We start from the raw sequence: 261,406 nt of genomic DNA on the forward strand, positions 1-261,406 counted from the left end.
GGTCGGTCCAGTAGTTTCGGAGGATGGGCTCGTCTGCTTTTAAGGGGGTGTATGGTTCTGGACCATTTTGGTCCGATTGGTCCAGTCAGAGTGAACCAATCGCCAAAAAACGAAAAACGGCACCTATATAAGTTCACTGCTATTGAATGGTGAAAGAATTATCAAAATCGGTCCAGTAGTTACTGAGCATGGGCTCGTCTGCTAATCTCGTCTGCTTTTTAGACACTCCCCTTGAAACTCTACCGCAGGGGCTCTGTTGCGTGCGAGGGTCAAGTCGATCCGAGGCGTCCCGAATCGGGGCTGAATCTGGGCTGAATATGGGCTGCCTTGACGAACATTTGAACGCCGTCCGATCTCCGGGCTGTCCCGCGTGGCAAGCCAAGCCGCAAGCGGCCGGCGTGGTTATGCAGTTGAGAGACGCTGTAATGTATAGCAGGGCCTCGGCTAACATGTTAACTGGTGGGCCAAATGGCCCACCACTGACCCGAAATGGCCCACCAGCCTCAAAGATTTGGCCCACCAGTAATTTTCCGAAAAATCTAAGTTTTCACATTTTTCATATTTCAAATTGAATTAGCAGATCTTATTGTACATTTTCAGGCTGTAAAGTACCCATCGGTGAAACATATTCTTGTGAAAAAAAAATCAACCTCTTGTTTGCATATCCTCTTAGGGTAAAAAGTGAGCTATAGTGGACTAAGTGGACTAAGCCTCGGTCACACTTCACCGGATTGGACCAATGGACGAGAAACGGACGGCGTCCGGTGATGTCCGGGGGATGTCCGTTCGTTTCCGTTGGACGTCCGTTTCTCATCCGTTCATATCCGTTCCATGTCCGGTGGTGTCCGGTGTGCTCAACCGGACACCACCGGACATGGAACGGATATTAACGGATGACAAACGGACGTCCAACGGAAACAAACGGACATCACCGGACGCTGACAGTTCTCGTCCGTTTCTCGTCCGTTGGTCCAATCCGGTGAAATGTGACCGAGGCTTTAAATTTTATGCAATAATCGCGAAAGACGTCTGCCTCTGTCAAGTACAGATAGTGTCGGCGGCTTCCAGCTGATCGAGGTCTGCGAGAGTTCTTGCAAGCTTTCCGATCGATCGAGTGGTTGCAGTCACATATAGCATCTGCCGCAGACCAGTCGGTTACAAGAAAAACTACGAATAAAGAACAGACCAGTTCAGACGGTCGGGGATAAGCATGCGAGCGATCTCAGACGGCTCGCCGATAGACACGATATAAGCCAGAGTCAAACTAGAGGTAGTGTCGGCGACTTCCAGCCGATCGAAGTCTGTAAGCGATATTATGCGTCTTCACGACCGGTATGATGCTTGCAGTCACACATCTGACCAGTTGGACGAATTTCGAACCGTTCACAGTCAGCGTTCCAAAATTTCTCATTTGGGCTGAAGATGACACTCAAGAATAAGAATGGATAATTTTCCACTCTCACATTTTGGGTGGCTCGAATTTTCCACTCAGACACCCAAGAGAAATCTGAATTTGGGACACTGTTCACCAGAAGTGAACGTGTATATAACTTAGTTTTTTTTAAAGAAAATATCAGGGTTGCGCAGTGCGCTTGGGCTTTTGAGTCAATTATTTTCCATGCGACACCAATAGGCTTATTAACCCTCGCCCATGTAGGGGGGGTTGGTGCAACCCCCCCCCCCTGAGGTTTTTCGGAAATAGTGCAAAAACGGCGGCGCGCAGCGCCGCCAAATTTTGGGTACCTTATGGGGCAAACCTTGCGCATCTTTTGATAAAAAAAATTTGACCGGGTCATGTCAGGTCACGGAGTTATGACGTCACAAAGGGAACAGCCTCCGGCCGGATTTTCACAAACTGAGTGCCAACGCCCGAGGTTTCCTGCCGGTGGTACGGACATCGGTTGATGGATCGTGATGAAACTTCCCATGCATGTTGGGGCAAGTATTGGCTATCATATGGTATAAAAAACTTGACCGGGTCAGGTCAGGTCACGGAGCTATGACGTCACAAGAGGAACAGCGTCCGGTACTATTTTTGAAAAGCGCCCGAACCACTATTTTGCTAATTCTTGTCACCTCAATGGGAATATGCAGCAATATTAGCTTCTATAGGGAGCAAATGGACCTCCCAAATCCAAAAATACAATCAGATTTCAAAAATTTAAATTTTGGTTTTTCTAATTTCTGCCGCCGACTGTGACCTTGCCGACTTCCGGCGCTCCCAACGCGCCATTTTTAGAGCTAGGGAAACGAAATACATACCAAACGATAGAGAATTGATCAAGGAATACGATAGTGAAGGTTTTAAGTCGATATCTCTCACCGTTTTGCCGCAATCGCCGCGGAAAGTTGAAAAAGTCTATTTTTTCCGAAAATTTGACCTTTGACCGGTCAAAAGTAGGTCAAATGTTGACCTAGGACCAAAAAATATACCACCAATCGCGAGATCTCGGCGAGAGCAATCCGTTGGTCTTTTCCGCTAAGCTCTACGACGCTCCGTTTTCAAACGCCAAGGGGGGGGGTCGCACCAACCCCCCCCCCCCTGCATGGGCGAAGGTGGCAGATCGCCGTTTACGGGCGAGGGTTAATGATCATTTTCAGAGATGTTGGGCATAGGCGGCGGAACGGGGAGGGCACCGGGGCACAGTGCCCCCCTTTGATTTTGGCATTTTAACATTAGCTCTATGGGCGTTGCATGGAAAGAATGGGACCAAAAGTCGGCAGTGCCCCCCTTTAATTGAAGGTGTTCCGCCGCTACTGATGTTGGGGTTGCTGCTACAACCCCCTTTTGGGGTTCCTGCTACAACCCACTTTATATATAAAGTTGCACTCGTGCTGTTCACAATTCCTCCCGATCCACCCAACAACGCCCGATCCCGTCCGACCGCTTCCGAATCTCCAACTAGTCGGCGAGCGATCCACTCACGGCCGTGTTATCGTCCAAAGTTTTATAATCTGCGTCAATATTGTGTGCATACTTGTGCCACGGAATATATAGTCTACGACATGTCGATATGTCGATATGTACTACGATATGTCGTAGACTATATATTCCGTGCTTGTGCGATTTTATGTGCACCACGGGAGTATCACCACTGAGAGGGTTGTGGGTCCCTACTCTCTCTCTCTCTCTCTCTCTCTCTCTCTCTCTCTCTCTCTCTCTCTCTCTCTCTCTCTCTCTCTCTCTCTCTCTCTCTCTCTCTCTCTCTCTCTCTCTCTCTCTCTCTCTCTCTCTCTCTCTCTCTCTCTCTCTCTCTCTCTCTCTCTCTCTCTCTCTCTCTCTCTCTCTCTCTCTCTCTCTCTCTCTCTCTCTCTCTCTCTCTCTCTCTCTCTCTCTCTCTCTCTCTCTCTCTCTCTCTCTCTCTCTCTCTCTCTCTCTCTCTCTCTCTCTCTCTCTCTCTCTCTCTCTCTCTCTCTCTCTCTCTCTCTCTCTCTCTCTCTCTCTCTCTCTCTCTCTCTCTCTCTCTCTCTCTCTCTCTCTCTCTCTCTCTCTCTCTCTCTCTCTCTCTCTCTCTCTCTCTCTCTCTCTCTCTCTCTCTCTCTCTCTCTCTCTCTCTCTCTCTCTCTCTCTCTCTCTCTCTCTCTCTCTCTCTCTCTCTCTCTCTCTCTCTCTCTCTCTCTCTCTCTCTCTCTCTCTCTCTCTCTCGCTCTCTCTCTCGCTCTCTCTCTCGCTCTCTCTCTCGCTCTCTCTCTCGCTCTCTCTCGCTCTCTCTCTCGCTCTCTCTCTCGCTCTCTCTCGCTCTCTCTCTCGCTCTCTCTCTCGCTCTCTCTCTCGCTCTCTCTCTCGCTCTCTCTCTCGCTCTCTCTCTCGCTCTCTCTCTCGCTCTCTCTCTCGCTCTCTCTCTCGCTCTCTCTCTCGCTCTCTCTCTCTCTCTCTCTCTCTCTCTCTCTCTCTCTCGCTCTCTCTCTCGCTCTCTCTCTCTCTCTCTCTCTCTCTCGCTCTCTCTCTCTCTCTCTCTCTCTCTCTCTCTCTCTCTCTCTCTCTCTCTCTCTCTCTCTCTCTCTCTCTCTCTCTCTCTCTCTCTCTCTCTCTCTCTCTCTCTCTCTCTCTCTCTCTCTCTCTCTCTCTCTCTCTCTCTCTCTCTCTCTCTCTCTCTGAAGAGTCGGGGGGGTCGAGCCCCGTTTTTTTCTTACATTTTTTGAATGCCATCCTGACGTTTTTTTGCAGAATAAAGTGGCCGAAATCTGGGGAGAAATCGAAAATTGGGGGGGGGGCTATGGCTACGAAGGTCAGTCCATGTCGCTGCCCAAGTGGCCCACCAGTCAAAATTCCTTAGCCGAGGCCCTGATGTATAGGTACGCACCGAATGGTTATCGATGGCTTTTTCAGCCCAATGCTTTCCACGTCATTGCCCGAAATGGTTTTGTGAGGTCGAAACATCCTTGTTAAACTGTAAAATTATCACTTTTGTGCTTCCATCCTAATCCGTTTATCGTTTTGCACTCGAATATGATGTGCTCCGTCGCTCCTTGAAGACTCCGTAGCTCGTTAGGTGCCTATCACTTGCACTATCTCACTCCCAAACTTTTTTAATTGTAGGTACTTTTTTAATTGCTGAGGTGTTTGCCTACCCTGAAAGGTTCGAGGCGCTGGTGTAATTTTTCGGACAGTTCTTAACTGTGCCAAAAACGTTGCATTTATTGTAGGTAGGTAGTAGCATATACAATCAGGTGCCGTTCATACTTTATAGTATAGGTAATAGGTATGTTATAGTATAGCCCGGTGATGTTGTATGTAGATTACAAAATTGCATCGTAGCCGGCAGCACCGCGTCCAAGCCGCTGACTCGTGCTATGATTGGGCCTAGAGTACATTTTCTCCCTTTCGCACAGCCAATCGGCGTATGTGCCTAGTTCGTCAGTCCTGGTGCTCTAGCTCCTGCACGAACGTGAGGTCAGTGCCCCTCAGCTTGTGCTCTAGCCACGCGTCGAACCTGGCCGTCATCTCGGGGCTGAAGTGGTTCTTCCAGTCGCCCGTCTTGCCTTTCCTGATAAAGTTCCCGCGGTCTTGGTACATGAAACCCGCCATCTTGCCCCCCTCCATATTGACGTAGGGGTTCTTCTTGAAGTTGTCGATGTGGAGATGTTCCGCCAGCTTGTCCACTTGGTCGTCGGTGAACGTTTTTCCCAGGAAGGTGGCCACCTTGCGGATCTGCGCCCTCAGGTCCTTCTTCATGTCCTCGTAGAAGAGGAAGCACATGTTTGGGTGGTGTCGTAGATTCCATGCCTCAATTATGTGGTCGACGATGGGGGTTGCGATGACTTCCCCGTTCATGAACATCTCCATGAATTCCTGCGAAAGAAGCCGCACGTCACAAGTGGTAGACGCGATTTACTTTTAGGGCATGTAGCCCGATTTCATGTTCTCAGCTTTCTACAACTTTCTACTCCAAAATAAGACGCATTAAATGAGCATTAACCTTGCTTGCAGCCTAAGCCAACTACTTTCCTTGCTGCTTTCACCATTGCGGCAGGTATTCCCGATAGAACTATCCCTCCATTATGCCAATGTATGCCCATGCTTTAAGGCCCTTGCCTCGAGGTTTCCGGTGAAGTCGACCATCTTGATCAGGCGGCAGTGATTGTAGAAGGAGACACAGGCGTCCTTGGGGTTCCTGGCCACGTAGACCACCTTGCAGACGTCCAGCAGGCGCGGGTTGTTGAGCGACATGGGCAGGTGGGTGTTGACGAACGCCGGTGACGGCCGCACCTGGACACCGTCCGCCGGCGGCCTGCTGCCCGACGGACCGCCGCCACCGGGGCGTGCAGGCATCAGCTTGGCCCTCACCGCCTTATCCGACAGCAGGTGGAAGTCGATGAAGCTCCACCTGGGAAGGAAGGGACCTGGGGTCATGAATATGCCCGATTAGGCAAGGCATAGACGAAGTCCTGGGCCGTGGATTGCATATCCATGGCACTGTTCTAATCTGCTTTATTTTTTCGCAGCATATCCTATTGACTGGTAAAATGATTAGTTACTGATTTATTGCTCAGTTATCGGTCTACCGAATTCTGTTTATATGGCTGAAAAAGAGCAGGCGTCTGGACAGGTCTGGTCAGTGACGTACGGCGACGTAGAAAGGTCCTACATACGCGCACCTGTCCGGTTTGAGCGGCGCCTTGGCGCGCTCGTAGTCGAGGTCGTTGGCGATGAGCCACACCATCTCCAGCGTCCAGTTGGTGCCGCACTTTGGCGGCGTCACCACCCAGGTATCCCGCGCGTCCAGCGGGTGGTTATAGAGCTCCTCCAGCTCCCGGTCGGTGGCCGAGGCAGCCGACTTGTAGCCCCAGTGGTTACACGACACCAGGCCGTTGGGCAACCCGACGAAATTCCGCGCCACCCTCTGCTGGACATCGTCGCTCGGCGGCAACAGCTTGAACGGGAACGGCCTGTTCTCATTGGGTGACGCCATCCTGTCAACGGGGGTGGCGTCATCTGTCAGCTGGGCGACACTGATAGGGGACGTGACTGTACCGGCTCATGACGGTCTTCGACCGGCGAGCGGAGGCCGTCGAATGAGATATTTGATCATCTTTGCTTTGCTGATTTTAGTGATTGCTAGAGATCCGTGTCCCATTCCGCCGAGATGCAAATATCGTCAATTTCGGGAATTGGACAGGTAGCCATTAATTTCGCTGCTCGATTGCTTGTCGTGGACTCGTGCATCATTAAATATACGGATTACGGAACCTTCTCATGGGCCTTATCCAAACAAGTGGAAGTGGCAATAGGGCACCGCAACTCGGCAGTTGTTCCAAGCATATGGCTTACCTGGTCTCTCGTCAAGACCGGCTCCCTTTTCGTTGACTGGCTCCGCACAGCGACCCTGATGCTCCGCGCCGGTGGATACGGCCCTGCTGTCTGACTGCCGCCTGCCGTCGCCGCCTCTCCTCGAGACGATAGTTATACACAGCGGTGCACGGTGTAATGGCTGGCGAACTAACGCAAACAAATTGAGCTGCAAAATTCCTCTATGTTTCCAGCGTCATTTATTGATTCGAGGAGCAAGGTTGATAATGTTAACTGTTAAGGCTGCTCTGCTTTTTTTGCCGCATCTCTGATTTTCTAATTTGTGATGGAAGTGCATTTCGTTTCTGCCTGTTCCGCTGATTCGAACGATGGCTCTTATCCGCTATGTGCATAAAAGCTACTAGGGCATTAGTCTTAGTTTAAACACAAAACTTAGCAGGGTACGCCATCTCAACAATTTGTTGCCAGGGACTTACTACGACGGGCTCCTTTAATAAGTCCTTACTATTTCTCCTTTAACCGGTTGATTGGTCACACTGTGCGCCACTCTCGGCCCGACGACCCATGAGGATATGACTTGCAAAAAATACAGCACTTGGCTCGTCGCCAAAGGCACTCCACGTAGGTCTGGGGCGCATCCTATCCTATGGTAGCAAAAATAACCATCTCGACCGATAACGACTGTATTGCTGGTCAAACAGTGCTCTGGGACTGTAGACTGTAGACCATTAACTCCTATCGTGAGTGGAGTTTCTCCAAGGGTTCATGGTCACAACGTATCACAACGTATGAGCGGCCGGTGAATGTATGACACCGCTGCTCCGGCAGCAGCGGGGGGCTCGTCATGATGACCCTACCGTATACAGAGTCCCGCCCCCTGCGGCTATACCCCTGTCCTTGGCAGAAGAGCGCACAAAAAGTGGCCTCGTCACCGGCGTCTGATGCAATCACAACGACGATTGGTGTGCGACGTGCGCAGTTGCGCACATCGTGGAAGTGAGCTGAGTGGTTCATGGCTTTCTTCAAAAGTTCAAATCCTTTCCCGAGTAATGCGTTTCCGGGATTTTTTCATTTCATCTCGCGGTCGCGTCCTCGTTCGCTTAGTGCTCGTGTTGTATTGGTGGCAGTACAGGGCACATATCCAAAGTACGACACTTGAGGTTTATCTCACCATAACCAACATAGCATCATTGCGCAATAATTGAGTTTTTATTGCACACATCTCCAGCGCCACGTTACTTTTGATGTTACGTATTCAGTGTGCTACAACCACCTACCAGTGCACATATCGTTAGGTGCATGCAAGAACATCTTACTTATGTCGCAGTATGTCAAACGACTGCGAAAGCGGACGGGTGAAACGGACGGCTTTTACGATTAAAGAACGTCAAGTCGGGCACAGCCCTATAAATGTCGTCTATGCCCCATCCACGCCAATCACGACATATTGTGAAAAAAGGTGCACAAATGACGAACAACATCACATGTAACTTAATCACGCCTATCATATCAAAATGCTGCCGACTATAAGTGACCAGTCCCCTGTGACGATTTATGGGTTATCGGAAAAGACAGGGCCCCTGTCTTTTCCGATAACCCATAAATCGTCACGGCACACAGCGCAATGGCCAATGAGTGTGCCGAGTGGTTCTCTTTTCTGAACCGCTGAGCGCGATGTCTGAATGTCAGACAAATCTTGAATATGCTGACCATCTACAAACCGCTACCACTTGGTTTGACCCGTTTGGGGATTCTGAGCTTTTAAGTTTGGGCGCCGATGACCACCGCAGTCAAGGCGCCCTAAAACATCATCATCGTTCGTCATGAGCTCTAAACTGTTGGCCGAAAACTATATTCAAGATCGGCCTCTGGCGACCGAGTGTCTCAGAGTCGACGTCATTTGCAGCTGGTATCATACTATACTGTGACGTTATCCGCGGCTTGTGTGACGTTGTGTTAGGAGACGACTCGGTATCACTGGCAGCGTTGTCAGTTCTCCAGTACGTTGCCGTTTCGTTGGTGAGGAAAGCTGGCATCCTGTTTGATGTACGGCTTGTCGCCGGGCACAGACGGCTGAAACGGAAAAAATTAGTGGGTGAAAATTACAAGGGATTAGGGAATCGAAGGTTGATGCAAATGAGAATTGGTACCGACGTTAAGAATTTGGCCCTGTGGGTCGAGAAAGTTTTCCCATGGGAAACATGGAAGTTGTACGGAACAGTTTATATTAGCCTTGGACGGAACTTGGTATAACGGGTCAGCAGGCGGTCCTAACATCATCTCCTCGGCTTCGTCCACTCACGATCATCTGCGGCGCCGAGATGACAAACAGCTCGGTGGGCGTGCTCTGGCGGTCGGCGCCGCGCCACGGACCCCCGTTCGGCGCGCTGGGCGCGTACGGGTGCGCGCTGAAGTGGTCCAGGTTGTTGTTGCCGGCCGTACCTGAGAAAAGCGGAGAGTAGCGGGGTTTCAAATACAATCCTGCAAGCAAATCCACCTGGATAGGTCCAGTGTGAGCATTGAAACCCGTAAAGTTTACTTGTTCACTTGTTCACTGAAAATGTCAAAATAAGACCATTTTTAAGAAAAAGAAATGCATCAGTTTGTTAGCGTATTCTTTTACCGAGCTCCCCAGGGCACCACTGCTCGCATATTTCAGGGGATTGCATTTCAGTATTGCATCGTTCATTGATTTTGCCGCTGGCCCGACCGTTGGCATGCACCGTTGCACCGCTAACACAGGACGCACCTGCCACTGACCTCTGAAATGCCACTTGCCTCTGGCACCCCGTTCCACTACTGGCCCTGGAACACGTACCGTTCGGGCGCTGCTCCATGATGCTGATCTGGGAGGTCCGCACGTGAAACGGGAAGTTCTTGTTGGCCGCCGTTGGACGCGTCAGAATCTGGAAACAACGGCAAAGCGCATTAGCGACTGGAGATTTCCGCATCGGGTGTAAGCATAACACAATCATTTCAGGGATTCGACCCATGAACGGCTGTATTTTCCAGAACTGGGTATGTGACTGGTCCCCCGGGACCGGGTCGATCCGTTACATTGACTCACCAGAAAGAACACCTGTCCGCACCAGGCGATGCCGTGCTCCACGCCGTTGACCACCTTCTCTCGCACCCACTTGTCGATGAGGTAGTTGGAGCACATGATGACCATCGGCGCCGAGAGAAACCTGACAGACCAGCGGCAACACGGGTGTGGTTATACGATTTACGATCCGGTTTGGTGGCCTCTGCTGGATGGTCTCGCTAGCATATTGTGATGAGCATTTAAAGGGTTAGCGTCTTAGTATCTGCATGTGGTCGATACTCGATACAGAGTCTGCTCGTATGCAAGTATGCGTTTGAAATGTGTGCCGCGTGCTGGCTTCGACATTGTCGACTGTCGTTGACATTGATCCATTGACGCTAATAACAGAAAACAGCTCTGCTGTTTGAAGCTGTTTTCCGAGAACGGTTTGAACGGCCGAGCTTTGATGTTTCCAGGGCCTAAGTCGATAATCGTTGAAGTGTTGTATCGGACATTATCAGTCATCAAACGCCAGTTCGTCAAATCGATGGCATTATAAACGTGCCCACCAGTGCACAATGCTTCACTCACCAGACGGTGTAGTACATGGAGAAGGGCAGGTAGAAGCTCCACTTTTCCGGGTAGTGTTTGATGGTGAACGAGGTGGAGTAGATGAACATGGCCCAGCCGAGCAGCTTCAGCAGCATCAGGCCGTAGCCGCCGGGCGACTCGTACAGGTAGAGCACCTCGCCGGGGTCGAAAAACTGCGGCACAGAGACATTATAGGTACAGCACCTACCCCGTACCCGAGGTCGAAAAACTGCAGCGCGGAGACCTTAACTACATTAGCTTGGGCGTGGAAAAAACGCAGCACACGGGGCACAAACACATACAGGGGCAGCACCTGATCTGGGACGAAAACTCGTTTCTTTTAATAGAGTCTCAGTTGTCACGTAACGATCGCCACAGAAATAGCTGATCTGATCGGTCGCTGTAACTGCTCCCGAGCGAGAATTGGAACTGTTGGCGATACATTCTCAGAGGCTCGGACGCTCGTCCCGCCGCGCTGTTTGAGGATTGATGAAATCTTTCGATCTGTCGAGTGTCGCGCCGCATAATTAGCGCTCACAATGGTTCGTATTTCCAGACTCCGCAGTCACCCTGGCAGGCTATATATGTACAGCTCCATTAGCGGAATTGTTACGTTTTAATGCAGTATTTGCTTGGTCAATGGCTGCGTGACACACGCGAAATAAACCAGCAGTGTGACAGAGCGATGCCTGAGCCTCGCATCAATGTCATAGAGCACAACTGCCTGAACCAGGGTTGCACGGAGACGTTGAACATGCGCATTCAGAGCTCAGATTGGCACGCACATGAAATAAAATGTGGATTCGACAAACTTTTGGTTTGTCGCTAGCCTACAACAATGCTTGTCATGGGACATGGAGTGTTCATCGTTAGTAACGATTTCGAAAGACAAAACATGTCTTTTCACATTCGATTGTCAACGGATTGTGTTTCAACGCCTGAACAGTTGGGCAAAAGCTTGGACCGGCCAACCCTTTGTCGAAAAATCCAGCAATCCATAACCGTCAAAAGCGCTCTTGAAACCTTTTGAACAGCAGTTGCTGAAATGTGTGGGCTGAATTGTTTGGATCGAGCGCTCACGGCTGCCGCGGACAGTCAGAGTGTCCAAAGGTACTTGGGCCCTGGACTCTCAAACTTCAAAGGCACTGAGTGGCTGCCATCGGCCATCCAACTGCTGACAGCCTGGCCACTAACACTGCCGACCGCTCGCGCTGGTCTGCCATCGACCGCATCCCCTGGTCGATCCGGCTTACCGACCTTCGGCAGACAAGCCCAGTGGCCACCACCTGGCTCGTCAATTATGTACGCCACAATCGCTCTCGCTCGACCGCCGCTCGTCAGCAGTGCGCAGAGCTGACCCCGTCGGTCTCATGGACTCACCACCTGCTCGTAGACGAAGAGCACGGCCCAGGTAGCTACGTAGAGGGCGAGGAAGATGGTCAGCTTGATGGCGCTGGCCTGCCGCAGCCTCCCGCGAGTGATGGTGTAGCCCTTAGCGCAGAGCAGCAGCAGAAGCAGGAAGGTGAAGTCGCTGCCAGCCTCCAGAACACGACCTGCGCAGGGCAGATGAAGAGTAATCTTGGAACAGATCACACAGAGAGAAAAGGTCATACGTACAAAGCAACCACCGTTCAAATAAAGCAGCCGCTTCAAAGTAAGTTTTCAGTTTTGACCATCCTGTTGTATCGATCATTTGGAGCCGTCTTCCTGAATCTCCTAAGGCCATCGAGGGAAACCGGTACAGAAGTTTCCTTACCGATCAGTTTGGACTTTGGCAGGCCGACGCCGTCCTGTGCGTATCGGGCGTAGGCGGCGCAGAGGAGCGCCAGGCCGGCCGTCTGCAGCAGCAGCGACGCCATGAACAGCTTGTAGGTGGTGTGGAACAGGCCCCGGTTCCTCAGCTCCACTGCCGGTCGTCAGGATGGGAGGTGAGAGTCACATATCGGGAGGGGCTGGTACTGGGGCTGTGGTTAAATATCAGACAATTGCTGCTGGGTATAAGAGATAAGGACACATTACGTTTACGTCCTTGATGAGGGGTAACTGGATTTCGTCATGAATGAAAGGGGAACTGCGATGGAACGCGCATATTTCTATGGTCCTGGGGCCTACCAACGCCGACAGGCACTCGTTGGTGCTCCGTTTTACGTTGTGGGCCGAGCTCGCTCCGCATGGCTCGATACTAGTAACGTCGGTGATAAGTGGGCGAGGCTATGCTGCTAGCGGCACTGACAGCGGGCACTCGGCCCGATCAATATGCTTTACACCGGATACCGGGGGGTGTATTCCACCGCTCGGACACGGTCGAACAATCCAACCGTACCGAACGACCGCCAGACGGTCCAGCATGACCCAACCGTAATACCGTTTGACAAATGCCCTCGGTATTTCTGTCTAAAATACGTACTATAATAAAATAAAATGCGTACTTAGTACTGTAAATAAATATGCACCTACTGTCCAACAAATTTTGTAATCAAAACTAATCTTCAATACCGTCCGACAGTGGGCCTCAAAATTACCCGTGTGCATTCCCATCGAAAGATTAGGGGCCTTGCCGATGTTGCACTCACCCTACTACGTCCATGAACCCCTTATGACGCCGTATGAACCAGACGGCACAGACCGATGCACTTTAACGGTGTGTTGTTAGTTACGACACAAACTCACTTCCCGGTAACGCTTTTGCTGTATTCTTTGTGAGCAATGAGGGCCGTGCTTTTGGATAGATATCGATGTGGCCGAAGCGTGTGTGTAATCAACGGTATGCCTTTGTTTACTCCAGCAATGATTTCTTACCGGATAAGATGATGCTTGCGAAGAGGACGACTAGCTGGCCGCACAGCATGCATATGTTGGTCCGCAGAATATCTGCCGGCATAGGCGCACATAAACTCTCAATCCCCGTATTTTGATGGTCGCCGATGACCACCTTACCCCGGGCCCCCTAAGCCCCCCTCCCCCCCAAAAAAACAATCAGCATCATCAGCATCGTCAATCCCCGTTTGGTTTTGCCTACCTTATTTCTGACGCTCTACATGATCTACATTTGTTTAATTTCAACGTAATTAAGAAATGATACGTAATTAGTTTGAGATCATTGTGTGATGCAATTTTAATACTTTAATTATGGATGTGTTGTAATTACAGCCTGATGAACTGTAACCAATCAGGCACAAGCGGTTTTCAGTTCAACAGTGTGTCGTGTATGATAGTCCTTGCTTTAGTGTGCCTTGTTTAGTTGTTACCCATGCATGTTGACGGACACTTACACATTTCGTCGGCTGAGAAGTGGTATAACCAGGAGTTCTCCTCGGGACCATTAGTCATCAGAAAGTCATACTTCAGGTCGAGACCCTGCGACGGATCAGGCGAGTCAGTCAGGGTTGTACGTCGGACCTACATACACTGAAAACAATTTAACCCAAGGCTGGCGAGTAAACCGGTGTTTTACGGGTACCCCTATCTATATTACTATTTGAGGAGGGTGCGTCTGTCCGTTACCGAGGTCCCGACTTGGTGGTGCTTTGCGTGGACTACAGGCCAGACCGTTGCACCTAGCCCGGTGAAATTTGCACAACTTATAGATCAAAGATAAGCGACGTGCCTTTGAGGGGTCTCAGCTCGATCGGGTCGTTAGTGAGCGCGTGGCGCGTGCTCAAAAAGTGCAAATTCGCGTCATAGACTATACATGTATAAATCGGCTTGCAAAATCGGGCGAAAATGGCTAAATTTGCCCGACACGGGTCCGATCCCCGTGCAATATCTCGGTAACCGTGGGCCGGATCGGCACGGGGAAAACAGCATCATGTAGATAATTGAACAGGTTATCGAATGATATGCAGTACAGGGGATGGCACGTGCCACGTGCACCCGTGAGGGTGCTTTGGTTGAAAAATTGCGGTTTTTGACGGATTTTGGAATTGATTTTATTTTTAGGTGACCATTAAACGGAGCGAGTTGGAACAGCGCCTATTGGCAAGAGAAATGTACCGCCTCTCATGGAAAAATTGTGGAAAGCTGATTGATCCAAATCAAGGTGGTACAAATCACGGGAGAAAATGGTGTTTGTCAATTTTGTGCCACTTTATTAATCACACGGGTCTTGCTCCATGATCTGATATCTCTGGCAATTAAAAATGGCACCGTTGGAAAGAGCATTCAATTCTGTCCAATATTCACTCATCATTTTTGCATGATGAGCAACAGTATTCTTAAAAATGTAAATGTTCCAAACCATTACATTGTCATTTTTAGCGAAATTCATCGATGGCCCTCAAAGGACTTTACGCCAGTTTTCAAATCATTCTTGAAAGCATGATAATACGACACGGGCACCTCGATGCGATGTATCTTTTTTGTTTTATTACAAAATACTTGGCCTTCAAAAAGGAATCGAACGAAATGGATACCAACCAAATCGATACAGACCAACCCAATACCCACGGGTCAACAATAACCCTTCTTCGCGTTGCGGAGCACGCGGGTAACCCTAGTCCGCAACCATTTTTAATCACCCTCCCAGGAGTAGTGCTAGGTCCCATTGCGGTGTAGTCGTACTTGCTCTGAGCGGATATAACCGTTGTCAGCGAACAAGTCCGCTAAGAGCAGGGACGACTACACTGCAATGGGACCTTACTGTACTCCTGGGAGGGTGGTTAAAAATGGTTGCGGACTAGGGTTACCCGCGTGCTCCGCAACGCGAAGAGGGGTTGTTTTTGACCCGTGGGTATTGGATTGGTCTGTGTCGATTTGATTGGTATCCATTTCGTTCGATTGCTTTTTCACGGCCAAGCATTTTGTAATAAAACAAAGATACATCGCATCGAGGTGCCCGTGTCGTATTATCATGCGTTCTGCTTAAGAATGATTCGAAAACTGGCGTGAAGTCTTTTGAGGGCCATCGATGAATTTCGCTAAAAATGACAATGTAATAGTTTGGAATATTAACATTTTTAAGAATACTGTTGCTCATCCTGCAAAAGTGAAGACTGAACCTTGGACAGAATTGAATGCTCTTTCCAACGTTGCCATTTTTTAACTGCCAAAGATATCAGATTATGGAGTAAAACCATTTTGATAAACAAAGTGGCACAAAATTGACAAACACCATTTTCTCCCGTGATTCGTACCACCTTGAATTGGATCAATCAGCTTTTCACAATTTTTATATGATAGGCGGTACATTTCTCTTGCCAACAGGCGTTGTTCCAACTCGCTCTGTTAAACGGTCACCTAATAATAAAATCAATTCCAAAATCCGCCCAAAACCGCAATTTTTCAACAAAACTGCCCTCCCCGGTGCACGTGGCGCGTGCTATCCTCTATATCGCACACCATTCAATTGCCCATTCAATCATCTACACGATGCTGTTTTCCCCGTGCCGGTCGGACCCCTGGTCACCAAGATATTGCACGGGAACTGGACCCGTGTCGGCCAAAATTAGCCGTTTTCGCCCGATTTCGCACGCCGATTTATACATGTAAAGTCTATGACGCGAATTTGCACTTTTTGAGCACGCGCCACGCGCTCCCTATCAATCCGATCGAGCTGAGACCCCTCAAAGGCACGTCGCGCATCCTTGATCTATAAGTTGTGCAAATTTCACCGGGCTAGGTGCAACGGTCTGGCCTGCAGTCCACGCAAAGCACGACCAAGTCGGGACCTCGGTAACGGACAGACGCACCCTCCTCAAATAGTAATATAGACAAGCGGCTGCGCCACTTGCTTTGCTGCGTGGTAGGAAAAAATTGCGGCACCAGCTAATTTGCTTTCGAATGGTGTTCGATTCAAATTGATGTGTCGTCTAGAAGCATAGATATGGACGGAAATGTGAAGAGAATTTAAAAAAGAACTGTTCTGAGGCCTTTGTTGGATGAAATTTGGCTGATACGGGGTAAAGACGGGTCAAAGGGGTCAGCCCCGGTCACTTTGGGTCAGGCCAGGTCACATAGGTCACCTCTCGTCCGCTGGGATCAGCCCGGGCAACTGTTCTGCTTTTGCCTCCACCACTACCCCTACCCCTACCACTACCCCTACCACTACCCCTACCCCTACCACTACCACTACCACTACCCCTACCCCTACCCCTACATCTACCCCTACCCCTACCACTACTACTACCCATACTCCTAACCCTACCCCTACCCCTACCCCTACCACTACCCCTACCACTACCCCTACCACTACCCCTACCCCTACCCCTACCACTACATCTACCCCTACCACTACTACCACCCATACTCCTACCCCTACCACTTCCCATACCACTACCCCTACTACTATCCCTACTACTACCCCTACCACTACTACTATCCCTACCACTACCCCTACCCCTACTACTACTCCTACCACTACCACTACCCCTACCCCTACCCCTACCCCTACCCCTACCCCTACCCCTACCCCTACCCCTACCCCTACCAGCACCGCTGGGTCATGTCAGGTCACAGAATAATTGGATCCAATCAGTACTAAAATATCAGACTTAGAGTGTTCCCAGCCCTGCCCCTATTCGTGCCATTGCATTACGCTTAATCGAATTTGTCGGAAATGGCGCTTTGTGGCATATGTGGCGCACTGCGACAAACGCGGCGCATCTGAACCTGTTGGTTGAGCATGCATCCTGGCACCAAATTGCACCCATATCGGACCATATTTGACAAAACCGTGCGATTTGCGGCAAAAATGACGCCCTGTGACCAATGTGATGCCTTGCGGCAAACGCGGTGCATTTGTAAATTCCTATCACAAACTGTACCCATTTAGCGACAATCAACACATTTTTTCGCCACTTTTCATTCAAATTAAAACCTGCCCATCCGCCAATGCGAGGCACCCGTCGCCGATCGGCATGCATTTAGTCCACAAAGTTCTTCGACCCCGGCTCTCAATGAAGATCTACGAACCGATCAAAATTTCAGTGGCGTTCTTCCGGCGCGCCCCACGCGCGAACCGTGCACCCCAGCGAGTCGGAACCTAGAAAAGGCGCTGACCCGCTCTGTCACCTAGAAGGTGTGCAAATTTCAACCCCCTACGATATACCGTCTGCCCTGTAGGCCGGCTAAATTGAACCCACTACACGGCGTGGCGGACAGACAAACAAACAAACAGATGGATCCTGTTCAAATAGTAAGATAGATAGGGGTACCTGCAAAACACCGGTTTACTCGCGGGCCTTGGGTTAAATTGTTTTCAGTGTACGACTGCCACAATTATAGGCACTAGTCGAGCTGCTTATGCTTAGTAAACAGCAAGTGAGCAGAGATGGTTCGAGGTATGTCATCCTGAAAATTTAAAGGTCTCTTCTAAGTGCTTTCTGCGCTTATCGTGACTGTGGTACCAAAAGTTGTAGTATGAATACAATGGTTTTATTCAACTAAATTCGACCGATATGAGTGTGCACCTGAGGACGAAACAGAAATAACAGATGTTAGCGAGAGCACCACATTCGACAGTAATGGGTGGTTTATCACAGTGACGATGCTCTCCGCCTCCAGCACACGGAATGAGCACTCGGACACCCTCGGTGCGTGCTACGCTCAACCCAATGTAGCTGCGGTCTAAATTATGTTCCGAATTTACCAGGGCAGTACCGTGAACTTTTTCTCAGCTGCAGCAATGACGGATATGGACCAATAACGTTTTATGATAGGAACCTTCTCCCAGTCGCACTTGCTGACTTTTATGGATCACCAGCGGTATACCGACCTTTTCCGAGTCGCAGTTAATGACTGCTATGAACCACAAGTGGTAGTTATACCGACCTTCTCTGAGTCGCAGTTGCTGACGGCTATGAACCACCAGTGGTATACGGACCTTTTCCCAGTCGCAGTTGCTGACGGCTATGAACCACCAGTGGTAGTTATACCGACCTTTTCCGAGTCGCAGTTGCTGACGGCTATGAACCACCAGCGCTCCCTGGAGGAGATGAAGGTGCGGTTGCCGACGCAGAAGTAGGTGGGCTCGCGGCCCGTCTCACGCCTCATCTCGCAGCCACTGAAGGTGCTGAGCTGGGAGCTGAGGTTGATGAACTGGTGGCGCATCGGGTCACTGAGCACCGACAATTTCTCCGAGCACGTCTGAGGGAATGGGAAACAGCACACCGCGTCATGCGTGTGGTGGTGTGGTGGGATTGTCACATTCAAATAGGACAAAACATAACTGTGACAAGATACGTCTGTCGAATCGAGTTCGTTCTGGAGGATCACTTCAAGCCAATGCGTGGACAAAACGGGTTTTGTTCCGTATTAGCATTCATAGTGAACAGTCGTACGGAGTAGTAATGACTTAGCGCAACTCGCTAACAAGGCAAGTTAGTCTTGTATTCCTCAAATGTAGAGCGTGAGCAGCACGCAGTATGCTTGGCACGAGAGAACGACACGACATACGTGTTCCTTATGCATATTTAACCCTCGCACGTGTGCGACGTTTGCCAGCTTCAACGTGTAAGGGGGGGCGGTTGGATCCCCCCCCCCCCCTTGCCGTTTGGCCCCTGATCAAGCTAGAGCTTCGCGGAAAAACGATCGTGCTGCCCGTCACGAGACAAAGCCGATGATACCCAATTTTAAGGACCTAGGTCATTGGTTGACCTTCCAGGTCAGATCAATGACCCAAAAGTCGGGAAAATCGTAACCTGTTAGAAAGTCGTTAAGTATGGCTGCTATGGGTTTTTTTCGGGGTGCTGATCACGAATATCGTGTTAATTTTGATCACAGATGATGTCTTTAAGCATTTAGACGGGTCAGGTCAGGTCAGGTCAACCAGTAGGGGTCTTGACGGGTTTTCGTAGTAGGTTTCAACCGCCTCTGACAGCTTCGTAACATGTTACGAAGGCACCAAAACTACTTCGTAAATGTTCAAATGGTTGCTAAATTCGAATTCAGCTAAAAAAACTAGCCTAGAAACATGTAAAACTCGAAAAAGTGAACCGAGGTCACCAAAGGTCAATGACCTGACCTGACCTTCAGGTGACCTTGACACCCACCCTAATGCATGGGAGCAACATCGAATCAACATGTTTGAACGTTTGAAACCACGAAAAGCTTGCAAACGCGCGGCTAATGCGAGCCGACATACGCCGAATCGCGATTCCGGCCAAACATGGCCTCGAGGAATAGGTCACAGGTCAAAGGTCACTTGAGTCAGGGTCATAAAATTTTCAGAGTAGGTGTAAAATGGTTTAAAGGGACCCTCCCACCTTAACATTAGATTTGAGTTGAGATAGCCAAAATGGGGTCCCTGGCTCACAATTACCGGTTTCGGCACTCACAACATCGAGAAATGCCTTAAATCGGAAATATTGAATTTCAAAATTGCAGCATTTTGATTCAGAGGGGCTAATGCTTAGGTATACCCCTCTGAATGTGTGACGTCAGCGCAGATATCTAACGATTTTTAAATGTTTGACTAAAACGTTTTGTAGCACGCGGTGGTATATGCTATTTGCGCGCAACATCTGCCGCAAACGCCGCACTTCTAAAATAAAGTCGCTAGAAACAGCGGAGATCCCAAAAAAGTAAACAAAAGTAAAAGTCTAATATCTTGAAAACCGGTGAATATTTTTCGGTGAAATTTGGTAGATATTCGTTTTCGCTCTTTCTGAACCGAGCGACATTACTTTCATGCCAATTCATTAACTTTTTTGAAGGTGGGAGGGTCCCTTTAACTCGACGGTACTGAAAGTTTGGTCGCGATCGGCCGATTTTAGCGCGAGTTATTCGCGAAAAACCATGTGGTGGTCCATCCGAACCACTACACATGCGAGGGTTAACCCTCGCCCGTATTGGTGTTTTTCCAGCCGCAAACGTATAAGGGGGGGGGGGGGTCCGTTGGACTCCCCCTTGCCGTTTCGCCCCTGATCGAGCTAGAGCTTCGCGGAAAAAACTAGCGTGTTGCCCGTGACGAGAGGAAGCCGATGATACCCAATTTTAAGGTCCTAGGTCATCGGTTGACCTTCCAGGTCAGGTCAATGACCCAAAAGTCGGGAAAATCGAGACCTGTTAGAAAGTCTTAAAGCGTGGCTGCTATGGGGTTTTTCGGGGTGCTGATCAGGATTATCATGTTAGATTTGAACACAGATGATGTCTTCATGCATTTAGGCCAGGTCGGGTCAGGTCAGGTCAGGTCAACCAGTAAAGGTATTCGTAGTAGGTGGCAACCGCCTCTGACAGCTTCGTAACATGTTACAAAGGCACCAAAACTACTTCGTAAATGTTCATATGGTTGCTAAATTCGAATTCAGCTCAAAACACTGGCCTACAAACATGTAAAACTCGAAAAAGTGAACCGAGGTCATCAAAGGTCAATGACCTGACCTGACCTTCCGGTGACCTTGACACCCACCCTAAAGCATGGGAGCAACATCATATCCCATGTTTGAACGCTTAAAACCACGAAAAGACTGCAAACGCGCCGCTAATGCGAGCCGACATACGCCGAATCGCGATTCCGGCCAAACATGGTCTCGAAAAATAGGTCACAGGTCAAAGGTCATTAGGGTCAGGGTCACGAAAATTTTAGGGTAGGTGTAAAATTGATTAACGCGAGGGTACTGAAAGTTTCGTCGCGATCGGCCGCTTTTTACGCGAGTTATTCGTGAAAAACCGAGGGGGTCCGTTCGACCCCCCCCTATACGGGCGAGGCTGCCGTCGGCTTCCTGGGACTGTACTCTTTTCCTCGGCGTTAGTTATGGGTTACATAATGCCTACATAGTCATACCTTTCCCGTATTGTAGATCGCTGGCCACTGGTCGTCTGTGTCGTAATAGAGCAGCAGCTTTTGCACTGCGTACTTCTGCAACAAGAGAAACACGGGTATTGTCAGTCTGTACCGGTACTGTCATAACGACACGATACTATAGAATCTGGTGAGCATGGTTTAATCGCATGGCTCAAATTCTGTGGTTCATGCTTTGTTCTACCCGAGTAAATGCAATTGTTTTTATTGTTTTACTTACCGCATCGTATTCTATCTGATAGGAAAACTTGCCCTCTCCAGACAGGAAGCAGAACCTCGTCAGAAACGCCCATTGCTGTAACAAAACCGGAAAACGGGAATAGCGTCACGGGCACCCACTTAAGTACAGTAAAAGCTGCGTCAGGAACGAATTGTTCATTATCCAAACACGAAAACATTGACATGACCAAATCCGTTTCTGATCAATGAGCGAATGACATGGTTGGGGCCTTTTGTTCGTGGCTTATTGTCACCACCATGACCAGGCGAATGCTGCTGTCCCACCCGACTCGATGACTGTGATATTACCCGCATTATTGTCATGAAGGCAGTGACAAACCACGGATATGCTGCTGACATTCGATGTTGATGCTATGCCTCAGCTCCTATTTATTATTACTGCGCAGTAGCACTCCATGTAAGCTCCATTTAAGCTCATCAATCTTCTGATCGCTGTTGAATGTGCACCTACATTACATATTCGGAGTCCATTTTCCACGAGTAGGATACCCACTTCATCAAAAGCTGGTAGATCTAAAGCAATATATGTAAATCTGACTGAATAAATGCAGCAAAGACCTTTCGCTAATCGTTACTCTAAATCGTCATTTATCTATATCCTTAATTGTTAATCGTTAAATCTTTAGGTATCAAGTTAAAATTAGACACATAAATTGACCTTTTGACCTTTTGACCTTTTGCTGTATTCGCTTTCTCAAGGGCGACAATTAGGGCGAAACGTCGGGCAATTAATGTGTAATTTTAACTTGATATTTGATAACGATTTAACGGTTAACGATTTACGACAAATGATGATTTAGAGTAACGATTGACGAAAGGTCTTTGCTGCATTTATACAGTCAACCTGTCTCTTTTCATCAATAAAATCTATTGAGCGTCAATTGCCGATACTTCAGGTGAATTTCTAAATGATTAAACGGGCATAACGTATTATAGCGTTGGTTGAAGGTTAGATCCTTGCGAGTTGCGACGCTATGGTCACAACTGACAAAGCTGCCGTTTCTATTTTTGCCGCTCTCTGGCTGCCCTAGCTACTGTTGGAAAATGAAAGACTTGTCCCAACGCAAAATTAATATCAAATATGCCGTGTTATTTTACTTTTACACGACGCAATGAAATATTTATGTGCCTTCACAAACACTGTGGGGAATATATAAATAAATATAGGACATTGGAAAGTGTTGGCCTGAGATTATCATTGAAAATATGTTTAACAAGGCCCATCACACGTCGTTCTATGCCGCCGTAACCGCGTTTCTCCGCTTCGTGCAATGCGGCACAGCAACCTTACAGGCGTTTTACTCCTGCCATCTAGCGAGAGGAGAGAGAACCACAGCGAGGACGGGATATGCGGCACAGCATCATGTCAGGCGTTTTACTTCTGCCATCTAGGGAGAAGACAGAGAACTACGGCGATAGGATAGGAATGAGCTATGCGGTACAGCATCTTGTCAGGCGTTTTCACTTCTGCCGTCTAGCGAGAGGAGAAAGAACTACAGCGGTAAGGCAGGAATGGGTAGGTATACGGCACAGCATCCTCTCAGGCGTACAGACGCTGAGCTTGCGAGCTTTATCTATCATTATGTGTTCTTCGTGACGCTGAGACAATCAAACGCAGACTAAGCTCGCTGTCATGACCCGCCATGTTGGCATATTGCACAGTAAATTCATCATGCTACCCGCGTTGCTGAGTCCATTCTATAACTCTGCTTCGATCAGTTCAGCCAAATTCGCTTATTTTCCTTCTCTCATCATCTCGTTCTCAAATCGTTTAGTGCATAGCAACTATCGTCTAAAACATGTTCAGCTTGGCCAAGAAGTTACTCATGAATACGTTTTTGGCACTTTTTAATCCGTATGTAACTATGATACGTAGCCGGCTCTCGACACTGAGGTTAAATGTGACTGAAGTTTTATGCTACTGCGGCAGTCGGTCCGGCACCTCTACTCTCTATATAGAAAAGAAAACACCGAACCACTGACTTGAGCATAGGCGTCACATACCTCTCTGGTGCGGAGATGGCCCTGCACCACTTTGGCCGTTGACCTTGGTATCCAGATAGCCAGCAGTAGCAGCATCAGCGGCAGTGTCGGTGGCAGCTCCATGACAGTTTCCAAACGTCCCTCACAGACTGTGTGCGGAGACTCCGATCACCGTACAGGAAGACAACGCCTTGACTCTCCCGTAACCTGGCGCGGCTCTGTTCGTAGGCTGCAGCGGCTCCGTCCGTACACTTCGGCGCGGTACACACACTGCCACAGCTCCGTCCGCTCCGTGTCGCAACTCCGTCCGTTCAGTGCGACAACTCCGTCCGTTCGCTGCGGTAGCTCTGTCCGTACGCTGCGTTGATTCCGTTTATACACTGCTTTTGCTCCGTCCGTGTACTGTCGCAGCTCCGTCCTTGCGCTGCGACTCCGTTCGTACACTGTAGCAGCTCCGTCCGTAATCTTGCCGAGTCTCCGTCTGTACACTGCTTTAGCTCGGTCCGACGGCCGCAGCACGTCTGTGGCGGCTCGTCAGGACATCACGGCACCTCCAGCGCCGCTAATCGATCCATTGACCCGCCGCTGCACGAACAGGTGCGTCCGGGCCTCCCCTGGCACGTGACGTCACGTGACCCACCGGACCGCGCTGATCGAGAGCCGGGAGACTGACACGCAGACGGCAGAGAGACCAGGAGCTGAGAGGTCAGCCTCGGGTAAGGTGCCTTAGAGCTCAGAACAGCCGGGCCAAGGACCTCCGTCGCACATTTCCTGATGTTACAGGCACGCGAGGTGGCAGCGGCGGTGGTAGTGGCACGCGGTTTCCATGGAGACGACTAGAAACACGGGCCTGCCGAAACTGGCGCCGTCGGCCGCGCACCCCACCACATTAGGGCCGCGGTTCGGACTATGCTTTGGTGCGCACTGCGCCGGCCAACAGTGCTGTACCAGGGATGATGTGCACATTCGTCGTCCCTGAGAGACACTGTCACAGCGCTACAGTTCAGATTTGCATCCGCCCATCGGATGAACACAAAGCAATTACGGGTATCGTGTAACGTGGCGTAGCATTACATGACATCAATAGTTGACGATGGGGGAGGGGGGACGAGGTGTACCGCGTTCGTCCGTTGGTGCACCGCCCGTGCACCGAGGGCGAGGTCAGAGTTCAATGACCCAATTCCTGTCTGGTTGATTGCCTACTTTAATTAGGCATATCGAATTAGCAGATATCACCTAATTCCAATTATGTTACATAGATGGGTATTCCATGGGTAAAGAAGGTAGGTATTATCCTGCACAAGATGCTGCTTATGGGAAATAACCCTTACCACAGCAGCAGTCTGGGTACCTAGATCTGGGCAGTGATCGATTCAGTTGACGTAATCGTCGACCACAAGCGACAAGGCATGCACCCGGGGCGCCCACGATCTTGCCATAAAGTGATAGTTCAAGTTTTGTTTAAGTAGGTATAGTCCTCCAAGTGATAAATCGAGTTGGAGTGCCAGATAAAAATTGAAACAGTGTTTGTGTAACCGTCTGTTGTAAAATGATACCTTTTAATGGCTATCATACGCATCCGAAGTCCATTTTATTTTTCAATGAAATATTGCTTGCATAGGTTTTATGACCTTCATAATAATATTTCTAAAGTTTTCAACTGCCTTTTGTGCCCCTCACCAACAAACATAATTTAGTAGCAGTTATTTATTCGGCTTTTTGACGCTTATAGCGATATTGCGACAAAACAATGTCTAGAAATGTGTGTTGTGGTGGCGTTATGTAATAACAACGCGTGCGAAGTGGTCTCAGGTTGTGATTGTAAGTTGGTGAGGGGGTCGTTGGAGTAGCTGCTGGAAATTATTGAATTGATTGTACCTATCTGTGTGGTAACGTTACTGAGAACATTTTCAGAACCTTAAGATGATTCCGGTGGTCTCAGAAGTAGGCATATCATCAGTTTCCTGTTTCATTATGCCTGGTGGCTTGTTTTTGTGTGCTGCTGTTACATAGCATAAGACTAAGAGGCTCAGCTTGGCTATTTTGGAGACGTCTGGAGACTCCAAGCTGCGACATGCAGTTATAGTTAAAACATAGTCAGTAATTGAGTATTGTTTTAATTAATAAATTCTTTTTCCCAGCTGTTTTGAGTATGTTTGCTTAACCTTATGATGTATTCTTGTTTCAGGCTGGTCCTTTTGCAGCTTAATATTTGAGATCACAAACTGCAAGACAAGATGTCTGGAAAGAAGGTTGCGATTGCTCTTCTTAGAAATGATCTACGGTACCTTGATAACGAGGTAAAGACTCAGGAGATCAAGCTGCTGCGATGGGGTTCGTGAAAGCACCCAGGCCATTATTGTTATTTGTTCTGTTACCAAACACTTAATGCTATTGCATGAGGTTCTGTTGTTGTCAGATGTACTTATAACCCATAAGATCACCAATGTCCGTAACTGATACTGACCTGAGTTTTTTCCATCCCAAGGTACTGCACAAGGCACACCACTCTGCCGAGCTGGTGGTCCCACTGTACTGTTTCGACCCGCGTCATTTCGCCTCGACACACCACTTTGGCTTCCCGAAGACAGGCGCTCACCGGTCGCGGTTCCTGCTGGAGAGCGTGCGTGACCTGCGGGGTCGGCTGGCGGAGCGCGGCAGCGGCCTGGTGGTGCGCTCCGGCACGCCGGAGACGGCCGTGCCGGAGCTGGCGGCCGCGCTGGCCGGTCACAAGCTCTCGCTGGTACTCCAGAAGGAGGCCACCGATGAGGAGGTGTGCGTGGAGCGCGCGCTGGTCGAGCGATGCCGCGCGCTCGGTGTGCCCGTCCACACCGTCTGGGGCGCCACGCTCTACCATCGCGACGACCTGCCGTTCGCCGTGAACCAGTAGGTCCATAACGCAGGCTACCGTAAGGTATTTGCTTTCAGCCAATTGTACAATTAGAAGGGCTGATTATCTAGGTCACTTCTGCATGCTCACGTTTTTTGTAATACCACTATTTACTTTGTCAAACTTGAGTATATTTATGGCTCGCTTTGGTTATTAATAGCCCTCTGTATATTTTAAACAATGTCGCTCGGTCCGGTCCTGCCTTCCTCGGTTGCCCTGAGCGCCCACTGTGGCGAACTTCAAGTGTTGCCATCTGCTCTCTGCCCCCTCACAACCCCTTCCCTGCCGTCTCGTCCTGCCCGCTCTCACTGACCGTGTGCTTCCCCTCCGCCCAGGACGCCGGACGTGTACACGCAGTTCCGTAAGGCGGTGGAGGGCGGCGGGCGCGTGCGTCCGCCGCTGCAGATGCCGGACCGGCTGCGGCCGCTGCCGGACGGACTCGAGTGCGGCCCGCTGCCGGCGCCGGCTGACCTCGGCCTCCCCGAGGGGGAGTCGCCCGGGGAGCCGCGCACCGCCTTCCCCTGGCCGGGAGGCGAGACGTCCGGCCTGGCCCGCGTGCACCACTACCTCTGGGAAACAGACGCCGTGGCAACCTACAAGGAGACCCGTAATGGACTCAGCGGCGAGGACTACTCGACCAAGTTCAGTCCATGGTGAGTGTGGCTGCGGTCGATAGCGTGTAGTGCGACCTCTGTGGGCGGTTAGAGGGGTGATCTGCCGGCTGATTGCGGTGCCCTCTGTGGGCTGACGGCGCAAACTCTGACTGCTAGTGCTGCTTACCGACCTGTGCTGGTTTACGTGTCGTTGGTACCGATTATATTGTTCTGTGGAGCCTCACACTGTGAGTGTAGGGTCGGAGTTTGCGGGTGTCTAATGTTCAAGTATTGCTCTGCCTTTCCAATTGGTTACATGTAGCTATATTTGCTGTCTCAGCTCACACGTTTACAGTGGCGACACTGAATTCACCCGCCCACGGAACCGATCACCGTCTGAAGTGATAGTGCCTAAAATCTCTACTGCGCTGTCTGAGATTTTTACCACTACCTCCGTCTGCAGGCTGTCGCTGGGCTGTCTGTCGCCGCGTTACATTCACTCGGAGATCGGCCGATACGAGAAACAGCGGACGGCCAATAAGTCCACCTACTGGGTGCTCTTTGAGCTGCTCTGGAGGGACTACTTCAGGTCAGTTACGAACCGACCGCCATCCGCTCTTTTACTGTTATCAAGGTGCCTGTGTGTTACATGTTTGATGGGGATTTCTATGCGTATCGCGTTGTCCGTCGTAGGTCGGTGGAAGGAGCCGAAAGTCATCGTTTATTCAGTGGTTCGGGTCGGGATGGGCGGGAGTGGGACGTTGCCATGCTCCTGGCAGTTACTGGCCGGTTGGTCTATAGACTGTGACTGACTGTTGCAGTCACTGTTGGTTCAATAATTAATTGTGACTTATTAATGACTTATCACCGCCGTCTGTCCTTTCCGTCCCAGGTTCGTGGCTCTCAAGTACGGTAACCGTCTCTTCCACCTGACCGGTCTGCAGAACAAAAAGGTGCCCTGGAAAAACGACATGGAGGCCTTCAATCGGTGGAAAGGTGGGTCACTTGGGGATCGATAAGGGCGAGGCCAGGCGAGGGCCTACTTAACTCTACCGCCTAAGTAAGGCCATAGTGTAATAAATAACAAGTGAAGACACTTCACCAATGTATAATGCAAACTCATGTAACAACTTTTCTTCAGCTGGAAGTGGGCTATGTAGCTACTCACGCTGCAGTATGACGTAATAAAACGTCATAAAACGTCACTCCCTAAATCATTGAACTGATTGAACGTTATCCTCAGCCTACATCATCGTCTTCCATGCCCCGTCATGATGGATTTTTTAATTGACTTAGACATGAAAACCCACGTTTTTTATTTCACTAAATGAAGGTAAATAATCCCAGTCTCTTACAGAATGCCTTGGTACACACAAAATCAGAGGACATCGATGTGCCACAGCCCGATGAAAGTGCTCTTCGATGTAACTGCGCTCCAACATGCTGAACATCGTATCAGCAATCAGCATTCACTCTGTTCCGTAACGTTACTCTCGAGAACCCACTGTTTTTATTGCATGTATGGTCGCTTACTGATTGCAATTTGACAGAACCGGTATGAAAATATTCAAAAACAGAGGACATCATAACACCACCGGCTCCTAAAAAGTGTAGGGTATTTTGACAACGTCTCTAAAGCATAACCCATTTTGATCGGTCCTATGAATGACATAGACTCGAGAACCCATGTTTTTTATTGCATTTAATGAAAGAAAATAATCGTATTTTCTTATAAAATGCGTGAAAATATTCAAAATCAGAGGACATCGATGTGCCACAGCCCGATGAAAGTGCTCTTCGATGTAACTGCGCTCCAACATGCTGAACATCGTATCAGCATTCACTCTATTCCGTAACGTTACTCTCGAGAACCCACTGTTTTTATTGCATGTATGGTCGCTTACTGAATGCATTGTGACAGAACCGGTATGAAAATATTCAAAAACAGAGGACATCATAACACCACCGGCTCCTAAAAAGTGCAGGGTATTTTGACAACGTCTCTAAAACATAACCAATTTTGATCGGTCCTTTGATTGACATAGACTCGAGAACCCATGTTTTTTATTGCATTTAATGAAAGAAAATAATCGCATTTTCTTATAAAATGCGTGAAAATATTCAAAATCAGAGGACATCGATGTGCCACAGCCCGATGAAAGTGCTCTTCGATCCAACTGCGCTCCAACATGCTGAACGTCGTATCAGCATTCACTCTATTCCGTAACGTTACTCTCGAGAACCCACTGTTTTTTATTGCATATATGGTCGCTTACTGAATGCATTGTGACAGAACCGGTATGAAAATATTCAAAAACAGAGGACATCATAACACCACCGGCTCCTAAAAAGTGTAGGGTATTTTGACAACGTCTCTAAAACATAACCAATTTTGATCGGTCCTTTGATTGGCATAGACTCGAGAACCCATGTTTTTTATTGCATTTAATGAAAGAAAATAATCGCATTTTCTTATAAAATGCGTGAAAATATTCAAAATCAGAGGACATCGATGTGCCACAGCCCGATGAAAGTGCTCTTCGATCTAACTGCGCTCCAACATGCTGAACATCGTATCAGCATTCACTCTATTCCGTAACGTTACTCTCGAGAACCCACTGTTTTTATTGCATGTATGGTCGTTTACTGAATGCATTGTGACAGAACCGGTATGAAAATATTCAAAAACAGAGGACATCATAACACCACCGGCTCCTAAAAAGTGTAGGGTATTTTGACAACGTCTCTAAAACATAACCCATTTTGATCGGTCCTTTGATTGACATACACTCGAGAACCCATGTTTTTTATTGCATTTAATGAAATAAAATAATCGTATTTTCTTATAAAATGCGTGAAAATATTCAAAATCAGAGGACATCGATGTGCCACAGCCCGATGAAAGTGCTCTTCGATCCAACTGCGCTCCAACATGCTGAACGTCGTATCAGCATTCACTCTATTCCGTAACGTTACTTTCGAGAACCCACTGTTTTTATTGCATGTATGGTCGCTTACTGAATGCATTGTGACAGAACCGGTATGAAAATATTCAAAAACAGAGGACATCATAACACCACCGGCTCCTAAAAAGTGTAGGGTATTTTGACAACGTCTCTAAAACATAACCCATTTTGATCGGTCCTTTGATTGACATAGACTCGAGAACCCATGTTTTTTATTGCATTTAATGAAAGAAAATAATCGCATTTTCTTATAAAATGCGTGAAAATATTCAAAATCAGAGGACATCGATGTGCCACAGCCCGATAAAAGTGCTCTTCGATCTAACTGCGCTCCAACATGCTGAACATCGTATCAGCATTCACTCTATTCTGTAACTTTACTCTCGAGAACCCACTGTTTTTATTGCATGTATGATCGCTAACTGAATGCAATGTGACAGAACTGGTATGAAAATATTCAAAAATAGAGGACACCATAACAGTACCAGCCCCTAAAAGTGTAGAGTATTTAAACAAAGTCTGTATTATACGAGTCATTTTGATCGGTCTTTTCCTTCACTTTGACTTGAGAACCTATGCTTTTTATTGCGCGAAATGAATGAGAGTCATCGCATGTTCATTGTTCCTATTGAATGCATTATAATATGCAAAATCAGGGGACATCGATGCGTTTCAGCCCGGTGAAATGCCCAGTTGATGAATAGCTGTTTGGCCCATTTTAACACTGCGTCGGCATTTACACAGCTTCCGAACGATATGCCTGATAAGAGAACATGAATTCTTAGGTATTGCGAGCTGTGGGGCCTGTCCCTGTGTTCATACGCTATACCCATTCTGGCATAAAGAAGACATTCTTAGCTTGTAAAGATGTGTAGTAAAAATAGGTTTTTGGTCTTCTCATTATGTTTAAGTGATATTTCATTTCAAGTTGCGTGTAGAGGGATTTATTTTCAGTGTTTTGTAGAAAATAAGGGTGAATTAGCTGTTAAAACCAACACTTATATAACTACAAGCTTGGATAGTAGTTTCTTGGGTTAGAAGTTTTCACTACAGGGATGAAACTTTTGCACTACAATGACGAAAACGTCATCAATCGTCATCAGATATCGTTGATTTTCTGAGAGAGCACTTCCGGCAGAAGAAAACGCATTACACAAAATAATCGAAGTGTCTTCACTTGTTATTTATTACACTATGGTAAGGCGAATTCTACTGTCTAAATTAGGCGAGCGCTACCGCCTGGGTCAGGTGAAGCTCGACCTGGATTAATCTATTTCGTTGTAGTCTAGGTCTAGCAAGCTCTGCTGTTTGGGTCTGCCGAATCCTGTGACGATTCTATGACCTGCACCGCCTGGACGTGACAAGGTCAACCGTCTGGGTCATAACAGCTTTACTGTCCAGCCAAGCCCGTCTGCTACCCGGTACTCAGACCGTCGCTGGCCCTAACGGCCGCATCATTGACCGGGGTCAGAGAGGCAGACCGAGATAGACGGCGACGGCGCCGCCCCGGCGCGGCGCGGCAGAACGACTTCGGCTGACGATGGCGGATGGGCTGCAGCTCCGCGTCGTCAATCCTCTCATTATTCGGAGAACGCCACGTATGGGTTTTATAAGGCCGTCATCATGAGTTATAGCCACTGTCGATGGTGCTATTCTCCGGTCTGCCGTCGACAAAAATATGGCGAGGAGGCTCAGGTTTGTGTCTAGCTGTCCGTCGGATTACAACGGAGACGTGCGGTGTGGTTCTGTTTTCATTCCTGCAATGCGACATCTGGAATGTATACCTAGTTGGTAGCATGTCCTTAGCTCACGACCAAAGCAAGTTCCCTTGGTGTCAAAGATTGGTCGCTAATTGAGGTTCTTATTTTGCCCATGCGCTGTTATATTTGACCAATCATTGACCGCCTGAGTTATTCCACCTGAGTTTAGCCCGGGAGTTTAAATAGAGGCGACGCACATCGCTTGCATCTGCGCTGCATAGTGGATTACCTTAACTCCATGTAACTCAAAATAGCTTTTTTAAATACTTGAAGCTGCGTCAAACTTCAAAATATGCTTACATAACATGTAACTATAATTACATTCCGGCGAAGGTCTACCGCAGCCTGCGACGTTTACCAGTTTTTTTTAAATTATTTATACGAAAATCGAGCTGGTTGGCGCGTATGGCTGTCGTGTTTGGTGTCCCAGGACGGAGCTCGAGCCCTGACCGTCCGTTCCCGGTTGTCTAGCTTTAGAAACAGCCACTCATTAGCTCAAGTTGTGGTGCTCTGCAGGACGTCAAAATGTGAACCGAATACTCCGCAGAGACGAGCTGCCCCACACCTGCCCGATTCGTCTGTCGCTTTTAACCCGACCTGTGCATCCGCCGCCTTTGTGAGTGTTTCTTGCTAAGAGGATTACCCCAGTCAGGGGAACAGCTGACATCAACTGTAGCCGTTGTGTCGAGTTCGGCGACCCGTAACGACCCCAGCCGACGTTAGTTAGTACACAGACGTCTCTCTGGCGACCCGCTCGTTTACTGCCGCTCGGACCGCCCGTCGGCCGACTGCAGACTGCTCAACGGTTGACCGGAGTCCCAAATAAAACGGAGACAAAAACTGGACCGCATCCGGGACGACCTCTGTCTTGTGCTGAAACTGAGAGCCGCCAGAATCAGCCCGGCGACAGCGCTCTGCTGGATGGTTATCACTTGGTACGGGCTTGGGATGGGGTTTAATCCCTTCACCCACGCGCTTTTGAGAGATTTCCGACAATGCAAGAAGACATGAGGCATGAGACGGAAGTGTACTAGAGAGACGGACGGGAGACGGCAGTGGGCATGTGCCAGAGAAATTGAAATGAAGAGAAATAAAAGGAGACATAAAAGGACAAGAATTGAAGCCGGACCGGAGTGGTAGCTACCTGTCACCTGCATATGGCTTCAGATAATAGATGTAAGAAACGTTGGGAGGGCGCCAGAATGGTGCATCTGGTGTTTCACGTGTCTGTTTGCCCACCTGAGCTCCAAATGTCCGTTTCGCACGACTGCGCCCCTGTGGAGCCGGCTCACCCCGCTACTCGCCCGCTCAGCCCCTCTCCCTCCCCTGTCAAATCTCGGCTGCATGGTGGCAATTATTCAGAGCTGCCCCTCCGCCCCTATCACGTCAGGTTTTGCAAACACCGTCTCGATGGCGGCTCGGTGAGCCCCGCGGGCCCGTTTATTGCACTGCGCTCCGGCGTCTACAGTGGGCGGACCGGGCGGCCGCCGGTGCTCGGTCACGCCATGCGGCGCTCAGCTGACGGCCAAGGTCGGCGTCCGCCCGTCAGCTGACTGACCGGCCGGTGCGGACCATTCGACCGGCCCGGGGATGAGAGTCGCCGCTCCAAGGCGTCTACATACCGCCCCGGCGGCGGATCCGTCCGACCGGGTCACCGTCCGCCCCTCGGAGAGACACCGGTCGAGACACACGGCTAGAGCTCCCCTTCACCGAGCTGCCCCCACCTATACTCCGCACATCGCGCGCCGCGCCGAGACGGCGTAACAGCCATCGAGGGACTAGTTCATGTCTTCGGGCGCCGCTCGCCCATGGATCACTAACGACTGGGGTGTCGTCTAACCCTAGAGGGGTGTAACGATCTCCTGCTGATCTCGCTCTGCCAGCGGTAGCTCGTCTCATGACTCTGTCTGGGACAGGTGATGTCTCAGCTCCTCACCAAGCCGGGCGCCGTGGGCCGCTCGCAATCGATCGCCGCCTCTGTCCGGGCCCTGTCTGACGATTCTCTTTCCATCCTCTCCCGCTGGCCGCTCACAGTCGGTAGGCCAGCCACAGACAGCGGGTCAGGTAGCCCTGGCAGTCGACCAGCAGCCGGTTGGGCTGCAGCGGGTCGTCGTGGTCGGCCTCGACCAGCTGCGCGGCGGCGGCGAACGCCTGCGCGGCGCTGCGGAACTCTCCATCTGACTCTGACTGCGCGCCGGTCTCGAGCAGGTCGCGCACGGCGGCGCGCGGCGCCACTGCCGACAGCCGGTCGTACATGGGCCAGTGCAGCCGGCACGCCGAGCACCGACAGGTGAAGTGGTAGCGCTCGAGCAGCGCTGCCTGGCGCACGGCGCGCGGCGCCTCGTGGAACAGCGCCCGGTAGTTGTCCTGGAGCTCCTCGCCGGCGGCCACGGTCCGCGTGGTGATGGCGATCAGGTGTCGGCCGTGGTTGACGCGCGTCATGTTGGGGTCGCAGCTGTGGTTGATGAGGCTCATGGTGGCGCTGACGGCGCCACCCAGCTCCACGGCCTCCGGCTCGTCGTCGGCGTCTCGGCCCAGCTCCTCGGCCGGCACCAGCTCGCTCAGCTGGAAGCCGTTGCAGGCGCAGCTCTCCAGGTGTCTGAGCAGCAGGGCGGCCAGCTGCAGCTGCTGGCGCTCGTCCAGCTCCGCCGGCGGCGCGGCCAGCTCTGTGAGCAGGAGACAGCGCAGTAGGTAGATGGCCAGCGTGCCGCGACGGATCGCGTCCAGGATCGAGCGGAACGCGCTGTTGGGCACCTGGTCGAACACGGCGTCGTACTCGAGCGAGTCGTACACGGCGGCCGGGTCGACGTCGGTGATGTCGTACGAGTCGCAGCGGGCCAGGTAGGGCCGCAGACGGGCCATGCCGGCAGTCAGCGCAGTGCGTGCCACCATCAGAGCCATTGGTGTGAGTCCGCCGCCGCGCAGGTGCTCCAGGATACCGCACTCGGCGCGGTGGAAGCGATTCCAGGCGGCCTGGCGGCAGCCGGCGCTGCAGAACACGACTGCGGCGCACTGTGTGCACGGCACCGGAGCCAGAGTGCGCCGGCAGCAGTTCTGGCAGTGGGTCTGCCACCGGTCCGAGCCCAGAGCCCAGGCGTACGGCGAGTCTGTGATCAGCACCGAGCCTGCAGCACACGGGGACGGGGCGGTCAGAGTCCGGTCAGAATACACCGATATACGAGCTAGAGCACGGTAGTATTGGGCGGTGAGATTCCGCGTAAGATACCTCTTTTCCTTTCTATCGTGCATATTTTGACGACTGGCTCACATCAAACCAGCTACTCAGCGCAAAATGAGCACAATCTTCTGTGATCACTTCTGTGATCACACGATAGGGGCGTTACGAGACCCCGTAAGCCCAGCTGCTCATCGGGTTTACTTGGACTGGATTCTATGCCAGTATCCAATATATTTTTAGTTTATGTTTAGTGTGTACATATGTGCCGTGAGCTGATGTGTCACAGAGCAGCGATGTTGACTCACCGGGTGGGATGTCCTCGTTGGCCACCAGGCAGCGGCCCTTGCCCTCCACGTAGGCCGGGTTGACCAGCGCCGACGTGCGCTTCAGCTTGTAGTGCAGCCCGCCGTAGATTTTCGGCAGCTTGAAGGGCCGCTCCTCGTCTGCAGCCGGCTGCTCGTCGGCAGCCACCAGCACAGAGTCCAGCTCGCGCTCAAACTTCTTGCTGGTGGCCTCTGGCAGCACGTCTCTCAGCTGTCTGAGGTAGAGCGCGTTGGCGGCGCGGTCCTCTGGCCGGCCGCAGCCGTGCAGCACGTGCTGGCGGCGCAGCAGCGCGGCCGTCAGCGTCTGGCCGTGGTCGCGCAGCTCGAGCGGCTGCTGCTCCTCGGAGCCGGGCGTGGGTGCGAACTGCACGGCCAGGTTGAGCAGCGCCAGCCGCTCCTGGTCGGAGCCGGCGTCCCGCTCGCGCAGCAGCCACTCGGTGGCGGCCGGACGGGACTTGTCCAGCCGGCCGGGGCCCTGCGGTGTCGCCTCGGCCATGGCGGAGAGCTGCAGCAGCGCGGCCAGCCGGCCCGAGCCGCTGGTAGCCTCGCGCAGCTGCCGGTGGATCCGGCTGCCCTCCTGGGTGCGCAGCTCCTCGCCGACGCGGCTGAACAGTTCGGCCATGTCCACACTGCCCATGGCTGCCGCTGGGTGAGTGCTGCTGGCGCTAAGCTAGTGCCGCTGCCCACGGGTTTGGGGGAGAGAAAGCCGCTGCTCTCAAACTGAAAGGGAGACACAGAGAGACGTGGTAAACTGATGCTGCGCTGCACAGCGTACAGCTCACAGTCAAACACAAGTAGATGTTTTCACGATACTGGCCGAAAATAGTCTTTCGGTGGTGTCTGAGGACAGAGAAGATGACGGGAAGTCAGCCTGAAGGTCGCGAGCTGGGTCAATAACCAGCGATCGATGACTAAGGTCTAGCGAATTTGTCAATATTCTGTCGATACGTCAGAAGGTTTCTCCGTGGTGTATCACTAATGAACGTTTGCTATCAAATTCAGGTTCAGTTTTACTGGTTCTCGCACGGTGTTTCTGGGGATAATTAGACTTCTTCTGAGTCAATTTTTCTCCCTTTCTTCTAACTGCGTGAATACTGAATAGATAGGTGTTCGATACTCGGTCACGGATACATAAAAATAAAGAAACGCCTACCGTAACACTCTCCCTTAGTGATTATCCGGTCAGGCGTGACTTCTATCTCTGACTCTGTCAGCGCCACAAACCATGGTGCTCGTTACGGCACGTCACTCGGTAGCAGAGATGTGTCGGCATGAGGGCAAGATATTCCGACCTGCGAACCTCAGTAGGTGACCAAGGTCCCATGCAGGGCATGCGACCGGTCTCGGTGGAGAGGTGTGACGCGGAGCGGCGTCGTGGGAGGCTTTCATTGCATCCCATGCAGCTCATAGCGAGCGATTTGGAGCCCCATGTCTGCCTTATCTAATACCCCGGTCTAACCGAGGGGAGTGTCTACCGGGTGGCCTCCAGTCTGACTCATGAGTGGGGACTGGAGAGCGCTGGGGTGATCCGAGGTAGCGTGCCGTATTCAGAACAAAGCCACCTGTCCGGAAATGCGGTCCATCCACCGCTCACGATGAAGACGTTTTCGTCTCGGTTGGGGATCTCTCCCCTCTGTATCTCCCTCAACCATCTAGCAGGGGCTGGTTGCGTGGACAGTGGGCCACGGTGCAGGACAGGGAGCGGTCACCATCCACCATGACTGGGAGCATGACAGGCGTATAGAGGTTGTGGTGTCACTGTAAAAGTTAAATATGCTCGGGGTAAATACGCGTAGATCGGCAACCGTGGCTGCGGAGGAAGGGGGACTCGGTCCCAAGAAGTTCTTATTTGGATACTTCGCCTTGTGGCGCTGCTTAGAAGCCTTGCCGGAGCGGGAGCCCTTTCCGGAGCACATTCAGTGACGGTGACGTCAGGAGGCTGTATCTAGGGGTTCGGACCCGTTTTGGAAGGAAGGTGATGACGCAGACATCATTTTGTTACCGTGGCATCGAATTCAGGGTGCGTCAGCCTGCTGTGCTCAGCGAGGACTGGTGGCGGTTCACCTACGTAATGCTGCCGCCGTGACTTCAGGTAACTGTTTTGGTGATGTCAGACCATCTTTGTTTAGCGCTGCAGACAGCATGAGTCAACACACAATTCAACTCGTTTGGAAGGAAACGGCATGGTTACAAACACAGGGAACTTTGTCTTACCGTTTCTTTGTCCAACCCTTTGGCAGCTAAGTAATATTTAAGCTGTTTATCTGCAGGTACACGACAGAACACGAGGTACGTTTAATTATTTTATGGCATCGGTAAAACGAACAAGCAGGCGAATCATAACTGCATACCTACCAACACGGGTACCGTCTCGGTGAGCGTGCCAGTAGCTTCAATACCGTTTGACAATTGGTCGACTTATATATTGAAACTTTTTAGAGACGATCTCATAAAATGAGCAGCTTTTATGTTGTAATTGAGATTGGTAGCGTTTAGAGGCGCGGTTTCACTTTTTCATCGTTATCTACTCCAGCGCCGTATAAGTAAATATTGTATACCGGGGTGACCCCAGTCGACTTCCCACCTGTGTCTGAGCAGTGGCCGGGGTCTCCTCCCGTCCTTTGCCTCCCTCTGTCCTCCGCCGGTCCCTCTGTCCGCCGCCCACCGGTCGCCACGAGCCACTGCCGCCGCCGCCGCCACCGCCGCGGTCGGACGGGCGCGCCGCCCCCCGCCCCTCCCCGCCGCCCGATCAGCTGGTCGCCCCCTCAGGTGACTCCCAGCCCCGCCGCTGGGACCCGGCACTGCGCTGAGCTGACTCCAGCTGCTGTGTGGGGCCGCTGTCTGCTCCTGTGTCTGTCTGTTGTCGGGGTGACCTCAAGGTCACTGTCTGGGACGGACCGCTCCCAGCCGGGGTGACGGCTCGTCTGGAGGCGGCTATCGGACCACGGCACGCCTCAGGTGGGCTGTGGAATGGCCGGACCCAGAAGCGGTTAACGCCCTCGCAGCGGTCGCACCGGCGCGCCGGCGGACGTCGTGGAAAACCACCGCCCGGTCGGTCGGTCGGGTCGCTGTCTGGACTGAACGGGGTAGGTCGGGGCGTGCGACCGATGACTCCGGGCTGCTCGTGCTCATGGCTGGATGAACAAGGAGTGTTTGGACTCTGAGTGTACTGAGAACAGAACAGGGGCCGTTAGAGGAACTAAGTGGAGAGGATGCGACAATGGGACTGACGATTCTGTCCCAGCATTCTGTCTTCCAAGTAGCGGTTAATAAGTAGCGATGAACGAATGACGGCTGCGGTAGGGGAAAGGCAGCCGTCTTGTCTGTGGGTACCGGAGGGTTAGCGCTACTGGGAAGCGACTAACCAAGAAGGGGACTGACTGAGAAGGCGGCCTTTTTCCCTCGACCGCCGTTGTTCGCGTGCTAGCCAACCCTGCCTTAGCGGCGTCAGCTCCCCAGCCGCGGCCAGCTCTACCCTCACCCCGTAGGAGCCTGTCTCGTCGGACGAGTTACGAGCTTGAGTCAGCCGCTTTTAGAGCAGCCCCAGTCTGAATCATCCCGATCATGAGGTGGCGTGACAAACGCTCGTGGTGCAGCGACTGAGGATGCTCGCGGAGGCGCGTCCATGTCTGAGTTTGGAGCGTGCCCTGTGCCAGTAAGGCAGAGCCTCCGTTGCGATACCTGGGCCGTGGCTGGTCAGTTGGTTCCGTGTTACAAGACACATCACATCGTGTCATATTACAGCACAGCACATAGCGCCTCATGACACAACATGAAAGCAATTTTCCTTACCAGTCACAAGCGCCTAGTTGGGTCAAATGATCACCTAGCCTGAAAGCAGCAGCGCAATGTGTCGGCTATCCACTCTTGGCTGCTGGCCGCTGATTGCTGATTAATGACTGCTGACTGCTTGGTGACCGCTAGTGCTCAGAGTCCACCTATGTCCACTTTCCACTGTCCACCGCCTTCTAGTACATTCGTTCTGAAGCGCTTGAATATTCGGCCTGACAGCTAAGTCGCTCCTCTGTTCGGCCAGGTTCAGTCGATCCGCCCGGCCGGCCTCGGCTCGGGCCGCCCACTAACGGCACGTGCAATCGACTTTATTGGCGTCCGTGTGATAGTTTATCAGCTACACGCCCCCTGACGCCGGCACAATGCAGCAGGTGTCGTTAGTCGATAGTAAAGCCCTAATCGTCATCACCAAATAGACCGGTGGTCGGCGCTTTTAGTAGGAGTGGCGTCACGGAAGGCACGCCATCATGTGCATTGTGCAGCGCCGCTTAGCCTGACGTCAAGAGGGGACATTGTGTCGTCTGGCTGTGGGAGCTCACTTTTGGAGAAGAACACATGCCAGAAGATATCAGGTGGCTGTTTAGTGTTTGCGGCTCCTTCTTCACGGGAATGCTGTAACGTCCAAATTTAGCCAGGGTGACAGTTGTTTTTTGTCGGCGACAATGCGGATCCGGCAGTGGCTGCTCGCGTGGCAGGCATACCGACGGCAGTGGTCGATCCCTCGGCTGTCAGCCCTCCTGCCTACCTCAGCGTTTTGCCGTGGGCGAGCTTCTGACCCGTGCCCGCGGTGGTTTGGAGTCTGGGGCGTATGGAGCGCTACCGGACACCGCGCCGTCATCTGACACGAGGAAGGGGGTGGGGGCGAGGGCTGTGGCGTGTGACAGGTGGGGGCTGTGGGCTGTAATGAGAGCCTCTGAGCTGTGGGCTGTGACGCGCTGGCACTGCAGACTCTGACTCGTGGATTGTGTGTAGCTTTCAAGGTGGGAGCTTTAAACTGAGGGCTGTAAACTGTAGGCTGTGGTGTTTGGCGATCTGAAATGAGGCGGAGGCTTTGGGTAGTGATGCACTTGTTGTGAGTTGTGAGTAACGTGGTGATGTCTGGGTGATCTCTGGTGGACCGCCGTGGACACTGGACGAGAATCTGGGTGATGTTGTGACGGTGGCGGCTGACGGCTGGACCGCTCGTCCGCGCTGGTGCGTTCGCCGCTATCACTGTTCAGCGCTCACCCCATCCCAGCGACATGTCGGAAATTTGCCGTGCTGTTTTAGAGCTGTGAAGTGTACTGTAACCCTTTTCGTTGTGTTGCTGACAGTAGGATGTGATGACGGATGTTATGACGGGTGCTGCGAACGGGTCTGATTTTCGGGGAGCGCCGGCCAGGATAAACAGCTGCGATGCATAAAGAACCCCAGCTTACTCACAGCTTACCTCCCATGACGTGTGCGGTGAATAATGCTGATTTGCTACGCCAACAATGATTTTAATTACCAATTATTCAGGCTGCCCCTCGTAAAATCAAGATGGTGTATCGAAAGTGGAGCAGAATATGGTCCAGCAAGGCACGGACCGCGGATTATTCCAGTGCCTCAACGACGCTGTTCTGTATCGGTACTTGCAAGTGTTGCAACCAGCTGCGTTCCGCTTTGGGACGTTCTGTCACCATGCGTAGATCGTCGTCTACGGTCCGTCCTTTCGTCCCTCCTTCCGCCGTCGGCGTCTCTATGCAGAGCCGGCATCCGGCGGCTGCTGCCGACGTGCTGCCTTCCGGCCCGCCTGGCTCACTGCCAGTATGCAGTGCTGCATTCGTGGCGCGCCGGAGACAATGGGTGAGCGATTGTGGCGGTCCCGGCGCGCGGCGCGCGTCACCGTTTGTCTTCGGCATCTGTCTCAGTCTGTCCCCTATGTGAGTCAGTGTGGCCAGACACCACTTCTAGTGATGAAGGGGTAAGGGTTGCACACTGCACACTGACTAGCTATCATTGATGGCTGACGTGATCATAGTGCTTGGCAAATAGGGCTCAGTGAACCGGGGTGGTTAGCGGTTCGGACCACGTGTGAGGGCTGCCCCTTTGTGTGCTCTCAGTTCTGAATTGACCCGGACCTCGGGTCGTGTAAGGGCCGACTTCCTGTTCCGTGTCGGCTTGCGCAGGAGGCTCGTGCCAGCTGCAGCTGTTCCACAGTGTGACAGACGGTCCCATACCATGACAGACGGTCCCCCGGTGTGACAGACCGCCCCACTGGACGTCCGCCGTCCATGGAGCCGACTGGCTCCGTGCCCAGTGTGCGGCTCACGGCTGGATCGGCGGCGACACGGGACGGACGACCGTGCCGCGCGGCTCTGGTGCGCCGCTTCAAACGGCCCGCTGGGCTGTCAGCCAGCCGCTGTCGGGTGCCGGAGGACGGTAGGGGTGATGGAGCATGGAGGACGGGAGGACGGACCGGCGCGTCGAGCTCGACTCTGCTCTCAGGAACCAACTCTCGGATAGGGGCACTGCCTAGTTTCGGCCGTCTTTTTGCTGTCCAATGGACGCCATTTACCCGTCGTTATATACTTGCTTCACGGCACCTCGTCCCCCAAATACCTCCCATTTTCCCCTCTTTGATCGATGACCTTGCTCTTTCTAATCTGCTTTCATTCGATGACCCGGCTCCTCTGTCCGAACACCTGCTACTCTGAAACAGCCGGCTTCTGGTTAAACTCAAATAACCCAACTCCGTACGCCTTTCAGCATTATTTCGAAACCACCTTCCTTACTGCACTGCAGTGCAGTTATGTTATTCAAGTTCTAACAGCGGATATTGGAGCTACACGAAGGTGACTTGCTCTCACCGGTCACCATCCCGTATCTTTCGAAGGTCGTCACCGGGTATGATCCGTTCAGTGCAGTGTGATCAGTCACGGCTCACCTCGTCGGCTGTGGATCCACTCCGAGACGCGCCCCGCTCGGCTCTAATGCGGGTGGTGCCTAGCTCAGTGTTTGTGCATCGGTTAGCGTCCGCCCTCGGCTGACGGCCATCCTGTCAAGAGACTGAGAGGCGGGCAGTTAGGTGACCGGCTCTGGTGGACGGCCGCCGTTCTGCTTATGCCTGATGGCCATCCCACCTGTATCACCTGTGTCTGGGAGAGCTCTCGTAGCTCTACGAGCAGGGAGTAGCATAAGAAACTAGGATGAGAAGACGTCACCGCCCTCGGCTCGGATGATGTTACTGTCCCGGCTCGGTCGACTGGTCGCATCCTATCCTCTCGTCCCACAGCGTCGCTCGCAGTCCTTTCGCCCCAGCCCCTCGTCCCGCTCCTCTCTCGCTATACCGCCATACCCTATCCTCCCATCTTTGAGTCCGCCGCAGTCATGCTGTCGCCGGCTCGGCTCATGTCTCCGCCGCGGTTCGTGTCGTGGCCGCGGTCTGTCTTCACCTGCACGCTGGCGTTGGCAGCTGGCCGGCCGTCGCGTCGGTCCGATTCAGCCGCCGAGTGTCACCGGGCGCACCTAACGGCCGCTGCGGGTCGCCGGCGGCGGACGGCGGCCGTCGTGTGGGAGCCAACACACACACCGGACTGTTTGGGCGTCAATATTTGGCTAATATTGTTCGACTTGCGTCTATTTGTGTTGGCCTGTTGATGCTGGTGGCTGATTGTTTGTGGACGCGCGTCAGTCGCAGAGAACTCGGCTCCCTTTCAACATCCAGAACTAATTGAAGGGCCCCAGAGCAGCTAATTGAAGAATCTTGCAATGGCTTCCAAACGGATGTCTTCGTAAATTGGGACTTTTCGCAAATACCCATAGAGGGTTTCCGATGCGTCAATAAATTGTTACCATCTGAATGAAGCGCATTCTGGTGTAGGCACGCATCTTTGACAAAAAATCGCATGGTAACTCGATTGCGTCCTTTTAACTCTCCTGTCTCGTCTGTCTGCAACTCGCCTGTCCCTTTTACGTCCATGTCCCTTTTATGCAACTCGTCTGTCCCTTTTACACACGTTGCGTACATACCCACTGACTACCGTGTTTTTTTCGTTTGGCAAGGACTCGTCTGTGTGTACTGTGTAGGTTCTGTGGATGGCACCGTCTACCTGTCACCCAAGTTGATGGTCATTGGCACCGCATGGCCACGACGGAACTGGGGGTGTCACTCGTACTGTCACCCTCACGGTCACTGCCTCTGTCACTGTCATCGCCCTGTCAGTGTCAGTGTGCCGATGGAATCTGGGCTCTCTCCTGCATATAGCACTTTCGGTGTGTGTGCAGTGAGCGCCCTCAGACAACAGACTTACAGTCTAATCTCCCAACGCAGCCCGTGTTGGTGTTACTACATAACTGCCAGAAGGAATAGGCGTGGCCCGATGACGCCCAGTGACGCTTGATGACGCCAGAAGAGCGGTCGTTGACGTCAAATGTGGCGGGCACGTGTTGGTGACGGATGACGGACTGAGACCACACCCCCGTGTCAGTCGAGGTAGCATGTGGTGGCCGATGTTGCGCATCGGTGGAAGCGTGATCCTCGACACCGGCCTAGGTGCAACCCATTACCCAGAACCCTGGCACCGAGTAGTGTGAGCTGGGCCAGGACACAACTTCAGGCGTGTCCTCGGCGGACACAGTAGCCGCCAGGCTTCCCGTCGTGCGCGGCTGCTAACGGAGCCAGGGCCGGTCGAGGACGGCACGGGACGGGGACCCGGCCAGCCGGCTCTGCCAACCTACCGGACCGCCGCGCCCCCTCCAAAAATGCCGGGACTGTGGGCACGGTCAGCCCGGCAGACTGTCGCCAAAACGCTGACGTAGAAAAATCCGACCTTCAGCCAGAAAAAAAACGACCGCGACCAGCAGCTATTGGCGAACACCTCCGGGTCATATACTAGGTTTTAATAATCTAATGATTCAAAATAAGGATTATTTATTTATTTATTTATTTATTTCTTTATTTATTTATTCATTAGGCTGACGTCATGTCTACGGTCAGACCAGTCATGTGACTGTCGCTGCCACGCCCCCATTCCCCTCTCTCTCTCTCTCTCTCTCTCTCTCTCTCTCTCTCTCTCTCTCTCTCTCTCTCTCTCTCTCTCTCTCTCTCTCTCCCTCTCTCTCTCTTTCTCTCTCCCTTCACCTTTCTCTCCTCTCTCTCCCTCTCTCCTCTCCTCTTACGCACGTATTTGCCCCCTCACTTCCTCACACATCCTCACTTTTTTGTCCTCTCTCTGCTTTTCATCCTCTCTCCCTCATTTCCTACTCCTGTCTTACTGTTGTCCTGGTTCTACTCACCATTTTATGAGCGAGTTGCACTGCTGTTGGCTTCAAGCCAAACTTTCCCTGATCAGTGCCTAAGGTCGGATGCCTCCCCGTGGAGAAAGGAACCGGACCAGTCATTGCAAGGCTGGCAAGTTGCAACCTTCAGCATTCGACCGTGCCCGTTAACCCGCGCCCTGGTGGGGTCTGTTTATAACGCGACCTGGTGGGGGGGGGGCTATTTTTTGCCCCCCCCCTCGTATCTCCGAAACTACTGGACGGATCCGCAAAATTCAAACGGCGTTCGAAAGGCCTGACAAATTTGTCGAAGGAAACCAAATTTCATTGACCCCGGGGTCACCGATGACGTCACAGGTCAGGTCAAAGATGAAATGTTTCACCGTTCACGGGTCTTCTAGGGAATGCGCTATAACACCGAGGAAAACGTATTTTGTCGAGAATCAGCGGTAGGGCGTCAGTTGCCTAGTAGATATGTTGCTATTAGAGGTCACTGGCAATACCAGGTCAGGTCACAGGTCAGGTCACCAAGGGTCACAGGTCAGGTCACATGAGCCCAACTTTACTAAGGTTGTGTGATACATGTTTTATGGCCAATTTTTCATTTCCAACTCAATGGTGTTGGTTATAAGACTATCAGGTACGGCTTAGGTCACTTTCTGGTGAAGTTCAGGTCAAGGTCAGGTCAAGGTCAGGCCAAAAAAGGTCAATTTTTAAAGTTGATAGTTTTGCATAAAATGGGTATTGATTCGATGCAGATCGTCACGGGGAGTCTAATGGTGGTCTTTGTTTTGCGCTACGGGGTCTAGAATTGCTAAAAATTGAGTTTGAAAATTTGACGTGATCAATTTTGAACAGTTTTTTCGCTATAACTTCGCCAAAAAAAGAGGTATCAATCTCAAATTTGGTATGTGGATGGAAGGCGGTAAGGACTATTACATATATTCCGGTTTTTGCGAAATTCAAAAAACTTTTTGGATTTTTCGGCTATTATATCCAAAAAATCTATTTTTTGATTTTTGGGGGTCAAAATCCAAAAATTTCAAAAATCCGAGATAACAGTTTTGTAGCCCTGTCCAATCTACAGCTTTTATGTCTTAATCATTTTTCTGTACTTGCAAAGCTATAGGCCTGACAGCTCTTCCCGCGAAACCCTTTTTTGGGTCGAAAACGGCAGAACATGACGTCACTCTGACGTCATTTCCGGCCAACCTATCATAGCCTTTGGAAAAATTTTTGGTCACAATGTGTAAAATTGATGTCCGGGAGGGTACTGAAAGTTTGGTGACGATCGGCGCAGCGGTTCTGGAGATATATCGAAAAGTCTGGAGGGGGGGCAAAAAATAGCCCCCCCCCCCCACCAGGTCGCGGGTTAATGTAAATGGGTTCCTGGCAAGGAAAGGAGTGCCAGACGCCACGCTCAGTGTTACCCTGACTGACGCCAGGATGGTCACGTGATTCATATAGTGTGACATGTACCGGTTTGTCGTCAGGTCAGGCTGGGCTTCATTTGCATTACGCTGCCGCGAGCAGTCACGTCAATGGGCCACTTACTCCCGCCTCATTTGGGCAACGTTCTGCCTTTTACGTAGTGATAGTTCCACTAATATTGCATATATTCTTATTTTACGTGCCGGACATTTCGTTAGCAAGTCTTTCCGTATACTATCCTTGCTGTTTTACTGACATTTCATTCGGCGTTATATGCGTGCCAGTGTGGCGTCATGTCTGGTCAGAAGGATCAGTCCCTTGAAGTCAGCACCATTGATCACTGATCAGCCCCGACAAATCAGCACTCAGAAGTGATCCGACAACACCAGCTCAGGTCTTGCCGTGCAGTCGAGCCGTACACAGCTGTGCATCAGCCCGTCCGTCTGCAGTCCTGCACCATTCGACTGCGGAGTGACCATGGACAGCCGCTGCCAGTCGGGCCTGTCTCTCCGGCCCGGCGGCTAACACGCCGATCCGACGTGCCTGCGGGACAGCTCAGGCCACAGTGTTTGTTTTTAGGCGGTACGGGACCGCGCCCCTTTGTTGGACCACTCCCTGCAGTAGGTGGCACGGCGGGTCCCTCGGCCTGCGTCGGTGGCTGGGACGCTTCCGGACGGCTGCTTGGAATGTCACAGCGGAGACAGCAGGGTTGTGCAGCTGTGACCTTAGCGTACGGCGAGCAAATGTGTCTAGGTGTTTGGAGTTTTGCTAAACCTGTTGTCGTCTCTGCAGGTCACGGTTTTTTGACCGGACGAGCGGGGTCAGTGATACAGAACAAACAGGGATTGTGTTCCTAGTCGGACCGTGCAAATACCAGTCGGACGATAGTGTTTCTAACCGGTCGGTCCGTGTTGTTACCAATTGGGCCCTATTGTTACCAGCTGGTCGTTGCTGTTACTGACCGGTCCGGCCTGGTGACTAAGGTCTGTCCATATGGATGCTAAACGCCCGGCCCGACGCGACCGACCAAGGTGATCAACATTCAACGCCGCACCCTGTCCCCCCCCCCCCCCCACCCGGTCCGTCTCCGCCCCAGCCTGTCAGTGGCCTGGAGACAGCGACTGATTATGGCTGGACAGGGTACTGCCCTGTCCTGACGTGTGACTCCGGGACTCCAGCCGGCCGTGCTGAGGGGGTGATGCTCTCGATGGGCCCTGCGTGTCGGCTGGTGGGTCAGACTGGGTACTGCTACTGCTGCACGCTGCTCAACACATGCATCTTCAGTCAGGCACTGTCGCAACGCTACTTGTAGCGCTTCGTCAAAACAAACAGCGTCAGACATGATTGAGTGGCTAATTTAGAGCCTCATCATGTGCTCTGGAGGTGAAGGCGAGAGGACGCAGATAAGATTCGCTGCTGTCTGCTTTCGCATTGTTCTAGTGCAGCTAAGTATGTGCTGTAGTGCCGTTCATCCGTTCCACCCAGCTCAGTGCGAGTCAGCCATGTGGAGTCTGAGTCAATCTGGAGACTTATAAGAACCGTGACAAAAACACTGAGCTGTTGGCGTGGTGGCACTGGCCTCCTCTCCCTGACCCGGTCCCGGTTACGTGGTCTTTCAGGGAGGGATGTGATCCAGCCTGGTTAATGCCACTGGCTGCTGTATTATATCTGCTCGTTGATGTGCCCATTGTTGCTGACTGACCTGCCGTATGTGCGACTCACGAGGTATTCAAATGCGGCTGTGTTCGACGTTTTAGTAATGAAGGCCCGGTTGTAGGGCCGGATCCTGACAGGGCGGTCGATCTCCCTCCTGGCCGCGGCTCGCAGGACGTGACATTGGCCGCCCCTGGCCCCGACCGCAGGTAGGGGGGGGGGGGGGGTCAGTGGTCATGTCACGTGGGGGGGGGCTCTGGCCGACGTGGACGCTGGCGCTGGCACTATTTTCTGGCCGGACTATTTTCAGGCTGTCGCGGCGCCCAACGGCAGGCGGGTCTGTCACCGATCCAAGGACCTGGGCGGGGTCCGACGGCGACCCTGCTGACCTCGGCTGGGCACGAGTGGGCACCACAGACCGAGACTGATACAATTGTGATCCAGGCTGGCCCAGGCTGACCAAGGTGGTCCTCGATGGACCTCGACGGACCGTAGGACCTCAAGTGACCCTGAATGACCCCGTCTGACCTCAACTGACCCAGACTGATCCCGTCTGATCCAGACTAACCGCAGAACTCTGATTGACCCCGGCTGACTCTGACTGACCCTGGCGGCCGTTGTAGCTCTCAAGGTTCCCTGACGTCGAACCTGGCTGCTGCAGCTGACGACCTCTGACCCCTGACCAATGACGGCGTGCGGTAGTCGCATCGCTCCGGCTCGGTGGTGACTGCCGCTGTCTATGATCCGGGTGGTCCGGTCACAGCCAGACATCTAGTTTGTTGGTGGTGTCGATCGATTGGCAAGGTCAAGGCATATTTTTGCACGCGGTCGCCAGCCCTTCGTCTGTGTGTTGGAAGTTGACGGGGATGTGTGACTTCCAATTCACACTCAATTCCTCCCATACGCCGTCGGCTAGCGAATTTCTCTGAGGACCATCACCATCAGACATGGTCAGGGAAACCGCGCAGCTCGGAGGGCTTAGGGAGCGCAGCTCGGTATGCTCTTGCTCTTGATGAGTTACATCGCATCCCGTCTCTCGGCTCCGCCCTAACCCAGTCTGTTCACTGCGGCATCAACTCGCCTCCCTCACAAGCACCAGGAGGGACGCTGCGGCACTGCTTCTCCGTAGGGAGTCCGCAAGTAGTCCGGTGAAGCCGCCCGGTGAAGTCCGTTGGAGTCCGACGGTGCGATTAAAGGAAGACTGCCACCTTCAAAAAGTTTTCTCAGATCGGCCTATGATTTATTCCCTGGACAAAACAAAATTTTAGAATTCACCTGACAAAGTATCATCACGGAAATCGCGAAAAAAAAATTGTCGATTATCATACAATTATCAATCGGTTAATGTCTAGCGACAATGTTTACACAGCACTAGACTTCAAGGTCATAAGATTATTACATTTTATTTGAAAAAGTAAGGTATTTTATGATTTACTAATATATGATTTCATAAGAAATTGGCCATGTTTAATTTATTTTGCATTTAAGTTCGTAAAACATTTAAAAATCATGGCTCATTTGGAATCAGGGTCTGGCCCATGTTAAACCCCATTTCCCACACTTTTTTGGAAAAAATGAACTACTGAATATATAAGTTTAACTTTTATTTTGACACTCCAAAATTCTTCTCTGATCTCGAAACAATCAAAGTTTTGACATATATTTACCAAAAGATAAGAAAATTCATGTTTCAAAGTTATCGATAAACAGTAGAGATGTCGGTTTTCTTGGACTAAAAAAATGGCATCAAACTGAACTTTGGTCTCCGATTTCTCGCAAACGGGTTCGAATTTCGGAAAACCGACTTCAGTCTGGGACATAGGTGGCTCAGCTCTAGTGAAAACCGTTTTGTGGAAAAAAGGTGGCAGTCTACCTCTGCTCGAGCGTCACAGCGGTGGTGGGACTGGCCCGTCGCCAGACTGTCACAGACCCCCTCTGTCCTGAGCGCCCTGACACGGAAATCTGGGGGCCGGCCGCCCGTCAGTGCACCCGTGAGACCCAGCTGGTAATAATTATTTGTCAAATGAAAAATGTGGTCCGTTAGATGCAAGCTAATTTCGTGTCATTCACTTTGCCTTCACTATTGTTTGACATTGCTTATGGAAAAGATGATTTGTCATGGACCGCGAATGTCGGACGAAGGAAAGGAATGGCCGGCGCTGACTGCATCGTCTCCGTCTGACGGACCTGTTGTTTTAGAATGAGTCACACGCTGTTCAGCACGTGTCTGTTCGTCCATGATCACGGTGACGCCCTCCATCCACTGCCCACGGACGGTTGCTGAGTGTCGCAGACGACTGATATCCGCTTCTGATTGCTGCTTTCCGCTGGCAGCGAGCGGTGTCCGTTGTTGGCGGCTGCAGACGGCTGTCGGCTGCTGGTAGATATTGACGGTTGCTGACTGGTGTCTGCCACTGACGGTCATGCTGACCGCTGACGGCTGTCCGCTACTGGCGACTGCTGACCATCACTGTCCGCTGCTGGTGATTTCTGACGGCTGATGTCCGCTGGTCTGTCCCCTGCTGAAGGCTGCTGACTGGAACACCTCTGGCGATGATGGACGGTCGCTGAGGGTTGCTGTCGGCTGCTGATGGGTGCTGGCGGCTGCTGACTGCTGTTTGACGGCTTCAGACGGCTGATGTCCACTGGTCTGTCCTCTGCTGAGGGCTGCTGACTGACGCCTCTGACGATGATGAACTGCTGTTGACGACAGCAGGGCGGGTGTTGCCGCCGCCGGTGACGACCGACGCTCCGTCACGTCGCCACCGACAATTTATCAGTGTGACGGGGACGTGCAGCCATCGACAGCGACCATTTATTGCAGGGCAATCGGGCGTGCTCGAACCGGCCTCGGCCGCGTTATTTATGTGTCCCCGGAGATATTTTCGTCAGCAGCTCCAGATGCATAACCAAGCGCCGCTGTATGTGTGGAAACTGTTGAGTTTATTGTACTTCGTACACATTTTAGTGCTTACCAAGAGGTGTTTGTCTCTTTGGAGGTAATTAACTCGTTTTTTCGCCTAGGTCTGCCTGCTAATGTGACACGTGTCTCACAGACGGCCCTGGTGACAGTACTTTCCGTTAGGTATGACGGGTGCTAACGGGTCAGGAGAAAGGATGGACATCCCACAGACACGGAACATGAATACCGAGCTGGCTAACGGAACACAAAACCGGCTCAGTCTGTGTCCGTATACATAAAAACACAGAGTGACTAATTGGAAAACCGCCGCAGTGACTGATTCAACGGCACGCGATCTCACGTAGGTACTGCCGGTAGTTGTGCTTCACCTTGGGCGTCCTTGCTAGCTTCTAAGCCTACCTGCAATGAATCAGTACGTTACGCCGGCCTGGATTTTAAGATTTGCTGAGCCTGCTTCTGACGCGGATCGCCAGAGTTAGATCCTTTTCATGGCGGTGCTAATTGTACTGCGTTAGTCTGCTACCTAAGTCATTTCGTGTACCGCTGTTAGGAGCATCTCAACATTTTACTTGCGGGCCTGTTGTTCAGTGGCAAGATTTTTTCCACGAGTTTCATTGGCCATATCGATATTTTATTTGTTCAGGCTCTTCTCACGTTCATTCATTGAACCAGCCCTCCACAGCAGCCGAACCGAAGCCAGCGCCGTGGCGAACAACTCTGAACTAACAGTTTCCTCCTTTGTCCGGCAGATGGCATGACGGGCGTGCCGTTTGTGGACGCCAACATGCGCGAGCTGCGTCTGACGGGCTGGATGAGCAACCGTGGCCGACAGAACGTGGCCAGCTTCCTGACCAAGGACCTGGAACTGGACTGGAGGCTGGGCGCCGAGTGGTTCGAGTCGCAACTGGTCAGTGATGGGGGGGGGGGGTAGTTTGAATCGCAGCTGGTCACTGACCAGTGGGATGAAGCGGGGAGTGAGGAATTGAGGATGGTAGAGGGTAGGTAGTTGAGTGGGTAGTGGTGGGGACGGCTGAATTTAGCGGTCGGGTCACTCGAGCTCATCGCTGTATTGGGTCCGTCTTATTTCCTCATTTCTCTATAAAGTTGGCAGCCAATAAATATGACCATTTGTCTTTCAGTTGGACCACGACGTGTGCAGTAACTATGGCAACTGGAACTACTCGGCGGGCATCGGGAACGACCCGCGAGAGAACAGGAAGTTCAACATGATCAAACAGGCCATGGACTACGACCCGCAGGTCTGTACCTGCGCGTCCTCGGCGTCCCATCTCGAACTGTCGACATTTTCCGCTTGACTGCAACTTATGGCTCGCTTAGGTCCTCTCTGGTTTCATTATCTGTGACTGATGACTATGCATGCTCTATGTTCTCAGGGCGACTATGTCCGTCAATGGATGTTATCATTGACTATGTTTATTCTATGCTCCCACAGCAACTACGTACGTCATGGGGTGCTGTCGGGGACTATATTTTATTCCCCCAGGGCGACTATGTCCGTCTGTGGGTGCTGCCGGTGACCATGTTTGCTCTATTTCACCCAGGGCGACTATGTCCGTCTGTGTGTACCTAAGTGACTATGTTTTATGCTCTCCAGGGCGACTACGTCCGTCAGTGGGTTCCGGAGCTGCGCTCGGTACCGGACGGCCGGGTCCACATGCCGTGGACGCTGACACCGTCTGTGCGCCGGGACATTGACTACCCTCAGCCCATGGTGCGCGCTCCCGAGTGGCAGCGGCACGCGCCCGGATCGGCGGTAGGTGACTGTAACCTCCTAGTGTCTCCATACACTGACTGGTTCGCACACTACCTTGTTTTCCAACCCTCCGACATTTACTCATACACAAGACTTTGAGACAAATAGTATATTTACCGTGTTCGATTATAAACTCCGTCGATGATCGATTCCTACCGTCTGATTGTTGTTTAGCCGGTCTCCCATCTGTCAAAGCACACCGGCGTGACTTTCGTGCCGTTCGCCCAGCTCACGGCGACTCTGTAGTCTGTCCTTGTGTTTATTGGGGCTTTCGGGCGCGCTGATAACTGATTACGACTGTCATTTTGCGCCCAATCTGATCGCACTGTGTCATCTGGGCAGTAATCGCCACGCCATGTGTGGATCGCCCATGATCGTAAATACAATACAATACAATACAATACATCTGTGGTCTTTGGTCGTACTGTCTGTGCTTGCTTGCTCGTACGGTGTGACCTTTCTGATCGTATTTTGTTCGCAGGGACCGGGCCGCGGTGGCGGCGGTGGCAGAGGCGGCCGGGGTGGCGGCGGCAGAGGTGGGGGTCACAGGGGCGGCGGTGGAGGGGGCGGTCCGGGACGCGGCCAGCGGCGCGGCATAGACTTCTACTTCAGTAGCAGCTCAGCGGGCGGCGGCGAACGGAGGTAGCGGAATGTGGGGCTGGGGGACCAGCGGTGGACGGTGGCAGCCGGGTGGAGTGGCGGACCGGGCGGAACGGATGGCGGTCTAGACATTGACGGCCGGCAGTGAAACGGCGACGACGTTCGGAAGCGGTTGTGCGTAGCGGCTAATGGCTCTCGGTGATTTTGTTACTGCGGATGCCCAGACTCTGGGTTTTTGAGTGATGTTAGATCTGCTGCTGGTTAACAGTTCTCAACTCAGGGTTCGTTACACCTCATCGTTTTTACAAAGCCTTTTATCAGTTTTACACGCCCCAGCAATTATGCTGTCATCTAGAGTCTCCGTGCACGTTTATAAGATATATTTGACCGTTCTTACAGTAGACAGCGTTGTTTTTTACATTTATAGAGCATTTTATTATGCATATCAACAACCACGTTCTTCCTGAGTTAGTCGCTGCTTGTTTTGAGGTGGTGTGTGCAATGTGCATGGACGTCCGTCCATTTTTTTCTTCTGAAAAGACAAATGAACCATCGCCCGTGAATGGTGGCACCAGAATGCCCTTTAGCGTGGTGGTTTTTGTTGTGCTAGTGTCTAAATATCGTGGCGCTCATGACGTGATGCAGCATTGAATACAACATTGACTACAGTACATTTGAACGGCTGAGGTTGTGAGACGTACCGCGGGATGTGCCGGATTAAGTTCTGTGTAGAAGCCAGGACCTTGACTATTGGACAACAACCCGCAGTCTCGGTCTCGACAATCTTCTCACCGTTCATACTGTTCGGTCCGCTCTAGGAATAGAGCTCCGCGTACGCAATGGGATGAACAAACAGAACGATGTAATATGGCAAAGACACTGTATTGTCACGTAAATACGTTATGCGGCCACCTGGCCATCCCTGTTAGTCTGAAGCTATCCAACACACAGAGACACACTGTCCGCGAATCGAGTCAGACGGATGATCACACCCTCCGACGACCTCCCCCACACACGCGTCTAAACCGAGCTCGGCAGTCGGCCGTGGTGTGACATTAGTAAATACGGCGTACACTGCTACTGGACGACGGAATGGCACCACTGCATTATTATCGCTTCACTTCACACTATTTTGTGTAAACGATTGGACAGAGCGGCCCTGCTCTTCGACATCACAAAGGTAGGCGGGAATCGTTGGAAGGTCGGCAGGTTAGTAAACAGGACGTGACCTGCCAGCGACCTCGTTTGACCTGCCCTAGCTGTAAACAGCTGAGGCTGACCTAGCCTCACGAGCCCAACTCAGAGTTGGACCAGCTTTGACTATTTCCGACCATTTGAACCATTTCGTTTGACGAACAATATGAACCTCCCGCCCGGACTTAGAGACTTTGAGTTCAGGGCTGAATATGACCCCCATGGAAGACAACTGGATGCTGATTTGTACATGGGCGTGCAATGTTTGTACTGTGAGTTGAAATGTGGTCCACGCCTCTACTGGCAAGGTGACCAAAGAGTTTGGTCCTTTCGAGCAGGTACCAGCCGGCGTCTGAAGAAGTCGGGACGGCAGGACATGAGAAGGCATTGGACGAATATTTGGGCGGCGCAAATATTGACTGGACGTGGAAGCAGTACCGCATGCTGCATAGTATACATATGAAGCGGTACAAACACTATCCATAACCAATATTGTCTCTGTGCTAAGTAATAGAACCTGTAAAACACTCGTAGTGCGACACAATTGACTGATGCTAAAACTCACACAACACCTAGAAACGGACAGCACATGGCGCCATGCATACACCTTGGTCCCTGGCTAAGACACTGGCGCACACTCACCCTTCCCAGCTGTACTACGCATTACGCATAGCATCTACTTACACCACCTCTGTACCCTTTCCGGACTATACACAATTCATACAGCTCGATTCCTAGCACATCGACCAAACTGGAATGATCTCAGACTCATCTGCGTTGGCGGGCCACTGGAAAGCCCCCTACTTGGCGACCCAGTGGGACCTATGGTCGCACTTCTTCCCCTCCTATCCTGGCGCCGCCTGATGTTGCGATACTACTGAACCTGCTGGCGGTGCAGCTGGACGATCTGCTCCACAATCGAGGGGTCCTGCAGCGTCGAGATGTCGCCCAGGTCGTCCGGCTGGTTGGCCGCGATCTTGCGCAGAATTCGCCGCATAATCTTGCCGGAGCGCGTCTTGGGCAGACCGGGCACGATCTGAGGACATGGCGAAACGGTCAAACTGGGAAGGGGTGGGAACGGCGCACAAATGCTGATGGGCTAACTAGCTTGCCCACCTTCGCCAAAGGCTGCCCCATTCGGGGGTGGTCCCTAGAGTCGCCAGCCCTCCCAATGTGATACTGTATCTTTGTCCACTTGTCGGACTTTTTTGTCTATTCATATGGTTATGCGTCAGTCTGTCCAGCTGTCTGCTTTGGCGTGCGTCAAGACCTCATATTTCTTATTGAATCTTGGTGCGCACTAAGCATAAAATAGCGCACTAACACTACATTTGTCTGCACGTGCGCCCAGACACGCAGCCTCTCACCACCCACCAGCATGTGATCGGGCACGGCGTATCCGGCGATGTTGTTCCTGATGAGCCCCTTCAGCGTGTCCTTGACCTCCTGGTCAGTCACCGTGACGTCGTTCTTCATGATGATGAACGCGTACAGACCCTCGCCCTTGAGCTCGTGCGGAAATCCGACCACAGCCGTCTCGGCCACCGGCTCGTACTCGTCCTGAGGGCGATCAGAGGGTTCGCAATAGTGAGTGTCAGACGGAGGTCAGATAGCTGTTAGTCGGCAGTACGATGACTGTCAAAGTGTTCGGGGAGGAGTTCAGTGACAGACGGAAGGTTAGACAGCGGGCACACAACAGCCCGGATAGATAGACGGGACGCTCATGGCCAAGGCTGGGAATGCACGAGACTTGTGACTCGTACAACCACCATTGATTGCATTGATTGTTATGAAAAAGAAAATATATTGCATGAGAATATATCTAACGATCCCCCTCTCCTCCCACGGTCACTGACCATAACATCCTCGACCTCGGCGGTGCCCAGCCGGTGACCGGTTACGTTGATGACGTCATCCATGCGGCCGGTGATCTGGTAATAGCCGCCGGGGTGTCTGGCAACACGGCCAGTGGCGTACTCAGCGAGGGTGGGCGGCGGACAGTGGCGCACTCAGGGAGAAAGGCACAACTGGCGACTGACTAGCCAAAAATGGGCAGGGCAGCTCGCAGACACACAAAAACTGGCCAAGTGATGGCTTTAGAGTTAACACTGGCACGCTTTGCAATGCAACAGAGCATACAGCCACGGTGGGGGAGGGGTGAGGGGTGACTAGCCAAACTACTAACAAGGCAGGCTGGGGACTACAAAAAGACATTGCGCGACATCGTGCGACGCGGGCGCGTACGATAATAATGCCCATTAACTGATGGTGCTGCGGCGAGCTCTAGACTAGCAACACACCCAAAAGAGTGCGCCATGGCGGCAAATGAGGTGGTGACTACAGCTCAGGGGATCAGGCTCAGGCAGCGCATGCCATTGTTCACAACCAGACCGGCGCGTCCCCTCGACTCATCTACCCACCTGTGTGCGCCGTCTCCGGTGAAGTAGTATCCCGGCATCGGCTTCAGGTAGGTCTCGACGTAGCGCTGGTGGGAGCCGTAGATAGTCCGCGCCATGCCTGGCCACGGCCGTTTGAGGCACAGCGCTCCCATCACGTCCTCGCCAGAGATCTCATTGTTCTGTCCACGGAGGGGAGGGGTGGGTTAATAAATGGAGAGAGTCAGAGGAAGAGCAACGGAAGGTCAGTGGATGGGAGGAAAGGGTAGGTCGGAGGAGGGAAATGGGCGGCTCAGTTGAGGGGCATGGATGTATCAGAGGAGGGGTAGGACGGGTCGGGTAGGTGAATCATAAAGAGGATCAGGAAAACTGAACAAGACCAGGGTAGACGACTGAATGGAAGTCAACAGAATCAACCAGCATGACCAGAGGGTATCAAACAAAAGGAGTAGAAATAGTGCGCGCCCTGAGTACAAGCCGTTACGGTGATGAGGCTTTGAACTGTACGGTGTCTATACGGGTGTCTTCGCCAGCCGTACCTTTTCGTCCAGTAGGACGGGCTCGATGCCGTACATGGGCCGCATCGGCATGCCGGGCCGGATCTCGGCACCCTCGGCCGACGGACGCGGAGCCAGGCACACACCGCCCGTCTCTGTAATCGTAAGGACCCGGTCAGGCTTCGGGTCAGGTCACAGGGCCCAGAGTAGAGTCAGGCACACGCCGCCGGTCTCTGTAGGTAAAGAGGTCGCGTCAGGTCAGGATACAGGTCCGGTAACAGGCTGCGGCCAAGCAGTGATTCTGGGAGCATAAGCCCACTGCTCAGTCTGGTAGGTTTTGGCTGAACGCGACATTAGAAAGCAAACAAGCCCATTCTTGCTAAGTAAGACAAAAGCGTGTTATGCCCAGGCGCACTTCAGAATACAGTCTGACTCGAAATACACACTAAACATCGGAACAGCATCTCTGAGGCTGTTTGTACCGTCACTGCAAAAGATACACAGACGCCAGTAGCATTAGCTGTCGATGGAGACAGCAACGGGTTGCAACTATCCACTCAGTCCCACATGCCATCCCGGCGACCATAGTTCCTTCTGAATCTGTAACTCACCGGTCTGCCACCATGTGTCGATGACGGAGCAGCGTTTGTCGCCGACCACATCGTTGTACCACTGCCACGCCTCGTGGTTCAGCGGCTCACCCACACAGCCCAGCACGCGCAGGGAGGAGCGATCATACCTGACGATAGAGAAGGCGTCACCGCCAGCAGGGAATCAGATTGGGGAGGGACAAGTCATCGGGCAGCGGGCGTTTATCGTGAACAGCGGGTGTTTCTGAGACTGACGGGTTTATTGAGCAGTAGCTGTGGAGCACACCAGAAAACTTCCCAATGGCGGGTGAGATGTGATGACAAAGGTGAAGCAGCTTACATACATCATACGCAGTGCCGATCCTCCATCAGAAATAAGAGTTTATACGAGGGAGGCTGCAAAGGGATAGCGAGTGGGGTCGGTGAGCTGAGATACTCACTTTGTGACCCAGCTGTCTCCGTGTTTGAGCAGCAGCCTCAGTGCCGTGGGCGCGCCGTAAAAGTGGGTCGGACGCAGCCGCTGCACCATCTCCCAGTACCGGCCTGCCGGAGAACAGATGGACACATAAAGCTATACAAATATAGATATACGGACATATATGTACAGACACACATACTGGACGCAACATCCCAGCACCGGCGTGCTGGGAACAGACAGATACAAACATATAAGACGCAGCTGTTGCAAATACCAAATACTCGTATCATCACCCAGAGGCGGTCTGAGTCTGCAGGAGACCAGACGTGACAGATACAGACACAGTACACAAATTCATCAGCCTCCGGGGTCACCACTCACCACCCCAATGGCGCCACCAATGCTGCCGCGGATGAATACGATATGCCCCGTAAGACAGGTGATAACTTGGTGCGGCACGGACTACAGAGGGTATGATATCGAACGGATGGTCACAGAGCGACACGCGATGGCCTGGCCTGGGTCTGGATAGAACAGCATCAATTCTACTGACCTGAATCCGGCTTTCTATTGAGCTGAGTGCGGCTAGGCGGGCAGGGTTTCTAATTTCTACTGACCTGAGTGTAAGTCGACTGGTCGTAATTCTAATGACCAGGACCCGGGTAGAAGGTACTCTACCGACCTGGGTCCGGGTAGACGGGCGTGCTCTCGAACATGATGGCCGTGCCGCCGGTGGCCAGCGGGCCGTACACCACGTGACTGTGACCGGTGATCCAGCCGATGTCGGCCACACAGCCGAACACGTCGCCAGGCCGCAGGTCAAACACTTGCTGTCGACAGGGGACGGGGGACGCAGGGTCAGCCACACAGTCGAATATGTCGCCGGGCCGCAGGTCAAACACTTGCTGTCGACAGGGGACGGGGGACGCAGGGTCAGCTATGTCGCCGGACCGCAGGTCAAACACTTGCTGTCGACAGGGGACGGGGGACGCAGGGTCAGCCCACAGCTAAACACGTCCCCGGACCGCAGGTCAAACACTTGCTGTCGACAGGGGACGGGGGACGCAGGGTCAGCTATGTCGCCGGACCGCAGGTCAAACACTTGCTGTCGACAGGGGACGGGGGACGCAGGGTCAGCCCACAGCTAAACACGTCCCCGGACCGCAGGTCAAACACTTGCTGTCGACAGGGGACGGGGGACGCAGGGTCAGCTATGTCGCCGGACCGCAGGTCAAACACTTGCTGTCGACAGGGGACGGGGGACGCAGGGTCAGCCCACAGCTAAACACGTCCCCGGACCGCAGGTCAAACACTTGCTGTCGACAGGGGACGGGGGACGCAGGGTCAGCTATGTCGCCGGACCGCAGGTCAAACACTTGCTGTCGACAGGGGACGGGGGACGCAGGGTCAACCCACAGCCGAACACGTCGCCGGGCCGTAGGTCAAACACTTGCTGCAGACAAGGCAGGGGACGGGGACATACTGCCAGCATACTAGTCAGCAGGGTCACCAATGACTAAGTCAGCACAAACAGCACTCAGCAGCATCACCACAAATGTCAGCATATTGTCCGCTACGGGTCCCCACAAGGATTTCGCATCAGGTCAGTGGACGGTATTATCATGTGATGCTACTTCAGCTATACTAACTGCCTTATAATTTGTTTTAATTTGTGATGACTTAACAAAGTACGACCAAAGCCCCTTGGGTGGTTATACGCCAAGAACTGGAATGCCGAACATATGAAACTCTAAGTTCGCTAGCACTATTAACACCAAGAACACCGATTTCATTTTTTTTATCCGATGGAGTTTTTATCAGTGGGTCTGCATGCGAAAGATGAACGCCACCAGACAGATATACTAGGGCCGTCACAACATCCGACAATAGTGAGCATTAATTTGTCTGTCCGTCCGCCGTCTGTCCGCTGACTGCAGTTCTGACACCGAGGGCCGCGACAGGCGAGCCCATCGTGCTCAGTGTCGCTGTAGGTGAAAGGTGAATGCGGCCAGATGTTCTAGGTGGCCAGACACCTCGTGAACTTTCTTTAGAAGTAGCATAGCATACTATCCTTTTCAAACGATGCTGACGGAAAGGTGCCAAGCGCCCAACCCTGATATTGGTCTTGAGCCCGTGAGCAGCATTTGCTAGTCAACCGTCTACTGGTCAGTGTTTGTAAGTCCATCATCTAACGGCCCGCCCTACCGGCGGTTTGAATTTGAACGGCCACACGGACTGGTTCCATGTGCGACTGTCTCGGCGGCTATACACGGACCGGGCGACGGGCTCCGGTCCAGCGGTCACTGTTTATAGGGCCAGGCGGCGCCGATCAGGGCACGGCAGGCGTGGCACGGAACTGAGGTCCGATATGCTCCGCGGTCCAAAGTGGTCCTGAAGCTCCATATGGTCCCCGGACCGATGTAGTCCCACGGCCCTAAATAGGCGGTGCTATGGTTCCTGCTGATTCCATGGTCCATATCACCACTTAGAGCTATAATATCACGGTTCAGTATCTATCGAGCCCCTATTGATTCTGACTCTGAGGCCATGGCACTATCATAGGTTCCCGCCCGTGATTTCACGAAACTCGCAGTGATAACAGTGAGCCGAACCATTCCTCTCGTTATTCAAGGTATTAAAAACTCCACCGTCTTGCCACCAATGCTGATACTTCTAATGCCGATGAAGTTTGGAGCGGTGCGCGAAACCGCTCCAAGCCCTTTAGCCCAAATAAAATCACACAGACGGCACACTGCACTTGGGCGATGGACCAGGCCGCCGGCCGGTTTAGCTGTGTAAACTATTGCATACCGGAGCTTGCACGCACCGATCAGGTGCTCGGTGTTCATTCAAACTGACAGACGGGCGGGTGGGCGTGCCACAGAGGAGCGCCGGCCAAGGCCAGTCAAGGGCACGACCGCCGCGACTCCTCCCCCCCCCCCACACACACACACATACTCGTACACGAACTGAAAGTTGCAGCCGGAGACACCGTTCGTTATTCTTCAGAGCGAGGTGGTAGCGAACAACAGGTAAATCCAAGTTAGGTGGTAACTGAGTTAAGTGACTTTGAGGGAGCAATTACCTGCAGTTTTGATCAACTCAAGCATCGGCTCCTGTCAGAAACATTCTAAGCCGAAGCTAGTGCCAAGAGCCGCATTGCCATGGACGAGTGTGTTTGATTATTGCTAAGTGGTAGGTACTGACGTCAAACTGTTCAACTTGATGTCAATGAGTGGATACTCCAGCGTCGAGTGCCTCCTCAAAGTGTGTTTGCATAGTGATAGGTTAGTAAGAGCGTCAAGAATCAGAATTGCTGGCAGTGCGACACAAATCCCAGTATCTGCCGCTATTTCGGGATAATTGAGACGAGATTGTCCTGCACTGATAATCACAAGGACCGGTCAGTTTCGGCCAGTCAGGCGAATTTGAGCCAGCACTGTTGCTGTGACAGATTGGAGCAGGCTGCCTTTCCCTTCCTCGCCCGTTTAGCCGACGCCGTGTCATGACCACTCTCCGCATCACGCGGGGGCTTTCTCATCTAGCCAACTGACCAATCTCACACACACCGAACAACACCGCTCTGAAGTCACATTCAGCTGGGCGGGACGCTGGCTGGGTCACCACGGTCTGAGTTTGAGGGTCAGCTGCCCCGTATTTGCCGCTGTTGGTGACAACTGGCAGCGGGGCTCTGATCTGGACCCGGCACCGGCCGTGGTCGGGCGTCAGAGTCGGAGTGGAGACGGCTGAGCTCTATAGAGGGCCGGTGAGTGCGGTCAGAGGTTGATTGTTGCACAACACGGTCAGGTCGGCGACCCCGCCCGCTACCACCGCGGCTAGCCGCTCGGACGGCGCGGCGCGGCGGTGGGAGCTGCTCCGTTTGGACGGGTCTGGTTCGGTTGCGGCGGCACAACGAAATAGAATGGAGGAAACAGCCATGACAAACTGAAATCGCCCTCCAGCACAGATCAGACAGACATCAGTGCTGGCAGGGGATAGAAAGAGAGCCAAGGGAAGCAAACTCCAGAGTAGAAAGAACAGAGGACTTCACGGTAGAGTGATGGAGGACGGCCCAGAGAAAATCGGATGGGAGCGGAATCCAAGATAGAGTAGCCACGCCCGGATGGGATCACCAATCAAGTTGCTAAAACTTCGCTGTTCATTCAAGAGCCACCTTATACCGCGGCATGTACCCTACCACTGCGCAGCAGCAGCCTAGTAGAGCCGTTCTCGAAATCAGCAGCTATTCACAATAAATGATAGTTTTATCTTCGAGATCACCAGAATCCTCTAGGATCCTCGGCAATCCTAGTAAGTGCACAGCGATTGTGCAAACACAGATGCAAGGTAACTCGGCACAGACAGGGACCGTCTAGACTATCGGGGCTTTGTTGTGACGCTCTTATCAAACAAATTAGGCACATTAAAACCAGGAACAAACGTAAAATTACGATCATGCACATAAAAGTTTTAACGAATCTTCAGGTTCCAGTTCAAGCATTCGATATTCAAAAGAACCAGCATCGGTAATGGGAAAAGCAGCATAATAAATCAAACCGTAATCGCACAATTCTCACTTTGCGGGATGTCCATTAAATCAACAATTTTGCAATGCTATCAGGTTCGCTCCCGTCACCGTTCAGACGGTGTTAACCCCACCGTCAACAAAGTCTGGAATTATGGCGAGGTCATACAGGTGCAGACACTGCTATCTAGGCGCCTGTCTGCTCTTCTGTATGTTTGGTTCATGTGAGACCGTATAAAGGGGTGTATGTATGTTTGCTGTCGCCTTTATCGCATGATCATTGATCACGCTGACGTGTCGCAGTCGTGGCACTCCAGTGATGGCTAGCTGTCCCAATGAGGCCTGCGCTACTCCGTTGGTGAATGGAATTATATGCATGTCTCCTCGGGCTGCGCCATTGGTGTGTGGTTGAGCGCCCGATTGACTGGAATTAGTGTCCGGCCAGGTAAGCCTGTCGGTGCTCTAGACACAGTCCTATCATCCTCACTAAGCCCGTCCTGTTGGGCCCGGCTCTCCTGGGCTGTTCGGTATCGTTCGATATATCATCCCTTGACGACACGGTGCCACAGCGACATGAGATGACGCCAGCTGACAGCAGTGATACTGACACAGCCCACTCTGACCGTGGGTCGCGGGCGGACTTGTGCCAAGGTCCCAAAAAGATCCGAGATCCAGGGTTCGCAGAGTCCAAGGTCTGGGACCTTGATGGATCCTGGACCTTGCATTGTCATTTTTGTCGCGAGACCTTGGAAACCCAGGACCTTAAAACATCCATATGCCGCGAGACCTTGGAATCCCAGGACCTTAAAACATCCATATGCCGCGAGACCTTGGAATCCCAGGACCTCAACATTTGCATATGTCGCGAGACCTTGGAATCCCAGGACCTCAACATTTGCATATGCCGTGAGACCTTGGAATCCCAGGACATCAACATTTCATGTGACATGAGACCTTAGAAACCCAGGACCTCAACATTTCATATGCCGTAAAACCATGGAAACCCAGGGGTTAGGACCTCAAAATTTTGGTATGCTGCAAGACCCTGCAGAATGCAGACCTTCAGTACCAGTTTTATTATTTGTCATGGGATCTTAGGAGAACGGTCTGGACCTACACCATCATTTTGTTAAGGGACCTCAAGAATCCTGGAAGCTGGACCATGAGGTTTATGTTGCACATGGGCCACTAAGGACCCTGCACTAGGTTTTGTCTGTAAGCACTTCAATAAATATCTATGGTTGAGCGACCAGCTGCAAGGGGCTAGATAGCTACACCGTACACGAAGAGAACGAACCAGACTGTGTAGACATATATAGAGCAAAATTGTTGCCATGGCTGTGAGGCAGAACTGGAACAAGAGACATGGTAGCTTTTTACATTATCAATGAACATGGATTATGAAACTGTCAAACAGTGGACAGTGGTGGTTTGGAAAGTTCTTTTCTAATCTCACCTCACATATTTTCTGGGTTGTGATATGCCGGGCTTGAAGCTACTTGGAAGCTACCCACTGACCAAGTAAGTGTCAAACTTATTTGTTTTGCAATTCATCAAATCACCATTGAGCAATGAGCAATATAAGCAATGATTCCATGACAGTTCAACTTTTTCGTTTAGCAGGTTTTCGTCGGACAATTTTTCGTCTGCAGATTTTCGTCCGCAGACTTTCGTCTATGCATTTGTTCGTCTGTGCATTTTTAAGTCCGCGCATTATTTTCATAAGGACATTTTCCGCCTCGTCCAGACGAAAAAAATGCCGGACAGAAAAATACTCAGACGAAAAATGCACCAAATTAATTCGAAGAGACGAAAAAATGCAAGACGAAAAAGTCAGACGAAAATCTGCCGACGAATAACCGGCTGACGAAAAAATTGTCAGATGGAATTTTGTTCAGAGCCTTCAATCTAATGTGAATGAACAAAAAGTAAGGTTTGCGCTCGCTGATACTCGAATTCTATTGGCTTAGTCGAGCAGTTTTTCTGTGAGCGCTCGCGCAAACAAGACTTAGAACATATTTTACTTTTTATCCTAGGTATTATGTAACTGAATGTGCAGAAAATCGAAAGCATATACCTATCCAATTCAACTTTTCCATTTCTATGAAGCCTGTAGGTTTTATTTCTGTTTTTTTATATTGCCTGAAAGAATACTTGAATGTTTGTCTTCAATAACTGTAAGGTGCTATCCTACATTCCTACTGATAAGGTAAGATTGAATTGAAAGGGACATGAGTATGACAATACAAATTGCAAGGTACCTAATACCTATTACCTACCCATATTTTTTATGAATTTGTCAGGTTAAAGAAGGAGAGATTGATATTATGATTCATTTTTAACTTGTGTTGAAGCTCCCCCTACCTATGTTGGTTAACGATAAAACCACCACAGTCCACAGGTTTGCATAGGTTCTGCCCCTTTCAATGTTGCTGGGCATCTGTTGGCAGAATATTTAGAAGTAAGTCTGCTCATCAGAATGTTAGTTTGTTTAAGTTCTTGTTGTGGGACCCTGAATACTTTGGATCCTGAGATGTATTCTTGCCGTGGGACCTCGAGGACTGTGGACCCTGAACTCTGAAGTGTGTACTTGTAATGGGACCTTGAGGACTGTGGATCCTGAAATTCACACTTGTCGTGGGACCCTAGGGACTGTGGATCCTGCAATGCATTCTTGTCGTGGGACCTTGGGGACTGTGGATCCTGCAATGCATTCTTGTCGTGGGACCTTGGGGACTGTGGACCCTGCAAAGTATACTTGCTATGGGACCTTGGAAACCTTGGATTCTAGAAATTGAATTTGCCGTGGGACCTTGGAAACCTTGGATTCTAGAAATTGAGTTTGCCGTGGGACCTTGGAAACCTTGATTCTAGAAATTGAATTTGCCGTGGGACCTTGGAAACCTTGGATTCTAGGAATTGAATTTGCCGTTGGACCTTGGAAACCTTGGATTCTAAAAATTGAATTTGCCGTGGGACCTTGAGGATCCTGGATCTTGATTTTTGATCCCGGCACAAGTCTGGTCGCGGGTCTCCGTCAGGTGGGGTTGCAGTGTGGCTCCACAGCCCGGCCAGCGTGGAATGACGGCACCACAGCCAAAACAAACGAGGAAAACAGCTATAGCGGCCCGGATAGAAACAACTTTCCTTGTAGATTCATACAAGAAGAGAAATATGGTCCAAATGGCACCCCACACAGCGGTCGTGGCCGAGTGGTTAAGGCGTCTGACTAGAAATCAGATTCCCTCTGGGAGCGTAGGTTCGAGTCCTACCGACCGCGCTGACCCTTTCTTGTGACCCAGCGTGACCCACGAGGTCACGGAGCTCACTCACCTTTTGCGTGAACATGCAGTAGAGCAGGTACCCGGCGACGCTGTGCACCAGGCCCTTGGGCTTGCCGGTGCTGCCGGAGGTGTACAGCATGTAGAGGAAGTCCTCAGCGTCCATGGCGGCGGGCTCACACTCGGCGGGGGCCGCCTCCATCGCCTGGGGGCACGCACAGACAGGCAGGACCGTATGAGAATTCAAATTGATAACAGTAAGGTGGCGGTTGAGCGGCATAGGTACGAAAAAGGACGATTGCAATTATAGTGCTTTTGTCTGTTGAAATCGTGTTAAATACCTACAGAAAATTAACAGAATGTTAAAACTGACCTTATGATCATATCAGAGAAGTTATTTGAAAATGGACTTTTTAACAATCATGCTCAGAAAAACGTATCATGTAAGGATACAGGAAATGTGGAGGATCTGTCATCTGTCAAACCAGTATAACGCCTTTTGGGGCGAATAACGGAGCGAGCGAGAGGGTGGGCCTTGCACGTGCGAAATTGCGAGGTGGTACCTCCAACTGACTTGTGCACGGCACCCTACTAGCCGGTCTCTAGCGACGTGCCAAATTTGGGCACAATCGGCCCAGCCGTTCTCGAGATCTGGAAGCGGCACCCTGCACGTGCGCACGTGCAAAATGGGTCCCAACTGACTTTTGCACGGCACCCTACAAACCGGTCCCTAACTGTGTACTTCTATAGAGCCTTGCTGTGTACCAAATTTGAGCGCCATCGGCCCAGCCATTCTCGAGATCTGGAATCGACCCCTGCACGTGCGCACGTGCAGCAGCACCCCAACTCTGGCACATGGATATGCATTGCCTAGTGGGTGCCTACCTACATGCCAACTTTCAGCGCAATCGGCCAAGTAGTTACCGAGATATTGCAACAATTACAAAAGTGACACCTCTTCGTTTTGCACGTGGCACGTGCATAAGGGGTCACCCACATGCATCGGGAATAGTCCAATACTTGGTAGAAGGAATGAAGCTACCCTACAAAAATTACCGCATGTAAATCGGTCAAGTGGTTGCTGAGATATAAGCGTCGCAGAATCGTGACCACGGCCGGCCGGCCGGCCGGCCGGCCGCTCATACTCAGAAATTTCCGTTAATCTAAGGAAAGACTACGCTCGCTTCGCTCGCTCCGTAACCAGTATAACGCCTTTTGGGGCGACTAACGGAGCGAGCGAGAGGGTGAGCCTTGCACGTGCGAAATTGCGAGGGGGTACCTCCAACTGAGTTGTGCACGGCACCCTACTAACCGGTCTCTAGCGATGTGCCAAATTTGAGCACAATCGGCCCAGCCGTTCTCGAGATCTGGAGGCGGCACCCTGCACGTGCGCACGTGCAAAATGGGTCCCAACTGACTTTTGCACGGCACCCTACTAACCGGTCCCTAACCATGTACCAAATTTGAGCGCCATCGGTCCAGCCGTTCTCGAGATCTGGAATCGACCCCTGCACGTGCGCACGTGCAGCAGCACCCCAACTCTGGCACATGGATATGCATTGCCTAGTGGGTGCCTACCTACATGCCAACTTTCAGCGCAATCGGCCAAGTAGTTACCGAGATATTGCAACAATTACAAAAGTGACACCTGTTCGTTTTGCATGTGGCACGTGCATAAGGGGTCACCCACATGCATCGGGAATAGTCCAATACTTGGTAGAAGGAATGAAGCTACCCTACAAAAATTACCGCATGTAAATCGGTCAAGTGGTTGCTGAGATATAAGCCTCGCAAAAGCGTGACCACGGCCGGCCGGCCGGCCGCTCATACTCAGAAATTTCCGTTAATCTAAGTAAAGACTACGCTCGCTTCGCTCGCTCCGTAACCAGTATAACGCCTTTTGGGGCGACTAACGGAGCGAGCGAGAGGGTTTGCCTTGCACGTGCGAAATTTCGAGGGGGTACCTCCAACTGACTTGTGCACGGCACCCTCCTAAGCGGTCTCTAGCGATGTGCCAAATTTGAGCACAATCGGCCCAGCCGTTCTCGAGATCTGGAAGCGGCACCCTGCACGTGCGCACGTGCAAAATGGGTCCCAACTGACTTGTGCACGGCACCCTACTAATTGGTCCCTAACCGTATACCAAATTTGAGCGCAATCGGTCCAGCCGTTCTCGAGATCTGGAAACGACCCCTGCACGTGCGCACGTGCAGCAGCACCCCAACTCTGGCACATGGATATGCATTGCCTAGTGGGTGCCAAGTGCCTACCTACATGCCAACTTTCAGCGCAATCGGCCCAATAGTTACCGAGATATTGCAACTATTACAAAAGTGACACCTCTTCGTTTTGCACGTGGCACGTGCATAAGGGGTCACCCACATGCATCGAGAATCATCCAATACTTGGTAGAAGGAATGAAGCTACCTTACAAAAATTACCGCATGTAAATCGGTCAAGTGATTGCTGAGATATAAGCGTCGCAGAATCGTGACCACGGCCGGCCGGCCGGCCGCTCATACTCAGAAATTTCCGTTATTCTACAGGGTGGGGCAGAAAGATTTACCTCTTGATTTTTGAAAATATTTCGGTCCAGAACGAAGATATTCAAATGATTTTTGGTACACGTATTCAGTAGCATGTACACATCTCAGCAACGGCACTATGAACCAATTTGACCACCTTTGGTCTTCACCCCTGCCCCGAAACCTCTCCCTGCGGAGAGGCGCGAGCGCCGCACGGTGTCTTCGTCGAAATTCGACCATGCCGTCTCGAGTGCCAGCTTCAGAGCGGCGATGCTGCTGTGTGGTGTTGCACACTTCTCCCTCTCCAGGATGGCCCAGGTGGTGAAGTCCATCGGGTTCAGGTCTGGACTTGATGGTGTCCGCATGTCCTTGTCCCAGAATCCAGGCATGTGGGTCTTGCACCACTGTTGAGTGAAGTTGGCCGTCTGAGACGACGCAACGTCCTGGACGACGACGTATCCGTCTCGGAACGACTGAGTGATCCAAGGCAGAGCATGTTACTCCAGCAGATGGACATTAACGTGTGAACTGACTTTCACACCCGCCTCGATGAAGATCAATGGTCTTTTTGAGCCGTCGGATGCGACGGCAGCTCAAACCATGACACCAGCAAGGTTGTAGCGACCAAAACTGGCCTGGATAGCAGGATCAATGCTGGATGTACCATCTGCCAAGATTCTGACGCCTTGAGAGCTCATCTGGGGCTCAACCGTGGAAATCTTTTTATCAGATCAGAGGAAGACCTTGCTACCGGCGCTTCTGATTTCCTCCAATATCTTTTGGGCCATGTGAAGCCGCTTCTCCTTCGATGCCGCCGAAATTAGGCGTCGACGTTGCATCGTGTATGACTCAAGGCCCAAATCATCGTTTATGATTCTCCTGATCGTTTTAGGCGAAAAATCGAGGTCCTTTGCCAGTTTGCGCATGTTTCGCCAAGGAGTTCGAGACACCATCTTGTGCACGATATCAACCAGCTCTTTGGCGCGGACATGTCTTGTTCTGCCTGGGATGGGCTTCCTCGACACCGTACCTGTCCCTTTAAGGCATTTAATTATACTGTTAGCAGTTTTTATGGCAGCACCGAGCTGTTTGGGAACGCTTCGGACGCTGTGGCCAGCCTGCATCGGCGCCGCAATTTGGGTTCTTTTTGCAATCTCCGCCATAGCTCATCAACAACCATGACGAAATAAAACACAATCATAAAAATTATACACGAGTCAGTTGGGAAGCCGCATGCAAAATTTCACTAAAATCCGTCCAAAACTTTTTGAGTTATGGGCTGAAAACAAACAGGTAAATCTTTCTGCCCCACCCTGTACGTAAGACTCCGCTCGCTTCGCTCGCTCCGTAATAAATGGTCTCCTCGGCCTCTCCTGATATGTCATTGATCATGAAACAGAGTGAAACTGATAACAAGAGAGACCAAATATCACCCACTTGTGTGTTTTCATTGGTCGCCACGTCCCTCTATCCGAGCTACCCGGATACTCTCTCCCTAACTGCTCGGGGCATCCCGGCGCCGTAGCTGTCTGGCAAATCAGCGGGAGGCCGTCGCCGGCCACCGTTTTTACCGTGCGCTTTATGTCTCCGCCATACCACTCTCGCCAATCGAGCCCGAACCGAACGCCCACTTCTGACGGCAAGCTAAGGTTACGAAAGACAACTGTTTTTGCGCCCGGTCGTTTTTCAAGCTCCCGCACCACATACAAGGCCTCTTAACTGACGCGGGGAACAGCTGAAAGACTTTCACCTGCAGCACTGCCCGTGGTATACCAATACTGGTGAGATGGCTACAGCTGCCACACTGCGATCTGCTTGGCATGCCAAGCATCCCATTATAATCGAACAGAGAAACTGAGCGACTGTGAGCAGTGATCACTATTCACAGCTATATGACTCATTCTCTCCAATCAACCACACCCTCCCCAGGCTGAACATACCTCTTCCATCGGTATGTCGATACCGGAGCGAGGCACCTCTGCGCCGGTCCTTGTAGCCACAAACACCCGTTTGACAGACGGGCACTCCCGCACGGCGTCATCGACAATGCGCTTCAGTTCGATCACCTTGCCGCCGCGCACTGCCTGGTCGCTGGTGATGATGGTCTCCGCGCCGGCTGGAAATGGTGACCGGGTCGGGTCAGATGTCAAAGGTTACGTGACGGGGTCAGGCGGGGACTAAGGCCAACAGGGGAAGGTAAGAGGTCACAGAGAAAAGATATTCGGAGGTCGCTGAATAAAAGTGAAAATCAAACGAAGTCACAGAAGTCAGCGACTCCATGAAAGAAGCCAGAGGTGATAGGGGGAGGTCAGAGGGCAGCAACGATTAGTCAAATAGCATACTATCATATTATCACAGACCAATGACGAAGGGAAATCGGACTTCGGAGGGTTGGGATTTGAGAAGTGGCAGGTCGACTCATGGCAACATACATGAGCTTACGGGAGGCTGGAGGCATCCGAGAAAGGTTAGAGGTGCGTAATAGCATTCCCACTTGGGTCAAGTGTCATGCCAACTGTCATCATTACGTCACAGCCCACTCGTGAATGGGAACAACTCACAAGCAACTCACAAGTTGTGGCAGCCGCAAACCGAGCACGCCCTCAGCACGAAGCGGTCGTGGCCGAGTGGTTAAGGCGTCTGACTAGAAATCAGATTCCCTCTGGGAGCGTAGGTTCGAGTCCTACCGACCGCGGCACAGTTTTGGCCAGAGTAACGAATGGAGAGGCAACCGTTGCAGTCGAGCCAGAAGTGTCGAGACTCCGTGCGCGCACAGTCGGTTACCGTACCATACGAGTGATGACTGGGGGTGACAGGCTATGATTTATGAAGGGAACGAACGGTCTTTGGATGTAACGAAGGATGATCATTGTGCGGTACTCACCATCGAGCACGCGGCTGGCGAGCGCCTGCGCGCTGAAGCCGGCAAAGACCACCGAGTGGACGGCGCCGATGCGCGCGCACGCCAGCATGGCAACGGCGGCTGCCGGCGAGGTGGGCATGTAGATGGCCACCCGGTCTCCGCGCCGCACGCCGTGCTGGAGCAGTGCGGAGGCCAGCCGGCCCACCTGGTCGTACAGCTGCCGGTAGGTGATGCGCTGCTCGGTGCCCGGCTCGTCGCGCTCCCAGATGAGCGCAGTCTGATCGGGGATGGAGCGCATGTGCCGGTCCACGCAGTTCACTGTCGCACACAGACGCAGGTGGGTTCATACTGTCTGAGTAGTACCACACTCATTCACGAATGTACATTGCGCATCACAGAGATGGCCAATGCAACATACTGGTTCAAAAGAAAGGTGCAAACGGTTCATACCTATAGATAGTTGTAGAACCTGGAGATAGTTGAAAACCCAAACTTAAATTGGCCCATGGTGATGGGCATAATACCAAGTTGATAAATATAAAATTCAGAACAAATGACAATTGATTAAACAAAATGGTAAGGGGACTCCAAACTTGTGTGAAAACTATTCTGAAAATAATAATTTTCTTAACTGTGAACAGAATTCAAGCATGCATTCAACTGGCAGAAATATGTCCAACACAGCACACCTAAAATATGCATATGTATATTACATACAAACATGGCCTGTTATGAATGTTGCTATCCCATGCAGGGCATTGTCTGTGACCATACAAAAAGGTCTGTGGTTAAAGGATATGACCCATAGCTCACATTGCAGACATTTGCAAAACAATGTAGTAAAATGCTGATGTGATGATGCAGTAGTGAGTTAGACATACTTACCAGATGCATTGAGCTTTCCACCTTCAAACCAGGAGATTTTCCCATTTGGCAGGTCACAGTTTGAGACAGTGTGAAAAGGCTCCATCCATTGGAGGTATGACTTGGCTATTTCACCCCAGAACTCTGATGGCTAGAGGAACAACCATACAGGTGACTTGAGGACTTCTGGAGCAGTGCATTCCAGGCAGTGGAAGCAGCATGGCATGGTTCAAACACACATTCCAAGCAGGCAAAACAAAGCAGCATAAAACACAGGCATGAGGCCACAGTGATCAGTATTAGTATATATTAGGTCCGAGTAGACAATTGTGACGCTGTTGATACAAATATGTAACAGCAAAAAATTTAGGTTTTAGGTTAGGTTAGGTTGTACGTTTGTAGGTTTTAGGTTTTAGGTTGGTAGGTTGGTAGGTTTGTAGGTTAGGTTTGGTTAGGTTGTAGGTTTGTAGGTTGGTAGGTTGTAGGTAAATAGGTAAGGTTAGGTCAGGTTTGATTATGTTTTTTCTGTTATTTCCAAGACATATAAGTATCATTTTTGGATTCAGGATGTCAAATAATGTAAGAATATGAAAACTATCTTTTAACAGTCACTCGGACTCAATGTATACTTTTACCCAGTGATCTCTTACAGCACACTTTAAGCAGAGCATGATATGATCAGCTCATAGCTTACATTTTCTAGGCTGAAGTCATAGATGTCTTTGTGGGTTTTGAGATGGGGATATTTCTCTGTAATCTCAGGCACAGGAGTTACAGGAGCACCCTGACTGTACTTAGAGCTTGATGAGCTCAATGCTCTGAAGCATTGCGCCAATGAATTCTGGTGTGGCTTGAAACCACAGGTCCTTGAAAATATCTTGAAATAGTTCAGCATTTTCTTGTCTTGCACTGTTTGCTGGTATTGCTAACTTTCCAAAATTCAACTGAGCACTTATATCTTCTGAAACACAAACAAAAGCACATATTGTCACAATGTCTGAAATGCATATCATGATTAGCTAATTATGCTGCCCAGTGCTAACCATCAGACCAATTAGGCCATCATGGCCATCATCTACAACCCACAACCCTACAACCTACCAACCTAAAACCCACCATCCTATATACGGCCTTGCCACCATCTACCAACCTACAATTTACCGCGCGCACCACAAACCAACACAGGCGGCGCACTCCTTTGCGTCGTTTGCGTTTTGTCACCGTGGCTTTTGTTTACATTTGTTTCATGGTGTGGCAAGATTTGGAAATAGAGGGAAGCCTTTATACCTGTCCAATTCTTGCATTTTATTAACCCGGTGTTCTGTGGTTCTTCAATGAGCTAATATTTTTTCTTTACTTAACTGTTCCAATTTTTCTTTTGATCCTTAAAATCAGTCAGAATTTTGCATTTCACTCGATATTATTTGAAAAATACAATATTTTGTCAATAAAATCTTTCCATGAGGAGATTTGGTAGCAGAATTTTCATGTTTTCTTCATCACTAGCCATAGTACTTAGAATAGAATAGAATAGAGGTTACGGATTGAGGACGGTCAACAAGGACCTGTAGGAATCCGGTCATTTACTTCTCCCTTACATCAACCATGTAGCTCTTTAGCTCATTCTGGCACCGTATGTTTGGTCAGTCCGCAGGGTATACTTCCTGTTCGCCCACAGCTTGTCGAGACGATTCTTGAATGTGTTCAAGCTCGGTGCCGCGACGACATCTGCAGGGAGGCTGTTCCAGCTGTCAACAATGCGGTGACAGAAAGAGGTCTGGCGAAGATGGGAGTTCACTCGTCTCTTCTTCAGCTTTAGATGGTGACCACGCGTTCGATCTGAGGTGTCGAGCTGCAGGAGGTCGGCTACTCTCACCCTCAGGCATCCTGTCAGGATCTGGTATGCCATTATCATGTCTCCTCTCATCCTTCTATAGTACATGGAGGGGAGGTTCAGGGCTCGAAGTCGATCCTGGTACTGAAGGTGACGCAAGGGACGAACCAGCTTAGTAGCTCTTCTCTGGACCCTCTCAATGGCATCCTGGTCCGATCTGAATGTAGGTCCCCACACCACGTTCGCGTACTCAAGGTGAGGGCGCACCAGAGTCCGATAGAGGAGAGGCAAAGATCGACTGTCTAGGGCTTTGAACGACCTCTTCACCAGACCAAGAACTCTGTTCGCACGACCCACTGCAGCTGCCACCTGTTCATGAAACTTGAGGTCTTCATCAATGACAAGTCCAAGATCCTTTTCCGTGTGCACTTGAGCTAAGGTGGATCCATTCATCTGGTAGGTAAAGCATTCGTTAGAGGATCCCAGGTGCATCAGCTTACACTTTTCTTGGTTAAAGGGAAGCTGCCATCTGTCTGCCCAGTGCCCCAAGGCATCAATGTCATGCTGGAGGAGAGTCTTGTCCTGGAGGCTGGTCACTTCCTGGTAGAGCTTGGTGTCATCTGCAAAAAGCATAGAACGGCTTCTGACGGCTTCTGGGAGGTCGTTAATGAAGACTAGAAACAACAGTGGTCCCAGTACAGAGCCCTGGGGGATGCCGCTGCCGACCCGCGTCCAGTTCGAGCAAACGCCCTCTACCATGACTCTCTGCCTCCGGTTGGTTAGGAAGGCTGATACCCAGCGGAGCAGGTCCCCTCCAATGCCATACGCCTCCAGCTTCCTTAGAAGTCTCTGGTGGGGCACGCGATCAAACGCCTTCTGAAAGTCCAGATAAACCACGTCCACGGCACCTTTCCTGTCCAGGATGGTAAGCCACTCTTCAATCACCAACAGTAACTGCAGGGCACATGATCTTCCAGGCAGGAACCCAAACTGGTCATTGGTAAGGAGGTCATTCTCGAGGAGATGGTCCAGTAGTCTATCTCGGACAAGAGATTCCAGCAGCTTACAGACAATTGAGGTGAGGCTCACTGGCCTATAGTTGCCAGGCAGACTTCTGTTTCCCTTCTTAAAAATCGGGACCACATTTCCCTCCCTCCACTTAGCTGGCAGGACTCCTGTGTCAATAGATCGCTGGAAAATCGTCTTGAAAGCAGTACAGAGAGGGATGGCCAACTCTTTCAGCATTCTCGGGTGTAGCCCATCAGGTCCTGGGGACTTGCTACAGTTCAGGGCCTCCAGTCTCCTTCGAATTTCCTCTTCTTGTACCCTGATGCTGGTCAGTGGTTCTCCATTGAACTTTGGATCAACTTCTGGGATGTCGCTGGTGTCCTCATCCGTAAACACTTTGCTGAAGAAGTTATTCAGTACCTCGGCCTTCTCTTCACTTGTGATAGCACTGGTCCCATCACCTCTTAACAGGGTCTCAACTCTTGCTTTCACTTTTGTTTTTGAGCTAACATACTTCCAGAAGACCTTTGGGTTTTGAGTCACGTGCTTCGCCAGCTGGCTTTCATAGTTTCGTCTCAGTCTTCTGGTTAGGTTTCTTAGCACATTCTTTGCTCTCTTATAATCTTGCTTATCTTGCTCAGATTTGGACCTCCTGTGCAGTTGATACAACCTGTCCTTATTTCTTTTTGCACGCAGGAGAGCACTGTTCGTGTAAGGTTGGCGCTTCTTCTTATGTACACTTCTTAAAGGAATGTGCCTTTTTTCAGCCTCATGCATCAATGCCAGAAGTTCCTCCCAGCCTGAATCAGCATCACAGAGCTGTAGTCTGCTCATAATATCTGAGTTTCGGATAGCCTGGGCCATTGCAGGAAAATCTGCATTCTTGAAGTCTTTTGCTTGAGAGTTGCCCTTTACCAGCTCAGTCTTACACCTGAGAGTAAATACAAGACAATCATGGTGACTATTTCCCAGAGGCGAGTGGTGTTTGAGATCTGCTACCATACCTTCCTCTGATGTGAAGATAAGATCTAGAGTGCTAGGTGACTTGTTGGGCATAAAATGGGTTGGTTCCTCAACATGTTGTATGAGAAAGCAGTCTTGCATAGTATGCAGGAACTTGTGGGTATAATGGCTATCAGGTGCTTCAGATTTTCCTAGCTTCCAGTTGATTTCACGATAGTTGAAGTCGCCAGTAATTACGATGCTGCTTGGGTTACTTTGGCTTACTGTTTTCATTAGCTCACAGAGGGCGTCTGTTGATGTTCGTCCATCACTGCTTGGGCTACGGTAGATGGCTCCCAGAATGAGGATTTCACCCTTTACAGGCTCAATTTGCATCCAAATGGATTCTTCAAATTGCCCAGGGAAGCTAACCTCAGATGCCCTTATATCTTCCTTGACCAACACCACAATGCCCCGCTTACCAGATGCACCTAGTCCTGGCTGGCTTGAATCAAAGTTTAAATAGGGCACATAATGATCTCCAACTGTGAAGCATCCAAGCGCAAGTGGTCTGATTTGGGCTTTAGGGATAGCCTCTGTTAAGACTATCACATCTGGCCACGCACAGTTTTCAGCCAGCAATGCTAATTCATCCAGCTTGTTTGGAAGACCATCTGCATTTGTGCATAGTATTTTCAATTGATCTACATTTTTTGATTGTGTTACTTCTTTCTTTGGCTGATCATTGTGTACAGTGTCCCGTGACAAGTTAGATACATGCCCCTTTCTTTTGGAAAATTCACATGCATCACAGACACAGACATGCTCATGCTGAATCTTCAAGCATGCATCATAAGCAGCTTTAGCACCCTCTGGACCTGGGCATGCAAAATACCTGCAGGCTAGCCTGTAGACTTCCTTTACATGCTGACCCTTTAGTCAGACTCTGCTACCTTGGTTTTGGTGGACGTTTGTTGTTTGCTGTCCCGCATCACTTATCACCACCACTTTTCCCCTTTGGATGCGAACAACCTTACCCTCTTCTCTTAGTCTCTTTGCCTCGAGGCGTAACTTTCTGTCCTTTTCCCTTTCTTCTGGAGTGCGATCTGGTGACAAGTACACAGTTCCATATGCATGATGACCCCTGAGTTGAGGTGCCTGCTTGAGTATATCCCATTTCTTTTCTTCATCTTCCAGCGTCACGATCAACGGACGTGGCCTCTCAGGCTGGATCTTACCTGCCCTGAAGGCCTTGACAATGTTCACTTTGATGTGCAGCTCCTCTTCGATGATATTCTTTGCTTTCCTGACATCCTCCTGTGCTCGTTCCTTGGAGTTTTGGTTAGAACTCTCAGGAAGATTGTGTATCACAATGTTGTTTCTTCTCTTCTCTTTGTCAAAGAAGCTGCCAACTGTTTTTGCCAAACTTGCCTCCGGGTTATCCTCAGCAGGTCTCGGTGTACCAGACAACTCTTCTAGTTTCTTTTCCAGTGTCTTCACAGCTTCTGCATACGTCCTCCTTTGTTCTAGCTCTGTTGCTTTTGTGGCTTCTGCTTTTTCTTCCTGCACTGTGACTTTCACTTCAATCCGCTGCACAGTTTCTTCAATTAATTTGGCCTGCTCGGAGCTTGCTGTGTGGCATGCCTGTATCAGATTTTCATGCTCTTCCAGTTGTCGCTTGAAATCGGTGTACGCTGCCTCTTGGACTTTGCATAAGTCTCTGCTGCTTGAAGCAACCCCTGCCACAGACTCACCCTGACCCAACAGCACACTCCTGAAATCATCCAGTGCCCTAGTTACACAGTCCGTCATTTTGGACTGGTTAAGCAGATTAGGCAGTATTTGTTGGCAAAAAGAGCAGACCCAGAAGAACCCGAACCTACGGATCACCTCAAACTCTTCTACGGACTTTAACTGACAGCTTGTATGGTACCATGTCTCACATACATCACAACAGATGCAGGTGTCCTCCTTGATATCCTTTCCACACTTACTGTTCTGGCCAAGGCCATCTATAGAAGGTACAGTCACTCCCCCGCCGACCAATCAGAGACAGATCCTGAGTGACGTCATCCCTGATGCTCGCAAGGGGTACTCCATTCCTTTGCAACGTAAAAATGACTAATTTCATTTGAAGATTATTGATGGCAATCTCCACATACCGCTCAACCGTTGATGTCAATAGAAAGCCCAACTAATTTTCTAGCGACAAAAAAGAGCAGCAATATGCTAAGAAATGGCCGGTTTTGAAGATATAGACGATTTAAGAACCCTCTGCAGCAGCAGGAAAGCAACGTAAAAATGCATCGAGCTTATATTTTTACTATGAATAAATCATTTTTCAGTAATTTTTTAAATATGTTACAGATTTAAGTTACAACTTTATTACAATATTTTCATTATTTGAAACTTAATTTAAAAAAAAATATTTTCAAAAACACTAGCTGTTGGCAAGTAGCTTGGCAGCGATTGTGGCGCACCACGCCATTAATTGTCCTGAGACCCCCTTATGATGTCATCAAAAGTGGAGTGACATGGGCCTGGTTCTGGCCACCCCTGCACAAAAAGGGTCCCTCAGAGTTTGCATCCAAGGCCATCTATAGAAGGTACAGTCACTCCCCCGCCGACCAATCAGAGACAGATCCTGAGTGACGTCATCCCTGATGCTCGCAAGGGGTACTCCATTCCTTTGCAACGTAAAAATGACTAACTTCATTTGAAGATTATTGATGGCACTCTGCACATACCGCTCAGCCGTTGATGTCAATTAAAAGCCCAACTAATTTTGCAGCGACAAAAAAGAGCAGCAATATGCTAAGAAATGGCCGGTTTTGAAGATATAGACGATTTAAAAACCCTCTGCAACAGCAGGAAAGCAACGTAAAAACGCATCGAGCTTATATTTTTACTATGGATAAATCATTTTTCAGTAAGTTTTTAGATATGGTATAGATTTAAGGTACAACTTTATTACAATATTTTCATTACTTGAAACTTTATTTCAAAATAATATTTTCAAAAATGGCAGCTGTTGGCCAGTAGCTTGGGAGCGATTGTGGCGCACCGCGCCATTAATTGTGTTGGCTGTCAGACCTAGGCCTCCGATCGGTGCTGACAACTGGCGACGGATTTGCGAATCTAGATGTACCGCAGCTGAGACAGATGGCGCTGTGTGTTCGGTTGGCCATGGGCAGCTCGTTCGAGGCGAGTCTATGCGGCCCTGTGGCCTGTGATTGGTCGCCGGTTAGGAGTGGGAGAATCGGAAACAGCTGTGACGGAATGGTGGTTGGCAATATGGCGACGATCGGAACGGCCATGCTTATATCTGTATTTTCGGATACAATAAACAAGTTTTGAGTGAGAATCACGTCTTGAGTGAACCCACGAGAACGGGCAATAGTGGTGGCAGCGGTGCTCAAGATGGGAGAGTGATTCTCGTGGTACGGACGGACTTTTACTGGAAACCGTGATTGCCGCAAGTCAACACGTGGCACAGATTGATATACGCAAGATGGCAGAGAAGGACATTTCACTCGATAAGTTTACTGGCGTGACAGCCAAGGATTGGATAGAGTGGCTCGAGGATTACGTATGTTACGCGGAAGGGAGAAAATGGAACCGGGAGAAGCAGGCGTCAAATCTCCGATTTTTTGTGACAGGCGACGTACGGGACTGCGTAAGAGACACTGGAGCCACAGACCTTAATGAGGTCGACACAGCAGTCCAGGCCCTGTTGGGTGGAAAACCGACCTCTCTAACGGCCAGTCAAGAAATTGATGCAATTACCTATAAGGGTAGCGTACTCGTCATGGTCCAACAGATGCGGAGATGGGCGAAATATATTACCAAACAGGAAGAAGTAGATCAGATGGTAATGCTACATCTTCAAAGGCAACTACCTGTGGCGTACGCAGAAGAAGTGATCAAGCGGGACTGTCAAAACCTGAAAGAGGCAGTCAAGGTCGTACAAGGACTCGAGCGGGCACATCAAATCCGAGTGATGCGTCCTCAACAGCCTGAGCAGGTTGTGAGTCGTGTGGTGGAAGGTCAGAGAGCAGATGGGCATCCTGAGAGATCAGCGGGCCATCAGCAGCAGCATGGCTCTCGTGGCGGCTTTGGTCGCCCACCACCTCGTGGTCAGCGAGGAGGACAGCGAGGACCGTTCGCAGGGAGGTGGCAGCAGCGTCAACCCCCACTGGGGACATCTGCTGGTCAGTTCCAGAGGCAGCCACGAGGTAGGAGAGGGGCCCAGTGTTTCACATGCGGAGGTGAGGGGCACTTTCGAAGATCCTGTGTGTTTAAGAATGACAGGTGTGGAACGTGTGGCAGAGTGGGTCACCTGAGTCCCATGTGCAATGAAAAAAACGAGACACGACCCGCTACACAGAGCCTCCAGTAGTGGGTCATGGGTGTGAAGAGGACTCTAAGGAGCCTGAACCAGGGGGGAGGTACCTGAAAGTAAAAGTAGGTGATAATGTAGTCGGTGCTCTTATCGATACAGGGGCTGATGAAACATTAGTTAAGTTGGATTGCCTGCCCCAGGGTACACCTACGTATCCCCTGGACAGTAAAGTTAAGTTAGCGGATGGAAGTGATGCAGATATTGTAGGTTGTGCTGTGCTAGATATAGAGATTGCCAAGTGTGTCCAAAAAGTAACTGTACTTGTGTCACGTAAGTTGTCTGAAGATTGTTTGATTGGAGCTAGGCTTCTCACCCAGCTGGGGGCAAAGATCGACATGAGCACAGGTTTGCTTCATGTCAGAACGGTGACTGTCCCACTGCAGTGTTCACCCATGAGAGATCAGTACCATGTGTCTCGTGTGGTGGTGACTGACACAGTTGTGGTGAAGGCTCGGACTGAGATGTTGTTTAGTGGTGAGGTACGTGAGCGACGTTTGCAGGGTCAGACGTGTTTGTTGGAGCCAGAGCGTTCTGCTGAAGACAAGTTAGGCGTTTGTGTGGCTCGGTTAGCTGTTAAGGTTGATGATTACTGTGTTCCCATTCGTGTGTCTAATGTGTCAGCTGATGATGTGAAAGTGTATAAGGGGACACATATTGCCAATGTTCAGGTAGTAGGAGATGAGGCTGTGCAAGGGGTGGGTCATCCAAACCCCTCAGACCTGTCTGACTTTGACAAGGACCTGGACAGGGTAACTGAACATCTGACCATGCAGGACAGGAATGACTTCAAACAGATCCTGACTGAGTACAAGGAGGTGTTTACAGGATTGGGTAGGACGAGCATTGCTGAGCATTGCATACCGACTGGTGACCACAGACCTATTTTTCAGAACTACAGACCTGTGCCGGGTCACATGAAGGGGAAGGTGGCTGAGCAGCTGAGTCGGTTGGTTGACAGTGGAGTTGTTCGGCCTGTACCTGAGTCGGAGTGGGCGAGTCCTCTCGTCGTCGTCTCCAAGCCGCACAGTAAGGACGTTCGTATCTGTGGTGATTACAGGCGTCTGAATCGCATCACTACTCCTTGTGTGCAAGTCATTCCACATATTGAGTCGTGTTTGCGGAAACTTTCGGGAGCTAAACTGTTCACATCGCTTGATTTGGCGCAGGCCTATCATCAGATGCCGCTTCATGTAGCTGATCGTGCTAAAACAACAGTCACAACAGAGTTCGGTTTATTTGAATATCAGTCTTGCCCTTATGGACTTCAGGGATTGCCTCACAGTTTCAATCGTGCTGTGGCACTGGCATTATCTGGTGTTAGTGTGGATGTTTATGTTCAGTATTTCGATGATATCCTCGTTTTGGCCGAGGACATGAGTGAGATGAAATCGAACCTTCGTGCTATATTCCAGTGTTTACAGGACGCTGGCTTTACTCTTTCGCTCCGGAAGATTCGTCTGTGTCAGAGGGAGGTGAAGTTCCTTGGATTTCTGGTCAGTTCTGAGGGAGTCGCGTGTGATCCCGAGAAGACGCGTCTCATCCGAGATTGGCCACAACCAACTACAGTCAAGCAGGTCAGATCATTTCTGGGGCTAGCTTCATATGTTCGTAAGTTTATTCCCAGATTTGCTGAGTTGGCTAAGCCGCTGACCAGATTGACCGAGAAGGGTGTGCCGTTTGTATGGACGTCACAGACAGCTGAGGCCTTTCAGGGTTTGAAAGCTGCTTTAGCGTCGCCACCTGTGCTAGCGCATCCGTCGTTTGAGAAGGGCGCTCCGTCGTTTATATTAGATACAGATGCCAGTGGTGTAGCGATCGGGGCTTGTCTAACGCAGAACGATCGGGTGATCGCGTATGCTAGTCGTCCGCTGACGAAGGCAGAGCGGCAGTATGCAGTCACAAAGCGTGAATTGCTAGCTGTAGTCTGGGCAGTGCAGCATTTCCACCAGTTCTTGGTGGGAGCTAGGTTCGTTTTGAGGACAGATCACGCAGCACTTCAGTGGTTGTTTAATTTCAAAAACCCAGAGGGCCAGATCGCCAGATGGCTGCTGATACTTTCAGAGCTGGATTTTGTGACGAGACATAGGAAGGGAGTTTTGCACAAAAATGGGGACGCTTTGTCTCGATATCCGCATCCAGAGGAGTCGGATTGTTCAGATGGTGTGACGTATCGATGGATTCGGGTCCCAGTGACGTCACAGGATGCAGATGTGGGAGGATCTGGACCAGTGACTGATGAGTTCCATGGGACACCGGTGTTGCGTGCTGTGACATCGGAGACCGAGCAGAATGTGAATGAAAGTAGCATTCAGGGCATGACCATTCAGCAGCTTTCACAGGAGCAGGACAGAGATGCTGGAATTCTGGAGCTCAAGGCGTGGAAACGCAAACGCGTTCGTCCGCGCGAGAAGCACCTGAGATCAGAGGGCGCCATACGGTTACTGAGAGAGTGGCGGCGGCTCGTGGTGCGTGGTGAGGAACATCCTGTTTTGTACAGACGGACGCAGACAGTAAGGGGAGCACCTACTTGTTTGCAGATGGTTGTTCCACAGCACCTTCGTCGTGAGATCCTGGAAGTGGAGGCACTTCACTGTGGCTATGGTGGAGGACACCAAGGTGCAGACCGGTTAGAGAAGCTGGTTCGACAGCGATTCTTCTGGCCGGGCATTCAGTCCGAGGTGAGGGGGTTTTGTCAACAGTGTGAGGTGTGTGAGAAAAGGAGAGACGCACCCAGAGGGTCAGAGGCTCCCATGGGGTCATTGCAGTCCGAAGGATTCATGGATCGGTTGGACATTGATTTGGTTGGACCTCTGCCAGCGAGTGAACCTGACGGATATAAGTACGTACTGACGTGCATTGATTCCTTTACCAGGTTCTCATGGGCATTTCCGTTGCCAAATCAGGAGGCACGTACCATTGCTCAGGCGCTGATGGAAAACGTGATTTCTGTTTTCGGTATTCCTCGTGCTATTCACAGCGACCAAGGTCGTAACCTGACGGGTAAAGTGATGACCGAGCTGTACAGTCTGCTGGGTATTCACAGCAGTACGACCAGTGGGTATCATCCCGAGGGCAACAGCTATTCGGAACGCAGTCATCGTGTTCTGATGGCAGCTGTCGCCAAGATGTGTGCTGACCATCCAAAGGCGTGGCCTACTTGTTTGGGCCCTGCTGTGTTGTCAATGAACGCCAATGTACATGACTCCATAGGGATGTCGCCCTATGAAGCTGTGTTCGGACGCCAGGTAAAGCTGCCTGTGGACCGGATGTTTGGAGAGGGAGCCCAGGTCGCGCCGGATCAGTCAAGTGAACCGGACATTCTGGCATACGTGAAAAGGCTCCAGGAGACTATTGACAGTACTGATCAGTTGATTCGTGATGCTAGCGTTTCAGCTCATGAGAAGAGTAAGGTTCTTCATGATTCTCGTTTAGTTGAATCGGTATTCGAGGTTGATGACAGAGTATGGCTTCGTAAACAGGTCTTCAAGAGAGGAGAGACGCCGAAACTTTCTTGGAGGTGGGAAGGTCCGTACAGAGTTCTCGAGAAAAGAAGGGGCTGGACGTATAGGATTGGCAAGGAAGGAGCGGGTGGTGCTTCGAAAGTTGTCCACCACAATCGTTTGAAGTTGTGTGTGTCTACCCCGACCGTCCCACAGAGGCACTCGGCGAGAGGTGATGAGTCTCGGCACGCGGCGCGAGATGATAAGTCTGTGAGACCAGTGGAGGCTCGCCGACGTGACAGGGCGCGCCCAGATCCGATACCAGCAGATGCAGGCCGCGAGTATCAACGTAACCGTGTTTTGAACCGTCCTCGGGAAACCGACCTGACCCTTCCTGTGACACGGCACGCTGATGTTCGGGTAACTGACAGACAGACTGATGAATTCACAGGAGACGGGACATCAGATGTGCAGACAGACGGTGACACGGCGTCGACAGACCATGTTGTTGTTGACCCGACTGACGCCCTCCCAGTGCAAAATGACAGTGCTGACACGAGTGGGGTGACGGATGCTAACCCACCCTTACGGCGCTCAGGCAGAGATAGACGTATGCCTCGTCATCTGGCTGATTACGTGCTGGATTAGATTTAAGATTTCAGTGTGTGCTACATGCATAAGATTTGTTTTCGTTTCATAATAGATGTAGGAGAATGATGTCAGAGCTGACAGCAGAGCTTATCTGGATCACAGTATCTCAGTCGATCTCCAGGAATGGTTAAGGCAATGGTATTTACTGGCTGTGATATGTGCTAATTCATAAGTGCACATGTGAGTGAGCCCATATTAGATCCGAGTAGCAGAGCGGTGCATTGAAAACAGCAGTCTATGACTCACTGTTTCCCTCAGGTTGATTGTTGAGTCGGTCAGATACAGGTGTAAAGTAATAACATGCAGGGACATCGTGTGATTTTTTTTTTCTACGCTACGTTATGTTGTCTGACAGTTTTGTTGACGGGTCGTCAACTTATGTGGCCGGGGGTATTGTTGGCTGTCAGACCTAGGCCTCCGATCGGTGCTGACAACTGGCGACGGATTTGCGAATCTAGATGTACCGCAGCTGAGACAGATGGCGCTGTGTGTTCGGTTGGCCATGGGCAGCTCGTTCGAGGCGAGTCTATGCGGCCCTGTGGCCTGTGATTGGTCGCCGGTTAGGAGTGGGAGAATCGGAAACAGCTGTGACGGAATGGTGGTTGGCAATATGGCGACGATCGGAACGGCCATGCTTATATCTGTATTTTCGGATACAATAAACAAGTTTTGAGTGAGAATCACGTCTTGAGTGAACCCACGAGAACGGGCAATAATTGTCCTGTGGCCCCCTTATGATGTCATCAAAAGTGGAGTGACATGGGCCTGTTTGCATCCTCACTACCCTTTGCTGCCTGGTCCTCGAATGTCACCTTCTTAGACATACGTGGCGCATCTCCTGGGGGCCCTATTTTGGATTTCACTGGCTGCTTGGACCTGCCCCTCGGTTCAGACATGCTTTTTGCCACATGCAACAAGCCCAATCAATTTGCCATGCAATATACCTCACTATCTTGCAAAAATGTTTCGATCTTTCAACCACACTTGGGAGAATCAACCGGTGGGTCTGGTCAGGATGGCGCCAGGAGGGGATTTTTCTACTAGTACTTTTGAGCAACTTCTGAGTACTTTCTTTTGGGACTGTTATACAAATGTTCTTTTTTGCATCATGTTTTGTTGCACTTTTGCACAATAAATCATAGATTGATTATTTACTATCGCTTCGCTTATATGTTTTGGGGCATGACTAAAGTTTGCGTATCACACGAAGTGTTTTGTATGGTCAAGTACCAAACAGCTTCTACAAACACGACGCAAGTGTTTCAAAATATTGACATTCTTCATATGCCATGTGCCGCGGATGAATTGAATGAATTTAAAATACGCAAGGCCCTCGAATTACGTGTGAAATTCCTACTGAAATTTGTGATTTAGTGAGAAGGCATCATAATGCGGTAATAAAGTTTATCATGGATGAACTCGATTCCAGTAGATCTCGCCTCACTGACCCAGAGATCATCTCAGAGTTTGTGCTTCGGCTGAAACAGCAAGTTTTAGGGGATCATAACGTGAAAGCTGAAAGCCTTGGCCATTCTCGCCAGGGAAGCACTCTTCAGGGACAGTCTTCTTTCCCATTAGAGCTGCATCAAATCAGCTCTCCTGGCATCGGTCCGACTGATGGACAGGCATCTGACCAACAGGTTTCTCCACAGCTAGCTTGTTACAATGAAGCTGCAGCAGACCACTTGGAAGCACTCCAACAGCCTGAGCCACAGGTTCTCAACCCAGAGGTCCAGAGCATTGCTAACCATGAACATCCACAATCACCAAGCAGCAGTGGTGGATCCATTGACCTGTGTGCAGAGATCATGGCAGGGCATGCCCTGAAGGCTGCTTGCAGGGAACCATTGACTGCTTCTCGGACCGAGGGTGAGTTACGTCAAGCTCCACATCTCCATACCTTCTTGATAAATGCAAGAAGCAACATGCGCACTCGACTGCCAGGGAAAGTGGCTACATCCCCAGAAGCAGCTGAGACACATCCTTCATACCAGGAGAAGCTGCAGTTGCGAGCTGTTGAGAGGAAAGCACGCCAGCAGGAGGTCCGCCGTCGCCGACAGGAGCGTGAGGCGGCCAATAGGGAGGCCGAACGACTACGGCATGAGGAGTTTCAGCGTCAACTCACCCTTGAGGTTAGTGCAAGAGGGTAATTCAAATTGTGTACCTCGTTGGTGCGTTGTATCCCAGTAAGATTGTCAACAGTATATTTTCATTTGAAGGCAAAGTTTCATTCATTGTGTTCAGTAATTGTGCTTGTTGTACATGCTCACCACCTGGTCCGATGTGCGCGGCGGCAGCGGCAGCAGCAGCAGGAGCAGCTGCGTCAGCGGCGGCTACGCCAGGAGGAGCAGCGGCGCCGCCAGCTGCGCGGCCAGCAGCTGCTCCAGCAGCAGCACCAGATAGCCGACGAGTTCCGGCGACACGCGCTGGTCCGACGCGTGTTCCGCGCCCTGGTCCGATACGCACAGGTAGGCATCCAGTAACAGATATCTGGGGTCGATCTGAGGTAGGATTTTCTTTTCCGTTCTTTTGCGAAGGTACTTAACATCATATCACTATATAGCGACCAAGATACTAAAGTCATGGCTTTATTTATTTGCTGATCACCATGCAATGATATGCTGTGTCTGCACAATGCTTACGACCGTTTTATTCGCTACTTGAGCTACATGAACATTACACATTCGGAGTGAACTTCTGCGCGGCTGGCTACCGTCTCGAACTCTGACGGATTCATGGTCGCGCGTTCGGCAGCGGTGCCGCGATCTGGAGGCGTCTGCCGAGCGGTGGGCGCGCTCCACTCTGCTGAGCCGCTGTCTGCACCGCTGGCGCCACCACCGCGCCCTGCTGGCTGCTGAGCGCGAGGAGGCGGCCCGGGACTGGTACCGCACCCGGCTCACCGCCTGGGCACTCGGACGCTGGCGAAAGGTGAGGCTTTGGGAACGGGGACAGTCATGGGAGCTAGGATAATGGAAAAGGATGAGACTGAGCGTCAGGACAATGAAGAATGGCGAGACTTGGCGTTAGGCTAGCGGAAATGGGAGTTTATGGCCGGTTTAATGTTCATGACGATGACGGGCCTGAACTGAAAGCATCCGCATTTGTAATGCGTATGTACTATGTATCATACATTTCCCTCCCGCCCACTTCTGTTTTCAGTACGTGCACCAGCAGCATCTGAAGGCGCAGGCGGCCTCCGACCTGTGTCAGCTGCAGCGCCTACAGGCGGCTCTCCGCACGTGGCAGGCCAGCCTGGCGCTGGGACGCGTCCGGCGCCGGCAGCAGATGCAGCGGGCCGCCCTCTGTGACGCCAGGTGAGGCTCCTGACGTGAGGCGAGGACAGTCCTCCATGCGGTGAGTTTATCGCCGTCCTAGTCTGTGACGCGAATGTCGCACGCAAACTGGCCAACAGCTGTCACCGGCTGTAATGATACGCATGTCGTCTCACTGTACTATAGCTACCGCCCTGATTCGACCGTGAGCTTGTACAAACTGTCCTATGTTCACTCCAACCAAACCATCCCCGTCCAACCAAGCGTGAACTACCCCAGTGCACAGCCTTACTTGCCCCGTGTTATCTCCACCCCAGTTTGATACATTCCTCCTATCCAACCCACTCAGTCTAATCTACACCCCTCCCTCCCCCCCCCCAGACTGACGTGTGCCGGCGTGCTGCGCCGCTGGAGGCGACTGCCGGAAGCCCTGGAGCAGGAGCGTGCCATCGAGGCCCGCAAGGAGCGGCTGCGCAGGATTGTGCGCGAGATGGTGCCCGACTTCCAGCCACCGCCGCCTACAGGAGTGGAGCAGTCTGTCTGAGACTGGAGTGTGGTGGAACAGTCCGGCTGAGACCGGGCTGTCGCACAGCAGTTCGTTAGTGTAACTGAGCTGTGCAGAAATAGTTGTCCGTCCTTTGGACGGGCTACCGACTGTTGCGCAGCAGTCCGTCTGAGCCTGAGTCACTTGAATCCCAGCCCTTCCGTGACTTAGGCAGGAATTTTCCGTCCAAGTTAAGATTGGTGGGGGAGTTCGTTTCAAGCCGACTTATGGACTTATGGTTTGAGTAAGAGCTGGCGATGATCTCGTTTTGTGTCGTCCCAGAGGTAGTTCCGGTAGGTGTAGCGATAAGACGTCACGCTTTCTAGTCAACGCTTATCAACAATGATGTGCTTCCTTTCATCGAGATTTCGACACCGATCAAGCATTACCGTCCATCACGCATTTCATGTTCAATTTTGTATCGCGTGAGCGCGAGGGAGATTCCTAGTCAGGGCTGTTCACATAAATACGCTTCCTGTTCTGCTACGAGCTTCCACAGTCACTAGTCACATGCTGTTCCTTACATGTTTCATGTTCTCATTTTGTATCGTGCATTTCCGTCCAACGACTCGTTCATCATGCACATCGTCGATTTCTACAGAGTTCTCTGTAATTTATCATTGAAAGTGCGGTTAATACACAACCACGTTTGTCAATTCAATATGTGTTTCCTTCTGTGCTATGGAGACGGACGGTTCTCGTCAAAGGCAGGATCATCACTCTTGCCTTTGATCATCACTCATGTTAACCAATAACCATGTTATTTTATCCCCATGACTTTAACCCCGCGGGAGACACCCGTACAGGGCAGTCAGGGGCAGACACCACACACACTGGATCGGTCAGTGATATATATTATCAGACTAGACTGGGTAGCGTGATAGGCGCCGCGAACACCGGGTATGGGGCAAGGAAGGGCGCCAGTCCTCGACAACAGCGGAACCCCACGACCTAGGCAGTTAGCCATACTGTCTCCAGGAATAAGAACTAGCTTCTGCCTTCACGACAATCGCAGACGCCGCGCAATGCACGTCCGGTCGGCCAATGAATTCGACCGAGAGAATGGCGGGGTGGGGGGGGGGGCACAGCGGCCAGTGTATGATAGGGGAGGCGACGGGGATGACGCACGCTGGGCAGAAATAGCTGCCCGACTGACTGTTGCCGCCGTGGGCAGGCCGGCACAAACGTACAGGCGCCGCTCCTTCCAGCAGGGGGCGGCTCAGAACTGAGAGGACGGAACACAGCGGGGCGCGGCTACAACACAGGCAGGGACGGTTGCAGGTGCGGGGAGCCGCCGGCAGACATCACACTACCGCCGCCGGCCGGCCGGGTGAGAGACTACGATAAATACTTATACGACCTCACGGCAACCGTGAACACATCAAATATCCTAGCGCAAGACGCGTGTAAATATATCACCACTAAGGAATTATTGCGGCGCGCTCCACAAAGACGCCCCGCGGAATTGCAACATCATTTAAAGCGATACAATTAAAAGCCAGCTGTCTATCGACCGTTCCGCGCCGCCGTCCCGTCTCGGCGTACGGTACGGTACAATCCACGCCTGCTGCGGCAGCCGCCGGGCCGTCGACCGCAGGAGCCCCAGCCGAGAGATCAGCGCGCGCGGCCCCGACCCGCCTCGGCCGTCACCCCGAGAGGAGAGAAGGCACACATCCTCGGAGAACGACACTTACCCAACGGCGCACCACCGAACACCGCCGCACCGACGATAGCGGCGACTCCGCGCTCCAAAACAGACGCGCGCCCACCGGGCCGGCCAAATCATACAACAAACACGGCTACCTACATTAAAAATAAACATCTGTGTAGAATCACAGGGCGGGTGGGTTCCCCGATAGCCCCACCTGCCGCCGCCCGTCGCGCGGCGCGTCCTGCTCAGATCTTGCAGGCGCAGTCTGGTCCGGCCGAGGTGCGCGCCGAGCCGCGGTTGAGGCGGCGCAGCGCGTGGTCGCCGTACTGGATACCGGAGCCTATCCTCTCCGGGTCCAGCTCGCCTGCCAGCGGAGAGCACGGAAAAGGGCGCATGTTTACCGGAACGGACGCCGGGCATCGCTACCGAACACCTCTAAGGCGTAACTGTAGTCACGAGTAATGACGACCGAAGAACCGGTCCGGCATTGATTTCAATTCACACAAAATGAAAAAAACGTAAAAATAACAGCTCACATCCCCATCGCCATAGGCCACACAGAACAGCGACAATCTGTCAAACTCCTCAAGCTCGTTGCTGCCAACTGCGTTCTCATTTACACCATACCCTGCAATACATGAATAGATCGAACCCCGAGAACCCTCAGCTTTCTCCCCCGACACACAGCCACTCACCGGTCTCAATCTTGGCCAGGATGGTGTTGGAGCACTTGAGGAACGCCTCCTCGATGTGTTCTCCGGTCATCGCGCTCGTCTCCAGGAACATGAGCTCGTTCTCCTGCGCGAACCGGCTGGCCTCGAGGAAGGTCACCTCCCGCTCGGCGTCCAGGTCCTTCTTGTTGCCCACCTGCGATCCAACGGGCGTGCGAGTCAGTCGGGTGCGGGTACGTCAGAGAGTGCAGCTTACAGGCAAAGTAGACTGGACATATGAATTTACGGATTTGTGTCCAGAATGGCAGGAGGGTATAAATTGGCTAGACAGTAGTTCGTGAGAGAAGCAAGAAGACTCAAGTCCTTAAAGCGTCAGAATGAAGAAACCGTTTACCTCCATCCACATCATCCGGTTTGCACCATCAGTGTAAGTACCGCTCCCTAGCTCCTATCCAGGTGACCAATTATAGGATACAGCCTAGCACGGTCCCCTTTGTGTGGCCAACAGCGGGACGGGGGACGCGGCCCGTACCATCAGTATGACGATGTTGGGCGACGCCAGCGAGCGGGCGTCAGTCAGCCAGGCCGACAGAGCGTTGAAGCTCTCACGACTGGTGATGTCGTAGACGAGCAGGGCGCCGGCCGCGCCGCGGTAGTAGCTGCGAGTCACCGACCTGGTAGGGTCAACACACAGCGGTTAGTCGAGGCACCAGGCATTAGCCTCAGGCAGGTTACCAGGACAAAATAACTCCGAGTTGATGCTTGCCATCCTATGAATTATTCATAATTCATGAAGATATCCTTGGCCCTTTGGCCTTTCCCTAACGGCAACCGATCAATGATAATCAATTATGTAAATGTGATGCCATTATTACCGATTCCAGACCAAAGGTATGCGACGATACCGCTGATATCGCGCTTAGACCGGAGTTTGACCGAAATTTCAGACTCGATGCTCAGCTGTGGGTAGTTATTAGTTAACAGGCCGATGGGCGCCAGAGGAATGTAAAAAGGGTCACAGAGAGGGACGGCATTACTCGGCGGGCGCCATCTGGAACGCCGGCTCTGCAGCTGTAGGCTGTGTTTCACCTTCCCAGGGAACAAATTCGACCAGCCCCCGGTCAGTGTAACGCCGCCAGACATCCTCCCTTTCGGCAGCGAGCCGCAAGGACGATAAAACTTGGAGAGGTACTGACTTGGGCCTTACCATAGGGTGGACACTGGAAGAGTGTCAAGAGAGAACTATCAGCGGGGAGTGGGGACTGAACCGAGCTACCACCAGAAGAGACTGTGGGCAGAACAGAGACCGACCTGAAGCGCTCCTGGCCAGCCGTGTCCCAGATCTGCAGCTTCACGGACTTGCCGCCGACGCTGATTATCTTCGAGCCGAACTCCACGCCAATTGTGTGGTTGCTGTCTTGCTTAACTGACGAAGATGGGTTACTGTTACATCAAGCACTGACAAAAATATTATTGTTTTTTATATAACATCAACTTTTAGTTGTTGACAACTGTCATCCCTTCACAGACTCACGACACATGATCAAAAGACAAAAAGGCATGCAGAGAAAAAAAAATCAAGATGATTGGGATATATAAAACCAAATGCCAAGGGTTGAAGCTCATCCAACAACAAATAATGAGACTACAGTAGAAATTAATCAGTAACTAGCTGTGTAGACAACCTTCAAAGCCTCAAATGCTACTTCTCACATAAATTTTCAACTGAGAACTGAACTACTGTTCCTAACAGTAAAATTTCCCAATGGCAGGGACTTTAGAACACATATTTCAGTATTACTTACATTTGTTTTCAATGAATTGGTGCAAGATGCATGATTTTCCTGTACCTGCACTTCCAATCACCAAAAACTTGAAGAGGAAGTCTGCAAAGCAAAAAGTGCATAGATAAAAGCCTGAAAACCAACACCCCTGGAATACTTCATATTCACATTTCACATCAAGGATGGGCCTGAGCTATTTTTGCTTCACAGGCAGACAAAACACAGGTACACAACTACAGAATACAGCTCATTCCTCAGTTGTCACTTGCAGCCCCTGTTCAGTGTTCTCTCACAGCTAATTTGGACATAGTTGCCCAAACATGAGTGAATATTAACTTTCCTACAACATGAACAGACTTGAGGTTTAACAAAATCTAAGTCATTTTGATATGCTCAGGAACAATAGTATAGGCAGAAGGATTTGGAAACAGTCACTTACCCCTCCCCAAAAATGAAAAGATGCCACAAAACCAGAAGAGTTAACCCATGGCACATTATAAATTAGCATCTAATTGTCATGCTTTGTCAGTCTTAAATGGTGCACTTTTTCAGAGAACGTTCTTAATGTGAAAATCCTGCATTTCTGGTACCAACAGCAGATGTAACCCAGACACGTCTCATCCCAGCTCACCATAGGTCTCGGACATGATGAGATGCTGCCGCTGGCAACTGGTCGTGTGGCAGAGCTGTCACACAACTGCCTTCTATTGGCAAACACACTATTCCTCTTTGCCCTCTCTTTTCATAGAACCTGAGAACAAAAAGTATCAAACATAAAAAACAAATCACCGTTCCTTAAAATCATTTATCAAGACTTGAGGGTTGTAAATGTTGTAGAGAACCTCAACTTCCCCAAGGCTGTAAATTTCAGTTTTCATTCCCACAAAACAGCCTAATATGAAAGCGACACATCCTGATCCTAATTCCACTTGTAAAGTAAGTTACATAAAATTATACCCTTATCTGATACCTTACGCACTAAATAATAAAATAAAGCCATTATTATTACCCCAGCCTCTCCTCCGCGCGCTATGTTATGTTATGTTGTGATTCTTTTAGGCTGGGCTTCTGCAAGGTCGGGATAGCCTTGGTCGGGACCTAAAAATATAATCATAGTCAAAATGACATCATTGAAATCGGAGAAAATATTAAAAATTTATTCTTAGGCATTTGTATTATATTTTCATAACCTTTGATAAACATGATGCATAATTTAAGATAAAATAGATACATTTGAAAAATTTGGCTCTTTGAAAAATTTAGATATTTTGCAAAAAATAAGGACAGAACAAAAAACACAGCAAAAATCGATGACGTCAGCAAAATAGAAACAATAATATTTTAGGGCAAAAAATGACGCAAATCTACAAAACCGGTGGCTTACGACTACTAAAATAAACGTCCGCTCTCACGAGACCGCTCAACACATTTGGAATATGCTTATCGTGTTTTGAGATTCATGTGTGTTGTTGAGGGCTGGTACGGGGTTTGGTATTTTTGATTATTATGTGTAGTTTTTGTGCATTGGTTTTGCATCTGATGGTAGAATAGCGCCAGTTAGAGGGTCATGAATGTGTCATGGCTCTAAACAGGGTTATATTTTATTGGTTAACTTGAGTCCGAGCGGTTTCAATTTTAATCTTTTTTTTTTTTTTTTTTTTTTTTTTTTGCTCGGTCGGCCTAGTGCCGCTTACTCATAATGACTTGCATTTTACCTTTGTGAGCTTACTGTCACCGACTGACCTTCATCAGCCCAATTGGCCCCTGACTGGTTTAAAACAATGTTTTGTACATGTATGCAATTACATTTATGCTAGCATTGCTAGCTCTGGCCTCTGGGTATATCCCTGGCTGTAGTCGGTGGCCGAGTTCAGTTCAGGGTTCATGTGAATTTAGGGTTTATGTTCATGGGGATGGTTTGATGGCATGGTATTCCATCATGCTATTTCTGCCTTTTTCTCTTTCATCAGATTCAGGATGAGGTCTCAAGCTACAGTTTGTGGCCAGCTATTGCGACAAATAGATTTGAAGAACCATCTATTTGGTCAAGGTCTTATTAGTACGAGAACAATATCAGGAAGCCTGTCAGGCTCAAAAGGACAAAAGAAGGTTTGTATTTATCTGTTATGCTTCGGACTACCTCTAATTTTTTAATGAACAATCTCCTCTTGGAGCATGTTTTCATGTTTTACCATTGCCTCAGGGCTTACTAATTTTGCCTTGTGTTTGTCTAAGTTTGTGGTGCCATTGATTATGACCCTAGCATGGTGAAGTGCATTTTACTTTTTGCTATTTTTCTGTGGCAGAATGCTCGTCTGGAGGCACTGCGGGCGCAGGAAGTGGCCCCTCTTAGCGACTTCCTCACAGATAGTTTCGGCCGATTTCACGACTACCTACGAATCTCTCTGACGGAGCGCTGCAACCTGAGATGTAAGCTTTTATAGCGTTGAGTGTATGCCAGTGTACGTCCTTTGATGGCATATCTTTGATGGCATATCGGACATGCTTTCACCAACAGGGTGTGGTATGTTCAACTAAAGGCACACACCCAATGAGATGTGAGCAGTACACTTCTCCCCCTGAGGAATGTACTGTATCCTGGAGGAAGGTATGCTGACTCCCTCACCCCCTGTAGTTTCCATAGTATGCTGGAGCAAGGCGAGCTTCTCACTCCCCTCCCCCTCCCTAGGCCGGAGGAAGGCATTCCCCTGACTCCCCCTCCCCTTCGTAGGCACCTACTGTATGCCGGAGGAGGGCGTGCCCCTGACTCCCCCTCCCCCTCCATAGGCACCTACTGTATGCCGGAGGAGGGCGTGCCCCTGACTCCCCCCTCCCCCTCCATAGGCACCGACTGTATGCCAGAGGAGGGCGTGCCCCTGACTCCCCCTCCCCCTCCATAGGCACCTACTGTATGCCGGAGGACGGCGTGCCTCTGACGGAGCGCTCGCACCTGCTGACCACGGACGAGGTGATCCGACTGGCCGGTCTGTTTTCGGCCGCCGGTGTCACCAAGGTGCGGCTGACCGGTGGTGAGCCGCTGGTGCGCGCCGACCTCGCAGACATCATCGGTACGTGCAACATCCCCGCGGTAATTTCGCTCCACCGTGGGCTCTTCGGCACCCCTCCCCCCCCCAAATCGCGATATCTCAGACACGCCCTATGGCAGCTCTATGGTAAATAGGTAGTCGTGTTTATTGAAGTGTGTGGTCTCTGTCCTCGGGTCTTTCCGCCATAGTGAGCCTGAAGATGGTTGCCGGTGTGAAAGAAAGCTGACCCTCCCCCCCCCCCCCCACCGGCCCTAGCTGGCCTTGAGACGGTAACTGTTATTAAATCTCACCGTCCCATCTCTCCCCCACGGGCCTGAAGACGGTGACCTGTGTATGCTGACTCTCCCCTCCCTCCCCTCCCCAGCGGGCCTGAAGACGGTGGCCGGTATCCGGTCGGTGGCCATCACCACCAACGGCGTGGTGCTGGCGCGCCGGCTGGCCGCCCTGCAGGCCGCCGGCCTGGATGCGCTTAACATCAGCCTGGACACCCTGGTGCCGGCCAAGTTTGAGCTCATCAGCCGCCGGCGCGGGTTCCACCGCGTCTGGCAGGGCATTCAGACGGCCCTGGCCGCCGGCTATGACCCGGTCAAGGTGAGGGAGAGGCAGCGGAGTTGGGAGAGGGATATTGATTATGTGCTGATCGGTAACTATATTCTGACCTGGTAGCATTTAGTCCCTACTTGACCACCTGCGAGATGAGCTGTGTTATGCCTTTATTTCATCGGATTCCCGGTCTTGAACGAGCCGTTTGAATGGCATTGGGCACATCTTCCCCGACGTCTCCTACTGAACTGTGTGTTTATTTGACTTGCCTTCTGCGACGGATGATGTATGCTGACCTTACTGCCCTTCTCTGACGGATGAACATGTTGTAATGAACAGTCCCTTGCCCTCCGACAGCTCAACTGCGTCGTGATGCGCGGTGTCAACGACGAAGAGCTGGAGGATTTCGCGACCCTGGCCGAGACGTACCGACTGGACGTGCGCTTCATCGAGTACATGCCGTTCGACGGCAACCGCTGGAACGACCGCAAGATGGTGCCATATGGGGAGATGGTGGAGCGGCTGCGGCGGCGCTGGCCGGACCTGGAGCGGATCGCCGACCGGCCCAACGACACTTCCAAGGTGGGGCGAGGCGAGATAGCCGAGGTGACAACACGTCTTAGGTGGATAGATAGCGACATAAGGACACGTTCAAGGTGGGGAGATAGCCGAGACGACACGTCCAAAGTGGGGTCAGCTGGTGGACCCTAGGATACGTCAGGGGCGGGAAGAATGACTGAGACAAATGACAATATTGCTCCAATTAGTATATTATACCGGGATAACGGTTCGTCAGAAGTGATAACAGATCGGGGTAGTGACTCGCCACAGGATGGGGAATAACCAGAACGACACAGGAAAGGGTAGCCTACCGGTAAAACCAATGTCAAAGAAGCATTTAACGCATATTATTGAGGAGGACGGGACTGCCACACCCATTATCTGCTGTGTTAATCTGACCGGCCTCTGTGCCCATGTGCCGCCAGGCGTACCGCGCGCCCGGCTGGGTGGGCCAGGTGGGGTTCATCACCTCCATGTCGGAGCACTTCTGCGGCACCTGTAACCGACTGAGACTCACGGCCGACGGAAACCTGAAGGTGTGCCTGTTCGGCAACTCGGAGGTGTCGCTCAGGTCAGTTGGAGGTCAGGTCACCCTCCGCTGGGTATTCGGTGTGTGTGGGTGTATGGCTCAGGCCAGTCGGCTGCTGCTGCGGGTCGGTTGATGTCGGGTTTGTGTGTGGATGCGCGGACCTCAGGACAGTCGGCTGCTGGTTAACCGTGCTGCCTAAGATGTCCCCTCTTAATTTTCGTGCATTAATTTCTGCCCTGACATGTATCGTGACCTATGTGCGTATTTCCTCACACTGACTTCAGTCCTATTTCACATTGAACCCTTGTTCCGATTTAACGGTGACGACCTCGGTTTTCACCCCATCTATTGTGCTGCATTTGGATTCAGTTTTGCTGGACTCGGCCCTGACCTCGTTGTGACCCTTGTGTCATCGCCACAGGGACGCGCTGCGCCAGGGCAGCTCGGACGAGGAGCTGATGACAATCGTCGGCGCCGCCGTCGGACGGAAAAAGAAACAGCACGCAGGTAACGTCGCTGTAACAGCTCACAAAGGAACGACAGGCTTGACACAGGGCTAGATAGCACGTCGGGAGGAGGCACGAGAGAAACCAGCACATGCCAGGGCGGCACGGTCGGACGGACAGACTGACGGGTAGACAGACACAAGATTGGGCGGCACAGGTCGCCGACTGAAAAGAAGTGACGGACAGCTGCTGGGAGCGGGTGGACAGACGGACTCAATGATAGGCCGTCTGTCTAAGTATCGCCGTTTCTTCCACTCCTGCCGTAATGCTGCTACTGCTGCTATTACTGCTGCTCCTGAATATGTATGGTTATGGCAAACGGTGCCTATGGTGGCTAATTATTGCAGTGTGACGATGTGACGACTGCTCTCCGCCCGCCGACAGGGATGCTGGACTTGGCGGCCATGAAGAACCGGCCGATGATCCTCATTGGTGGGTGATAGCGCGGTCCCGGGCCGGGTCCGCCGCTGAGCGTGAGTAGAGCGGAGACACCCTCGCCACCCGGCTAACCCGGCTGACATATTGCCGAACCTGCTGGCCTGTCGCTGACCCCGCTGACCCGCTGCCTACCCCGCTGACCTGCTGCCTACCTCGCTGACCTGCCGCTGAGCTCACTGGCCTACCGCTGACACTGCTGAACCTAGTAGAATGTCCCTCTGTCTTTCTTGCTAGTTTGTCTCGTCGTGAGTGTATCGCAGTCTCGCTAGCTAGTTTTCCTGCTTTCTAGTTTTTGTCTTGCATCTTTCCTGCCTCTGCATGCCTAACAATTTTGTACCTGTTAAGCTTCAGATGTTTTATGATATTGCTAGTGTATGTACATGGCTTTAGTGCTTATCGCTAAAGCTGGATTACAATGTCGAGGCTATCTGGTGTGTTTTCCTTCTTTAGTGAATCGCCGCCTTGGTAAATGGAGGCCCAGCCTATGAGGAATCCCCCCCCCCAAACAAAAATGTACTAGCTTTGGTAGATAATTTTACCAAGCACCATGCTCAAATGTATTTTAGGTGGTGCCGTTTCTTTTCCCGACTTGTCTGGACATCATAGGACGCGGTCTTTCTCGTCGCTACGTCGTTTTTTTTTTACATTTTCGTTGGGTAAAAGCGACACAATAGTGTGTTGGCACAGATGTCTGTTTGTTTTGCTGATTGCGTTGTGCTCCGACTGTGTACTGACTGTCTCTGTTTCTGTGCTCGGCAGGCGCGGGCCGCCGGGGCCGGCCGCTGCTCCGCCCGCCCGCCGCCGCCGCCCGCCGCGCCGTCGCCGTCCGACAGTACAGCGATGACGCCTCGGACCGGCCGGCGGGAACGGCAGCCGGGGAGCAGCGGCGCCGCTCGGGAGAGACGCTGCACAGTGACTACTGGGACCAGTACCGCGCATACTACGGGGGTAGGGGCGGCGGCCCGCCCGAGCCCGCCGCCCCCGCCCCCGCCCGACCGGCGGAGCAGCCCGAGCCCACCACTGACCGCCCGACTTCGCCCGCCACCGCCCCCGCTCCCGCTCCGTCCGCCGGCCGGCTGACCCACACCGACTCGGCCGGCCGCGCCACCATGGTTGACGTCTCGGAGAAGCCTGTGAGCCGGCGTCGCGCCGCTGCCTCCGGCGTCGTTCTGCTCGGCCCCGAGGCGTTCGCCCTGGTAGAAGCCAACGCGATGGCCAAGGGCGACGTGTTGTCCGTGGCGCAGCTGGCGGGTGTGATGGCCGCTAAGCGGACCGCTGAGCTGGTGCCGCTGTGCCACCCGCTGCCGCTGGGTGCCGTCCACGTTCGACTCGCGCTGTGCCCCGAGCGGCACGCCGTCGAGGTACGCGCGGAGGTCATCTGCACGGGCCAGACGGGCGCAGAGATGGAAGCGCTGACGGCCGTCGCCGGCGCCGCGCTCACCGTCTACGACATGTGCAAGGCCGTCAGCAAGGCTATCCAGATCACGGACGTGCGGCTGGAGCACAAGTCGGGTGGCAAGAGCGGTGAGTATCGGCGCGACGACGCGTGAGCGGTCCGCTCGGGCGGACTGCGGAGAGGCGGAGGGGTGGGAGCGGGAGGGAGAGGGTGGGTTGTGTGGCTGGTCTGGGGTGGGGTTTGTGTGGTTTGTAGACTGTCTGATCACGTCAGTTCGATGCATCGATATTTTGATAAGTTGAGATTGTGTGATCCATTGACGGTGACCTGTCGAGTGAGTAGTCTGAGGTACACGGGCGTTCCTCTCCAGCGGGTACTTGTGCCACGGTAGTGTTGGTTGGGACCAGGACGTAGTTCGCTAGTCGGAATTAGTCCAAGTCGTAAGGTGAAGGTGATTAGATTGGGGGACGACCTAGCCGTCAATTAGAACATGGTGCTTTGTTCTAAGCAGCTTGATAGAAAAGTATTCATAAGCGAAGAATCCTTACATTGTCTAGTCTAGTCTATTAGACCACAAAAGTATTACTGTTAAGTATTAAAACAGTAGCTCTAAAACATATGTGTATTGTCATAATTGCAGTTGTGCAATCTGCGCATAAATCTATGTTCGTCCAGCGGAGAACGTAGGTATAGTACATTTTTGTCCATTAGAAGTATGACTATTTTTAGGTGGGGGCATACTGATGCCTCTGTATACCTGGCGTGCTGAGGAATCAGGTATATGTATATGGTGGAGGTTAGCAGCAGTGATTCATTTTTGTCCTTGCTGACTTCTGTCACGATACACGTCAGGGTCAATCACTTTCGACGGCGAATTTTGACGTCGGGTTTTATTGGCCAGTGCTGTTCTTGCGACGTTTTGAATGAGCGTCGTTCCGGCCTTTGGATGCATATTATGCATGTAAACGATGATATTTTCTTACGATTACATATCGAGCATCCTACAGCAATCGATTTTTTTCCAGCGGGGATGAAATGTATGTTTGATGTAAGGTTTTTGTCCCGTCTATTTGTGCGGGTTATCCTGTGATGAGCAATAATTGTGATGGATGAAGTTATCCATTGTTTATAGCATTGCTGATAATTGTGATGAAGAAGGGCGCAGTTTGAGGTACTAATACACGGTAAACAATGGGCAGCTTTGCGTTTTATGTGTAAGACGTATGGGAAAAGCTTAGGGTGTTTTCCGATATCTCAAACGAATCCCTGAGGGTCTCCCCGCTCAGCTGGTTGATGGTGTCGCGGTCAGTTCAGAGGTCAGCCGCCTCGTGCACTGTGCAGGCTATCTGTGCAGACTTGTCGATTGGGTTTATCGGTGTGACTGCTCGCAATGCTCAGCCAGTGTGTGTTGGTTGCCGGCGGTGTGAGCTGCTGACGCCGCCGGACGGATAGGATCAGCGGCCTGTGCATCGGTCAAGGTAAGTCTGCCTGGAGTCCTGGACCCTGACTATTTTTCTGTTTTGATGTTGCGCTGTAGGCGTTATTGTCTATCCTCACTAGGAATGTTGCAAAGGATATGTGTTCAGGTAGTCCTTATGGGTGCTTCTAGGGAATCAGCGGGCGTGTGGTGTTATTAGACTGCGGTCTGGCACCACATACTGCCTGTTTATGTGCTTGCATGCCCATCATTTATCTACTCTTGATTTCACGTGAATATGACTGTACCAGCGTGACTAAGTGTTGCGATCATACCGCGATTGGACCTGTGCTACCGCTCACTCTGACCTCCCTCCTCCCTCCTGCTCATGCATGAGATAACATGCATGAGCACCCCTGGGCCGACCGTAGACACGGAGCGCGCCGAAACTGGGAAGTTCGGGAGGAGCATCGCGCGCAGGAATGCCGTGAAGAGGTGCCCCCTGCGACAGTGGGCCGCCCCCGCCCGGTCGGCCGACAGTTCCAGGGTGACTTGGCACGGATCTGAAGCGGGTGCACCACCGCCGGCTGGGCGGCTGCGGGATCGACATTCGTCGTACGTCTCAGGTGGGTGGGCTCTGCCCGGATGCCGAAATATGTACCGAAAGGGTTGTAAATGTTTTAGTTAATCTGTACAGAAAACCGTTTTAGATGAACATTCAAGAATATCACTGTCAGATAGGTATCTATCGTTATTCATATTTACGCTATAAATTCTGATTCTGGCTAATCACGCGGTCAGTCGTAGCGGTGTGCAATCAACCTTTGTGCTACTCGAGTGCGAGTCGCCTGGCCATTGAACCGAAACTCTCGTAAAACACTTAGTGCACGTTATCTACGAGAGGTGTCGTTTAGGTACTGCATTTAAAGTAAGCTGATTACATGCACGATATCTTGATTCCTATAGAGCACAAGTACCAGAGACTTACGAATAGATCGCCCCATCGCCCCACTTTGTCCTTTGCAGTACGTTCTCAGATTCATGAAATCATGGGATCCCCTTATCCCGCTTTGCGCAATAACTCCCGTCTCGCTCTATTCCAAATGCTTCAGACTCAGACGATGACGCCTTCGATGACGCCGAGGCGGCGCTGCTGAACCACTACCTGGCGTCATCGAGGGGCTCTGCGGCGGCGGGGGTGTCGCGGCGGCCAGTCTCCACACTCGGTCATTTCCAGAAGTCTCCGGCTCGGACCTCTGCTGTCCCGTCCGGCAAGGTGCAGCAGACGCTTATCTCTGAGCGGAATCCGGAGGACACTTCAGCAACCGATCAGGGTGAGTAGCACGGCCATCTTCTGTGTGCGTGTCAAACTGGATATGCTTCATGGAACATGGTCCCTCTTAATTTTTGCAATATACACAACACTGCAAATTTAGTAGATATGCATCACGATGTTCCGCCAATAGATCGCATGTCCATGATCCACCTTGACAACCATTTTACACGATTTCCCACGATTCGTCCATTCAGGGCAATGTCCGTCCGAGACAGCCGACCATTCAACCCGGGACGGCGACGGGACCACCGATGATGCAGCTGCCGCACTCTGCAGCGAGCTGACCGGGTCTGTGCCATCCGCGGTCTCAGTTGGACTCAGCACGGCGACAGGGACGGACCCACCTCGTTTTACGCCATCTGGGTCGTCGGCTGCCACTGGGACGAATCCACCTCGATCTGCGCCGTTTGGTGTCTCCGCTGATGGCCCGATGACTGAGACTAGGATGGCGCCACCCCTCTCCGCGCCATCCGGTTACACCTCTGGGACCTTTGCCGCGTCACCCCGCAATACGTCCTCTGTCTCGGCCTCAGGGACCTATACCGCTCAATCCCGCCCCGCGCTGGCCGCCGTCTCTGAGAAGGTAATCACCGAGACGTATGTCGGCAACGGCATCACCTACACCAAGCAGACCAGCGTCACCTGCTACCTGACTTGTGAGACGGCACCGGAGGAGGGCAGCGGACCCCAGGGGCCGGCCAGGAAGTGCCAGTCCCTGCCCGCGGCGAGGGGCGGCCGGTGACCTGACTAGTGACGATGGTCGTTCGACACTGCCGGTCGGTGACTGGGTGTCCGGTCCGGTGACCTGAGACTGTTTACGCCGTCTGATGACCGGTGCTGATTGCTTTATGTCCAGTGGCGAGTGGTGACTGCGCACCTAGCTAGTGACCTATGGGGTGAGTACATGGCGGAACCGTCCTCTCCCCTGAGTTTCGAACGCCGCCGGCCGTCGCTTCACGAAAGTATGGCCACTTATCTACTAGGTCTATGACGAAGGACTGTTTGTTGCCAGGCTTGGGCTATTATGGTACCTACCTACTTTCAAGACACTTTTACATGATTTGATGATAAATATAGTGAATATCTTTGCTATTCTATCGTTGTTTACCTTACCTGTTAGAGTAAATTACGTCGTGTATCGTACACGTATATTCAGCAATGCACTGGCGGCTCGCACGTTTATACCACAGCCTATTCCATTTTGCCGAGTTTTATTCCTCTCAATAATTTTTTTTTTTCTGTCAGGCATCAGATATTGAACTCTTCAACTCGTCCAGTAGGTCTTGGGAGATAAGCGCTCGCTGCAAGGCTTTGGCATGCGACCATGTCTGTTTCGCGCTCATTCCCATGACCCATACCTTTAGCCTTTTCGATTCGCCATCCATTCGAGCAGACCAAGAGATATATATATCAAATGTTCCCACCCGTCAGCAGTCCATTGAGTATGCGAGCTGAGTCATGTTTCCGTTTTTCTGCAAGGATGCGGTTCACGGACACATTTGGGCACACATTTACTGCGTTTTGTGACATCTGAAGTTTGAAAGGCGGCATTCGTCACACAAGACCGGACCTCAGACGGCACTCACCACACTGACCGAACTGGACCTCAGACGACACTCGCCACTACTTCGGCCTTAGACATCCTCAGAGTCAGGCCGGCCATCAGGTGGTCGCTGGGCCGGCCCTCAGGTGGTTGCTGACGCCGCCACCGGTCCGCCGGTGACGTACTGACGCAGCTGCCAGGCGTCAGGCACAGAGCGGCGGATCTGCTCGTATTCGGCACCCGTGGCTGGGTCGCTCCAGAACCGCCGGTGGTCATGTCTCCAGTCCCTGGCCAGCCGCTCGGCGGCGGCCTCTGTCAGGTCCAGCGCGCTCCGCAGCCTGCCGGCCAGGTCGCTGTGGTAGTCTGCCGTGGCCTCATGCCGCGCCTCGGCGAGCGATATCAGCGGCTGTGGCACCACGCCGCGCTGACCGAGCCGCTGCTGCTCCGAGGACCTCAGCAGTACCGCCACGAACTCGGGCGCGCAGGCGCGGAGGGCGCGCTCCATCAGTGGCCCGTTCAGCAGCAGGTCGGCGCGGCCGCGCGGCGTGCTCAGCTCGGCGGTGAGTGCGCCGTGGTGCCGACACCAGGCGGCCACGGCGGCCGGCCGGCGCACCAGCATCGCCCACTGGTCGTCAGTGAGCAGCGCCACCAGCGGCGCCGCGTCCCAGCGGAGTCCGCCGGCGCCGTCCGCGCTCAGCCGCGAGCTACCGGCCACCTCCGGCGGCGCCACGAGCAGCGCGCGCAGCAGCAGCAGCTGCGGCCCGACCAGCGCCGCCGCCAGCCAGCACATACGCCGCAGCTCGGGCGCGGCCGCCGCGCGCACCAGCACTGGCACCGTCACCTGAATGCTGTCCTGGTTCTGGATGAGGCCGGTGCCGAACGACGCCATCAGGATGACGGCCTCGAGGACCAGGGCGCGCGCCAGACAGGTGCGCAGCTGGTGCTCTGAGAGTGGCTGGCCAGCAGCGGCCAGCACCGGGCCCAGTGTGCGCATGTGCAGCTGGGCGCAGGCGGCCAGCAGGAGCCGGGGCAGCTCCCGGCGCAGCAGGCGCAGTGTGCTGAGCATCCCCTCGTGCTCCTCGACCGTGGTGCGACCCAGCAGGTTGATCTCCGCCCAGAAGAAGCTCGGCAGCCGGCCGGCGGTCACCGCCTGCTCCAGGAAGTCGAGGATGTCGCGCGCGCCCTGCGTTGGACTGGCCCAGCCGCTGGCGGGCCGCTCCTGGCACAACCAGTACAGCGCTGTCTTCATGTAGTACGACTTGACGCCCTTGCCGTGTGGTCCCAGGCGCGCCTTGCACGCCTTCAGGGCGATCAGGGAGCAGCGCTGCTGCTCGGTTAGGTGCCAGGCGGCCACCACCTCGGCTCGGGAGAAGGAGAGCCGCCACTCTGAGAACTCGGTGGCGCTGCCGGGACACCCGGTAGGCACCAGGTGCACGCCGAACTGCTGGATCTCGAGCCGGACGGCCACCGGCGGCCAGTCGCGGGTGCGGCGGCGCGTCACGAACTCTGCGGCCGGCCACCAGGGCGCGCGCAGACAGGGCACCAGGTCGTCGTCGTTGGATCCGGCCAGCCGCGGCGTGCTGTTGGAGGTGAGTGCCGTGGCCGGTCCGCTGGCGCCCAGAGTATCCCCCGGCCGGCGGCGCACCTCGGCCGACAGCTGCAGCAGCCGTCGGATGTCGGCGGCGCTCAGCGGCAGCGGCTCGGCGTGCCCGCACTCGGCCAGCGGCTCCTGCAGCAGCCGCACGAACCCGGCGTTCGCGGTTGGCACCGCCCGCAGTCTCGGCCCCGTCTGCTCGGCGCCGTCAGCCGCCCACTGCACCGGTCCCAGCTCGAACATGGTGTCGAAGTCGGAGTCGAGCCGCAGTGTGGCCTCCACGTCACCAAAGCCCTCCATCTGACTTCCCGAGAGCACGGCGCTGAGCACGCGCAGCCGGCCGAGCGGCGAGCAGCCGCAGCTGGCGGCTCGGCGCTGCAGCAGCTGCAGCAGCGGCCGGTCCCAGAGGCGGCGGCCCAGCTGCACCTGCTCCACGGTCACCTGACGCGTCCATTTCACCGCCGGGTGGAAATGGTGCGCCTTAGAGAGCACGCAGTCGATGAGGATGTCGGCGCGCTCCCCACACTTGGCCAGCAGTTGATCGGCAATAGCCTCCGGAGTCTGTCGCGCCCCGCCGGCCGCCATCGCAGCGGCCGACTCAGCTCGCCGGCCGTCACAGTCAGGGTATATGTCACAGTATTCTCGCCGGGTCTCACATCCGTCATCGCGCCGCGCAGGCTCGTCTGTCTCTCTGGCTCATCTGTGCAGCTGTTCGGTCTGGTAAGGCAGGATATCGGAGTCGATAGGTCAACCGTCCGCCGCTGCGTCACGCACTGCGCCACTACCGCCCGCGACCGCCGCGTTTTTACTGCGGCAGGCTCCAGCCACGCTCCAGCGCCGGCCGGAGCGGAGCACAGAGCCCAGCTGACCGCCGGAGTCGCCGACCGGCTCGTGACGTCACTGGCCGGTCCCACGTAATGGTCGGAACTGCTGGCGGGCAGAGGTGGCGCAACCGGCAATAACCGGTAATGCGCAACGTGTACTAGCAGCGTACTGCTATCATGCGTGAAACACCATCCCGGCCATACCGGTGATAAGGGTGACTAATGACTATACTCTGAAGTCTGAACCTACGTCTCATAGGGGTGAGGGGGGGGGGGGGGGTAGCGAGGACATTCCACTTATCCCTGCATGAACACGTGGTCGCTTAGGTTGTGCTCATTTCCAAATCAAGAACTAAGTCATTCATTTAGATGTTATATAGTAAGCGCATGTGCGGCCATAATCAGTGACAATGTGTATTGCTTCTCTCTTTAGCAGCGGTACCGTGTTGATACAACTTTGTGAAGGAAGGAAGCGGTATGAAATACGATGTCATGACGCAGTGCAAACAAAACCCAAGCTAAACTACTTTAGCATACCTAATCACCGAACAAGACCTTTATCTGCACCTAAACGGTGTCACATTTATTTATATTACGATAAACATTTCACGGTACAACAGCTGAGATCTATGTAGTTTTGTGCGAAGTACTGATGACGCAAACGAAACGATGCATGAGTTAACATCTTGACATCCCAGAGACGTTGAGACTCGACACTTTGAGGCCAATGTTAGTGCCAAGTACTGATCTAAATGCCTATTGCCTTCCGGTATCGCGGGACATACGTCGGACTCAGATTCGGCCGGGTTGTTAAACGGTTCTTACGACGGTCAGGAGTTCATATCGACTTCCAGCATCATCGAAAGTGTCAACACTCGCCGTCAGTGACAGTTGTCAGTGATAGTGTAAATACATCAGTGGTTGACGTCACATCAGTGTAGACTGTCAGTGGTGATGTCACAACTGACACATATTTTGATGTGGCAAAACATACTAAAGAGCACCGCCTCTCTGTGCCTCTGGTAGTTAGCACCCACGCTGACCCACGCTGGTATTTATAGTTACCGTGGTTAGCACCGACACTCGCTATCAGGCATTACGACAGTGTCGACTCTCAGTGTCAGCGGCCGTGCCAGCGGCGCACTGTGTGCGGGTGCGCCCATCGGCCCGCCTCCGCCGCCTTCCCGCGGCGCTTCTCCGTCTCCTCCCACTGCCGACCGGGTCTGATCCTGACGAGTCGCTCCAGCAGGAACACCAGCAGCGCCAGCAGCGTGCCCATCAGGTAGAGGATCAGCGAGGAGACGATGTCCTCCAGCACCAGCGGCTTGGTGGTGACGTCCGTGAAGATGGCCCCGGTGCTGCAGTTGGACGGCTTGGGCCAGTATTCGGAGCGCCACCGACTGAACAGGCCCGACTCGGACATACGCAGGAACCTGTGGCGGCGATATGGCAGGACGGTGTCATAGTGAGGTCACGGGTCGCGTCAAGATCAAGTCAAGACTTCACGATTACGCCACAATTCCGCTACATTACGTTAGTCATGCCACGGGTCGCGTCACAGTAACGTCATGATCAAGCCATGGCCTGGTGGCGTTATGGTCGTAGCTCCGGGGGCGACAAGGGAGTTCATAATTCATATCGAACACGGCGGTAGTCGGCGTTACACGTAAGCGTTAGACATGAGACTCAAGCTAGGAGCAGGAGCTTAACGTGCGTTTGAAGTTCCTGACATATTCATTCATGTATTCATTCATTCATTTATTCATTTATTCATGATATCACAGACTTATGTAACACTCAGCTCACTTGCTCCTGGCGATGGCTGTCAGGCTACAATGCTGTGAAGTGTGATGTGATGCACCTGACTCTCAGTTAACGAGGATTCAGGTACGACCATTTACTCTTCCCACCTAAAATTCGCCCAGTATACGATCAAGGGCTCACTTGGGTGACTACTGACTTACTCCCAGTTGAAGAGGTCCCGCACGGGACTGCCCGTCTCCAGTATCCAGCCGAAGCCGGCCGTGAAAAACTCCTCACGGGCGATCTTGAGCCGACACTGGCGAGTCGTACGGAAGTCGTCATCCAGCACAAAGTCCAGGTACGACTTCTCCTGTGGTAGCAAAAAATTATTTAGTGATTTTGTTGGTAATTAAGTACCGACAACCTGCCGACTTTATTTACAAACGAGCTACCCTCCACTCTACGTGCCGTCCTACATAGGCTAAAACGATCACGCCCAGTGACCTACTACCCATTAGGTATTTGAGCTCAGCATGTGTCTTAAGCCGTCACCAAACTGTTCCTGACCATCCACATCGCTTCCGTTTCGTCTCCTGACTCGGTCTACCCGAGAAAACTCGGCCTATAGCAGGGTTGTGCTTGACTCATGAGTCGAGTCAGAAATTTGACTCAACTCTGACTCAAATGAGTCAGATTTGAGTCGAGTCGGATAAAATGTTGAGCTGTTGAGTTGAGTCAGAGTTGAGTCGGACAAAAAAATTAGGTGTTGAGTTGAGTCAGAGTTGAGTCAGTAAAATAGCTTTTGACATTGAGTTGAGTCAAAAACAGTTAGCAACTTGAGTCAGCTGACTCAACTTTCTAGAAACAATATATAGTATAAGTTTTTCATTCTCCCCCCGCTTAACAACTTAAGCCTGGCACTGCTGCCGGATTTTTTCACCCCCCCCCCCCCGCACAACAACTTTTTTATCTGAGTCAATTTTGAGTCAACACACTTGACTCAACAAAAAATTTGAGTCAAGTTTGAGTCAACTCATATTTTCATTGAGCCGCTTGAGTCATGAGTCGAGTCAAGGGAAAAAATCAGCTCCTTGTTTGAGTCAGAGTTGAGTCAGGGCATTCTGAAGTTGAATGATGAGTCGAGTCAACAAATTTTTTTGAGTCGAGCACAACCCTGGCCTATAGCCCCCTTTGACATTTTCCCGCCCAGACGTAGTTGTATTTACCCAGACCCGGGCCCAGTTTTCTCCCCTGATGTCTGCTCCCCGCCGGTGCCTGACCTTGATGTAGGCGTAGCGTCCGCTGAGCACGCCGGCTATGCCCTCGTCATCCGATGCCACCCGGCTGCTCGGGTCCGCGCCGATCTTCCTGTATATCTCCGACTGCGACGTCTGCCAGACGCAGAAATGAGTGTAGGTGAAATAACAATACGACGCGTATCTGATCGATATCTGACAGCGTGAACAGCAAATGCGCTCGGACGCGAAATATGCAAGGCAAAATGAAACAAAATAGGTATATTCGTACCTCATGTTAGATTCACCACGCTCGCTCATTCGTTCGCTCCTCCCCCCCCCCCTATATCCCTCACTAGCACTCACTTCATCCCTTCCTCACTCATTCACTCATTGACTCACTCACTCACTCACTCATTCACTCTCTCACTCGCTCCCTCCCTCCCTCCTTCCCTATCTCTCTCCCCCACTCACACTGAACAGACTGTCATGCGCCGTGTCTCGTCGGAACCGCCAGCGGAGCTCCGTCTGGGACGTCAGGTCCTCCAGCGAGTTGATCTTGTCCGTCACCGTGGGCACCGTGAGGAAGGCGATCAGCGTGCCTGTGGCGCAGAACTGCAGTCAGGTGGGGTTTTAGGGCGCACGGCCTCCAGGGGTCATTGGCTGGTGTCGTCAGTCGGTGTTCATAGCACCAGAGGAACAGCTGCACGGAAAGGTCCGTCAGTTGTTAGTCTGTGTGCTGCATGGTGCGCAGTGATATACCAGCTCGTTGTATTGAGACCGCTGCTCGTCTACGGTCTACGCACAAGGCTATCTCTCAGGTAACTATGAGCCCATGGTCACAGAGTTAGCCGTGTGAGCAGTCGGGCGACTTACCCGTGTAGCTGGCTATGATGGTGATAGCCATGAGCCACCAGACGCCCAGCAGGACCCGCGAGGACGTGTTGGTCGGTATCACCTGTCCACCTGCAGCCCAACAAAATACCACGCCGTCAGGGCAGAGACAGGTCAGGGGGGAGACAGGACTTGTTGGTCCGGGTCGGTATCACCTGTCTACTCACAGTCCAGCAGGTAGCACACAAACGCTGTCAGCACAGCGACAAATAGAGGTTAGATATGCCTGAGGCTAGAGCTCCGCCACCTTATCAACCTTTTTATGTCCATCGATCAGTTGGATGTTTCCAGTGGTGAGCGTCGAGCGCATCGAAGCGAACAAAGTGATATGCCAAGTACCCGCTGACGACAGACTCCATCAAAACTCGTGAATGGCTTACGGATCTACTCTATTTACGAGCCAAAATATGGGAATGTGTAGAACGGAACGACATGAAATTACACCTAGCCCAATCGGTAACACCTTTGATCAAGCCCCGGTTCAATCAGCCGTCATGGAGACCGACCCTGACGGTGACGGTGGTTAATTTAGCTTAATGATAAATTGTTTTAAATGCAATCTACCAAGTTCATACCGTATAAGAACACTCCGTGTCATTTAACGTCTTACATTTCAAAATATCTGCCTGTCGTGAAATTTTTAACGATGACACTTAAATCCAAGGTAGAAATCCATCAATTCAATTCAGTTCATTTCAAATCGGCCTGTTTATCACCATCAATAAAAATGTAGCGTTACGCCGATTCGTCTGTCTCTCCCGTCTATTTAGCGATTTGTCCTACCGCGGAAGCCCCCCTCTCTGTGGGATGTAATAGGTGTAGCGCTCCGTTTACCTTGTGACAGCAGGCCGCCGAACATGTACCACTGAATACTAAAGTAGCGGACTTTGGCGTCAGGCCGGTGCGGGTACAGTTTCGGTATCAGATGCTCGGCGAAATGGTCCAGGAAAGACATGACCGGAGCGATCAGCAAGAGAGTCAGCAAAACTGCCACCCACACCTGAAACAAACAGATCATCATCATGCCTTTTATAGGATTAGGTACCTACACTTCGGCATTAGGAAACAACTGATTCGCGGTAGAATCAAATTGTAATGGTTTACAGACTACAGTACTAACTCATAATCATACATAATATTTCCATGGTTAAACCATAGTGTGTTAAACATAACCGGCAAATAGGCTATAAAGTATAACAAACTCTTTACCCTAATAAAAATAGACTTAAAACGCGGTTGTGGATATTTATTACATTCGCAACAGGGAAGAAAACGTTGGATAGTTCGCGTTGGATCGAAGGACGTCTCCCTGTTTTTAACTAGTAAACTGGCTATCATTGGTGAAACTGGCTTTTCCTGAGACACCATACGCTATACCTTCATAAACCTCTATCTTTTCCAAATTCTACGTAGCCTTAGCCTTGACTTCTCCCATCTGATGGCTATTGAGGACCAGCTCTCCCGCTTTACGCTGCACAACTTTATAGTGCGACTGGTCGGGCGTAACACTGTACCTACCAGCGACGGAGGCTCTGGGTAGGCTGTACCGCAATGCTTCGGCGAGCGGCGGCGCAGTCTACTCGCAGACGGCAGAGTAGGTATAGGGTAGTGTGGGGTAATTTGAACATATTTTTACGTCTTCTCCGTTGTACCAAATTCCAGTTCAACCCTGGATGAAGAAAAACTGCTTCAGTAGCGCAAGTGTCACTTGCTTTCACCATGAAAGCCTCATTTTTGGACGAGCCGAGCATACCTTGAATAGCATAGCCTCACTTCTCCACCAAGTCACGGTGTGTTCAAATTGCCCAACCGTGGGGTAATTTGAACATACTGCCTTTACCTGTCATAAAAACGATAGTCTCGCCAGCACCGATGTTGTTTGACCCATAAACAAATAAGCAGAACAATTCTAAACATACCTTCACTTGAAAAATCAACACAACAGCAAAAATAACAGTTGCAGAGTATCAATATCTGCACGCTGCACACCGGTCAGTTGACAGAATTTGCCCCTCTTCAATTAACAGAACGTCTATCATTTTTGTTCGATAAAAACTCTCCCAACCGTACTACATCTGTTAAAGTGGTGCCAATCGAAACCTGGACATTTGGAGTTCTGATTTTGTCCAATGTCCAATTCGGAATTGTTTGGACAAAGGTAGTAGACTGGACAATACTGGACGATGGCTTGCTACACTTCAGCGCTTTTTATAAAGTAATCGTGCATAGCATTGATTGGCGAATGGAAAGCTTGTTAAGATCTCAATATAATGAACACTTTTCAGCTGGTAAAATTACATGATAAGCAATATAAATGACGGTTTTGAGTGTTGATAGCTGCATAATTTTCGGACATATTTGGACAAATAGTTGATTTAAACATTTTTGGACGGAAAATCAACAAAAATGCCGGACATTAGACGGATATTAGACGTAAATTTTCTAAAACTGGCATCACTTATCTGCTACTGCCTTGGGTCGAAAATATTGGCAAAAAAAAACTGGGAGCGTTGTTTTTTCGGAGCTATCCCTGTCTTCATTCAAATTCTCACACTATATGTTCAAATTACCCCACGCTAAAAGTTATTTTGCCATTTTAAAAAACAGGGTTCAAAAGCAAATTTTTTGGATTGACGGCGCTGATTAGGTCATTATACAACAAAAGCCGTTGCGTATTAGGCGCTAGCAATGCAAGATTTTGCGCTGCAATGAAGTTGCAATGACGTGTTGTTAGACGTTTTTCCTTGCGAAATTGATTTTTTACACTGTGCGTCAACATCTTCATTCCCTGAAACTTAAAACCCCGTTCATATGATAGCCCTTTTAGTTACGATAATTTCTCTCAGTGGTCTTATTGTCATGCCACTTATGGATTTTCCGTAATTTTCTGTTATTCACAGTTCACACTATGTTCAAATTGCCCCACATGTTCAAATTACCCCACCCTACCCTAATGTAGACGGCAACGTGTTGCAGCGCTGCTGCTCGATATAGTCGCTATGACTAATTTAACAAATTATCAAATGAAAAAAAAAACAAGATTTCCCACGCTGCATGATTCCCAGCTTTAGCAGTTTCAACACTCCACGCAGCAACAGTAGCAGCTGTTGTGTTGTGCACGATAATGAGAAAGGAGCCGGATCTGTTTCTAAGGAGCCTATCACGGCACACGGTGTGCACGTGCCTGCAGAGTGACGCAAGCTGTCAAGATCGTCACATTGCGGCTTTGATTGCGGCTTTAAAAAAACTCGGGTTTGCCTTCCTCAACTAGGTGTAGGTAGCGCCTCGGGTGTTGGGCGCCACCTTCGCTGGACCGCGGGGATGTTTTAACTCAACCACGCCCCGTCTAACTCGACCTCCGGGCCACGTAACGACACGCGGTCAGCGGCATTCAGAGAAGCGTCAAAATAAGGAGGAGGGCATTCAATTCATGCAATTATCAGGTCACGTCAACGGTCAGGTCACCAGAGGTCATCAAAGGTCAGCTTTTGCCCAATTTGACACATCTTAACAAATCGGTGGCCGGTGTATAACTCTGGAAAGAATATAACTAGAGTGGAAAATCGCATTTGAAAGCCTTTTGAAATCCCTTCTGAAGAATGTCCTCAGATTTGATCAAAGGTCAAAAGGTCAATGGTTTAGCAATACCTACCATCCAGAGTACAGAAAAGTTCGAATTGACGCCTTTGTTATCGTTTATCGTTTTGGATTCGTTTAATCTTCAATAACGTTTAATATATAGGTACCTATTAAGTTTTTATGTCGTTGAATTTATCGGCACCATGTTCTTCTCATCGAGATGCACCGAATCAACTATAATTTGACCTTTAAAAAAGGCAACTAAAAATTGACCAAAGCACGAGGTCATGACCAGACCGGAAAAGGTCATGTTACGTCTATATCGCAGTCGATATTCGAGTGTTTTTACGCTCTATACAATGTCATCAAAAGTCATTGTCGTAAAACTGCTAGTTAACTTTCATGACCTAAAATGCCCTCGAGGTCTATAAGGTTGGGTCATGGGTCCAATTTACCGATTAAATATTCAATATTAACCTCTTAGACGATGTCGACGCGTTTAGAATGGTATTTGTAAATTGGTACATTATGTACCCTTATCAATCCCTGGGAATCACAAAGAAATAAGTACGTCAGCGCAGCTCTGACGAGCATGAAAACTTTTAGTTTTGTCACTGTGACCATAGGTGGCGGAACGGGGAGGGCACAGGGGCACCGTGCCCCCCTTTGATTTTGGCATTTTAACATTAGCCATGCTCATATGGGCGTTGCATGGAAAGAATGGGACCAAAAGTCGGCAGTGCCCCCCCCCCCTTGATTGAAGGTGTTCCGCCGCTACTGACTGTTGTGACTGGATATGAACTGGTGACCTGACCTTGAGTGACCTGTGTCAAATTTTCACGCATGTGCAAAATAAAAATACATCGAAGGTTTGCCATCTACTTGATAGCAATATAAAAGCAGGCTGCCCATTTGAGTTAAACGCGTTAAAATGGGATTTATGTTCCTTACAAGGCGTGAAAATCTATGGGCAAACAATGCATGTCCATCGATACGTTCACCATTGACCATAAGTTGTAGTGCTGGCATTTTTGGCTACGGTTAAATGCTGATTACTGAAGAAATACCACAAATACTGAGGTAACTCATTTCTGTATTATAACCGATACAAGTCTAATCATATTGTCGTTAGAAAAATTAACGCCAAATTAAATGGCGTACAGTATACGGCCGGGCGCTCAGTCGGCAGTGGCGTACAGAACGGACGTCAGACTGCGGGCGGGCAGCGTCAGGCTGACGGAACCGCGAGTCGCGTCCGTGACGACCACCTGCTGCGCCTCCTCGGCCCTGTTGAGCAGCGTCACCACCGTCTGGCCGTCCGCACGCAGACCGACCACGCCCTTCAGACTGTCGGACGGATCCTCCATGGCGACGATGTCCGTGCCGTGCGGCAGCAGCACCGAGAAGTGGCCCAGCGCGTAGTACATGGGCTGCTTGAAGAACTGGTCGCCGTGCGCGTCTATGATGATGGGCGAGTCCACCTTATTACCGGCCCAGTTGGGTCCGCCCGTCATGTCGAGCGCGATGTTCCAGTCCACCCAACCGGTGACCCAGTTGTTGAGGTCGTCCATGATGTCGGCGGCGTAGGTATCAGCGCGCGACCAGGCGCCCAGCGCCACCTTCTTCTCGACCATGGAGCCCTCGCAGGCCTCGGTGGCGATCAGCGGAACGTTCGGGTGCAGATTGTGCGTGTCGGTGAGCAGCGAGGCCGGCGCATCCCCGTCGCGGTACCAGTGAACGCCGATGGCGTCCACGTACTGAGCGGCGTCGGCGTCGTCCAGGATCGTGTTCACCCACTCCGGCAGCAGGATGCGCTGGTCGTCCAGGATGATGATCTTGGTGTCGGAGAAGTTGGCGTTGCCGCGGATGGTGGGTCCAAGGTTGTCGCGCACCCAGTCGCGCTGCATCTCGGGCGTCCAAGCCATGGTGTTCCAGAAGCCGTATGAGTCCAGTCCGTTGGTCGGCTCGTTCTGCGTGGTGATCGCCTGGATCGGGATCCCGTTGGCCACGTACTCCTCCAGGAAGCGGACGATGTAGTCGGCCCACAGCTGGTAGTACTCGGTCTTGAGGAAGCCCATGCCGATGAAGTCGTTGTTGGTCTTCATCCAGGCCGGCGCCGACCAGGCCGAGCCGAAGAGCTGCAGGTCGGGAGCGAGTTCCCGCGCCGCCAGGATGTGAGGGATCTTCAGGAGGAAGTCCTCTTCGGTAAGGGCGAACTGCTCGAGAGACTCATCGCCCGGGTTGTCGTCGTACGAATAGGGTCGCTCGGAGAAGTCGGTGCCGGCGATCGGTACCCGACCCAGCTTGTAGCGGATGCCCTCCTCGGCGAAATAGGCGCGCAGCAGCTGGTCCTGCACCTCTGGAGACAGGCTGTTGATGTTGACGCCGGCCGCGTCCGTGAACGCGCCGCCGAACCCGCTGACCTGCTGGCGAGTCTCTGCCTGCGGCACCCGGACACCGGTGACCCACTCCGGCGGGCACGCCTCCGGGCCGAACTGGGCGCTGGTCACGGCGAACCGGTCCCCACCACGGGACGAGGTGACCACGAGCACATCGGCGCCGGACGGCGGCGTCAGCTCGGGGAACGTGTCGCAGTAGGTGGCGTTACACACGCACACCACGCTATCCTCGTCAAAGGTAAGGGGCGAGCAGGGCAGCGCGGCGGCGCCGGCGCTGAGCGCCAGCAGCGCGGCGGCCCAGAGCAGCAGCGCGCGGGACATGGTCGGAGCGGGGCGCGGGTGTGGCGGCGGCCTGGCCCGGACGCCGCCTTTTGTGACCGGCTCAGGTGGCGCGTTCCCAGGGGCTGGGCGGGCCGGCCCTGATAGCGGCTATCTGCTCGTGCGTCGTCGGCACCGAGCTCCGCCTGCAGATGTTCCCGCGACACGGCGCAGCCTTATGAATGCGAGGTCCGTTTATCGTGGCGCTGGCAGACGGTTTTTATTATTGGGGACTAAAAGTGAACGTCACCATTGTGCAGCGATCTGACCCATGCCCAGCTGACGCAAGTGTGAGTGACGTGGATGTCAAAAGCGTTAATCGGAACAGTATCCGGGCTTTTATTCCCTGGCAATGTCTTCTACATTAAGCCTTCATTTTACCTACAAACGGTCTCATGAGACTTCGCTATGACCTTGGAACACTCTTGATGCTATAACTTACACCTATGCTAGATCAACATATAAAAAGCATGAGTTATGTAACACGACTTATGAGGGAGATAACTGTGTAGGCATCCCTGGTAAAATGACAGCTGTCAGACCTCACCGTTGCAATACAGAACTAAGAATTAGGGTGCGTAGCGGAATTCTTCCATTTCTCCATGCCGGAAAGACGTTAAAATTTTCAGAACGGGGAAACAGAATCTTTACGAAAAGTGTAGCGGACCGTGGGAAAATTAAAACCATGTTCCCGTTTCTCCTTTACTCCTTTATAAGTGGTTATTCAAGCGGATCGGTTTACAGATTTATCCCCTGCAGATGATGCTTAGGAATAGGACTACAGGTGCACAATAGTTTTCGTTATAGTTGATATTCTCCTCCTGGCCCCGTGCTGTACTCACTCCCCACGAGAAGGGCCGCACCACCGCGAACAGCTTGCTGCCCGGCTTCGGAGGCGGCATCAGAATGGCAGAGGGTTCCTCGTAGAAGGGGATGGTGAAGTCGATGCCCTCCTCGCGGACCTGGCTGATGGTGAAGCCAGCCACGCCCAGATTCACCTCCTGGAAACACACGCCGGATCGGATCAGACTGCGGGCGATTTTTTGCCAGATTTACGCCGATCTACCCCTTGATATATTTTATTAGCATAATAGAAAATATCATATGCATCATAATCACATGTATCATAACCATAATACATATTATATGAGTCAATACGAATTTGCTTCGTATGGCACAGTTACTCTTACTTCGGGTATCACATTCCATAGAGACATGTCTACTCACATTTGAACACATTCATATCTCATGAAATATCGATAAGATTTACTGTTTGCCGAGTTCATTGTTGTTTATTTACCTGCCTATCAGCATCGACCTCTAAGACATGAAACAGGCGACTTTGACCTGGATCTAAGGTCTGACGGCATACCGGTGCAACAAGGGAATCCTGGACAAACAACCCGCTAGTTAGGTACGTATTTACACCTGGCGTCATACATTCCGGCTATCACCGCAAAATCTACTGGCACATCCAGTCATGAAAGCTGTTACTATTGACAAAGCCGGCCGTGTGGCTGCTGCGCGAACGGAATGGCGGCAATGTAGGAGCCAAATTTAAAGTATGTACGTCACGCCAATGTAAACACCACACAAGAATCAAACACTCCGAACCAAATGAGCAGAACCGGGGATGGTTTAGTTACTGCACACATTTTTAACGTCTATCAATCAAAACCAATGTCTCGCTCTTTTGATAAATTACAGGAGCTGCATAGCGTACCAAATTTATCAACAGATATATCTCTTCGCGTTTCGTTTCATACATGTGGTGCTGATACAAACTTGATAAGATTACACATTCAATTCTCATACATATTACATAATGAACAATAAGCCCAGCGTTTGTCGATATAAACTCACGGATCTGTTAACCATGCCGACCATGCCATTCCATGTTCCGTTTTCCAGCCGCTTTCCCCAGTTGCCGTCGTACGGTAGCCGCAGCTCCGTCCTGCAAGAGAGTCAGGCTAGGGCTGCGCAAAAGATAACACATTGATTTGGTGTCTGTCCAGTCCCGCTCCCGATCCCTGAACAACTGTGAGGTGTTTGTGTGGTAGGTGGCTAAAGATTCCACACCATGTCCTCACCTAAGCGAAAAAATGCGCCTTTTAATTGTCAGAATTATGCTAAGAATTAATAAAACGTCTAATATTGTCGTTAACATTGTATGAGCGGGTAAGAATTTAACATGAATTGCCAATAGTCCTAGCTTAGAATGGGTGAGCTCTTACCTAAAACCGTACTTTTCCTTTAGGGCATTCAGCATCTCGAAGCAGAAGCCCTGTGCGTCAAGTATTGTCTTCCCGTCTGTGGCCATCTTCAGGATAATAAACGGCGGCCTCTGGAAGCAAATAAAACGTTTTGAAAGGCAATTGCTTGAACGGCCATAGCTTCATTTATATCAGAACATTTTCCATTTTAGACAGAGGTATCTGATGCCACGAGCGGATCCAAGGAGGGGCTTTGGAGCATTTACCTCCCTGAAACGTCCGAAGCTGGCGCCTGGTGGGAATTTGTCATTTTCCTCGCATCTAATGAAAACCAAACATTACAACTTGAATCAAAACAGATAATTTCCATTGCAAAGCAGCGGAAAATGAAGCGTAACCTGATAAGTTTTTGGAAGTTGCGAAACTTTTTGGGGTGATTGCCCCCGCTCGCATCGCCCAATACCTCCTTTCTGGATTCGACAATGTCTGATAGGCAATGGAATTCTTTACAAAACTGATCAAACCATATGAGGACGACCATGCTGTATTCGTCGCATATCGACTTTCGGCTCCCCGTTCCTCCTAAACGAAAGATTCGATGCACAATGAATGGATGTGATATAGGCCCTTGATGCATTGTGGAAAGGATGTCGAGCATTCATTTGCAACAAGAATTTTGCGATTAATATCATGAATTGTTTGAAGTTCCGATTACTCAATGTGCATAGTTTACTTCATTCACGTTGATACGTTCACTTATTTATATCTTGCCGGCGTCGAACCTAAATAACATTGGGTTACACAATACATAAGCACTGATTGTTCGTAGAATCAATGCGATCATGGCCTGGTGCCTTACCACACAACGGATTATAAAACTATTATGATTGTTTGATCATATGTAATGTACAGGGTGTCTCAAAAGTTCGTTCACAGGTACCAGCCATGCTTTTTTGTCAATAATTATGAATCAACAAGAAATTAACAGTCGAAATTTTGCATGGGCATTGGTGACAACCTTCCTCAAGCAGTCTCATTGTTTTCAAGTGCATTCGACCCTTCATGAGCTCACAAAAAGGGTTCACCTCTGACCTTGGGTTAGGCACGAAAATGTAGGTTGCAAAGTCGGGTATGTTGTGAAACTCTCTGTTTCAGGAGTAATGGGAATGGTTAAGTCGGAAATGACACATGGCTAAGTGTCGGCGAGGATGAGCGCAACATGATGATCATCTCATAAAAACGGTGGCTAAAATTTTTGAAGGACGAAACCATGCGAGACTAACGGCGTTTTGAACGACCCTCGCACGACAGCAGACTCGTGTTCCGGAAAGCAGCTGAAAATGCGGTCATAACTATTGAAAACTGGCAAGAAGGTCACAGACAGAGGTTACCCATTTTCAAAAAGTGCAGGTCATCGTAAAATAAAGACAAATTATAATTTAAAATTGTTTATAATATCTATAACGCTAATTTTGGGTGACAATAACACAAAAATCGTCAATGCCAAGGACACCTGACCCTCCAAAAGTGTCAGTTATTGTAAAATTTTATCTAACGAAGTTTCAAGATGCAGATCTGCAGCGAATAATTTTCTTTTAAACACAAAATCCCGATAAAACCACACGGTGGACAGGTTTGGGCCGTTTACAAAGCAGAACATCTCCCGAGGAAAACACTCCGCAACCGAGCGAAGGTCTTGGCATGGGTAATGACGAGCACTTGGAATTTGCAAAATTTGCACAATGTGTCTGAGAAACAGACGTCCGACACATTCTGCTACCATATGATGCGAAAAATTTACTCCTGGCACTTCCCGTTTGTTCAGGACTGGGGTCGTTTTGAAAAGGAAAATGGCGCTTGGGATGTCGGCGCCAGTCATTCATGAAGGAGTTAGAGCCAGAGAATGCCTACAAAATACTCAAGAATGGTGCCGATGCAAGCTGTCGGCTTTCAGGGAAAATCAGATGTTGCCGGGGAGCTAGTCAAAACTAAATCCGACGCAGAAAGTGCAGGGGATTCTCCTGCAAGAGCTTGAAAGCTGGTACCCTTTTATCAGCCTCCGGCAGCTGACGGAGCAACAAAAATCGGTATGGGCAAATATTTTTGGAGATACAGCAAAGGGGTTGGTTTCCAACCTTCTTAATCAGTTGTCAAAGCATGCATATTTGTCTAGTGTACACACAGACACCAAAACCTTATACTTTTGGCCGGTTCTTATATGCTTTATTGGCATGGGAAATGTGTGAACGAACTTTTGAGACACCCTGTAGCTCAAACGCTACATTGAAGAACAATTATCTCATTTACGACATTGCAAAATTTAAATCGTGGCTTATGAGCGTCCAGCCAAATTCGGTAAAAGGTCAGCACGCGTTTATTCACCTGTTAATTAACAGGTGAGACCGCAGGGTAGCCGACCGGCAGCGGTATCAAACTCACATGGATGGTGACCACCTGTAGTGTGCGGTTCCAGAGCTGCTGGCGCGCCTGTCTGAGCCGTACCTCCTCCACGTCGAACCCGTCGCTGGTCCAGGAGCGGCGCTGGAGTGAGCGACGGTCGCGGGCCGCCCCTGCCGAGGGAGGAGGGGTCAGCTCAGCGAAGGTCGGGCGAGTGTCCAGGAGCGGCGCTGAAGCGAGCGGCGGTCGCGGGCCGCTCCTGCCGGACACAGGACAGATTAGCAAAGATAAGGTGTCATTAGTTGAGAGGCGGTCGCTGTTCACCCCTGCCAAAGATTAATACAAATACCTATCTCCTGCCACGATTGAGACTGAGAGGATAATTTGTCAGGTCATCTATCTGTAGCAGGACAGATCCGCGGGGTGCTATCACGATTTCCTCATTCCCGGCCGTGAACGCCTGTCAAGTGTCAACCCGTTCAAACAAAACAAATCCCAATCGATCGGCCACCTGATTTGTTTGCGAAATGTAGGCATGCGTGTGTTCAAAGTCGGGTAGGTAGGGAAGCAATCATACAATCACTTTCCGCGACGTGCGGGGAGACAAAGAAATTTTGTTTGTTTGTTTTGTTGGGTTAGGCCCTTTCGGTCCAATTAGACCATTGCAAAGCCGGAAGGATGTTAGGAATTAGGGGGAGACATTGGTCTGGGCAGGCACCCTAGTGAGTCACCGGGGCTGAACCCAGCCCGAAGGATAGGCCGACCAGCCCCAAGGTACTCACTGCACCCGGCTACGGGGTGCGCTCCCTCGGGAGCAGCGGTGCCGCTCCAAGGGAGCGGCCCGCATGAGATAAAGTTGCCTGTCCAGCCCGGAGGAGAAGAATTTCAGTATCCTGAGGATAGAAGCATGGAACGGTGATGACAAAGAAATTACAGCGCACAGGTAGGCATAGCATACCTATCGTTCTATGGCTCTACCGTTCAGCGCATAAATCCGAGTATGTATACCTACTTACCTACAACCCCAGCCATATGGTGCCACGTCCTACATCTTATTTATTATTGACGGGATAGGTACGAGAGCTGAACCCCCTCGGCAATCTCAGTCACTGTACCGCGCCATGTCATCCGGCACAGCATAACTTCGGGCGCGGATTACAGTGCCATCTAGGAGCGCCAATCTCAGTTACAGTAAGGAGCCCTCCGGCACAGCATAATTTCAGGCGTCTATTACAGTGCCATCTAGGAGCGCAAATCTCAGTTACAGTAAGGAGCCCTCCGGCACAGCATAACTTCAGGCGTCTATTACAGTGCCATCTAGGAGCAGGAATCACATTTAAAGAAGGAAACCCTCCAGTACAGCATATTTTCAGGAGTTTGTTATAGTGCCCTGGACAAAAACCAAGAACAGAAATTGAACATAACAGAACAAGCACGAAAAATAAGTAGCCAAAATTGTTATCACTTAGTTCCTCTAACAAAAGGGTCGTTTGGAGGGCAATGCATATGCAACACAGACGAGAGAAAAATGACCGAAAGTCTGATAATGAACATCACGGGAAAATTCAGAGTCCCGTGCCCGAATCTAAGCCACGCCATGCATGTCATTACAAAGTAAGACAAGTTGAAAGACGGCAAAACACAATTTATGGCAACACTGGGTCCTTTGACATTTCTCAGTGAGAGCAACCAGCCCAGCGACGCCGTTCTCTCTGAAAACAGGGCTGTCACTGTAAACATAGAGACGATTCAGATGTGATTTACCACCCCACTGATCCCGATGACTCACCGGCCGGTCGGCAGCAGGTGATACAGATCAGCAGCAGCAGTAGCAGGCGCTGACCGGTCACAGGGTACCCCGGGCCGGGCAGGCGACCCGCCATGGCGAGCGCCCGATTGCCACTGACGCCCCGCCGCCGGACGGAGACCAGCCGACCCACCGGCCACCGCGTGCATTGGTAAACGCAGGCTCAGTAGCAGGAACACAGCGCCCACTGCATACTGAATGGGGTCATGACCTCGTCCAGCCACTGACGCAATGCATGAGTGGTCACTGATATAGAACAACATGCGCACAAGTATGCATTGCATAGTACCAATACGCACAGAGCAAAAGGTCAGCGAAACTGACAGAAATCATTGCCGCTTAAAGCTACCTCGAATTACCTACCCTCAATGGCTTCCAGGCTCGATACCCAGGCTCGATGAGCAGACACGTTATAAGACCGCATTGTGGGCAATCACAACCTTGTTTCTCGAACCCCGTAGGCTGTACCTGGGCTGGGCCTTGGCTCTGCGGCGGGCGCAGACACACCTCGGTGGCTCGCTAACACGGAGATTAGGCGCCATGTCCGGCCAGATCACTATAAGCGACAACGGCGTACAGCAGGAAACTTCCTCGCATGAAGATCATCTGGAGGAAGACGGGCCCAAAGAATACTACGATCCATAGACCACTATATACCTTTGCAGATGGCATATAGTGGTCTATGTCCGATCGCGTAGTCCTGTCACACTAGAAAGCTTCCTTTTGGGACGTCAAGAGACGGGTGTCCCAACTGAGTACTGATGCGAGGAAAAGTGGTGTTCTTTGCCGGTAAAACAATAGCACAGTGTGTGCAGAGGATGTCCGACCGACTGATCAATTATTGCAATGGCAAACAAGCGGCCACCGCCCGTCGGACGGATCATTATACCGTCCAGAGCCGGTACTGTCATTCAAGTCGAGTCCATCACAAGACACCGTCTGTCACATGGCAGTTGAAGGTCACCGAATGACACACAGGACCCTGTCACACCATCCACAGGATAAAGGTATTCAGAGCTATCATATCATCACGGTGCACGTTAAAAATATGAAAACAGTGCAAATGACAGTAATTTTGTTGTGCTTCTCGACATTAATAGCATGTACCGAGCACCGACCTTTGTTACTTGTAAACAGAACTGATTAAGAAAAAGTAACAACACACCTTATGTATGACCTCCTAGTTATTGCCTGACCTTGACCTTCAAACCTCCTAACACCGTTTCTACGTAGGCAAATAATTGTCTGGCATTGTCTCAGACACAACAAAGCTCTAAGGGCCATACTGATAAAAATGCCCTTTCATGGCCACCGACTAACCGTCTTTTCACACCACCTAGACATGCCGTCATTTCTGAAGACCCAGACCGACAATAAAATGTTGTTGTTTTCCCCTGAATCCCTTGCGGTTAGCTCTAATGGCAGTGGCAACCCCTCAGCCCCCGTCCAGCTAGCGGCGGCTAGCGGCGGCTAACGTCACTCCGTAAGAGGATAGTTACAGCACCAAAGCGGCATGTTTGTCAACTATGCTTCTGCATCCTTGGCGCTCGGTGGCGACCAACCCACTCATCACAATCCGTGAGTACAAACCATCGTCTATATTGTCACCTGAATCACACCCGTACACACCAATAACAAACACATGAGCCCAAGGAAGTCAGTTCCTTTACAATAACAGCGACAGTGTGGGGTCGGTGTATCACTTCATGGCGCTGTAGCGCAGGCAGGTCTGCAGCAGAAACAGAGTCTGGTCGAGCTGCGTCTCGGCCAGAGAGAGCCGGTCGGTGACAGCGGCGGCGCGCGCCAGCTCGGCCCGCTCCGGCTCTGTCAGCGCCTCCTCCACCTGGCGGGGAGGGCGCAGAGGTCACATGGGGCCGCAGGGGTCACAACGGGTCAATGATCACGTGAACGTGAGTTACATGGGGTTACAGTGTTACGTGGCAATACGTATGGTCACAGGGTCGTGTGCGTCACAGCTGGTCACAGACGGCGCCTTACCTATATGGCGGAGACGGCGAACGGGTCATAATAGGGGATCAAAAGCAGTGCGGCGGGCTATCAGGGAGGCGCAGCACGTCACACAACCACATGTCTGTTGAGATCACGATACCGAGTAGTGCGGTGTTATATCAGCTAAAATCCGGGCCGTCGCAAACGCCATCATCAGACTTCTTGTTGCCTGGACCGGTCACCGGACCAAGTTTTTGTGATATGTGCACGTTCAAATACATCAAATTTGTTTGTGGAAAACAATGAGTTTACGCATTCTCTGGCATTGAAAGTTGAAAATGGCATGACACACAGCGTCACTTATCTCAAAAGAATAGGCCAGACTCCGGCGCACACCTAACATCTTCGTCAGTCAGGACCGAAAATGTAGCAGAGCGTGGTTTCGATCCACGGACCTCTGGGTTATGGGCCCAGCACGCTTCCACTGCGCCACTCTGCTTTCTGGCTTTCGGGGTCCCGGAGCGTGACATGATGCTTCTGCAGTATTACAGCCACACTAACTAGACATAAAATTGTACGAGCTGTGCTACCCAGCAAACCACAAAATCATAAATCATGCATCCTTTGCCAACGCCGCAATAATTTCTAAAGTCAGCGATGCACCTGCGGACGGCACCACTATCCAGTATGTCGGAGTCGCTGTTCGTTCGTCCCAGGTCGACCGACAGGCGACAGCCGCCTGTGGTTTATGCAGAGACCGGTCGGAGTCAACAGGATAGTCAGGGGACAGTAGGACAGACTGGGTTAGTAGGAGCACTAATAGCGCTGTAAATGATGCCACCGGCTTGTCGGCAGTGACTGGCACCTAATCTATGAATGGTCGACAGTCGTAACTCGTAAAGTCAGTAAAGGAACGGAATGCTGGTCAACGATCACTGTGAAAGAACGGAGAGCGACCGGTGTCATCGAGAGGGGAGAGAGGGCGACAGAGGGGGAAAGAGGAGAGAGAGAGAGAGAGAGAGAGAGAGAGAGAGAGAGAGAGAGAGAGAGAGAGAGAGAGACGTGTCCGGGCTAAAGTAGCTCACCGGCGGGTGTGAGTGGAGAGGGCAGCAGGCAGGAGGAGCGCGATACGGTCCTCTTTGTCCGCTCCAGGTTGCCGCAGATTCACAGCTGCACAACATGCACTCTAGCCAACGAATGGTGAGCAGCCATTACACCCCGTCCCCTCCCCTCCCCTAGCTAACGACAGGGTCCCCGACCTCTGCAAGGAGCTGTGTAAAATATGGTAACAGTTTTGTTGTTATCGTGCACGCGAAGCGACTAGCGCCAATCAATACCGCCAATCCAGCCGCTTAATTATCGAGTGTTCAGAGCGGCGTAACTCATTCGAATGTCGTATCCAATGTTGGCAATGAAAGTAGCACGACTTCCAATCAAGTAATTCGAAGTGAATGCCGCAGTTAGTGGGAGCAATGAGGGCCAAATCGGACCGGCAGCTGTCGGTCAGGCCAATTTGGCACGTCGGTCTCGGCAGCCGACGGTCGTCTGTAATTCAATCAGTGACCGCCCGGGGCGCCCGATCGGAGCGGACTGGTCAGACGGACATCAGTAGACCACCGGAGGTCGGTAGAAGTTGCGGGTAGATTGAAACAAAGGCTGACCGAGCGCGGAGTGGGTTTGTGAGCGTCGTATTACGGTTCGTAACAGCTTCTGTCGCCCTGATTGAATTGATGAACTCGGGAGAAACGGCCAGCCCGATAATCAAAGGCCCGATCAGGAATGGTATTTCTGGGAGGTATTGGCAAAAAAGAGTACAATACAATATGACAAAGAAAGAAAAATAAATCATTTGAGCAAATAAACAAAAATAAAAACCCGAAAGTGAGAAAGGTAACTTGTTATAAAATGCACTCAGTAGGAAAATAGCTTCCAGTATTACGATTAAATCAGAGATCAACGTTGTCGCCGTCTCAAGTCTCCTATCTGATCGTCGTCGGAGGGCGGTGACCTGGGTAGAGAATACACCAAGGTCGCCTATTGGGGCTACCCATCACACAGGTATCACGCCGTCTCACCTCTGCCATCTGGTCGTCGTCGAAAGGTTGTGACTTGTGACCTAAGTAGGGGATTTCCCAAGGTCCCCTATTTGGACCACTACTTTCACACGCCGTCTCACCTCTGCGATCTGGTCGTCGTCGACGCCCTGCTGCCTCATCGTAGCCAGGAGGGTCTCCACCCGCTGCTGTTTGTCGTACAGCCGCTGGTGCCGGCTGGCCTCCGCCGCGCGGGACGTCAACATGTTGAGCAGCGCCCGGTAACACGTCTCGATCAGCATCCGCGTCAGCTGACGGCGCGGAGAGAGGAGGGTGGGTCAGCTGGGCACGGACAGGTCAACCGCAGCAGGAGGCTGAGGCGGGTCAGCTGGTGACACAATCAGGGTATGATAGGTCAACTGGGGCAGAGACAGGTCAGATAGCCAAGCGGTCAGAGACGGGTACGCCAAAAGTGGGGCACAGGTAAGGCGGGGATGTTAGCTAGAATATGAACAGGACACTCAAAGGGTAGAGCAGCGGCCAACGCAGCAGAGGTAGGTCAGGTCAGCTGACGCAAGGGCAGGTCAAATGAACCACGGACAAGACGTCGGGGCAGATCGACTACCACATGGAGAGAGCAGACCAATTGGGACACAGACCGGTGATTTAATTATTGTTCGGGACTCGGGAAAGCACTTAAAATTGTAAAATCATTATCATAAGCTGATGCGATATAACCACCGAAACAGGGTAACGCACCACAACATGACTTTCCGTGTCCCCATAAGTTCCGTTCCACATCATTTCGGACCGGATCTGACCGGACCGCCAGCGTGCCCGTCCGGTCAGCGGCGTGCCAGCTAACGACACATGGAGCGGCCAACCCAGCCGGCGGCGGACGGACGGTCCTACCGAACGGCGCGACACCGGAGTGTGTGACTGAAACCAATCACATTCCGAGGTGAAGCGCCGCATCCTCCGCTGCCTGGCGACCACCCCGACATTTGCACACGCGTCCGGCGACGGCGACAGGGCTGGGCAGGACCCGTACAGAACGCCCTCCTGGCATACCCAGCGGCCCAAACTGCGGCTTTACAGGCGTCAGAATGACCCAATGGGCTCAGATATAGCGTGAAAACGCCGCTGAGGCATCAGGTAGTGCGCCTGGACGTCAGCTGATAGCGACATCAAAGTGGCCATCAAAACCGTAAAATGGGAGGCACGCCTCCAGCGATGAGGCAAAGGGTCATAAATAATGCCAGTAATGTGGCCCAAGTGTGGATTAGTCCAGCAAATGAAAGCCGGTGCCACTCAATGCCCTGGGACTTGACGTTCATATACAGAACAAGACGTGATGGTAGGTATATTTAGGGTTCGCAGCATAACATCCTCCAGTATCAAATTTATCAAAATTGAGATTTGTAAACCCAGTCGACTCGGCTTCACGAGCAGCGCAGGAAGAAAAACACCCGTACCGCTAGCTGCTTCCTGCGCTTTACTATCGAGTGCAAGAATGCTCTAAGTGATTTTGTGTGTCACAGCCGCATCAGTGGTGTTTTGCTTCTCCCCTAAAATCACAAAACAGCACTAAGGAACCATCCATCGAGCCACATCGAACCATCTTGTTGGGAACCATCAATATGATTCAAGCTTGAAAGGGACTGTTCCGGTGAACCCTAGCCTGTCTAGTGGTGCAATGGCTTGGCAAGAGCTATGAACTTACCAAGTCATTGACTAGTGACCACTGTTGGTGACAACAAATAACCAATATAAAAATGAGGCAAATGTTTTGTAATTTGGTCCACGAATCTTGTGAACCTGCTCTTTCATACATATATCTGGCTGCTCGCTCCACTCTATCCATTCTACTTCATATTCCATTCCCGATCCACGGCGGTGAATTCCTTTGATCGCAAACTGACGACCCCGTGACAGTTTTCCATCAGAGCGAGGAACACGGCCATGAGGAGTCGGCACACGAAACCGGTTAGTTATTGATGTTTGCGTCAAGTGCGCACAAAACCTTTGTGTAGTGTCGCGGCAAATGCCTTGCCTCGTCCACTTGCTGAATGCCATAGGTTGAAACGCATGGAAACATATGGAACGCATCATCCAAAATAGCCGCAAAACTACTCGACGTTTGGCCAGCAATAGCATAAAATGAGGCAAGATCGAGAGCTGATACAGTTTGGGAGTTTCAGCAAGTTGTATAGCGTCATTTCTTGGCAATTACATGCATCAAAAATATACGGGAAGCCATACAAAAGCCATATGACGACACATACCCAACTACTCGAGTGCTATTCGGACATTTCTGAATCGCAGGCGATCCGCCACTGAGGAATGTAAATGTGATGTCTGAGTAGCCAGTGGGGCGGCCTATGTGCTGATTACACGGGTCCCTATTGCCACTGTCTGGCCAGCAGGACGGTCAGTCGTCATGGTCATGGTCAAGGGTGGCAGTTGGACTGAAAGGGGAGGGGAAGGTATGCAGATACTGGCTATCGCCGACCAGCCTAGCCACCGACTCAGCCGCTCGCCACGCCAGCAAGGATGGTACCAATTCATAAATGGACTGAGCCGGCGAATGACTGGCCACAACGCCACGATTTTAATGACCTAAAAGCAACGCTGGGATCGTTTCGAATAGCTCTCGGCCAGTGTAAGTCGACGGGCGCGCGTGAAATAGATGGCAGTGAAACCTTCCAATCCCGACAAGGCACAGGATTAGAGCGATCACAGAATCGCAACAGGACGACAAAACGCATTTCACGGTGCAAACTTTGCTACTGCCGACAGGCACAGCGTGTTCAAAGCAAAAGGATCGTGTTAGTCTCTTCGTGTACCTTATCAAGCATTCATAACGCGGTAGGTATCCCGTGAAAGACCGTGCATTCGCCACGACTGTGTCCGATAAGATTTAGTGTGACCCTGAACCACTGTCGCTATTCTGTTCGGTGTTGTGTACTCCGTAGCCCGTACCCCGTGCTTGCACCGAAGTACGGCAGGTGTCATACGCTGACCCCGACCGTTGACCGCCGACCAGTATCGATCCCCTGGACGTGTGTTCAGCGCCGTGACAGAGCTCACTCCATCACCGGCCAATCGCGACGGAGGTCGCGCTATAACTACTCAGGGTGCAGAACACCCCCAGAAAGGGCGGACCGTGCCTCTGACGGCGCTACCTCGCCGCCCATGAACTGGAGGTCCCATAGCCGCGCTATTAGTGTACAGGATGCACGCTCTCACCGTTCACGGCAAGCCAAGGGAGCAGGAAGATCGATCAGGCTAGACCAAAGGTCATTGGGGACGAGCGTAACGGTTACCGCAAGAGGAACTTATTTTTGGATGTGAGCACGCATTGTAATAGATATGAAGCATGAAACTAAACGTCGTTTTACTGCTAGGTTTAATTTTGCTAAGTTTCATTGGAAGTACTAATGACTATGTACTTACTGGTGCCGCCAAGTGAAACATGTCATCAGCACGACACATAGAACGAAAATGGGACTTATCTCATCCAACCGTACTTTTTCCACGTAACCAGCTTCGTGACCAAAGACCCGCGAGCCCCAGTACCGTGTCCGACATACAGATGGATCCTATCTCTCCACACACCACATCCCGTACTGCACTTCCACATCAACACAAGCCCGCACACGCAGTCCCCGTCCCACTCCCAAACTACCTCCCCCTCCCCCTTCATCCGCCGGCCCACTCACGTGGTTAAAGTCCAGGTGGAAGAGGAACACCAGCCGGCCGGGCGCCACCTGCTGACCAGGCTTGCGGAGGTCACAGACGCTGACAAAGGTGGCCTGGTGCAGCTGGTAGGTCAGCAACTTGGCCTCCTTGGGCGGGATCATGGCCCACTCGTGGATCTTGTCTTGTTCGATGTACCGCTTGGACCGGATCAGCCTGAGCGATCATGGACGAAACTGTCATTTCTCGGGACGCTATGGGCTTCGTTTGGGGAAGAATGAGCTGATAGTACCTTTGACTGAGCGAGGCCGAACATTAGGAGGCACGCATACATTGGCCTTACGTAATCTACACACAATCCATCAGTGCAAATCGGCCAAGATCCATTCATTAATCTACTAAAGCAGTGGGTTAATTATGACGTGCTTCCAAAAAGCGTTGTTGCAGCTACTGACTACCAACTCTACTGGACGGGCAGTATTCTTTCTTAAATTAATACAATCTACCCTAATCGAGTTGAATTATTCGGCCTGCCAAGCAGAGATGATTCATGAGCAGTAGATAAACGTTCAAGCATACCAGAATTCCGCCGCTCCGCTCATTTTTCTATCCCTACCCTTACAGCTCCACTAGCCACTAGCCATCGCTCGAACTTATCCTAACCCCGGAATAACCCACTCGCGCTCCGTTCCCTGTTATCCATCCTCAGGACAGACAGATCATTCTCCTCCACGCCTCTTTCCCCTGCTCCGGGCTGGACGGGACACTTTATCCCATGCGGGATTGCCCGTAAGAGCACGCCCGTAGCCGGGTGCGGTGAGTGCTTGGGGGACTGGTCGGCCTGTCTGCTGGATAGGCTCAGCCCCGGCGACTCACCCAGGGTGCTCGCCCAGACCAATGTCTCCCCCTAATTCCTATCATCCCTCCGGCCCTGAAATGGTCTCGTCAGACCGAAAGGGCCTATCCCAACAAAACAAAACAAGCACAACCCCCTCGTCCTGTCAGACTACAATTACCATGATATTCCGCCCCATGCCCTCAATTCTCTTCCCAGTCCTTACCGGAATATGCGGCCGGCGCGCGAGCCGAACCTCTCCTGGACCACATTCTCGGCCACAGCCCAGCCAAAGTTTTGCATCACGCGCTTCATGTTGAGGGTGTACTGTCCGCCGCCGGCGTCCCCGAACCGGACCAGGTACGGCGTCTCGCCCTCGCCTGGTGAGCGAGGAGAGGCGGGGAAAGGAGGAGCATGGTCAGCCGCTGTCCGTCCGCTGCGGACGAGGGGAGATGCAGTACGCTACTTTTAACAAATGCTTCGGGTACACATACTTCAGAAACGGGCAAACTATAACGTCATACGCCGACCGCCCAGCAAAGTTCATCATTGCTTATCTTCTAGGTGGCAGGTGGCAGCACCATTCAAACCAAGCCCAGCAGATGCACCCATGTATACCTGTTTACTGCTCGCGCCCCGCAGTAACTCATTATCCGGATGTACAGATCGCAGTGACTCACTCATGATCCGGACGTACTGTCCGCAGTAACTCACTCATGATCCTGACGTACTGCTCGCAGTACCGGACTGCATCGGCGTGCACTGAGTTGGAGAGCCGCGTGAGCCGGTCTTTGAGCTCGGTGAGCGCCACTGGGCCGCACTCGGGCGACCAGGGTCGGCTGGTCTGTGCCGCCAGCGCCATCAGGTGTCGCATCACATCGGCGGCCGGCTCCCCGCAGGTGCGGGACACAGAGTTGAGCACCAGCTGGTCACTGCGAACGGTGGGAGGGGAGAGCCGTCAGTCCATCGCTACATAAAGTCCACATTCGCCGCAGAAATATGAGCCAGGTAAATACCTACGAGTATTACGAACGGATTTCAATACAAAATTTACTTTAAATTCGGCATTGCTCGGTAAGTCGGTAACATAGCAGCGAATGATGTATGTTGTCAGTCTTCAACGCCTCCCTTGGACGCTACGTTCTACATCAGCATCTCTCATTCAGAGCTTCTCTTAGTATCCCTCATCTCGTCACTGGACAGGGCGGCCGTCTCCCACTCCCACTCACCGGAACTCCTCGTCCAGCCGAGAGAAGTTGACCCTCCACCGGACGGGGTCGTCGGGCGGCGGTCGTCCGGGCCTCCCGTCCACCGCGCGCTGCACGGCCCCCATGTCCAGCTGCGCCGGCGGCATGAAGGCGCGCTCCCCCTCGGGCTCCACCAGCGGCGGTACACCCTCCACTACGGGCGGCGGTGGCGGCGCGTCCTCGGCCGGCGGAGGAGCCGACGGGTCCGGCGGCGGCGCCAGACACGCACACCGCTGCAGGTAGTGGCCGCGCACCAGCTCACAGAACTTGTCACGGATCGTGGAGGGTTGTACGCGCTTACCGCCCTCTGCGGAACAGGGATGGTAGGAATGGAATGAGTCAGTCTGTAGGAAAAACAGCGGGGCGGAGGGGCAGCAACTACACGATGCATGCATATTGCATTGACAACGGAAGACTACGGAGTAGCAGATATTTCGCTGACAAGAAAGACACAAGGTGGACAACAAAATGACAGTAGCAAATATCATTTTTGAGATCCAATGCTTAGGTATTTGTCAAAGGAGCAGCCTTCTAAGGTGTCAATAAAGACGTCATGAAATTTTAAGTAGCCAATACAGTCGTCCTCCAAGCATGGCTATGTAGCCCAAAACGGTTGGAAATACGCGAATAGCAACCAATCCTACTGGTCGCATGTCAGTAACCATTTCGTCCAAAAACAGCGCGAAATGAGGCATCTGCGTCAGCCTAGACCAAAAACCGACAAAAAGTCGTCTCAGCAGCCACCTTTATTCTATACTGAAAATGTAGAGAATGTAATTGCCACTAATTACCTTCGAGCGACTCGTTGATCCGCTTGGTGACCCGGACGACCAGCTGGAACGCCGAGTCCTGACCCTGACGGAGCAGCTCGTCCAGAATCACCTCCTGCTCCACGCCAAACCGGGTCTTGATCAACAGCAGAAACCTGTCAAAAGCGCCACAGCCAGCACCTATCAGCACCCAACCATCATGATAACCACTGTACCAGTCCCGTTCGTAGCCAGTTCACACACCCTGACAATGCGGTACCAGCGGGGAAGGCAATCTCTCACCTGGCATAACGAAGGAGCAGCAGTACCCGGTCCGGATGGAGAGTGTACTCGACCATCGAGGTGCGGGTCACGGAGAACGTCACCATGTGGTGCTGCAGCAGCACCTGCAGCGCCAGTTTCACCTGCAGACAGAGGTGGACGTGAGACAGAGCACGGAGGTGTGACAGAGCGCGGGGGATGTCAGGGGGAGCAGGCGAGGTGAAACTAGAGGGTAGGAGCGAGTGACGGCAGGGGTTACGAGGAGCGGACAAGTTTAGATAAGAGGGATAGCATGAGTGAGCTCAAATGGATGGAGTGGTCGAAGATAGCGAGGGCCGATGATAGTGGACGGGGCGGGGTTTTGGTGCAGGTTCGATAAATACCGTAAATGAAACTGATAAATACCGTTCGATAAATGCCGTGAGATGATGATAATCAAGGCACCAATGGCACATCACAGGGAATATACAGCAGCAGTTTGGCACAGGCTGCCCTTACCTCATTGCGCTGGTAGGGCGAGTTGACAATGACGGCCGGCAGCGGTCGCGATCCAGCCGTGAATAGGTACTGGACCACAGACTGGACGACCGGACCGAAGGCGTCTCCTGCCACCTGGCCGCACAGCCGTCCCAGCACCTGGGACATGACTGAGCAGAACCGGCCCGGCAATTAATACAGCTGAGGATCAGCTACCTGGAACAGAGCCAGCAGAATGGAAAAGCTGTAAATGTCAATATGTGCATTGTTATCACCGAGTTTGCTATTCATCCATTGTCCTCCGTGTGGCCTAGTGGAGCCTAGTGGATAAGACGTTTTTCACATAACTCAAACGCAGCGAGTTCCCAACCGGGGAGCTCCAGGACTGTTTAAGCTTTAAACCGCGTTTCTATATAAAGCCAGCTGGTGAGAGGTCACGCTGGACCCGGGAAGACCGCCTGCCTCCCAGTCCCAGGTCTGTCCTGAATGTTAGGCACAACAAGACAGACCTTCAGAACCATTTTTTGCCTAAGTAGGTCAGAAGTCAGGTCAGGGTGACCGGTGAAGTCAAGGGTACAAAATGGCAAATTTCTACATTATCAGCTTTCGAGCGCAGTTGGTGAATAATGGACTAATACTGATTACTCCTAACGTGTTCTTCTTCTTCTTTGGATAGGTACCAAGACAAGATGCCTTGCATAAAATGTCATGCAAAAGTCAAGGTCAAGGTCAGGTCACCAAAAATGGAATATAGAAACGGAAATGTATGTCACAGGTTTTGTGGGTCAGTTTATTCATACCTTACCTTACCTTACCTTCACAGTGATCGGGAGGGAAAAGGCCACTTGGCCTGGAGATCCCGTTCTCATCGAGCTCTAGGACTAGGACAGTCTGGGCTCTTATGGGTATGGAATGTCATACTTCAGGCTTTTCCAGTGTTCGTCCAGCCTGGCCTTGAACTGATTGACGCTGGTGGCAGACACTACAGAAGCTGGCAGAGAGTTCCAGTCATTCACGACTCTTGTGCAGAAGGTGTTCCTCCTCGTGAGCGTCCTTGCGTTCGGTTTCTGCAGCTTCCACTGATGTCCCCTTGTGCGGTCGGAGCTGTGTCTGGTCGGAAGCGCTTCAGGAACCACTGACATGCCACCATGGAACAGCTGAAACACTGTCACCATGTCCCCTCGGCGACGACGATAGTACAGCGACGGTATGTCGAGTCGGCGCAGACGCTCGGTGTATGGGAGATGTTTGATGGTGTCAACCATGCGAGTCGCTCGACGTTGTACCCGCTCCAACCGTTTCTGATTGACTCTGCCAAATGGCCCCCATACAATGTTGCCATACTCGAGGAACGGTCTCACCACAGACTTGTACAGCAGAGGCAGCGTGATCGCGTCGAGGGTGGCAAATGAGCGCCTCACAACAGCCAACATCTGGGTCGCTTTTGCAATGGCAGCAGCAGTTTGTTGGTGGAACTTCAGGTTCTCGTCGACAATGATGCCCAGATCCCTCTCTTCGCTCACGCTCTCAATCGCGGCGTTATCCATTAAGTATGTGTGCTCAGGATTCAGACCTCCGACATGCATCACTTTGCACTTCGACACATTGAAGGGCAACAGCCACTTCTTCGACCAGTTGACCAGAGCGTTGATGTCAGCTTGTAGGCCGGCAGGGTCACCTGTCACACGACGGTAGAGTTTTGTGTCGTCTGCAAACAGCTTGACACAGCTCGACACTTGCTGGGGCATGTCATTGACGAAAATCGTGAAGAGGGCGGGACCAAGGACCGATCCCTGGGGGATACCGCTGGTGACGGGGACCCAGCCAGACCTCGACCCCTGCAGCACAACCCTCTGAGTACGACCAACAAGGAAAGCCTCAATCCAACTCAGCAGCTTCCCCCCGACTCCATAGGCGCGCAGCTTACTGAGGAGTCGCTGATGCGGCACCGAGTCGAAGGCTTTGGCGAAGTCGAGGTATACGACATCAACTGGGTCACCATCCTCCAATGCAGCACTCCAATCTTCCATCACCTCCAGTAGCTGACTGGAACATGATCTCCTCGGGAGAAATCCGTGCTGAGCCGCATGCAGCAGGCCACTGTCTGTGAAGTGTTGAAGAAGATGGTCGCGGATGATGGACTCGAGCACCTTTGACGGAATGGACGTAAGGCTCACTGGTCGGTAGCTCGCGGGGTTTCTGCGGTCGCCTTTCTTGTATATGGGGACTACTTCGCCAATCTTCCAATCAGAGGGGAGACTTCCTGCTTCCAGTGATTTTGCAAATAGCAAACTCAAGGGCACGGACAGGGGACCTGCAGACTCGCGGAGCACTCGGGGATGAATAGCATCCGGCCCTGGCGAGCTAGTTGGCTTCAAGACCGCCAGCTTAGCCTCAACTTTCTGTGGCGATACATCCACGTCAACCAGTGGGGGTCCCTGGAAGTTGCATGGCAGAGCTGGGGGAGGCTCAGCTCCCTCTGAGGTGTAGACGCTGGAGAAGAACCTGCTTAGTACTTCAGCTTTTGCTCGGTTGCTGGACACAAGCTCACCGTTTTCATCCATCAGGTCTTCAACACGGCACTTGGTACGCAGTCTGGAGTTGGCGTACCTCCAAAATGCTTTGGGGTTCTGTCTGAGGTTCGATGCCAGCTTTGACTCGTGGTCCCTTCGAAGTTTTCTCGTCAGGCCCCTAAGCTGATTTCTGCACCTCACGAACCGGGCATGATCCACGTTGTCGAGGGTTTGACGGTAGACGCCCCACAGCACCTGCTTCCTCTTTCTCAGCTGCATCGCCGCCCGATTCATGTAGAGGTTCTTCCTGGAGTGGGCGCTTCTTTTGACCGAACAGTCTTCTACGTCTCCGGTGATTAGCGACTTGAACGATTCGTATGCTTCTTCCAGGTCCAAGTTTCTGATATCGTCCCAGTTTCGTGACCTCAGGACACCTGCAAGGCGCTCGTAGTTGATGTGTAGAATCGGTGGGCGGTGTGAGGTACACACATCCGCATAGCAAACAACAGTAAATTTCAGGACAACATGATCGCTTCTGGCGAGTCCAGGAAGGTGCTCGAGATTACGAATCATGCCTTCTTCGTTGGTAAACACCAGGTCCAGTACATTTGGAGTTTCACCCAATCGAAATCTAGTAGGAGAGCGGACGTGCTGGAAAAGGAAGCAGTCATGTATCGTGTCGAGAAAAGTTTGAGAAAGATGGGTGTCAGGCGCGTTGGATGCTTCGGTTTCCCAATTGATCTGGGGAAAGTTGAAATCTCCTACAATCACCAGATGCGAGTAGGACATCGAACTTGCCTGCCGAATGAGCTGACCCAGGTGAGTGGCATGCTCTTCATCAGATCTTGACGGACTGCGGTAAACGCATCCCAGCAGCAGACAGTCACTCCCAATCAGTGACAGTCTAAGCCACACATGTTCCACTGACGATGAGCTGAGAGAGACTTCTGACACCCTGAGATAATCAGCTGCGTAGATGCATACTCCTCTTATGCCGCTGCATCCAAGATTAGGAGATGATAGCGAGAAATTGGTGTAGAGTGTGTACCCAGGTATGTGAAGGAGAGCGGGGGCTATGGGAACTTTTTGGGCCTTAGGAATTGTCTCTGTTACCATAATCAGGTCAGGCTCGTCATTACAGATGAGCATGCACATGTCGTCCCGCTTACTCACGAACTGGTCTGCATTTGTGTATAACACACAAAGACTCCTGGGTATTAGTAAGCCTGGCGTCACACGAAGATGCCAGATGTCGACGGTTGAGAAATTCCCTAGATATCTAGAGATATTCCTCGGAATGCTGTGTACGCTAAAGTTACTGTCCGATTACCAAAGTTAAGGTCTCAAACGAATCCTCGATTCACGGACTACCTTCACTGAGGTTCATGACCTCCAAGGTCATGACCTTCCAGGTCAACATAAAGGTCAAACGACGGAAACCGCGCTGCACGCCAAAGTTAGCGACCGATTTCCAAAGTTAAGGTCTCAAACGATTCCCCAATTCACGGACTACCTTCACCGAGGTTCACAACCTCCAAGGTCATGACCTTCCAGGTCAACATAAAGGTCAAACGACGGAAACCGCTCTGCACGCCAAAGTTAGCGACCGATTTACAAAGTTAAGGTCTCAAACGATTCCCCAATTCACGGACTACCTTCACCGAGGTTCACGACCTCCAAGGTCATGACCTAGGTCAACTTCAAGGTCAAATGACAGAAAACGCCCTACACACCAAAGTTACAGACCGATTACCAAAGTTAAGGTCTCAAACGATTCCCCAATTCACGGACTACCTTCACTGAGGTTCATGACCTCCAAGGTCATGACCTTCCAGGTCAACATAAAGGTCAACCGACGGAAACCGCTCTGCACGCCAAAGTTAGCGACCGATATCCAAAGTTAAGGACTCAAACGATTCCCCACGTCACGGACTACCTTCACTGAGGTTCATGACCTTAAAGGTCATGACCTCCCAGGTCAACTTCAAGGTCAAATGATAGAAAACGCCCTACACGCTAAAGTTACCAAGCGATTAACAAAGCTAAGGTCTCAAACGATTCCCCGATTCACGGACTACCTTCGCCAAGGTTCGTGACCTCTAAGGTCATGACCTTCCAGGTCAATATCAAGGTCAAACGACGGAAACCGCTCTGCACGCCAAAGTTAGCGACCGATATCCAAAGTTAAGGACTCAAACGATTCCCCAAGTCACGGACTACCTTCACTGAGGTTCATGACCTCCAAGGTCATGACCTTCCAGGTCAACATAAAGGTCAACCGACGGAAACCGCTCTGCACGCCAAAGTTAGCGACCGATATCCAATGTTAAGGACTCAAACGATTCCCCAAGTCACGGACTACCTTCACTGAGGTTCGAGACCTTAAAGGTCATGACCTCCCAGGTCAATTTCAAGGTCAAATGGCAGAAAACGCCCTACACGCTAAAGTTACCAACCGATTAACAAAGCTAAGGTCTCAAACGATTCCCCGATTCACGGACTACCTTCGCCAAGGTTCGTGACCTCCAAGGTCATGCCCTTCCAGGTCAATATCAAGGTCAAACGACGGAAACCGCTCTGCACGCCAAAGTTAGCGACCTATTTCCAAAGGTAAGGTGTCAAACGATTCCCCGATTCACGGACTACATTCACCGAGGTAAGTTTGGCGTGTAGGGCGCTTTCTGTGATTTGACCTGGGTGTTGACCAGGAAGGTCATGACTTTGAGGGTCATAAACCTCGGTGAATGTAGTCCGTGAATCGGGGAATCGTTTGACACCTTAACTTTGGAAATTGGTCGCTAACTTCGGCGTGCAGAGCGGTTCCCGTCGTTTGACCTTGATATTGACCTGGAAGGTCATGACCTTGGAGGTCATGAACCTCAGTGAAGGTAGTCCGTGAATTGGGGAATCGTTTGAGACCTTAACTTTGGTAATCGGTCTGTAACTTTGGTGTGTAGGGCGTTTTCTGTCATTTGACCTTGAAGTTGACCTAGGTCATGACCTTGGAGGTCGTGAACATCGGTGAAGGTAGTCCGTGCATTGGGGAATCGTTTGAGACCTTAACTTTGGAAATCGGTCGCTAACTTTGGCGTGCAGAGCGGTTTCCGTCGTTTGACCTTTATGTTGACCTGGAAGGTCATGACCTTGGAGGTCATGAACCTCAGTGAAGGTAGTCCGTGAATTGGGGAATCGTTTTAGACCTTAACTTTGGTAATCGGTCTGTAACTTTGGTGTGTAGGGCGTTTTCTGTCATTTGACCTTGAAGTTGACCTAGGTCATGACCTTGGAGGTCGTAAACCTCGGTGAAGGTAGTCCGTGAATTGGGGAATCGTTTGAGACCTTAACTTTGGAAATCGGTCGCTAACTTTGGCGTGCAGAGCAGTTTCCGTCGTTTGACCTTTATGTTGACCTGGAAGGTCATGACCTTGGAGGTCATGAACCTCAGTGAAGGTAGTTCGTGAATTGGGGAATCGTTTGAGACCTTAACTTTGGTAATCGGTCGGTAACTTTGGTGTGTAGGGCGTTTTCTGTCATTTGACCTTGAAGTTGACCTAGGTCATGACCTTGGAGGTCGTGAACCTCGGTGAAGGTAGTCCGTGAATTGGGGAATCGTTTGAGACCTTAACTTTGGAAATCGGTCGCTAACTTTGGCGTGCAGAGCGGTTTCCGTCGTTTGACCTTTATGTTGACCTGGAAGGTCATGGCCTTGGAGGTCATGAACCTCAGTGAAGGTAGTCCGTGAATCGGGGATTCGTTTGAGACCTTAACTTTGGTAATCAGACAGTAACTTTAGCGTACACAGCGTTCCGAGGAATATCTCTAGATATCTAGGGAATTTCTCAACCGTCGACATCTGGCATCTTCGTGTGACGCCAGGCTTACTAATACCGACTCCTGGGCTTGTGGCTAGCTGGAGGCTGACCTAGTCACTTCTGCGCAGCAGGGGCAGAACTGGCCTGTGTTGGGGTGGTGAGTGGTCGTTGCACAGCCTGTGCCCTGCCGTCACCACCGGGCCAGACTGCAAAGTATGGCACGCAGGTCGACGAGGCGCACCGGCACAAGTTCAAAATCCGCACCAACCCTTCAAACTGAGCCGGAAAATCCGCACCAAAGCGAGCCGAGAGCCCAAAATATCCGCACCGTACCCACAGGCAATTATAATGCAAGGGACTTCATTCATCTCACTATAATTATTTCCCCTCCAATTTCAGTTTCACGAGCAACGCTCACCACGGGACCGCGCCGCGCACTTGTACCGGAAGTTTGAAATAGAGCAAATAGACGGACGCCGGTGTCAACAGGGCGCCGGAGGGCATATTGGGTCACGTGACATTCGGATCTTCTCCCCTCTCTGTGGGCCTTCTACATGCTAAATGTCACGTGTGAATTTGACGAGCCTTGATAAAATCGCCCCAGCAAACTTTCGTATGAGTAAAACTAATGACGTCATTCCAAAGTAGCGTGCTGATAGGCAATTCAAACCAGCTGCTCGCAAATGTGACATACCAGTCACCACCGCAACCAGTCTTCGTTCTAATGACGTCGTCATCACGTTAATTTCCGAGGCGAGAATGGATTTGTTCTGCCCCAATTGTTAGTTCGTAGAGTAAATTTAAAACCTTTCTCCGTCACCGTGCGTCACCGTGGCTGGCACACATTTGTAGGGCTTTCCAAAGAACGTCAACAAGGAAACCCGGCCGGGTAAGAAGACCAAGCGAAGTCCGCACCGCATCAAGGTCCAAGCCAAATCCGCACCGCACCAGGCAAAATCCGCACCGCACCACTCCAAAATGCGCACCAACCGAACAAGCCCGCACCGACGAGATCTTGTCGAAATTGCCATACTTTGCAGTCTGGCCACCGGGGACAGCTGGGGCGCGTGTAGATTCTCCACTTTGAGCCTCTCCATTAGATGTTGCCTGTGCTTGTGCCCCACTGCCACCAGAGAGGACAGCAGGAGCCCTACTGCCTCCCTCCACCACGCCAGTGGGTACCTGTACAATTTTTCCCCCTCTGATTGTCAAGTTGGCTTCAAAATTCATGGATGTTTAATCACTAACAAAAGAATGAAAAGCTCTACTGATACCAAAATGTGTATATTCTGATGCAGTTTATTAACAACAAATCCAATTGAGCTATTTTCGTTCCTGTTTGAGGCAGAGAACTTAAAAATTTTGATTTTTTGCCTAGTGATTTAAAAAAAGGCTCAGTTTTTCAAAAAATGAGTCAAAACCAAACCATTCAAATAGTACAACGTACAACTCTCTCCATCAAAAAAATATGCCTCAAAACAAGGATGGTTTATTGATTTAATTTAAAACGGAAATGGTTGAAATGGGTATGACATCACAAGTACACATACCACGGTTTTCTTTTTTTAAAATTGAGTTAAGACCATTTTAAGAATATATAATCACTAACAAAAGAATGAAAAATGATAATAACGCTAAGTAGCAGATACATACCCGCAAAATAATTTTTCATGGGCTCAGTCATGGCCACTTTTTTCTAGGGTTTCATGACGTCATTGAAATTATAACTGTCAACAAGAAATCGAAATTGACTTACGCTGGATATTATGAAATTCGCGACTAAAGCGGCGCAGCAGGTGTGGTATGAGAGAAATATGTTATTTTTTAACTTTTAAGCCGAGTCAAAGTTTCAACAACCCACAAAATATCACTTACGATGAAATAAACTTATAAAGTGAAGCTTGGGCTGACTGATATTTTTTCATTGGTCATTTTTTGCATATTTAGTGAACCTTAGGACCAGTCTGCAAAAGGTGGCAGGGAGCTTGACGAGATTTTCGGGGCAGACAAAATTCTGCCCTGAATCAGGGTGCTGAGAGCCCCGTTGCAGCCCAATTCTTGTTCCCAAATGGGATAATTGTACCAGGGCAGCCCAGCTCCCATCTTTTTCTTATCTCTGCCTCGAGATTTCTCATTCCTGCCCCGATTTCTGCCCCGATTGTGAGAGCTGCCCCGACGAGATCTCGTCAAAACCTGCCATGTTTTTCAGCCTGGCCTTAGGAAAGCTCATTCTTTTTGTTCTTATTTGGGCCAACTCAAGGCAGAAAATTAATTTTCAGAGAAGCCCATGTTTCTAAAACGTAAGTGCTCATGCCCGATTTCCCGTCCCAACCACTTACCAGTTTGATTATATGAACACCATCACTGTCTGATCTGAAGGGGCCCAACTGGGCCAGCGGGAACAATGCGGCCAAAACATGATTTGCCTCCCCCCTCCAAAAAATTCATCAGTTTCAAATTGCCTCTGGATCACAATGCACAACAAAGGACAGATAAGCATGCAAGATAAATAAACATTCATTAGCCAAGCCATAAACAAGCCAAACTTTGGAAAATTTAGATTATACTTGTCCTCTGGAGACCTGACCTGACAAGTGAACACTGAACTTTCCTCATTTTTGCATTCTTTTGGATGTGACTTACTGTCACTCTGTGTTACTATGTGGCCCAAATGCAGAGTTAAAGAGGGGCTGTAGAAATGTTCCGTGTACCTTGAACCTTGATGTGTCATGAAGATGAGACACTGTACTGGCATGCATTTAACTTATGCTGGAGAGTTTTTAGAGGGAACAATCACTGGTGAGCACATCCCAGCAACCATTGTGAAGTGTACAAAAAGTGGCCAGTTTTGCCTCTCCCTGTGATAATGACTGAATCTGACATTGCATTTTATTGGACAATGGATGTGCTCAGCTGAATGAAGCCTGAAGTGAAATAAAAATGGTGCTAAATTTGAATTTATTCATATTTGTTCATGTTAGGTGAGTTGAGTTGACTTTTTCCAGAACTAGAAGTGTAGTTCACAACTTCACATGTTTCTAAATATTATCTGCTGTTCTGTAAAATCATGAAATGTGTGATGCACCCTAGCAGATGTACTTGTGGTTCTTTTTACAGTACAGGTGCCAAAAAGTCAAACAGGGAATTTTTCGGAAAAGTTAGGTATTTACAATTGAAAGTATTCATTTCTTTTTCAGCAAGCCACATTGTGTGTCACACAATTTTTTCATATCATAATTGGTTTGCCATGGTCGTGCCCTAGGACCCTCTACTTTCATTTACCGTTTCCAACATATGTGGTGTTACTGCTAAGCCGGTAGCCTCATGGCTGAGTTAGATTCGCGGCAGTTCCGGGCCGGCTGCGCCCGCCTTCTGCGTCGCTCGCGGCAGCTGGGCGACGGCTGGCAGTGGCGTCAGGTTGGTGCCGACAGATTCCTCGTGCGAGAGACTGTGGTCCCGGCTCCACCGCCCGCCGACGATACCTGCGACATCGACTCCGACGATGGAGAGACCGACTCGGCGGCGGTGGCGGCGTGTCCGTCCGTCTGGCTGCTGGAGCACCACGTGGCGCTGAGCAGCTCGTACGGCGTGCCGCTGCTGCTGATGACCGGCCGCGACCTGTCCGGCCGGCCGCTGGAGGCAGAGCAGGTGTGGCGTCTGGCGCCCGCAGAGCACGCCGACCACCTCCGGCGCCACGGCTGGGCCACGCTGTCGCTGCTGGAGCATCCCGTGCTGCGCCGGCTGTTCCTGGCCGTACACCCCTGCCACACGGCCCGGCTGATGGCACAGGCAACTGCTGCGGACCGCTCGGAGGTGGTGATCGGCGGCGGCGGGGAGGTACCGAGCTGCGGCGGGGACGCTGTCGCCTTCTCTGACTCTCAGAGCAGGGTGAGTGATGTCAGTGTCTGTGCTGATCAAGGCGGCCCGAGGAATTCTGAAAGTTCCGACGCAGAGTCTCAGCCGTGTGGTACAGTCGAACTCGAGCGTAGCGTGGCCGTAGAGACCGCAGCTAGCGACGTCGGAACAGCAGTGGGACAGAGTGATCAGGACCGGACCAATGGATGTGAACTTGACGATACTGGTCTCTGCACTGAGCAGGAGGAGCGGGCATACCGCTACCTTATACTCTGGCTCAGTATGTTCGGGCCCATTTGCGGACTGACCTTACACGAGGCCTATGCTTTTTAGATTGTGATGTGCGTCAAGGGGTGTGTATTGTGATTGCCACCGTACGCCGTACGGTGCATTTGCTCATTGTGTTTGTATTTTATGTGTTATGTGCCGTTGCTCTGTGGTTCATATTCGTAGCCGATTACCTGAGTCAGTCATAGGTGCGGTTGTTGCATTTGTCTGTATCGCCGTCACATGCCTCCCTCTCAAAGCAATTACTTTGCAAATGCTACAAAGCTTTCTGTGTTAAGTTGGTGTAATTCGGATGAGTAAAAGTATCGCACTGTGGTAAATGTCAGTGTTAGCAATGCGAGTGTTCGCCTGTGATTTCTGGGCAAAGCTGCGCGTTATGATTCATCTATCCATTTCGATCCCGCGGGAAAATATATATTTTCATTTATCAAATTTTTCAGATATATTCTAAGAGTCGATAATCATAAGCATCTACAATGAGTGATGAGGAGCCAGACTACATGTCAGAAGACTTCCTGAAGTCATGGTAAGTGAACCTAGTGTCTCGCGGGCATATTCAGCTTGAAATAAGTTTTGAAATCGATATAAGTAAGAATTTTGCCGGCCAAACAATTATGCTATGATGAATCTTCGCGTAACGAACCCTGACTACACACCCTGATTTCACAAAGCGACACCTTATGACCTTGTTTTTCATCGTCCGACGTTCTCGTTTTGCTGTCTTCCCACATACTTCGATTGTGCTGTTTTATGTTCGTGCTCAGCGACGCGCGCGGACGCTACGTAGGCTCTGCAGCCCGCGGGTGCACGCCAAAGTTCCGCTCTCTCGTCGGCCAGTGAGCTCGCCGCGAGGTCGGTCCTGCGCGCTATAATACCTACTCTGTGAGCCAAGTCTGACTGTGTTTATGTCTGTGTGACACAGTGTCGGCGGCCAGGACGTGCGGCCGGGCCTGCAGTTCCGCCGGGAGGCCGAGCGGCAGCACCGGCTGGAGCGGCGCCGCCAGCTGGCCGACCAGCAGCGGCGCGAGCGCAACCGGCCCACCCACGTCCTAGAGGCGGAGCAGCGCGAGCGCGCCCTGGATAAGGTGAGACCCGCCGCCCACCGGGGGATCAGGTCAGATACTCCCGCCTACCCGAGGACCATCGACCGGGTCACACGCCCCTGCTTGTCCACCCGGGTTCAGGCCAGACCCCCTAGTCTCCCGGGAACTAGATCAGACACTCTATCAGCGAGACCTATCAGACACCAATTCGCTTACCAAATGTGGAATAAAACCGTTTGTAATACGCATTGAATCAGGCTTTGTTTTTCTTTTCAGCCAATCGACTCTAGCAACAAAGGCTTTGCAATGCTGCAAATGATGGGCTACAAACCTGGAATGGCAATCGGCAAACAAGGTAATGTTGACGACTCGACATGTCTATGTAATTGTAGCGTCGTTGAATTACTTATTGAACTTGGTATGACTTCACTGAAGTTTGATCGAATAATCGTTTTCCTGTTTGTAAACGCGAAGGAACAACGGTAGGGCTGATGGTGTTTCATGATGGTTTAAGTGTATCTAACTTGGTACTCAGCTGCTTACTAATTGACGCATATTTATTAGCGATGTGATTTACGTACCAGTTTCATTCTTAAGCAGCTATTATTCCGGATTGACCATTCAAGGACGGCAACGAGATAATAAGACGGGAAAAATTATACTTGTCCATGGACGTTGCATCCACAAGTCTCAGTCGTGTCGCAAAGAACCTAATAGCTTGCGTGTTCGTGTTGGTTCGAGCATGCATGCGCTCATGCTGCATTTATCCAGGCACCGCTGAGCACCTGACCTGCGACCCTGACCTGAGACTGATCCGGTGACCGTCCTGTGTCACCAGGTGACGGTCGGACCGAGCCGATCCGGCCGGAGCTGAATCAGGGCCGCGCGGGGCTCGGACGGCAGGCGGCGCTGCGCGCGCTGGAGGAGCGCAAACGGGAGCTGCGCGCCCGAGCCGCCGAGCGCCGCCAGCAGGCCACCTGCGCCGTGGAGTTCCGGCGGAGGATGCGCGACAAGATGAGCGACCGGCACCTCACGGCCGACCTCATGAAAAGTCAGCGGGTCTGTCAGGAACTGGACTCGAAAATGGTGGGTGATCGCCGATTTTGTCCATTATGCTAAACTTCGACGTGTGCTTGATTTTCTTCTTTTTTGCGTCGCTAGAGTATTCTATTTACCGTCTTGGTTATCAGTCTATTACCGACTTATTAGTTACCGTCTTATATATCTGTTCACTATCTGTAGCGATTAATTAAGTGCTTTATGTCAACTGAATATCGGGTCATTGGTTCATTGTAATATTGACGCCAGGAGATGTCCAGTATCATGGGTCGATATTTGACTCTGAGATGCCACCTCTCCGGCGGCAGGACATTGCGGCTCCGGCCGAGCCGTGGTTCTGGCCGCCGCCGCCGCCCTCCGAGGCTGACGGTGACGCAGAGGCTGACGCCGAGCAGCAACCGGAGGAGGACGCCGTCCCCTTCTCACCAGCCGATCAGCTGGAGCTCCTCACCGACTACCTCCGCCGAACGCACTTCTACTGCATCTGGTGCGGCTGTGCCTACGACGACGAACGCGACCTCAGGGAGAACTGTCCCGGCAACACCAGGGATGATCACTGAATCAGTGTGCTACTAGCAAATGAATCACGCCTATTTTTTTTTCTGACATTTGGATGCGTCGATACAGTTAGGAAGATGTCACGCTCGTATATGTACTCGAATGTGAAGTGCGCATACACACGCGCCGGGACGCGCGCTTACGCATTTGTATATATCATACGTGCGTTCCCATGCAAACGTGCTCTAGTGTCGCCACTTATCGATGTCCATGACTTTGTGCAAATACATCTCGATATTTGTGTGTGAGTGGAGTGTCCCAATGGATAACACGATTAGTGATATGAATAGGGCGTGCTAAACCGCAGCCCAAAGCTCTTATCTAAATGTAATCACAAACCACAATACAACAGGCGAGGCTGCGAGGGGACAAGACCATTAGACCAAAGTTTATATAGCCTTTCTTGTTGTTATTTTCCTCTCGTCCTCGGTTAGCGCCGTGGGTTTTCGGTCCTGTTCTTGTACGAGCGGTATCCAGCGGCCTAGGCGGACACCACGTGATCCTGCGTCGCAGCCCCTGGATTTCGTCGATGTTGCTCAGTGAGAGGAGACGGCCCCACAGACTCAGTGGCGCGGGCAGTGCAGTAGGACGTACCGTGGGATGTCCTTCCTCATTGGCACAGCTTCCAGGCCGGGACGGTTTAGGCCGTTGCAACCGGCGGACATTTCTCGGTTGGTCGGCGATCGATTCGGTGTCGGCATCGGGCAGTGTGCCTCTGCCTCAATGCCAGGCCGGCGGAGCAGATGGATGTCCACCGTGGTTCCTTGCCTTTTACCCACCCCCACAGGTGCTGGCAGCGAACTGTCACTTTATAGATGGGGCCGGGGGTGTGCCGTCGAAATTAGATAGACAGCACGATCGCATGGCCCTTGCTGCTCTGCGCTCGCTAGCGAATACTCAACTGCTGCGTTTTTCACGAACGTCATTTCGTCAACCTTGAGTGAAAGCCGCCGGTTGAATTTCCGGTAGAAATTTCGGTAGAACCGGTAGAAACTGCCTTGTTATGTGAATCTGTGCGGCGGAAGGGGTTTGGGCGCACGTTTTTGTACGATATTCTATTTTCATTCTACGTATTTAGTTGTTGGTAAGTGATATTTATCGATTTTCAGCCATTTTATGTTTTAAGGGTAACAAGGAATAGGAAACAGCAGTTAATGGTGCAGCCTTCTGCCTTGTTTCATGGCTTGGCAACAAGTAATAGATCATTACAAGTGCATCTAAATTTATATTTATTTATGAAGCTGTTGTGATATATTATAATTAACTTTCCCACTCTTTGCTTACCCTGCAACTTGATTTCAAGCTGCACACATCTGTTATGCGTCAATGCATAGACAATTTTTGCTAGAGGGCTGTGCAATTTGGACGAGACTTTGTTAGTGCGAAAGCGTCCCAGCTTATGCACGATGTGCAATTCCCATGTAGCAACGTAGGTTCCAATTTGGCACCCTGCTGGACTGCTGCGCTGGTGCATAATTGTCCAAGAAAATTATGTGCAGCATTGGGCGGGCATTGGGAATCAAGACATGTTAGGGTCGGCCACGCCACGGATGGGGGGCTTTAGAATGATGTTTGACTTCAAAAATGGCTGGCTACTTTCCAAGATCTTGAGTTGGGCTCAACAGACCCTCCCCAACCAGTGGCACTCAGTCTGAAAATAGCCCAGCTGGATGTGGATCAAGCTGTTGCTCTTTTGTTGTTTTTGGGTTAGGATCAGACTGGAATAAATACACGTTATGCCAAATATGTCGCATGTCCGGCGTAACTTCGCTTGCCCTGAACTCAGCGCATGGCGGCAGCCAAGTTTTTGGCGCAGGGCATAATTTTTTGCATAGGTAATTTTTTGGTGAATGACGGTCACCGCATTTAGTTGTCACGCTGGTCAATCTAGCAGCACATTCGCCCTTCAGGCGGCTCTGGAGAGGGTTTGGGACAAGACGTCCCCTGGAGTGCTTGAATTGGTGAGCCGCCCTGAGTTTACTCAGCGGAGGAGCAGCCGCCCAGGTGAGGTCTCCACCCTCGGGGCAGAGATGGGTATGAAAGACCTTATTGAATATCGCCGGGCGTCGTGAAGTGATATAGCAGTCAGGTTCCTACCCACTGCGGTATCGAGGGGAATGAGAGCGCGACGAAACAAGCGGCCGCCCTGCCCTCTGACGCCCGCATGCTGACCCGGATGGTTTATTGTGCGGCCTCGCGTCAATGGCGCGACAAATGGTCCGAGTCACTATTCAAGCCACTCCTCGGGAGCACACCGCCGCTCCCCATCCTCGGAGAGGACCAGGAGGACGCCGTGTCGGTGCACCAGATGAGGGCGGAGCCCGAACCACTGGGGCCGCTCACTCCAGTACCTGCAACGGATCGGCCGTCTCCCCTTTGAGGCGTGCCAGGAGTGTCCAGACAAGCGGTGCCCACTGCCCTGCGGCGCTCAGCACCGTGTGCAGAGAAGAGGCTGATGTGCCGGGGCACGTGCTTCTCCGCCGCCCGGCCCTTGCTGGCGCCCGCCAGCCTTGAACACACTGCTCCGCCGATTTTGCGGCCCCGGTATTTTCGGCAAGGGGCCTTGCTTCATGGGACGACGCTGCAGTGCGCTAAGCGTATTGTGGTATTGGGTTTCCGCGTAAATAAAAACTTATTCAGACGCTCAAACATAGGAGTGTCCAAGGCCCCGGGACGCTCTATCTGGTTGATATAGCCTCAGTCTCGGTCAGTAGATGTGCACATGTGCTTTATATAAAAGTGGCTTAATTTGGACGCAAATAAGCACCCAATTTTTGGCGCAAATCATGCAGAAATTACAGCGCAAAATCACTTGCGCCAAAATTCGGCGCATGAGGGTCTTACATGCGTCCGGCGTAGTGTATACATATGTAGATGTTTTCCAGTCTGGGGTTAGAGCACATAGCAACTTGGCTCTTGGGTCCAACGTTGGGTCAAGCATTGTAGGAGGAAGATGCTGCCAGTTTGGTTAAGGCGATGGGTTTGCAGTTTTATATGGTTGGTCAATAAGTCACTTAAAAATAAAAATTGCAGCACAAATGTAATTGCAACTTTGTTAGAGTAGTAAGAAATAGATAAGGTACCTAACGGGTGTCTACTAATTAATGAGAAAAAGTTTAAAGGCTTATATCTCGGGTATTTTGTAACTTAGATAATCGAAAATTCGCATGCTTATGCATCCTTCTATTGGTTATCAAATACCTTCAGCGCAGCGCACTGAGCACACCATGTTTGCCGCACGCGCCACCCGACCCCCGTGGTCGAACGTCACGGCACCTCCACGTCGAATGAGATCGATAATTCCCGCCTTCCCGTCTTCAGATGTCGGTCCAAAGCTACAGTCTTGTCCCCTGGATATATTTCTTTCTTGACAAAGCCTCACAAGTATTCAATCGGCCACAGCTGCGACACGCAGGGTGGATTGTCTTCTCGATCTTTCATGGGTACGCCGACCCCCTCCAACATTGCGATGGTTTTAATTGCATAATGGACGAAAACTAGGTCAAATCAGAGTGCATAGTTGCCATTTGGGTAGTATTCGTCTTTTTTACCTTGGTGCCCTAAAAGATAAGAAATCAACGCGTTTATTTGCCGTCCCCCGCACTATAGAACATCCTCCCAATGATAACTCATTTTGGACACATGACTGGCAGCACCTCCCCTTCCGGAGAGGCCGTTTAGCCGCATCAGTAAGCTGGAAACCGGTAAGGAGACGTGTCCACAGGTTGCAGTTGTATCCCCCCTCACTGGATCATACAAACTGGCAATATATGACATATCTGTTCCTGGGTAAGTCAAACAGCTCTCGTCACCCATTATCATATCAATGCGTTCTCACCAGTTGACAGCTTGTCCCTGATTAGCCGACGCAAACGCTGTTATTCTCTGCGTTGCTGCGCTTGAGTGACCTCAGGTGCCTGTATGCACCTCCGGTACTCAATTGCACATTTTCTACAGCAAAAATTACGACATAATAGTGGCAAATATAGTGGCGTCACACCAGCAGGCACATTGACACCCCTCACCTTGCCCTTCGCACCCCATCGAAGGGGACCTTGTTTCTGTAGCGAAACTCGCAGAGTTGCAGCCACTTCAAACCTTTTCCAGCATGCTGAACGTTTCCTCTTATCTCAAATATCATAAGCATGCTATTGGCACTTGGCTAAAAACCTTTAACTTGCACTTGGAGAGCCATAAGTGCCATTTCCGTTGTAGAAAGGTAATTTTTCTTAAAATTGGCGAAGTTTGCTTAGAACCGTTGTTTGCTTTACGTTCTCATGGCGACTGACCATGGTATTTAAAGTTTTCGTTTTGCGTGATTGACATTCGCAACAGACATGTCTTTCAGCATGTGAGATATGCAGATTATGTATTAACTTTAAAGGTTCGTATTTACTACCTGAACTTTTTCTCATTAATTAGTAGACACCCGTTATTTGTTTTGTGTCACATTTGGTCCCCCTCTGCACCAATTTTGGGTTGTACAGATAAGATGTAGACTGAAAGATATCATATCTTTGATGACTAACAGGTGTGTAGCTGTAGAGGACTAATCATTATAGCATGTACTGTGCATTAGAATGCTGCTAGATACTTTGTCAAAGCTGAACAGGTGAAAAACCTAGGGTATATCCTTACCTAGGAAAACCTCCTTACCTTGGGCCTGGGTACAACACCTAGCCTGACATCCAAGGCTTGGTGAGGTGTAAGTGAGGTCTACTTTATATGCTTGGTTTATAAGGCTGCATTTGCATGTCTAGTAATGCAGTTGATTTGTATGCACAAAATATTATTTCATGTTTTGCAACAGCGTTAATTATATTTTGTTATAACGTGTGGTGGTGATCCTATCATTGAACATTTATCATTTTATACACCAATCGATTCCCTGCAGTATTGTAGCTTTCTGCCATTGATGTGACATGCCACCGTTTGGCAGGACTGACATCATGTGGGGCGGATCGGAGAACCAGTCCCAGAAGACGCTGGGGATGACCTCGGCCATCAGCCTGGCACCGGCCAAGCCAGCTGACCTGGAGAAGTCCCGAGAGCTAGAGAGCTTTCTGCGGGACCAGGACCAGTTCGAGGCTGACGTCGAGCTACACCAGAGGTGTGTTCATGGGCGCCACACCGCAGCACCGATGCGTACTGCTGATGGCGAGAGCTGGCACAGAGATGATGGTGCACAGTTCGGTAGTGTGTTGTGACCCGTGCAAGAGAACGCCCACTACTGCAGGGTTCGTTACTGATTATGAATTCTGTACTAGCTCTGCGTGTGCAGTTGAATGAAGTAACATTCTGTTTCAGGCTCGAGGTTCTTAGTAAGCTCAACACACTAGTAAAAATGTGGATTAGAGATGTGAGTATAGCCAAGAACATGCCAGAAAGCGTCGCATACACCGTCGGAGGCAAGATCTACACATTCGGCTCCTACAGGTATGGTGATTAGTTCGATTGTCCCAATTGGGATATCAATTACTGAATCTGTTTGATTTTCTTATCCGATGTGACCATTTTTGCGTTAATTTCTTCTGTCATTCATTTACAACCACATGAACTGTTTACTTGAGCGTTTGATGAGAACTGGTTCTTCAGGTCTAATGACATTTGCTGAATGCCCAGTCATTATGTATATGATATAATAGCTGTACCCCAAAGATCGCCGGCTGTGCCGCTCGTTGTTGCTGACTGCGCTGCCCCTGCCGCAGACTGGGCGTCCATAACCGCGGCGCCGATATCGACACGCTGTGCGTGGCGCCGCGGCACGTGGAGCGGTCCGACTACTTCTCCAGCTTCCTGGAGCTGCTGCGGAACACGCCGGGCGTCACCGACCTCAGGGTGGGTGCTGGGTGGTGGGCAGGGCGCCATCGTCAGGCGGAGAACGCTGTGTTTGTTCAGCTTCCCGCACGCCGATTTACCACCATGCTGTCTGTTTTGTATCGCCGTTTTCCCATTTAAAAACCTGACCATGTCAAGTTTGGCTAGATGCTGTTGGAAGCTTCTTCTTTGCAGCTTATTTAGAATTATAATACTTGTAATATAAAACACTTTTTAAATAAGTGCATGAAGCAGTTTACCGTTTTCATCACCTACCAGACATAATAAATTGTTATTCATTACGATATCAGCTACCCAATCCTTGACCTCAAGACAGCACCGGTTTTGCTGTGGGTGCTTATCTGATGTGGTCCTTGATGTTTACTGCCATTGCTGTTGCAAAGCTGTCATTGAGAGTTTCTTCTGCCCATAGGCAGTGGAGGACGCCTTTGTACCCGTCATCAAGATGGAGTTTGACGGCATCGAGATCGATATGCTGTTCGCTCGCCTGGCGCTGAAAGAGATCCCCGATGACATGGTAGGTACTCCCGTCGTTTTATCGGCTTGCATCATGTCTTATGTCTTTCTGCGGCGGATATGAACACTCGCATGCTTAGCAAGGTCCAGTGCCCTCACTGTTAAGTCGCTCCTATCCCACTTGCTGATATAAATTCCCTCCTTTTCCCCCAGGACCTTCGCGACGACCACCTGCTGAAGAACCTGGACCAGAAGTGTGTGCGCAGTCTGAACGGTTGTCGCGTGACGGACGAGATTCTGAGGCTGGTACCCAACGTGGAGACGTTCCGACTGGCTCTGCGCGCCGTCAAACTCTGGGCAAAACGTAAGATGGGATGGTGGTAGGCTACTTGATACCTAGGCCCTGTTCATGAACCCCGGCGGTCGCTGCGGCCGCTGCGGTCGCTGCGGTCAGCCGGGTTGTTGCGTCACGAAAAGGGGCGGGGCTCATGTAGTATGACGAATGTATGACGTCACCTTGCTGCGGCCGCTGCGATCTCTGCGGCCGCAATCCAGCGACCGCCGAGCCGCAAGAAAACTAATTGCACTGAACTTGGCGCACTGAAGTCAAATAGGCGCAAGCCGTGTTGTCATGGAGACGATTTTGTTAACAAATTATCTAGCGGTGTGCTTCAGTTGTAAATAATTGTCGGAAACTATTTCGGCAGCAGACGCTGTTCATGGAACGCTGCTGCGGCCGAGTGAGTGATGACGTTTCAAAAATGGGCGGGGCTTAGAACCTGCGGCCGGCCGCAGCGGCCGCAGACTTCATGAACAGGGCCCTGGTGTTATGAGGTTATCGGTGGAGCCAACAAATAACTAAATGCACTTACTTTTATTGACGTTTCGGTTCCAAACAACCTTCGTCAGAATAGAATTACAAGTTAAAATATAAATATACGTCTCAAATGCACATATTTCAAACACACTGAGAACAGCAGAGATAAATTCAAACTGCGTCAACACTGGCTACGTTTAAAGTCTTCGTGGAACGTGACACTTATAGTTTTTGTTCATCCTACTTGTAGTGCTATTTTTGCAGTATATTTTGATAGCGTAAAGAAACCAGCTCTCGTGTTTGTTGTCTCTTCAAGACGGATGAACGCTGCTTCAACCGCTCTTCTTAGTTGTCTGCTAGCGCATTCCCGCAAAACTGAAGCCCCATCCCACCTTGGTAAATGGTCAGACTCTTCCATGTGTAGAACCATGGCGTTACTCAATCGATGGTCCCGTGTATCTCTTTTGTGCTCTGTCAGGCGAGTTTTGAGCCCCCTTCCCGTCTCCCCTATGTATTTCTTATGACACCCCCCACATGGTATTTGGTAAACTACGCTGATCTTTTCTACGTTGCCGGTCGTTGGTTTACTTCTGATAATTTCGCCGCTCTTCTTTCCTGTGGTTATTACGACTCGTATAAATATCCAACGTGTCTCTCGTCGTGTTTCCGCAGCTTTGTCCTTTTGAATCGTTGTGTAGACATTCTGAAGGCGTTCTGACTTTTTGTTTATATAAGTCTGAGAGTAAGCAAGACTGACAGCATGATTGCCGGCAGGGCGCGGCATCTACAGTAACGTGCTGGGCTACCTGGGCGGCGTGTCGTGGGCCATGCTGGTGGCGCGGACGTGCCAGCTGTACCCGAACGCGGCGCCCTCCACCATCGTCAACAAGTTCTTCCTCGTGTTCAGCCAGTGGGAGTGGCCGCAGCCGGTACTGCTGCGGCAGCCAGACAACGTCAACCTCGGCTTCCCCGTGTGGGACCCGCGGGTCAGTGGTATTTACTATTTGGTGTATTTGCGTGATATGCACGATGTACATTGTACACCTTTGGTGTAAATTCTCATTTTTAGGAGACAGGCTGGTTGTCTGCATTAGCTTGAAAAATATGCGGTGGGAAATATTATGTGGACTTGGCTTCGACGATTGGTATTGTTGCTAACTGCGCTCATTGTGCATACCGTTCGCAATAATTGTATTTGAATAGGAGCCAGGACTTGGTCTTCCTTCACAGTTCGTAAATATGGTAAAGTTTGAGATATTTCCCGGAGCTGATCGGACCAGTATTGAGGCTTCGCCATCGCCCTGCGGACGGACGAGTTGGCGATGTCTGACCTCTCTGTGGTGGCGCAGTGTTCGCTGCTGGGGCTGTCAGTCGGCCGCAATGACGAAGTCTGGGCAGGACCTGGCCAGAGGCGGCCGTAGTTGACGATGTCTGACGGCGGATCCGTGGTTTTCAGGTGAACGTGTCTGACCGGTTCCACCTGATGCCCATCATCACACCAGCGTACCCGCAGCAAAACTCCACCTTCAACGTCTCGAACAGCACACGCACTGTCATGACGGAGGAGTTCAAGACGGGCCTGGCGGTCACCAACCAGATCCTGGACAGCTCGTCGCCCTGGGAGCTGCTCTTTCAGCCGCACTCGTTCTTCGCCAAGTACAGGTAGGCTGGACAGTGGACACAGTGCTCCGTTTTGATCGTAACACAGCTAGTTGCCAGCTTGCTTCTAAGTGGATTAGTTGTAGATGCTCCCACGTTTTTCCATAACGTGTCAAACGCAAGCCATAGTTACTTTGAAAGAAAAGATTCAGCCAGCACAATTAAAGTCGAGTGCAATATTTTAGCCGTGACATTTGCGAAAAAGAAGAAAAGTGTTTTTCAGGATGTTTGCACTTGTGTAGCTATTTTGCTTGATAGGTTACGTTCCCAGTAGACTGCGATCATAATTTCCACATGATGCTGGCTGCTGGTGAACCAAATTGACTTGTTCATTAGCCTTGTTTTCAAAGACACTAAACGGGTGATTTTGTCCTCTCCAGGCACTATCTGATGATCGTCGTGTCTGCGGACACGGAGGATGACCTGCTCGAGTTCCGCGGCCTGGTCGAGTCCAAGATCCGCCACCTGGTCACGTCGCTGGACCGCAACCAGAACATCAGCCTGGTGCACGTGAACCCGGAGACGCTGCCGCCGCCGCCCGACTCGGCACCGTACGTTAACGTATAGCGTCGCTCAGCGCCCATACTGGGTCCACCTGGCTTGTCTACACTCATGGGTTTTGAAGCCGCCCCGGGTCCAGGACCCCCGGGCCGTCCCGCACTCCCCGGTTACAGTGGCAGGGTGTCAGCTGAGCGCGGGCGAACGTTTGGGCCAACTCTCCTATGAGGCAGGGTTGTGCTTGACTCATGAGTCGAGTCAGAAATTTGACTCAACTCTGACTCAAATGAGTCAGATTTGAGTCGAGTCGGATAAAATGTTGAGCTGTTGAGTTGAGTCAGAGTTGAGTCGGACAAAAATATTAAGGCGTTGATTTGAGTCAGAGTTGAGTCAGTAAAATAACTTTTAACATTGAGTTGAGTCAGAGATTTAGGAACATGAGGCAGCTGACTCAACTGCCTAGAAACTATTTATAAAGCTTTTCATTCCCCTCCCCTTCCCGCTTAACAACTTAGCCCTGGCCCTGCTGCTGGATTTTTTCACCCCCCCCCCCCCCCCTCCGCTCAACTACTTTTTTATATGAGTCAATTTTGAGTCAACTCACTTGACTCAACAAAAAATTTGAGTCAAGTTTGAGTCAGTTAATATTTTCATTGAGCCGCTTGAGTCATGATTCGAGTCAAGGGAAAAAATCAGCTCCCTGTTTGAGTCAGAGTTGAGTCAGGGCTTTCTGAAGTTGAATGATGAGTCGAGTCGGCAAATTTTTTTGAGTCGAGCACAACCCTGCTATGAGGTGTATTATTCAGAATGCTTGGTGTACGGCACGTCGACTGCTGCACATTCCGCCTATCAATATTGTAAGACGTCGATGTTGTGGTGGTTTGTTACGCCTGATTGCTGACTGCTGTTCTGTATGTCCGTTTTCCAGAGGAGCACACAGCTGCGTCTGGGCTCTGGGCCTGGTGTTCAACAAGTCCGAGCACCTCAACGTCGATCTGACGCTCGAGATTCAGAACTTCACTGAGCACGGTGGGTTACTGGCTCGGCATCACGCCGCGGGTCATCAGTTAAAACTGATTTAACGCATGATTAACGTCATGCGCTCGCTTAACTATTGCGGTCTTCGAAAGCTAAGAAATAAGCGAGACATGTTAAAGTGGGTGACGCAGTTGAGTGAGAACTGATACTGCTTTTATCGTTAATGTTCCCGACTAAGCCGAGTGTGACCACATGTCTCTGCCGCCGTCCAGTGCACAAGCAGGCTTACTCGACGGCCAAACAGCAGATGAAGGAGGGCAACAAGCTGGACGTCAAGTACGTGAAGCGGAGACAGCTGGTGCAGTACCTGCCGGCGGCCACGCTGCAGCTCATGCGGAAGGTAGGTGGCGCCCGGTGACGGCGCCCTCCGGCCTACACCGCCCGGCTCCCCGTCAGTGAAATAATGTCTTTGTCTTCATAGCTTGGGGTCATCCATGGAAATCATTGATCTATCAGCTGAGATAGGTACTGGGTAGGGCATGATGGGACAATGGGACATATGCTCAAATACTAAATCATGGCGTGGATTTCTCCCAAACTCACATAAGTCGAGCTGTAAGTCAGGGGTGGAGGTGCATGACGTTTTTCAGCACAGATCTTTATCGATTCATGTAAATCTGTTGAAAGCTTTCACCATCTGACAAGCTTATTTATGATTGCACTCTGCTATTTTGAATTCATCATTCAAACATGCACTTGCATGGATTGCTGTGTGAATTGTAACGGCATGTTTGTTGGTGGGACCCGCTTTATTTTCGAAAAAAAAAATTTACATGTGTTTGTGGTGAAATACTGTTTGTAAATATCAGTCACGCTGCTTGCATGCTTGTCTGATTCTGGTGAATTGTTGAGAATGCTACGGTCACTTGGGCTATGGGAACGATAGCATTACCCAATTACGCTTCCGGATTCGGTATACTTTTCTTTCTTTGTCCCTTGTTTTTGAAACCCTTACATCTATTGTGTGAACGTGGTAATTGCGGTTTGGCGGTATCCCTGTGCACTGTCCCGGTGAGGGCACTGGGTCCGGTCTTTTGTCGCTCGCCGGGAGTCCGTCCCACTGCCCGCATGCCCCGCTGCCTGCTCGCTCGTGCACCTCCCCTCGCCGCGGCGGCGCGGCGGGCGGCCGGCCGTCCTCCGTCCGCCCGCCGTGCCGTGCGGTGGCGGCGCCATCTGACCAGGTGCGCCCGCCGGCCTGCTGGCCGCCGCAGGCCATCCGCTGCAGCGCCGTCCGCCTGCAGTCGCGCTCCGACACGGCTCTGGTGCGGCCTGGGGAGACGGCCGAACACAGACTGCGACGCCAGGTCGGTCCGCGGCCGCCCTCCCGGTGGCCGGGCGCTGCAAATACCTCTGCCACCATCGGGGAGGTGTTTTTGCATCACTGCTGAACAAACATCCCATCACGGCGAACTGGGCTCCTTTGTTCAAGCACCCCTCCGCCTATTCAGCTAATCCTAGCCTTTCACGCGCGATCATCAGCGATCGCGAAAATCAGCCACTGAATGATTCACTGCACTAATCAAATCGCTGTTATTGTATAATGTGTAATCGTCAGCTTGCTCCTAGCATGGCATGTGTTTTATGGAATGGTTATGTGGTTGGCACTGGGCACTGGGTCTGCACTGCATGCCATCCTGGTGGGTCTGTCTTACACATTTGTCCTGCCGGCTGGAGCCCCTTCTGACACGACTGTCCCCCTCCCCCCCCCCCCCCTCTGGCAGAGTCTCTCGGCGGCGGCGCTCCCGTCTGCGGGCTCGAACGGCGCCTCGCCCACGCCGGCGGGCCAGCGCACCAAGCGACCCTCCGAGTCGGGCACGGCTGGCGGCACGCCGGACTCACTGGCGAAAAAGTCGCGCACCACGGACTCTGTGAGTGGCGCTGTGGGCACACCCACGCGCTAGGGGCGGGGTGTGCAATGCACTCTGTGCGTTCTGACTCGTGCGCAGTTGCTTTGTGAGGTTGATATGCTTCATTCCACAGTCAAATATCGACTAAATGGCCCAAGTTTGAAAAGAACACCATCGTACGCCTGTATCGCGTATAATACTTTTTTCAAATAATTTGTGATAGGGAAGCTACTGGATTTCGAGAGAAAAGGTTTTACGATTTTTTTTATTTAGATCCGTCTTAGTTTGTGGTTTTAGTTTAAGTGCAAATATTTGCTTAATTATAGTTTGTGCTTCGTCTATTTTTTTATTGAAAAATTGTTTTCAGTAAGGTGGCTCACCCTTATCTGGTAAGTAATGATAGTAATGGGTGCTCGATAACTATCATTTACCGATATAAAGTCTAAAGTCTTCAAGTAATTTCCTGTTACCGCATTGCGCCACAGTTTTTTCAGTGGTTTGCTGATTCACGTCAAGATGGCACGCTTTGTCTTACCACGCCGTTGTGACCCATTTTCCGTCTTTGTTTTGGATAACTTGTTTTAAAAGCACTTCTTTGTAGTTACATTGATAAGGGCCTGACGCTGACACATTTGTTTTATGCTCGCGTAAACGGCAGAGGGTCCGATTGTCGGATATTTTCTGTCATGCATCGGTTAGGAATTTGATTACCCAAAGATCGCTTATCGGTGCGGGACTCGATTGTTCGATGATTGTACATCAGTGAGGGAGTTAGTGACCTCCGGTGATACGTCTGTCTTTTACGGCGATGTCCCGAGTTCTGACCCTCCGGTGTTTGTATGTATCGGGACGTTACGAGGCGTTGCCTTTGGCCGCCGTGTCGACTGACTGACGATGCCGACATCTGCTGCACGCAGGCAGCGGATGTGGCCGGGCTCGCGAACGAGGATTCCAACTCGAGTCTGACGACGGTGCAGACGGCGCCTGCCCCGGCCGCGCCCGGCTCGGCCACTGTCGACTCGCAGCTCATTAAACAGGTCAGACCTCAATTATTAGATAGTCAGACGAGGAGTCATTCAAATTCGTGCGTGTCACTTTTTATTTCAGACATTTACGCCTGATGCACGAACGCTCACGATGTGATCTCATTCAGAGAATCAGCATTGCTTTATGTATGCACCAGACAATTTGTCGTGGCCGCTGTGTGTTTGGCGCTGACGTCTGACGTACTGACGCTTGCTCCGTGCTTTACCGTGCTGACGCCCGCCCCGCACCGTGCCACCAGGTGTCGTCCCGGCCGCCGGTGCCGCTGCAGGTCTCTGCTGACGGCGAGCGGTGACGCAGCCGGAGCGCCGCAGCCCGCTCCGCCGGCCCGCCCGATGGTGCTGGAGGCAGGAGCGCGAGCGTTGGAGACCAGCCGAGCCGCGCGGCCCGCCTCCCGTGCCGACCAGTGACGTATGTGTACCAGTGAGGTGTGGTGTGAGTGTGTGTGAGCGAGAGTCTGATTCCTGTCCTTTGTCTGATTTTTAACGCATCATCCAACATTCCTTATCGAGAAGTTATTAGAAAAACAAAAAACCCATAAAAACAAGAAAAGAAAAAACGATGGTTCGTTCACATATTACGTACCTGACTTCCTGTCTGTTCTGTACAAATGCGAGTCTTTGTGTGAGAATGCAGTGTGTTTACATGTGGGGGTGCTTGGCAGTGCTCTGTTTCTATCGTACGCAAGTCGATATTTATGTGGAAAGGGTGTACATTTGTAAATAGCCATTCGCAGACCAATCGTTTCGTTTTCGCCTCATACTTGGGATCACCTATCGGCCGCAGACCGTATCAAACAATAGACGCCAATAAAGTTATCTGGAAGACCGAGCGTTTGAGAGATGTGTTTGCCGTCTGTTTCTGCTGTCGACTAAGGGCAGTTTGGTGCTGTGGAGATGATATAACGATCAATACGAAACGTAAAACTGATGCGACGAACACAGTCGTTATCGTATGCGGAGAACGGGACTGGTGTAGTGTTGATGGGAAGTGGGATGGTCGGCGGTCGGATGTGGGGATCCGGCCAGCCGGGGTAGGGCGCAATGGCACCGTGCACGACAACATCAGCTGTGCTGCCACCAGCTTAATGGGTACATGAGCCGCCTCCTGGATCACGTCTCACGGCAGATGCTGCCGTGCTTGTGCTTTTTATGTCATAAGCAACGAATTAACGACTACTCAACTTAGCTATTATCTACAAAACTTTGAAAGCCGAGACAACGCACGACATTTCAAGCGGAAGCGTCCGAGGACACTGTGACCCTCGCAGTGGTATGCATGCTTGACACGCATTGATTTGACACGCGGCGGGACGGGGCGTCGCAGCTCCTATCAGGTGGTCTGAGCCGGGGACAAGGGTCGCTCGGCGGGCCGACCGGCGCGGCTAGCAGTCAGTCGTGCCCCGCGCCCGTGGAACAGTGTCGGTGGCTGCTGGCAGCGTGTAGGCGCCCTAACATAACTGGCCACCGCCAACATTAGCGTAAGCGTGGCGCGGACAGCCAATGGCCCAATATTGTGACTGGTGTGAATTGCATTTTTGTTTGACAGTTGACGGATGAATGATCGGATTTCAGTTTATTTATCATTTTTCGAAAGCACTGTAATGGACTCCATGGAAAAGAATATTCAATGATCTTACCGGCATGGATTAAGACCAAGAGCCCACTAGCTCACCCGTACTTACTTTTGAGCTTTTCATGGTGGGATTTTCTCACTCGTCTCATACTGGCTCACCACCTTCAGGCCTCAGCGTCCCGATTCGTTTGGCTCACATTACTCGTACCTGTCTTTTTCATTTCATCATATTTGTCTCTCCTCATACATCGCGCACGTCTTTTCCTATCAGTTGCATAATGGGAAACCCAAAGCTTTACCTCTAATGGCTTTACACTTGCAAAGGTTCCCCGTGTATTTTTTTGATGTTGCGATTTTTTGCAGGGATTTGGCAGCAGCAAAGTGCTTCCACTTTCAGCCATATATGACGCAGTGAAGACATATGCTGCGCAAACACTCAACAAAGAGGGCTCGTTGCTCGGAAAAAACAACAACAAAGACCGAGACAATTTTTCCAGAAGAGGACTCAGCTTCAAATTGAATTAGCTTGAGTTGTGGAAAAGCTTTTCTATCAATACTAGGTGCAGCTCAAGGCTATAATACAAATAGCCTGCAATGCTGTGTTAGAAATTTAAGTGGATGCAAGCATAGTCTTGAATCAGCGTGATGGACTATTTGAGGAACGTGATCGACACCCTCCAAGATCCATACTTGGTGTCAAGATTTCAACGTTACTTCGGTATTAGAGAGACATCTTATCCTGAAGCTCCAAAGTTTTATCAGAGAAACGGCAGATCATATGCCCGTGACTTAAGCCCAGTCAGTCACGGACAGGATGAGTATGTGGAGACGACCACCTTGAATGATGAACAGTCGTCAGGCGCAGCTGTGAAGCGATTTGTTGAAAACAGCAGCACACATGGAAATCAAGGGAGTGATGATGAAACCTCTGGGTCCGATTCAGCAGGCTCAGGAAAGTCCAAAATCAAGGCTTTGCTGTTTCAGAGCATGACAGCAGAAGGAGAGTACACAGACTCTGATGGAGAGACAAGAGATTTTATAGTCACAAAGCCATTTTGGCATGCATTGTTTGTATTTGGAAGTGCTCTTGGTGATGAACTATTTTATGCAACATTTTTCCCATTGTGGTTTTGGAATATTGATGGAGCTGTTGGAAGAAGAGCAGTTCTAGTGTGGTATGGCATCATGTATATAGGTAAGATTTCAGTATTTTAAACAAGTTATAACCTTGAGTTAGTTTTTATATAATGCCTAAGAACCATAATCTTCCCTAATGTCATGACTGAGCATTAGAAACATTTCATTATCTACTTTAAATGCTATTTCATTTTTATCAGGCTAGGTAGCTTTCAGTTCTTGCTAATATGCTTATGTATCCCTTTGGAGTTCCATTTTCATTGCACTCTGACATGAACCACTGTCACTAAGCCCATGATACCTTCATTGCCAATTTTCATGTCATCTGTATGTTTTCTAGGGCAGGCCATGAAGGACGTCCTGAAGATACCACGTCCAGCGTGTCCTCCAGTAATACGGGTGCAGAAGAAGTGGGCTCTGGAGTATGGATTTCCCTCTACACATTCCATGATTGGGATTGCAATGCCAGCTGCACTCTCAATATTTACCATTGAGCGCTATCAAGTAAGTGGCTGTCTGTGCCTGTGGCTTAGGTATCATTGCTTCCGTGGTGAAAATTGCTTCATTTTTCCTTCAGTTTACAGCAGACTGGTTCTAGCAGCTCAAAACCCCTTGGGTCAACTTGGAAGTTGGGTACACACTACACAGCCAATGTAAAAGTAGGGGAAATGTGATAGCCCTAGCCCCATCCTTTGACCTCAAATTTGAAGGTCAAGGACAAGGAGCTTCAGGTCACCAGTGTGAGTCATATAATGTCTGCTCCTTTGATGAACAATTCAAGATCTTTTATTGCCATTTGATTGAAGAATTCAATTTCAGTTTGATTTGAGAATTTGATTTGATTTGATCAAACCTCCAGTTTATAGGTACATAAAATAAGTGATCAAAGGTCATAGGGCTATCCTGGCTGTTCTTAGACATGAACAACACTTCAGGATCACTTGTCACTTGGCCTCACACTGCTGGGCTCCGAGGCTGGGTGATTGAGCACCGCACAATAACATATCTACGCTCATCTGAAAAAGGGGTGTGTTGCCACTATTTTTGCTCTTGTACCTTTTGCACTTACTTTGTCAACAAATGAGTCCAGGCCAGGGCCTCTCACAGTCTGTTACTCAACTAAGTATAAGCATAAAGTACCAATCGCGAAGTTAGGTTACGAAAGGTGATACCCGTGTTTCTGTACTACAGTAGCTGCGGCTGATTCGGACACTTATTACACCACATTTCCGTGTTTTGTTCGGCAGTACCCGGTGATCCCGACCATTAGCGTCGCCACGGGGGGGCAAGCGGGGCAGCTTGCCCCCCCAACCTCGGACCGGGCACCCCCTGAGATCGATACAGATCCGATGAGATTTTGGAGTCGGGAAAAAATGGGGGTACCTTTCTGAGAATGCCTGTGAGGTCAGACTCGGTTGGAGCGTGCAGTTCAAACCAGAGTCTGACTCGCAGTCGCCAAAATCTTCAAGACTCCGAGTCCATACTCGGAAATGTCAATGCTGTGATTCATTCCATGTTCCTAGTTCGTTCTTTGTTACATTTTACAGCTGATTTTCATAAGTTTTGGAGTGCTGACACAATTTTCGTTCAAAGCGTGAAACGAAATCTTTGGGGCCTTTCTCAACTCTCGTCAAATGTCTGCGACAGGCTCAAGTACCGTACAAGTGTCGCAGGGCTCATGAGCTTGCTTTAAACAAAGGCTCCTAAGGAGCTCCACTGAGCCCTGAAGCTTTCAGAGGGCCCAAACCGGCCTCTGAAAGTCCCACTGGTGTCCATGTTCTCTGAGGGCCCATACAGGGATCTTTGAGCCTTCGAACACTTCTGAGAACCTTAACTGGCCTCTGATAGTTCAGCCAAACTTTTGAGGCGAAAGACTTTGCTAACCCCAAGCCGGCATCTGAGGGGTCACAGCTCACGTGTCCCTCTGAGGTCCGCAACACATGTTTATTATATCCCTACGTAGGGTCCTTAAGGATTCGACACAGACCCCGAGGGTTCACACTGTTATCTGAGGGCTCCAAGCTCACCCTGGGCCTAGTCTCTTAGCGCCCGCCGCCCACACTGGCTTCTGAGGGTCCCACCTTGGGCTCGGAAAGCCCTAAAGCACCACGTACACGTAAATATTTGAGGTGACCCACGCCGATCTCCGGGATCCTAATTCCTAAGCATGCTTCTGAGAGTCAGCACTGACCCTGAGTGGCCTGAAATGGCCTGGAAGTTCCAAACCTATCTCTAAGGGATCCCTTGCCGCTATGCCGTGCGTAACTTTTGGTTCCGTTTAACAGTTTTTGTTCGCGTTTGCAGCGTTTCCCTTCACACGAAAAACGAGAAACTTTTGCTCACACTCGAGTGAACAAAACACTTCCTCTCACTGGAGCAAAGATGAATCACTTCCGATTCACATTTCCGACACTCACTCTCCGCCGAATGCCCAACTTAGCTACGATCGGCGGCTGGGATAAGTCCTATGCATTTCACGTAAAACCTCTGCATGCATGCGTGAATGGAGGTTTTAGCTGGGTGATCCGATTAAATGGAGCGTTTTTCACCTTTTTCTGGGTAATGATCATGAGCGTCGAGCGTCTGCACAGGGGCCCTCTGCAGTGCGTCGGCAATCGCAGCCACTATATAGTATAACTCTACCAGTCGTTTTTGTCATGAAATTTCAAAATTTCGAATTTTTCTGTAAAAAATTACATGTCATAGCTAGAAGGAAACCTTTGTCACCATCTGATTCCTCGCACCATTGCGCGTCGAATGATATGTAAAACGAGTGAGTAAAGACTGGGAAAGGCAAGTTTTAACACAAAAGTTGATTTTGCCCCCCCCAACCGAAAATCTCTGGCGACGCCTATGATCCCGACACTAATTGCACCTCATTTTCGTGTTTTGTTCGGCAGTACCCGGTGATCCTGGCCGTGATCCCGGCGCTCTTCTGGTGTCTCAGCGTGTGCGGAAGCCGACTCTACCTGGGCATGCACTCGGTGCTGGTGAGATAATCGCGATGACACGCTCGCATATTTACAGCTTTTACATGTATTATATTCATTTTTTATGTAAGGGAGACTCGAATGCCCACGCGGAATGCTGCGTGTCTGCAATGCCATTCGGTCACTGGCCATATGGCTGCGACTGGCTATTTTAGTTCTTAGTTAAGTGGTGTTATTATCGGGACCGTTGCCGCGGCGTACCGCCCAGTGAATGTGTTAGCTGACACGCCAGCAGTCTCGTGGTAGGCAGGTGTATTCACAGACAGTCACACCCAGCAGCGTCAGCGGCACTCGTCACCACACTCCGGCGCCGGCGACCGCCCGGCACCGCGCTCCGGTCGCCACTGCCCGCCGGCCCGCCGGCCGGCCGGCCGGCGCCCTGACCCAGTTCGGGTCAGCCGGGACGTCACTGCCCGTGACTTCACCGGCTCCGCTCTGCGGCGCGGCCCCCGATGCGCAACGTACATCCCAACACTCCTCCCCCCTTAAATTAAGGGATCCATGGGGGACCCGTTTAAATACATTCTGCGCGCAGCCGGACACAAAATAAACATGTACTCGTAATCACACAATAATGATAGCCGGACCACTACGCATTGGAACACTTTTCCAAATACACCTCGTGTACAGTCCAGGTACAGTCACACGCTCACCCGCCAGATACCGCCACCCAGGGCGCCAACCGCGGGCTCAAGGCGAGTCCGCAGCGTCCGCCACCAGCCACGACGGCAGCCGCGAGCCCAGCCGCTCGTAGCCCGGGCCAGCCAGGTGGATCCCGTCTCGGGCGAAACACGCCGAGGCGTACACATAATATCCGCGCCTCTTTCCGTTCCGCCACTGGCAAACTCGTCGCCCAACACTCAGCACCTTGGTGCGGCACGAGTGGCGCAGCTCCCGCTCAAACCGGAACGCCGGCGTGTCGTTCCACAACTTTCCATCATCGTGGGCCGGCCGGGGTGTCGGTCCGATGAGGCTCACGTCCGGGACCACCCCGGCCAGCTCCGAGAGGAAAGTGACGATGGTGGCCATGTCCGGTGCACCTCCTCGACCACCCGGACCGGGGTAAATGTCATTGCCGCCGATCCAGAGCAGGACCGGACCCAAACGCCTGCCCTCCGCCCGCGAAGTCTCCGACCATGTGGCTACTTGATGCCGCACCCAGTCGAGGCCGCATCTCCAGGAGAGTCCTCCCTGAGCCGCCACTGTTAGATGGAAGGGTGGACGGGTCGAGAACCGGGCCCGGCGGACCATCGAGTCCCCCACGACCAGCACGGCTTCGCCGCGCGTTCCCGGGGGCGGCGTTGGCGGTGGAACCGATCCGGCCACCGATGCCAATCCCGTCGATGCCCCGTCCGCTCCGCCGGCGCCAGCTGTCGTCTGCTGTTCCCCGGCTTCGTTGGACTCGCGGGAGACCACCTCGGCGCTCCTTCGGTCTGGCGACGAACTTTGCACGGACCGTCGCCCGTCAATAGTGACGAGGAGCCCCCCGACCTCGCTAGGTTCAGGGGACTTCGCAGCGGCTACCGCAGGCCCCGGGCCACTTGTGGGCGACAGTAGCCCCCATTCACCCTGGGTCATATTCGATATGGCCCAGTCCCCAGCGTCCCATAGCTCATCTGGCAGAGGGCTGCCGAGTAGCTGAGCGAGGACGTCGGGCGACCCCAGGACCACGTCCTCCGCCGGTGGCGTCGCGTCCGCTGCGGCGTCCGAGGGCAGGACGCGGCGGCCGCCGAGCTCCAGCGACGTCACTCTGGCCTCAAGCTCAGCGACGCGAACCCGGAGGGACTCCAGCTCCTCTGAAGTCGTCGCCATCTCTGGGAATGAGAACATCATTAGAGCTCGTTCCGAGCGTCGTCCGCGTCTCAATGATGTGATATATACATGTGACGATGAACCACTGCTCGAGGGTCTAGCACGTCTACTCCCCTTCCCCTTTCTTTTTTAAGAACAGCTCATATTTGTGTTTTAGCTCAGCTACTGTTGGGCTTACGCCAGCCTGATATGTCATAACTGGAATTGACTGACGTCCACTGCGAGTGATATACGGGGTTATCATAGACTCATCGTATGGCATGTCAGGGGATTGGGCGCTCCGAGACTCCTGCTGTGGTGTTTCAGACTCAAAATCCCCATCGGCTTGCATGTTCGGGATCGGTGTCACTTCTTCTTGGGTATCTGATACTATGTCTTGCGCTGTGTAACCGCTCTCTCCATCAGCGTCTTCATTTCCCTTTGGGCATCCCGATGCAGCGCCGGGTGTCTCTGGCGACGAGGAACCCCTCTCGGTAAGCTCACTGTCCTCTGATATCCCGGACGTCTCTCGTGGTGTCCCTGATGACGAGGAACCGCTCTCGGTATCCTCGATGTTTTCTGCACCCCGGTCCATCTCGCCTCCGAACGTATGACCGTCTTCCCTGGGCAGAGCTGCTGAGTGTTGGTAGCTCGATGACGGAGGATGGGGAGGCATGGCCTGTGAGCCGTTACAGTTTATAGACGTGCGTGGGGCCCTGCTGCCGATTCCCGGAGGCCTATCATCAACGCTCGGGCTTGGTACCGCTGACGACCTGGTTGAGTGTCTCGCTCCCGACTCCTCACGCTCTTTGGTACTGTTGTTTATCCCTGGCCGCTGAATAAGTGGTTTCAAGTCGTTGTGGTGAATGACCCGGTCCTTGGACCCTGGTAGTCGTACCTGGTAAGTCACCTCCTTCCCTGCCTCCCCGATGGCTCGCACAATGACGCCCGGCCCCTTGTAGGGCATACCTAATTTAGGTTTACCGCCAACTGAGGCGGTATAGTCGCGTATCCATACCTTATCACCTGTCTGGTAAGCGGTGTAGCGGCTGTCTTGGTCGTACCGTTTTGTAGCTTCGGCAGCTGCTCGAGTTGTGGCTCGACGTACGTCGTCGAAGGCCTTCATCAGCACTTTCCTTCGCTCCTCTGGGAAACTGCGTATCTCCACGATGTCTTGTGGTGTGCCAAAAGCCACATCCACGGGCAGACGAGGCTCAAAGCCATGGATGAGAAAAAACGGTGAGTATCCGGTCGTGTCATGGACTGCTGAGTTGTAGGCCATTGCGTAGGCTTGGACGTCCCTATCCCACGTGAGACCCTGCGCGTCGATGTATTTAGCGACCATATCCTTCAACGTCCGCATGAACCTTTCCACCATGCCGTCACTCTGAGGGTGATAGGGAGTTGTCCTGGTCTTCTTAATACCTAACTGTTTGCAGAGCTCCTGGAATATGGTGGACTCGAACTGCGGTCCTTGGTCTGAGTGCAGTCTCTCCGGGACCCCAAGCTCGTAAACCCAGTCCATCAAGCAGCTTGAGACCGTTATGGCCTTCTGGTCCTTCATAGGGAAGATTCGGACGTACTTACTGAAGTAGTCCATGACCACCAATGCATACTTGTTGCCGCTGGTAGATACCGGCATCTCCGTGATGTCGAGCGCGATCCTTTCGAAAGGGCGGTTCGTGGTTTCGCTGATCATCGGCGCTCGTCTTCTTGGCGTGGGTCTGTTCCGCCTTTGACAGGGCACACACGATCTGCAGAACGCCTTGGCCTGGTTGCACATTCCTGGCCAGCTGAACCGGTTCAGCAGACGGCCGACCGTCTTCTGGGTGCCCATGTGTCCCGACACTGGATGTTCGTGCACCCATTTAAGCACGTCCTCTCTTAGTTCACTTGGTACTAGGATCTGGAAAGCCCTTCTACCCCGGAGTTTGCATTGAAGACCGACAAGACCTTCCTCTATGGTCACGTCGCTCCATCTGCTCCGGATGTAGGCCCACTCACCCAGCTCTTCATGTAGGTCCTGCTGACCCGGCTTCCTGGCGCGCTCCAACAGTTCCTTCAGACGGGCAAGCACTGGGTCTGCACACTGTGCACCGAGGAGCTTTGAATGCTCCTCACCGGCAGCCTTTCGATGGTCTTCTTTCGACGTGGCGTAGAGCTTCGTCTGTTCGGTAGCGGAGATCAGACGCGCAGATTCTCCGGTGACTCGCTCAGGGTCTGGTGGTGGTTGGATGATATCGTCGCTGTCTGTTGTCAAGTGGGCTGATTTGGGCGTTCTCCAGACCTGGCACAGGTGCTGGGGACGTTCGGAATACGTGTACTGCAGCTCGTCTGATGGCGAGTAGTCGCTGACGCCCCTCGCATTTCCACCGCCTGGGTCATTACGCTGTCCGTCTTCTCTCTCGACAGCTGTCTCCGACTGTTCGATTTCTGAAGGCGGTTTTCGTGACAGGGCATCAGCGTTTGTGTGTTCGATTCCTGTCTTGATGGTGACTTCGAAGTCGAATGAGCTTAACTCAGTAGCCCACCGGCCACGTCGGCCAGTGCCATCCCTCTGGGAGTCTATGGACTTCGGTATGTTAGCCAGTGGCTTGTGGTCTGTGATGACGTGGAACTGTGCCCCAGTGGTGTACTGACGGAAACGCCTGATCGCGTGCACCACAGCCCAGAGCTCCTTGTCGTATGTCGGCCACCTGCGTTGCTGTTTTGATAGGACCTTGCTTTCGTAGGCTATCACTTTCTCGTCGCCGTCCACCTCTTCGGTCAGAACAGCTCCAACTGACGTGTTGCAGGCGTCTGTGTACAGGCGGAAAGTGCCCTTGAATGTTGGAAGCGACAAAACGGGAGGTGACGCGAGGCTCTTCTTGAGGACACCAAAAGCCGTATCCAATTCGGTTGTCCAGCGGATGACCCCCTTCTGGTTCGCTGCTTCTCGTAGCGGTCTGCTGACTTCCGCGTATTCCGGAATGAACTTGGCATAATACCCACAGAGTCCCAAAAAGCTCTTCATCTCCCCATCTGTGGCTGGTTTTGGCCAGTTAAGTACCTTCTCAATATTTGAGGGGTCAGGTCGAATCCCTTCTTGAGTGACATGATGTCCCAGGAACGTCACTTCTTTCTTACCGATGAAGCACTTCTGAGGTTTCAGTTTGAGACCAGCTTTCCGCACGGCTTCAAACACTTCTTCCAGTGTCTCGAGATGGCCCTCTTCTGTCTTGTTGAACAAGACGACGTCATCCAGATAGACTAGACAAGTCTTGGCATCGACGCCGGCCAGGACGAGCTCCATCAGCCTTTGGAACGTCGCTCCGGCATTCCGGAGTCCCATGGCCATCTTCCGAAACTGATGCAGTCCTCTGCCTGTGGAGAATGCTGTTTTCTCGCGGTCTTCGGGTGCGATTTCAACCTGCCAATAGCCAGCAGTCATGTCCAGTGTGGTGAAAAATCTTGCTCCTGACAGCCCGTCCAGTGCCTCATCGATTCGTGGCAGTGGGTACGCAACAGGTTGCGTGGCGCTGTTGACCGCCCTGAGGTCGACGCAGAACCGAGCGCTGCCATCTCGCTTCTTCACCAGCACGACAGGTGAACACCAGGGACTGGAACTGTCTTCGATGACGCCGCTGGCAAGCATCCTCGCTTTCTGTGCTTCCACTTGCTCTCTCAGACGATGTGGAACACGCCGAGGCTGCTGTTTTACTGGTGGAGCGTTTCCGGTGTCTATTGGATGTTGGAGAAGGTTGGTGGTTCCAATGTCGTCTGGATGTGTGCTGAATATGTCTTGGAAACGCATTGTTAGGTCCTTGACTTTCCGTTGCCCCACCTCAGACAGGTCGGAGCACGTCAAATCTAGACCAGGTACTGCTCCGCAGTTACCTGGGTTGGCTTCCCTTTCTTTGTCTTCACACCAATCATATTCACCTCCGTCCGCGGATAGTGTGTAGAAGGTGCCAATATCAGTACCCCTGAGAATTCTGGCTTCCTCCGTTGTTGCATTCGTAACCCTCACGGGCACTGTTCCTTCTATGGACATGCTGGCCACTGTCCTGGGTACGAGTAGGTCTTCCTGATCGAGTTTGTCGTTCGGTTCCATCACTCCTTCTAGTGGCTGAGGGTCGTTCTCCAGGATTCTTCCGTCAACAGGATGGAGCTTTGCCCATATCACAGTTTCTGTTCTGGGAGGGATCACAACTGAGCAAGCTGTCTTCACTCTCGATCGTCGTGGCCGGATCTCTTCGTAGGTAGGTAGTGTGAACTTGATGTCTTGTATTTGTAGCGTCCCGTTCGCATCGTCGAGGACCGTTCCCACCTGACAGCAGAAGTCTCGCCCGAGGACTACATCGTGTATGAGGCCGTCTACCACTGACATGGTTGGGCACTCTACTCGTCTGTGCTGTATAAACATTGTCATACCCCGCACTTCTCCTAGAATAGGGACTCTCTCGCCTCCCACGCCTATTGCTGCCCTTTTCGGGGGCAGCATCGTGATGCCTATATCATTACGTACGTGTTCGTAAAGTGTGCTACTTAGCATCGAAAAGTCTGCTCCCGAATCGACGAGAGCCCAGCAGGTGAGACTGGCGATGCCTACTTCTATCATTGCAGCTGTTTGTGGGGACTGGCTGAGTATGTGTGCTGAATCCCGTCCCGCAGATCCAACACTTACCAGTTTTCCGACTGCGGTGGCTGGTAGGCGCCTGATGTCTTCACTCTGGTCTCTCTTCTATCTGGCGACTTTTGACGTTGGCTGATCAATCGCTGGTAGTGCTGGCATTCGACCATCCAGTGGCCATCTTCACCGCAGCACAGGCACCACGGGGCCCGTTGTTCTCTGATGGTGTTAGTGCGCTTTTGCCGGTGTGATTGTCGCGTATTTGGGCAGAAGCGTCGAATGTGTCCTACTTCACCACAGCCGAAGCATCTGATGCTGTTTCTGTCCTGTTGGTCATTCCTGCTAGGTCTCCCTAATGCAGGGCTAGGGCGTGGTGTGGCAGCCGAACCGGTAACCGGTGCCGGCTGGAAGTTCCCTGGTTGCTGGTGGGGTTGTTCCCAGACGGCAGGCACGTCACCTCCGATCCCCGTTTCTGATGTAGGGCATGCTTGGAGGGCCATAACTGAACCGGGATCCGGTGTCAGAGAGGCGATGACCTGCTGTTGTCGGTGTAGTTCGGTGACTTTCGAGATGGCCTCGTCGATGGTTTTTGGTTTGTCGATGAACAGCTTCCTTTGCAGCCAGGGGTCTTGCAGTCCACATATGAAGCGGTTGACCACGGTTTGAATGACTTGGTCGTTTGTGTCCGCCTGGTTCTGGTACGTCCACCTTGCCAGCTTTTTAAGTCTGTCTCCGAACTACTGCACACTCTCGTTTGGTTGTCTGGTCGCTTGGGAGAATGATGCAAAGGCCTGTAGTTCGTCGATTTTAGAACCAAATGTATTCTCGAGGTTGGATTTGACCGCTGTGTACTCTTTCTGTTTCTCGTCAGATAAGGCTGCGCAGGTATCAAGTGCCTTGCCTTCCAACAGACTCACCAGTACGTGAAGTTTGTCACTGTCCGACAGCTGAGCTGTTCGAGCTTCGAAGCGTCCTATCCATGTGTCCCAATCCTCTCCGACTGCGCCCGAAAATGGTGGTGCCCGTGTATACAGCAGTAATTTGGGGTCCATTGTTTTGCTCAGGAATCGCTAGGTTTTGATAAAAGTTAATTATAAACTGTCAGGGCGTAGGCCCGATAGTTAATTGACAACGGTAACTGCTGGCTACAAACCGTTTAGTATGTGTCCGGTATTGGGTAACGATAGACGTTAACTCCAAACCGTTACCTATTTCTTCGGTATTGGGCAACGATAACCGTTAGCTCAAAACCGTTACGACTTTGCCCGGTGTTGGGTAGCGATAAACGTTAAGACTCCAAACCGTTGATTGCTTTGTCAGGTCAAGTATCGTGGTACAAGCCTAAATCATACAAACAATAGACTTCTCACCTTTGGGAGCGTTGGTTGGTCGGACCGCGCCAGTGTTAGCTGACACGCCAGCAGTCTCGTGGTAGGCAGGTGTATTCACAGACAGTCACACCCAGCAGCGTCAGCGGCACTCGTCACCACACTCCGGCGCCGGCGACCGCCCGGCACCGCGCTCCGGTCGCCACTGCCCGCCGGCCCGCCGGCCGGCCGGCCGGCGCCCTGACCCAGTTCGGGTCAGCCGGGACGTCACTGCCCGTGACGTCACCGGCTCCGCTCTGCGGCGCGGCCCCCGATGCGCAACGTACATCCCAACAAATGTCTCTGAGCGTTATCAGTCTCCCGGCGGGGTCGACCACGCGGCGTGCCGTAGCCGTGCGTGGGGCCAGCCGCGGAGCCGCCGCTCCTTACGAGGAGTGGCGACCTTGCCCAGTGAGCGGCGACGACCTTGCCCGGTAACCGGAGACGTCTGTGATCGACTATGGCTCGTGACGCGCCTGCCGATAACACAGATACTGCGTAACGCGATCTCTCTTCTCGTATCTGCGTGCACCGCACCGGAAGGTAGCCCTGGCGCCGCTGTGGGGGATGGGTCTGCTGTGCAAAGGCAAACACGATAACGTTCGGGTGACCTCTGACCTGACGTAACGACCTCTGACCCAACGTTATCGTTTTTGCCTTTGCACAGTGGAGGTATGATCCATAAATCGTCACCTCTTGTTTGGCACATTCTACTGTCTAATCGTACGCCCTTGGCCGTATTTAATCTGTTTTCCTCCCACCTTTGTCACGTCGCTCTCACTGCGACAGGACGTGCTGGCGGGTCTGTTTCTGGGCGTGCTGGTGCTCTGTTGTCTGATCCTGCCCTACATCGATGCTGTCGACGAGTATCTGGTGACCAACACCTACTCTCCGATCGCGCTGAGCGCGGTTATCGCGCTCTCGGTGCTGCTGTACCCGGCGGGCAACACGTGGACACCAGCCAGGTCAGTGGGCATTACTGGTGGACACGTTAGTTGGGTTGATAGCGAGAAATGTCGTTTTTGTTTGTTTGTTTGTTTGTTGACACCGGAATAGGTCACTTGGATTCATATATTGGTTCATGGTTGGTCAGTTGGAACTTGGAGTGACATATGAATATTTTTGACTTTGATGATCACTTTAACAGGTTAGTTCCCTGGGCTGTCGTGGTTTACACTGTTCAGATGCACCACTGGATCGGCCAGTTGGATGACGTATATTTATTCCGTTGATCGTGTGTTGCAATAACTACATGCGGCCATTTGTGACTGCGGTACCGTATCCGATGCGACCCTTGTTATAAATATCCCTCTTTGCCTCCGACAGGGGCGACACGGTGATCATCTGCGCCGTGGTTCTGGGCATCTACAGCGGCGCCTGGATGAACTACAGCAAGCACCTGATCAGCGCGGCCAGCTCGGCGCCGCCCTACGCCATCATCTGGCCGACGTACGAGATGTGGGGCCAGGTACTGGCGCGCAGCTCGATCGGACTCTGCTCGGTGCTGGCCACGCGGGCCATCTTCCGCAGTCTCTCGTACGCCACTGTGTGCGCCCTGCTGCGGCTCAACCAGCAGGATGTGACGCTGCGCCGCGCCAACGTCAGCCCGCGCCAGTTCGTCATCGTCGAGCTCAGCTACAAGTTCATGACGTACGCGGCGGTCGGGTTTGACATCATCTACACGGCGCCGCTGGTGTTCCGGCTGATCGGCATCGAGCGGCCAGAGTTCTACACGGAGGTGTAGCCACGCCGGGCTGGTTACACGCGGTTGGCGTCCGCAGAGTGCAGGAAAGAGGGCGCGCGGCGTGATGGACGCGGATCTAGTGAAGGGCACGGTTGTCGCCATGACACGTCGGCACTGCTCACGGGTACAGTGCCTGGTTTGGTCAGCTGTGGACGCATCCAGAACTCGTGGCAATGCCCAAAGAGACACTTTGCGATGGACGGATATGCACAGCACATAGTTGCAGCCTGCGGGCTTTATGGGCCGCCGCGCGCCACCGCTGTCGCTCAACGTGCACTAATCATTTAGTGAAAATTATCCTGCATGCTCATGTTTAAATATGTATAAGTTAAATTTAAACTATGAATCGCCTCTTCAATCCGTATTTCTTCTCACGAACGGGTGCGTGTGTTTATGTGTGTATGTGTGCGTGTGTGCGCACCAGTTGAGACCAACCGTGATTGCTGGCGTACCGGGTCCGGTCTCCAATCACGCAGTAACGATGACACCGCAGCCTGCAGGGCGGCGCGGGTGTGCACCCAACTGACAGGGACAGCACGCGCTGCCCGCAGGGCTCTTCATTCTACAATCTGTATCTCGTCATACTATCGATAATTCCAATGGCGGGCACCATCTGCGCCTTTATTCACCACATTTACGCACGGTCACCAAACGCCTATATCCGTCGTGCAGTGTGGTGTGTGGCTGCAGCTGTTTGCCGTTTTGTCCGAGTTCCTGTGATGGCCAATGTTTCCAGTGCAATCAAGACGTGGAATACACGCTGTTTGGGATGGACGACACGTCGGTCGAGAGGAGTACCGCAGGCCTAAGGGAAAGGGAATCTTTGGCACGGCGCCGGCGATACGAGAGTGTCGAGCGCAAAACGATCCTAGAATCATCGGATGCGGTGGTTGCTGTCTTGGTGCAATACGTCATCAATCATTCGAGTCTTACTGTCGAAAAGAACAAAAAGATAAGGGCGATGATGATAGCGCTAATCAATTTAAAACAAAGGACAGCCATTAAATCAGCTGACGAATGGCTCTGTGGAATGAGACACCCCGAGTGACAGAACAGTTCCACACGACTACCCCATTAGGAGTTCATTTATTTCAGAATAAAGCCAGGTTATACCTCAACCAGCGACCAAAGACGGTCATAAAAATAGTACACAATCTCCATGCAATAGGCCGTTTGTTCCCACACGGTGGGAGATTGTTCCCCGTAACAATGCTCCCGGACCAGCACTGGAAAAGCCTCTTCGGCCTCGGCTGCGGTAGCATAAACATACAACCCACTCAAAAACACATAGAAAAATACAATGTCAGGGGCGGTCCGATTTCCACCCCTTATTGCATACCACCGACAATATCCACGCAGCAATATCCTTTACCATCACTAAAAATCATCTCGTACACGAGAAAAATACTATGTCGTTTCGGCGCACAGTCGTTGAGCGCCTGTAATGCAGGACATGCCACGGCCATTGGTAAGAGGGTACCACAGCCAGACAGCGTCGAGTCCAGGGGTGTAGGGCGCGCGCGTCACACATCAATACCGCAGAGGGGGCACTTCACCAGCACCGCAGAGAGCCATCACTCGCAACAAGACCACCGTCAGCCAGAAGAGGAGACGAGAGGAGACGAGGGGAGCGAGAGAGGAGAGGAGAGGAGTGGAGAGAGAGAGAGAGAGAGAGAGAGAGAGAGAGAGAGAGAGAGGAGAGGAGAGGAGAGGAGAGGAGAGGAGAGGAGAGGAGAGGAGAGGAGAGGAGAGGAGAAGAGAGGAGAGAATCGACTGTGTCACAACCTGCCCCACCTCTGTCCCCATCAGCTAACATCCAGCGGCGCGGAGCCGTCGTTGGTCAGCATATCCAGCGCCATCCGGGCGGCCGCCGCCGGCGTCACGGCGAAGGCGGTGCCTTTGGCCGCTGCCGTGGGTGCGACGTCCGCTAAGACGGAAGCGGAATCATTGGCTCCTGCTAAGACGGCAGATGCAGTATCATTGGCGGAGGATATGACATCATGGGCGGCTGCCAAGGCGGCGGAGGCGGTATCATTGGCGGTTGCTAAGGCGGAAGATATGGTATCATTAGCGGCTGCTAAGACGACGGAAGCGGTATCATTGGCAGCCACTAAGACAGCTGATGCGGTGCTGCTAGCCGCTACTGCGGCTGCAGTCTTGCCAGCCGCTGCAGCAGCGGTTCCACTGCCGTTGGCGGCTGCCTGTACCGTGTCGATCACGTTAGTCACTGCGACGGGCACTGCCGATGATGGAGATAAAGGCTCGTCGGGACCTTCGGCCATTCGTGAGAGGGCGTCCGTAGTGGCGATCACAGCTCCGACCACGCCGATACCGATCAGGAACATGTCGAAAATCTTCTCCCGTCGGGTGATCGAACTGCAACACAACGGAGTATGACGTGTGAAAACCCAGTGAAAACATTCTTTTGGAATGTATTATTGAACAAGATATCAGATACCGTTGCCCAAGTGCCTAATATCCGGACCATCACCGAGCGACCAAAGGAAACAAGACGAGTTAAGTAAGTGAAAAGTATCACACTGATCAGTGATCACTGATAATAAATGTTGAGATTTCGTGCACACATGACCGCGGCTGGGTATCTGTGGCGACATTGCTCTATCAAACGTCACGGATACAATCACTTAAAAATAAAATCACGATAAATCACCCAAATATGAGCTAAAACTCTTCCGAATTTCAATGATCACAACTACCAGCAACTCGCCCGGTCGAAAGGTTCAGTAAAGCTTTTCAACACTCATGAGGATAAAAGTCTACTCGTACCATCAAACTCCGAAGAGCCCACGCCAAACATCTTCTATGGGTTGAATGAAATAAACATTTGCTTTGATGACTAGCAGGGTTCAGGGATGGATCACAAAGCAGAAGCGATCCGGAAGGTGACTACCGAAGTGCGCTCGGGCCGTCGTAAACGATCGTATACCGTACCGTATTGTATATATCGTATACGATTGGGCCGTCGTATGCCGTCGACACGACACGCAGCGCGTGTCGTATCGCAAGCATATTGCGCTGTGCGCAGTGTGTGCACTTGCGTTCGTTGAGCACATGAGTGCACTGTGCATTGCCGCTGTCGCAGTACGTTGTTGTGTACTGTACAGTATCGCGTAGTGCGCGACACTGCACACGTGGTTCTCGGCACTGACCGTCGGCGCAGTCGCAGGTGGAACAGTCCGGGCAGAACGAAGGCCAGCAGCGTGCAGCAGGTGCCGCCGATGATGGCCATCAGGTTGGCGAAGTTGGGGATCATCACGACCACCAGGCCCGAGGTGGCCACCAGCAGCAGACGCAGAACGTTCTGCAGAGGCGGGGAGACTCCGTCAGACACACGCAAACGGGTCTGTACAGGCAGTAACAGCCTGAATCACCTGCTACGGGAATCTAGCGTCAAACGGACACGATCTCAAAGTAACTAACTCTGGCATGGGCATATCAAATTATTCACAAGCTTTATGACAAAACATATTTGGATTTCAAAAGACACATGACCACATTGCTTCTTTATAAAGACTTACTGATCAACCATGCTGATGAAGCATATCAACCCTCCACTGGCGATGATAATATAACCCTCCTTGCCATCCCCTGGCAAGGTTACTAACATACTCAGACCTTTGGATAAGGTCACTAGCATACTCACCCCTCTGGAAGTGGTCAGGTAGCTGGCCGGCAGACGTTTCTCAATGATCGTCACCACGGGAAACATCATCAGCGGGTAGGTGAAGAACAGCGAGAAGCACAGGCAGCACTTGACCACCATGGCGAAGTCGATGGTGCCATCGCTGGGCGGCAGGTTCAGCGTGATGATCTCCCGAGTCTCTGACGGTGCAGAGGCGTGTGGAATGTCAGCGTGCGGCAGGCGGCGCATTCACCAGCATTACAAGCAATAACGACCCAAATATACTGCAAGCTCAAAGAGAATTGGGAAACATGAAACATTAGACAAGATGATGCAAAACATCTAATAACGAAACGTGATGATGCTAAGAACGGTGACAAAAGATTTAATGATCCGACAAACCAATTAACCAAGAGGGCAGTAGCGTAACCAACAAGGTCCGCCTGTACGGCGGCAGCCAGGTAACGGGACACTGCCGATGCGTGAGAACAAGGCGAATGACGCAAACCTGCCCAAAATAGCGACATACGACACACGGCCTGTTCACAACACCGAACACCACAAAACTACCCCGGCGGCACTCACCGGGCCCGAACGATATGTATCCGGAGCAGCCGAACACGACGTACAGAGCCGTCACCCAGAACATGGTGCGGCCAAAGTACATCTTGAACTTGGGCCGCACGTGCTCAGCGAGTGAGTTCTCCAGCGACAGAATCATTCCGGCGCCCTGCACAGACAAAGGTGTCAGAGGGGCAATGGTGGATACGGGTGGAGAAACTACTGTCAATTCGATGGGCTGACGGCCTAAATGGAACGCAGAGATAGCAGCTGGGAGCACCCGACACTGACGATGGGTAAACTCAGACCGACTGTCGTTGAGTGGTGTCTGCTGGAAGGAAGTTTACGTAGTGGCAGATGTGTCCCTAAGCATGCCTGATTTCGTATGTTTGGCGACATGAGTCAAACGTAAGCACGGTCGCACAAACGCTCAGCCAAACACGCATAATTAATTCTCACCTCATAGCAGTAGATGGCGATGGCAAAGAAGAACGGAAATCCTCGGGAGGAGAACTCCCGCGGGTGAAACCGCTCCATGACGTAGTAGTGCTCAAAGTCGAACCAGAACACCACGGCGAACGCCATGATGGTGGAAATCTGCGCAAAGATGCTGGGAAGACGGCAGGGGACGGGGAACGGGCGCCCGCGTTAGCCCAAATCGGCAAACCGGCGTTACAAGGACAATAGCCTCGTCAACAGTTTACATTAAAAAGGAGGTGTGATAAAAATCAACGAAGCAGGAAAACAGCCCGTGGCCTGCTCAAGTCCGCAAGGTAAGCTACCAAAACAGATGGAAGTGTGATCCTAACGGGTCTGGCACGGCCCTTTCGTTAAGTGTCGGCTAGTTTGATATAAAATGTAGGCTGTCGACTACGGCTGAACATATTGCTTCTTTCTGGTATCGCATGGTCTGGTACCGAGTCTGGATGCCTTATCCACTGGGCTACATGGAAAATGAATGTCGTTTATCGTTGTGTACATATCGGTATCTTTACGCACCTACGTCATGTTTGCCGTTTCTAGCCAGCCGCGTGCCAACGATGCGAGAAAACTTTGAAACCATCTCTCCTCAACACAACATTCGTTACCTATCATTTCTGTCAGGTAAGTATTAATACGATTAGTTAAAGCAATGCCTATTTATTTCTACCTGTAGTCTCGACAGTCCCTCATTTCATTGGCTGAACAGCATGTCAAAACGAACAAGCTTTGACCGAGGATGGGTACCATCGAAACGGGATGGGCCCTCGAGATTTTTATACGATATTATAAGACATCTGTTTCAGCGACAACGGTCGCTAAAAGAGACAGTAATCATGGGTGTAAGAGCATAGCGCATTTCGTCACATGTCATGACCGTCCAATTTACGTGGGCCACGTCTCGTGTGCTCACCTGAAGACGGCCAGTTTCTCCAGTTTCCTGAGCAGGCAGAGCATGTAGAGGAGCGGCAGGAACAGGACCAGCCACTGACTGGTGCTCACGCCACTCACGTACGTCGACAGGTTCTCCGATATAAATATGAGGTAGGCGCAGCAAAACCCTGAAACGATACGTGTCAGAGAAAATATTACAAAGGATGCTAACTACAAATAACAGGGAAATCAATTGCCATTTACACCGGCTGAGAATAAGGGAGAGTGCTGAATGCCATCCAGACTTACCGATCTGAGACACTATGACAGTGCCATCCACCAGCCAGCGACCCTTCTCCGCGTATGCGTAAAACCCTGCCGGCAAAACGCAGCAGTGTTTGTTTGTGGGCGATTCGGGGAGCATCGACAGCAGGGTCATTATGCGCCCATAGCACAGCTTTGTGTAGCTTACATTGTAACAAAACGAACTGAGGAGAAAATTTCAACTGGTGAGCATTATCATTTGAGCGAGATTCAATCGTATAGGGGCTGTAAAGTCATATTGAAACCCAGGTATATTAATGATAATAAATCGTTTAGCGGACTGAATCTGGGTGTAAAGAAGCTATTTTTCCCTAATAGCTTCTTTACACCCAGAGTCAGTCCGCTAAACGATTTATCATTAATCGTATAGATTTTGGCTGTTCGACACATTCGTAGTGATTTCGCTCGTCCAAACATGGTCCATTAAAAGAGCCAGCTAGAAAGGTTGGGTCACTGGCCCAACGAGCATTTCTTCCCCCCCCAAAAAAAAACGGAACTATCGATCATGACTTCTTAAACAAAGCATCTGACCTTTCCACTATCCACTGCTTTCGCACTTAGCGTCACGCGAACGTCATAACCTCCACCGATATCCGCCATAAACAATCCGGAGGCATTGGGAGCCCACCATCGCTCCGCTGGCCATAAACCGGCAGCCATTGTCCCGTATCGGCCGACAGCGTTATCTTTCCGACCCTGCCGCGGTGCGCCTTCTTACCGAGGTCACCGTACGTAATCTCGTGGCTGGTGTCCACCAGGATCTTGTCGTCCTCGTCGTCACCGCCGGCGTCTCCGTTGAGCAGCGGCAGTTTCAGCTCGACAGAGCCGTCGCTCAGAGGCACCTGTGGCACACACATTGCATGACAACAGGCACGGACTCGGGGACGAATGCAACCGTAGACGGACACACTTTTGAGATAAAGAGGAAATTCGAAAACGTTCTCGAAAACGTACTGATTTGGATATGCATCGTAGGGGAAGGTAGTAATGCAAAGTGTCTGTGGTCTCACATTTCGTTTGTTATAAGGCCGTGTGGACTCAAAAAATCATTTTATACAGTGCAGATCCCGTAGCTCAGCCGGTAGATCGTAAAACTCCGAGTGAAGTGAGCACAAGTCCCGGTTACAAAAGTCCGGGGCTCGAGGCGCGACGGGTGCTTGACGTTTATGAGGCTCCTGAGAGAGAACTTCACCATTTATTCAAATCGACATCTGCGAGGCTACCCATCTGACCGTAGCCGGCTCATAGTGAGAGCCGATAGTAATAGAGCCGGTAACTTACCGATCACAGCTCGATCACCTCATTCGCGTTCGGGCGAGTTTGTAAAAGGATAAGACGAAGGGCCTCCAGCGGTGTGTTGACGGAAAGGACGGCAAGGACCTGAACTGAAAGGATAAACATCGGGCCTTATAACAGAATCTACTGCACCATTCATAAAACAAAACGCATTACGACACGCGCCTCACATATAAAAAAGCAAAGGGTAAAAGGGACAGCAAATTATACAGCATACATGCAATAGCACAATCGCTTACGAGCTCACCGGCTCAATAGAGGCATAAAATAATATTACAATGTCCATCTGAAGAACCAGTGTGTGTAAAGAGTGAAAGTAGGTATCATTGAAATAGCTTGGGTGAGGAAACAACAAGACCTGACCCCTTCAAGCCCTTCGATTGTACAGTCGTGTACAGGTTGATGGTCCCCTACTCTTTATCCACCGGGTTCCTATGGCTCAGCATTGGCAGCAGCCGCCTGGTACCGGTAGGCTGTGCCGCATGACCCGAAAGCTATGCGGCACAGTCTACCCACGCCGTTTGACATCGGCTCGGGTCGCCGGGTGGAGCACTTTGTAGACCAGCTGTTGCGTCAGACCAGCGCGGGGGAGGGGCTCGTCTCAGTGGTTGGCGTGGGCTGGCGAGTGGTGTTGGGGCGTGTTGGTGGACCATGGGGGCTGGTCGGGTGTGTGTGGTCACTTCTTGCATTGCACATTTTGCGTCGCTTAACAATTGCATTCCTGTTTTTGATAAGCACAATGCACGGAAGACCCAGCGAATATAATTTACTTTACTTGTGCATTGTGCAAAACGTGATTTGGCACGGTATCGATTCAACCATAGGTCTTGTGCCTATGCATGATATTTAGGCAATACGTTTATGAAAACGGTAGATTGATGCTGGATGTCAATTAGTATGCTAAATGTCGACACGTATTAAATGAGTGAATGAATGAATCAATCAATCAAACAATCAATCGACATGTATAAAACCGTATAAATGGCTCGCAACCACTAATAGCAATCAAACCATCCTAACTCGGAAAAGCAGCCGGAGCCCTGATGAGGCTTGAACCGGGACTCCACGCTGTGAATTTTGCCAATGATCCATCATCATTCCACCAAGCTAGAGTGACCGGCACCCGAACCCACAAAAACATTAATTGACTTTGCCGCCGACCTCCCGGCCCCGCCGCCCGCCCGGCCAGACTTTGCCCCGGCAATAGCCACCATCCGGTGTAGCTCAGCGTAGGAGTGCTCGACTGTCAAACTGACCGGTAGTGAGGGGCCCGGTTCGAAACGCTTCGGATGCTGGATGTTTAATTCTCGTTGGGAGGCTTTGCGTTTAGTTCACTTTTCAGAAAGATCATTTGGTGACTGACCTGTTTTCTTTCTTTGCTGCAATTCATGAGGAGACCGTATGCACCCTTACCTGTCCTTCCGCACCCCACTTGGGAGATGGGTGGTTGCCCCCCCCCCCCCCATGGGTTTTGTGAATATCTCTAAAACGAATTTTTGGAAGGGGGATACGATCGGTTCCATGCGACAAGTGACCACACACGCCCAGCCCCAGGTCCGCTCACTCCCTCCCCACATCACCTCCTCCCCACACCACACTCCAGCCCGCCTCATCCACCGAGCCGAGCCATGACGAGCCTCAGCGCCCCGGGGCGCGACCTGTCAGCGAACCGGCGGGGACGCGGGCCGGCGGTTGCGTGCGCCGCGGGGGCAGGGGCGCGTCCAGGCGTCGGGGACATCGAGGCGGCGCGAGCTGGCGCCGCCACGGCGACACTGGAACAGACCTGATAATTGGACACCTCAACATTCAGTCGTTGAAGCCCAAACTGCCGGATCTGCGAGACGACATTCATAGAGATCACGGATTTGATATATTGTTACTGTTATTATATAACAGTGTTCGCTGACAGGTCGCGCCCCGGGGCGCTGAGGCTCGTTATGGCTCGGCTCAGTGGATGAGGCGGGGTGGAGTGTGGTGTGGGGAGAGGGGTGATATGGGTAAGGAGTGAGCGGACCTGGGGCTGGGCGTGTGTGGTCACTTGTCGCATAGAACCGATCGTATCCCCCCTCCAAAAATTCGTTTTAGAGATATTCACAAAACCCATGGGGGGGGGGGGCAACCACCCATCTCCCAAGTGGGGTGCGGAAGGACAGGTAAGGGTGCATACGGTCTCCTCATGAATTGCAGCAAAGAAAGAAAACAGGTCAGTCACCAAATGATCTTTCTGAAAAGTGAACTAAACGCAAAGCCTCCCAACGAGAATTAAACATCCAGCATCCGAAGCGTTTCGAACCGGGCCCCTCACTACCGGTCAGTTTGACAGTCGAGCACTCCTACGCTGAGCTACACCGGATGGTGGCTATGGCCGGGGCAAAGTCTGGCCGGGCGGGCGGCGGGGCCGGGAGGTCGGCGGCAAAGTCAATTAATGTTTTTGTGGGTTCGGGTGCCGGTCACTCTAGCTTGGTGGAATGATAATGGATCATTGGCAAAATTTACAGCGTGGAGTCCCGGTTCAAGCCTCATCAGGGCTCCGTCTGCTTTTCCGAGTTAGGATGGTTTGATTGCTATTAGTGGTTGCGAGCCATTTATACGGCTTTATACATGTCGATTGATTGTTTGATTGATTGATTGATTCATTCATTCATTTAATACGTGCCGACATTTAGCATACGAATTGACATCCAGTATCAATCTACCGTTTTCATAAACGTATTGCCTAAATAGCATGCATAGGCACAAGACCTATGGTTGCCTCGATACCGTGCCAAATCACGTATTGCACAATGCACAAGTAAGGTAAATCATATTCGCTGGGTCTTCCGTGCATTGTGCTTATCAAAAACAGGAATGCAATTGTTAAGCGACGCAAAATGTGCAATGCAGGTCCAGGAAGTGACCACACACACCCGACCAGCCCCCATGGTCCACCAACACGCCCCACACCACTCGCCAGCCCACGCCAACCACTGAGACGAGCCCCTCCCCTCCCCCCGCGCTGGTCTGACGCAACAGCTGGTCTACAAAGCGCTCCACCCGGCGACCCGAGCCGATGTCAAACGGCGTGGGTAGACTGTGCCGCATAACTTTCGGGTCATGCGGCACAGCCTACCGGTACCAGGCGGCTGCTGCCAATGCTGAGCCATAGGAACCCGGTGGATAAAGAGTAGGGGACCATCAACCTGTACACGACTGTACCACGCTTTGAGAATCACTTACGTTGCTCTTCACGTAAGTATTGACGGATACGTTCCCACTTCGACGTTTGCTCAGCAGCAAATATTTGCAGTCAATCAAGAGAAACATTGCTCGAATGGAAACGTAACCGACGGTCACCATTATCAATATTCCTTCTGCTAGGCCGGCCTGAAAAGAAAAATAATGCAATCAGTTTTCTATGACAAATTGACGATTACATATGTATTCAATGTTTGACATTTCAATCAATGCATCAGCATAAGGCATTCGTGAACAAATACACTGGCAACGTCGGACAACAATGTGTAATTAGACTACATACCTCTTTGTATGCGAACGGCAGACCAAGCACGCCTGCTCCGATGAAGGAGATGAAGATGTTGGCCACGATCTTCACCGGGTGCGTGGCCCCGGAACCGGCCACGCCGGCCGTCATCTGCGGCAGAACGACACAAGCTTCAACATCAGACGTCAACAGCGCCGGCGCGTCATCCTAGTGGCGCGGGTGGGTAACGCGTCCACGTTCGGTGTGCGAGGTCCTGGGATCAAAGCTGAGCTCTGGCATCCCTATCCAGCCTTTCCACTGTCCACTCAATTGTTGATGGAAAAGTCACCAACAAATTCAGGATGAGATAGATGGAATAATATGCAGCATGACTAAAATTGTGACCAGAGACGTTTTTACATGATCGTGACCTGAGGTCAGCAGGTAAGTTCACATGCCTCAAAACTAGGGCTGCAGAGTTAAAGTCAGAGTCGGAGTAGGCCGGAGCGGAATGGAAAGTTCTGGCTGATGATAGAGTTGGAGAAGATATTGCACGGCATAGGCCTTCCATGCAATATAGGCCAGTCATGGTTTACGTCCGTTTACTGGCCAGTCATGGTTTACGTCCGTTTACTGAATAATATTACGTTTGTTGACCTTTCAAAAACATATTTTGTCGAGGCTACGATCATACTCCCCTCTTGGACGTGAAAATCCGAAGACTACGGCATCCCCAAAACCTTCTTTTAGTTCACTTTTTTAGACAGACAGACAGTATATCTGCAATACAAGGCCTTAAAATGCAAAGGGACTCTGTTGCTTAGAGCCAGACTGCAAAGCATGACAAGCCAGCAGGATCAGAGTCGACAGGTCACACCAGCCAGTCTGCAGCGGCCCACACCAACCAAACTGTAAATCCGCGCCATTCTACATCAAACGAAGCCTATGAATTTAGTAGTCAGGTATAAAATCGAGAAACCCTGATCTCTGATGAGAAAAACTGCAAGTAATCCACGCCGGCCAGGGGTTGTTTGAACACCCCTCATGTCTTCCGCAAATATAAAAAACGTCATCGCAAAGCCCACGTTTTGCATATGTTGTGAGAATTTCAAAAACAGATCACCCAAGGTCAAGTCACCAGGTCACATCAATTAACCTTACCCGAGAAACAATTTCAAATGCTCAGCATAACTATACCAACTGAACGATAACTTTAACTTGCGCCCCGTAAGAAAGAGACGAAACGGCCCCCTGTCCTATTCCGTGGATATCTCCTAAACTACTGCAGATATCGCCACCAAACTTTCAGGACCCCTCAGGGGAACAAATTTTACATGTCATGTTAAACAGTTTCCCTTAAGGCTGTGAAGGGTTGGCCAAAATAATCCTGTTCTGCCATTTTCGACCCCAAAACAGGTTTCGCAGAAAGAGCTGTCACGCCTACAGCTTTAAAAATACAGAAAAATGTTTGCCTTAGGCGTAGAATTACCAGGGCTATAAAACTCCTATCTCGGATTCTTGAAAACTTTGGATTTTGACCCCCAAAAATAAAAAAGCAGTTATTTGATATAATACCTCAAAATCCCAAAAATTCTCAATATTTGAAAAAAACTGTGTCACAAGGCGGGTCTATCGAAGGCCATTTGAATTGTGAAAATCGATGGGTAAGTTTCCGAGATTTTAGTGGGGGGGACCCCCCTTTTCCACCGATACCCCTAATGAGTACGGGGCGCGGGTTAACCCTCGCACTTGTAGGGTGGGGGTCGAACGGACCCCCTCGGTTTTTCGCGAATAGCTCGAGCAAAAAGCGGCCGATCGCGACGAAACTTTAAGTACCCTCGAGTTAATCACTTTTACACCCACCCCGAAATTCTTTTGACCCTGACTCCAATGACCTTTGACCTGTGACCTATTTCTCAAAACCATGTTTGGCCGGAATCGTGATTCGGCGTATGTCGGCTCACATTAACTGCGCGTTTGCAGTCTTTTTGTAGTTTTAAACGTCCAAAGATGTGAAATGCTGTAATTGGTCCCATGCACTATGGTGGATGTCAAGGTCATGTGGTCAGGTCAGGCTACTGACCTATGATGCCCTTGGTTCACTTTTTCGAGTTTTACATGTTTCTAGGCTAGTTTTTTGGAGCTGTTTTCGAATTTAGCAACCATTTGAACATTAACGAAGAAGTTATGGTGCCTTCCTAACATACCACGAATCTGTCAGTGGTGTTTAACGCCTACTATGAATACCCGACAGGACGCCTTCTGGTTGAACTGACCTAACCCGACCCGATGGCCTAACTGCATTAAAATATCACCTGTGATAAAACTCAATGATCCGACCTGGCCCAAAGGCATGACAATATTATCTGTGATCAAAACTAACAGGAAATCCGTGCTCAGCGCCCCCAAAACCCAAAAACCACCTTATTTTACGAAGTTCTGACAGGTCCCGATTTTCCCGACTTTTGGGTAATTGACCTGACCTGAAAAGTCAACCAATGAGCTAGGGCTTTAAAATTGGGTATCATCGGCATCAGCTTCCTCTCGTAACGGGCAGCACGCTCGTTTTTTCCCGCAAAGCTCTAGCTCAATAAGGGGCCAAACAGGAAAATACGTTCGCGGCTGGCAACAAAGCGATACATGCGAGGGTTAAAACTCTAAGCAATTGGTAAGAGCAGCAGTATGCGTAACACATTGACCCTCGCCGGTACAGGCCATTTTGCGTCCTTCGACGGCACAAGGAGGGGGGGGGGGGGGGGGGGGGGTACGACCCCTCCTCGCGTTTGGCCCCTGATCGAGCTAGAGCTTCGCAGAAAAAAAAGAGCGTGTTGCCCGTCACGCGAGGAAGCCGATGATACCCAATTAAGGTCCCAGGTCATCGGTCGACCTTCCAGGTCAGGTCAATGACCCAAAAGTCGGGAAAATCGGGACCTGTTAGAAAGTCGCAAGATGTGGCTGCTATGGGGTTTTTCGGGGTGCTGATCACGAATATCGTGTTAGTTTTTATCACCGAACATGTCTTTAAGCATTAAGACCAGGTCGGGTCAGGTCAGGTCAGGTCAACCAGAAGGGGTCGTGACGGGTATTCGTAGTACGTGTCAACCGCCTCTGACAGATTCGAATTCAGCACCAAAAACTAGTCTAGAAACATGTAAAACTCGAAAAAGTGAACCGAGGTCACCAAAGGTCAATGACCTGAACTGACCTCCAGGTGACCTTGAAATCCCCCCTAATGCATGGGAGCAACATCAAATCACATGTTTGAACGTTTGAAACCACGAAAAGCTTGCAAACGCGCGGCCAATGCGAGCCGACATACGCCGAATCACGATTTCGGCCAAATATTGTCTCTGAAAGTAGGTAAGTCACAGGTCAAAGGTCATTTGGGTCAGGGTCATGACATTTTAAGGGTAGGTGTAGAATTGATCAATGCCAAAATACTGAAGATTTCGTCGCGATCGGCTGCTTTTTACGCGAGTTAGGTATTCGCGAAAAACCTTATGGTGCATCAACTCTCTTGCCGGCGAGGGTTAATCTCTGAATTTTAATATGAGTGACCTAGTGCCCCTGAGGTCATCTCAGCCCATTAAAGGTATCCAGTAGTCTTTGACAACAACTGTTGAAGAGACATGCTAGAGCAATGCACACTTCAAAGTTGTTCAGCTCAATGATATGGATCAACTGATAGGTTGATCCATATCATTTCCAGTCAGGTCATGACCCTTTCCACCCTTTCCTGTCAGGTCATGACCTTGACTTCAGGCCAAATTTTTAATATAATTTTTAAAGGTAAAATCATAATTCATTTGATGCATGTATTGACTAGAGGAACAAGCTGGTAAAACAATTGTCTAGCAAGTTTTGAGTCTAAAGTTATTCCATAAATACTCTCTACAAAACATCGACTTTGATAGTTTTTGTCATGGCTGTATCGATATCTTGCAGAGAAGTTAGATTAGCCAAGTTTTCTTGTATTGCGTTGCGTAGCGGCCACACCCAAACAGCATCGAAACAAGCTCGGCCCAAAAATCGAGGGGCGTATACGAGGGGCGTATCTCTACTAAACTGCTGCAACTCAGCTACTCGCGGTACACCTCCCCCCTTTCAATAGACGCGCAGGTCAGGCGGGAGCGCACAATGAAATATACAAGCTTGCTAAGCGTAATGCAAATTAAGCGGGAACAATAAATGTCAGGTTCCAAAACTTTTACGTGTCGCACCACTTTAGTAATACTGATAGTCCGCACGTTTTGTGGGCTTCACACGACGACCACTGCGCGTGAATCGCGGAAGCTCGCCCGGTGCTGCTGTTGCTCCTGCTGGAGCTGCTGCTGGTGGTGGTGCTATACCCATTCTCTGGGCAGGTTGAGCAGGCGGTGGCGGCGGTTCGGCTGCTGGCAGCAGTTCTTCGGGTTCCTCGGGTGCTTGTGACGATGCCGGAGGCGATTGCGGCGAGGACGAAGGTGCACTTTGCGGTGATGCACTCAGCGGTGAGCTCCGAGACGGTTGTGGAGAAGCGATGTCCCAGGATGCTGGTCGGGTAACTGGCGGAAGAGCAGCATCTGGACTCGGGCGAGAATCGGGTGGAATCGGAAGGATGAAACGTCGGTTACGGACGACAGGCGTTGGCGTGGTAGCTGACGGAATGATGAATGAGTTTGGCTGCGCAGCTGGTCCGATGACGCACACTGGTCCGTTCCAGTGTTTCTCGCCGTCATGACGCACACGAACGTCATCACCCACTGATGGAGGGTCGAGGAGCGCTGCGCCATGCCTCTTGTCATATCCCTCCTTTTGACGAAGCTTTTGCAGATCATGATGATGCTGAAGTTCGATGAAGTCAGGCCATTGCGGCTTCATGTGCACCGGATGAATTGGTAGTCGGGTTCTCAGATTGCGTCCCATGAGCAGGCGTGCTGGACTGTGTCCAGTGACTTCCAGTGGAGTATTCCGGTAGGCCAAAAGCGCCAGCGTCGGATCCGGTTGCTGAATGATACGTTTGGCTGTCTGAACAGCACGCTCGACAGCTCCATTGCTTCTCGGGTTGTGAGGGCTACTCATGATGTGCTTGACGCCGTACGTTTTGGAGAAGTCGGCGAAGGCTTGAGAAGAGAATTGCGGTCCACCGTCGGAACGAAGAATCTCTGGGATTCCGAAGCGTCCGAAGAGACCCCTGAGTCGGTCGATCGTGCTTGCGCTGGTGGTTGACGTCATGTGAAGAATTTCCAGCCAGCGACTGAAGTAATCAACGACGATGAGGAAGGTCCGGCCCTCATAGGTAGCGAAGTCTACCCCCACTGTATTCCACGGGCCATCGGCGAGCTCGGTGGGCTGGAGTGGCTCTGCATGCTGCCGCCGTCTGTGTGCTTGACAGAACCCACAGCGGTCGATCCATGCTTTCAGTTGGCCGTTGATACCAGGCCACCAGACTGACTCGGCGATCCTTTGTCGGCACTTGACCAGACTCAGATGTCCGTCGTCGTGAATCTTTCGTAGCATTTCACGTTGCATGTCTTCAGGGATGACAATTCGGCTCCCGTACATCAGTAGAGGTTTGCTGGTTTGATCGTAGGACACGCTGAAGTATCCACGAGCTGAATAGAATTCCAGCAGGTCAGGATGGACAGGAGATGACCATCCGATTTCAGTGAAGTTGATGACCTGACGGATCTTTCGATCTTGATGTTGTTGCTGCGCGATGTCTTCAAGCTTGCCGTGGCTTGCGGGCAAGGCTGACATGATGGCGTTGACATGGGCTTCGATTTCCGCCACGTCCTCGTCGGACGAGTGTTGTTCACTGACGGGTTTGCGTGAGAGGAGATCAACAATGAGCAGCTGCTTGCCTGGCGTGTAGACAGCTTCTCCAGCGTAGGCTGCCAGTCTCATCAGTAGACGTTGACAGCGGAGTGGCGTATCAGCGATGTCTCTGGCGTTGATGAGCGGCACTAGCGGCTTGTGATCTGTAAGCAGTGAGAATCGTTGAAGACCGTACAGATATCCGTGGAACTTTTCGCACGCCCACGCTCCTGCCAGGCACTCTTTCTCGATCTGTGCGTATTTGCTTTCGGCACTGGTCAGTCGGCGTGAACAGAAGGCAACTGGTCGTAGCTCACCATCTTTCTTTTGCATGAGGCAGCCTCCAATGCCATAGGAGCTTGCATCTGCAGACACCACAGTCTCCAACTTCGGGTCGAAATACGCCAGGACTCCTGCTTCGGCTATCTTCTTTTTGATGTCTTCGAAAGCTTTTTGCTGAGGGTGATCCCAGATCCACTCGGCGTCCTTTTTCAGGAGGTCATGCATAGGTCCCATGATGCTTTGAGCGTTGGGTACGAAGCGCGTCAGGAAGTTGATGGCACCCAGCATCGATCTCAATTCCTGAACGTTTTCTGGCGGTGGCATGTCTTGCACAGCTCTGAGCTTCTCTTTGTCGGGTTGGACACCAGCTGCGGATAGGCGGTGACCCAGGAACGCCACACTTCTTCGGCGAAATTCGCATTTCGATTCGTTGAGCTTGATGCCAGTCTCTTTGATGCGCTGCAGGACTGCAGAGAGGCGCTTGTCATGCTCTTTGCCTTTGCCGTGCACGATGGTGTCGTCCTGGAAGAATACGACTCCCGGTAGGTCGTCCAACATCTCTGCCATCTTGCGTTGGTACACTTCCCGAGCCAGGGTGATTCCCATCGGTAGGCGGTTGAAGCGGTACCGTCCGAACGGCGTCAGGAACGTCGTGAGGTGCTTTGACTTCTCTGCCAGCGGGAGATGAAAGAAACCACTGGTGGCATCCAGCTTGCTGAAGGTGTCAGATCCTCGAACGGCATTGCTCAGCTCCACGAAGGTTGGCAGCTCGTAGCGTTCTCTCTTCACAGAGGCATTCAGCTTTTTGAAGTCAACAGTCAGTCTGACTTTGCCATTTGGTTTCGGCACAGGTACGATCGGCGCACACCAGTCGCTGGGTTCGCTGACCTTTTCGATGACACCGGTGCTTTCCAGGCGCGCAAGCTCTTCTTTGACGGGTTGCTGCAGCGGTAGTGACACTCTGCGTGCTGTCACCACGGCGTAGGGCACAGCTCCGTCTTTCAACGTGATGCTGACCGGCGTTGTTTTCCACAGTCCAACTTCTTTGGCAAACAGCTCACTAGGAATGTTCACTTCATTGAGAAGCTTTACCAGTCCTAGCTTCAGTGAGTCTTCTCTGCCTAGCAGCGGGCGGACGAGGCTGTGTGTAGCATACAGCACGACGTCTGCGACTTTCTCATTTGGAGACTTCAGTTTCGTGACAACTTTGCCTAGCACGTCCACTTGGCCACCGGGACTGTTCAACTTCATGTTCGCTTTTTGCATTCTGTGAGCCAGATTCAGCTTTTTGAGCGTGTCATAGCTGACGACAGAGACGTCTGCTCCAGTGTCTATTTTCATCAGGAGTTCTTCTTCCGCTTTGCCTATCTTCAGCATGACCATCCCCGAGTTCTGTTCATGTTCCACTGCACTGACCTCTGCTTTGTCCATCTCTTTCTTCATTTCTGTGCAGCTAGTCATTTCTTCAATGAGCCCCAAATATGCATCAGACTCAGCATGTCCAGCTTCTGCTTCTCCAGCTTGAACTTCTGCCACTTGATGAGGTACTGCGCTTCGGCAGACTTCTGGGAGGTGACATCACTCTTGTTGCATCTTGCACATGTTTTTCCGTACGCAGGACAGTTGTTTCTGCCGAGACGATGACTCCTGCCACAGAAGTTGCACATTCTGCCACTGGTTTCCCAGTGGGGAGCTTGGTACCGGTTTCTGTTGCCTGCGTCGTGTGCTCCCTGCACGTTCCTAGTCATTGGCTGGTTTGTCTGAAGATTTGGACGAGTGCCAACACCTTGCTGTCTTTGGTTTCTGCTTTCTTGGTTGTTTCTCCTGTTATCTGGATGGTAGTTCCTTTTGTTGCTTTGCAGATTGGGCTTTGACCATTGCACAGCATCAGCTTGCTTTGTTTCTTCTGATTTCTCTTTCACAGCCTTTTTCACTGCTTCATATTTCTTTGCGTAGTTGATCAGGTGATCCAGCTCCTGGTCTGTTTCAAGGGCAAGTCGTTCGATTAGACCAGTGTCCTTGACCCCCACAAGGAATCTGTCCCTGATCTGGTCGCGTTTCTGCTGAAACCCGCAGCTCTGGGCCATTGAGTACAGCGCTCGGACATATTCATCGATTGTCTCGCCTTCATGCTGGTTTCGTTGATGAAACTGTGACCTTTTCACTGAACTGTTGGATTTTGGCAGAAAGTATGCAGTGAATTTGTCCATCACTACTTCGAAGTTGGCCCTTTCAGCTTCAGTTAGTCCAAACGAATCGAGAATTTCACCACTGTCTGGCATTCCCATGAGATACAGAAGTGAGGTAACCTGATATTCCTGAGATTCTCTATCCAATCGATGTAGAGTTCTAAACATTTTGTAGCTTTCCTTCCATTTTGGCTAATCCTCTGGTGCTCTACAATCAAATTTCTCAGGTGGTGGATAGAGAGGCATTATCACATGGAAAGTATTTCAATTCTTTTTTTTTGCTTACCTCTTGCTTTTGAGATTGCTTTCGTCTTGAATTGCTTTTAAAATAACCTTCAATATTGGCTTGAATTGCTTTGATGCTCTGCGTCACTTTCGTCACAAAAATATCCAATCGTTTTGCTGCGTAGTTTCACTGTGAATACCCTTGGCACTTCTCTAGCTTATCGACAATGAATTTGCTGATCATTTCTCTGTGTTTTCCTCACCCAGGGCACCATGTATCGATATCTTGCAGAGAAGTTAGATTAGCCAAGTTTTCTTGTATTGCGTTGCGTAGCGGCCACACCCAAACTGCATCGAAACAAGCTCGGCCCAAAAATCGAGGGGCGTATACGAGGGGCGTATCCCTACTAAACTGCTGCAACTCAGCTACTCGCGGTACAATGGCCTCTGGAAGCTAAACACCTAATCAAGTCTAAGAGCACTTCACAGAAAGAGCTTTACAAGAGCTTTACAGTTTACACTACCTATCAAATCAAGTATCAAATGCACTTTTTTGTTGCACTGTAGCACTATTCCTTAGTTCACAATACCTCAATGTTGACTGGACTATTGGAGACCAGAGGCCTTAATTAGGACCCAATGTTGTTGAGCTCATGCAGTACCTTTTGCGTGTTGCAAATGTTTTCTCAGACAATGCTGTATCAGCACAGCTGTTGAAAACAATGCAAATTTACTACTTACAGCCCACACTGCTTAGTGCTTCTCGCACACACAAAGCCCACAGTTAATGTGTTCTGCAGTATCTGCACCATACACCGACAAATGACAATAGTGGAGTGCCCACTTCCCAGCCTCCACACCAAAGAAATGTCATTGAAATCATCATGCTTCACACTTTAGTCATAGTCTGGTTTGTTGCCATGCTTTGCAGTCTGTCGTGGCACAAGCAAAGGAAACAAATGTGAGAACTGAGAAGAGAATCAGAATTGGAATAGAGAGTAAAGAGACAACTAACCTTTATTCTTTACTCAGATATTCTTATAAATGCATTAAAATACTGTTCAGTTTACTAGAGACAAGCGCAGCTCCGGAGACGTCCACTTCAACTAAGCACCAAGCCGGGGGCGTCGAAGTCTAGTAGGAAAATCTGGCAATCCCCGGCGTGACGTAACGTCGGGGATGACCGACGGCACCTTGCACTGAAAGATACGGCAGAACGGCTATTTTTGAAAAATGATTAAAAATACTTGGGTGCTGTTATGACACATTAAACGCTTATCAGCATGTTCCTCATGATGTGATAAAGCCATATCCGTGGTCGAAAATAGCCGAGTCCCTCCCAATTTCCAAACATCGACCTTATAAGCAAAGGATGTAAGCGTAATACTTAAGGGCGACTTTCCCTTACATATCCGTACATATGCGGCCTTAAGGAAATCGGTAGTGTGGCGATAAGCGACGCGTGCGACATCTGTGGGGCGACTGTGGCGACACCTGGTGGCTGCTTTTCTGCTGTATGTAGGTATTGGGGTTTTGCCAGATATGGTTCCTACTGCTACACCACTATGTTGACCCAATACTAGAAAGTTATTTTGCCAGTAAATGGCAAGAAAATTAAAAGTATATTTATAAAATTGCTTATAAATGATTACGAGATAATAATGAAGAAGTTTTGATTGATTAATTATTTAAATATTCAACCGTGAAACTATATTCTGGTAGGTTTAGTAGAAATTAGTCCGTGCAACCTTGTATTTAGGGCCTTGCACCAAGCTAAGCACAGAAATATAAAAAGATATACCACAACAGGGGTACGAGCGGCACGAGTTGGCTAGAAGGCGCACGGCGCGGGTGAGACGATTACGAAGGGATGGTAGCTGGTGCTGAGCACGTGATCACTTCGGAACATATGACGTCAGCTTGTTTCCTTTCTTCCTTCTTTCTAAAACAGACCAAAGAGAAAACAACTACAAACGCACCACTATTTCATGTCGTAGTTCTCTTATCAGAAAAATACGTTTTTTTCAAAAATGACAAAACTTTTCGAAAGCAAAAAATGTTTTCTGCCAGCTTGGCGACACTTCGAAAGATGTCACGTGACTAATGACCACAGACGGTAAAAAGTCACGGGCTCTGTTCGGTCACTGTTTTTTATCAGCGGGCTGCCAGCCTACTGGCGTTTCTCGGGTTTTCATTGGTCAAATTCACGTTTTCTGTGCAGTACACCAATGAGATGCCAAGGAACACCACAACCAAGGCCACCAGAACAGAACTTCCATATGATACGACTATAATAGGTTTTTTTATTTACCCTCTCTTTCTTGCTCTCTTTGCCCTCTCTACACCTAGCGGGGGCTATCGCGTGTCGAGGGCAATTCGGGTGAAATTCGAAAAGCATTTCGAAGCTAACAAAAAGTAATCCCAATCCAGGATTACCGGTTGGTAATTAATGTGCTCACCTGTCCTGTTCATTTGGATGGCGAATTGGGATTTTATTTTATTTTCACACCGTTCAAGATTCCTAGAGATAGGTTCATGGCATCTTGAAAATAGAGATTCAAGATTCTTTGAGGTTTAATTTATGCTGGTTCCATTGTATTGTTAAAAGCGAATGTAACATATTTTCATTTTTCAGGTGTCTGATCTCTTTTGAAAGTGTTCGCGGGTAGAAGATGACAAACAATGGTGTTCGGAAGCGGAGGGTGAGTACCTATCTTCTTTTCATATTATTGGCCACTTCAGCTTCATGTTCTTCAAAGGCATAAACCCAGACTATAAAATCCATATTATCATCAACGGATGCGCCATAACAGGCAGATTGCGCCAAAATTTTGATGCAGCATCCAGCATAACCTAGACTACAAAACTTGGGAGGTTTTGACAAGGTCTCGGGTGTGCATGGGGCCTCTGCTAGTCTTACTCAGGTGTGCATTCCAAAGCTCAGGTGTGCAAGGCATGGCCCAGACATGTGGGTGTGCTATCATAGTGTACTTGCCTGGAGAGCTGTCACTTCACTTGAAGCTTGCTAATGAAGCAAACAAAATGGACATCTATGCAACTGTCATACACTTGTGAGAGCACTCAGCGGGCTGTTCATTGGGATTAAATGTGTGAGTGTGACAGCTTACTAGTGCAGTCATTGCCATAAATTTCAGCATTTTTACGCTGGCATATACAGGAGACGGGCGGTTTGTTTTTCACACTAGTTTTGTTTGAAAATGTATGTGTGCATTTGGGGTAGGTTGGTGACTGGGTCCATTCAGCTCAGCCAGCACTTTCCCACCAGTTGTTCTTAGCCAGTAGGTAGTTACCACCAATGATGCCTCTGTCACATGTTGTGTAGTCTCTAAAAGTGGTTCCAAAGTCCTCTAATGAATGCTTTGATTATCAAACTGATACTTTGCTATCAGCTTCAAAAACTACTCATAGAAGCATTAATAATAAAACAGCTCGCACGTGGTCCTCTCGTCCTCCACCAACCAGTTCAAGGCCCGCCTCAATAACCACTGGAAAGACATCTTCTACATCATCCCTGATTAAGTTCATGCTTGTCCTTACATGCCCGCGAGCTCGGTGAGATCGGGACCTCTCAGGCCAAGTGGCCTTCAAAATTCCCGCTATCGGTAAGGTAAGGTAAGGTCACCAAGAGGCAAGAACCAACCAACTCGTGAATCAGTGGGGGGCATTTGAATCCCGCCCCCGAAATAGGTGTGATGGTTGGGTAATCTACGAAAGACATCGCTGACAAAGTTTAAATGTGTCGCTCCCTGAGAGTTTCATTGCCGTCTGGTAAGTCTCGCTACGATGCTCAACATCGTTGTGCTTGTGGGGGGCAAGTAGGTAAGCTTGAACTTGAAAGCTGCATGCGAGGCGTGCAAATTACGGACACAGGCGTGGAATCCTAGATACTCGCCAGGCGTGCACTCCCATCGAACTGGGCGCTGCACCAGTCGAGTGCTTCCACTTGCGCAACTCGGTCACGCCCCAGGCTCACCATGTGACACCCACAACTCCTCCACGGTAACAAGTCGTGCAATGACATCTTTTGGATCTTCCACATAGGAGCCAAAACTTCGCGTTACGACTCTTTTCGAGTTTGTCTTTGCTCTGGAGCTATGGCAAACGGGGGATGCATCTTGCAGAGATCTTAAACACATATTAAGACGCTGATGAAAAATGGCTTTGAGGGCTCCGATGTACAGCTCCGCCTGTGCTGCGTTGTTCCAGGCCAGAACATTTGTCGTTTTTCGGCTTAAGGTACTCATTTTTCATATTTTCTTTAGTCAATGCTGATTGCTGTTGATGGCTGACCGTCGTGAGACGCTCTTTCGCTAACATTGACGAACTCACGCTGCCAGTTTTACAAGACCATTGTTTGACCCCTCTCAAAATATGGTATGGTGACGCCCTCTCAAAGATGCTGAGGCGATATAGTGACCGTATATCAGCCGCTGCACGAAGGGCTTCCTATGTCGCAGGTCATTTTCCTGACTCGGAACCAGGGCTGCAGAGTCAGAGTCGGAGTGGAGGGTCGCAGTCGGTCGGAGGGTTTCCCCAAAGTAACAATATGTTTTTTGTTTCAGAATGGTGGTCTGGCATCTCCAAACCGCATCGCTGGCAAAAATCACTCATCAACAGTTCTGCTGAAAACAGTCAGGAATGTGGCAATCGTTGGAACCGTGGGACTTTTCTTCGTCGTGGTTTCATGTAAGTGAATGATAATTTATCGATTTATGGAAGTCTTGAATTCAATATATACGATCAAACTGGCTGTTGACAATGTTATGCTTCAAACTATTTGACTGTTTTAGTTCTCTGTCCCTGTTTCATACACACGTCATGTCTTTGTTCATCCCGTTCACCCTCTCTCCCGCTGTCCTGTCCCCGCACGCATATCCCTCGCTGACCCGTGTTCACTGTTTACACTCAGCCTACGCTCGTATGCTTCTGCTCTCCCCATCTGTCCTTATTTGGCTCATGCCGACATGCAGCAGAAGTCAACTCGTAACCACTTCCTTCTCAATAGTCAAACACATCACCTCTGCGCTGTCCGGCAGTGTCATACAATAACACTCTGCCGTGGAGGATGTCACACGCCACCAATGTACTGGACCGGCTGGCAGTGCGGCTCGGCCTCCAGGAGCAGGTGTACGCGGTGGTGATCGACGCCGGCAGCACCGGCACGCGCGTGCTGGCGTTCGCCTTCCACCATAGCCTGCTCGGTGAGTAGTGAGCGGATCGTCGGCACGGCGTCGGCGAGCTTAGCGCCGTGGATATGGAATGAGGGAATGGTTTGTTGCGTTTGCCCTACCATCCTTAAAGTTGAGCGCCTTATATTTCCTGGTTTTCCGAAAATCCTTGGAGATTCAGGTAGGAACCGCCCGCAGTTTGGCTGGTCGTCCCGGAAAACTTGTGAATGGGTCCCGGACTTGAAAAGGACAATCTTGAGGGCTGATGGGTTGGTAGGTATCCAAAACGCTACACTTGCACTGTTTGCACCCACCAATGGCTCTCAGTCAGGGAATATAAAATATGGTATCATGTTGACATTTTGCGGCCTCGTAATAAACATATTACGTGGTGCTTGAGCTGTGTAATGCTTGTGTCCTGTGAGTGTGATGTGGTTATGGATGTGCACTCAATAGTCATTGGACTTGCGCATTGCACTAAGTATGTGAAGTGTGTGCTTAGCGATTGAAGTTTGGTTCGGTGCTGTTTTCAGTGTGAATAAGCGCTGCTCCTTTTATAACAAAAGTTCCGATTGAAACGGCTTTTGCCCATTGCTAAATACTAATGCTTATTTTGCAGATGGTAGCTTGAAACTAGATGCTGAGCTATTCAAAGAAGTCAAACCAGGTCTTTCATCATATGCCAAGGAACCCGAGGCGGTAAGTAATAAAAGAAGTAGGTATTCAAACATCATCATGAAAACGAATTATTCGCTTGCGACGCTTATTGTAAGGTCCGTGGAATCCGTCGATTGTTCCTCTCGGGGTATTTGTTTGGGTTTTGGTGGAGTTGGCCGGGGGCAATATGTCATACAAGATGGGGTATTTATAGCGTCTGAAGTACGCTTGCCTTGTTATGAATATGTTGCAACTAACGATTTTTAAGTCGTTTGAACTAACGAGTGTCTAGATCGACTGGATGTCGCTCCCTCCAGGATTATACTCGTCCTCAATCTTCCTCCTAATCTCAATGTTCAACTTATGTGATGGATGTATGCTATTCTTTTTCCAGTGCGGGGCTGAAACTTCGAACTAAAGCAGTGGGTACCAAGTGCGCTCGTAATTCCCCAGCCTGTGGTGCCTGGAACTGAACACCTGTACCCTACCTCCTTAGCCCCGCACTGATCTCCGCCCTGTGGTCAGTCGACGGCGTCTCTGCGCGAGCTGCTGTCAGCGGCGCTGCAGTTCGTGCCGGCCGAGGCGGTGTCTCGCACGCCGCTGGTGCTGCGCGCCACGGCCGGCCTCCGGCTGCTGCCCGATCACCGGGCCGACGCGCTACTGGAGACGGCGCGCGCTGAGGCCGAGCGGAGCGGCTTTCTGACACGGCCGGACGCCGTGCGAATCATGTCCGGAACGGACGAGGGACTCTTCTCCTGGTTCACCGTCAACTTTCTGCTCGGTGAGTTATCGATGGTGTCCCCATAACCACACCAGGCACTGGGGTGGACAAGGGGCATTCTGAACGCACTCAAGGTCGATGTATTCAAACGAACCTAGATTCTGTAACCTATTTTTCCTGGTCCTTATTTTTTATTTTATCGCAATACCTTGGGCTGTAATGATTATAACGTTTTCAGTTAAAATATGCACATTAGCTAGCAAGCTGTCGTGAAAGCAAGTTAAAAAATGATTAAGAACCACAGTAAGTCATGAAACCCCCGTTACCCTCGTACCGTCCCAGCCACTGACCTGTCCACCAATTCCACCCCTGCCTGCAGACCGACTGGGCGGCGAGCCGGGCCGGTCGGTGGCCGTGTTCGACCTCGGCGGCGGCTCCACGCAGGTGACATTCGCGCCCACGGAGGCCGCTACCATGCACGCTGCCCCGCCCGGCTCCATTGTCGAGGTGTCGGCCATGAAGGCCCAGGCCGGAGTCTACTCCCAGAGGTAAGTCGCTGGGTAAAAGTATCAACTTACTGCGGGTTCTACTAATCAACTAGCCATGAGCACTAACTTGTTATTTAACTAGTCAGGCGTTGTATAGATATGCAGACACTAATGCGACTAACACGATTGCTGTATGTGGAACATATGGAGAATAATACTTAATTTGGCCGTACCAGTGTGCCGTGTGACTGACGTCTGTTTTATGTCCTTTTTAGTCGGCGCTCCAATGACAGAGTGGTCTACGCGCGAAGGTTTGTGCTGACTTCTCTGAGACGGCATGTGTGCGCCGCTTGTTCCTGTAGTAGTGTAGTGTAGTAGCGCTTTGGTCCGTTGGCGGTCGGCGGTGGGCGCACGTGTTGTCTCGTACCGTTGCTTCTGTCTGTCGTACCGCTTTCTTTCTCCTTAGTCTGTCTCGTCAGTCCCCAGTGGCGTTCGGCGACGGTAGACTTTTTGATAGTTTGGAACCAATCGTATTCAGTTCCTTGTCATGCCCGTTTCGCCCATGTTCTTGATCTAAAGTAACCGAAGGTTTTTGTCCGATAGCTAAAAACACTATTCGTTGGAATGCTTTTTTTCCTATTGAAAAACAAACTTGAGTTCCCGGACAATTTTGGATAAAGTCACTGTCTATAGCTCACAACGCTAAACCAAATGTCGACCTTGTCTCAATTTATGTGCATTTTTTAACGAAGGTTAATATTTTTCATTTCTAGGCACTTCGAAATTACTATTTGTTATGCATCACGACTAAGTTGCCAGGGCGCGTCATAATGTCATTCACGCTCAATGAAATAAGGCATTGTATCCTACCACGTTGCTGGTTGCACGATCAACGCCATCGGCCGGCACAGCCACACACCGAGCGGAGAGTTGTCAAAAGGGTCCCGCGGGCGCACAAGTGACGCCTTACACTTGGGAGTTGGGACATCGTCCCAGTAATGTACATAGCTTCGTGCATATGGTTTTTGACTGCTAGTGCACCTGTACAAATTGTGATGTTGCTTATCATGTCCTTTTTGAAAAGTGTGTGTTGTGATCGTCCTGTGCTGTTCGTTTTGTTACTATAAGTTCGTTTTTCTTAAGTTTGCCCCTCACTGTGAACGTCTTTTTGGACACAGCACGAGAATTGCTAGCTGAATTACTGAGAAAACTGGTTGGCGCACATTGTATTGGAGATATGAATAATATTTTCAAAGTAAGTTTTGAACACAGACGATATAACGTTAATGTTAAACGCCTTGCAATTTATTAATTAGTTCAGACATAATTCCTGAGAAGTCGTCTATCACTGTGGAGCTGTGGGTATGGGTAAATACGAGCTATGAGTCTGTGAAATAGTAAACAAATTTGATAAAATTGATCTTCTGTGAAATCTGGTGAAATCAATGTGCGCCAACCAGTTTTCTCAGTAATTCAGCTAGCAATTCTCGTGCTGTGTTCATAAAGACGTTTACAGTGAGGGGCAAACTTAAGAAAAACGAACTATACCTTTTTCGCCAAAGCACGGTAATTTTCTTTAGCGTCGAAGTAGTTGGTCGTGTGTGCATTTGGTAGTCAGACCTCATTTTTTCGTAAGTGTGGGCGGATCGATTTTCTGGCTGCTGTTTTTCATGATATGATGGGTCACGTTTTGCGCTAACACTGGATAGTATATAACCCCATCAATGGTGTGTCATCTTGGCGTATGGACTGTCAGCAATGTTCCTCAGTACTGCCGTGCAAAGGAAAAACCACGTATGTTACCGTTTTTTGAAAAACAAAAATGTTCAGGAGAGCCGAAAATGCGTTTTTCATTGTAGCAACCGTGTAAAAGCTCGCACAGACAAAAGAAAGATATCATTGAATTCCTCTCCGCCTTGCGATTCCGATGAGCCTTGTTGTAAATATATATTTATAAATACTGCCCTAAAAACTCTAGGGCGTTGTTTTGCCACCATCAAATTTGATCTATCAAATTAAACTTTGCAAAGGAAAAAACACGTATGTCATTTTCCGTGTGGCTAAACCACGTATGTGGCGCTCAAACTACAGTCGTAATTGGCAAAACAACGTATGTGACTAGCAGTGGATGACATACGTGTTTTTGCCAACACCGATTGTTTTGACACCGCAACATACGTTCATTTCCAACATAAAAGCCAGCGTACCAATGAGGATTGTGGCCGTGGGAGTGGCTTTGTGATTCCTGCTAGGCAAATTTCGCCACACCCAAAGCGTGTGTATCGCTAGCATTTATATCCGGGGCTGGGTGTTTTAACGTTGCTGTTTATATAAGCGAAAATTTGCACGAAACTACACAGATTAGTCCATGGGAAGATTCTTATAACTTCCCGTGCCGTCGGTGGGGCCAGTACTGCCCCCCCCCCGTGCCGGATCCCCCGGAAGGGCCGTTGCCGCGCCCCCGGTCACGTCGGGAGGGCAGGTGCAGCGCCCTGCGGTGGCACGTCCCCGGTTGCGTCGGTAGGGTCGGTGCCGCGTCCCTTCCCCCCCCCCCCCCCCTCCAGGGCCGGTGGAAGAATACTTGGTCGGTGTGGCAGGTGCCACGTTCCACTGTACGCATCCTCTGGTAGGACCCGCGCTGTCCCCCGGTGTCGTCTGTAGTGCCGGTGCCGTGTCACCCGCTTTTGTAGGTAGCACCAGTGCCGCGTCCTCCTGTAGCGCCGGTGCCGTGTCCTCCGTTAGGGCCGGTGTGGCCGGTGCCGTGTCCCCGGCAGAGCCGAAGTAACGGTGCCGTGTCCTCCTTTAGGGCCGGTGTGACGGTGCCGGTGCCACGTCCTCCGGTGCTGTCGGTAGGACCTGCGCTACGTCCCCCGGTGCAGTCGGTAGGGCCGATGCAGTGTCCTCCATTAGCGCCGTTGCTGCGTCCCCCGGTAGAGCCGGTGTGGCCAGTGCCGCGTCCCCCCGGTAGGGCCGGTGTGACTGTGGCCAGTGCCGCGTCCCCCGGCAGGACTGGCGCCGCGTCCCCGGTGTCTTTGTTAGTACCGGTGTCACGTCCTCGGGCTGCATCGGCAGGGCTGGTGTTGCGTCCTTCGTTAGGACTGTGCGGCCGGTGCGGCGTCCCCCAGTGTTGTCGTTAAGACCGGTGCCGCGTCCCCCCGGCAGGGCCGGTGTGACCGGTGCCGCGTCCCCCCGGTGCTGTCGGTGGGACCGGTGCCGCGTCCTCTGGTGGGGCCGGTGACGTGTCCACATCTACATAGGGCCCGTGTGACGAGTGCCGCGTCCCCCGGCGCCGTCGGTAGGGTCGTTGACACGTCCCCCGGTAGGGCCAGTGTGGTCGGTGCCGTGCCCTCCGTTATGGATGGCGTTCTTCGCCGCATGGATGACGCGCAGCGCTGCAAGATGCCGCACGATAGCCGCATGCCTGACGTGCGGCAGCCGCACCGCAACCGTACCGCATCAAAATCGCACTCGTGTGGGGCGGGCCTTAGGGCCGGTGTGGCCGTGTCCCCCGTTAGGGCCGGTGTGGCCGGTGCCGTGTCTCCGTTAGTTAGGGCCGGTGTGGCCGGTGCCGTGTCCCCGGGCAGGGCCGGAGTGACGGTGCCGTGTCTCCGTTAGTTAGGGCCGGTGTGACGGCGTCAGTGCCACGTCCCCCGGTGCTGTCGGTAGGACCTGCGCTACGTCCCCCGGTGCAGTCGGCATGGTCGTTGACTCGTCGTTGGCCGTGTCCTCCATCAGGGCCGGTGTGACGGTGCCGGTGCCGCGTTCCCCTGTGTCGTCGGTAGGGCCGGTGCCGTGTCCCCCGCTTTTGTAGTTAGCACTATATAGTGTCGCGTCTTCCGGATCGCCGATGCCGTGTCCTCCCCTAAGACCAGTGTGACTGGTGCTGCGTCCCGCGGTGTCGTCGGTAGGACCGATGCTGCGTTCCTAACTGCTGTCGGTAGAACCGGTACTGCGTCCCCCGGTGCCGTTGGTACGGCCGTTCCCCGTGCCGTCGGTCAGGCCGGTGCCGTGTCCCCCGGCAGGGCCGGTGTGACCGGTGACGTGTCCTCCGTTAGGGCCGGTGTGGCCGGTGCCGCGTCCCCCCGGTGCTGTATGTAGGACCGGTGACGCGTCCCCGCTGCTGTAGTTAGGGCCGACTCCTCGTCCCCGGGTGCCGTCGGTAGGGCCGACTCCACATCCCCTGGTGCCGTCGGTATGGCCGTTGCTGCGTCCCCTGGTTGCGTCAGTACGTCGGTGGGGTCGGTGCCGCTGTCGTCGGCTTACCGGAGATAGTAGGCAAATCCACGTATGTTCTCATTTATGTGCTTGAAAAATGCAATTTAAGCAAGAATGTCCGTACATACGTGTTTTGACCACGCGAGCGTTAACATCTTTAGATACCCATGATGAGGAGATATCTGGCAAAACCACGTATGTTTTCATCGGTAAGAAATAAAAAATCATTTACACAAGAAAGCTTTGACATACGTGCTTTGGACACGATAAGTCCGAACATACGTGTTTTTGCCTTGGCTGTCTACCCTTGGATATGACATACGTTTTTTGGAAAATGTTTTTTGGAAATATAAGTATTTTCAAAAAAAACTTTTTGTGAATATAATTCGCATAACCAAATGCTCCGTTTCTTGGGCTATCGATCGGTATAAAAAACCATTTTTGACCAAAAAATGACATACCTACGTGGTTCTTCCTTTGCACGGCAGAGTAGCACGGGACTCGTTCATGTGCTTTGCAGCGGGCATTTTTCCTGTAGAGTAGTGTATTTTTCTCTTTCTGTGGAGTAGCGCGTGTTCTGTGTCTTCGCTTGGCAGGGTATGTGTGCCACTCACAGTGAAACTGACACTGAAATTAAACAAATTCTGAGGTACGACAATCACACTCAGACAGCTAGTGGCCCAAGCACGGGTAGCATTGGATAAAGAAATAGACCAATCGTAATGCATGTATGAAGGTACAGAATCCATTTTCGGTGGTCAGTTATGCGCCAAGTCTATATTCATCAAAGTTCAGTCATCTCTGTCAAATAAGTTTTTTAGCACAGACAAAGAGAGCTGAGGACATTGCTGCTGTCTGACAGCGCCGGCTGGTGTCTGGCTGCGACCGCAACAACAGCTAATGCGCGTAACAAGCCCACCATTGTGACCATCTGACTGTGACCGTAGTAACATCTAGTGCCCCACCCTGACTGTGACCGTCAGTTACCTGGGGATCGGTCTGATGCCCCCCCCCCCCCCCTGCGACCGCCTGGAGATCGGTCTAAATTCTGGTTCCCCTCCCCTACCCCTGCTCTGACCTCCAGTTACCTGGGTATCAGTCTGATGTCCCTCACCCCTCCTGTGACCTTTAGTTACCTGGGTATTGGTCTGATGCCCCCCCCCCCTTTGTTGAAACCTCTAGTTACCTGGGTATCGGTCTGATGTCTCCACTCCCTCCTGTGACCGCCTGTTACCTGGGGATCGGTCTGATTACCCCCTCGGTCCCACCCCACTCTGACCGCCAGTTACCTGGGTATCGGTCTGATGGCGGCCCGGCACACCATTCTGACCGCCGGTCTGGACGGCCAGAACTCGTCAGTTGTCAGCGAGTGCGTCAACCCGGTGGTCACAACCAAATGGAGCTACGGCGGCAAAACCTACAACATCAGGTGACAATTACATTATTTAATCATCTTCTAAAAAGCACAACTTAACCGTTTAGTTTGTGCTGAACGTTGACTGCACGCTTTCAAATCGGCTCATGAATCATGTAGTGATAGGAATTCAGATCAATGGCCTAGTTTCTAATGGAAATGCATATCGTGCAAATTTGTATGGGAAAGCTAGTTATATTTCAGTCCGTATCACTGTACGATTGTTCATGCTTTTTGTATCTTATTTGCATCTGAGGTGTTGTGGCGTGGTTGACGTCATTGCAGGTTAAAAACTGAGTTTGTCGAGGTACTTCTTGGCATATCTGCACATCCACCCTGTGCGCGTATTCAAATACCTTGTGCCACTTCATGCATAATGCATGTTTGCTGGATGACGGCCTCCCTAGCGCCGGACAGCTATTATATGCCAGGGATTATCAGAAAAAGGATGAAAGATTAGCATGCTCATCCAGGATAATTCGGAACAAAAAACTTATCAGGCTGCAGTACTAAGTCTTCAGTCACACCTGGCTATAAATTAAACCGTTGCGGGAAAGTCACAGTCTGATGTGTGAGAATGTGTCCTTGTGTGTCCTTACCAAACTGTTACGGGAAAGTCACCATCTGAAATAGTTGTGGCATGATGTGTCCTTGTCTGTCATTGCTGTTCAATGACAATTTGGTCCCATCGACAGTGGCGTCAGCACCAGCAAAAACTACAAGTTCATCAAGGGCAAGGGCGGCCTGATTGACAAGACGGAGCCGATCGTGGACTTTGTCAAGTGTTACGGTCTGGCCGAGCGGTTCCTCAGCGGCCGGCTGCATGCTCCCGACGAGCTGAGGTCCCGAGAGGTGAGTCGTGCCGCCGAACCACGGGCCCACACTAATGAGTGGTCTAAACGGGGTCTCACGACGCTACACTGATGCATGATTGTCTCCAGTACTTATTATTACTTTATTTTGACGTCATATTTGGTTACGTAGCACGTATTTACATGAGTTTAGTGTGTCTGCTGCTGTCAATTTCTGCGCTTCGACGATGCCTGATAAAATATCATCGCAATAATTTTTTTCGCCACTGCATGAAAGTTGTGACCAGATTTGTGGCTCTGTATGCTTCCGAAGTTTTTGTCGTAGGCGGCTTACACTGTAGTTACTACCAGTGCCGTAGAACAGCGTTGTTTCTTTTACAGCTAGGTAACTATCAGCTGGTATTCAATCATCACCCACTGCTGTCTTCTTACTTCGCAGGTGTACGCCATCAGCTACTACTTTGACCGCGCCACCGAGGCCGGCCTGGTGGACCCGTTCGACGGAGGCGCCGTCACCGTCGAGCAGCTAATGCGCGCCGCGCGCCAGGCGTGCGAGACGCCCAACGTCGAGCAGCCGCTGGCCTGTCTGGACCTGACCTACATCGCGGCGCTGCTGCACGCCGGCCTCCAGCTGCCCGGCGAGCACCTGCTGCGGCTGCACAAGAAGATCGACGATCACGAGACCAGCTGGGCGCTGGGCGCTGCGTTCCACACACTCACCAACCACGCCTGAGGCGGACCTCAGACTGGCGTGAGCTGGCCAATCAGTTACCCCGCGCTGTTCAGATCAGTGCAGAGTATATACAGCCATCGAATGCAATATCCCAATGGAGTCCACTCCCCAGTACCACTGATTGTTTGATAGTGTAATTTAAAGTGCATGCTGGATATCGTGATTGGTGCGATGTGTATTGGGGCAAACTCAGCGTGGTCTCGCGTGTACCCCGCAGCTGAGCCTCATGCCGACGCGACTATTCATTCTTCTGTTGTGCTCGTGATGAGTCAGTGTGGGGCGTGGTGTCTGTGTCACCTGATTCGAACTTCCATTTATGTGCTGCATTGTTGAGCCAACTATTGATGTGTAGTCACAAGCGTATGCTTCAACGTTTTTACATATGCCTATTGCCTGATTATTTTAGTTACCCCTTGGTATTTGAGACCATATGTCGGGATGTCTGGTGGGTGTTAGTGCCACGTATTTGGCGTCAGTGCGCCCATTGTTTACCGTTAACGGCGACTGATATTGTGCAGAATTAAAGAATACGGTTTCTGTAGCTATGGCGGCTCTGGATTACTGCTGTGGTGGGCGTGCCTTGTCTCTTGGATGCAATGTGAGCCGGTTTTATGTCTGTGTCCGCGTGCTGCGGCCGATGGGATGTGAGCAGATTTGTGATCAGTCCATGACGCTGCCGTGCTCAGCAGTGTGTTTGGAAGTGATGCTCAATTGAGCGGCGTCTTTAAGCAACATTTGTTCAATGAAACGAACCACCTTTTTGATCGGGAAATAAATTGGTACCGTGAAATATTTTGCCTGTCTTTTACGTCTCTTGACAGTGCCCGCGTTCTACAGGGTGGTGTTTCGATAAAACTATCGTACACATTATCAGGAGTTCGTAATGACGAGCCTCGTATTAATTTCCCCAAAGCATCTGTAAAAGAGGTACTAAAAAATTAATGACTGCAGCGGTGGCCGGTGAATAACTTTCTTGCCAATTTCTCACCGCGCGCTGCAACCTATAGTCTGTTCCATATCAAGCTTGCAGTCGGAGTTGCTTCGGCTGATCGCTCCTCCGCTCAAGAATTAGCGTCTTAAAATGCAAGAGCTGTATATACAGAAATCACGCACTGCCTTCAGCAGGGCACTTCGGCTGCATACTTGAAACGCAACAAAGTATAGTTATAACTCAAAGTGGTAAATCAGGTATTGATCCAATGACAAAACTTACAAGAAAATATTTCACCCATATCCTTTTTATTCCTCACTCACCAGTGAAGTAATCAAGAGTTGACCAACGATAGAGATGTCCTGTGTTTCACCTCTCACAAAATCATCATCAAATGACCAGCTGGATTGGTATGGCTACATTCACAGTGCTACAAAGCCAGCATTCACAAAACAGCATAACATGCTCCAGTCACAGATATCTCACTCAAGCGAGTCCCTTGGCCTTCATCTCAGCCAGGAGAGTGGAGCCCATCTGAGCCGGGCTCTTGGTGACCTTCACGTTGGCTCCCTGCAGTGCCTTGATCTTGTCTTCAGCACCACCCTTGCCACCAGAGATGATGGCTCCAGCATGACCCATCCTCCTGCCAGGTGGCGCCGTCAGGCCAGCGATGAATGAGACAACAGGCTTGGCATCAGGGCCAGAGTTGTGCTCCATGAGGAAATCTGCAGCCTTCTCCTCAGCCTGTCCTCCGATTTCGCCAATCATCACAATACCCTTGGTCTCCGGATCATTCAGGAAGACTTCCAGGCAGTCGATGAAGTTGGTTCCATTGAAAGGATCACCTCCAATGCCAACACACAGGGTCTGTCCCAGGCCAACCAGTGTGGTCTGGTGCACTGCCTCGTAGGTCAGGGTACCAGACCTTGATACAATGCCAATGCAGCCCTCCTGGTGGATATGACCAGGCATGATGCCAATCTTGCACTTGTTAGGGGCAATGATGCCGGGACAGTTGGGCCCGATCAAGCGGGACTTGTCCTGTCTGAGAAGCCTGTGCTTGACTTTGACCATGTCCTGTTGGGGAATGCCCTCAGTGATGCACACAATCAAAGGCACTTCAGCATCCAGAGCTTCAAATATGGCAGCAGCCGCAAATGGTGGCGGAACATAGATCACGGATGCATCTGCTTTTGTCTCAGCCATTGCTTCTTTCACAGAATCAAACACAGGAAGACCAAGATGTTTTTGGCCTCCTTTTCCAGGTGAAACGCCCCCAACAACAAGTGAGCCATACTCAATAGCTTGACGGCTGTGGAACGTGCCTTGTTTGCCTGTGAAACCTTGACAGATGACTTTGGTCTGGGACGTCAGCTTCATGTTCTGCCTGGTGGCATCGTACGACACAAAGCGAGCAATAGGTGTGTTGACACGATTCAGCAATCTTCCTATATTTCCAAGGGGCGCCGCCATGATCCACAACCCTTTTAAACCGAAATTGGGTTACCAAAATCCGTGCAATGACAATTTAGCAATGCTGAAGCGAAACTTATCACAGAAAGAGGGGGCATCAGTGTTGCCGCGGCCAGATTTTACAGCGTACCAGGATCGCATCCAAATCGTACCAGATTGGCTGTTTCTGGCTGCGTACCGTACCAGATCGTAGTAGGTCAGCTTGTTATTAATTCAGTACTTAAAAAAATAACCAAAATTTCGGTAAATTCATGCCAGCAAGTAATTTATGGCTCATTTGACCCAGTAGTTCGACCCATTCGTCTCCCCGCGTCGCCCCTTGAAAGGCAGAAAGGCGCTCTTCTGAAGGCTCCCGAATTGTACACCTACCTAAAATTGGCCTTAAAATAGAGAAATCGAAATCCTGCCTTTGAGAGGGGGCATTCCAGTTGAGACTGGCAATTGCACCCAGGATCCTAGCTTGCACCCATAATCCGAAAATTACCACAGTTATGCTAGTGAAAATGGAAAATTATTTGTTGGGTGTCATTTAGTTTTCCAACGAAATCGCACAAATTTGGGACACTGATTCAAACTAGCCTCTTTCCTTAGCCCTTCGACCGTCGACGGAACTCACATTTCACTGTTCACAATACAACTACAATTCCCAACTATTGGTTATTGGTATCTCAGCTTACGAGCCACCACAAATCGTTGCACTTGGGCCCGATCAATTCCCAACTCATGACACAACCTCTTATATTGCCTTGGACACAACAAATGCCTCAGCCTGCAGCCGACGGACCGTCCTTGGCAGCCGGCGTGGCGCGCGAATTTTCCACTTGTTTAATTCTGCTAGCACACAACAGGAATAGGTATTAATAATTCCGAATCCGATGCATGACAAATTATGATGAGAAAGTTAGAAACACCATCCCTCTTGACTAAAAGAATTGTTCTTTTTACTTATATTGAAAGAAATATTAAAATGCCAAAAAATGCATTTCGACGAAAAAGTACCAGATTTCGTTTAGGCGTACCTCCGTACCAGAAATGTCGAAAAAGTACCAGATCTGGTACTATAGTACCAGGACGGCAACACTGGGGGGCATACGCGGCTAGGCGGCTACGTTACTGCAATTTCAGGAAACGTATCAGATGCGTCATTATTGAGAAAGGAAAACTCAGCTGACCAGCGAGTAATTCACAGCTAGTAAATAAAAAGCAGTTGTATCACATTACAATCATTACGTCTATCTGCTATCATCAGTTATCAATGGGTCGGTGGTGAATTTTCATGTCAAAATTTATCGTTATGTGGTCCATCAGCCACATAAAATGAGAATGCAGCAAATTCATGTAATGACCACCTAGCGTCCTTCTTGTAGCTCAGATGGGAGAGAGACCACAAAGCTCAAAATTTGAGCCTTGCGGGTGATCGCCCTTGCATTCGGGCGATAATGATGATTGCATATTGGAATGGATGCTAACCATTTCGTCCCTCGCGCTCACTTCTAGCGTGAAAGTCTGTGATCAGTGACAGTGGTCGCATGGAGGCCGGTTGACGTCCGTGAGGAGGAACTGCGTCTGACCCATCCGCCGACCACTTGCCTACCTATAGCAGTTTGAACGGTTTGAACGTGTAATTTAATTCGATTCAAATGAAAAGTGCGTGGGAAAGTGGAACAATAGCATCAGAGCATCATAGTCGCTATGCCATCGCACTTGGTACCTGCTAGCGATTAGTCGCATAGGTAGGTAGGTACATGTTTTTTCAATGTATGAAATTGTGAGGACGATGAATGAAAAAGGTCAAATTTCAGTGCTGAGCTTTTTAAGCTGTCCCAAGCCCTCCTGTCATGAGCCACCGCCGGCGGGTCGGCTGGCCTATCCCCGCTCCACCTCACTCAATGGCCGGCACCGATTGCTGATTAGATATCAGCACACTACGATTGGTCAAAGGTCGTCAGACGGGCAGAATTCACGGCCCACACGGCCCCGTCGTCGGTCGGTGGGTCACGCCGGAGCAGTGTTGACGAGTGTCGGGCGACCAGTGCCATGTCGGAGACCGAGGAGCGCCGACACAGGTCACGGTCGCGCGGCCGGCCGGCCAGCGCCGTGCCCGAGCCGCCCGTGAAGCCCCGGCGCCGCTGGCGTGCCCGCACCGCCAGTGCACTGATCTCGTCGGCTCCGGCGACCAGCAGCGTCCGGCGAGCCAGCGTGAGTACCAGTTGAAGGCTGTAAAAAACGTGATTATCGTGGACCCAATGATGAGTGAGCATTGTGTTATTATTTCGGCTGTAGGACCGTTACGGCTACCTACCTATAGGTAGGGTAGGGTGGGGCAAAGCGCCCACCCTAACTTTCCAGCCCCAGTATCTCTTTATCTTACAAATTTGAAAGACAACTAGGTAGCTGATCTGATAGCTCATTACCTTGGCTTTCTTCGAATAACACATCAGAAACAAGTGGCATGCATGGTTTTTGAGATATGCCATCCGAATTGAGAGGACTACAAATCGGGCGTTTTGCCCCTACCATGGGGCATAACGCCCATATGAGTGGGGCATAACGCCCAGTCCTGAACGTTTCATTACACGCTCGGTACTCTGACAAAAGAATGCAGTATGTATCCATTCTCATTTCGTTTGACTTTAAATCGATAGATTACACCACCAAACACATCTTGAACACTGTTGTTACCACCCCACTCCTCATTCAGTCAACGGGCTGTCACCGCCTTGGAGAGCGGAGATTAGTTCGTGCGAATAAATTGTTCCAGGCGATACTAACCAGTATATTGCATATTTCATAAGAATCCTGAGCATTAGAAACGTATCTCGACACTCACTTTCAGCCAAAAATGTTCACAAATACCCGTACTGTATAACTCCCATTAGGGGTAAAACGCCCATGATGGGCGTTTTGCCCCACACCAAAGTGGGCGTATTACCCCAACAGCACATTCAAAACGAAGTCCACCAAAATTAAGCGTGTGACGATTGTGTTGCAAACCAGTAAATGCTCAAAACATAGCTTAAATCCGCAGGTTCTGCGTAGCTAAATTTCATTGCCTACTTTAATCTCTATCAGACAAAGTTTTAGTAGTATTGTGACGTTCCATCAGCCTTCCGCTGATCGCACTTCTAGAGGCACCAACAGTCCCGAGTGCTCAGACTGAGTATATTGTCGAGAAACAAGAACTAAGCAACATGCACCTGCAAACAGACAAACAGTCAATGACAGTCAGGATGGAAATACATGCAGCTCCCAGCGAGGGGCAGTGCGCATGCGGTCATGCGGACGAGCACATATGAGCGTTGGGGAAGCATGTATGCACAAGGGGGTAAGACAGCAGGCATGACATGCGGTTGTGCAGCGGACATGTTAGCGCGAACATAGATAAAGGACAGTGCGAGAAGGAATACATACAAGCAGGCAAAACCAGATCAGTGCAATAAATGATACCACCGTGACATCACCTTCCCGAAAAAAAAAAATGGACTCACGAACCGGTGATACAGACGCTGAGGGAAAGTGTGGTATAACATCACGGACCATACCGTGGGTTGCGCCGTATCTCTCTGCCTGATCGAGACACAGCGGGGAGGAAGTTCAACGGATCATCCGCGGAGTCCGGGATCTGTGCGACAGGAACAGGAGCGGGTTCGATGCTCGGTCGCTGGCTGACCTCGGCTGCGCCCTGTGCATCATAAGGCACGGCACTCGCATCTTCGTCCGCAGGTGTGTGGGCGGCAGTGTCGTCTGCAACTTCAGACGGTCCGGGCTGATCTCCAGTGGTGCCATGAGACGGAGGGCAGCAGTCCTGTACAGTCACATGAGCGTCGCCACCGAATGCTGCTGGCACGGATTTGACGCGGTTCATGTGCACACACTTCTCTGAGCTCCCTATGAGCACGAAAACGTTGCTGTCGACAATTCTTGTCACCAGGTATGGACCGCTGTACATAGGATCCAGCCCACAACGCTCTTCTATACGGACCATGACTTTATCTCCTGTCCGTATTCCACGTTCAGGCGGCGATACTCTAGTCCGATCGTAGTACTGCTTGGTTCTGTTCTTCGCCCTTTTGCTGTTTTCCCATACACGGCGATACGAGTCGGGACGAGTAGCCTGCAGCTCATCCACATGATCTTCGGGGCTGACGTACGCCGCGGGCTCAGAGCGCAACACACTCTGCGGTGGTCTCAGGGTAACGCCGTACATGACTTCGTGCGGAGACACTTGGGTACACGCATTCTTCGCCGAGTTGAAGATGAACGTGACTTCTTTCATAATTTGTGGCCACTCTGTGGTCGGCATCTTCCTTTCGGCGAGGAGGCAACGGAGCAGTTGCTTTGCAGATTGGACGCATCTCTCTGCCAGTCCGTTGCCCTCCGGATGGTAAGGACTCGAGCGACGTTTCTTGATATTGTAATCGGAACAGAAACGCCTGACTGCCTCACCGTCCATGTTTCTTGCCTGATCAGTGACCAGTATTTCAGGCAGTCCATGACTGTATACCCATCCCGTCATCAGGGACTGCAGCACCGTGTCAGCCATCTGGTCTTTCATGGGTATGAATTCTGCGTATCTTGAGAAAAGATCCACCACCACCAAGAAATACCGGTAGCCTGATGCGCTCCAGGGTAGGGTGCCAACGTCCATGGCCACCGTCTTCCGTGGAGCTAGATCCCCGACTTCATAAGACTGCAACTCTACCTCTGGCTGGTAGGACCTCTTATTGGCACTACATACGGCACACTGAGCGCACACAGCACGCACACAAGCTGGCAGCCCAAGTGAGAAGAACTGGCTCTTCACTCTCTGTAGAGTCCTCTCCACGCCCAGGTGTTCCGCCTTGTGCACCGCTTCCACCACTTCTCGTTGGATGCTCCCGGGTGCGACCACTCGCTGACCTTTCATCAAGACGCCATGTCTCATCGTCATGTCTCGGTAGTGCCGATATCGTCCTTTGGTGATCTGGCCATTGGCAATCATCTGTGACGCTGCGAACATCGTCACTGGATCTTCTCTCTGCGAGACTGTCACTCTGCTCAACAAATCGGTGTTCGTAAGCCTGTAGACGTGTCTCTCAAAGTGCTCACTTTCATCGTTCAACTGTGGGTCCACGGGTTGGTTAATCCTGCTGAGACTGTCCGCTCCAGCATTTTCGGTGCCTTTCCGATACACGATCTGATAGTTGTAGGATTCCAGCTCCATTAGCCACCTTGCAAACTTGTGCCTGGGATCCTTCTGCCTCCGGAGCCAGACTAGCGGGTTGTGGTCCGTGACCATCACGATTTTTGTAGCGGCCTGCAGGTAGGTTCTCCATTTCCGCACTGCCGCTACTAGCGCCCAACACTCCAGCTCGCTCGCAGAGTAGTTACGCTGAGCACTTGTTAGACCTGATGAGAAGTAGGCTAGCGGCCTTCGTACGCCGTCTTCTGTTTCTTGGGACAAAATCCCACCAACACTCACACTGCTCGCGTCCACTTCGACCCAGAACGGTCTGTCCCACCTTGGGAACGCCAGAACCGGCGCTTTCACCAGAGCGGTTCTGAGTGACTCAAAACTGATGTCACACTCTTTTGTCCACAGCCACTTGGAGTCCTGGTGTGTCAACTGGTAGAGCGGAGCTGCAATGTAGCCCATCTTCGGTATGAAAAGACGGTAGAAATTCACGAGGCCTAGAAATCTCTGCACTTCTTTCTTGGAGCTGGGTCTTGGGTAGCTCTGGATCGTTGACACGTGAGACTTCAGAGGGCGGTAACCTTCACCACTAACTTCGTGGCCCACAAACTCTCCTTTCTCATAGGCGAAGCGGCACTTGTCTAGCCGTAGTTGCATGTTTGCCATCTTGTAGGCATCCAGTGTCTTCTTGAGGTAGGTCACGTGGTCCTCCACATCTCGTGTATGAACGCAGGCGTCGTCAATGTAGCATTCTACTTGCGGAATTCCAGACAGCACCTGGTCGATGACGCGTTGATATGTGCTTTGGCTGTTGCACAAGCCAAAAGCCATGACATTCATCTCGAATTGCCCTTTCGGGACAGCAAACGCAGTCTTTTCTTTGTCTTCCTCGCGAATCGGGACCGACCAGTACGCACTTGCTCCGTCCAGGAACGAGAACACCCGACTTCCAGCCATCTTGTCTAGGATGTCTTGCCAGTTCGCTGCTGGATAGGCATCCTTTTTGGTCGCCTTGTTCAGATCCCTGTAGTCTACTACAAATCGGTACGAAGAGTCTTTCTTCCTCACCAGGATGACACGGCTACTCCACGGCGAGTTTGAGGGTCGACAGATGTCGTTGTCCAGCATCTCTTTCAGCTGTTTGTTGACTTCATCTTCCATCTCTGGTGACATCCGCGACGATTTCTGTTTCACAGGCCTTGCATCCCCAGTCTCTATGTTGTGTTCAGCCAATGTCGTCTGAGTAGGCTTCTTGGGGTTAACGGCGAAGACGCTTCGTGATTCCCAGAGAACATTGAAGACCCTCTCTTTCACTCCTGGTTCGAGAGCTGGGTTGATCCGGGACCGCAGTTCTGACGCAGACGGAGACACCATTCCCTCCAGCACTGCGACTGCAGCTCGACCGTCCTGTCGACCTCCGCTCAGCATGACGTCAGGCGTCTTCCATACACTCCCGAGCCGGATGCGACCTTTCCGCCAATCGAACTCGGTAGAGGGGAATCGGGAGAGGAAATCTCGACCAAGGATGACGACCGATTCATCCCCGCTGAGCACTTTCAGAGAGTGACGCACCATTTGACCATCGCCAACATCGATGTTCACAGAGATAGTTCCTAGAACCGTGACTTTTCCCCCTACTCCTGACACAGAATCTAGATCATTGCTATACTCAACATTGCCTCCCAGCCGGGCATCTCGCACAGAACGCTCATCGATCACTGACATAGATGCACCAGAATCGAGGAGTGCAGCGACGCGCGCGCCATCAAAACTCACGTTCAGTGTCACGGCATGTTCATCCCCTTCTCTGTCACTGCCCTCCACGCGATATACCTTATGCCCTGATCTACAATCCTTGGCACTGTGTCCCTTTTTGCCACATTTGGCACAGTGTCGTGACGGACATTTGAGCATGAGATGGTCAGGTGAGTTACATAGGTAGCACAATGCCCCTTTCCCTTTCTTCCTTTCCCTTCCCTGTACAGCATAGACCTTAGGAGACTTCCCATCACCGTCATCAGCATCTGTTACCGTGCGAAGGTCACACATCACCTGAGCACTCTGCTCAGGAACTGGCGCGCCTGCCCCTGCCTCTGTGGTTTCGCAAAGCCTGACTGCTCCTACAAACTGTCTCGACCCCCTATCTAGCGGCAATCCTCTTTCCACCAGCCAGGTCTTGACATCTCTGATGAATGCCCGTAACGATGAGTCATTGAGTTGTTGGCAATCTGCCAGCCAAGTCTTTGCTTTTGACTGTACTTCTTTCGGAAGCTGAGACACAAACAGTGAACACACAAAACCAAGATCAGCAGCAGCTTTCACACCCAAACGTTTCAGTTGAAAGAAAAAATCATCAACCTGTACACCTGGTACCCAGTCTAGGCGACACATCTCCTGCATGTACTGATACTTATCAACCGGTGGGTCTAGCGTACTGACCAGAACATCGAAAGCTGCATCAAGCGTATCGCAGTCACTTAACACTTCTCTCACTAGTTCACGCTCTGCAGTGCGACGGTTGATGTATGCTGGCAGCAGGCCGATGGCGTGTGCTTCCCCCTCAGGACCTCTAGCCAGCAGGGTGCTGACTCCTGCTTTGAAGAGAGGTTTCCAGTCTTCTATCCTCTCCTCAGGTTGCAGCGCTGGGATAGGCAGATTCATAACCACCTGGTCGATGGCTGCCGTAGTTCCCTGTCCCCCATCAGCCTCCTTCTTCATTCTGTTGTCCATGTTTAATAAGCTAGTTCTTGTTTATGTGACGTTCCATCAGCCTTCCGCTGATCGCACTTCTAGAGGCACCAACAGTCCCGAGTGCTCAGACTGAGTATATTGTCGAGAAACAAGAACTAAGCAACATGCACCTGCAAACAGACAAACAGTCAATGACAGTCAGGATGGAAATACATGCAGCTCCCAGCGAGGGGCAGTGCGCATGCGGTCATGCGGACGAGCACATATGAGCGTTGGGGAAGCATGTATGCACAAGGGGGTAAGACAGCAGGCATGACATGCGGTTGTGCAGCGGACATGTTAGCGCGAACATAGATAAAGGACAGTGCGAGAAGGAATACATACAAGCAGGCAAAACCAGATCAGTGCAATAAATGATACCACCGTGACAGTATGAAAACATGTAATTTCTAAAAATTGTCTGAAATAAACTAATCTTTATCTTACGTCCAGAACAACCCACTTGTATAGAAACGAAAAAGGGGGCAAAAGTAGATTCCTGCTCGTTCTTGAAAATGGCTATCGAGAATTCTTCGAAAAGTCGAGCACTTCATAAAAAAGAGGGGTGGGCGTTTGACCCGCCCTGGGCGCTTTGCCCCACTCTACCCTATGCAGAGATTACGGAAGATGTGGCCGTTGCCTGATAAATTTCCCCTATTGCGACATTCTTCGGCACATTTGCCTACGTATAAAACACATCGGGAACATTTTCCTCTCTGTAAACGGTACTTATTCCCCGATATTCGCTGTGCTGTCGCAGGACCCCAACGGTACCGATGAGCCGGGAGCGGGCGGAGAGGGGGCCGGGTGGACCGACGGCGCCGCGGAGCGGTCGGCGGCACCCTCAGACTCCAGCGAGGATGGTAATGCCGGTGAGTAACCGTGGTAAGGGGTTACCGGGCAGCTTGGCTGGAGGGCGGGTTACCAACGGTCGATTCAATCAGGTCTAACCCTGTAACCTTCAGAAATCGAACACTGTTCGATGCCCAAGGAGATAATGTTCGCCATTTATCCACACTGTTAAAGTGTAACGTCTACGTAACGTTTCGCTAGCTATTGTTCGTTTGTGTACCGTGTTTTAGAAATGTCGGTTTGTCTGTGCAGCGCCGGCGGAGGACTGTGATGGCTCGGAGCACACGGGACGCAAGGTCATCTCCACAGAGGTGCCCATCGGCATCGACCAGCTCTTCGACATGCTCTTCACAAACTCTGAGTTCTTCCAAAGCTTCTACCGCAAACTGAAGTATTACGGTGAGCTCACGTATCGGCTTCCGCGTCACCCCGTCTACTTCGCCGCTTCGTTATCAAGCCAAAAATAATGATCATAGTCATAGGTTTCGGAAAGGGTCATCAAATGCCGCTGCAAGGATTATGACTGGCATGTCGAAGACGAAGGTATATTTCTTCGGTTCTGCGACACCTGAGCGAGCGTCATTTCAGCGAACGACATTTGAGCGAAACATTTTCAGCGATTATCAATTTAAGCGATTGACTTTTTCAGCGATTGTCAAGTCGGCGAATTCAATCACAGCGATTATCAACGTAAGCGAGGACCAGAATCAGCGAAACCAGATTGAGCGAATATATGGTGGTCAATGGGAGACCAATTGAGCGAATAGAGTTGCAGCGAAACCGAACGCGACGAAAGTCAATAATTTCTACTTTTCGGAAATTCTTGCCCTTTGAATACCCGTTTGGTTTGTGTTATGCTTCAAGCTGCGCGCGACTGTTATCTTGAAAATCTGTTATCTTGTTCTAGTAATCTTGTTGGAAACCTGAAACCACAAAAATATCAGGCCTCATTTCGCAACGTTTAATCATTGATCTTGCAACGTTTCGTTTTTAAATTTTTGTTTTATATCATACGTCATGATAACACCTAACAGTTTGTAATCCACCAGAGGTAAAGACAAAATTAAATACAATGGATTGGCTACCGTTCAGTAGCGGCGGAACACCTTCAATTAAGGGGGGCACCGCCGACTTTTGGTCTCATTCTCTCCATGCAACGCCCATAGGGCTAATGTTAAAATGCCAAAATCAAGGGGGGCACGGTGCCCCGGTACCCCCCTTCGTTCCGCCGCCTATGAGTAGGTACCGTCTGGACAAAACTTAATATAACTATTCTATTTGTTAAATTCTATAAAGAGCAGGGGGTGAAATTCAACCGTTGGAATTGTTAAGAAATGTAGCATTACATTTGGAGCTCAATGTCTGAGGTCTTTGGACGTGACATTCGCCATCCAGTTCCGGATAACCATGAGATATTCCGAAAACATTCGCGCGTATACGCTCGCAAAAAAAGAACGTTACAGGACGATGAAGTGTTTCGCTGAACTGGCAGTCGCTCAAATTGTAGTCGACGAAATAGATGTCGCTGAAACATAGCTTTCGCTAAAATTGATAATCGCTATATTTGATAATCGCTGAACTTGATAATCGCTGAATTGCCATTCGCTGAAAATGGTTCGCTCAAATGACGTTCGCTCAAATGACACTCGCTAAAGTCGCTCGCACCGTATTTCTTCAGCTATCGCCCCAAGAATCCAGAAACTTCATTTATTGTCAAAGGCATGTCATTTAAATCATTTTGACTCGGTTGCAGACGTCTCCACTACGGATTGGAAAGAGGGCGAAAACGGCTGCAAAACCCGAACGAACCGCTTCCTGGTGGACGTCATGGGTAAAACGTCCACGTCAACAGTCACCGAGGACCAGGTACGTAGCACGTAGTTACTGTAGCGTCGTTACTCGATATGTGTTCCACCGTCTCACCTATCAAAACGTCTAAGTCACGTATACCTACGGGCCGAGCCGCGTGGATTAGCATGTCGTGTCAAACACCAGCTGGACGCCGACTGTAAAAATTGTCATTCGATTGTTAAAATTGTCATAATTGAAATAGTCACTCATTCTCTCCCTTTTCTTTTACTTTCCCCTTTCTCCAGACCATGTTACCCATCAGTAAGCCGGGCAAGCTGTACGTCATCAACGCCGAGGTCAAGAACGCCGGCGTCCCGATGGCTGACCTTTTCTACACCACCAAACACTACTGCATCCATCGAATATCCAGCAAACGAACCAAACTGGACGCCTGGTGTCAGACCAAGTTCAGAAAATCAACACTATTGAAAAGTAAGCGCGTTTTGCGAAGTCCTGCGCTAGTTCGAGGCATACGTATCAAGCATACCAAATATAAGTGTGTAGTGTATGAACAACTAAGCATGCCGTAAAAACGGAAACAACGGAGCTGACCAAAAACACGTCTAGCAACGCCGGACCCGCTGCCAATCACAGGGGAAAAGGTTATCAGGGATTAGGTCTTCGAAGCAGTAAGGTAGATCAACGGATATATGTGGATCAGTTACGATAGCCAGGCGCATCAACCCGCCTGCAAGGAAGCAGGGAGAGGGTATGTGAGTCTAGTAGGGAGGGCTCAGAAAGGAAAGAACACGGGCACATCCGACTCGTTTGAGATCACTGAATCCAGTCAAAGAGTTACCGGCCTCCTCGTGCTCCGTCAGGCTTCATCGAGAGGACGGCCAACGAGGGGATGGAGGAGCACCACAACACGCTGGAGCAGATGCTGACCAGCTGGGTGCAGAGCCCGGACCGGGCGCGGCAGGAGGCGGCAGACGACCAGCGGGGCCAGAGCGCCGCCGCAGACACACCTGCACCGGCCCGGACACCCTCAGGTAACGACACAGTCCATACCGAGGCAAGTTGCTGAAAGGGAGACAGAGATGAAGGGAGAAACAGACAGAAGGGAGAAAGGGAGGCAAAGCAGGTTCGAGAAAACAGCAAGGATACTGGGCCATCTAATAACATCGCATGCCTTGTGTCAATCTTCATTGAATTATTCAATGCATAACATCATTCATTATCTAAAGAAAACAGGATAAAACCTTCATGAACGATTGGAGCTCCGGACTCACTGGAATAGTAAGTTCCGTGCCGAGCTGACCTCTCCGTGTCGCTGCCGGTACCCTCAGAAGCCCCCGGTGCCGGTCGCGGCCTGTTGCTTCTGGTGCTTGCCCTGACGCTGCTGCTCATCGGCCTGAACGGCTTCCTGTACGTGCGTCTGTCGCGGCTGGGCAGCCAGACCGAGCTGCTGCTGCACGCCGGACTGCTCCAGGCCGGAATCAGGTCAGTAAGGGTCACGACGGGGGAGCGGGGGAGGGTCAGAGGGGTCAGGAGGGGGTAGACTCAGGTCAGAGGGGTCAGCAGGGGGTGGACTCAGGTCAGAGGGGTCAGGAGGGGGTAGACTCAGGTCAGCGGGATCAGTCAGCAGAGGTGCTAGGCAGTCGGAGAGCTTCTGCTCTATGAGGGACTCAGGTCAATGTGGTCAGGAGGGGCCGGGACTGGCGTCAAAATACAGCCGCTGAGTGCTAAGCCGGGGCACGGAAAACCCCGAGTCATGCTGATTAACGGTACAGGTGCAGTTATCGGGCTCAGCGAGGGTACGCCTTTAGTTATTTGAAGTACTGTATTCTCCTCCCGCCTGCTTGAAGATAACAGACTCAGCTCCCATTCTGGTTTTTATTTCCAGTATATTTTTTAGGATAGTTTCTCTCGCATCCGAAGAGGGCAGAAGTCGCCACTGGCTATCAGCTTGTAGACGAATGAGAGGGGACCGTCTTCCGCCCATTTTACCATAAACGCTGCCCGCTTACAAGCTCTTCTAACTACCAGCCCTGGTGACCTCGATAAGATATACTTGCAGACCTGACCCAGAGTTACTGGATCGTCTGACGTCGGTCCAAGAGCAGAACGAGCAGCACCGCGAGCAGCTGGCGCGCTGGCAGCAGACGGTGAGGTCGGCGGCGCAGCTGGTCAGGCAGTCGGAGGCCACTCTCACTCAGCTGCAGGTCAGTGCGATCGTTACACAATCGGCACCGGTTGCGGTGCATTGAAGCGTTAGTTTGAATGATAACAGAAGCTTCATGGAAAATAGTATGATTGCATGACTAATTAATTGTATCGGGTGACTAATATCCATGTAGATTTACTCGGGAAGTCCAAACAATATGACTGATACCTATTACTCAATGTTGTGGCTCTTGCGGAAAACATGATAAACTAACGACATTCAAGCCCCGGAAGGAAACTTCGGCATAAGGACACACAGGTGAGCGTAAGTTTGTTGTCATTGTTTTGCAACCGCAGACACCAGGCGTACTCCCGCTGCGGTTGAATCAGCGCCGCCGTTTGTCACAGGGCTGGATGGACGAAACACCGGAGGGAAAACTCGGTCCCGAGCCACCTGAAGTCCCAGCCACTCTCAGCACCGCTGCTGTCGCCGAAAACGTACGGCAAGGGCCGCCACCATCGTCTGTAGGGGTGGACTAGTGACCAATGCAGAATGTTTGCTGCTAGTGACGTGTACTGGAAAGTGTAAAGGGACCATCAATTGTTTCTGTATACAGAAAGGCTCAGCTCAAATACTGAGTTGCTGACTGTATTTGCTGACTGCTGTCATTAGTTATGTTCTAGTCAGTGACAAATAAAACGTGTTATGAAAACAGACTGGGCTTCCCTGTGCCGTGAAACTGGATTCACGATTATTCTTAGCTCCAGAAACTTATCAAACGAAATAAACTAAAAGCTCTACAAGACAGCGTCTCGTCTCTAAAAACTCAGTATATTTCTACACCGAATTCAGGCTCAAGATTGCTTTCGACAACAGAAGTTTGTCTTCGTATTCGATTCGGTAAAGTAACTGCTGATATGAAAGTAACACCAATCACCATCAATATGAAATGCCCAAGACATTGTACACAAACTGAAGGGAGGAAGTGCCACTTGTCTCTAGTTGAAGCGTTTTGTAGAATAAAGAAAAAACTGAGTGGCTGAACACCTGGCCAGTACAGCACCGAATAACACATTCAGCGAAAGGGAAGCTAAAAAACATAAAAATTCAGCTCAGTGCAATGATGTATCTGCCTATCTCTTCCAGTGGATGGTTCAACATCCACATGAAACTTTTGAGAATGCGAAATGATAAAAACTCACAGAGAGGGCACATAAGAACAGGTTTCCGCGCAATACAGGGCGCCCCGACGTCTGGGTCATTAGGTCCGACTCACTTGGTTCGACACTGGAACAACGCACCGCGACAAATCAGCGGCTGGCTGGAACACGACGCCTTGAATCAGACAGACATACAGACTGACCTTTCCTGGGTAGGACAACCACCCCGATTGTCATTCAGTCATAATAAACTATTGTGTTATCCAGGTTTCCTATACCATCTTACGTAAGATCTCGACGTATCGCACCAATCAATGCAATACAGAACTATTATTTCCTCGGTCACCTGTTCATTGATCACATCAAGCACTAGCCATAACACAAACATTTATTCAAACAGCACTTTATTAGGGTACAAATACGCAGTTTCGCAACAATGATCTATATCAGCAACTTTTCTATAAATAATTAAAACTGATGCCCTACCACTTCGCTTTAAGCTGTGCTCATGAAGCACAAAACAATGTAAAAAACGCGACAAAAGCGAGAAACGCACAAGATATACAAAATATGTTACCATTCTACGAATGGTATTTCCTGTGTTTTTGCGTTCGCGATTTCACAGGTACTTACACGCTGCTAAGCTTAAACCACTTCTTTAACGTTCTAACGACGCAAAGTTTATGACGGAGCAAAAATACGGCCCGTCATATCAGCTGCATGGACAATAAAGCGTAAAAAGTTCACTATTGGCTAGTCTTAAAGAAACCAACCAAAGAGGTAACACATGAGTAGCATTGCAAATAAATCGCGTCAATACGAACGCAAATACGTCCACCGCAGCAAACAAGCTGCCACCAACTGGCCGATACTACAATGATACCTGTCGTCAATGGAATTTTGGCCGAGCTGCCGCCCAACCTTTCGTCGGCAGCCGCTTATCCTAGCTTGCCTTCGCACCACTAGCTGCCAGGCTAGCGCATAGCCTGCGTTCCTGCCGAGCGTTGGCCGGGGTCGGCCTCACAGCACACTGGTAGCCAGCAAAGGGACACCACTCGACTGGCGGCTGCCACCACTGATGGCACGGAATGATGCGGACAGAGTGTGCCACCGCAGAGGGGCGAACGTGACCCCACGACAGCCGGGGACGGCGGACTAACCATGATAGCACCGGTGGGATCCGGGCACAGCTAGCCAGTTGCTGAGACCAGCGACAACGGCCGACCGGGGAACAGAGTAACGCAGCCACTACTGTCCAGCGTCCGTCATAGCCGCAGTTTCGCTTTCTGCAACAAGAAAATCAGAAACATAAGACCCATGGGATGAATAATCATCGCAACTATTAGGGCGGCTGCTTCATATTAACATAATGCGAGCCAGCTTAAAAGGTCGTTTAGAAACGAATTTCACACCCACTCAGTGGCGGATCCGGGAGGGGGGGGGGGGCATGGGGCCATGCCCCTCCCCCTTGGGCCTCCCGGGGGCACCATCACGGATGTTTTTTTTTTTTAATTCATTACGGAGGTCACCGACGGTAGCTTCAACCCAGAGGTCTTCTAAGTGGACACCATCCGGCATCATCCAGAAGGTCTATCAGAATAGGGTACCGTTTTCGGGGTTCGGAGGTCCATTTCTGTTCCTCGCCTCGGGTGGGGCTATTTCCATCCCGAGGTCCGCGGGGGCACCATCTCGAGTTCTCCGTGGGCACCATCCCAAGGTCGGAGGAGGCACCATCTCGAGGGTTCGGGGGCACCATCCCGAGGTCTCCGGTGGCACCATCGCGAGGTCTGGGGGCACTATCCCGAGGTCTGAGGGCAGAGGGGGCACCATCCCGAAGTCTATCTCCGGGGGCACCATTCCGAGGTCTCCGGGGGCACCATTCCAAGTTTCCAGGGGCACCATTCCGAAATCAGAGGTCTGAAGAAGCACTCTCCCCGGGTCTAAGGGGGTACCATCCCGAAAAGTAAGTGGCCGAAATTCGTGGATTTTTTTAGGGGCGGGGGGCACCAAATGCCAGGGGTACCACAATACCGTATGCCCCCCCCCCCCTTGACGAAATCCTGGATCCGCCACTGCACCCATTTAGACAACTTATCTGGTTATAAGCTAGTAACTATTCGGTACTCACAATATAAATTAAAGTCAATGCCACTGGGCATCATGCAATCAGACAGAGTAGTGAAGAGACAGGACATTTACAAACTAATTATCTGTAAAGATAATGTCATCGCAAGACAACGGATAAAAAGGGGATGTAGGCAAGCATACAAAAGCAACACAAAATAAAATGGTTAATAGCTTACCAGGCCACCCGCTTCCTTTGCCTTTCTCGTAACCTTTTTCTTGTCTTCCTGAATTTTCTTCATTCTCTTCGTAGTTTCTTTCACACTGTGAAAAAAGCATCATTGAATGGCACAATACTTCTTAGCATGAAGCAGGTTCAAACAATCAATGAATTCATTCAGGATAATACTACGGCATCATAGGGCAAAATAAAGAGTATTTCAGAGCTTGAGTCACTTTTTTTAAATAATCTAAGAGTTAACAGATTTGAATTTACTCAAGTTGATAAATCTTTAAGCTTACATGCTCAGCTGTTCCCGCTTCCATATGTCGGCGAAATCACCACAGAACGGCGACCATATTAGGAAGAAGTCCTTCGGCGTCATCTTCTTTCCGTCCTTTCGATGTGTGCATTGGAAGAAGACACAGACGTCTGCAAAACTACGGGGAGGATACAAGCGTTAGCATAGCAACATCATTTATCGTGAATCTATGATTTGCATAAAAATGTGTGTGTGTGTGTGTGGGGGGGGGGGTATTTCTGAGCTCCGTCGACAGCTGAATTAGGGGCTTGGGAGACATACTTAAGCGTTTCCAAAACTCACCAGTTTTCGCACTCCTTTAGGTTATTCTGCTGAACATCTAGTCGTTGGTCGGCCTCCCGCAGGAAGGTCTCCATGTTATCCTTGAACGGCTGCAAATGAGCCTCCTCGGAAGACGCCGCCACCTGTCACCAAATGGGAGAGCCTCGGTAAAACACTGATTAGTCATGTGAAATTATTTTATAACTGGTCAGCAAAGGTGAGAGGACGTGGTAGGCTACATCAGAAGTCATACAAACACTAACTCCATGGCGTCAGATCGGTCTATTGTCTACTACCAGATCAGTCTGCTGTTTCAGCGGTTCAAACAATGAATGTTTGTTGGGCTGTGTCCGGCCGGGTCATGACTGAGCCTTCAACACGAGCACCAAGCTGTCCCTTCGCTCGCCTTTTCGGTGCGGAGTCGGCAGTCGCGGAGCTCCTTTGCCAGCCGGCGGAGGTCGGTGGCTACCTCGTCAAAGCGGATCTGCTGGCACCGCTCCACGTCCCACGGACTGGGCACCGGCAGCTGCGCGCACTCCGGGTCGTGGTTCTGTTCGGCGGAGGAGAATATCGTCAGAGGAAAAATTATAATTTCACTCAGCTTGGATCAGCAGAAGGGCAGAATTTCGGCCGTGCAAGAAATAAATATGTTTATTACTTACTTTTGCGGAAGATATTTACAGCGAACTAGACAAAACGAGAGATGACAACTGGCATTTGATGACATTCGAAAGTATGCCTAAACCTTAAAAAATTACGGACCGAGCAAGCAAGCTCCACAAACAATACTCCTGAGCTCCACAGTGTCCGCCAATCGCTTCCTCCAAAACATTTGAGCGTTACACTTACACATATGGACTATTGTCATACCTGGATATATTTCTTGACGATATAGTGCAGCAAGGTAACGGAACTATCTTTGCTCTTGACGTCTTTGAGTTTTCCGATGATATCGAGACCGAAGCCGTCGGCCTGCCCTCGTGTCCTGTTGCCGCCGTTCATGTAGTTTCCCAGCGCGAGGATCAACCCGAACACGTGCTGCACCGACTTGGAAGACATCAACATCTGAAAAGGGCGCCAGTTGAGTCATCAGAATGAGACAAAATAAAGAACAATCACGGTAACGAACAAGAATCCTCACACAAAACACGCATTCACAGTTTACAGGTAGAAGTACTCGATCTCACAAACATACACCATCCACAAAACAACACGTAATTTCTTGGTAGGTGACGATAGATAAAAGAATATGCGTACGATACGAAGAAGACTCTGAATTGGTGATGAAATGTGGCATCAGCTCACCTTACATGTACTCTTCAGGTTATCCAGTTTGACCTCCAGCGTATTCAGCGCCTCGTGGAATGACGATTGGAATGTGAAGCAGGTGATCCGATCAGCAAAGTGCGGAAGCTGACTCAGCTCGTATAAAAACCTGGGCGCAGACAGGAAACATGAGTGTTAATTCGATCCACGGTAGCAGGAAGCCTGGACACATTGCGGAAATGGCAGATGACACTGTGATGTGGTTTGATAGCTCCTTACTGTTCGGGTTTGTCCAGGGGTACGTCCGGGTTCTTTTGCAGGTGGTGCCGAATGGTCTTCAACTCCTCATCGGTAGCCCTCTGGAAACATAAGAACAGTATAGCATGAGTATCGAAAGACACCTGATTGGCACGTCACATACTCAAGCGTAAAAAAATCACAATGCCAATATACTGATGAAATCAAGGATAAGATGGAGAGCATCGGTGCAGTTAAGTGTGATGCTGGACTAATTTAAGAGTTTCATGGTATTCTTGTGATTTTTACCGTTGTGAATAACAAATATTCAAAGCACACTATACAACAACTTATTAGTCCAATGTCCAGGCTTCGTTCACCCAAACAAGTGACATACTGACCATTTCCAGGAGCTGTTCGAGCTGGTCCAAGCTGAGGTCGGAGGTGTCCAAATTGAGCACCGCCGACTCGATGTCCGCAATCTCCAGGTGCTGAGACGAGATCAGAATGCCGACGTTCTGCGATCGCTTGCTGTCCAGCAGTTTGGCACGCTTTACCTGTAGTAAAGAAAACAAGAGTCGGTACGGCACACAGCGTAAACAGCTGGTAAATGCTGCAGTTATTTGTAACCTACAATTACAAACAACGTTGCTATTTTTGCAAATTCCATCTCGGGAAGCGGAACCAATGCGAAACCAAGCCATTCAACAACAGGTCAAGAGCAGAGGAGCTCCTCAGCACCAGGCGAGTCAAACCCACCTGTTTCTTGGGACTCTTGACCTCCTTCTTTTTGGCCGGCTTCTTCTGGACCACCTGTCTGGCGAACAAGTCAGTGAACTCTTCCTCCTCAAAGGGCTCCTCCTGCAGCTGGTCCCAGAGGAGCGATGGCGTCGGCTGGCTGTCGGCACACAGCACACGACGGGGTAACACAGGGCGGGGGCGTCACACAGGACAGGGAGGCACAGAACGAGAGGGCGCCGGCTGACTGTCGGCACACAGCATCAAACGGAAACATCCATATCAACACCGCGCGGTAACACAGAGGGAGGGTGCCGTCATATGTCAGGGTAACACAGGATAGAGGACGCCGGCTGGCTGTCGGCAGACATCACACGACGGGGTCACATGGTACAATGGTCGTAAAACAATACCCGTCCATACACAATGAAGTGATTGTGAAAACTTTCAATTGCATATTGACGTTTCCGCTTCTTCATAAACATGAAACAACAAAACACGACCTTCATGCTGATACGCAATAACCGTTTTTTATGAATCAGAACAATAGGTGAACGACCACATCTGATGACAGGTTTATTGCTTTTTTGTTTGTGAGGACTTCTAGCAGGTTTATTCATACATTGCCATCGTTCGGGTACGCTAGCATATGGACGTTTCCGTTTTATGACATGCCTGTGTCACTGATCCCGAGCTGTGACTCCCACCTGTCGTTCTCCGTCCCGTTGGAATCGGCCACGGGCGGGGCCACCGGAGCCGCTACCACCGGCATCTGGATACGCGTCCAGTACAGCGGCCGCATCGGCACCTTGGGGTTCACGGGCACCTTTCGCAGCGCTGTGGGAACCAACGGCGGCGTGGGTCAGTCCAGGACGGTCAACAAAAGGAGAGCGGGAAATACTGCAGACAAATACAGGATTCCAACGAACAACCAGCAGACCTGGCCAAACCAGCCGGGTCGAGCTAACGGATCCTGAGCCAGTGAATGGGAAACCCGCACTGACAAACTTTGCGAACAATAATCCGTTTTGACGGATAGCCGCTTTTTTAGGGGTAGGGGGTGGGGGGTGGGGGGCAGTTATGATAAGTTGCGTCACGAGATTTAGCGACGACTATGAAGTGATCATTTCGAATGCACCCAGAGCTGTAAGTTGGAGCTTTAACTTGAAAGACGTTTGAAGGTTTAGATTTGAGAGGCATTGTGATTGGCATCGCCAATGAACCTTTCATTAGTCCCTAGAAGCAAAATGTATCATTCAATCTAAGAAGATTCTTCTTCTCCTTCCTGGTGGATTAGGGCGCAAAGCCGTCAGGTTTAAAGGGACCATCCCACCTTCTAAAATGTTGTTAAAACCAGTTAAATTGTGCCCGACTTTATAGATTGGATGACCAGGAACACGGTTCTGGCATTTATTTTTCATTAAACATCTTAGGCTTCCCATATTCCAAACACAAACTTTCAAATATGTGACGTCACAGCCCAAAATTACCTCCTTCCCCAGGCCACATTACTGTCATAAAGCTGATTCTTTTTACTCTGTAGGCACCACAACAAAGTTCAGACCAAGTTTTCAGCGATTTTTCAACGAACAAACCCATTTAAATCAGAATGACTAAACGAGGTGACGTCACACTAACGGTCGCTCCATGTTGAAGATAGGGCCTTGCGCAAGGCCCATTTTCAAATGAAGGGAACGAATTTCTTCAACACCAAGAGGCCGCGTGGGTTGCAACCTAGATAGATAGTGGTTTCTGAACCTCGCCGCAAACTTGGCTATCTCAACTCAAACCCCATGTTAAAGGTGGGATAGTCCCTTTAAGCGTCCGACTAAACAGATTCGCTATATAATCAAAAGAGCTCCATTTAAGCCATTAAACGCATATGGCGTCTGAAAAACATACCACACTCAGGACAACTTGTGATTAGGAAGACATTCTATATTGCTGACGAGCCAGGCAATTAGCTTCCAACAAAATTAATAAAAACGCGAATGATGTCTATGCCATTAGGAGAGACTTACTTGCAGCTGGTGTCTGGCTCCATCCGCCCGGAGGCGGCGGCGGCAGCGGCGGCGGACCTCCAGCCGTCGGCGCCGGCGGGGGAGGGGGAGGGGGCACTCCGGCTCCGGGAGGAGGGGGCGGGGGAGGAATACCTGACCCTGGAGGAGGGGGAGGAGGGGGTATACCCGAACCAGGGGGCGGCGGCGGAGGGGGTATTCCTGACCCAGGCATAGGAGGAGGAAGGGGTATGCCAGACCCAGGCATGGGAGGGGGAGGGGGTATGCCAGACCCTGGAGGTGGGGGTGGAGGTGGAGGTATTCCAGACCCTGGCAGGATGGGAGGGGGTATTCCTGACCCAGGGAGTGGGGGTGGTGGCGGGGGCGGTGGAGGTATACCAGACCCAGGCGGTGGCGGTGGGGGTGGGGGAGGAGGGGGCACACCACGTGCCGGCGAGGTCGGTGAGGGGAAGCCCTCAGCGCTCGGTGAGGTGCGGGCAGCAGGCTGCTGGGACCCGTGCCCGGGAGACTGCCGGGGCGGGGCAGGACCCGAGGGCGGCGGGGGAGGCTGGTAGGGCGGCGGAGCCCGCACTGGAGCCGGCTTCTGCGGGCTCCACGGGGGTGCCGTCCCTTTAGACGGGGTGGACGCTGGAGACGGACCACTCTTGGCGTCGGCCGTCTGCCGGGGGCCGTAGTCGTTCTTCATGTTTTTGGTCAGCTCCTGCAAACAGAACCACGCTGTCCTAAGCTGGTCCAAAAAACGCACCTTTTCAGACCAAGGAGGGATTCGGTCCTTTCGGAGGTTGTTTTCACTTGAAGAACATTCAGCTTCCAAGTTATGGGCGTCACTTTTTGTGGCAATTCTTATGATTTCGCAGACAGAACATGACGTTCAACCTAAAAAGCGCATCCAAATACAAAATGCAGCTCTCAGATTCCTGCTATTAGAGGAATAACATGGCTTAACTGTCACAAAATAGTAAGGTAACGCAGTTGCACAGCACACACCAACATATTCGAGCATCTTTCCGCTATTCATTACAAGCCAGAGGAAAAGGTAAGTACATAACAAGCTCCATGAGGAAAATGTAGCTCAATCAATTGATCAATAAAGTAGCCGTATTTGGCTGTCTTACAAAATAAGATCTTTTACCACAACGGAATCTTCAGATTAATTACCGAAATGGAAACACCCTCAGTTTGTTTTTCAATAGAAAAACACAATTCTAAAGAATAGTGTTTGTCTAATGAAGAAACAACCTTCGGGTACTCGCAAGGGGCCGTGAATCTGAAGATGCAGTATTGAAGAAACAGCCCTGTTCAGACAAAATAATGGAGAAACCAACAAAGCCGTGACCAAAAGCACTCAGTGCTTACCTGCAGTCCCACCATGGTTTTGTACTTGTCCAGCTGCTGCTCCAGCAGGCGCAGCTTGCTCTCCAGCTCCGTCAGCTTCAGCGCCTCGGTGCTGGACACTTCAGGCACCACACGGCGCACCGGTTTGGCCACGGGCTGTGCGCCCGCCTTCACCGGGGAAGGCGGAGTACCCTGCTCTGCGGCCGACCGGCCCGGCGCACCTAACACACAGAGGAGCGGGCTGTCGAGCGGTGGCACCAAACACACACAAAGGACCGGGCTGTCGAGCGGTGGTGCCTAACAGGAGAGTGAACTGTCGAGCAATGCCCGGGCCCCGAGACGGGTACAACTGACATACCTCATGGTGCTTCAGTGGTCACAAATAAGACTGGCTTCAGCCCGTCGATACACCAAAACGAAATCAAGTTAGGGGCACCATAATAAACAGCCGATATCATGACATATTTATGGGTATGTCTGATTCTCGATACCTATCGGTCAAGTTCAAAAGGTCAGGAAAATCCCGCTACTCCATATTACAACTAGAGTAAGATCAGGGTTGTAAAGATTTGACCCCCGCGCCCGTAACCGCTGCTGTTCCGTTCGCCCGGACCAGGGGACACACCCCACCCACTGACCGGCGGCCGTCGGGCTGAAGGGCGACCACACAGCATTCGGCAGCCGGCCGGGAGAGGAAGCCTGGGAAGCCGCTGGTTCCGAGTGCGCCCAGTAGTACATCAGGTTTGGCTGCGGGTGGACACACACGCATAACGGTCACACACCAGGGTCCAGCATTATCTGCTGTAACCGGCAATATGTCCAAATTCATCGTTGGCACCACACGTGACGGATGACTAACTATGTCGATCTGCCGAGCACACGTCTTAATAAGTAAAAGCAAATCATTGATTCCCGCTGACCAGACTTTTTCCACTGTCCAAAGCTCTGACGTGTCTTCTCAATGACTCACTGCGAGTGACTCACCCTGAAGACTGGCTCTAGCGGCGCCGAGCTGTCCTCAATCTGATGCAGCACACCGGCAGCCAGCAGCAGCGTCAGAAACTGGGCGGCCATGGCGCGCAGGGTCGGTTCACCCAGCGAGGCCTGGTCGTCGCCGTACGACGAGATGAACCAGTTCACCAGCATCTGACCTGGTGGACAGAGGCGCGAAAATTGATATAATTGCCTATCACACGCACACGTGTGTTGGCAATGTTGACGGTATATGTAGATATGTTACAAATATACAGGGTGTCCGGAAAGTCCTGACGCTTCCATTGGACGCCGTCTAACGCGTGCTGTGATTATTGGACATTCAGCCAATCACCACAGCACAGACATGACCCCTGGCTGGCCACTCAGCCAGGGGTCGTGTAAATATGGCCTTGAAATCATTTTAGTGATGGGTAAATGGGCGAAGATGCGCCTTGTTGCCGAATGCCTGCGCGCGGCGGCCGGGTGCGGCTTAAACGAGGTGCGAGTTGCAGCGTGATGCGGCGTTTTTCGGCGCATGGTTGAGCAGGTGAAAGTGAAGTCCGACCCGGGAATCCCTTAAAAAATATCCCCAGACCGGTACGACCGCGTTATGGCAAAACTGCCGAGACCTTAGCAGCATTTCCGAGACAATTGAAGAAAATCCAGGAGTCTGATGGACAAAAATGTTCCATATCTTCGTCAATGTTAGATAAATTAAAAAAGCAGGCTGGTCCACGAGGGAATCCTGAGCAGGCACATCAACCTGAGGGTCAAGGCGACTTGCTCTAAGGGTCACTTCGCATTTCAATTTTCGACAGCACGGAGCGCCCTCCAACATTGCCGCTGCCGCCCAAGCCACACTGACAGTGTAGCTCGGCGGGCTAGATCACCTTGGCGAAATGAGTTTGGGCCGCCTTATTCTTCTAACCTTAAGCTGCTCGACTAAGGCGTGCTACGCGTTTTGTAGAATAAGCTCTAGGCCACATCTCCTCCCAACCTGGAGTCGTTAAATACACGCATCATGACAGCATGGGAGGACCTGGAAATATCCTACATCGTCAAAACACGCAAGTGCTTCCGCCCCCGCGTCGAGGCCGTCGTCGGCGAAGACGGTGGTTAGATTAAATTAGCACTTAACGGAAGTTTGTGGCTTGGTGTCCCTAATAATCGTTTTGCTCTTTTGTTGAGTATCAATCAACCAGAGGTATTTGTTTTCAGAAATGTTGGAAAGCGTCAGAACTTTCCGGACACCCTGTATATCAAAGAATGCACAAACACATGTGAGACTGGCATGATCAACATGTGTTTACTGCCACATTTGACGAGGGCGCAGAAGGTAAAAAAAGCGAAACCCGACTGCCGACATAACGCTGAGACTGCCGAAACACGACTTTCACGACAAATGTCACTGAAAGACCTTTAGACCATACATTTAATACCGATCAGCACGGTTCCTGTAAAACTCTAGCTCATTTAGGCGCAAAAGGCAAGGGCAAGGAGTCGTATCAACTCAAATCGGCCTGCATTAATTTGAAGAAAATCGCTAAGCCTTGCAAGGATTACGTGTAGACATACCTTCGAATTTTTCGTAGTGTTTGAACTCGAGTTTTTCGGGCAGGTAGCGCGGCCGACTGGCCTTTTGTCCGGCGGCGGCGTGCGTCAGGCTGGCCACCTTTCGGAGCACGTTTGAGTCGGAGAGGGGGCCAGCGGAGCTCCTGCGCGACCAGCTGTCCGCACCTGGGAACAACAGAGAATATCGTTAGGGATAGCGCACCATAAACGGTATCGGTCATACCGTACCACGGAAACAGTTCCGAAACGGGTAGGGCAGCAGCCGTGAAAGATGTTCTAAATTTCGATCAGTAAAATGTAGAAACACAACCCAAAATCGGATAGTCCAGCATATAAGGCGCTGTAAAGAATTCACAGTCACCAAATTAGGGAAATATGGACACAGGAAGACATTCAACCTTAAACTGAATTATTTTTATTCGTCGCGTTAGCAGCCGGAAGACTGACGAAAAAAAGAAACTAGGACTGTCTAGCAACACATCGACCTAACCGGGTTTCCTTCGGAATAGTTGTCATTGTTTTGCCTGGTTCCCACTTTTGGAGGAGGCGGTGCAGTTTTTCGACCGGACGGCGAGGAAAGGAGCGACAGCTCGGCTCGATTCATCGGCGGGTCGTGTGCGGCCGCGTGATGGGATCGCGGATGTGCCGGTCGGCCCGCCGTCCCGGATATCACGCGATTGTCGCCCGGGGCGCGTGCCGTTAGGCGGCGATACCATCGTGCAGTGAGGATCCGGGCGGCCTCGGCAGCACGGCCGGTCAGCGCCCGCACGACACCGCTGCGTCCCTTCGGCCGGCGCTGAATCACACGGACGGTTCTGGAAGGCACGGGACGGCAACAGCCAGCAGGACCGGACCAATTGTCGGTGCTCACTGCTCAGTCCAATGGTGCCTAATTTTGAGCACCATGAAGGGACAGAACGGAGGAAGCTGAACATGGCAATTCGATTTCATCAATAAAGTCGAAACAACAGGAAATACTCGTACATGCTGACTGCAAAAACGTTAAGAGCTACACAATTTTAAACGTTTTAAAAAAGCCCAGAACAGGTGTTTTATGGGCCAATAAAATGCCTGTTTTGGGCCGACGAAAAGAAAGTTCAGGTACCTCTAATATTATGAGCAAAAGTTCAATTCTAACATTTTTAATGTGAATCGAATGTTTGCCATTTCGTTCCCATGACGTAATGAATTTTGGCAACTCCGCAACATGGCAATGCCTAGCCAATGACATCAAAGTGAGCAGACTACTGAAACTTTGACCTCTCTATTTGATAAACTTTTGCAATTTATTTTGCAGTTCCGTGTTTTCCTCTTGCGACTTTCCCCGTTACGCAGCTTTGTTTTCGAGGAAAGGCGATGATTTTGGCGGATACTTTCATAAAGTGGGGAAGGATGTCATGGCCCTTCTGCCATTCGCTCTCATTCCCATGTATCATTATGGCGAAATGACGATGTAACATGATGTAAATGGATAACTTCACACAGTAATGGCTTTTCCAATGTTCAGAAGCTATAAGGATGATCGTACGTAAACTTTCGCTACTGTTCATATCGACAATAGGTTATCCTCCCCTCCGATGAAAACAACTTTGACATGAAAATAACCGTAACGGTTTTCCCTCAAAAGCCGACCCTGTATCACCTCACAAAGGAGCTCAAGGCACTAAATATCTCAACGAAGGGGTCCTCCGTGTTCTGAGAGGCCGGCGCTCTCATGATCTGAGCCGGTATACTGCCAGCATCTCCGGCGCGCGCCTGGACGGTAGGCTGGCCCGCATCTCACGGGGGTCGGCGGCACAGCCTACCAGTCCAGTGAGCGGACGCCGCCGCAGCGGCACGCCCGGCCACGCAGCGGCTGGTATGAGAGCGACGGCCTGCGGCACGGCTCGCGAACACAGCAAAACAGCATCCAGCGAGCGTTCAGCATAGTGTTTGACTGAATCTGACCGAGGTTCTTGCGTTTTTGGTCCGGATATTGACGGGCAACAAGTCTCACCTTGAGCATCTCTATTCTCTACTGAACTAAACGAGAGAACTTTCTGAGATGGGTCGGGTTTTCTACACATACAGTGGACGACGATGCATGTGCCAGCCAACTTTTTATTTTATATCACTTGTAAAGAAGGTCCGTTAATAAAACTGGATTGCAAATGTTTAACACCTAAGTTTGCGTTATTAGCATTATTGGGCAAAACTAGCGTGTGTTTTCCACGTCAAGCCGGCCCGAAAAGGAATATACGTTTTAATTCACAAAAGTTCGTAATTTTAAGCAGACACTTCAACCGAAAAATGTTTCATAGTGTCAACTTTTCAAGCAACATAGCCCATTGCACCACTTCTAACCTAGAACCATTATTTTTATTCGCAACAATGGAAGAAAGGCTCAATCCAAGATGGAGCCTAATTTTTTTTTCGACGAAATCCCGTATTTTTCAGCAACGATAACAGGCACGATGAACAAAGTCATTACATGCAAATGTAGGTACAATTTTATACCATGCAACAATAACATCATGCAAAAGGTGCAATATCAAGAAAAAAGCAATTACCAAACAGCACGAGTCAAGCCCGTATAAAAGAATGGTTTTATTAACGAGCACACTGGCCTCTGGAACGATTTTATCAAAAAGTATACTTCATACGAAATGGACAATGAGCATATGGGCTGAGGGCAATACTCGTACGTCACTGTAATGGGATTGTTTGACTTCACAGCAGGGACGCATTCAAATTCTTCAGTATTACCAATAACACCTATTTTTTACTGGGAAAATTTAATAACGACCGTCATGATACATAAACATCGAATTCACAGGACAGGAGCGCCGCGGCTCCTTTTGAGGTAACTTTCGGAGCCGTTTTCACGACATCGAACAATCCGTGTCCATCGGAATATCCTGAAGTCGGCAAAAACACTGCCCAGGGCCCAGCCACAGAAGCACGCCACAGCGGAGTAGCCGGACCCCGAACACCTCCCGGACGCGGTATCGCCGCTGTTCCAGACAGCTATCACTGCTCGCGTGCCGGCCGCGCTCGGAAACATCCTCGTATTCAGCGAGAAAGTTGGTCCACCGGCCGGCAGACCTGTCATGGCCGCCCTTGGCGCTGGCACGGTGTCATTTCGTGCATCGGGCAGTGTATCGCTCCAAGGAAGAATTGGTCCACATACATCGACTCCGAACAAAGGACCGGCATGGACAGCTGATAATGCACACTTGGCTGTCAACTTCGACATGCAGTTTGGCATAAAGCACTTTTGCTGGCGACGTGTAATTAACATTATACGTGCAATCATTATGCATTACAATGTATGCAGGCATATCCTTATCTTTGAGTTTCACGAAAACGTAATGATTTGACTCAGTCGTGCCCATGTGAATCAAATGATTAAGAGTGGTGAAAGGTTACCTTGACTTTCTAATCATGGTTCCGATGTTCAGTTTGACTAGAACGAAGCATACATTCCAACACGCTTTAGGTGGTTTTACCATTAAAAACCATGATAGCGCTTGAAATGGACATAAGTGAAAGTAGACTCGTACCTATTGGGCATGTCACCCCAAGGTCAGGGCTGCAACATTAAACGCTGTTCCAGTAACGGACAGCACACACCACATTTCTTATTAGCTTTGTGAAGCCACGTATCTATAATAATTCCGTATCGTAATACGTTTGCTCTGCAGGCAGCAGCTGGTCTAGCCATGGTGCCCATTTAGCCTCTTGCAGGGGCTGGGTGTGGGTGCCCTTGCGAGGTCATCCAGCCTGAATGCGCTGCCGTAAACAATGCATGATGATGACGCAGTATCTAAAGTTCACATATTTTTTGTACATGTCACATGATAAGCTATAAAGCCAGAGCATATGGTTCGATTGTTCGCACTCCACACGACACGCCATAAGAACATCGCTCACACGTTGATGTAAGCGTAATCAAACCACAAAACGTAAACGGCTAAAAAACAACAACATTATTGAAGTTGCATAATATAGATACGTAATGTGCATTCCAAAAGCAATGTCACTTTCATAGCACTGAGCATGGAGTCATTTTGTTTCTGTTTTTTTTTTCTAAAAAAAAAGTTACATAAGCAAATCCTTGCATAAGTCTAGCTTCAAACATGCCAATGTGACCCTACGAACAGCTTTATCGCCTCCAGACGACATTCGCCCGATATTCGAGTAACGGGTCGTTTAATAAAAGAAAAAAAGAAAAGACGGGTTACAATCATTTGATAACTTTATTGTCATCGGCTTACTCCATTGGAGGTTCCGTCACCTCACACAGCGGTATATTCATAAATATACAATGTTAACGTGCGCAACAGAATTAGCACAAACAGGTCTCAGGCGACCGGCAAAATCGGCGCCCAATTCTCTGAAAGAATGAGAAAGCGATCTTTTGGAAGTTGCTGGCCCAGTGTGTCTCACTGTCTAGGGTGTCGGAGTGGCGGCTGGCCTCGGTGTCGGCTTCAGGTGTGCGGAGAAGTCGAGCGGGGCCAGGCCTTTGAGGGAGAGCTGCGCGATGACGGACGGCGGCGCTCGGCTGCCCGGCGGCAGGTGGTGCAGGGAGGGACCGCGCCGGACCGCGCCCGGCCGGCGCAGGGGCGGCGGCGGCAGGCCGAAGAAGTTGAACGGGTGACCGCCGGGGAACGGTGGTCGAGCCGGGCGCCGGAGCCGGGGAAGCCGACGGGTCGCCACACCCGCCCGTACCGCCGCCGTCGGTTCAGCCTGGACTGGAGCCGCGGCAGACGGCTCGGCCTGAGTCGGGCTAGCAGCTGAAGGCTCAGCTGGGGCCTGAGCAGCAGGCGTCGGCTCGGCCTGGACTGGGGTCGCAGCAGATGGTTCAGCCTGAGCTGCGGTCACAGTCGTCGGATCAGCCTGAGCCTGCGTCGTAGCCGTCGGCTCGGGCTGAGCCTGTGTGGTGGTCGTCGGCTGTTCGGGCTGGGCTGAAGCAGCGGCAGCGCCGGGTTCGGCGGCGCCAGCGGCAGCCGGCGCATCCGTCGTCGGCTCGGCGCCCGTCAGTTGGCCGACCAGCGACTCCACCGGACTCGCGCCACCAGAGGAGGGAGCGTCCGTCAGAGCGCTGACCACTCCGCCCAACGGGTCAGAGCCGGAGGAAGCCTCAGGGGAGGTGACTTTCGAGAGAATACCGCTAAGCGGCGAGTTAGGGTCCGTCAGGTCAGTAAGCAGTTTGGTGAGGGGCGATTCGGGAGGCAGGGCCGCAATGACGTCGGAGAGGGACGTGCCGCCGAGAGCAGGCTCGGCGCCCGAGCCGGACGACTGGCTTCCCAACAGACTGGAGACGAGGTCTGCCAGCGGAGAGCCGGGAGTGGTCAGTACGGCGATCAGATCGGAGAGAGGAGCGCCGGCCACCTGAGACGAGCCGGCCGGGTCGGCAGGCGCCTCAGGAGCGGCGGCCGCAGGCGCCTCCGCAGCAGCGCCCGCGGGCGCCTCAGCGGCCACATCGGCGGGTGCCCCAGCGGGAACTTCCGCAGGGACATCAGCGGGGACGTCCGCAGGTGCCCCCGCGGTTGCAGCGGCAGCAGGCACTTCCGCAGGAACCTCCACAGGCACCTCAGCGGGCACCTCGGCAGCGCCTCCAGCGGGGGCGGCTCCCGTGGGTTCCAACACAGCGGGCTCCGTCGGCATGACGGCCTGCTTGGCAGAACTTTCAACAACACCGGCCGTGGGAGCGTTCACAATGAACGGAGATTTGATGCTGGCGGCGGCGGCAGTTCCAACAGCGACGGCAGCGGCGGCGGGGTCGCCGATGGAAGGGTCCGCCACGGCGGCAGCCAGGGCGTCCGGGTTGAGGGCAGCGGCGGAGGCCACAGCCGGGTCCACAGCGCGGATGGGGTCAGGCAGGACCGCCACGGTCGGCGGCGGGGTCGGCGGCAGCGGAATCAGCGGGCGCGGACGCTCCGGGATCGGATATGGGCGCACACCGGCCAGACGAGTGGCCGCAAACGCGTCATAGGCAGCCTGGAATTCGGCTTTGGCCTCTCCAGCCACCACTGCGTCCTTGAGATGGTCCGGGACAACAATAGGCTTGGCGGGGATGGCATCAGCCGGCACACCGATGGCTTTAGGGCTTGCGGGCAGTCCCGGCTCCGGTCCCTTCTGCGGCGCGCTCGGCTGAGGAGCGGCTGCACTCGGCTCGCCGGCTGCCGAAGCCGGCTGCGGCTCGGCGGGCACCGGCGGCTGCTCGGAGCTGGTCGCCGCGGCCGGGGGCTCGGTGACGGCAGGCGGTGACGCGGCCGAGGGCTCCGGCGAGGCGGCGGCAGTCGGCTCCAGTTGCGGTTCAGCTGAGGCCTGGGGGTCGGCCGGCACATCCTGCTGCGCGGGGCCACTCTGTGCGCTGCTCTGGCCAGGTCCGGGGGCCGGCTCGGCGCTGCTGGCCGCGCTGGGTGACGACGACGGCTCAGCGGCAGCAGCTGGCGGCTCAGCTGCTGCAGCAGGCGGTTCAGCAGCTACAGCTGGCGGCTCGGCTGCTGCGGGTGGCTGCTCGGCTGCTGTGGGTGGCTGCTCGGCTGCCACACCCGGCTGCTCAGCTGGTGCGGCCGGCGGCTCAGCGCTGCCAGTGGCGCCCCCTAGTTTCTCCAGCAGGCCCGGGAAGTGTGTGGAGAGCAGGTAGACGGCCTGCTCCTGCGTCAGTTTCGGACAGCCCGGCCCCAGCGGGCAGGGCGGCGGCGCGGCCGCTAGCGCACACACAGCGACCAGCGCCAGCCAGACCCGCATGTTAGCGGCACAGAGGAAAATTGTGCCCAACACGCCGGGCCCGGCTGTTATATACGGGGTGTCGATTTTTTCGCTGGACTGCAGCGTTCAGACCGGTTCACCGAGTGCCGACAGCCGGCCGGTGGTCGCCATCGCTTCGTTCTGGGCGCCCCCGGGAAAGCTACTGCCTCTATGTATGCCGATGCTCCGCCTTTCGAGGCTCACAGTCGCCTGAACGGCAACGCCACTCTGAGTTCCAGAATGAGAAAAACGCTACAAAACGGTGAAAAATATTAGCTGAATTTAATGGTAAGCAAAGACCAGTGAGTGAGGAAGAACAAGGGAGGAAAAACATGCAAATGAACCGCGGAGGAAACAATCACAATGCTGCTAAACATTCCTTTTCGCTTCTCTAAGTACCCCAATGTTCGAACTAGGAATCGAAAAATAAAAGTCGGTTCTTCGAAACAATACGAGACTGTTCAGACAGAAACTGAAAATCAGTTTGTGATCACTGATCATATCCTATCGCGCGTTAGACACAGAGCTAGCGATCACAATGTAATCGTGATTCATCCTACGTGCGTCGAATACTAAAATATTGTCAAACTGCTGGTGACCTTTATTGGCATAAGATGACCACATGAGCATAGTAGGACCAGTGATGACCCTTTTGGGGCGAAAAACGAGTGAGTCTTGCAAGTGCACGTGCAGAAGTGCGAACTCCGACGGGGTACCCCCAGCTGACACCCTACTAACCTGTCCCAAACGGTATTCCAAACTTGAGCGCGATCGGTCCAGTCGTTCTCGAGATCTGGAAGCGACTCCTGCACGTGCAGGGTGACGAAGGGTGACGCTTCCGGATCTCAAGAACGGATGGACCGATTGTCCTCAAATTTGGCACATCGCTTGAGACCGGTTGTGAGGGTGCCTTGCACAAGATAGCTGGAAATAGCCCCACGCAGTTCTGCACGTGCAAGGCTCACCCTCTTGCTGGCTCGTTTGTCAGCCCAAAAGGCGTCTTACTGGTTATACTTGGAACTAATACTAAATTGACAACTCTTCATTTTTTTTTGCAAGTGGCACATGCATTACTGGTAATCCATACGCACCAAAAAAGTTGAGTTCATGATTCATGAGTCATGATTTAAAGCATAAACGTAGAAGCAGAAGATGCATAAGGCTGCTTTTCAATCGGCTGAGCGGTTACCGAGATTAAGCTTCTCAAAAGCGTCACGGGGACCTGCAGGGCCGGGTCGGGCCGCTCATCAGAGATTTTCCCGTTAAGCCACACATAAACTCGTTCATTCAGTGCGCTTGCTCGCTAGTTTATCGCAAGGGCTACGGCACCGCGGAAAAAAACACATTGGATAACCCTTTTAACGCTCTTTCTGAGTGAGGTCCTCAGATTTGACCTGAGGTCTACGGTTTAGCCCGCAGAGAGCAAAAACTTCAAATTGACGTTTTCGCGGAAACTGTTTGCTGTCATCACTTTTGAATCAAAACATGTAGGTACAAAAAACTTTTACCGGCATTGTGTTCCTTTTCCCGAAAGGCGTTGTCGAATGAACTATAAGTTGACCTTAAAAGGTCAGCTTGACAATTTGACCTCAGGTCAAGGTGATACTTTGACAAAAAAGTGTTGCTAATCGGCCGATCTGTATTGTCGAGCTGAATACATCTACAGGACTCCCTGCTTGTTTTCATTGAGCTGGCATGCATCAAAAGTTATTAGCGAAAAACTGATGGATACCTTTCGTGACCTGAGATAACCTTAGGGGCATAACAAGGGATCACGAGTGCAATCATTCAAATCAATACTTTATATTTACCTGCAACGATGTTTGAGTGTTTCGTATCACGTAGGACGTTCGTCTAAAAGTCACATTTCCATTTTCTCCCATTGACTTATAATAGAGGCCGCAAAGTTCACCTGGCCTTAGGTCACCCTAAATTGCGAGATATACAATTTATACATACTGTTGCCCTCATCAATTGCTGAAAGTTTCAAAGTGGTCCGTCACTCGGTGTAGCTATGACAAGTATTGGAACTTTTCTGAGGTAAGATCACTTGGCGTGACCTGGTGACCTGACCTGGAGAGACCTGGGTCTGAAATTTTCACAACATGTGCAGAACAAATGCATGATAAATAGTGCCAAAAACGGCGAGATATTCGCGAAAGACCGCAAGCGGGTATTCACCCCCCCCCCCCCCCACCCTCCACCCACAGCAGTATTCACATTCAAATTCTATTCTTGGAAGAACTTTGCCGACTTCTTCCATGCTTAGCCGAAGCAAACGCAAAGTCGCGCATACTTGGGGGAGAGGTCTAATTCAAAAGGAACTATGAGTAATTTCTTTGATCTCTGATGAGTGTTTTGGAAACCAAATCTGTTGAAAGCCAAAGGTCACGCCATGTTCAGGCATGGAGGCTCTCCACTTCAGATGTAAAAAAACAGCGCAACAGTGGTGTAGGCAGAATTTTTGGTTTTGGGAGAGAATACCTTATGGCCTGGGAACAGTTTGGATGCAAAGTTAACCCGCGCCCCACGGGGGGGGGGGGGGGCTATTCATAGCCCCCTCCCGTTTTTTTGCAATAACTTCCAAACCACTTGACGTATCAACGCCAAACTTTCAGTACCTTCGGCTGCATCAATTTGACACCTTGTGTCAAAATTTGAACTTCGTAGCTACCATAGGTCGGCCGGAAATGACGTCAGAGTGACGTCATGTTCGGCCGATTTCGACGCAAAACATTGAACCACGGCAATCGCTCCCAAGAGCTCAGTTTTTAAGCTAGATCCAATTTCTTTGCATGAAAGGACTCAGAATTGACTGCGCTATCAAACTGCAGTCTCAGATTTTCGAAATTTTGAAAATGTCGAAAATTTTATATAATAATATTCAAAATTCATATTTTTATAATTTTTTCAAAAAGCTTTTGACTTTTCGAGAAAACCGGAATATATGTGACAGAACGCATGCTTATGACTAACTCTAGCAAGTTTTAGCTAAATATCTTCAAAAATGGCCAAGTTATACGCATTATTGCAAAAAATTCACAATTATTAATTTTTCAAATCAATTTTTCAGTACGTATTTGACATCGTACACCAACATAAATAGCACCATCGTGTTGCTAAGCTCAAACTGCATCCAATAGACACCTTTTTTGTTGAAAAATTTTAACTTCAAAATTTGACCTTTTTTGACCTGAAAGTGACCTGACCTAAGCTAAATTCGACTCAAAATGACCTCGAATGACACAGACGACATCAAATTCGAAATCTATGGCCTAAATGGACCATAAAACATGTGTCACGTGACCGACACATGATATAATATTTCCGTGACCTGTGATGACCTGACCCTGACCTGAAAATCAAAGTACAAGTTTGGCACCCTCAAGGTATCTAGAGCATCTGTTCACGAGTGTGGAAACCAAAAATGAGCCTGATCTGACTTGTAAGACGGCGGCCAGAGCCCAAAATGTGAACAAGCCAAAATGCTAATAATTTTTACTTTGACCTGACCTGTGACGTCATCGGTGACTTCGAGGTCAATGAAATTATATTTCGCTCGACAGTTTTTCCGGGGCTATCAGACGCCGTTTTAATTTTGACGATCGGCCCAGTAGTTTCGGAGTTAGGAGGGGGGGCTATGGAGAGCCCCCCCCCCCCAGTAGGGCGTGTTATACGCAGACCCCAGTGGGGCGCGGGTTAATCGAAAATATTTAAAGTATCCACCGGCAAGAGGTCAATGAAAACCGTCTTACAACCAGTTTCGGGAGACCCGTAAAACGACTGAAGCATCGTCTGGCATTTAGCTACAATTGTCGGCTAATGTTGTAGCTAGCGTGTCTATTGCATGTGCCATTTCGAAGCTACCCTTACTGGATATATCGGACGATAAAAAGAAAAAAAGTGCAATTATTTTTTCCTTATCTTATGCACTGAATAACAGTGTTCGGTCAATTCTGGGACACGCTGTATACATGATTATCTTTTTGCTTGTTATTGTGCTCGAAGTTGTCTCTCCTTTCTTGCCGAAACGCATCAGTCGTACTGAGCATGTGTCGGACAGCACGAAGGACTTCCTGATTCGTTAGGCGAGCCGCAAAGGCTCCCAATGCCATTTTCAGCTCTGTCAGGTTCTTCGGCTGTCTCCTTGTTATCTCTGCTATAGCGACGCCTCAAAACCAGTAGTGTGGGCAGGACAGGTCGATTGATCACGATACCCTTGTGACCCTGGTGGCGTCTGATTCGCTGCATTTTTCCTTCCTGGGGATTGCCTCTTCAATGGAATGCACACACGCTCAATGGACCGTTTTAAGGTCATGTTTGACGGTAAGCTCCTTGGAGCTACCTAAAACGTCTTCCTGAACTTAATGTTCCTCACGAACATAATGTTTCGAACTGTCCCATACTCCCAATTCACCCACTTGTGCCGTTCCTACTGAACGGCGGTGGAGTGCGTGCCCGTTTTGCTGGACATTTTCAGGTCCCAGTGGAATTAATGGCTGAAACAGAATCTTTTCGCATTCAGGACATCGCATGCAAGAGCCTATTCAAATACATTATAATTCTGCCCGCATCAATCGCATGCGGGATGTGCGTGCGATTGATGCGAGCGTGCTTCCATGTATTTGTTTAGCTTCCATGTATTTGTAGCCTATTCAAATGTCCATTTGAATAGGCTCTCGATGCGATTTCCTGACTGCGGAAAGAGTCTGTTTCAGGCTTTAGGCCGTTGTGAAAAAAAAGCAACAAATCATGACACCACACAAAATGTTCCAAATTCATTTATTACGTGCATTGTTTTTTTTTCCTCGCTTCCATAGGTCAGCTGGAGCCTGGAAATGACGTCAGTGGCTACGTTTCCATGGCACAAGCTAAGCCGATTTTGAAAAATGGATTTCCTCAATCATAGCATTTAGGCATAATTTAAAAATGTAAATATAGGATTAGGTGCGAGCTAAAACCATATGTAAGCTTATTTTTTTGAATAAGGTAAATAGTTTCCGAGAAAAAGAAATTTCGCTAAATCGATTTAGACGTGTCATGGAAACGTAGTGAGAGTGACGCCATGTCGGCCGATTTTGGTGCAAAACATTGCACTACGGCAATCGCTCTAAAGAGCTCAGTTTTTCAGCTAGATCCCATTTCTTTGCATCAGAGGACTCAGAATACACAGGCCTATCAAACTGCCATCTCGGATTTTCATTTGTTTTGTTGATTGTTTATTGCTTATTACGCACGAAACAACCACAGGCTCCAGGCCCACTTACGGCTGCAGTCACATAACATATGTACATGGGGCACATAAAAGATGCACGAACATAAAAGATGAATGACTAGACAGCGTAGTTTAACCCGCGCCCCGCTGGTGGGGGGGGGGGCAGAATCAGCCCCCCTCCCATTTTTCGCTAATAACTTCTAAACGCGTTACGCCAGCGACGTCAAACTTTCAGTACCTTATTATACATCAATTTGACACGTTCCCTGAAAATTTTAACGAAATCCGTCGGGAATTTTTTTTAGAAATTGACGTTTTAGTGACGTCATGTTCGCTATTTTCGCCTCAAAAACGGCAAAATTTCAAACGCCGCTAACATCTTCATTTTTAACCCGCGCCCCGTAGGGGGGGGGGGGGGCCGAAACGGCCCCCCTGTCCTTTTCGGTCGATATCTCCTAAACGGCTGGAGATATCGCCACCAAACTTTCAAGATCCCTCCGGGCATCAATTTTACACATTGTGACCAAAAATGTTTCCAGAGGCTATGGTAGGTTGGCCACAAATGACGTCAGAATGACGTCATGTTCTGTCATTTTCGACCGAAAAAAGACCTTCGCGAGAAGACCTGTCAGGCCTACAGCTTTGAAGATAGAGAAAAATGATCCAGACATAAAATGTGTAGAATTAACAGGGCTACAAAACTGCTATCTCGGATTTTTAAAATTTTTGAGTTTTGACCCCCAAAAATCAAAAAAGCATTTTTTTATATATTAGCCAAAAAATCTAAAAAGTTTGAGTTTCGAAAAAAACCGGAATATATGTGATAGTGCCTACCGTCTTCTATCTACATACCAAATTTCAGATCGATACCTCGTTTTTTGGCCAAGTTATAGCGAAAAAACTGTTCAAAAATGATGACGTCAAATTTTCAAACTCAATTTTTGGTAATTCTAGACCTCGTAGAGCAAAACAAAGACCACCATTAGACTCCCCGTGACGAGCTGCATCGAATCGATACCCATTTTATGCAAAAATATCAACTTTGAAATTTGGCCTAATTTGACCTGACCTTGACCTGACCTTCACCAAAACGTGACCTAGGCTGGCCCCAAAGGCTGCCTAACCCACATAATCGCATTTGTCATGCAAAATGGACCATAAAACATGTATCACACGACACTTTCATATTGTGACCCCCGGTGACCTGACCTCGCTGTGACCTGACCTGGTATCAGTGACCTCAGATAGCAAAGTATGTGTTTGACGAACAATGTACCATCGATGGTTTTCAATAAATTACCAATTTACTCGATTTCACAACACATTTCTTGAACGGTGAAACTCTGACCTTTGACCTGACCTGTGACGTCATCGGTTTGACCTAGGTCAATGAAATTTGGTCACAAGGTAGTTCCCGGGTGGGGCTATCGAACGCCGTTTGAATTTTGAAAATCGGCCGGTAACTTTCCGAGATCTTAGGGGGGGGGGCCGAAACGGCCCCCCTACGGGTGGTAGGGTCCGCCGGTAGCCCTACGGGGCGCGGGTTAAAGGAATCAAGACGTAACAAAAAAGATTGTACGTGATTCTACTTTGTCTATCAAATGGCTATCTCGTTTTTTTGAAAATTTTGGATTTTGGCCCAATTTTTTTTTTTCAGAAAACTGGCTTTTTTGGGAAAATAATTATAAAATCCAAAATTTTGAGTGTATCGAAAAAACCAGAATATATGTCAGAAGTGGTATATGTGCACCAACATACCAATTTTTAGATGAATCGGTTCAAAAATGTGGGAGCTATTCAAAATTTTATGACGTCACGACCCACCAAAATTTTTAAAAATGATTTTTTTTTGGAAGTTCTAGACCTCGTACGGAAACAAAAATAGCACAATTCGATTCGCCGTGAAAAAATGCATCAGATAGACACCTTTTTAGGCCTTAACAACCGACTTCAAAATTTGACCTCACTTGACCTGACCTTGACCTGACCTCGACCTGAAATTCATCCATAGGTGGTCCATATCACTTATTGAGTATGCCTATTGAATTCTATGAGTAAAATGACCCATAAAACATGTGTCGCACATGCCCCTTTCTATATTTTGTTTTTGGTGACCTGACCTGACCTGACCTGACCTTGACCTTGACCTTTGAATGACATTGTATGCAACGAATATGGTCTTGGTAGTCTAAGAACACGTTTTGGGCAATCAGTCTCAGTCCATTCTTCGGCAACTACGGTGCAAGGCCGATACTGTAGAAACTTGCATCTTGTACCCTTGACCTGACCTTGACCTGACCTCTGACCTACTTAAGCAAAAAAAATTGGGCTCTTAAGATCCGCCTTGTTGAGAGCTTTCGATTGCCGTTTTCCCCGTCTTTCTACGACCATCGGTTCGGAAGTTAGACAGGGGGGGGCAGAATCTGCCCCCCCCAGCAGGGCGCGTATGGCTGAATAGCCCAGCGGGGCGCGGGTTAAGCATATGTAGATAGCAGTAGCACCGCTGCCCCAACCATGGACATCAGTAGGAACCCTCACTGTTTGCGAACTTAAAAACCTGAGATTTAAAAGAAGATGGTGAGTAAAAGAAATCAGTCCCTGGCGCTTTTTTCAAAAGCGCGTTGCATGTTTCCGGTAACCGCGACAGGAAGCCGTTACGCACAGATTTCACTCGCCCGCCCGGCACATGGAACATGCCAGTGTGACGGGTACGTCGTGAGGGAACAGCCAGCGAGAACACAGAGACAAGATACTGGCAGTCCAGGCGGTCATGCATGACAGACCATGCAAGAACCTCATGTCGGTTTGAATCAGGCGAGCTTTGATGGACTGGATTTTAAATTGGTTCAGGAGTGTGGTGTAGTCCATGGAAGGGCAGCGGGGCTAAGTTTTACGCCCTAACCACATCAGAAACCTATGCTGAACACGTTCCATGCGTTTGAGATGAGTTGCGGCGGCCCCGGACCAGGTGACACTAGCGTACTCCATCACGGACAGCACGTGGGCTCTGTACGCTGACAAGATTGCATGATGATTGAAGTCTGGGCGGCGAGCACATGGGGACATCTGGACACTGCGCATAAGCAGACCGAGCATACGGTTCGCCTTGCCAACCGCGGGATCAACATGATCGGCAAAAGTCAGTTTTGCATCCAGGACGACACCAAGATCGCGCATCTGCTCGCATCGCTCCAGTTGATGACCGTCCAGGTAATAAGTACCCTGTACCGGGGCCGTGCGGAGAGTGAATGATATCGTCTTGCATTTAGCTGGATTGAGCTTCAAGTGCCAAGTTTTTGACCAGTCGCATAGACGGTTCAGATCGGCCTGAAGGGAAAGGGTGTCCTCGTGATTTCGAATGCGATGAAAAATTTTGACGTCATCGGCGTATGCCAAACAGCCTGTCTTGATATTGCTTGGAAGGTCAGCGACATAGCAGGCGAACAGGATTGGGCCGAGAATGCTGCCTTCCGGAACGCCAGACAAGACTGGCGTCCACTCAGAGTGCTTCCCATCGACAATGACCCGTTGGGAGCGCTGGCACAGGTAAGACTCAATCCAGCTATATGCAAGACCTCTGATGTTAAAAGAGTGACGGAGCTTGAGTAAAAGGAGCCTGTGGTTGACACTAGTAAAAGCGGACGAGTAATCCGTATATATCGCGTCGGTCTGCAAGCGTTCTGTCAGTGATGTCCAGCAGTGTAACAGAAAGCATTCGAAGTTTTGTTAACTTCGAAAATTTTACAAACAAAACCTCAAAAAATTTGTTTTGGAATTGTGTCAAAAAATTTTGACTTTTCAAAAAAACGGAATATACGTCATAGAAAACATACAGACTATCTACTCTAGGGAGTTTTAGCCTAATATCTTCAAAAAAAGTTGAGTTATACGATTTTTAGTCAACAATTCACCATTTTTATTTTTCAAATAAACTCTTCAGTACGTTTTTGACATGACATCATACAGCAAAGTAAATAGCACAACCATCGTGTTTTTTTAGTTCAAACTGAATCTGATAGCCTTTTTTGTTAAAAAATTCTACGTCAAAATTTGACCTTTTTGACCTGAAAGCGACCTGAGTCCTGACCTCAGCTATATTCAGCTGAAAATGACATCAAATGACACAGACGACACTGTTTTCGAAATCTATGGCTGAAATGGATCATAAAACATGTGTCACATGACTGATAAATGATATAAAATTTCCGTGACCTAAAATGGCCTGGCCTTGATCTGGAAAATTTGAAGTAGAAGCTCGGTACCCTCAGGGTATCCCAAGGCATATATCACGGAGTGCGTAAGCTAAAAATGAGCCTGATCGGACTTGTTAGCCAGTGGCCGGAGCCTAAATGCCGGTTTTGGGGGAGGCCGCAGGTTTACCCCAAAACGGTTTTATCGCTCGGCTCGCTGACCTGCGCGCGCATGACGTCACTCGCGCGCGAGACCTCGCGGGTGGGGCGCGGCGGCGCGCCCTTTCGGTGACCGGTCACGGTAGCGATCGGTTGTGCGCGCACACACGGCTTTGGCATACAACGCAGCAAGGTAAGAGTCAGGCTAGCCGATTCCTGGCGGCTGTGCGTGGCAGGGCTGCACACCGCCCAGTGCCCTAGCATGTGTTGCGCGTTAAATCGAGGTTGTCGTTCGTGGGGTCACCTTGGTAGGCTACGAGGATAGACTGTGGCGTACAGCCGTTCATAGGGCCCATGGCTATATCGCATGTTACCAGTTTTGGTACCTTTTTGCGAGGCGGGTGTCTGTCTATGCGACCGGCGGCGTACGCCGGCGGTCTATCGGCGGTGACGGTTTGCACCGAGGCGTTAGCCGAGTTCAGGGCCCACGGCAGTTTTCGTCCCGACGGTATTCACCAATACAGGACATTGGTGTAGTCCGGGCAAGGCTGGTCGCCGTAATTTGACCGGCGGCACCTGTCCCTGTTACCGTTTCGTTGGTATACACAGGCCTTAGTGCCTGCTCTAAGGGCGGTGGCCGAGTGGTAGGTCAAAGGGGTTTTTCGTCCAGGCGGCAATTCGCCATAACATGACATTGGCGTTTGCCTGGGCAAGGCCAGTCGCCGTGCTTATGGCCTGCGGCACTTGCCCCACTGGCCGGGTGAGTCAGATTTCTGGCTGGGTCAGGCGCCACCTCCCCTTCAGCCACCTTGTCTATACATATAAATTGGGGTTTTGTTAAGATACGACGTACTCTTGTGATCATGTAATTTCGTTGTAGGAATGTATTTGTCGGTGTTTGTCCTTCGTATTATGTAAGGGCTGGTCACCTCACAGTCTGGTCGTGTGAGCGCATATTACTGACAAATACAGTCCCGTTCTCACACGACAGTCTTTATAGGAGCAGCGAGTTGATGATAAATTGTAATGGCTCATAATTATGGCGAAATCGATGACATTCCAGCTTTTTAATGGATTGTAATAAACCCTATTCACCCTAAATGCCTGTTTTCATTAATTGCTATCTGAAGGTCAAAAATAACATGAAGTTAAATCTGGTAAAATCTGGAGCACGATAGCGAAAACGCTTCAACCAAATGATTGAAAAGCGAATCTATTTCAATTTAAGGCCACCAAATTCAATGAAAAAATTTAATGGTCATTTTTAGTATAATTATTTGACAGATGTGTAAAAATGCCAGTGTCAGCAAGGCCGTTCCGTCGCTCATTACGCTGTAAAAAAAAAACACTTTAACTCCCGAAACAGTAAACAGCGAAACGTCGGGAGTTAAAGTGTTTTTTACAGCGTAATGAGCGACGGAACGGCCTTGCTGACACTGGCATTTTTAATGGTCATTCTGTAAAGCTCATTTATCATTATGCTAGGTCTTGCAAAGGTTTTATCTAGGTTCGTATTAAAATGCACCTTTGACAGAACAAGATGTTTTGCCACTTTTCGGCCGATACTGGCGTGCGGTAACGTCACAAAACCGGCCGAGACTCACAAGCTTTTGTTCCACAAACCCACCGATAAGATAACAGGCGTAAAATTGATGTAGGGAAATGTACTGAAAGCTTTACGACCACTGCGGGATTATTTGCCCAGTTATCACAAATGGTCACCCGATGGAGGGCCTTAAATCTAATAAAGCTAACTAAAGTAAAAAATCAAAAATAAAATAAAAGAAATAAAATAAGCGCACTATCAATGTGAGTTAACCCTCGCATTCACAGGGGGTCGGATGGACTCCCGTTGGGTTTTCGTTTTTAACTCGCGTAAGAAACTGCAGATCGCAACAAAATTTTCAATGCCTTAAAGTCTTATTATATTATATTTATTTTTATTATATTTTACATCCACTCTAAAAATTGCATGGCCCTGATCAAAACTATTTTTGACCTCTGAAACATGTCAGGCCAGAATGGCGATACGGCGTATGTCAGCGAACAGTATTTGTGCGATTCCAGGCATTTTATGATTAAAAAGTGCTAGCATGTGCAATGTGAATTGTGCAATGGTATTGGCTCCACGGATTATGGTGGGTGTCTAGCTCACTTGGTTAGGTCGAGGTCATTCACCTTAGATGACCTCCGTTGACTTTCTGAGTTTAGGAACTTCTTCGGACCGTTTTTGAAGCCGATGTCTTATTTAGAATCCATAACATTTGACAACCAGTCTTGATGCCAATGCAACACATTGCGAAGCTTCATTAGTGGTAAGCATCTACTAAGGATAGCTGACGGGATGCCCGATTGTTGACCTGACCTAACCTACTCTAAGTGCATGAATATTGAATATGATGTACATTGTACATCATTTTGATCAAAACTAAATTGAAATTCGAAATTAGCACACTGTAAACATCGTATCAATCTCTCCCAAAGAAGTTCTAGAAGGTCCCGATTTTCCCGAATTATGGGTTTTGTTGGAAGGATAACCAATGGCTTAGAGCCTCTAAGTTGGGTGTCAACGGCTTCCTCTAGTCATGGGAAGCACATTCTTCTTTTTTTTTTTTCTCCGCCGAAGCTCTAGCTCAATCAAGGGCAAACGGCTGAAGGGGATCCGATTGACCCCCTTTACGGTAGTGGCTGTAAAAACGCATATACCTACGGGCCAGGGTTATCTAAGGATTAAGTGTCTCCGATTAAAAGTTTTACCCTACTAAGGGGAAAGATGTAAAGATACACCAAAATCCGAGGCAGACGTTGGTCCAAGTCGCTCTTGCCTTTCCTCTTTCTGCATGCAAATCTCTTCCACCCTAAACTGAGTGAACACTTAACCCATGACAGCGTTGAACTGCCTATGTGAAATCTTTGTGAGAGAATACTGCAACCAAGGCCACTGCAACTATTGAAACAATATCTACGATAGTTTGGGCCGCCGATAGCCAATACGACACAGACGACCACGCCAGAGCGGACCAATGGACGGTGGCAGCGGCCCGGCGCCGAAGCACCATGTCCCACTCGCGAACCGGTCTGTGCCCGACACCCATCCGGGCTGCTGCACAAAAATCAACGAGGAAAGTAGGCTATAAAACGAGCGTGGCCTCCCCGGGCCCGGCCAGTGTCTCGGAGCTCTCGAAGCGGCGCCACAGAGCTCTCGGAGCGGCGCCACAATGCGTTTTCTACTGCTGACGGCCAGCCTGCTGGCCGCCGCCGGCGCCGTGCCCGCCTGGCAGTGCGCGTACTACGGTGAACAGTACTGCAAGGCCCTCCTCGAGGCCAGCGGCTACTATGAGCAGCTAGGCACGGGCAGCCCCGAAGCTGCACTGTCGGACATTTTTGGCGCAGCTGCGGCGGCCTCTCCGAGCGCCGATCCGGCGGCGGAGCCGTCCGCCGCGCCGGAGCCGCCCCAGGAGCCGGTGGGCGCGCCTCTGGCCGCTATCGTGGCCGCTCAGCAGTTCGGTCAGCAGCCGGCGGCCGGCGCTGCCAATCCGTTCGCACCGGCTCCGACCGCCGCCCCGACGACGACCACCGCGGCGCCGACCACCACCGACTCGCCTGAGGTGGCAGCCGCCAAGGCCCGCTTCAAGGCCGCCTTCGACGAGGCCGTGCAGGCAGCTGCAGCCGCCGCCAAGAGCTCTGACACCCCCAGTGCACGGAAAGCAGTGAAACAGCAGCTGCAACAGTGGCTGCAGCTGCCACAGCAGCCACAGCCAGAACAGCAGCAACAGCAGCAACAGCAACAGCAGCAGCAACAGCAGCAGCAACAACAACAACAGCAAGAATTGCTGCAGCAGCAGCAGCAACAGCAGCTACTGGAACAGCAGCAACAACAGCTTCTGGAACAGCAGCAACAACAGCAGCAGCAGCAACAGCAACAGCAGCAACAACAAGAGCAGCAGCAGCAGCAACAACAGCAAGAGCAGAACCCAGAAGCTCAGCTTCAACAGACACAGCTGCTGCAACAGCTGCAGGATCCGTATCTGCTGCAGCAGTTCCAGCTGTTCTTGCAGTGGCAGCAGGAGCAGCAGCAGCAGCAGCAGCAGCAGGCGGAGCCCTCGGATGCCCGGACCATCATAGGCGCCGAGGAGCTGGCCGCCCTGGAGCCGGTGGCCGCCAGCGTGCCCGTGGCCTCGGTTGTGCCGGTCGACTCTCCGCGCAAGACGCTGCCGCCGCCGCCGCCGCCGCCAACGCCAGCACCGACACCGGCACCAACGCCGGCACCGACTCCTGCTCCGACTCCGGCCCCCGAGCCGTCGACAGAGGCCGAGCCGTCGCTGGCCGTACCCCCCAGCTTCCCCGGCGGCTACTATCCGCACCACCTGGGCCTGCAGTACCATCCGGCCGCGCTGGCCTACTACGCCTCCCTCAGCCAACAGATCTAGTTAGAGAGTCCGCTCTCCGGCCGAGGGTGGCTCCGGATGGGTCAGCGGACATTTTCCTCATTGAGACTCTGCGACTTCTCTCACTGTTGACTGTTATACACAGACCTGACAAATATTTATCATGTTCTTTCAATGACTGAATACATTTCAATCGTTAACATGTGTCCGATTGTTCAATGTTCACTCTTTCACTAATGCTGTGCCATGCCCATCATTGACCTGGGTCGTTACGGTTCTGGTGTGAAGGTATGAGGCTTCTGGCTATTCTTGAGGACTGGACCACGTTGTTGAGGTTCGGCGGGGTATGTGATGCTATCCCACCAAAGTGTTAATATACGTACGAATATGTCTAGGACTCTAAATGATTGGTGGATTGGTGCCTGATATAATCTAAAAATATTGCCGAAGGGAGACATCCAAAGTTCTCAGGTAACATATATAAAAAGCGATTTGTTAGGAAAAAGAACACAAAATGAAAAATTAACAGTCGTTTCATCGACGCTCCTACGAAATAATTGTTTATCAGATGAAGTCAGAAACATGCCATTTTTTAAAGTCTATTCCGATTGTTAGCAATGGGTGGATTTCCGATGTCCGGAGAACTGTAACCGGATCTTACGCGCCCTGACCCAAAACATCCCATCGGGAAATTATGGGCAATCGACAGGATTCGAACGTTAATAGTGTCCATCAACCCGGATCTCAGGGCCATTTACCTGTATTGGAAAACAGCAGAGGCTCGCCGGTCCCAGTGTGGTCGGCGACGGCCGCCGGGGTAGTTTGAGGAGCAACATAACGGGCTCTGACACACCTTTCATCGGCCACCGACCGCCATGTTGCTAGTGTGCTGCACGTGATTCCCCATGGTAAATAGTAAATACAAATAAATAGTTATAAAAAACACACAAATTACAGTGATGTGCAGGCGGATGGGGGTCTCCAACATTTACGCAGTCCTGTGCCAGAAAGGCGTCTCTGATAGTAACGAGATAAATTAGCATAACAGACAGACGTTCAGATATGCAACGCTCATGGGAGGCTGGAGTCTCAACAGCCGCGCAAAGGCAGCATTGCATAATGGTACCTGAGCCCCTCAGCAACGATGATGATTCTGATTCATAGTATTCCTTTCAATAATGGACATGAGACAGACATTACAAAGCTGACTATGGGTGTGAAGATCTTTATACAGAAAGACATCTAAGCAGTTTGTGGTCAAATTCCTACTTGTGGTATATAAGTAGGTCAGCTTAACAACGCCCGAATTCCTAACGGCGCGCATATTTTGCCACCACAAAAGGGCAAGTAGCACGTTGTAAAAGTTTCTTTTCAAATATGGGTCATGTCTCATGTGTAAAAATGGGGAACACTCACTTTATCCCGCATTTGTTTAATAAGCAACTCACTGTAATAACTCCTTTACAAACCATCCCTTCCACGATACTTTTGAAGCGGTGTGATCCGACGCGAGATATCCGCTGCACCAGGGCGGTGGAGAGGGCGTCAACCGCGCGCAGTTTCAAGGCCCAGTCTCGGGGCACTACGTGATTCGGATGTAGTGAAGGTCGATGTTCAACGCTCAATAGAGAACGTACAAAGTGAGTCAGTTTGGTGCTCACTGTTGAGTGGATAGAGCGAGGTGCTAAAAAGCAATCTTTCTCCAGTACAAAGGAATAAAAACGGCTTGAAGTGACACACACGAAGTATCTATGACTAAATCATAGCAATTAGTCATACAAATGTGTGAACGGTGTACTGCCAGTGATTCAGAATACTATGGTGACTCATGCTGATGATTTGTTAGGACACAGGCGCATCAGTCATGTCATCAATCATGTATGTCTATCTAAAATGTTATAAAGAGACACTACTGCACGCAGATTACTAATCAACAAGGCATTCCAAGTCAGTCGACCAGTTCGGGAAAAACGCCACGTAAAATAATTTTGCCTTTCAGACCTGTCATCCAGGTCCATCCAAAAGCGTTCACACAATACATACCGTTTGAAGGAATGCACAACCCAACTTCCTGCACAGTGCGGAAAATGCACTATAAAAATGTAATAAGGCAATTTCCTTGTACGCAACTAAGACGCATCTAGGCAATCCCCGCGTCGTCCTTGGGACCTCAAAATATGGACATCTATCGTGACAGGCACGGTATTCAGACGGGGTGAGTGTTCCGATTTTCGGATTGTTTCACTTTGACGTTCAGGGAGCATTTCACAGCCTTGGCGTGTGTGAAATTACGAAGCGGCAGACGGAAGTACGTGCAATGTCAGACGCTATTTGCCGCCGCTATTCTATTATGTGCAACATCAGATATTTCTCATATGGGTTTTGTGAAATAGTAGATGTTTATCTTATACACTACGCAAACACGTAACTAGCATAGCAGGCAATTACCCCAAAAACTCTTCCAAAGGAATGCATAACTTCAAAACAACTTACATAATGCTGCAATTACGCATTTGTTGAAAATTATATTGCTTAACTTTTATATTTTTACGCGATTCGTACCTTAACAAGGGAACACCATTCTTCGCCTGCTTTTTATTTATTTTCTAGGTGGTTAGCATAATTTAGCTCCAAAAACTAGCCTACAAGCATGTAAAACTCGAAAAACTAAACAAAGGTCATCAAAGGTCAATGACGAGACCTGACCTTCATGTGACCCTGACACCCACCCTAATGCATGGGACCAGCAGCATATCACATGTTTGAACGCTTAAAACCACGAACAGACTGCAAACGCGCGGCTAATGCGAGCCGACATACGCCGAATCGCGATTCTGACCAAACATGGTCTTGAGAAATAGGTCACAGGCCAAATGTCATTTGGGTCAGGGTCGTGAATGTTTAAGGAAAGGTGTAAAATTGATTAACTCGAGGGTACTAAAATTTTCGTCGTGATCGGCCGGTTTTTACGCGAGTCATTCGCAAAAAAAAAACTGAGGGGGTCCGTTCGACCCCCCCGCCCCCCCCCCCCTATACGGGCGAGGGTGAACCTTCCCTGCCTTGTCACATGATCTAAAAATGAAGGCGTTGTGTACTCTTGGCGCATCTCAGCCAGCTCCTTTCAACGAATGCCGACTCTTCGTCCTGGCATGAATACTATATAGGGAGTCAGAAAAAAACGCGCGCCTCTCGCGTCCACTTCCGTCTCGAGCCTGTTGTTCGGCCTTGGTCTTAGTCAATGACGAAATATGCGACATGGCACATTTCGTGTGTTCATCGTTGTCTTCATTTATTTCTTTGAACACAAAGTGCGTTTTATTTCAAACGGTAGCTTTTCCAAGACATTGGGCTATTTTGGTCAGACCGTGTAAGACAGCCAAATTACGTAAATAACAGCGCTTTAGAAAGGCTGACAAAGAAAAGCAAAGTCTTTCAAAGGCGATCGCTTAAAATAAAAACAAAGTTGGTGTTCGATTCCATTTTTGAAGCACAAATGTCACTACACCAGCTGAATATCACTCTTATTGCGTCGTTAAATGGAGACTCGATATCAAATACAAGGAAAAACATTCAGCCATTATAAGACTTTAAAGCATCTTTCCATCGAAAACCAAATTCGACCACTTCAACTTGGCGATGTATTTAAGTTTCGTGCAAAATTCGGCATCACGATCGACCATGTTCTCGAAAGAATGGTAAGCGAGAAAAGCACACAAAACTTATATTCACCACCTTCGATGCCATTAGCGCATACGCCACAAATACAAAGCTGGGAGGCAAGATGGTCATGATATGACACACTAGAAAGTAGCGCACGCAAAACGTAACAAAGTACAATAAAATAAGGATATTGCCAGGCATCACACACATAGTGGGACATCGTTGTGGTGAGCCTATCAACGAGGAAAATTTTTACCAACTTCCAGACATGACACGGCATCGCCTGCACTACTTAGTGACATTCCTATCTGCCCCGTTTGCAACTTTCTATATGGATGAGCCGGCAGCAGTATCAGCGTCCGCAGCAGACGCGTCGCCTGCCTATTCACTGCTGGCGGTAGATGCAGCTGAAGATACGCCTTCGACGGCCGGAGCGAGCTCGGCCGCCCGAGTCCGAGTGGCCAGGTCTTTGATCCTCTTGAACGCATCGCTGACAGCGTACAGAGCATTGGTCATCGCGTCCAAGGCCTGCACTTCCTTTGTCGTCATGATGTCGGAGGTTGTTGGCTCCTTTTTAGGTGTTTCATCCACCACCTCCATCGCCTGTACGCTTTCTTCTCCATCATCTTCCGAGCTGCTTTTCGTGCTCGAACCGTTTTCCGTTTTCGAATAGTTTTTCGTTTTCAAATCGTTTTCCGCAACAGAAGATTTCTCGGAAAGGAGCAATCTGTCCTTCAATCCTAAAAAGGCATCGCGAACCTCACCGAGGGCATTCGTTAACGCATCTAGGGCCCGAATCTCTCCTGAAAGTAGAGATGCTTCGTCTTTCGGCTGAGGAGCCTCGGTAGACGCCTCAGCAGAAGGGTCATGCTCGGTACTCATCTCCTCAGCATCTACAACTTCAGACTCCTCAGAATCGCCGTCAGTTTCAGCTTCTTCGTCTTCTTCAGCTTCAAGGTCCTCATCTGGATCCTCATCTTCACCATCAGGTTCCTCGTTCTCTTCGGAAGCCGACTCCACGGTGACTTCAGCCGGTGCCCTGCTGGTCACTTCTGGTTCGGCGGCTTCAGCCGGGACGGTCAGTTGGGGCACATCGGTGGTAGTCAGACCAGCGACTTCTTCTGTAGCAGCCGATTCTACAGCTGGCGTCGATGCCACGAAACTTGGTCGTGCCCGCTGGAGCCCAGTGAAAGGCGCATCTGCCTTCATCACTGGTGCAGCGTTTGCAAGTGAATAAAGGAATGGGACGCTGGGAGCATTCACTTCGGGTGGTGGTCCAGGTACAATCGGCTCTTGTTCGGCAGTCAACTCAGTAGGAGCTTCAGCGGGCGTCTCGGTATCGGCATCCTGAATGGCGTCATGTGCAGCGCCAGTTCCTTCACCACCTGCCAATGAGCTTACCTGTGCACTTTCGCCCGAGCTTTGCCTGTCTTGAGGTACCACAGGACTGCTGGAATCCTGTTGAGGCATTGTTACT

The 261,406-nt window shown here is 51.0% G+C and overlaps 23 protein-coding genes and 3 non-coding genes across 38 annotated transcripts; 13 read left to right on the forward strand and 13 right to left on the reverse strand.

Moving 5' to 3' along the window:
* Positions 1-4,526: 4,526 nt before the first annotated feature.
* Positions 4,527-6,886, reverse strand: LOC122388769 (sulfotransferase 1C2-like). The gene is made up of 4 exons (XM_043380155.1): positions 6,773-6,886; positions 6,100-6,414; positions 5,537-5,828; positions 4,527-5,293 (listed from the first exon to the last, which is right to left on the reverse strand). The coding sequence occupies exons 2-4, from the start codon at positions 6,411-6,413 to the stop codon at positions 4,859-4,861; spliced, it is 1,041 nt and encodes a 346-aa protein (XP_043236090.1). The 5' UTR covers position 6,414; positions 6,773-6,886; the 3' UTR covers positions 4,527-4,858.
* A 971-nt stretch (positions 6,887-7,857) lies between these two features.
* Positions 7,858-24,392, reverse strand: LOC122388798 (transmembrane protein 145-like). Its single transcript, XM_043380198.1, has 13 exons — positions 23,350-24,392; positions 21,326-21,400; positions 21,088-21,162; positions 18,243-18,449; positions 13,640-13,724; positions 13,167-13,238; positions 12,124-12,273; positions 11,748-11,920; positions 10,368-10,540; positions 9,819-9,939; positions 9,570-9,657; positions 9,054-9,193; positions 7,858-8,824 (listed from the first exon to the last, which is right to left on the reverse strand). Exons 1-13 carry the CDS (start codon positions 23,449-23,451, stop codon positions 8,741-8,743), a joined length of 1,545 nt encoding a protein of 514 aa, XP_043236133.1. The 5' UTR covers positions 23,452-24,392; the 3' UTR covers positions 7,858-8,740.
* Positions 24,393-25,105: 713 nt separating this feature from the next.
* Positions 25,106-53,114, forward strand: LOC122388797 (cryptochrome DASH-like). 3 transcript variants are annotated; one of them, XM_043380195.1, is made up of 10 exons: positions 25,106-25,149; positions 25,517-25,628; positions 25,817-26,214; positions 26,554-26,871; positions 27,275-27,400; positions 27,704-27,807; positions 50,828-50,985; positions 51,218-51,337; positions 51,694-51,852; positions 52,334-53,114. In XM_043380195.1, the coding sequence occupies exons 2-10, from the start codon at positions 25,566-25,568 to the stop codon at positions 52,496-52,498; spliced, it is 1,611 nt and encodes a 536-aa protein (XP_043236130.1). In that variant the 5' UTR covers positions 25,106-25,149; positions 25,517-25,565; the 3' UTR covers positions 52,499-53,114. The 3 variants fall into 3 exon arrangements, with proteins under 3 accessions (XP_043236130.1, XP_043236132.1, XP_043236131.1); XM_043380197.1 differs by lacking the exon at positions 25,106-25,149 and adding an exon at positions 25,163-25,174; XM_043380196.1 differs by lacking the exon at positions 25,106-25,149 and adding an exon at positions 25,168-25,202.
* Positions 32,945-37,727, reverse strand: LOC122388796 (SET and MYND domain-containing protein 4-like). Its single transcript, XM_043380194.1, has 3 exons — positions 37,623-37,727; positions 35,021-35,758; positions 32,945-34,662 (listed from the first exon to the last, which is right to left on the reverse strand). Exons 2-3 carry the CDS (start codon positions 35,673-35,675, stop codon positions 33,566-33,568), a joined length of 1,752 nt encoding a protein of 583 aa, XP_043236129.1. The 5' UTR covers positions 35,676-35,758; positions 37,623-37,727; the 3' UTR covers positions 32,945-33,565.
* Positions 53,115-53,315: 201 nt separating the features above from the next.
* On the reverse strand, positions 53,316-77,353 carry LOC122388795 (acetyl-coenzyme A synthetase 2-like, mitochondrial). Of its 3 annotated transcripts, XM_043380190.1 has the most exons (14): positions 77,337-77,353; positions 72,300-72,563; positions 71,627-71,756; positions 70,763-71,059; positions 69,819-69,994; positions 65,406-65,558; positions 58,230-58,377; positions 57,570-57,672; positions 57,151-57,278; positions 56,582-56,694; positions 56,067-56,224; positions 55,503-55,599; positions 55,021-55,206; positions 53,316-54,682 (listed from the first exon to the last, which is right to left on the reverse strand). In XM_043380190.1, exons 2-14 carry the CDS (start codon positions 72,498-72,500, stop codon positions 54,521-54,523), a joined length of 2,052 nt encoding a protein of 683 aa, XP_043236125.1. In that variant the 5' UTR covers positions 72,501-72,563; positions 77,337-77,353; the 3' UTR covers positions 53,316-54,520. The 3 variants fall into 3 exon arrangements, with proteins under 3 accessions (XP_043236125.1, XP_043236127.1, XP_043236128.1); XM_043380192.1 differs by lacking the exons at positions 72,300-72,563; positions 77,337-77,353 and having other exon boundaries at positions 70,763-71,018; XM_043380193.1 differs by lacking the exons at positions 53,316-54,682; positions 55,503-55,599 and having other exon boundaries at positions 55,027-55,206.
* Trnas-aga lies at positions 65,271-65,352 on the forward strand. The gene has a single exon. It is a non-coding gene; the product is annotated as a tRNA-Ser (tRNA).
* Positions 70,492-70,573, forward strand: Trnas-aga. The gene has a single exon. It is a non-coding gene; the product is annotated as a tRNA-Ser (tRNA).
* Positions 77,354-84,592: 7,239 nt separating the features above from the next.
* On the forward strand, positions 84,593-88,362 carry LOC122388801 (trichohyalin-like). 2 transcript variants are annotated; one of them, XM_043380201.1, is made up of 6 exons: positions 85,174-85,751; positions 85,848-86,014; positions 86,180-86,350; positions 86,637-86,810; positions 87,042-87,196; positions 87,536-88,361. In XM_043380201.1, the coding sequence occupies exons 1-6, from the start codon at positions 85,292-85,294 to the stop codon at positions 87,696-87,698; spliced, it is 1,290 nt and encodes a 429-aa protein (XP_043236136.1). In that variant the 5' UTR covers positions 85,174-85,291; the 3' UTR covers positions 87,699-88,361. The 2 variants fall into 2 exon arrangements, with proteins under 2 accessions (XP_043236137.1, XP_043236136.1); XM_043380202.1 differs by having other exon boundaries at positions 84,593-86,014; positions 87,536-88,362.
* A 174-nt stretch (positions 88,363-88,536) lies between these two features.
* LOC122388802 (ras-related protein Rab-4B-like) lies at positions 88,537-92,840 on the reverse strand. Its single transcript, XM_043380203.1, has 7 exons — positions 92,814-92,840; positions 92,436-92,555; positions 91,826-91,906; positions 91,332-91,446; positions 90,553-90,694; positions 90,045-90,216; positions 88,537-89,713 (listed from the first exon to the last, which is right to left on the reverse strand). Exons 2-7 carry the CDS (start codon positions 92,449-92,451, stop codon positions 89,595-89,597), a joined length of 645 nt encoding a protein of 214 aa, XP_043236138.1. The 5' UTR covers positions 92,452-92,555; positions 92,814-92,840; the 3' UTR covers positions 88,537-89,594.
* A 924-nt stretch (positions 92,841-93,764) lies between these two features.
* LOC122388799 (GTP 3',8-cyclase, mitochondrial-like) lies at positions 93,765-100,022 on the forward strand. 2 transcript variants are annotated; one of them, XM_043380199.1, is made up of 9 exons: positions 93,765-93,913; positions 94,108-94,234; positions 94,705-94,872; positions 95,216-95,442; positions 95,752-95,976; positions 96,381-96,526; positions 96,906-96,991; positions 97,375-97,422; positions 98,188-100,022. In XM_043380199.1, the coding sequence occupies exons 1-9, from the start codon at positions 93,782-93,784 to the stop codon at positions 98,976-98,978; spliced, it is 1,950 nt and encodes a 649-aa protein (XP_043236134.1). In that variant the 5' UTR covers positions 93,765-93,781; the 3' UTR covers positions 98,979-100,022. The 2 variants fall into 2 exon arrangements, with proteins under 2 accessions (XP_043236134.1, XP_043236135.1); XM_043380200.1 differs by having other exon boundaries at positions 94,111-94,234.
* Positions 100,023-100,241: 219 nt separating this feature from the next.
* On the forward strand, positions 100,242-102,672 carry LOC122388803. Its single transcript, XM_043380205.1, has 4 exons — positions 100,242-100,302; positions 100,639-100,867; positions 101,354-101,575; positions 101,772-102,672. Exons 2-4 carry the CDS (start codon positions 100,648-100,650, stop codon positions 102,317-102,319), a joined length of 990 nt encoding a protein of 329 aa, XP_043236140.1. The 5' UTR covers positions 100,242-100,302; positions 100,639-100,647; the 3' UTR covers positions 102,320-102,672.
* Positions 102,673-105,936: 3,264 nt separating this feature from the next.
* LOC122388804 (glutamate receptor-like) lies at positions 105,937-122,214 on the reverse strand. The gene is made up of 11 exons (XM_043380206.1): positions 122,106-122,214; positions 120,359-120,489; positions 117,941-118,050; positions 117,570-117,660; positions 116,549-116,707; positions 110,245-110,410; positions 109,393-109,482; positions 108,991-109,118; positions 108,562-108,672; positions 107,503-107,651; positions 105,937-106,971 (listed from the first exon to the last, which is right to left on the reverse strand). The coding sequence occupies exons 1-11, from the start codon at positions 122,197-122,199 to the stop codon at positions 106,659-106,661; spliced, it is 1,542 nt and encodes a 513-aa protein (XP_043236141.1). The 5' UTR covers positions 122,200-122,214; the 3' UTR covers positions 105,937-106,658.
* On the reverse strand, positions 114,066-115,764 carry LOC122388805 (lysosomal acid glucosylceramidase-like). Its single transcript, XM_043380207.1, has one exon. It carries the CDS (start codon positions 115,707-115,709, stop codon positions 114,168-114,170), a length of 1,542 nt encoding a protein of 513 aa, XP_043236142.1. The 5' UTR covers positions 115,710-115,764; the 3' UTR covers positions 114,066-114,167.
* A 1,492-nt stretch (positions 122,215-123,706) lies between the features above and the next one.
* LOC122388787 (DNA-directed RNA polymerase III subunit RPC3-like) lies at positions 123,707-141,168 on the reverse strand. Of its 2 annotated transcripts, XM_043380173.1 has the most exons (10): positions 141,147-141,168; positions 133,417-133,611; positions 132,940-133,061; positions 132,679-132,812; positions 131,870-132,194; positions 131,355-131,572; positions 130,867-131,020; positions 129,829-130,021; positions 126,250-126,417; positions 123,707-123,966 (listed from the first exon to the last, which is right to left on the reverse strand). In XM_043380173.1, exons 2-10 carry the CDS (start codon positions 133,561-133,563, stop codon positions 123,823-123,825), a joined length of 1,605 nt encoding a protein of 534 aa, XP_043236108.1. In that variant the 5' UTR covers positions 133,564-133,611; positions 141,147-141,168; the 3' UTR covers positions 123,707-123,822. The 2 variants fall into 2 exon arrangements, with proteins under 2 accessions (XP_043236108.1, XP_043236107.1); XM_043380172.1 differs by lacking the exon at positions 141,147-141,168 and having other exon boundaries at positions 133,417-133,689.
* Positions 124,501-124,572, reverse strand: Trnam-cau. Its single transcript has one exon. It is a non-coding gene; the product is annotated as a tRNA-Met (tRNA).
* A 1,518-nt stretch (positions 141,169-142,686) lies between the features above and the next one.
* On the forward strand, positions 142,687-144,178 carry LOC122388788 (ubiquitin-like-conjugating enzyme ATG10). The gene is made up of 2 exons (XM_043380174.1): positions 142,687-142,701; positions 142,918-144,178. The coding sequence occupies exon 2, from the start codon at positions 143,045-143,047 to the stop codon at positions 143,906-143,908; it is 864 nt and encodes a 287-aa protein (XP_043236109.1). The 5' UTR covers positions 142,687-142,701; positions 142,918-143,044; the 3' UTR covers positions 143,909-144,178.
* Positions 144,179-144,225: 47 nt separating this feature from the next.
* Positions 144,226-146,769, forward strand: LOC122388789 (G patch domain-containing protein 11-like). Its single transcript, XM_043380175.1, has 5 exons — positions 144,226-144,389; positions 144,786-144,948; positions 145,183-145,261; positions 145,745-145,992; positions 146,274-146,769. The coding sequence occupies exons 1-5, from the start codon at positions 144,340-144,342 to the stop codon at positions 146,523-146,525; spliced, it is 792 nt and encodes a 263-aa protein (XP_043236110.1). The 5' UTR covers positions 144,226-144,339; the 3' UTR covers positions 146,526-146,769.
* Positions 146,770-147,501: 732 nt separating this feature from the next.
* LOC122388792 (poly(A) polymerase type 3-like) lies at positions 147,502-160,547 on the forward strand. Of its 3 annotated transcripts, none has more exons than XM_043380187.1 (15): positions 147,502-147,607; positions 151,463-151,633; positions 151,831-151,959; positions 152,232-152,361; positions 152,774-152,878; positions 153,031-153,181; positions 154,409-154,620; positions 155,091-155,296; positions 155,674-155,844; positions 156,720-156,820; positions 157,042-157,169; positions 158,031-158,133; positions 158,551-158,697; positions 159,594-159,713; positions 159,962-160,547. In XM_043380187.1, exons 2-14 carry the CDS (start codon positions 151,473-151,475, stop codon positions 159,707-159,709), a joined length of 1,860 nt encoding a protein of 619 aa, XP_043236122.1. In that variant the 5' UTR covers positions 147,502-147,607; positions 151,463-151,472; the 3' UTR covers positions 159,710-159,713; positions 159,962-160,547. The 3 variants fall into 3 exon arrangements, with proteins under 3 accessions (XP_043236122.1, XP_043236121.1, XP_043236123.1); XM_043380186.1 differs by having other exon boundaries at positions 158,041-158,133; XM_043380188.1 differs by lacking the exon at positions 158,031-158,133.
* A 570-nt stretch (positions 160,548-161,117) lies between these two features.
* LOC122388806 (sphingosine-1-phosphate phosphatase 1-like) lies at positions 161,118-175,710 on the forward strand. The gene is made up of 6 exons (XM_043380208.1): positions 161,118-161,200; positions 161,659-162,490; positions 162,773-162,936; positions 165,333-165,422; positions 173,982-174,157; positions 174,519-175,710. Exons 2-6 carry the CDS (start codon positions 161,941-161,943, stop codon positions 174,934-174,936), a joined length of 1,398 nt encoding a protein of 465 aa, XP_043236143.1. The 5' UTR covers positions 161,118-161,200; positions 161,659-161,940; the 3' UTR covers positions 174,937-175,710.
* A 297-nt stretch (positions 175,711-176,007) lies between these two features.
* On the reverse strand, positions 176,008-195,175 carry LOC122388793 (amino acid transporter ANT1-like). The gene is made up of 11 exons (XM_043380189.1): positions 195,081-195,175; positions 185,631-185,744; positions 185,330-185,476; positions 181,536-181,659; positions 180,803-180,868; positions 180,534-180,681; positions 179,600-179,750; positions 179,165-179,309; positions 178,601-178,779; positions 178,107-178,258; positions 176,008-177,312 (listed from the first exon to the last, which is right to left on the reverse strand). The coding sequence occupies exons 2-11, from the start codon at positions 185,742-185,744 to the stop codon at positions 176,742-176,744; spliced, it is 1,797 nt and encodes a 598-aa protein (XP_043236124.1). The 5' UTR covers positions 195,081-195,175; the 3' UTR covers positions 176,008-176,741.
* A 1,250-nt stretch (positions 195,176-196,425) lies between these two features.
* LOC122388791 (ectonucleoside triphosphate diphosphohydrolase 5-like) lies at positions 196,426-209,084 on the forward strand. 4 transcript variants are annotated; one of them, XM_043380183.1, is made up of 11 exons: positions 196,426-196,445; positions 196,701-196,767; positions 198,649-198,772; positions 199,123-199,287; positions 199,874-199,953; positions 200,437-200,692; positions 201,012-201,180; positions 201,396-201,431; positions 206,621-206,764; positions 207,445-207,601; positions 208,001-209,084. In XM_043380183.1, exons 2-11 carry the CDS (start codon positions 196,738-196,740, stop codon positions 208,292-208,294), a joined length of 1,455 nt encoding a protein of 484 aa, XP_043236118.1. In that variant the 5' UTR covers positions 196,426-196,445; positions 196,701-196,737; the 3' UTR covers positions 208,295-209,084. The 4 variants fall into 4 exon arrangements, with proteins under 4 accessions (XP_043236118.1, XP_043236119.1, XP_043236117.1 ...); XM_043380182.1 differs by lacking the exon at positions 196,426-196,445 and adding an exon at positions 196,478-196,503; XM_043380184.1 differs by lacking the exon at positions 201,396-201,431 and having other exon boundaries at positions 196,427-196,445.
* Positions 209,085-209,510: 426 nt separating this feature from the next.
* Positions 209,511-211,801, reverse strand: LOC122388766 (succinate--CoA ligase [ADP/GDP-forming] subunit alpha, mitochondrial-like). Its single transcript, XM_043380147.1, has 2 exons — positions 211,787-211,801; positions 209,511-210,791 (listed from the first exon to the last, which is right to left on the reverse strand). Exon 2 carries the CDS (start codon positions 210,696-210,698, stop codon positions 209,712-209,714), a length of 987 nt encoding a protein of 328 aa, XP_043236082.1. The 5' UTR covers positions 210,699-210,791; positions 211,787-211,801; the 3' UTR covers positions 209,511-209,711.
* A 7,047-nt stretch (positions 211,802-218,848) lies between these two features.
* Positions 218,849-224,127, forward strand: LOC122388774 (protein Aster-B-like). Its single transcript, XM_043380157.1, has 9 exons — positions 218,849-218,860; positions 219,362-219,473; positions 219,706-219,852; positions 221,207-221,319; positions 221,550-221,736; positions 222,126-222,296; positions 222,594-222,747; positions 223,325-223,469; positions 223,819-224,127. Exons 1-9 carry the CDS (start codon positions 218,849-218,851, stop codon positions 223,948-223,950), a joined length of 1,173 nt encoding a protein of 390 aa, XP_043236092.1. The 3' UTR covers positions 223,951-224,127.
* An 818-nt stretch (positions 224,128-224,945) lies between these two features.
* Positions 224,946-237,584, reverse strand: LOC122388775 (formin-2-like). The gene is made up of 18 exons (XM_043380158.1): positions 237,527-237,584; positions 235,583-235,744; positions 234,017-234,183; positions 233,671-233,779; positions 233,054-233,253; positions 232,337-232,397; positions 231,701-231,838; positions 230,387-230,516; positions 229,701-229,839; positions 229,343-229,498; positions 228,984-229,063; positions 228,744-228,873; positions 228,309-228,503; positions 227,845-227,988; positions 227,460-227,581; positions 227,158-227,295; positions 226,875-226,959; positions 224,946-225,857 (listed from the first exon to the last, which is right to left on the reverse strand). Exons 1-18 carry the CDS (start codon positions 237,582-237,584, stop codon positions 225,837-225,839), a joined length of 2,235 nt encoding a protein of 744 aa, XP_043236093.1. The 3' UTR covers positions 224,946-225,836.
* A 2,426-nt stretch (positions 237,585-240,010) lies between these two features.
* On the reverse strand, positions 240,011-242,317 carry LOC122388776 (proline-rich protein 36-like). The gene is made up of 2 exons (XM_043380160.1): positions 241,348-242,317; positions 240,011-241,065 (listed from the first exon to the last, which is right to left on the reverse strand). The coding sequence occupies exons 1-2, from the start codon at positions 242,315-242,317 to the stop codon at positions 240,011-240,013; spliced, it is 2,025 nt and encodes a 674-aa protein (XP_043236095.1).
* Positions 242,318-255,099: 12,782 nt separating this feature from the next.
* Positions 255,100-256,311, forward strand: LOC122388777 (guanine nucleotide-binding protein G(s) subunit alpha isoforms XLas-like). The gene is made up of 2 exons (XM_043380161.1): positions 255,100-255,579; positions 255,895-256,311. Exons 1-2 carry the CDS (start codon positions 255,100-255,102, stop codon positions 256,309-256,311), a joined length of 897 nt encoding a protein of 298 aa, XP_043236096.1.
* The last annotated feature ends 5,095 nt before the right edge of the window (positions 256,312-261,406 follow it).

The sequence above is a fragment of the Amphibalanus amphitrite genome, unplaced genomic scaffold, assembly GCF_019059575.1.
Source record: "Amphibalanus amphitrite isolate SeventyFive unplaced genomic scaffold, NRLGWU_Aamphi_draft 000335F_arrow, whole genome shotgun sequence".
Taxonomy (NCBI): Eukaryota; Metazoa; Arthropoda; class Thecostraca; order Balanomorpha; family Balanidae; genus Amphibalanus; species Amphibalanus amphitrite.

Coding starts and splice junctions, on each gene's coding strand:
- LOC122388769 (XM_043380155.1), bottom strand. CDS start 6,413: ATGGCGTCACCCAATGAGAACAGGCCGTTCCCGTTCAAGCTGTTGCCG. Junction 5,829..6,099: donor GCGCCGCTCAAACCGGACAG/GTGCGCGTATGT, acceptor CTTCCTTCCCAG/GTGGAGCTTCATCGACTTCC. Junction 5,294..5,536: donor ACTTCACCGGAAACCTCGAG/GCAAGGGCCTTA, acceptor CTTCTTTCGCAG/GAATTCATGGAGATGTTCAT.
- LOC122388798 (XM_043380198.1), bottom strand. CDS start 23,451: ATGGAGCTGCCACCGACACTGCCGCTGATGCTGCTACTGCTGGCTATC. Junction 11,921..12,123: donor GCCAAAGTCCAAACTGATCG/GTAAGGAAACTT, acceptor TGCCCTGCGCAG/GTCGTGTTCTGGAGGCTGGC. Junction 9,940..10,367: donor TCCATGTACTACACCGTCTG/GTGAGTGAAGCA, acceptor CTGGTCTGTCAG/GTTTCTCTCGGCGCCGATGG.
- LOC122388797 (XM_043380195.1), top strand. CDS start 25,566: ATGTCTGGAAAGAAGGTTGCGATTGCTCTTCTTAGAAATGATCTACGG. Junction 50,986..51,217: donor AGTGGTTCGAGTCGCAACTG/GTCAGTGATGGG, acceptor TTTGTCTTTCAG/TTGGACCACGACGTGTGCAG. Junction 51,853..52,333: donor GGCACGCGCCCGGATCGGCG/GTAGGTGACTGT, acceptor TTTTGTTCGCAG/GGACCGGGCCGCGGTGGCGG.
- LOC122388796 (XM_043380194.1), bottom strand. CDS start 35,675: ATGGGCAGTGTGGACATGGCCGAACTGTTCAGCCGCGTCGGCGAGGAG. Junction 34,663..35,020: donor CAACGAGGACATCCCACCCG/GTGAGTCAACAT, acceptor CGTGTGCTGCAG/GCTCGGTGCTGATCACAGAC.
- LOC122388795 (XM_043380190.1), bottom strand. CDS start 72,500: ATGCTGAACTATTTCAAGATATTTTCAAGGACCTGTGGTTTCAAGCCA. Junction 58,378..65,405: donor ACTGCATGTTCACGCAAAAG/GTGAGTGAGCTC, acceptor CCCTGTCGACAG/CAAGTGTTTGACCTGCGGCC. Junction 55,600..56,066: donor ACCGGAGACGGCGCACACAG/GTGGGTAGATGA, acceptor CCGTGTTGCCAG/ACACCCCGGCGGCTATTACC.
- LOC122388801 (XM_043380202.1), top strand. CDS start 85,292: ATGGATGAACTCGATTCCAGTAGATCTCGCCTCACTGACCCAGAGATC. Junction 86,811..87,041: donor CACTCGGACGCTGGCGAAAG/GTGAGGCTTTGG, acceptor TTCTGTTTTCAG/TACGTGCACCAGCAGCATCT. Junction 87,197..87,535: donor GCCGCCCTCTGTGACGCCAG/GTGAGGCTCCTG, acceptor CCCCCCCCCCAG/ACTGACGTGTGCCGGCGTGC.
- LOC122388802 (XM_043380203.1), bottom strand. Junction 90,217..90,552: donor CCAACATCGTCATACTGATG/GTACGGGCCGCG, acceptor GTTGGATCGCAG/GTGGGCAACAAGAAGGACCT. Junction 89,714..90,044: donor CCTGGCCAAGATTGAGACCG/GTGAGTGGCTGT, acceptor CTCCGCTGGCAG/GCGAGCTGGACCCGGAGAGG.
- LOC122388799 (XM_043380199.1), top strand. CDS start 93,782: ATGAGGTCTCAAGCTACAGTTTGTGGCCAGCTATTGCGACAAATAGAT. Junction 95,977..96,380: donor GGCCCAACGACACTTCCAAG/GTGGGGCGAGGC, acceptor ATGTGCCGCCAG/GCGTACCGCGCGCCCGGCTG. Junction 97,423..98,187: donor CCGGCCGATGATCCTCATTG/GTGGGTGATAGC, acceptor TGTGCTCGGCAG/GCGCGGGCCGCCGGGGCCGG.
- LOC122388803 (XM_043380205.1), top strand. CDS start 100,648: ATGAGCACCCCTGGGCCGACCGTAGACACGGAGCGCGCCGAAACTGGG. Junction 100,868..101,353: donor ACATTCGTCGTACGTCTCAG/GTGGGTGGGCTC, acceptor CAAATGCTTCAG/ACTCAGACGATGACGCCTTC. Junction 101,576..101,771: donor CACTTCAGCAACCGATCAGG/GTGAGTAGCACG, acceptor TCGTCCATTCAG/GGCAATGTCCGTCCGAGACA.
- LOC122388805 (XM_043380207.1), bottom strand. CDS start 115,709: ATGTCCCGCGCGCTGCTGCTCTGGGCCGCCGCGCTGCTGGCGCTCAGC.
- LOC122388804 (XM_043380206.1), bottom strand. CDS start 122,199: ATGGCGGGTCGCCTGCCCGGCCCGGGGTACCCTGTGACCGGTCAGCGC. Junction 118,051..120,358: donor TACAGGTGGTCACCATCCAT/GTGAGTTTGATA, acceptor ATTTGCTTCCAG/AGGCCGCCGTTTATTATCCT. Junction 117,661..117,940: donor AAGGAAAAGTACGGTTTTAG/GTAAGAGCTCAC, acceptor ACTCTCTTGCAG/GACGGAGCTGCGGCTACCGT.
- LOC122388787 (XM_043380173.1), bottom strand. CDS start 133,563: ATGTCCCAGGTGCTGGGACGGCTGTGCGGCCAGGTGGCAGGAGACGCC. Junction 132,195..132,678: donor GATCAACGAGTCGCTCGAAG/GTAATTAGTGGC, acceptor CCTGTTCCGCAG/AGGGCGGTAAGCGCGTACAA. Junction 131,021..131,354: donor GCAGTACGTCAGGATCATGA/GTGAGTTACTGC, acceptor CTCGCTCACCAG/GCGAGGGCGAGACGCCGTAC.
- LOC122388788 (XM_043380174.1), top strand. CDS start 143,045: ATGGCTGAGTTAGATTCGCGGCAGTTCCGGGCCGGCTGCGCCCGCCTT.
- LOC122388789 (XM_043380175.1), top strand. CDS start 144,340: ATGAGTGATGAGGAGCCAGACTACATGTCAGAAGACTTCCTGAAGTCA. Junction 144,390..144,785: donor GAAGACTTCCTGAAGTCATG/GTAAGTGAACCT, acceptor TGTGTGACACAG/TGTCGGCGGCCAGGACGTGC. Junction 145,262..145,744: donor AATGGCAATCGGCAAACAAG/GTAATGTTGACG, acceptor CTGTGTCACCAG/GTGACGGTCGGACCGAGCCG.
- LOC122388792 (XM_043380186.1), top strand. CDS start 151,473: ATGTGGGGCGGATCGGAGAACCAGTCCCAGAAGACGCTGGGGATGACC. Junction 151,960..152,231: donor TACACATTCGGCTCCTACAG/GTATGGTGATTA, acceptor CCCCTGCCGCAG/ACTGGGCGTCCATAACCGCG. Junction 153,182..154,408: donor CGTCAAACTCTGGGCAAAAC/GTAAGATGGGAT, acceptor GATTGCCGGCAG/GGCGCGGCATCTACAGTAAC.
- LOC122388806 (XM_043380208.1), top strand. CDS start 161,941: ATGGACTATTTGAGGAACGTGATCGACACCCTCCAAGATCCATACTTG. Junction 162,491..162,772: donor GTATGGCATCATGTATATAG/GTAAGATTTCAG, acceptor TATGTTTTCTAG/GGCAGGCCATGAAGGACGTC. Junction 174,158..174,518: donor AACACGTGGACACCAGCCAG/GTCAGTGGGCAT, acceptor TGCCTCCGACAG/GGGCGACACGGTGATCATCT.
- LOC122388793 (XM_043380189.1), bottom strand. CDS start 185,744: ATGACGGCCGGCGTGGCCGGTTCCGGGGCCACGCACCCGGTGAAGATC. Junction 180,869..181,535: donor GATTACGTACGGTGACCTCG/GTAAGAAGGCGC, acceptor TTTTGCCGGCAG/GGTTTTACGCATACGCGGAG. Junction 179,310..179,599: donor TCGCCATCTACTGCTATGAG/GTGAGAATTAAT, acceptor TTGTCTGTGCAG/GGCGCCGGAATGATTCTGTC.
- LOC122388791 (XM_043380183.1), top strand. CDS start 196,738: ATGACAAACAATGGTGTTCGGAAGCGGAGG. Junction 199,954..200,436: donor ATGCCAAGGAACCCGAGGCG/GTAAGTAATAAA, acceptor CCCTGTGGTCAG/TCGACGGCGTCTCTGCGCGA. Junction 206,765..207,444: donor GGCAAAACCTACAACATCAG/GTGACAATTACA, acceptor TCCCATCGACAG/TGGCGTCAGCACCAGCAAAA.
- LOC122388766 (XM_043380147.1), bottom strand. CDS start 210,698: ATGGCGGCGCCCCTTGGAAATATAGGAAGATTGCTGAATCGTGTCAAC.
- LOC122388774 (XM_043380157.1), top strand. Junction 221,320..221,549: donor CAACAGTCACCGAGGACCAG/GTACGTAGCACG, acceptor CCCTTTCTCCAG/ACCATGTTACCCATCAGTAA. Junction 222,748..223,324: donor CTGCTCCAGGCCGGAATCAG/GTCAGTAAGGGT, acceptor ATATACTTGCAG/ACCTGACCCAGAGTTACTGG.
- LOC122388775 (XM_043380158.1), bottom strand. CDS start 237,584: ATGCTCAAGGTGAGACTTGTTGCCCGTCAATATCCGGACCAAAAACGC. Junction 229,840..230,386: donor AACGGGACGGAGAACGACAG/GTGGGAGTCACA, acceptor GTGTGCCGACAG/CCAGCCGACGCCATCGCTCC. Junction 227,989..228,308: donor TCGTCAAGAAATATATCCAG/GTATGACAATAG, acceptor TCCGCCGAACAG/AACCACGACCCGGAGTGCGC.
- LOC122388776 (XM_043380160.1), bottom strand. CDS start 242,317: ATGCGGGTCTGGCTGGCGCTGGTCGCTGTGTGTGCGCTAGCGGCCGCG. Junction 241,066..241,347: donor CGTGGCGGACCCTTCCATCG/GCGACCCCGCCG, acceptor TCCCTGCGGAAG/TTCCCGCTGGGGCACCCGCC.
- LOC122388777 (XM_043380161.1), top strand. CDS start 255,100: ATGCGTTTTCTACTGCTGACGGCCAGCCTGCTGGCCGCCGCCGGCGCC. Junction 255,580..255,894: donor AGAGCTCTGACACCCCCAGT/GCACGGAAAGCA, acceptor CTGCTGCAACAG/CTGCAGGATCCGTATCTGCT.